The following is a 249,579-nucleotide window of genomic DNA, read 5'->3' as shown; positions in this document are numbered from 1 at the left end:
CATCTGGGATGACAATATCTCATCTCATTTCAGGAAACCTCCTCCCAGTACCTCACAGAGACACGCAGGCTGCAACCTTCCCACACCACATCCACACACGGACCTTAGGTCTTTTCCAAGGTCAAGTGCCACATGTGCTGTAATATTTGCGTCATTCTTAGCCATTTAAATGTGTACAATGGTGCTATCAGTTTTTAGTAAATGCCTGTCTTTTTTAAATGTGTGGCTAACACAGTTTTTGAGTATGGTACCCTGACTCCCTTTTCCCATGAGCCCTGTGGTTGGTGTGAAGAATGGTCACTTTCAAGAATATGTCAGGGCAGGGCTTCCTAGGTGGCGCAGTGGTTAAGAATCTGCCTGCCAGTGCAGGAGACACAGGTTCGATCCCTGCTCCAGGAAGGTCCCACATGCCAAGGAGCAACTAAAGCCCATGCGCCACAACTATTGAGCCCATGTGCTGCAACTACTGAAGCCCACGCACCTAGAGCCCATGCTCCACAACCAGAGAAGCCATGGCAATGAGGAGCCTCCGCACCACAACAAAGAGTAGCCCCCACTCACCGCAACTAAAGAAAGCCCGCGTACAGTAGAAGAGACCCAACACAGCCAATATAATTAATTAATTAATTAATTAATTAATTAATTTTAAAAAATATGTCCGGCCAGAACTGGCTGCGTTTACCCCGCAGGAAGAGATTGTTAAATATCTGCTACCTTGTCAGTGATGAATGGCATAGTGTCTGGGTCTGGGTGGGAGGACGAGCTAGACAGTCCAATTGCGAGAAGCATTTTGTTCTTCCGGGGAGCCAGCCGGGTCCCGGGCCCACGGAGCACCCAGCAGCCAGGATGTGGTGGGAATGACAAATGAGCAGCCCCACTGCCCGCAGGAGATGGGGATTCCGCACAGCACCGCCGGGACCCCAAAGCCAGAGGGGGAACCGGGCATGCCGTGTGCAGGAGCCGCTGTGGCGAGTGACATCTGCTGCCCAGGAAGATGCAGCCAGGTCGTCACCTGGGGAGTGGTCAGTGATATGAATGAAGCTGAAACTGCATGTGACCTCTGACCCTACTGGAAGGACATGCATGTGTCCAAGGAGACCCAGCCAAGAGCTTTCACAGCTGCATGGTTCAAGGGTGGTGAATAGCCAGAAGCAGCCTGTGTGTCCATCCATGGGACGAGGGACAAACAGGTAAAGGAAGGAGGGGTCGTGTGTGATTCCCACGTATCAGGGAAGGTGGGGTACGGGGTCGGGGGAGAACAGTAGCCAGGGAGAGGGATGCAGGAAGGTGATTTCAATGAGACCCAAGCATTTTCACCTCCCACTGCCTGGGGAGCAGGAGCCTGGAGCAGAGGGAAGGGTGACTGGGGGGATCTTCCCTCATCTGTGTGATATCTTTCACGCTGTTACCTCTGTGCCCCCAGCATGTGAGGACCAGGGGTGCTGGCTTGATGGAAGAGCAGAGGCCTCTCCACACAGGCAGTGTGAGCCCCCTTCCAGGGTGGATTTTGAGGAAGACTCCTCCAAAGAAGACATACAAATGGCCAACAAGTGCATGAAAAGATGCTTAACATCACTGATCAGTAGGGAAATGTAAACCAAAACCACAATGAACTACCACTTCACACCTATTACAATGATAGTATTTTTTTAAAAAAATCAGACAATAACAAGTGTCGATGAGGATGTGGAGAAACTGAAACCCTTGTGTGTTTCTCATGGGAATGTAAAATGATGCAGCCATGCGGGAAAATTCTGGCAGTTCCTCAAAAAGTTAAACATAGAATTAGCATATGATCTACCGGTTTCACTCTGAGATACATACCCAAAGACAGAGAGATTGTAAATAAGCACTGGGGCTGAATAGCAATGTTTTCAGCTGAGATAAGGCATGACTTAGGTGTAGGGTTGCCAGAGTTAGCAAATAAAAATACAGTTAAATTTGAATCTCAGATAAACAACAACAACAACAATGTTTAGTATAAGTATAGCCCATGCAATATTTGGGACATTCTTACACTAATAAATTTTGTTTCTTAGGTGAGATTCATGTTTGACAGGGTGTCTAATGCTCTATGTGACATTTCTAACTGGGTGGGGACAGAGAGATAACCTTCATTATCATCTTTACAATAATCTCAGAAAAGAAGAGAATGATTCCTCCAAAAGTTAAACAGAGTTTGCATATGACCTAGCAATTCCACCCCTAGGTATAGACCTGAAGACTTGAAAACAGGTGTTCAAACAAATTGGACACATATGTCACAGCGGCACTCTTCACAGTAGCCAAAAGGTGGAAATGACCTAAATGCCCATCAATAGATGAATGGATAAACAAAATGGGGTCCATCCATACAATGGAATATTATTCAACCATAAAAAGGAATGAAGCACTGACATGGCTACCATAAGATGAACCTTGAAACCATTATCCATTATGCTCTGACCCAAAAGACCACATAGCATATGATTCAGTTTATATGAAATGTGCAAAACAGGCAAATCCACAGAGACAGACAGCAGATTGGTGGTTGCCAGGAACAGATTGAGGCAGATGAAGAGTGGAGAGTGACTCCTAATGGGTATGAGGTTTCTTTATGGGGTGATGAAAATATTCTGGAACTAGATAGAGGTGCTAGTCGGCTGTGAACAAAGATTAATGGTAAAGGGATATTTTGGGGGTGATGGAAATATTTGCTAAAACTTGATTGTCATGATGTTGTAAAAGCTGTAAATTTATGAAGAATCATTGATTTGTATGCTGAAAATAAGTAAATTTGATGGTACGTCAATGATATCTCAATAAAACTACGATGGCATACGGAAATATATACAAATATACTTGTTTGCATCTATATTTCTGAACAAGCAAACAATGTGTTTGCGGATGCCCACACCAGCAGGTCTTTGCTTCCTTTTGCTCCCTCCCTCTCTGGCTCTGTATTTCCAGCTCCGAACAGCTCAATTCCACTTTATAGTTGAATTAATAAAGATCAGTGATGAGAAGGTGAATTTCACACACTTCACTTGGAGGTGCCCAGCCCAGGGCTCAGCAGAGGTCAAGGAAATTGCTAAGGACATGATCTCTGCCATGCAGATTCCCCAAAGCCAGCTGCATATGATGCTGCATCTGTGCCTGGTGTGTCCCAGCATCTTTTGCATCACGAAAATGTCCAAGCAATTTCACAGCAGTGTAAAGGGCAGATGCACGTGGGCAGAGGGCTTTCCAGTTGTTATTTGTAGTTCCAGTCCACAGCAGAGTGAATGTTGTTTGCAGGTGCAACAACCATTTCTGGGGTCTGTATTAGTGTCCTGCAGCTGCTGTAACATAGGACCACAGACTGGGTGACTTAAAACAACAATGTATTCCCTCATGGTTTTTTTTCTTTTATTGGCTGTGTTGGGTCTTCATTGCTGCGCACGGGCTTTCTCTAGTTGCTGAGAGCAGGGGCTACCCTTCGTTGTGGTGCGTGGGCTTCTCATTGCAGTGGCCTCTCTTGTTGAAGAGCATGGGCTCTAGGCGCGTGGACTTCAGTAGTTGCGGCAAGTGGGCTCAATAGTTGTGGCTCACAAACTCTAGAGCGCAGGCTCAATAGTTGTGGCGCACGGGCTTAGTTGCTCCGCGGCATGTGGTATCTTCCTGGAGCAGGGATCGAGCCCGTGTCCCCTGTATTGGCAGGTGGATTCTTACCCACTGTGCCACCTAGGAAGTCCCTTCCCTCATGGTTTTGGGAGCCTGAAACCCAAAATCAAGGTGTGGGAAGGATTGGTTCCTTCTGAAGACTGTGAGGGAGATTCTATTCCACGCCTCTCTCCCAGCTTTTAGGGGCCTCCCACATTCTTTGGCATATCCTGGCTAATTGATACATTGCTTCAATTGTTACTGACTAGGGTCCTTGGATTCTTTAATCAATAGAAACTGATGAAAGGCCAGATGAGAAATTCAGGCAAAGCTGCAGAGGGAGTGAGAACAAGAAACAGGTGCCTTTGCTCACTCCCTGAGCTGGGAGTCAAGCTGCTTCCTTAAATGGGGTGAGGGTGGGGGAGGATCAGTGGGTTGGACAGGAGGCGTAGCTTAGGTGGTCTGCCCAACCCCTTGGTGGTACTGTGTGCAGGGAGGGTGGGCAGTACCCTGCTTTTGCTCCTGGCATCTTAAAAGTGGCAGTTGGTTTGTGGCCTTTTTGTATCTTATTGTTCATAATTGCCTCTACTGAGCATGCATGCAGTTATTTTTACTTCCTTATAGTTTCTTGGTATTCTTTTGCTCGAGGAGACCTTTGTCCAGGCTCAAGCACCCCAGCCAAGGGTCCCCGGTCCCAGTTCATCTCACAATCTCTGCCTCCACCATCACATGGCTTTCTCTGTGTGTGTGTGTGTGTGTGTGTGTGTGTGTGTGTGTGTGTATGTGTGTCCAAATTCCCTCTTCTTATAATAACACCAGTCTTATTGGATGGAGGGCCCACCCTAACCCAATATGACCTCATCTTAATAAGTAATTACATTTGCGAAGACCCAAACCCATTTGGACTTATGATACAAATAGCATCATATTCTGAGATTCTGGGTGGACATGAATTTTAGGGGAATCGTATTCATCCTAGCACAGGGACCTTTCAGCAAATCATCTTAAATGATTTCTTAGGTTTTTCCCAGGAAGGGAGTAATAGCTATATAAATTGAAGTCTGTGTATAAGTCCAATTCGTCACTTCCTTGGCCTAAGTTAGGTTTGTCCCGCTGTGTCATTCGGATAGCCTCAGAGTACAGACCACGGCAAGTGAAGGGCCGGGTGCGGGTGGGAGCTTGGAGCCAGGCCTAGGGGTCCCAACCCAGCTCCACATGTGGAGCAGCGCCGAGCAAGCTGAACTCTGTTTTCCTTGTCCATCACACGGGGATAGTCATAACCCCACCCTCCTACATGCTGCTCGGACTAAACAAGGCGATGGGTGCGTGCAGAGAGTTCGACTCTGGGCCTGGCCCAGGAGTGGCACCCAGGAAACCAGAACCGGTTCTGGGCTCCTTTTCCATGCACCCACTTCCTGGGTCTCCTTCCAAAACCCGAAATCTGGAGAATGTGGGCCTCTCGTGCTGGCAGTAGCATCTCATCCTGGGCACCCACGACTGATGGCTAATACTGTAGGTTAGTCATGAGCTGCAACCCAAGAGGGGCACCAGGATTCAATGAGGATTCCTGCAGAGAAGGGGGTCCCACTGAATCTTGTGGCCAGAGAAGGCCACCCCCCTTCCCATCTCGGTTCCCTGAGTCACCCTGTGCTCCCCTGGAAGGTTCTAGAGTCCATCAGAACTGGGGGTGGATTTTGCCTGCTCTGTGTATGCCCGTTGCACCCTGGCAAGCGTATTTAGGACCATTTTTCTGTCCTCTCATGCCTGTTTCCAAAGGTCCCAAGGTCCTTACCTTATCGCAATATGTATCTTAAGCATTTTAACCCCCTTGACCCTAAGTTCCCCCATTTCACACAAAAGCAGCCTGGGGTTCAGTGAGGGGAAGCATGGAGGAGCAAGATGGCAAAAGCAGAACAGGACAGAGGTGGGCCTTGCATTAACAAGGATGTGATGAAGCCTCCACCTCCAGGACCAAGGCCAAGACCAAGGTCAGCTCCAGCCTCCCTCTCACATACCAGGCCTCGTCCCACTTCCGGGCCTTTGCCCAGGCTCTGTCTGCTGCCTAACGGGCCCTTCCCCCAGCTTTACTCCAGGGTTTCTCTGCCCTGGCACTGCTGACATTTGGGGCCAGATCATTCTCTGCCATCGAGGGTTGTCTGTGCTTTGTGAGATGCTGAGTAGACCCAGGAGATGCCAGTAAAACCACCCCTAGTTGAGAACCACTAGTTTAGAGGATCCCAAACTTTTCATTTTGCAAACCAAATCCTTAGTTTTTGCCCACAATGCCCACCCCCTAAGAAAGCCATGTTTGAGTTCTTTCAAGTAATGATTCATAGCCTATTTTCATCAGCTGTCAGCCACCAGGAGAGTCAACAGGATAGACTATCAACTAATAAACTGAGACAAGAGAAGTGCACTTTGTCAACCTCCATGGAGGTAGCTGGTTCAGGCAGGATCATAATAGACACTAAGGCTGATGACAGGAGGGGTGGAAGGAACAAATGATTGGTGTAGACTCAAAGTGACAAAAGGAAAAACAGAGCCTCGTGGTGGAGACTCTTGTTGTCAAGGTGTGAAATTAGGGGGCACAAGACCACCCTCCTTGTGGCACCAGCTGCAAGTTTAGGAGTCCTAAGACCACCCTCAGGTTCAATAATTTTCTAGAAGGATTCACAGAACTCACCGAAAGTTGTTATACTCATGGTTACATTTTATGACAATGAAAGGATATAGATTAAAAACTGCCAAGAAGGAGTCTAGGAGAAATCCAGGCATGAGTTTCCAGAAGTGCCACCACCCCCATCCTCCCACTCCACCCGCATCCAGTGCAGTCAGGAAAGAGTTATTTTCCTGGCGATGATGTGTGACAACACACATGGTGTACTGCCAACCAGGGATGCTCCTCCAAGACTCAGTGTCCAGAGTTTTTATTGCGGGCTCCAAGGTCAACTGCCCATGTGGCTGACCTTTAGTCTCAAGATCATCAGGAGGTCAAGGCGAGACCACGTGTCCTGAGGCCCTCTTTATAAATTAGACTGTTCGGTGTGGGCCAAGCTTCCAGGTAAACAAAAACACTCTTCTCAGGCAGAACATCCCAGAGGTTAAAGGGCATCTCCAAAGAGCCAATGGGAAAGGCCAGATTCTCTGTGAATTAAGTTCAGTTCTTTACTACACACAAGATAACACCCAGTGAAGGGACCAGAGGGCAAGGGGGGTCTCTTGATGTGGTGTCCTGAGAAGAGTACATCATTGATTCTGTGGTTCTGCCAAGAATGGAGGACCAGACCCTGGATATAAGGATATACTGATAGCTCCAGAATGAGGGTCATCTACAGAATGAAAAGTCTGTATTCTTTTTTCCCAACAGCTTTATTGAGATATAATTCACACACCATACAATTTGACCATTTAAAGTGTCCAAATCAGTGGTATTTTTAGTATATACACATGTATGTGCAACTATCATCACAGTCAATTACAGAACATTTTTGATTGGTTCAACACTGTAAATCAACTATACCTCAATTAAAAAATATAATTTAAAAAATTATTGTAAAAAAATGATTGGCATAACACTGTAAACCAACTGTACTTCAGTTAAAATAAAAAGGTGGGAGACTTCCCTGCTGGTCCAGTGGTTAAGAATTCGCCTTCCAATGTAAGGGACGTGGGTTCAGTCTTGGTCGGGGAACTAAGACCCCACATGCTACAGGGCAACTAAGCCTGCGTGCTTTAGAGCCCATGCACCACAACTAGAGAGCCCACATGCTGCAACTACTGAGCCTGTGCACTCTAGAGCCTGTGCACAACTAGAAAGAAACCCATTCACTGAAACAAAGAGCCCATGCACTGCAACAAAAGATCTTGTGTGCCACAATGAAGATCCCTCCTACCATAACTAAGACCCAACACAGATAAATAAATAAATAAATAAATAAATAAATATTCTTTAAAGAAGTTTTATTTTATTTTTTATTTATTTATTTTTGGCTGTGTTGGGTCTTTGTTGCTGCTCGTGGGCTTTCTCTAGTTGCGGTGAGCAGGGGCTACTCTTCTTTGCAGTGCACGGGCTTCTCATTGTGGTGGCTTCTCTTGTTGAGGAGCACAGGCTCTAGGCATGTGGGCTTGTGGTTGCAGCACGTGGGCTCAGTAGTTGTGGCTTGTGGGCTTAGTTGCTCTGTGGCATGTGGGATCTTCCCCAACCAGGGCTCAAACCTGTGTCCCCTGCATTGGCAGGTGGATTATTAACCACCGCACCACAAGGGAAGTCCAATATTTTTTTTTAAAAAGTACCGTAGAACATTTTCATCACTTCAAAAAGAAACTTCATACTCTTTAGCTATCATACCAGCCCTCCATCCTCCCCCAGCCCTAAGTAACCACTCATCTGTCTTCTGTCTCTGTTAAATCTCTGTTCTTTTTAAAAAATATTTATTTACTTATTTGTTTGCTCCAAGTCTTAGTTGCAGCTTGCTGGCTCATTAGTTGCAGCATGTGGTCTCCTTAGTTGTGGCATTGAACTCTTAATTGTGTCACACATGTGGGATCTAGTTCTCTGACCAGGGATCAAACCCAGGCCCCCCTGTATCGGAGTGCTGAGTCTTATCCACTGCGCCACGAGGGAAGTCCCTAAATCTCTGTTCTTTAAAACCATCAGGGCCCGTGAGGGCCAGGGAAAGATTGAGATATGTTCTAGACTAAAGGGGCAGTTGGAGTCCAAATGGAGTTTGGAGACTGCCTGGTTGTGCCACCCTAGTGGTGATGTTGGATTCATGCAGTGGTAAGGGGGATTTGTAGGAGAGTGTACTTGTTTGGGGGATAGTGTCAGGGTGATGGGGCAGCACATCTGCCCATTGCTCTGGGATGATTCAGAAAAATAAATACCACTGTGATGAGTGGAGATGTAGAGAACAAGGGGCAGGGGGCAAACATGAGAAAATTCCACCTTCGGGGAATTCAAGTGAAAGGGGGTTCTTTGGAAGGTTCTTGCCATTTTTCTGTAAGTCTGAAATTATTTCAAAAGAATCTATGAAAATGATTTAAATTTTTATTTAATTATTTTAAGTTATTGAAATTTTAAAAAATCATTTAAATTTTTACTTTCCTTTAATTATTAAAAAGTATTTTAAAAAATTTTAATAACATATTTATCAAATAATATTACTTTTCCTCTCATTTTTCACATATATTTGCAATCATTGCAATGTAGTCACTACTGTATTGCATTTCTTGTTATTTTTTTAATTAAATTTTTTTTGAGCAGCTTTAGGTTTATAGAAAAGTAGACTGGAAAGTACAGAGTTCCCCTGGCAACAGTTCCCTCTATATTAACATTTTGCACTGGGGTGGTACATTTGTTACAATCAATGAATGAATGTTGATACATTAAACAATTAAGACCACAGTTTACATTAGGGTGTTGTACATTCTATGGGTTTTAACAAATGCACGATGTCATATCCACAATTATATCATTGTACAGAATAGCACATTCTTTAAAAATTGTTTAAAAAAGAGAAAGAGAAGAAGAAGGAGGAGGAGGAAAGAAGAAGAGAAAGAAGAGGAAGAAGAAGAAGAAGGAGAAGGAGAAGGAGAAGAAGAAAGAAGACAACAACAGAGGATGAGGAGGAGGGGGAGGGGAGAAGAAGAGCAGGAGGAAGAAGAAGAGGAAGAGGAGCAGAAAGAAGAGGAGGAGGAGGAAGAGGAGGAAAAGGAAGAAGAAAAAGAAGAAAAGGAAGAAAGTCAAAGTCACTCTCCTGGTCTTTCACTCACTCACCTTTGCTAGAACCACCATGTCCTGCCCAACATCCAAATTCAGGTCAACAACAACAGATGGGGGAGAGAGGTGGTCAGACCTGGTCACGCTGCCCACTAGTCGTGTTACATTCCAGAATCCAGCCTGAGCCAGGAGCCCCTGCCTCACCCCCATCCTAAGCCAACAGTCCCCAGAGATCCCTCAGCCCCAGGACCCCATTGGCAGATTTATTGTCCATCTATTTTACTTTAGGTAGGACACTAAAAGCACAAGCAACAAAGGGAAAATAGATTAACTGGACTCTATTGAAATTTAAAATGTTTGTGCTTCAGAAGACTATCAAGAAAGTGAAAAGACAATGACAAAATGGGACAAAATATTTGCAGACCATATAGCTGACAAGGGATTAATAACCAGAATATATAAAGAACTCATAACTCGACAACAAAAACAAAAAAGGACAAACAACCTAATTTAAAAATGGGTAAAGGACTTGAATAGACATTTCACCAACGATGGTATACAAATGGCCAATAAACACGAGTGGTTGCTCAAAATCCGTAGTCATCGGGGAAATGAAAACCAGAACCTCAATGAGATACCACCTCCCAGCCATCAGGGTGGCTACTATCAAAACAACAGAAACTAACAAGTGCCAACGAGGATGTGGGAAAATTAGAACCCTCGAGCACTGCTGATGTGAATTTAAAATCATGTGGTAACTGTGAAAAGCAGTCTGGCAATTCCTCAATAAGATAAATATGGAATTAGCACATGATCCAGCAATTCTACTCGTAGGTATAGACCTGAGAGATTTGAGAACAGGGACTCAAACAGATACTTGTACACGCACATCCACAGCAGCACTAGTCACACTTGCCAAACGGTGGAAATGGCCCAAATGTCCATCAATGGATGAAAGGATAAACAAAATGTGGTCCATTCATACAAGAGAATATTACTCAGCCATAAAAAGGAATGAAGCGCTGACACATGCTACTACATGGATGAACTCTAAAAACATCATGCTGAGAGAAAGAAGCCAGACACAAAGGGACAGATAGTGTATGATTCCATTTATGTGAACTATCCAGACACATCTACAGAGACAGAAAGCAGATTAGTGGTGGGGGTGGAGGAGGGGCTGCTGGAGGGGACAGGGAGTGACTGTTCATGGGGATGGGGTCACTTTTGGGGGGTGATGGAAGTGTTCTAAAATGGACTGTGGTGATGGTTGCCCAATTCTGGGGCTATACTAAAAACCATTAAATTGGACCCTTTAAAATAAGTGAATTGTATGGGATGTGAATTATATCTCCCTAAAGCTGTTGTTCAAGAAAAAGAAGCCCCGGGCTTCCCTGATGGTGCAGTGGTTAAGAATCTGCCTGCCGGGGAATGAATTGGGAGATTGGGATGCCAAACTGTACACTCTAAATATATGCAGTGTATTGTATGTTAACTGTAACTCAATAAAACTTCTTAAAAAAAAAAAAAGAATCTGCCTGCCAATGCAGGGGACATAGTTCGATTCCTGGTCCAGGAAGATCCCACAGGCCACGGAGCAACTAAGCCCATGTGCCACAACTACTGAGCCCACACACCGCAGCTCCTGACACCCGAGAGCTTAGAGCCTGTGCTCGGCAACAAGAGAAGCCACTGCAATGAGAAATCCACACACTGCAACACTCGCCACAACTAGAGAAAGCCCGCACAAAGCAACGAAGACCCAATGCAGCCAAAAATAAAATAAATTAATTAATAAAATAAATCTTTTTAAAAAATGGACTTTAAAAAAAAGAAAAGAAAAAAGAAAGCTCCAAGCATGGCTCTTCAGCGGGAGCACGGCTGGCAGGCAGGGTCTGGCACTACTGGCCACACCCGGGGCCCTACGTGCCTCTGGGGCAGCGACCTGAAGCCTGAGAGGGAGCTGGTGAATTTGCTTTGGAAATTTGGATCTGAAAGTCCATCCTGGCTTCGGGTCCCTGTGCTGGGAACAGCTTCCCCGCCTCGGGCCTCCACCCCCACCCCTGGGATGCTGAGGTTTTTCTCCGTGGTGCTGCTCCAGAAGTGACAGGCTCTGCTTGGCTAAGTGGGGAAATACTCTGAGATTTCAGCATCATGTGAACCTGGACAGGCCACAGGGGCTGGTGCTGGTCTGTGCAGAGCAGGAGAGCTGGCTCTGGGTGAGCACGGCCCCACAGACACAAGGGACCACTCGGAAGTGGAAACCCCAGGGCAGGAGCTGGGATTTCCTCTCTAGCTGTGGTCATGCGTGCGGCAGGGGGTGTGAGACCTCCACTCACAGAGCCTGGTCACCTCTTCCCACCCACACTGCGGGGCACCCTGGGGTGGGGGTGGGGGGGCAGGCAGGCGCACCTTGACCTTCGCAATAGGGACAGATGGGGGGAGAGGTCATATTGGAAATTTGACTGCTGGCTGCTTTCAGCATTCAAGGGAAGTAACTGCTGATGGGTACAGGGTTTCTTTGGGGGGTGAAAAAATGTTCTAGAACTAGCCAGAGGGGAGAGTTGTACAACATCTTGAATATACTAAACGCCACTGAATAGTTCCCTTTAAAATAGTTACTTTTATGGTATGTGAATCTCACCTCCATGAAAAGAGAAGAAAAGTAAAGGAAAAAAATGCATCTTGCTGCTGAGAAACCCAGGGTGGCCAGGACCTGATAAAAGACATGTTAACATACTGAAATATAGGGAAGTCATTCTGGCTTATACATGAGTGAACTTGAATTTTTTGCTAATTACAATAGCCTGTTTGTGGCCTATCATACACCCATTGTACATCTGCTTTAATTTTTTAAGGAAAGGGGACATTGATTAGAAGTAAAGAATGTCCATGTTAAAAATAAAGATTAAATGCCCCTCTTCCTGGGATGCCAGTGCTCCTTTGATGATAAGACTCCCTTTCCACGTGCAAGGCCATGCTGACCCGCTGTGTACATGATGGGCTATTCTTTTTATTGAACTGCTGAAGAAATGTAACCCTGACTGGTTTAGTGTTCTTTGTTTTGACAAGATAGAAAACCCTGCTTCTCTAGAGTAGCTTCCCAGAGCAATCTGGGAAGATGGTTTCCAGGCTAGTCTTTAGTTTGGTTCAAATAAAACTCTTTTCTGTTCTTACCATAGATTATTTATTGATTATTTTTGTTAAGAGATCCCTGCCCAGGGCCAGGGGAGCCAGTGAATTTTGGAGCCAGACATGTTCAAATTCTGACTCTTGCATTTACCAGCTGTGTGACCTGTGAGAGGTCAAGCCTTCTAATCGCCTCGGCTGTCAAGGCAAGATCACAACACTTCCTTGCAGACCAATTTGGGGGTTAAAACTCAATTTGGAGATTCAACTCACTAGGACAGTGCCTGGCATATACAAAGCACTTGATAGAAAGGATTCATGCAATAGAACACTATCTATGCAGCAATGAAAACGAAAGAAATAGTGACACATGCAACAATATGGACAGATCTCAAACTAATGATGCTAATTGAAAGAAGACAAAGAGTACTTGCTGTACAGTTCCACTTATAGAAAATTCTAGAAAATGCAGACTAATCTAGAGTGACTCAAAGTGGCTGCTTGAGAAAGAGGGGGAGGGCCCAGCAGGAGGGATTAGGAAGTGTCCTGTCTTGTGTGTGTGTGTGTGTGTGTGTGTGTGTGTGTTTTGGCTACATTGGGTCTTTCTTGTTGTGCGCAGGCTTTCTCTAGTTGTGGCAAGCAGGGGCTACTCTCCATTGCGATGCATGGGCTTCTCATTGCAGTGGCTTCTCTTGTTGCAGAGCACAGGCTCTAGGCACAGGCTTCAGGAGCTGCAGCGCACAAGCTCAGTAGTTGTGGCTCATGGGCTTAGCTGCTCTGCAGCAAGTGGGATCTTCCCAGACCAGGGATCCAACCCGTGTCCCCTGCATTGGCAGGTGGATTCTTAACCACTGTGCCACCAGGGAAGTCCTGTCTTGTTATTGTGATGTAACAAGAAATCTATATCTGGTCTTCATCCCCAGCTCCTGGCACAAACTCCTAAAACCCCTGCCATTTCCTAAGTGATAAGAGTAACAGGAGCATCTTTTGTTAAAATATTTGGTTTTGGTCCCCAATTTCTGAAATAGGAGTGTCTTTTGTTGTTCGTAACAAGACGCTTTCAACCACACCTGAGTTGCTGCTACTGAGGTGACGTCCGGAAAGCACCTAAGGATGAGGACTAGTTGTCAGGGGAACTAACCGTGTGATTAGAGGGTCAGACCTTTCAGGTCTACACCCCTGACCTCCGGGGAGAGCAGAGGGGCTGGAGGTTGATACTGAATCACTACTAACCTATGTTGTGAAACCTCCACAGGAACCCAGAAGGGTGGGGTTCAGAGAGCTTCGGGGCTGGTGAACACATGGAGGTGCTAGAAGGTGACGTGTCCAGAGAGGGCATGGAAGCTCTGCACCTCTTCCCACGTACCTTGCTTGTCCTGTGCAGCTGCTCCATCTGGCTGTTTCTGAGTCGCATCCTTTATTAAAGAAAACAGTAATCCTAAGGAAAGGGCTTTCCCGAGTTCTGTGAGCCATGCTAGCAAATTATTGAAGCCAATGATACATGGAATAATTATCAATGGAATATTTCCTGCCATATCAGACGAAGGATGTCCCTGTCATCAACGATTACAGCCCTCCACCATAAGCTGGTGAGCTCCGAGGAAACTCAGGGCTGCAAAGAATCCCTGCCATCTAGCAGCCATCAGACTGCAGCCACTCCCTGCGGTGAGCCCTGAGGAAATTCAGGATATGAAAATACAGGATACAGTCCCCAGATAGCTGAGGTGCATATCAAAGGAATGATTTCAGTGAGCCCAGACTCTTGCACCTTCCCATACAGGGAAAAGCGCTAAATTCCTTACCTTGAGACACCTGGTTTTCTTTAACAGTAATCTTTTGATGTTCCCCATTACTTGCTCTTTGTTGCAAAGTTCCTACATATCCTGGCTCCTCCCCTCACCTCCTCGGAGCAGTTTCTCAGAGTTATCTGAAACGCTGTCTCCCGGGCTGCAGTCCTCATTTTGCCCCAAATAACACTTAACTTGCAACTCTCACGTTGTGCGTTTTTTTAAGTCAACACCAAGGAGCGGATCTTGGCAACCCACGATGTATAGCTGGTCTTTCAGAAATCCTGGAGGCCCAGCCTTGCAACTGGAATTGGAAATGGGGGCAGTCTTTTTTTTTTTCATCGCAAGCTTGCCAGCATTCTTTTTTTTTTTAATCTTTGTTGGAGTATAATTGCTTTACAGTATTGTGTTATGTTAGTTTCTGCTTACAACAAAGTGAATCAGCTATATGTATACATATATCCCCATATCTCCTCCCTCTTGAGCCTCCCTCCCAACCTCCCTATCCCACCCCTCTAGGTCTTCACAAAGCATCAAGCTGATCTCCCTGTAGTGTGTATATGTCGATGCTACACTCTCACAATGTCCCAGCTTCCCCTCCCCACAGTGTCCTCAAGTCCGTTGTCTAGACCTGCATCTCTATTCCTGCCCTGCCACTAGGTTCATCAGTACCATTTGTCTAGATGCCATATATATGCGCTAGCGTGTGGTATTTGTTTTTCTCTTTCTGATTTACTTCACTCTGTATGACAGACTCTAGGTCCATCAATCTCACTACAAATATCTCAGTTTCATTCGTTTTTATGGCTGAGTAATATTCCATTGTATATATGTGCCACATCTTCCTTATCCATTCATCCTGTGGGACTGAGCACTCCACCTGTGGGGTTTGTGCTAACTCCGGGGAGTTAAGTGTTGAATCACATTGAGAACAGTCTGGTGGTTGCTGAGGCAGAGGGGGTTGGGAGAAGGGTGGAGTGGGAGGTTGGGGTTAGCAGATGGAAGCTTTTATATATAGGATGGATAAACAACAAGGTCCTACTGTAGAGCACAGGGAACCGTATTCAATATCCTATGATAAACCATAATGGAAAAGAATATTTTTAAAATGTATATTTATGTATAACTGAATCACTTAGCTATACAGTAGGAATTAACTCAACATTGTAAATCAACTATACTTCAATAAAAAATAATAAAATAAAAAATAAACACGCAGCTTACTTCCTTAAAAAATAATAATCGTAAGAAAAAGAGTTGCTTGAGGGGCTTCCTAGGTGGCGCAGTGGTTGAGAATCTGCCTGCCAATGCAGAGATCACGGGTTCGATCCCAGCTCCAGGAAGATCCCACATGCCGCGGAGCAACTAAGCCCGTGTGCCAAAAGGAAAAAAAAAAAAAAATTGCTTGATGTGGAAAACCCACATTTGGTATCAGAAGTGCTGTGAGCAGAGGACAGCAAACAGGAGTTTTCTCTTAGGTCCTGAGGGACTTTTGGGGGATGACCGCTGTCTCCACTCTCTCGATTGTGATGATGGTTTCACGGGCAGGTAGATGTGTCAAAACATAGCTAGCTGACGCCTTTACATACGTGCATTTTATTGTATGTCAGCTATACCTCCATCAATCTGTTTATAAGAAACACACTTTTTGACATTTAGAATGCACCTAATTTTATTTGTTGCTGTTTCACTTTTTGTTTGGGTTTTTTTTAAATTTTTTAATTTTTTATTCAATTTTTTTGAAATTTTCTTTTTAAAAAATATTTATTTATTTATTTATTTATTTATTATTTTTATATTTGTGTTCAGTCTTCTTTGCCCTAGTTGTGGGGCTACTCTTCATTGCAGTGTGTGGGCTTCTCATTGTAGTGGCTTCTCTTGTTTCTGAGCGCGGGCCCTAGAGCGTGTGGGCTTCAGTAATTGCGGCATGCGGGCTTCAGTAGTTGTGGTTTGGGGGCTCTAGGGCACAGGCTTAGTAGTTGTGGTGCACGGACTTAGTTGTTCCAAGGCATGTGGGATCTTCCTGGACCAGGGATTGAACCCATGTCCCCTGCATTGGCAGGCAGATTCTTAACTGCTGCACCACCAGGGAAGTCCCTATACAATTTTTAAAGGTTATACTTCGTTCACAGTTATTACAAAATGTTGGCTATACCCCTTTACATTTTTACTAAATGGAGGACTTCCCTGGCAGTCCAGTGGTTAAGACCCTGCGCTTCCACTGCAGGGAGCACGGGTTCAGTCCCTGGACGGGGAACTAAGATCCTACACGCTGCACGGCGCAGCCAAAAAATAAATTAAAATTTTAAAAATAAACATAAAAAATAAAAAATGGAGAGGCAGGAGAATGGGATGCAGGGCCAGATTTTCCAAGGAGGGGGAGGAACCTGAGAACTTTGCCAAGTGGGACAAATGGGCCTGAAGCAAACTCTTGGACCCTGCCCTGTCTGGGTTTGGGAGAGGCCAGCGGTCCCCAGATGCTCCTCTGAACACAGCGGTGCCACGCACCACCCTGTCAACAGGAAGGAGCTCCTGGCTGCTCTGAGTGGCGTGGGGACATGAGGAGGGTCGAGTCCGGCTGCCGTGGACCATCTTGGGGTGGGGGACCCAGAGACCAAGACAGCCTCCTCTCCTGGCCCCACAGTTCTCATCCTGTCTCCCCGGGGCAGTGACGCACAGGCAGTCCCTGGGCCAGCCGCGTCTAGCCCGTCAGTTCTCAGGTCAGCTCTGGGGCCTGGGGCAGCGTCAGGGTGGCCTTGAGGGCCAGCAGGTGCCTCACCTGCCCTTGTGAGCACATGCACCAGCCTCACCACTCCAAGCTTGACAGTAGAGACCCCATGGATGTCCCTAGAATCACTTCCCTGAAACCCCAGTGTCCTGAGTTTTCACCTTCAGGGCAAAAGACACAGCCTCTGTGATCATCAGACCCCAGACCACTGGTCAGCTTGTCTCCCTTGGGGCCCCCACACAGCGACACTGTGGCTGGGACAGGACCCAGGCATCTCCTGCTGGGCACCCTTGTTGGGGGCAGGGGGCGCCACTCAGCGATGCACCCTCTGCACCCCTGCGGCTCCTTCCCAGCTTTCCCGTCCTGTCTGGGGGTTCATCACTGTGAAGCCTCTCCTGGGGGGCGTCCTCAGCTGGGTGACTGTGCCTCCAAATAAGTCCTCGTAACATGTGCTGTCTGCACCTGCCCACCTGACCTGGGGCTGTCTACACCTGTCCGCCTCATCTGGGGAGACCTCTCCCCACCCACCTCACCTGAGGGCTGTCTACACCCGTCTACCTCACCCAGGATCGTGCATCTTTGGGAAGAATGCCATTCAGGGGCATTGCATCTGTCCTGGGAGGAGTCAAGAGGGCCAGCTGCAGCCCTTCTTACCAGCCCCAGAGCCCTCGGCATGGCTCAGCATCAGACACCTCCAGGCACCAGTGTCTGGGGGCTTTGACACTTTTGTCTTCCCCTGGGCTTCGACCTGGCCCGACCATTCATGCTTGGAGGCTCCCGAGAGGTGAGAGAGCAGGAACCTGCCTCAGATGGCACCCCAGCTCTGAAATTTGATGGAGGAGAAAACTGAGGGCCAGACACTTCAGCCCCACATGGGCATCCTGGCTGGTTCTGCCTTCTGGGCAAACAGGCTGGAAATAAAAGTGCCACAGTGAACGCCCCGGCTCCTCTAGTCAGGCTGTTTTTGTCCCAGGGAAGATGCCAGCTTAGTGCCAGGAATGTTCTGGACACGCCCTGGGCCAGGAGGGAACTAAAGAGTCACCAGGCCACCAGCGGCTCCAAGCACCCTCTGCTCCGTGGGTGGACTCACCTGGCTCTGCAGGAGACTGGGTGTGTAGGGGGCGGAGCCTGAGATGGCCAGCGAGCCGACGGCACTTCTGACCCAGTTGCAGAGGGCAGGGACGCGGCCCCCCAGATGAGGTGGGCAGGTGTAGACAGCCCCCAGGTGAGGGGACTGCTTCTTCTCCTTCTTCCCTTCTCTCATCCAGCACTATGGACCCCACCCTCCAGGCCAGGGAACCAGGTGCACTTATGGACCAGGCTGGCCCAGCTCTCAGCGACTCACAATATTTAGGAAGATTAGTTCTAACAGGTGAGTTTCAGAACCTCTGACAGCAGGGCTCACATCCCAGGGCAACAGTGGGGACTGAAACCCGGAATATAAAGCCACCCTCAAACCCGGGGCATAGTCCATGGTCCGTAGAGGACAGCTCTTCCCACAGTGCATGTGGTAACCTCCCAGGTGTGACACAGGGGCCAGGCAGCCAGGGAGCAGGACAGGCCAGCTCCCAGGGGGCGCTGCTCTGCGGGAGGAGACAGTTCACCCTTCATGCAAACTTTTGCAGGCTTCCTAGCCTTCTTGACTCCCCAAGCCCATGGCCCCCCCCCACCCTGGGCATTTGGCCCTGCGAGTCAGAAGGGCCCATGCCCGTCTCCCATAGCCCATCCCTTCTCACCTGCCACATCTCCAATGCGTTTCAGCCCTGGGGACAGGCCTCCCCCCTCTGCTACCTCTATATCGAGATATAATTCACTTCCTAGAAAGTTCACCCAACTGGATAGCTACATGTAAAAGAATAAAGTTAGAACATTATCTAACACCACACACAAAAATAAACTCAAAATGGACTAAAGACCTAAATGTAAGAAGGGATACTATAAAATTCCTCGAGGAAAACATAGGCAGAACACTCTTTGACATAAATCGCAGTAAATATCTTTTTGGATCTGTCTCCTAGAGTAATGGAAATAAAAACAAAAATAAACAAACGGGACCTAATTAAACTTAAAAACTTTTGAACAGCAAAGGAAACCATAAAGGAGACACACACACACACACACAAAGACAAAAAGGCAACCTGCAGAATGGGAAAAAAATATTTGCAAATGACATGACTGACAAGGAATTAATCTCCAAAACATACAAACAGCTCATACAGTTCAATATCTAAAAAACAAACAACCCAGTCAAAACAATGGGCAGAAGATCTAAATAGACATTTCTATTAACACATGAAAAGATGTGCTAATTATTAGAGAAATGCAAATCAAAACTACAATGAGGTATCACCTCATACCGATCAGAATGGCCATCATCAAAAAGCCTACAAATAATAAATGCTGGAGAGGGTGTGGAGAAAAAGGAACCCTCCTGTACTGCTGGCGGGGATGTAAACTGGTCCAGTCACTATGGAGAGCAATATGGAAGTTCCTTAAAAAACTAAACATAGAACTACCATATGATCCTGCAATCCCACGCCTGAGCATATATCCAGAGAGAACCATAATTCGAAAAGATACACGCACCCCAATGTTCATGGCAGCACTATTCACAACAGCCAAGGCACAGAAGCCACCTAAATGTCTATCAACAGATGAATGGATAAAGAAGATGTGGTATATATACGCAATGGAATAGTATTCAGCCATGAGAAAGAATGAAATAATGCCATTTGCAGCAACATTGATGGACCTAGAGATTACCATACTAAGTGAAGTAAGCCAGACAGAGAAAGACAAATATCATATGATATCGCTTACATGTGGAATCTTAAAAAAAAAAAAAAAAAAAAAAAACAGATATAAATGAACTTATACACAAAAGAGAAACAGATGCACAGACATAGACAACAAACTCATGGTTACCAAAGTGAGAAATGGGGGAAGGGATAAATTAGGAGGTTGGGATTAACACACTACTATATATAAAATAACCAACAAGGACCTACTGGATATATAGCACAGGGAACTACACTCAATATTTTGTAATAACCTGTAAGGAAAAAGAATCTGAAAAAAAAGAAAAAAAATAGATATATATGTATGTGTAACTGAATCACTTTGCTGTACACCTGAAACTAACACAACCTTGTAAATCAACTAACCTGTATGGAAATAATTACATTAAAAAAAGCAAGTTCACCCATTTAAAATATACCACTCAATACTTTTTAGTATTTTTACAAAGTTGTGCAACCATCACCATAATTTGCTTCTAGGACATCCCCATCACCTCAAAAAGAGACCCCATCCCCATCCGCAGTCACTCCCTAATCTCCCTGCAGCCCTTGGCAACCACTCATCTGCTTTCTGTCTCTATAGATTTGCCTGTTCTAAAGATTTCACATAAATGGAATCATACAATGTGTGGGCTCTGAGGCCTGGCTTCTCTCACTCGGCATGATGTTTTCAAAGTTCATTCCTGAGGCACCCTTCACAGCTTATCAACATTGGCGCAGAAAACCAACCCTGGTTCTGCTGAGGACTGGAAAGGGCCCCGCAAAGTCCCTGATGTGAAAAGGACCAACAACAATTATGGCATCAATGATAATAATAATAATAATAATAATAATAATAATAATAACGGTTGGCTTTTATGATTATGGTTCATCATATAGCACGTACTGGGTAGGAATCGTGTCATTTTTCTTTTTTCTTTTTTCTCATAACCACCTAGAGCAAGGACGACTCTTATCCCCAGTCCTCAGATGAGGAGGTTGCATCTGGGAATCATGGGCTGCCTGGTGACAGAACCAGGATCTCACCACCCTCCTCCCTCCCTCGCCCACACACCCCAAGCCACGAGCTTCCCTCCTGCACCCTGCTCTGCACACTCAGCCTGGAAGGCTGTTCCCAGCAGCGCTGGCGTGGCCGGTTCCTTCCTGGAGGGGTGGAAGCTTGCAGCCCCCCCCGCACCTTCAAGGGTTCCCCGGGATGGCAGCCTGGGCACCAGGCAAAGAAACAAACAAACAAAACAAGGAGCTGTTTTTCAGTCGGTTGTACTAATGCATGAGCATCTTTTTCTTTTTTTTTCTTTTTCTTTTTTTTGGCTGCATTTGATCTTCATTGCTGTATGCAGCCTTTCTCTAGCTGTGATAAGTGGGGGCTACTCTTCGTTGTGGTGTGTGGGCTTCTCAGTGCGGTGGCTTCTCTTGCTACGGAGCATGGGCTCTAGGCTCGCAGGCTTCAGTAGTTGTGGCGCGCGGGCTTAGTTGCTCCGCAGCATGGGGGATCTTCCCAGACCAGGGATCGACCAGTGTCCCCTAAATTTGCAGGTGGATTCTTAACCACTGTACCACCAGGGAAGTCCCCAGGAGCATCTTAAAACAGTTTTTAGAATCCTCTACTGGTATTAGTGCAAGGACTAAACTCTGCATTTCATATTGTAGTTTAAGTCATCTGCTGATCGTTTTACTATACCAGAATAGTATTATAACTGCATTCCCAACTTAAATCTACACTACTTCCATTAAGATACAAATCTCTAAGAGAAAATCTCTTATTTACCATTAATCCACAAATGATCTGTTGTATAATATTGAGATTAATTTGTTGTTAAGGAAATTTTATCAGTAAAAAAGTAAGTGCTTTTAGAATTGGAGGAAAAACAGCTTGACTCCTGTAAGTGAGTTGAAATATGTCACCCAGTAAAAAATTATATCCTAGTCCTAATTCTTGCTCTGGAACTTGTGAATGTGATCTTATTTGGAAATAGGGTCTTTGGTCTCCAGGGCTCACATCTCACCTCGATGCCTCACTATCAAAGGAGACACGGGGAGATGGGAGATGCAAAGACATCGCACGCGGCAGGGTTTAAAAAGGGTTCCAGGAAAGAGATCACGAAGATCGGGTTGTGCCCCAAATCACTCTTCCCCTGTGTGACTTGCCTCTGGTGATTGGATCATAGACGGTTAGAAAGGATAGCACATAAAAGTTTGTCTATTCGAGGGTCATCATGTAATTTCAAACTCATTTTGCACAAAATATCTTCAGAACTTTTCGAGACATGTCTTATTCTGCTTCATAATTGCAGAATAATTGCAAATTGCTTTGGCTCAGCCATTGCCCGGGCTCCCCTTGCAACTCCGCAGACCTGCCCCCCTCTCTGTTCGTCCCTGACGCCAGATCTGTGGACGTTGATCCCAACGGCCTCGTGTTCCCGGGCCTCTCAAGGCAGCTCTGGGAGGCTGATGCAGACGCCGCCGCCGTGTGACTGCACAAATCGCTGGCCCGCAGCCAGGTCAGCTCTGGACCCGGAGGCCAGAAGCTTCTAGCTCTCCGGGGGCAAGTGTGGTGCCGACAGGAAAATATTTGTTTGGTTTGTAAGTTGAGCTGGCCCACGGTGGAAGTGATGGAAGGGATAATAAAGATGGAAACCTGTGTGGTCATGGTGTGGTCAAGGCTCTGAACTTGGCTTTGATGGGCAGTGCCACGGGCGTGGCCCTAGGGGGCTCTGCAGAGAGTTGACGGACGTGACCCTCGACCCTTTCGCTTTCTGAAATCATCAGACATCTGCTGAGTGAGCTGTTTGGGAACTGGTCCCAGGCAGAGGTCGTGGAGGGAGCAGAGTGTGGAGTGGGGGTGGTGGGTGGGGGGCAGATAATCTCCAGGGCCCTTTTCATCAGGAACACACAAGTCATTTTTAATCAATCAAAAAGAGGAAAAGAGACCAAATGCAATTAATGAAGGCTCGAGTACCACACTGTGATGCAATTTCCAGAAGTCGGACGGGCAACATTGTGAAACCTTGGAGACAGTTTAAACGTCCATTCGGAGGGAGAATGCCTAAGTAAATAAAGTTACCTTCCCATGAAGAGCATTCAGGGAGCTGATGAAAAGAGCAAAGGAGAGATACGTATGCTGACGTGGAAATATACATGACATATTGGTCGATGAAAGAACAACCTGCAAAACAGTCTATGTTTCCTACAGCTGCTGTAACAAATTACCACCAGCCTGGTGGCTTACAACAACATACACTTATTCTCTTACAGCTCTGCAGGCCAGCAGTCTGAAACCAGTGTTACCAGGCTAAGTCAAGGTGTCGGCAGGGCTGGTTCCTTCTAGAGGCTCAAGGGGAGAATCTCTTCTCTTAATTTTTATTTACTTATTTATTTAGCTGCACCAGGTCTTAGTTGCAGCATGTGGAATCTTTTTTTTTTCTTAGTTGCGGCAGGTAGGGTCTTTCGTTGCGGCATGTGGGGTCTAGCTCCCTGACCAGGGATGGAACCCAGGCCACCTGCTATGGGAGCCCGGACTATTAGCCACTGGACCACCAGGGAAGTCCCTTAAGGGGAGAATCTTTGCCCTTGACTTTGCGGGCACCTGAGGCTGCCTGAGCTCCTCGTCGAGTGACCCCTTCCTGGATGGCTTCCACCTCTTGCTTCTGATACCCCATCTCCTATTTCTGTGTGAGACTGCCCTCTGCTTCCCTCTCATCAGGACACTTGCTTGTGATTACATTTAGGACACGCCTGCAGATCCAGAATAATCTTGTCATCACCTCGAGATCTTTACATAATGACATCTGTAAAGTCCCTTTCGTCATAAATATGATATTTACAGGTTCTGAGGATTAGGACACAAATACCTTTGGGAGGAGGAGGACATTATTCAGCCTACCACATTCATCCTGGGGGGTGGCTGAAATTGTGCCTGGTTCTGCGGATGTATCACAATTTATTATGTGTCATAACATAATGTATCAGTCAGGGACCAAGGCAGGAAACAGAAGCCACTTGAAGTCTTTTAACAGAAATCGGTTTGATATAAGAAATTCACAATGACTTGACCCTCCCATTTGAGAATGAAAGCAGCCGTGGACAATATGCAAATGAATGGGCATGGTCATGTGCCAATAAAACTTTATTTATAAAAACAGGCTGCCGGCTGCATTTGGCCTGGGGGCTGTAGTTTGCCATCTCTGGGTGATACCACACAAACAATGCAAACGGCAGAGTACTCCCCTGCTCCAAACCCCCTGAAGTCTCCCACTCTGGCCAGAGCACTCTCACCCCAGGGCCTTTGCACTGGCTGTTCTCTCTACTTGAACATACTTCACCTGGATACTCTCATGGCAAAACTCCCCACCACCTCCTCAGTAAGACATACAATTGCTGACCTGACATCTCTATCTCCTCACCTTCCTAGCCTTCTCAGTTTTTTTTCCTTTTTCATAATATAGTCAGTCCTCTGTCTAAGGATGTAGAACTAACCAATACAGAGATCTTGATGTACTACAACATTTTACACTAGAGACTTGAGCATCTGCAGAGTTTGGTATCCACAGGGGTGATCCTGGAACCAGTCCCCTGTGGATACTGAGGGATGACTGTACAGGAATACCTCATCTTTTAAAGAAAATTATTTATTTTGGTTGCATGGGGGTCTTAGTTGTGGCACGTGGGATCTTCATTGGGGCGTGCAGGATCTTTAGTGGCAGCATGTGGACTTCTTAGTTGCAGCAGGCAAACTCTTAGTTGTGGCAGGCGTGCAGGATCTAGGTCCTCGACCAGGGATCGAACCTGGGCCCCCTGCACTGGGAGCGCTGAGTCTTACCCACTGGACCATCAGAGAAGTCATGGAGTACCTCATTTTATTGTGCTTTGAAGATACCTCGTTTTTCACAAATCAAAAGTCTGTGGCAACTGCACATAAAGTCTATCAGCACCATTTTTCTAACAGCATTTGCTCACTTCGTGTCTCTGTGTCACATGTTGGTATTTCTCGAAATATTTCAGACTTTTCCATCATTATTATATTTGTTATGAGGGTCTGTGATCAATGATCTTTGATTTTACTACTGTGACTCACTGAAGACTCAGATGATGGTGAGCATTTTTTAGCAGTAAAGTATTTTTAAATTAAGATATGTACATTGTTTTGGGACTTCCCTGGTGGCGCAGTGGTTAAAAATCCACCTGCCAATGCAGGGAACACAGGTTTGAGCCCTGCTCCGGGAAGATCCCACATGCCGTGGAGCAACGAAGCCCGTGTGCCACATCTACTGAAGCCAGCGTGCACCTAGAGCCCATGCTCTGAAACAAGAGAAGCCACTGCACTGAGAAGCCTACCCACTGCAATGACGAGTAGCCCCCGCTCACCACAACTAGAGAAAGCCCGCACGCAGCAAGGAAGACCCAATGCAGCCAAAAGAAAAAAAAAAGATTAAAAAAAGATATGTACATTGCTTTTTAGGCATCATACTATCGCACTCTTAATAGACCACGGTACAGTGTAAACATAATTTTATATGCACTGGGAAACCAAAAAATTTGTGTGACTTACTTTATTATGATATTTACTTTATTGCAGTGGTCTGGAACCAAACCCACAATATCTCCAAGGTATGCCTGTACTTCCTCCCTTCTGATAGACTGTATAACTTATTTATTGTGTTTTTCATGTCTTGGCTATCTGCTCTCACTGGAGGATAAACCCCACCAGAGCAGGGATCTTTGGATCAACTTTCTACACATGGATACCTTTTGGTTGATGAGTGACAGTTCTGTGTGTGTGTGTGTGTGTGTATGCGTGAGTGTGTCTAAAGATACACACACACATCAGGAAAGAGCCACACCAAACCGCTGAAGAGAAACTAGGGAGACTCTCTTTTTATCTCACATACTTTTTGCAACAAGCATATTTTCTGTTTTAATACAAACGAAAAGGCAGGAATGTTTCCCAAAGGCATAAAATTTTTTACAAGAGCCTGGAACCAACAGAAAAGTATAAAGGGAAAACATTTAATTTGGGCGTACCTTTTAGTAAGGAAAAAAACAGGATTCCTGAGTGAAAATGGACAAAGTAGCCAGGGTCTCTTTGTAATCTGTTTTTGGTGTTAGAGTTCACGTGGTGATGAAGCCGTGGGTTAAAACACCCTAATGAAACAAATGGGAAGATCTCAGGCTGGGAAGTAGGAGGAAAGGGCATTTCTGGAGCCCATCCCTTTGTCTGGGGCAGGCCCTGGGCTGGAGGGGTGCCATCCGGAGTCAGGGTTGCACCCCAGATGGGAGGGGTCTGCACAGGGAGACTTGAAAGTTCAGCTACTTCAGGTGCACTTGGCTTTTACCTGCCGGATGAGTGTTCTGGGGCTGCCGTAGCAAAGTACCTCAAACTGCGTGGCATTAAACAACAGGAAAGACTTCCCTGGTGGATCAGTGGTTGAAGAGCCTCCTGCCAATGCAGGGGAAACGGGTTCAATCCCTGATCCAGGAAGATCCCACATGCTGTGGAGCACCTAAGCCCATGGGCCACAATTACTGAGCCTGCGCTCTAGAGCCCATGAGCCACAACTACTGAGGCCTTGTGCCACAACTACTGACCCCATGTGCTACAACTACTGAAGCCCGTGAGCCTAGAGCCCATGCTCTGCAACAAAAGAGCCCACTGCAATGAGAAGACTATGCACCGCAACGAAGAGCAAGCCCCCGCTTGCCACAACTAGAAAAAGCCCACGTGCAGCCAAAAGAAAAAAGAAAAAACAAACAAACAGGAATTTCCTCTCTTATAGTTCTGGAGGCCTGAAGTCTGAAATCAGGGTGTTGGCAGGGCCATGCTCCCTCTGAAGGCCCTAGGGAAGGATCCTTCCTTACTTCTCCCAGCTTCTGGGAGCTCCAGGTATCCTCAGCTTATGGCCGCATGGCTCCAAACTCTGCCTCCAGTCTTCACGTGGCTCCCTCTTTCCATATCTTCACGCTGTCTTCCCTCTATGCTTGTCTCTGTGTCCAAATTTCCCGTTCTTATAAGGCCACCAGTCATATTAGATGAGGGCCCACCCTAACGACCTCATCTTCACCTGCTTAAATCTACAAAGACCCTCTTTCCAAATAAGGCCACATTGTGAAGCACTGGGAGCTGGGATTCCAACACGCCTTTTTTCAGGAGGCACAATTCAACCTGTAACGGAGGCCATGTCCTCCTCACAGGGCACCAGGAGATGATGTGTGTCTGTCTATGTGCCAAGCCTGCACGTGGACTCTCATCCTGCAGCCGAGGATGCTGGGGAAGTGCTCACCTCCTTCTCCACCTCCCAGTAGCTTACAGCCAGGTGAGCTAACCCGCTGGAGTCAGGAGACAGAACAGGCCTCCCCTGTGAGTGAACTGTGACCTGGAGTAGCATGCCCCTCACACACTTATTGGAAGGGCACCCATGATGGCTATAGTGCAATTACCGGAGGGAGAAAAACAGCATTGTCGAAGAGTCTTATTTTGCTAAAATGTTAAAAGTGAGAGGAGAGAATTCCCTGGCAGTCCAGTGGTTAGGGCTCGGTGGTTTCACTGCAGTGGCTCAGGTTCAATCACTCATCCGGGAACTAAGATCCCACAAGCTGTGCACCATGGCCAAAAAAAAAAAAAAAAAAAAATAGCGAGAGGAAAATGAATCCCTCACGGTATGAACCAGAACTTTCTGAACCAGAACTTTCTGAACCAGAACTTTCTGAACCAGAACTTTCTGACTCAGCACAGGGGGGAAGGAAAGAGAAGCACAAAGGAAGAGGAAGGATGAACGCCAGCCTGGGTCCCCTGTGGTGGGGATTAGCTGGACACTGGGATCCGGTTAGTACAAGCTGAATCCCACCTGGGTCCGCAGCGAGAGCGTCCTGGCCTGAGCTCTGCATCCACAGTGGCGGTGCTCACAGTTCCAGAAAATGCTCCTAATTGCTCGGGGTCGGCGGTTCACTGAGCTAATCCTCAGGACATCAGAGGTCTCTGCGATCGCAGAGACAGGCTTCCGGAACTCCCTGGAACCCAATCAGTTCCAATTAGCCAAAAAGGCAGGAATGTGGGCTGTGGATGGAGCCGGGGTGAACGGGCCTCTCGGCAGGAGGGGAAGTCTGGTCCATGGTCTGCCTTGTGGAAACAGACGTGGGTACCAGCCGCATCCAGAGAAGGGAGGGAAGGAACCCGGGTCTCGTGGTCAGTGGGGTCTCCCTGTTTGGTGGGGCTACCAGGTCATGGGATCAAGAGACACCACCCTTTATAGTTAATTTGATCATTTAAAAGCAGCGTCTCAGTAAGCTAGACAGAGAAGGACAAATATTGTATGATTCCACCTATACGAGGTCCCTGAAGAGGCAAATCCTTAGAGATGGAAAGTAGAATCGCGATTACCAGGGCCTGGGGGCTTGAGGAGGGGGCAGGGGGAAAAGGGGGTGGGGGCAGAGGGTAAGGGGAAATCAGTGGTAATGAGTAGAGAGTTTATGTCAGGGCTGATGAGAAATTTTTGGTATAGACAGTGGTGATGGCTACACAACATGGTGAATGGATTTAATGCCCCCTAATGGTGCACTTACAATTGGCAAAAATGGTGTTATGCAATGTGTAGAGTCTGTCACACTGCATTCATTCAAGGCAAAGAAAATAAAAAACAAACCAGGTGCTTGTACATAGAAGCCGGCTTCCTCGGAAGTGGCCGTCACTGTCCCTGTTGGCAGGGGATGGATGTGCGGCCCTGGGAGATGGCCCTCCATCCCATGGTCACCTGGTGCACCACGGGGCGGGATTCAAGCACAGCCTCATGGTCCCTCACCCCCACCCGTGTTCGTTGTCATTCCTCAGGGTCTAGTGGAGTCTGAGATTCACCTGCGTAAACCCATCCCAGTTCCTGGCTGTGGCAGGTCCTTGGAAAGGAGTGTCTGAACCTGAGTTATGGCAGGTGAGGTGGTCCAGATCCAGATCATTCTTCCTTCTTCTGATAACAGCCCACCCAGCTCTCACGGGTCACGTCAGGTATTCTCACGTGTCGGGGTTGATTCCTCCCCACCTCTCCTGGTTCACTCCAGCGCCCACACGTGGCAGCCACAGCTCCAGCCTTGAATCAAGGCAGCCTAGGGAGGAGTTTGAAAGCTGCTTCTTGTCCAAACTCACCAAACAATCTTAGGCCAGAGGATCCACCCCCCGCATCTGTGCAGTGAGGGGTCATCCAGGAGACAGAAGTGGTCCCTGGTACCAAAGCCGAGGCACCCTCTTTTTCCCACGGAAGCCCCTTCATGTATCTGATTGGACCCTGTATTAGTTTCCCAGGGCTACTTCAACAAACAGCTACAGACACAGTGGCTTCAAACAACAGAAATTCATTCTCGTGCAGTTCTGGAGGCCACAAATCTGAAGTCAAGGTGTCAGCAATTTATGGTTACCAAAGAGGAAGGTGGGTGGGGAGGGATAAATTAATTAGGAGTTTGGGACTAGAAGATACAAACTACTATAAATAAAATAGGTAAACAACAAGGTCCTATTGTATAGCATAGGGAACTATATTACAAGATATATTCAACATCTTGTAATAGCCTATAAAGGAAAAGAATACAAAAAAGAGTGTATATATATTCTTTATATATATGTATGACTGAATCAATTTCATGTACACCAGAAACTAACACAACATTGTAAATTAAGTATAAAAAAATTGTAATTTAAAGAAAGAAAAAGGACAAAAAAGAGGTGTCAGCAGGGCCTTGCACTGTCCTAAGTCTACAGGGGAGGAGTCTTCTTGCTTCTTCCAGCTTCTGGGAGCTCCCAGCACTCCTTGGCTTGCGGCCGCATCACTCCAATCTCCGTCTGCCCACGACCTTCTTTTTTCTCTGTCTGAAATCTCCCTCTGCCTTTCTCTCTTTTTTTAAAAATAAATTTTTATTTATTTATTTATTTATTGTCTGCATTGGATCTTCATTGCTGCACATGGATTTTCTCTAGTTGCAGTGAGCAGAGGGCTACTCTTCATTGTGGTGCGTGGGATCCTCACTGTGGTGGCTTCTCTTGTTGTGGAGCATGGGCTCTACGTGTGTGAGCTTCAGTAGTTGCAGCACACAGGCTCAATAGTTGTGGCACATGGGCTTAGTTGCTCCATGGGATGTGGGATCTTCCCGGACCAGGGATCAAACCCGTGTCCCCTGCATCGGCAGGCAGATTCTTATCCACTGAGCCACCTAGGAAGTCCCTGCCTTTCTCTTATAAGGACACTTGTCATAGGATTTAGGGCCAGATAAATCAGGATGACCTCATCTGAAGATCCTTCATTTAATTACATCTGCAAAGACCCTTTTCTAAGTAAATGCATAGTCACAGGTTCTGAGGGTCAGGATGCAGATGTAACTTTTGGGGGGGCCAACATTGTCCCTACAATGGCCCCCAAGCACATTCTCCGTGAACCCTGGGTATCTGCCTGAGCCTCACCAGATCTTTGAGCAAATTTCATTCTTTTTATCTCCCTTCCAGGCAGACCTCCAAACAGACCCAACCTTCTCATAGGGATGCAGAATTCTCTTTGAAGACCAACAACCCTACCTTGGAAACCTCCACCAATGGACTTCCCTGGCAGTCCAGTGGTTAGGACTCCACGATTCCACTGCAGGGGGCACTGGTTCCATTCCTGGCCGGGGAACTAAGATCCAGCTTGATGCCCAGTGCAGCAACCCCCCACCCCCCAAAAAAAACCCACAAAAATAAAATGAAATAAAATTAAAATTAAAAATAAAAACCCTCCGCTACAGTTCAGCACCACTCAAATGCTCCACGTGACGCAGTCTGACAGGCTACACAAGGCCAGGCGATCATCCAGGGTGTGAAGCTGCGAGGTTCCAGCAGAGGGTTGGGGCTCACACCCCACCCCAACGATACCAGTGCAGCACCAAAACGTGAAACAAAGCCTAAAGAGTGATGACATTCAAGGACACTTGACACAAAAAGATGCCCAAGTTATTGCAGGTGGCAGGTTACCAGTGTACATTTCCACATTCTTTTTGTCTGAATTTCAAATGGAATTTTATGCCCCAGAATGTGAGTTACGCTTCTCTCTCACAGGTGACAATTCTGGATGATTTGCGACTCTCCTCTTGATGATCTCAAGTTTCTACAATGAACCTGTCAAAGGAAGTCCGCTAAGGTATAAGAAATACTGAAACACGAATACCACCTGTGAGCATCAAGGCTTTATTTTTTGAAAGTGTGAAGAGACATGAACAGTTTCATCTGAATTGATGTGTGATGGCCGCGGCAGGACGGAACTGGCCAGAGGGGCTGAAAACGTGGATGCTGGCAAATCGGGGACTTGCTGCCCCCTAGAGTCCATCGGGAGAACCTCAGCACCAGGGCACGAAGAGGCAAAATGGAAGGGCATTGCAGTCAGGCGGAAACGCTGTGTAAGACCGCTCTGTACAGTGCTCTGATTCCTGCAAGCTCCCCTTCCTCATCTCCTTCTTGAAGACCTGGCCTGGCAGTGGCCCCTCAGGGGTGCTTTGCTCCCCTCCCCGCGCCAGCCAGAGGCAGGGGCGCTGTCCACTTTGGGCTCCCAGTTTACTTCTCAACTGACCTGAGTGCCATCCCCTCGACAGAATTGCCACCAAGCTAGGGATGTTGCAGAAAGCAGATGTTCCAGCTCACCTCCCAGTGAGGTGCCTGGTCTAGAGTGGGCACCTCAAAGATGATTTGAGGCACAAGCGACCTCAGGACTGCATCTCTGTGACCACTTCCTTCTGGTCTCATCTCCTGTCTACTTCAGTCCATTCTGTGCGGACTAGAAGTTCCAACATATGGTCCAGCAGTTCCATTTCTGGGTATTTATCCAAAGGAAACAAAATTACTAACTCGAAAAGATACCTACACCCCCAGGTTCACTACAGCATTATTTACAATAGCCAAGACAGAAGCCACCTAAGCGCCCATGGATAAAGAAAATGTGAGAGATGTATATATGTAATGGAATATTATTCAGTCATAAAAAAAAAGAAATCTTGCCATTTGTGACAATATGGGTGGACCTTAAGTATGCTAAATGAAATAAGACAGAGAAAGACAGGTACCGTATGATCTCACTAGAGGTGGAATCTTTTAAAAAATGGACAAAGGATCTGAATAGATATTTGCTATGGACTGAATACTTGTGTCCTCCCTAAATTCATAGTCTGAAATTTAAATTCCCAATGTGATGGTTGGTATTAGGAGGTTGGAACTTTGGGAAGTGATCAGGTCATGAGGGTGGAGTCCCCATGAATGAGATTGGTGCCCTCCCTCATAAGAAAAGACACCAGAGAAGAAATGATCTCTTTCTTTTCTGCCATGTGTGGATACAGTTAGAAGATGGCCATTTGTGAATCAGAAAGAGGGCCTTCACCAAGAGCCCAACCATGATCTCAGACTCCCTCAGCCTCCAAAACTCTGAGAAATAAGTTTGTTGTTTAAGCCGCTCAGTTTATGGTAAATTTCTTATAGCAGCACAAACTAAGACAACATTTCTTCAAAGAAGATATACAAATGGTCAATATGCACTTGAAAAGATGGTCAACATCACCACTCATTAAGGAAATACAGATCAAACCCACAATGAGATACCACCTGGAATGCACTAGAATGGTTACAATCAAATGTCAGACATTTGATGAGGCAGAGCTAAAAATTGGAAATCTCTTAATTGCTGGTGGAAATGCAAATTGTGCACCCACTTTGGAAAACAGTTTGGTAGTTCCTGAAAAAGTTCACCATAGAGTTACGACAAGACCTAGCAATTCCACTCCTAAGTATATATACCCACATGAAATGGAAACATGTGTCCACACAAAATTAATTCTTGAATAGTCACTGCAACTTCATTGTAATAGCCAAAAAGTAGAAATAACCCAAATATGAATTAATAGACAAATGGATAAACAAAAGGTGGTAAAGCCATACAATGGGATATTATACAGCTATTAAAAAGGAATGAAGTTCTGATTCACACGACAATGTGGATGAACCTCAAAAAACATAAGTGAAAGAAGCCAGATACAAAAGATCACATAGTGTATGTGTCCATTCATATGAAATGTCCACAACAGGCAAATCCACACCTACAGAAGGCAGTGTATTGCTTGCCTAGGCCTGGGGTTTGGGCAGGGGGTGAGGCAATGGGGCTGAATGCTAGAGGATGGTGATTCTTTTTTTTTAAATTTATTTACTTATTTTTTAATTTATTTTATTTATTTATTGGCTGCGTTGGGTCTTTGTTGCTCCACACAGCCTTTCTCTAGTTGTGGCAAGCAAGAGCTACTCTTCATTGTGATGTGTGGGGTTTCCATTGCGGTGGCTTCTCTTGCTGTGGAGCACGTGTTCTAGGTGAGCGGGCTTCAGTATTTGCAGAGCATGGGCTCAGTAGTTGTGGCTCAGGGGCTCTAGAGTGCAGGCTCAGTAGTTGTGGTGCACAGGCTTAGCTGCTCCACAGCATGTGGGATCTTCCCCGACCAGGGATTGAACCCATGTCTCCTGCATTGACAGGTGGATTCTTAACCATTGCACCAGCAGGTAAGTCCAAGTATGGTAATTCTTTTTGAGGTGATGAAAACTTTAAAATTGTTTTTGGTGATGGTTGCACAAGTCTGTGGATATACTAAAAATCCTTTAATTATACACTTTAAATGGGTGAATTATGTAGTGTGTGGATTATATCTCAATAAATATGTAAGAAAAAAAAACCTGGTAGGTAAAGGTCAAAAAGTAATAATAGACCTACTATTATGTTCTCACCTGCAAGTTCGAGAGTTGCTGCTCCCTGATTGTAACTTCCTTTTTGAAAGTAACCATAAATTTGCATGTGGCAATTGTTGTCTTGTTTTTTTGTCAGTTCTACCACCTGTGTATGGAGCCTGCATGATATTTTTTAGTTTTGAAAAACCCAAGTGTCTCCCAGATAAGGCCTAGCTCCACTCTCTTCCAGCTGCCCATGTTGATATTGAGAATTCAGACACGATGGCTTTCTGTTTCTTCTTTCTCTGCAAGTTTGAAAGTCTTTCCTTTAATCCCTGGTGTTCTGAAACACATGCTGACTTGTTCAGTGTGAGGGCAGCTTCTAACATGGCCTTTGGGAGGTGATTAGGTCATGAGGGTGGAGCCCTCATGAATGGTATTAGTGCCCTCAGGAAAGAGACCCCAGAAAACTCCCTTGCCCCTTGCTCCATGTGAGGACACAGCAAGAAGACGCTGTCTATAAGCCAGGAGGCAGCCCTCACCAGACACTGCATCTGCTGGTGCCTTGAGCTTGGATTTCCAGAACTGCAAGAAATCTAGTTTCTCTTGTTTATAAGTTGCCCAGTCTACGGTATTCAGTTATAGCAGCCCACATGGACTAAGATAACCTGTTTTCAATTCTTTGGGGTATATAACTAGGAAGGGAACTGCAGTGGTATTTAATGGCAGAAGGAGGGGATGAAACAGCTCTGATTTTCAGGTAATGATGAACATGGTGGCAAATTTTGTTTCAGGTATATGAAGTGAAAAATCCCTCTCCCCTTATTGGAAGAAGAAGGAGCTGGCAAAGAGTTTTGGTGTGACGGCAGATTTGGGGGGTGTTAGGGGTGAGGGAGGGTGTGGGGAAGTGTGGGGAGGTTATAACTCCCCCACAGAGATGGTCACTTCCTTCCCTCTGTGCCCCCAGAGAAGAGCTGTGTCACCATGGTGGCACTGCTTTTTTGCCTTATTTCTTTGTTCTGTGGTTGTTTCCCCACCAGTGCTCTGACAGCAGGATTTTCAGAGAGGTTTTGAGCACTGCTTGGGTTGTGTCTTCTTACCTTCACCTGCTATGATAGCCTCCCCTGACCCCTCCTTCTAGAAGCGGTCACCAAATTGATATGAAACCACAGTTTTTCTGATTGTGGACCTGAGATATGTTCATTACAAAAAATGGAAAATGAAGATCAGGAGGGTGGAAGCTCAGTCATGATCTGTCACTTGGACCATCACTGTTGGCATATTTGGTGTTCAATTCTAGTCAGTGTGCTAAGTCTATGAGAAGTCTGGGAAGGTCCCTCCCCAGTGCAGCACTTTTTCTGGTTTGTTTGTTTTGAAATTTTATTTTGTTATTTATTTACTTATTTTTGGCTGTGTTGGGTCTTCATGGCTGTGCACAGGCTTTTTCTAGTTGTGGCGAGAGAGTGCTACTCTTCGTTGCAGTGCATGGGCTTCTCATTGTGGTGGTTTCTCTTGCTGCACAGCATGGGCTCTACGCATGTGGGCTTCAGTAGTTGTGACTCATGGGCTCAGTAGTTGTGGTGCACTGGCTTCGTTGCTCCGCGGCATGTAGGATCTTCCAGGACCAGGGATGGAACCCATGTCCCCTGCATTGGCATGCAGATTCTTAACCACTGCGCCACCAGGGAAGTTCCCCCAGCGCACTTTGTCCAACTCCTCATGTGCCTGCCTCTCCAGCAACAGCGGGCAGCTCTCTTTCTGCATAAGAGGAATTCACTAAAAGCAAAACTACTTCTTGGCCCACAAAACTTCATTCAAAATGGTGACAACTTTGAGTCCCACAGGAAAAAAACTATGTTCTTTTACGACTTAGGTTTCCTAATTATTTACTGTTTAGGTTGGGGTCAGCAAACTTTTACTAGGCCAGATGGAAAGATTTTAGGCTTTGCAGGCCAGATGGCCTCTGTCACAAAGACTCAACTCTGCCGTTACAGAGGGAAAGCGGCCACAGACCATATGGACAGAAATGGGTGTGGCTGTGTTTCAATAAAACTTTATGTGCAAAAAAAAAACCCCACAAAAAAACTTTATGTGCAGGCACGGGAGGAGGTTCAGATTTGGCTTGAGGTCTGTAGTTTGCCAACCTGGTTTAGAGTTTTGCCAGAATCTGTGCTGAATCTCAGCCCAGTCATGGTGGAGAAGCAGTCACACACAGCTGCCTTCTAGTCTTTTCTTCTGCGATGAGTGAATGAGGTCAACAAAAGAAGCTGAGAAAGACTGTGTGGCCGATGGGGTGAGCGTGCGGGTGGACACACGGAACGGGCCTGCCCCATCATAGGGGTTCCCACACAGAGCAGTTCCAACACTTGGGGCCCCTGCACGATGTCCAGGCACATTTTTGGTTGGGGGAATGCTACTGGCATCTGGTGCGTGAAGGTCAAGGATGCTGCTCAAAAATCCCTCAATGTGCAGGATGGCCTCCACCGCCCAGCGTGATCTGGCTCCAAACATCAACAGTGCTGAGGTTGAGACACCGTAACGTAAACACAAGCATGACAATTTAGAAAGCCTGTTTGCTTGAGCTCCACTGTATGAATTTCTTGTGGAAATGTGATCCGTTCAGATGAGAAAATATTTGCCGAACATGTTAAAGGAACGCAAAAATGCAAGAAGAATCACAAGCAAGCATCCCACCGACCTCAGGGTCCCCAGTGCCCCCACCCTGGACGCCGCTTCTCTCAACACATTCTTGTTTATCTTTCCAGGTTTTAAGAAATTTTAATGCAAATCGGTCCACACCTGACACATGATTTTGACCTGTTTTCATTTTAAAGATCACGGCAATCTCTCCACGTGATTTATGATCACAATGAATAGTCGTTCCTTAAATACTTGAAAGTTTAGTTCCTAACATGACAGAGTGTATTTTACATACCATCTGTGCATTCTGCAGTCCTCTGAGCCCTTGCTTAATTGAAGCATGTGGTACACCAGTGCCCATTTTAGATGGTGGGTGGCATAATTTCACAATTGTTAATACAGGCCAAAAGATGAAGGGAACTACAGGGAAGATGAATAGTCTAAAAGCTGCTGGAGAAGGAAGGAAAAAGAGCAGAGGGGGAAAAAACCATATGGCAGAATATCAGACACTTACATCCTGGATACAGGGCAACAGGAGGGTTTGGCCTAAGTGCTAGAAGTTTGGACTATCATCAGTGGAGATGGGGAAGGCTGCAGGAGGACTGTGTGAGTGCATGTATGTGCTTACCATTGTAAAGTGTAGCATTTAGTGGTGTATTTTCTCCTGGGGCTGTCATAACAAATTAACACAAACGAGGAGGCGTAAAACGATGGAAATTTATTCTCACCATTCTGGAAGTCTGAAAACTAAAACCAAGGTGTGGGCAGAGTTGATTTCTTCGGAGGCTTGGAGGGAGAATCTTTCCCAGGCCTCTCTCCTAGCTTCTGGTAGCTGCTGGAAATCCTTGGCCTCCCTTGGCTTGCAGCTACATCCCTCCAGCATCTGCCTCTGTCACCGCATGGCCTTCTTTTCGCTGTGTCTTGTGTCTGTTTTCCCTGATCTTTTCTTATAAGGTCACCTGTGATGGGATTTAGGGCCCACTGCCAATCCAAGATCATCTCACCTTGAGATCCTTGTGTTAGTTATATCTGCAAAGATCCTTATTCCAAACTAGATCACATTCTGAGGTTCCAGATGGATGTTATCTTCTGGGGACCATAATTTGACCCACAAGTGGTTTTTAATACATTCACAGAGTTGTGCAACCAATACCTCTATCTAGTTCCAGAATATTTCATCACCCCACAGGAAATCCCATACCACTTAGCAGTCACTCCCCTTCCTCTCTCGCTGCCAGCCTCTGGCAACCACTAATCTGCTTTCTATCTCTATGGATTTACTTATTCTGGACAGTTCATGTAAGTGAAATCAGAGAATACATGGACTTTTATGTCTGGCTTCTTTCACTCAGCATAATGTTTTCCAGGTCCATCCAAGTTGTAGCCTGTATCAGAGTTTCTCTCCTTTTTACGACTGTGTAATATTCCACTGTCTGGATGCACCACATTCTGTTTACCCATTTGCCCATGGATGGACATTTGGGTTGTTTACACCTTTTGGCAATGGTGAATAGTGCTGCTATAAGCATTGATACTCAAGTATCTGAGTCCGTGTTCAATTTTGAGGGGTCCATACCTAGGAGTGGAATGGCTGAGTCACACGGTAATTCTATGTTTAACTTTTTGAGGACTCGTCACACACTTTTCCACAGAGGCAGGATCGTTGCCTGTGCTTCTGATACCTATTGCAAGTTGGAGGGGTCCCCAAACCGTCTCAGGTTCAGTAATTCACTAGGATTCACAGAACTCACTGGAAGCTGTTATACTCACGGTTACAGCTTATTACAGTGAGAAGATACAGTTCAAACCAACCCAAGAAAGAGATGCACAGGGCAGGATCCAGGCGGGGTCCAAACATGGGGCCTCACCCCGGAGACTGGCAGATGGAAATCCCACCTGCCAGCCACACTCTGTGACAACACACACCAATGTTGTTAACTAGGGAATCTCACCCAAGCCTCAGTGCCCAGAGTTTTTGTTGGGGTGTGGTCACATACAACTGAATGGCTGACTTCAGAGGCAGTACTCAAGCCCCTTGGCCCAAAAGCCCTCATGCACACAGACACCCCTGGGGGCAGAACATGCCAGGGGCCTAGAGGTCACCTCCTAAGAGCTGAGAGCAAAGGCCCAGTGTCTCTTAGGCAAGGTTAGTTCTTCACCATGTCCATGTATGGAAGAGCTTCTTCTACTATGGTGTTCTCTCTTGTCTTCCTGGAGTGTGAATAATGACTCAGCCCCCATTGTTTACATTTTTTTATTGTGGTAAGAAACCCATAAAATTTACCACAGTAACCATTTCTAAGTGTACAGTTCACTGGTGGGAAGTATACTCACATGGGTGTGCAACCATCACACCATCTATCCCCAGGCTTTTCACCTTGCAAAACTGAGACTCTCTCCCCATTAAACACTAACTCAGAAACTACCATACACCTGAGATCAGAGAATGTGGGATTCGCTAGAACGGTCCTGGCTCATGGAAACAGGTGGGTTGGGAAGAGAAAGGAGGAAAGTGTGGATTCGTGGGTGAACAACAGCTTAGCTGCCATCAGTTAAAGATAAAATTTACCAATGAAATGTAGAGCTAGATCCAACTCCACTGGTGCTTAGGGAAATGCAAACCAACAAGAAAAAAGGTGAAGTCTAATCTCTGGCTATTGTTATGAGTAATGGCTGGAATGATTCAAGTAAAGAGAACGTTGGGTCACGCCTTCATGCCAGAGCAAGGTCAGATTCCTGTAGATCTGAGCTCTGGCCACCAGCCTCAGAGCTACCCACAGAGGGAAAAGTTATGCAGGGACAACGGAGTACCTCTTAGGCCTCTGGTCACCAGGAAGGAAATACACATGACATGGGGGCAGGGGAACCAAGAAACAGATAGTGTGGTGGGGTATAGTGTCAAAAAGTCGCTTGTAGATGGGAACTGGTATATGTCAATGGAGGCATGCCCCACGGGTACCAGGAAGACTGCCAGGGCCCACGTGGTGTGGACAGGAGCCAAGCGCAGGCTGGACTCATCCTCTGTGCCACAGACCCGAGTGGAGTGTAGACTGCAGCTACGGCAGAACCTTGTAGGTGTCCCCCTAGGATGGCCACTGGGACTTTGCACTGGGTGGGGAATTTCCATGTGAGGGCCAACTCTGAACTTGCTGTCGGTGATTAAACAGAACTGCCCTGTGACTGAAGGACAGGAAATCATCTTGAAAGTGAAATAGAGTTGACCCTTGAACTACACAGGGTTAGGGGCTATGCAGTCTTCACAGAACCTCTAGTCGGCCCTCCACATCCACAGTTACGAATCATGGATTCAACCAAGCGCAGATTGTGTCGTGCTACAGTGTATTTACTATTGAAAAAGTATAAGTGGACCCGCGGTTCAAACCCACGTTGTTCAAAGGTCAGCTGGACTCATGTCTCAGAGGTCTCATGGCTCAGGACCAGCTGTTTGGAGTAAGCTGGGAAAACACGTACCTTCTACTGGGCCCTTATAGAGAAACCAAGGCTCAGTTGCAAAACAGTTTTATTTGTTAAAGTACCAAACAAAAATAACTATACGGCTAGGCTAAGTAGATAAAGTGCTCAAGTTTCCAGAACACCACATGTGGGTCACTGCAGGTCACCCCCCATCCTCACCGAACAAGGTGGACAGGACGTGCTTTCTTCCCCACGGTGTGCAGGAAGGTCCCCGCCTGGGCTGGGGACATGGTCTGTGTGTGGATTCACGGCTCGTCGTGGTGCAAGGGGAGCAGGCTTCTGAGCTCTCCCTGAGTTTCCCCACCCGTGGCCTCTTCGGGATTGAAATACCACCGGCTGGGGGCCTCGGGGCCCTGGGCCTTTTCCCAGGCCTCCTGGTTTAACAAGGCTGCCTCTTTACTCGCCTCGGCGGAGAGTTCCAGAACCTGGGCGAAGCTCCTGTGGAAATGAGAGGGTGGTGAAATCTCTTCACCCTTTGTGCCCGAGCACCTTCGGCTGCCACGCTGGGGAGGCAGCTTCAGGGCGACCTTCCTTGGGCTTGTGGGGAAGTGGCGTTGAGTAAGCTTTGTCTGAACAGAACTCACACAGGGAAGCCCGGAGAGAACAGGACCGGGCAGGTGTGAAAGAAAAGAGTCGTTTACTCAACAAATATGCAGGGGGCATCAATGCTTTTCCCGGAACCATCCTAAGAGCGGGAGGCAGAGCCTTGATCAGGGAACCTTCCCGGCAATCACACAACCTAAATGGCGGTGGGGAAATCAGCACAAAACGAGCTGTCTCCCCATTCACACCTGTGACCCTGGCCATCTAGAACCCTTTGGTGTGTCTCATTTCGTCCCAGGCACACAGGAATGAAGGAAATGCTGTAGCAGGTGGTACTTATCGCGAGTACCTTTCACACCTTTCAGGCACCTTGGGAAGTCCATTTGGCACTGTAAAGGGGAAGAAGACTAGATTCTTTTTTGGAAGAGGTGGAGGACAGTCCCATGGTTAGAAATGTCTTGGAGGAGAGAGAGAAGGAGGCTGGGTGGCTTTGAGGGGCTGGCCATGGGCTGCATGGACCTGGGCACTGGTTACACAAGGGTGCCCAGTCATGAAAGCCATCAAGCTGTACCACTATGACCTGTGGCTTTTCTATATGTATTTATACATCAATAAGAAGTTCCTGGGAATTCCCTGGTGGTCCAGTGGTTAGGACTCGGCACTTTCACTGCTGTGGCCAAGGTTCAATCCCTGGTCAGAGAACTAAGATCCCACAAGCTGCTTGGTGTGGCCAAAAAAAAAAAGTTTCAAAATCTCCCAAAGCCCCTACCCTGAAAAATATTTAAAAACCCATCCAGGGACTTCCCTAGTGGCACAGTGATTAAGAATGAGTTTGAGCCCCGGTCCAGGAAGATCCCAAATGTCACGGAGTAACTAAGCCTGTGCGCCACAACTACTGAGCCCACCCTCCTCAACTACTGAAGTCTGCGTGCCTAGAGCCTGTGCTCTACAACAAGAGAAGCCACCACACTGAGAAGCCTGTGCACTGCAACAAAGAGCAGTCCCTGCTCACCACAACTAGAGAAAGCCTGTGCGCAGCAACGAAGACCCAACACAGCCAAAAAATAAATAAATAAACCAATCTAAGAGCTCCTGATCTGCTGTGTTACCCAGAGGAAGTGATCGCCCTTTTCTATTCTGGCAGCTCGGGAACGCACATAGAAGTTTTGGCTGGGCTGAAGACATCCTGCCCGTTCCTCTCTTGCTGCCTTGCTGGACCCTTGTACCCTCGACCCTTACAAATGTCAGAGCTGCCCACCCTCCGGAGCACAGCACACCCTCCACAGGGCAGCCGCCAACAGCTCATCTCTACCCGACGGGGAGCTGGGGGGAGGGGCACTGTCTTTTTCTTAAAATATTTTCTGCTATACCTTCGGAGCTCCAGATCCTTCTTCTGGATCACTTCCTTGAGTTCCCTTAGCAGATCCAATGCCTTCGAGTTTTCTTCTGAGCTGCTGATGCCAAGTTCTCCCAGCAGATGGCAGGTGGTCGTCAATTCCTGCTGCAACGCGTCTGGAGGGGAAAACGGGTCATCAGTCATGGTTTCAAGGTACCCCAGGCACAAGCTGGGCGGCCGACTGCATTTTTCTCCCTTTGCTGGGATGCTCTCGTGTTATGCTGGAATCGTGACGAGCTTGAAGGCAGCAAGGGTCATGAAAGAAGATATTCATGCACGGGTACCACCTCTGTGCCCCTCTGCCTCAGATCACGGGGCTCTGAGATGGTGGGTCAGGTGTGTCTGCTGTCCAGGCAGTCATTAGAACACACCTGGAACGGCACGCCGATGTCCTCAATAGAAACAAATCCAAAAGACATAGAAGATCTGGGCCAGGAGTAAATTCAGATCAACCGTGGTTCCCAGCACTTCTGCTCCCCCCCTCCCCCTCCCCCACCCGGCCAAGTAGACAGCCACCTGCATCAGCGCTGGGCGCCACCTGCTCTAACAAAACCAGCATCTCTCCGAGTCTGGCACATGTCACATCTGTACACGTCACAGCTGTACATTATAACACTGGGGGAACCTCATAAGGGTTCTTACAAACACACATGAGGGACTGAACTGTGTCCTCCCAGAAAAGACACGTTCAGGTCCTAATCTCAGATACCTGTGAACGTGATCTAACTGGAAATGAGAGGTTTTTGTGGATGTAACTGAGTTAGAACGAGGTCATCAGGGAGGGGCCTAATCCAATCACTGGGGTCCTTCTAAGAAGAGGGACATTTAGACACTGAGGCGCTCAGAAACAAGGCCATGTGAAGACAGAGGCAGCAACGCAACATTGTAAATCAACTATACCGCAACAAAAAAACAAAACTAAACTAAACTAAAATAAAGCTTAGGGACTTCCCTGGTGGTCCGGTGCTTAAGAGTCCACCTTCCAATGCAGGGGACGTGGGTTCGATCCCTGGTCGGGGAACTGGGATCCCACGTGCCGCGGGCCAACTAAGCTTGTGCACCGTAACTACTGAGCACGTGAGCCACGACTAGAGAGGGGAGCCTGTGCGCTGCAACAAAGATCCCGCGTGCAGCAACTAAGACCCGACGCAGCCAAAAATAAGTAAATAAAATACATACATACATACTTAAATACATGAATAAGTAAATAAATATTAAAAAAAAAAGGAATGTCTATATGCATATAGCTGAGTCACTACACCGTACAGCAGACACTACCACAACATTTTATTGATAAATCAACTACACTTCAGAGAGAGAAAGGGAGGGAAGAAGGAAGGACCAAACTCCAGGGCAGCTGAAAACTTGCTTGGGGAAGATACTTGTTCTAAAGAGAATTTCAGGATCGAGGATGGTACTCTTCACACTTGCCGCCTTCTTCAAGTGAAGTATGAGGTGGGCACGCTATACAGGAAAGGGACCCTCTCAGCTCTGCTTAGAAGGCAGGACAGGGTGGGGGTTGGTGGCTGTTGTTCCCCAGCCGCCAAAGCACCTCTGCAGGGCTGCCTAAGGCCGAGAGACTGTGGGCTCCCCAGGATGCCTTTCAGCCACGGGACTTCACTGCGGGGGGTCCTACAGACCTGGGTTCAAATCCCAACACAGTCCTGACTCAGGGTACGATCCTGGACAAACCGCAGCCTTGCCGGGCCCCCGCGTTCTCTGGCATTTGACAGGGGACGTGCCATCTACCTGAGAGGAGGTCTGTGACGTGACAAGAAGGGATAAGGTGCCCAGGACACAGGAGACGCCAACATGCTCCGGGCAGTTCACCCCGCCCCTTGCCTGGCAGTCACCCGGTTTCCTACCCAAGAAGTGCTGTCCGTCTCCATCCAGGTGCACCGATCTCACAGGCAGTTCGTGCCTCGTGGTGTCCAGGGCCGTCGCGAACGTCTTGTATTGTTCCTTAAAGCGGCCGGCCAAGGCCTCGCAGGGGCTCAACATCTCGATCTACAGGTAGGAGGGGAAAGGGCCTGTGAGACGAGGCCCTGCCCTCACCTCCCCGGAAGATTACCCCATGGCACGTGTGCGGTTAAGACGCAGCACTGTCCTGCCAGGTCTCCTAGGGAAGCAACCAAGGGTGCCGCGGGCTCTCCCCTCACTCCCAGCTGGCCGGTAGCAAGGTGGCCTGGGCCTCCTCACCAGGAACACGTGTCGGCCTTCCAGCACGTTCCAGGGCCTGGCCCTCGACTGGGATCACAGTGGACCCCGGAAGGCGGGGCCCTCCTGCTTCAGAGCACTGAGCTGACGTGCCTGTCCTCCACCGAGGCCATGCCCGGCAAACCCCTTTTCCCTTTTACATGCTGTCTGGGGGTTGTAAGGCTTCATTTGTTTGTCTTTTCCGTCTACTGTGAGTTCCACAAGGACAGGGACCCCATTCTCAGCTCAGGGCCGGGCCGCCGGGCACTCACGTGCACCTGCTGGGTGGTACAGGCTGCATTTGTGTTCTCGCAAATTCCTCTGTTGACATCCCAACCTCCAGCAATCAGAATGTGACCTGATTTGGAGGCTTTACAGAGGTAGTCATTTAAGGTGGGGTCATTAAGCTGGGCCCTGATCCGTATGACTGGTGTCCTCACAAAAGGGGAAAATGTGGAAAGAGACACACACGGGGAGACGGCCAGGTGACGGGACACAGGGAGAAGATGGCTGTCAACAAGGCAAGGAGAGAGGCTGGGACAGGCCCTCGGAAGGAACCAACCATGCCAACACCTGGATCTCAGACTCCCAGCCTTCGGAACTGAGAGAGAATAAAAGTTACTTGTTTAAGCCGCCGCCCAGCCTATGGTCCTTTGTCACGGCGGTCCCAGGACACACACACGCTAGATGAGGAGCCCCATTCCCTGAGCGACCCTTTCTAGGTTCCCAGGGTTCACTGTGACCTTCCCTGGTGTGGACACTCCTGTCCCAGCGCCGATCACTCAGCAAGCACCAAGCTCGAGTCTCCCACCAGCACCCTGGCCCACCTGGGCTGGCCAGGGGTGCGTCTCTGTGTCACTGGGCACACGTCTTAGCCGCCAGCAGAACACACGCCTGTGTGTGTTGAAGGGACAGGGCCCTCTTGCTGGTTGGTTCTGACCTTACAGCCTTGTCCTCCGATACACTCACATAGCAACGCCCAATGGCATCAAAAGCCGGGCAGAGTTAGAGTCAGGCAAGAGGCGACGCCCACAATAAAGGCTCCCTCCGCCCCCACCCCCATGGGACAATGCTGCCGGGACACGTGGCTCGGAGGCCATGGTCACCTCTGACCTGTGCATCCAAGACATCCGCCAGCTCCCGCTTCCTCTGACAGAGGAGAACTTTGCGCTTCAGCTCGTGGGCATCTTTCTGGAGCTTCTCCTTCTCTTTGCACATTGTTAATAAATTCTTTTCTGCCTTTTCTTCGAAAGCGGCGAGACCGTTCTCCAGCTGCAAAATGTAAAACAAAAGCTCAGGCCAGAGGCGACGTCACCTGCGAGGCTGTCAGCGGCTGCCCTTCCAGCCACGACACGCATGCAGGAGGCTCCGTCCTCACCTTCACGGTCAGCAGAGTCAGGAGTAGTGTTTGGGATTCCATCATTTCCATCGCTTCGGAGAGATCCTTCACGAGAAGAAAAAGATACTCCTGGTTCCCCATGAACGGGTGTAAATCCAGTTCTCTCCGCCGGGAAGGGGCAGAACCCTAATCTTATATGTACTTTCTTCAAACCAGTAACCCCATGATTCTTGACTGTGTATCAACACGTTTCTCTTTTCTCATTTAGTCTTTTGGGCCCTCTGTGAAAAGCAGGGCGGTTTGGTCCCTTCCTGTAAGCTGGGCAGTCAAGCACGAGTCGGAGGGCACCCACCGACGTGCTGCCTTGACAGAACCAGGACTTGGGGTTCCCACCTCGGGGAGACTATAGCCCGGCTGCCCTCCCTGCCGTAAACAGGGCCTGGCCTAGCACCTTCCCTAGCGTGGTCCTGCCAAACAAGGCCCCGATCTCAATTTTCATGTGATCCTGCATTTGATTCCCCTCCTGTACATGGGGAAACGGAAACTCTGCGAATCCTCTAAGGACGCGTGAGGTTTTTGTCCTAAAAGGCACGGCTGGCTTATTTACTCTTGGAGCCCCAGGGCTTCAAGGGGCACGTGGCCCAGGACAGATTTAGCCAATCTGCTATTCCCTCTCCTTTCAGACACTTACTGGGCTCTTTTTCCTCGAGGCAGAAAATGACGACGACTCCGCTTTCTTAGACATCGTTTTTTCTAACTGCGGAGTCTTTCGGATGACACTTTTGTCTACGATCAAGAAAAGTGTTTTGTCCATAATTTGAAAAGATACATGCACCCCAGTGTTCACTGACAGCGCTATTTACAACAGCCAAGATGTGGAAGCAACCAAAATGTCCATCGACAGATGAATGGGTAAAGAAGATGTGGTACATAAATACAATGGAATATTACTCAGCCATAAAAAAGAATAAAATTATGCCATTTGCAGCAACATGGATGGAGCTAGAGATTCTCAGTCTAAATGAAGTAAGCCAGACAAAGACAAACATCATAAGATATTGCTCACATGTGGAATCTTAAAAAAAAAAAAAGATATAAATGAATTTCTACACAAAATACAAATAGACTAACACACAGAAAACAAACTTATGGTTCCCAAAGGGGAAAGGGGTTGGGAGGGACCAATTAGGAGGTTGGGATTAACATATACATACTACTATATATAAAATAGATAACCAACAAGGAGCTACTCCATAGCCCAGGGAACTATAGTCAATATTTTGTAATAACCTATAAGGGAAAAGAATCTGAAAAAGAATAGATATATGTATGTATAATCGAATCACTTTGCTGTACACCTAAAACTAACACAACATTGTAAATCAACTATGCTTCAATTAAGAAAAAGAAGAAAAAAAGTTGTTCTTAAGATGAGGAGAGCATCTGTTGGGAGCCCTCAGAGATGCACTGCAATCCCCAGCCGGGGAAAAGACAGGTACAGCCAATGACTCACCATTGATGGTCGAGAGATCCAAGTCAGGTGGGGCGGTGCTGTGCCCTTCCAGCAAGGTGGACTGCAGGTCGCCTTTGCCAATTCCACTGCTGTCTGTGGACCCAAGGAGAATCCCCAGAAGTCAGCACAGTCAGCAAGATGCTCTACACCTAAGCCTGGGAGCAGGTAAGTTTTCTGTACGATACCACCTGCTTCCAAAAACTCAGCTTCTTGCCAGAGAGCAGTGCAGAAGGCTTAAAAACCTTTGGAAATTCCCACCCATCAACTTGAATAAATTTTAAAGTAGAACTAGAAAAGAGAGGCAGTCTTTGTAACTGAAAGATACAAATAAGCCTTTCTGTTTAGTGTAATTACAAGATGCTGTGTACAAATGGATTTATATACAAAACAGAAATAGACCCACAGACATAGAAAATAAATGTATGGTTACCAAAGGGGAAAGGGGGGGAGGGATAAATTAGGAGTTTGTGATTAATATATACACACTACTGGGCTTCCTAGGTGGCGCAGTGGTTAAGAATCCGCCTGCCAATGCAGGGGACACGGGTTCGATCCCTGCTCCAGGAAGATCCCACATGCTGTGGAGCAACTAAGCACGTGTGCCACAACTATTGAGCCTGTGCTTTGGAGCCCGTGAGCCACAACTATTGAGCCCATGTGCTGCAACTACTGAAGCCCATGTGCCTAGAGCCTGTGCTCTGCAACAAGAGAAACCACGGCAATGAGAAGCCCGCGCACCACAACAAAGAGTAGCCCCCACTCATCACAACTAAAAGAAAGCCCGCGCACAGCAAAAAAGACCCAACACAGCCAAAAAAAAAAAAAAAAAAAAAAAATATATATATATATACACACACACTACTATATATAAAATAGATAAACAACAAGGACCTACTGTAGAGCACAGGGAACTATTCTCGATATTTTATAATAACCTATAAGGCAAAGAATCTGAAAAAGAATATATAAATATAAAATTGAATCACTATGCTGTATATCTGAAACTAACAACATTGTAAATCAACTATACTTCAATTAAGACACAAAAATAAAAAAATAAATGATGCTGCATTCCAGGTATGAGTCTGATAACATGTGATATACTTGTTCTGCCCTCTGCTCTTTCTTCCCTCTTTCTCCTGCAGCTTCTGGACTGTTCATCCTCCCTGGGATTCCCCTTCATCTTTTAGCGTCTATTTAGAAATGTGAAATGATGCCTATCTATACCGTCTAAAATGGCATTTCGCGTACTGCATGCTTCAATTAAACAAGGATCCGAGAAGGCTGCAGAAAGAGCAAATGGTATATAAAACACACTGCTGTGTTAGCAAGTAAACAGAAAACTATTTAATGAACAACTCTGCAGTTCAGGAAATGAATATGTGGAAATGAAAAGAGTGAAGTCACAATAAGTATAGGTTATGGATCACTAATTATTAGAGAAATGCAAACCCAAACAACAATGAGGTATCACCTCACACCGGTTAGAATGGGCATCATCAGAAAATCGACAAACAGTAAATGCTGGAGAGGGTGTGGAGAAAAAGGAACGCTCTTGCATTGCTGGTGGGAATATAAATTGATACAGCCACTATGGAAAACAGTATGGAGGTTCCTCAAAACTAAAAACAGAACTACCACATGACCCAGCAATCCCACTACTGGGCATATACCCAGAGAATACCATCATTCAAAAAGACACATGCACTCCAATGTTCATTGCAGCACTATTTCAATAGCCAGGACACAGAAGCAACCTAAATGTCCATCAACAGACGAAGGGATAAAGAAGATGTGGTACATACATGCAATGGAATATTAGTCAGCTGAAAGAAGCAAAGAAACTGGGACATTTTTAGAGACATGGATGGACCTAGAGACTGTCATACAGAGTGAAGTGAGTCAGAAAGAGAAAAACAAATATTGTATATTAACACATATATGTGGACTATAGAAAAATGGTACAAACCAACTGGTTTGCAAGGCAGAAATAGAGACACAGATGTAGAGAACAAATATATGGACACCAAGTGGGGAAAGCGGGGAGGGTTGCAGGGGGAACGAATTGGGAGACTGGGATACAAAATTGTACACTCTAAATACATGCAGTTTATTGTAAAAAATAAAAAAATAAAAAGTTAAAAAAAAGTATAGGTTATGGTACCACTTGTTTTAGAATTCTTTAAAAATTCTACATAGATAAATAAAAATCTATCAAGAGTGGTTGCCTCCTAGGTGAGGAATGGGAAGTAGAGGTGGGAGATGATGACTTGTTATTGTGTTTCCACTGGTTTGAATGTTTTGTCATCTGCATGGATAGCATTTCCATTAAGAAAAGTAATTTCCTAGGGACTTCCCTGGTGGCACAGTGGTTAAGAATGCACCTGCCAATGCAGGGTACATGGGTTCAAGCCTTGGTTCAGGAAGATCCTATACGCCACGGAACAACTAAGCCTGTGAGCCACAACTACTGAGGCCATATGCTGCAACTACTAAAGCCCGAGGGCCTAGAGCCCATGCTCGGCAACAAGAGAAGTCACCGCAATGAGAAGCCCACACACTGCAACAAAGAGTACCCCCGCTCGCCACAACTAGAGAAAGCCCATGCGCAGCAACGAAGACCCAATGCAGCCAAAAAATAAATAAATAAATAAAATAAAAATAAATTAAAGAAAAGTAATTTCCTATCAAGCCATACCATGGAACTCAAACAAGCAGTCCCTCTAAATTATCATGGCTATGTTTAAATTATGGTTTCTCAGCCTTGGTACTACTGAAATTGAGGGTAAGATCATTCTTTTGTTGCGGGGCTGCACCCCTGGCCTCCACCCACCAGCATCCCATACCTCCCCCATCAACAGCCCCCAGCTGAGAACCCTGATCCTTCAATGTGGCAGGCCCAGTTTTTGACCCCTCTGGCCATGCCGGCTTTCCCAGCTTCACACATGGCTCTCAACTGAACTGCAACGGAAAAGACTAGAAGGCTGGCTCCAGCTCCACGTGCCTGCTTCTCAACTGTGCCTGGGTCAAGACAGCACGATTTCTGACAAACATCTAAGCCAGGATCAGCGAGCTATGGCCTGCAGGCCAAATTCAGCCCATTTTCTGTGTTTGTAAATAAAGTTTCACTGGGACATAACCACACCCATTTGTGTACATATGGTCTGTGGCTGCTTTCACACTGCAAAAGGCAGAGTTAAGTTTTTGTGACAGAAACCACCTGGCCTGCAAAGCCTAAAATATTTACCACTGACTCAGAAAAAGTTTTGCTAACCCTTGATCTGAACAATAAAGCAGGAAATCTAAGTTGTAAAAGAACATACTTAGTTTTCTACTATGGGACTCAAAGTTGTCACCATTTTGAATGAGGGTTTGCAGGCCGAGAAACAGTTTTGCCTTTTGTGACTTGCTTTTATGCAAAAGAAGAGCTCCCCGCTACTGCTGGTAAAGCAGGCACAAGAGAAGATGGATGAAGTGCTATCTGGGGAGGAGCCTGCTGAGACATCTAGAATGAGCACACTGACTAGGACTAAACAGCAAATACACCAACAGGGATGATCTGAGTGGTAGACCATAAGTGAGTTTCTGCACTTCTGGGCTATATTCTCCAATTTTTGTAAATAACAAACACATGCCCTGTCTACAATCAGAAAAACTGAAAGGTTTTCATATCCCTTTGGTGAAAGAGTCTAAAAGAAGGGGTTTGGGGAGATCATTATGAGGAAGATCCAACCCAAGGTAGTGAGAGGCAGGAAGATGAGGTGTCACACCCTCTCTGAAAGTCCTGCTCTCAGAGCTCTGGTGGGGAAACAGTCACGGGATCAAGGAATTGGTGCCCCAAGGGAGCACCGTGATGGCAATGTGGCTCTTCTCTGGGGTCACATAGGAAGGAAGTGACCCCCCCATTCCCCTGCCATCCCCCTTCAACTCCTCACCTGCCCCAAATCTGTCTTTAAGCTGAAACTCTCTGCCTAGCTCCTTTTCCTCATGCTTCCCAGAAAGGAAAGGGAGTTTTAAACTTGCATCCTTAAAAACAAAATTCACCACCATGCTCATCACTTCCTGAGCCTCAGTGCTACTTCTCACCCTCCTTCCATCTTTACACACCTTTGCTCTTCTGGAGTGGGTTGGGTTTTCTTCCACCTTCAGGCATCTTCCCACTGGCCTTTAATGCATCTGCTGCAGGAGTCTGTTAGGGGAATACATGACATTCAGGGGACAAGACACTTTCCTTCCACAAGAAGGGGCCCCTCTGCAATTTGCAAGGTCTGCATCTGGTCTTACTCTGAGGCAAGGGATAGATTCAAGGAGTTCTGACATTTAATTGCGTACATACAGGATGAACTAATTTTGTCAAAAAGGACACCCTCCCATGCATAGAACATAGGAAACTACCAACATGTTTGCTGGTGATGATTGCTGACACGGCAGCTTACAGATGACTGATTTTCTGTATAATTTTCAGTAGTGGCCAGTTTAGGAAAGAGAACATATTACTTCGGTAGTCAGAAAAAACAAAGCTTTTGTATAGGTATTAATCTTCAAATTTTATTTTTAAAAAAGCAAGCAATGCATGGAGCTAGCAAGCTGTTACAATATAAAAGCAAAAGGAGGGAATTCTCTGGTGGTCCAGTAGTTAGGACTCAGCACTTTAACTGCCAAGGCCCAGGTTCAATTCCCTGGTCACGGAACTAAGATCCCACCACAAGCCATGTGATGTGGCCAAAAAAAAAAAAAAAAAAAAGGCAACAAGAGAGCCTTATAAAGAGTGAGAATATTTTGATGTACAGATGCCACTCCTATTCAACCTCCCACTGGAGGTCCTGCAATAAAAGGCAAACAGATTACAAACAAAGAAATAAAATTTTCTTCTTGCAGACACGACTCTTCACATAGAAAATCCCAAGACATACTAAAAAACACTACTAAAACTAACAAGTTTAGCAAGGTTGCAGGATACAAGGTCAATATGAAAAGATATTTCTATCAATGAACAACTTTGGAGATTCAAATTAAAAGACAGTACCATGGGACTTCCCTGGTGGTCCAGTGGGTAAGACTCTGTGCTCCCAATGCAAGGGGCCCAGGTTTGATCCCTGGTCGGGGAACTAGATCCCACATGCATGCCTCAACTAAGAGTTTGCATGCTGCAACTAAGAAGTCCACATGCTACAACTAAAGATCCCACATGCCACATGAAGATCCCATGTGCCAAAACTAAGACCTGGCACAGCCTAAATAAATAAATAAATATTAAAAAAAAAAAAAAAAAGACAGTACCATGTAAAAGTTCTCAGCAAAGAAAAACATTTTGTAACTGTGTGATGATGGATGTTAACTAGATTTATTGTGGTAACCATTTTGCAATATATGCAAAGATCAAATCGTGTTGTACATCTAAAACTAATATAATGTTACATGCCAAATATTTCTACATAAATAAATAAAGTTTCTTCATGAAAGAAAGAAAAAAGGACAAGACAGTATATTAGCACAAAAAATACCAAATACTTAGGTATAAACCTAACCAGACATGGGGAAGGTCTGTATGCTGCAAATTACAAAACACTGATGAAAGAAATCTAAGATCAAATAAAGGTAGAGGTATACAATGTTCATGGATTGAAAGACTTGGGTGTTTTCAGGATGTTATTCTCCCTAAACTGATGCACAGATTCAATACACTTAAAATTCCAGAAGTTTTGGATAGGAAATGGCAAGCTAAGTCTAAAATTCATATGGAAAGGCAAAGGAACTTCAAGAGTCAGTTTTGGAAAAGAACTGAGTGGGAAAATTCACACTACCTAATTTCAAGCCTTACTATAACATAAAGCCACAGTAATCTGGGCTGTGTGGAAGTGGACTAAAGATAGATATATAGAACAGCATAAAAGAATAGAGTCCAAAAATGATGCATACATATACAGTCAACTGCTTTGCAACAGAGGTGATAAGACAATATAACAGAGAAAGGAAAGTCATTTCATCAAATGGTGCTAGAACAAGAGGACATCCATACACTTAAAAATGAACTTTAATTCCATCATCACACCAGATACAAAAATTAATTCAAAATGGACCACAGACCTAAACTCATATAGAAGAGAACACGAGAGAAAATCTTTACGGTCTTGAGGGGGGGTAAAGATTTCTTAGGTAAGACATCAAAAGCCCATTTCATAAAAGTAGAAATCGATAAATTGGACCTCATCAAAATCGAGAGCTCGGGGATATGTGTATAAAAACAGTTGACTGAACTTGGTGTACCCCCCAAAAAATAATAAATAAATAAATAAAATTAAAAAAAAAAAAAACCATAAAAAAAAAACGAGAGCGTCTGCTCCTCACCAGACACTTAAAGAGAATGGAAAGCCAAGCCATACACTGGGAGAAAATATTTGCATATCACCAGAAAGCATTGGTATCTAGGATACAGAAAGAGCTCTCAAACGTCAATGATGAGAGAACAAACAACCCCACTTTTTTTTTAATGGGCAAAAGATTTGAAAGGACACAACACCAAAGATACAGGACTGGCGAATAAGCACATGAAAAGATGCTCAATATCATCAGTTGTTATAGAAATGCAATTTAAAACCACAATGAGATACCACTCCACACCCACTAGAATGGTTTCAGTCCTTACTGACTCTCCTCTGTGGCCCATGGGAATGTAAAAAGCTGCAGCCACTTTGGATAACAGCTGGGCAGTTACTTATGAAGTCAAACGTACATTTACCCTACAGTTCTCCTCCTGGGAGAAATGAAAACACATCCACACAGAATCCTGCACAGGAATGTTTAAGGTGGCTCTATTCATAACTGCCAAAAACAGGAAACAAACCAAATGTCCTTCTGGTTTGGAAAAGCTGCACCCACTATGGTCCATCTGTACGGTGGAATATTCTTCAGCCATCAAAAGGAACCAGCACTAACTCTTAAAGGCAACAACAGGGAGTGACCGTTATATGAAAGCAACCACACTACAAGAGGCTGCATCCTGGCTGGCACCTTTTCAATGACCTACTGGAAAGGCTACAGGGACAGAAAACAGATCACGGTTGCCTGGGGTGGGGAGGGGTGGGTTCCATCAGAGCACAAGGGGACATGGTGGGGACGGGTGACTGGATACATTTGTGAAAACTCAGAGAACTGTACGCTGAAGAGTGACACTTCCTCTATGTAAATTATACCTTAAGTTAAAAGATGGGGAAAAAAAAGAAAACGGGACTTCCCTGGTGGCACAGTGGTTAAGAATCTGCCTGCCAACGCAAGGGACACAGGTTTGATCCCTGGTCCAAGGAGATCCCACATGCCGCGGAGCAACTAAGCCCGAGAGCCACAACTACTGAGCCTGCACGCCGCAAGTACTGAAGCCCGTGTGCCCTAGAGCCCATGTGCCACAACTACTGAGCCCACGTGTTACAGCTACGGAAGCCCGTGCACTCTAGGGCCCATGCTCCCACAACAAGAGAAGCCAATGCAATAAGAAGCCAGCACACCGCAATGAAGGAGTGGCCCTCTGCTTGCCGGAACTAGAGAAAGACTGTGCGCAGCAACGAAAACCAGACGCAGCCGAGAAAACCCCCAAAAAGCCAAAAAAAAAAAAAAAAAAACCCAGAAAAACTATAGCATGCAGACACATGGGGGTGCTGTAACTAAGTTTGCCAGGCAACGTTAAAATTATGACGTGTGGACTATTCTCCTCTGTTGAAAATCATTTCAAAACTGTAAACCACCAACTCTGGGTGAGGACGTATCAATGTAGTTTCATCGACTGTAAATAGGCCTCACTCTGGTGCAGGATGTTGACAACAAGGAGGCTATGCAGGTGAGGGGGTGGGGGGGAGTGTATGGGAAACCTCTGTACTTTCCACTCAATTTTACTTTGAACCTAAAACTGCTCTAAAAAAATTAAGTCCATAAACAAACAAAAAAAATCACTCCAAGAAGTATATCAGTTTGCGCAAAAGTATCCTTTTCCTTCAAGTTGGATCTTAAGTCACGTTATTAAGAACCTGTCAGTCACCCTACCAGAGTAAAAGAAAGGCAGCAGAAATTAATATTTAACGAAACTTTATCATAAACAAAGATTTGGAAAATGGAATACCACACACCACACTGTCGGTACGTACACAGTGAAACAGAATATGTAATTGGGTAATCTAACGATCGTTTCCATTAAACATCACACAAAGCACATTCTCAAGTTGTTAAGTGTTTCATGCTGTCACGGTCAATGGTTTCATCATTACCATGGTGTGGCTAGAAGGTAGTTCACTGCACTCTTCCTGTAACACTGGGTGATGCAGGTACGTGTTTTTCCCCATAGTCTTTCTCTCAAACCCTACAGGTATTTTTTACAAAACAGCCAAGGGCCAGGAACTGTGTGCCAGGCATTAGACAGAAGTGCTTCAGGACAGAATCCCGAAAGGAATTACCGGATGGAGAGACATGAATAATTTTATGAATCACCAGAGAGCACGGCTTTGCAAAAGAAGGGGATTCTCAAAGTGATCAGAGACCCCTGACACAGATCCCTGCCTCGGCACGAAGGGCGTGAGAGCCCCAAAGGCAGCTGGACCAAGTCCCCAGAATGCTTCCTTCAGGACCAGGCTCTGCCTGGCGGATGTGACTTCTCTTAGAATTCCGAGTACGTCAGAACTCTGTTCAGAACTGTTTCAAACGTACCTTTTTGGCGGTTTTCTTTTCATACTGCAAGTACCGGGACTCGACCACTCTTCCACCTGTGGGGGACACACTGTTGACTTATAATAAAACTACGACATGGAGCGAGGACCCACCATGCGCCCAGGACGCCCACCCCTCATCCTGAGAGCTGGGCTCCATCAGCCCTCCCTGCTCAGCCTCGAGCACGTATGGGACACGTGCTATACACAAGAAGATATATGGTATGTGGAATATAGAAAAATGGTACAAATCAACCGGTATGCAAGGCAGAAATAGAGACACAGATGCAGAGAACAAACTTATGGACACCAAGTGGGGAAAGTGGGAGGGAATGAACTGGGAGATTGGGATTGCCATAGATACATTACTAATAAGAAAAAAAATGTTAAATTGTACACTTTAAATACATGCAGTTTATTGGATGTCAATTGTATCTCAATAAAAATTCTTAAAGGAAAAAAAAAAGAACACATATGGAACACCTACTGTAGGCAAGTGCCTGGGCTAGAGGCAGAGCCACAGAGACCCACAGGAGCTGTGGTCCAGGAAGATCAGGAATATGTGCCAGAGGTCAACGCAGGAAGCGGGCTCAGGGGCAGGGCAGGGAAAGGAAGAAAGATCTTCCAAAGCTGGCCACCTGCTTGCCTACTCCTCCCTCCCCAACTGACTCACTGTGGTTGGGACCCCAACTGCCCTTCTCCCACCCAAGCCTGTCTGTCACCCACTCATGGCACTGCCTTTCATATCCCCACCCCCTCGCCTAGCTCAGGACCACTCCCCTGAGATACACTCGGCACCGACGCCCTCCTTGACAGATCCCTTGGTGACAGCCCTGCCCCTTCCACCCTGAGCCTGGGGCACTGAAGGCGGATGGAGGAAACCATGGGTCCCCCCAACCTCCAGGGGCTCTCGCTGAAGCCCCAGTGATCACCCACAGTCCTCTGTTCTGATCCTCCAGCCCCTGTTCCGGACCCTCCCTCCCACCTCCTGTGCCAGGCCACCCCTCTGGTCAGCTGGTGACCTGTTTCCTACTTCACTGGGAAGAGAAACGTGGCCCCAGGAGATGCTCCCACCTGGCCATCAAGCTGCCTCCCAACCTCAGGGCCATATCCTGGGCCCCCCCCACCACGTGGAGCGACCTCTGTGCTTTGGGGTAAAGCAAACTCCCCACTCTGGGTGCTGGGGCCCAGCCCTCACCCCATTAGGAAGCTGCCCTTGCAACCCCTCTCCCCGCCCCACCCTGTACCACCCAACTTTCTCTCTCCAATGATCACACTAGTCACCCTCCCTCCCCCTACTTCTCTGCTCCCCTATACCATGCCGGTTCCTCATCCTCTGCTCTCTCCTTCCCTTAAATCCCCCCCGCTCCCCAGCCTGGCTCTCGCAGTCACCACTGCACCAAAGAAACTGCGTTCAGCCAGACCACCGAGATCTCCCTGATCCAAAGCCTGCCAGCCCGTTCTCAGTCCTCATTCCGAGGCAGCAGGAGAGCTGGGACCACACCTGCTCGCACCCTCCACCTTGAAACACTGTGTCCTCTAGGCTGGCAGCTGCAACAGGCTGCCTTGTGGGTCCAACAGCCAGTGAAGGCTGAGTGCCTCCAGGTACCTGGTAGGTCCCGCGTCACCTGTTCCCCCAGCCAGCGGACGCACACGGCCCCTGCCACCTGCCTTCCCGACGCTGCTCAGCTCAGCCCCTCCCTTGGACCAGAAGCTACTCCCACCCTGCTGTTTTATCCCACACACCCTGGCTTTACACCTTCATGGGATGCCCTGCCCGTGTCCAGGGTGGCCAGCCCCCGTGAAGGTGGGGATTCTTGTGTTTGGCTCGCTGCTGCTTTCCACCGCCCCACAGGGAGTAGGTGCTCAGTGATGGGTCAAATGGATGATTCTGCACTTTTCCCCGGTGCCCTTTTTAGCAGGGAAAGTGACGTGACCAGCGTCACCCGGCCGGACAGTTCAACTGACCGAGACTGGGATTTCAACGGTGTCATCTTTGTGCCCGGATTGGCATCTTTCTTTGGATAGGGGTTACAGCCGCACACTTGAGTGGAGAAGAGGTAAACCATGGTTTACAGGGTGCCTGGAGCTGGACGTGGAGCTGGTGGTGGCCCCGGCGTGCCCCAGGCAGGGAAGAGCCGTGCCTGCAGGGCGAGTGGGCTCAGACAGTCAGGCAGGAGGCCACCTAAGGGTCGAGGCCAGGACCAGGCGGGGTCCGGCGAAAGAATCAAGACACACCCGGGGTCTGCTACAGTAACGGACTGGGGTGAAGGACACCCGCAGTTCCAAGTGGGGGAGACCATCCTGCATTGGGTCTCTCTAATACCATTGGCCAAAGGTTCTACTTATCTAGGAAGGAGGCTTTGGGTTCCCTGTACAGTTTAAAAGCGCTTGCAAGTTTCCAGAAAACTAGGATGCACATTTGTTTTCAACAGTGGTGGATTTTCCACAGAAGCAATGTTACAATGAAGGATATATCTGTGCCCGAGAACTAGACCCCGTGGAAATAAAACAGATGTTAGAGACCAGATCATCCAGCGATGCTGGAACTTATAAACCCCCAGTCATTTGGAACTAGAATTCTGCTCCAAAGTTCTCTGAGACTCACACTGGTGCATAGCAGGAAAAAAGTACTTTATCGTCACAGAGGTTTGAGCTCCAACGTGGGAGATCCTTGGGTCTAGTGCCCAAACTGGGCACTGCCAGGAGTCAAGGGGGGCCGTTGCCAGTGACCTCAGACCCACAGGTGGACATGAGATGTGTGGGCACCCCCAACGGACTGACATGCTTACTGAGAAGAAACAGACTCTGATGTTTCACAACGAATTCAGCTCACGCTCTCCTCACTCACACTTCCAAGTGATGCGTCCTGGGCACAATCCGTGACCCCCACGGCCGGAAGAACCCACTGCCCTAGGTGACCCCCACCAGGTTCTGCCGCACCCGTGGCTGCAGGGCTGGGAGACCAGATTTGGGGCCCCCAAAGCTGTGACTAGAAGGAAGTAAAGCCCAAGCGCCCCTGCCCTGGCCTGGTTTTTTCTTCCCCAAAAGCACATAGTGCGGAAAAAAAAAAAATCAGTTTTTATTTCAGTGGGTACCATTTCAAAAGGTAGATTCCAATTTTACTTACCTTGTATTCTTCTTCCCCTAGTCCTAGCACCACTAGTAGTACTGGCACCCCCTGCAGAAGGCTTCCTAAGAAGGAGAAAAAGGGATCTTGTTAATGCAGTTGGATAAAAAGCTCAGGGAAGCCAGCCAGGAGCCCAGGCTTCCTCGGGACAGCCCAGTCCCAGCACCCACCCAACCCGCCCACCTCTGCGAGGCAGGGCCACCTCCATGGGAAGAGGGCCACGGAGCCCCAGCCCCATCACCTGGGGACAACACCAGAGTGAGAGGAGCGAGCATTCCTGCCGAGCCTCAGAGCCCTCAACTTCATTAATTCACCGGGCATTCGTGTGCCAACTGCATACCATTGAGGGTACAAGGTGAACAGGAGACAAAGCTCCTTCCTGGAGAAGGATGACCAGCATTTTCCTATCAGGAAAGTGTGAAGAGGTAGCACCCCAGGAAAAAGGGTGGGGGTTAGGGGGTGAGTGACAAAGTACTCTTTGCTCAGGTACATGAGGAAGGGCATTCCCAGACAGGGATCACCAGGGCCAAGGGCAGAGCGGCAGAGAAGAATGATGCAGAAATCGGAACCGATCAGCCCTACGGCTTAGCTGGAGAAGACTGAATTTGAGGAGGGGGTGAGGGATGATACAAACCTTCAGTCCCTAACAGCCCGGCAGACAGGAGACACTTGATAAATATTTGTCAGACAAATAACCCAGGGATGCTTCCTTGGGGGCAATTTTGACTCCTAAAAGACACCTGGCAATGGGCTAAGACACCTGTGACTGTCACAACAGAGTGGGCTGCTGTCGGCACAGCAGGTACAGACCAGGGATGCGGCTCAACCTCCTACACTGCACAGCACGGCCCCCATCACAGACAAGATCCTGCTCTAGATGTCAACACTGTCAAGGCTGGGGGACCCCTGGCGTGGTGAGTGAGTGACTGGCGCACACGATGGAGTCTGCTGCAAAGCTCCTGTCCAGAAGTAATGAACCCCGAATATTAGGCTGAATATGCAGCCCCAAAAAGGAATGAAGTACTGATACATGCTGGAAACGGATGCATCTCGAAAATGTTCACCTGAGTCAAACAAGCCAGGCACTTAAGGCCACGTGGTATATGATTCCACTGATATGAAATGCCCAGAACGGGCAAATCCATACAGACAGAAAACAGACTGGTTGTTACCAGGAGCAGACTGGGGAGGATGAAGGATGGGCGGTGACTGCACATGGATACAGGGTTTCCTTCTCAGCTGATGAAAATGTTCTAGCACGAGATAGAGGGAGTGATGGTACAACGTTGCGAATGTCTTAATGCCATCGAATTGCTTGCTTGACAATGGTCAATCTGATGTTCTGTGCCTTTGCCCCGATTTAAAAATAGAATGCAGCCTGACATGATAGAGGAGAGGGTTCCATGAGGTAGGAATCGCTGACTAATCGGCTGGCGGGTGTGGGAGAGTTGGGGATGCCTCCCAGGTGTCCAGTCTGGGTGAGCGGGATGCCAGGCAGATGTCTGAATGCGGTAAATCCTGCTGATGTCACAAGACGGGCTCCACTGATGACAGCAGTGGTGGTCCCCTTGCTCAGCTCACTGCAGCCACCTTCTGTGTAGCGGGCTCTGGTGTCTCTAAGGTGACACCCAGGCTGAGCTGCAGGGCAGCTCCATGCCACAGTGGGGAGAGGCAACTTAACAAATTCTGGCTGGGGACTTCCCTGGTGGTGCAGTGGGTAAGAATCCGCCTGCCAATGCAGGGGACATGGGTTCGATTCTCTGGCCTGAGAAGATCCCACACGCCTCAGAGCAACTAAGCCCGTGTGCCACAACTACACTCTAGAGCCTGCACTCTAGAGCCTGTGAGCTGCAATGACCGAGGCCAGCACGCCTAGAGCCCGTGCTCCACAAGAGAAGCCACCGCAATGAGAGGCCCGCACACCACAGCAGAGAGTAGCCTCTGCTCACAACTAGACAGAGCCCGTGCGCAGCAGCAAAGACCCAATGCAGCCAAAATAAAAAACAAAAATAAAAGTAAAAATAAACAAGTGATTTTTAAAAAAATGCTGGCTGGGTGCCAGCTGCTCTGCTCCTTCATGGGCTCCTCCCAACCCTACAAATACCTAACTGTTGGCCTACCTTATCTTTGTTTTTCAGACAAGGACCCAAGGCGTACACAGGTCAGCCCTGGGGAGTCTCAGAGCTGGAAAGGGACAGAGCAAGGATTTCCTTCTGGGGTGTGAGCGAGGGCTCTTGAGTCAGACCCAATGGACTCAGGGCAAACCTGCAGGGATGGTGGGGAGGGGGTGTCACTACACCTATGCCAGCCTCAAGCACTTCCCTTGAACTTTGGAGAGGCGAATGTCAATCTCACCGTTTAGACAAGGGGCTGTGGAGTAAACACAAGTGATTTCAGATGGCTCGCTAAATTTTAATTCGCACAGGTGTTGCCGAGAAAAACCTAGCCCCTGTTCACCGATGCCTAACAGAAATACGGAGACAGAGCTTTGGAGGAGTAGAAAGGAAGAGCTTTATTGCTTTGCCAGGCAAAGGGGGAACACAGGGGCTAGCGCCTCAAGAACTGTGCCCCCCTCTCTGGGGACTAGGGAGAGGTCTTATAGTTGGGGCGCGTGGTCAGGGGTGGGCGATAAGGATCAAGACAACCACAGTCCTTCATTCTTCTGATGGGTTGGTGGTGAGCTAAGTAGCAGTCAGCATCATCAACCTTCCTGTTCACCTAGTGTGGGATCTACATGCTTGTGGGCAGCGTACCATCCGTAATCATTAACTTCTCCCACCTGGAGGGCGTTTCTGCTTCTGCAAAATAGCTCAGAGATTGTTGTTTATATTGTTGCTGGGGAAACAGGACCTGCCCCAAGGCTGCTCTTGAGGGTTTCTCCCAGGTCTCATGCAACATCTCCCTTCGTTAATTACCAACTGCTTGAATCTGCCCACTGGAACTCAGGGAAGGTCACGGAGGCTGAATCAAGGCTGTTTTCCTACAATCGAAGAAATAGGGGATACAGAAAGGCTTTGTGCCTAGAAGCCCCACAGGGCCCTGCTCAGTACCACAGGCACAATAAACATCCGCGGAATGAACAAAGCCCAGAAATCACGCCTGGCACCAGGTAAGTGTTCAACGCCTGTCTCCCTCGTTCTTGCTCTGTAAGCCTGGGCAAATGACCTTCCCTTCCTAAGTCTCCATCTCATTTGTAAACAGGGAGCATAGAAAAAAGCGGGTGAGAGAATCAAAGCAGATACGTCGGTGGTCCACCTGTTATCCGCTACAAAACGATAATTATAATTGCGACGGATCACACTTAGGCACCAGACACTATTCTAACCGCTTTTAAGCCTCACACTAGGCCTACAAAACTGAGCGGCAGGGCTTTCCTGGTGGCGCAGTGGTTAAGAATCCACCTGCCAATGCAAAAGACACGGGTTTGAGCCCTGGTCCTGGAAGATCCCACATGCCACGGGGCAACTAAGCTCCTGCGCCACAAGTCCTGAGCCTGTGCTCTAGAGCCCGCAAGCTGCAACTATTGAGCCCTCGAGCCACAACTACTGAAGCCCGAGCGTCTAGAGCCCATGCTCCGCAACAAGAAAAGCCAGTGCAATGAGGAGCCCCCGCACCACAACAAAGAGTAGCCCCTGCTCGCTGCAACTAGAGGAAGCCCATGTGCAGCAAGAAAGACCCAACACAGCCAATAAATAAATTTATAAAAAAAAACAAAACTGAGCGGCGGCCTCATCAGCCCGGTTTTGCGACGGAGGAAAGTGAGACACAGAGAGGTTAAACCACTCGCCAGGAGATCGCCCGGAATGGAAACAGCTGACCAGGGCCTCGAACTCTCCCTCTGTTTCTGCGCCCACGCTCGCGAGCATGCGCAAGGCCGCATCCCACCTCCCAGAACCTGCGCATCCTCAGTGGTTCTTGGAGGAGTCAGATCCGGACTCACCCCGAGAACCTCCCCCTCTCCCCAACTCTGCTGCCCCTCTGTCCCCGACGCTCGACCATGGCCCTCCAGCTGGCACCCATAAATCCAGGCCCGCGGCGCAACTCACCCAGCGCCACGCCCCGAGGTATCCGCCATTTTCCCGCCTTGAACTCAAAGGCCGGCTCTTCAAGTCAAAACCCCCGCCCCCGCCTCGACCAGGCCATGTTACGGCGCAGCAAGAGGGGTGGCCGCGGGCCATATAGCGCGTGCCTGTGGGCGGAGCGGGCGCCTCCTGCGCGCGTGTCTCTCCGTCCTCCCCTCACACTTGGTTTCGCCCCCTAGCGGCAGGGGGTGGGGGCCGGGGCCGGGTCGGAAGCGAGAGGCGGAGCTTCGTCATGCTCCGCCCCTCTGGCGCGCTGGCGTCACGCCCCCGGGTCCGCCCCTCTGGAACCCGGAAGCGGGAGCGCGCGGGGGAGAGGCGGGCGCGGTGGGGCGGAGCGCCTGAAGAGCAGCGGGCTGGCGGCCGGGCGGGGACCTGGCCCGGGACCGGCGGCGCGCGGCGGCCGAGGCCCAGGTGAGTGCCGGGCGGCCGCGGGTTGAGTGTTCGATCTCGAAACTCGCATCGGCGGGCTGCCTTGTACAGGGACGGGGCTAAGGGTTAGTTGAGGGGGGAGGGGGCGCGAAAGCAGGGGTCGAGGGGGCGGGAACGAGCTTGGGGGGGGGGGGTCTTGGAGAGTTTGCAGGAGAAGCAGTGGGAACGGGACGATGAAGGAGAAAGTTGATGTGCTGGGCCTGGTGAGGGAGTTTTGGGCGGGTGTAGAGGCAGATCTTGTGGCTTTGAGCAGCTTCTCCGAAGAGGACGTGGCTTAAGTGGTAGTTGGGGGGTCGCAGGAAACGGGGCTGGGAGGGGGAGAAGCAAGGAGGCGGGGTTGAGAGGCCCAGGCTGGGGGTTGAGAGGAGCAAGGCCGGTGGGGGAACAGCCGGGGTGCGATTGGGGGGAAGGGGTGCAGGAGGGCTCGGGGCTTCTGCCTGTGGGTGAAGAGGTAGAGGAATGGTGCCTGAGGGAGGGCAGCGCCTGGGAGTCAGTGGGTGCTCTATAAATGTGAGGGGCCCTGAACCCACGGGTGCGGTGGCCAGCCGAATTGCTAAGAGGAGAAATGGGGGAGGGGAGGGGAGGCAGGAAAGGGGTAGAAGCCATGGCACGAACTGAGGTCTGGTCCAGGGAGAGCCTGGGGAGGAGGGGAGGAAAGAAAAGGACTAGAGTGGCTCCGTTCAGACGGTGGGGTGCAGCCCATGGAGATTTCAGGGCCCGTCTTCCCCTCTTGATTCGCCTTATTCCTGACTTCACCCCCAACTGCTAGGTGACCCAGGCTAGTCTCAGCGCCTTCTGGGTGGTATTCAGGACTTGAAAACCCAACGCTCTCCTCCTAAGACTCGACTGGCTGGAGCCTGGGGGTTCTAGGGAGCAAGGAAGGAGCTCTTGGCCCCCTCCCCACCCCCCATGGGGCCGGAACTGGGTTTCAGAGGGGCGGGGGTGGGTGTGCACACACCCGCATGTGCTAGGCTGTCACCACCTCCTCCGAGTTGCATCCTTGGACTTAAATGGGTAAAACGACACACAGGAAATCTGTCCCCGGGCGGCTGTGAGCTCAGCCCGGGAGAGGCATGGTAGCCGCAGGCAGGCGCCCTGCAGGCCAGGGGTCTTTAAGGGAAAGCTTCTCCCTCACCTCTTTGTCTGAGGTGGGAGCTGGTGGGAACATTGTGCCTTCCAGTTGGAGGGTACCAGCTCCTACCTTCCTGAGGTATGTTCTGGTCTTGGAGTCTGTAAACTCTTAAGGCATCCAGGAGCCGTGGGAGGTGACATGGGAGATGCACGTTGTCTGATGGCCCTGGCTCTGGCGAGGGCCTTGCTCGAAACAGTTTTGATCAGCATTAATTTCTCTTCTTTCCTGACCCTGGGGATCCTTGTCTGGGACCTGCTCGAAGGGCCAGGGAACCTGGGTTTAGAGCTCATTCAGGACGTGAGTCTGGATAGCTTGAATGTAACGAGGGCCACAGAAAGATAACAACCCCGTTCACTTGCAGAATGTCCTGGCCCTTATGGAACCTTCTATAAGTGAGACTCGCAGCCTCGTTCGCCCCAGAACACATGATTAGAGCCTACGGTCATGCCTTATGCAGATTCAGAGTATGGGCTTTCCCTGGCCGGGACACTCCCCCCACCCCCTCTCCCTCCATGCACTGGACCAGAATCTTCTGGTTCCACAGCCCTGCTGCACCAGGAGTGTGGCCAGGCAGGCTCTCATGGAGGGTCCTATGTTGGGGGTCCTAATATTAGTCCATCAAGTTCTTTGTCTGTTTCTTCACCTGCCAAATGAATAGATTGGCCCAATCAGTGTTCCACAACTTTGAAACCCAACCTTGGCATCTCCAGCACACAGCCCACTCTAGTTTTATGCAGCCCCCCACAGGTGAATCCCCACCGCAGTGATCCCGCTTTTGTTGGGCTTTCCATCCTACAGTTTATATCTGAAAATGATTGTCTTACTGCTGCCTTATCTTGCACGTAGAAAATTGCGATGCTAAACGTGCTTCTGCACGTCATACCTGTTCCCAGGGCTTCAGCTGCATCCTTCTGGCTGGAAATCCCTGGGTGAGACCATCCCTCAGGTCCAGGCCTATGACTCGATGAAGCAGGTGGGGACTTGGGAATCTCCCCTTTCTATTTCGCTGTAGGATCCATCTTCTGTCCCCAGCAGGGGCTTGTTAACTTGCCACTTCCCTTTCCTTGTCTCCCAGAGGTTGTGTGTCTTGGGTGGGCCCAGAGTTCAGTGAAGCAAGGGCTGATCATGCCAGGTGCTGTGGGCTGGATGCCAGCAACAGAGATGAGCTCTTGTGCCCTGGGAGAGGGCATTGTAGTGGGCCACTCTCCCCAACAGGAATAATGGAGTTCAGAGCAGTTGGTCAGTGCAACCACAGAGCTGACACAAGAAGTAGTGGGTACAGAATTAGGAGTGACCAGTGCAAGCTTCAGGGCATAGGGGATTCCAGCCGGTTTCCTCGGAAGAGGTGGCTGGCCCCAAGCCAAGGATACAGAGGTGTTAAACGAAATAGGGAAGAGGGAACCACATAAGCACATCCCTGTGCAGCTCTTTATCGAGCATCTTCTTGATAGATGCTTCTATACCCAAATCTTTTTATTCTCCCCATCAGCAGCAAGGGGATTGTGGTTCCTGTTTTCTCAGTATAGAAACTGAGGCTCAGGCAGGTGACGACTTCAGAGGTGGCTCCCTGTGCTTTCTAGAAACATGAAGGATCATCATAACCTCAATTTGGTGAAGACCAAATTGCTAGAGCAGTTTCTCGGCTGCAGCACCATGGACATCTGGGGCCGGGTCCTTCTTTGCTGTGGGGGCCGCCTCGTGCATTATAGGATGTTGAGCTGCATCTCTGGCCTTCACACACAAGATGCCAGTAATATACATCCCCCCCCCCCCAAGTTGTGACCACCAACAGTGTCTCCAGACATGGCTGTGTGTCCCCTGGGGGACAGAAACACTGCTCCGTCGTAAAATCTGGTTCCTGTCCGAGGCCAACCATTGCCTCAGTGGGTCTTTGGTGTTTGTTGGGCTCCCAGCAAATTGCTGCCAAGGACAGGCGTGGGGTAAGGAGGCCAGCAACTGAATTCTGCCGTCCGCTCGGTTCCTAATCTAGAGTCCTGATAAAAAGGAGACGCCCCTGGGAATGGACTGAGGGGGAGTTAGGGAACGTGCCCCAAGAATGTTCAGCAGAGGAGGAAGAGGAGGTGAGCTGGGGCCCGTCATCACTCGCTGACACAGCAGATGGCATTGTCTTTCTCTTCTTCGTCTTCCCACTGACCTGGATTTCTGCAGGAACCGTCCTCGTCTCGGAACAAAGGGTTGCGTTTCTTCCGAGATTAGAGGTATTAGATACTGGTCTCAAAGAGCTACTTTGCAGGTGGCCCCAGATCACTGTGGCTCTCGAAGCTGCGTTATCTTCTCCCGTTTGCCCTCTTGGCTCCAGAGGCCAGTCCGTCCTCCTCTGCTTGTTCCCCCGACCATGGCATTGCTGCTTTAACACCAGGGGAGGAAATGGCACTTTCTGGGGCCGTCCGACCCCTTCTGGATGCTGCCCTCCCCCCCCCAGTCCCCATCCACCGGTCCTTTGTGCACCCAGCGTCCCCAACAAACTGTGCCAGGCAGCCCCTGCTCGGCCTCCCCGCTGAGCAAGACAGGCCCTTCTCTCTGCCTCGTCCCGGAGACGGAGGGACAGAACAAAGGGCTCTGTCTGAGCGCCGCCGGGCCCCCGACGAGCCAGCGCGCTGCTGGCCGAGGTGCAGAGCCCATCACTTCACCTCTTTGCTGTTTTTTTCATCTTGGCCTGGAAAGGGCCTTGGGGATTAGGCACGTCTCAAAAACTCAGCCGATGAATTTGGGTTCTACTCATTTCCTCGCTGAGACTCTGAGCCCGAGCCCCGGTGATGAATGAAGTAGTGATTCAAGGGTTCGGCCTGTGGCTTAGTCGGAGCAATGAATAAGCTGTCCTGGTCTGACTCATTCGTTGACATCCCAGCTCTGCCCTGTTTCTTAGGGCTGTGTGTGTGAGAGGGAAGCCAGTTCCAAGCATTTGATGACTGTCACTACTGGGCGGGCGAGGTGCCTGGGGCCGCTGTAGCAAAGTACCACAGGCTGGGTGGCTTAAGCTACTGAAATGTATTGTCTCGTGGATCTGGGGACCAGACGTCCAAATCAGGATGTGGGAGGGGTTGATTCCTTCCAAGGGCCATGAGGGAAGGATGCATTCAGGCCTTCCTCCTCGGCTTGCTCACGGCTGTCTTCTCCCTGAGTCTTCACCTCGTCTTCCTTCTGTGGGAGTCCGTGTCCAGTTGTCCCCTCGGATCAGGGTCCACCCTAATGACCTCATTTTAACTGAATCACCTCTTTAAAGGCCCCGTCTCCAAATACAGTCACATTCTGAGGTCCTGGGAAGTAGGACTTCAACATAATGAATTGTGGCAGGCACAGAGGAGCACGGTTCAGGCTGTAATGCTGGATCAAGACAGATTTCATTTCTATTTAGTAAGGGAAATTTTTTTTTTAATATTTACTTTTTTTTTTGCACTGGGTCTTAGTTGCGGCAGGTGGGCTCCTTAGTTGAGGCTCCCAGGCTCCTTAGTTGCGGCACGTGGCCTTCTTTAGTTGCAGCAGTCGGGCTCCTTCGTTGTGGCTCGAGGGCTCCTTAGTTGTGGCATGCGTGTGGGATCTAGTTCCCTGACCAGGAAACGAACCCCAGTCCCCTGCATTGGGAGCGCAGAGTCTTAAACACTGCACCACCAGGGAAGTCCCAGTAAGGGAATTTTGGATAGATAATCGTACTGATAGAGAATAAGTTCGTTTCGTTTTGTCTCATTCATTTAAATAAACATTTTAGGAGAGTTGGGCAGATTGGCCACGTCAAGTTTGGAAGTGCCCTCTTAGGGAATTTTCCAGATCTTGCACACGTCCTTATACTTGGGGTGACTATAGAGAGACAGGAACACGACCTGGGGGAGAGCAGACCTCGTGGGACTTGACAAGGGGTGTATTTAGAGCCAGGCCTGGGAGACAGTGTGTGCCCGCCCAGGGGCCGGCCGAGGCTTATAATTGGGGCATACAGGGGTCCCTGTCCTCGGTATTGCCAGTGTCGGGAGGGGAATCCCAAAACAACTCCATCCATGAAACAAAGTAACTTCAGGACCGGTCACTGCCACAGGTGAGAAGACCAAAGAAGTTTCTGGAAGATCTGAAAGTCATTCCGCATAGAGTGTTAACAAGGCAGGTGCAGATTTGGCTCTCAGGGATGCTGAGGGAGCGGGAATAGCCCTCGTCTCTGTGCCCAGAGCACAGATGTCCGGCCAGCAGTCGTGTCCACGGAGGTCAGATTGCCAGCCAGGTGAGGGCCGTGACGTGCCCGGCGCCAGGTGAGCTTGGAACGGGAGCCTGGGCCCGGCCTGAGCTGGCCGATGGAGGAAGAGGAAGGCCCACAAGCCCTGCCACCGCCGCTTGCCTCCGAGGCCGCCGCCGCCGCCGCTGCTGCTGCTTCCTCACAAACGAAATCAAAACAGTGTCGGCACCAGGGCCACCCGGGGCTCTGCCGGGATCTTCCCGCTCATCTCTCAGAGCCTCTGCATCCCGTCTTAGGGTGCACGGAACCTGGGGAGCCAAGGGGAGGCTTTGAGATTTTGCTTCTCAGATCCCGGGGACGCATCCAGGGCTTTCATTTCCTGGCAAACGTGCCAGAACCCAAGGCCACTGCATGGGGAGATTGCCAGAGTCCCTGGCTGTCACGTGGAGATGCTGTTTATCAGAACACGTGACACAGAGAAAGTGTCAGAGCGTAGCCTGCCCCACAGACCCTCAGGGAGCTGGTCCCTTTTCTGCTGGTGGTCCCCAGGGAGTCTGCCCCCTGGTTTCACAGGGAGAAGAGAGGATGAAGGGGGGGAAACTAAGGAACAGGACGTTTGGAGTAGAGAAAGTGACCCAAACGGGGGCAGATGGCCCTAGGCCCCAGCAGCTGGGGCCATCACCCAAAAGGCTGGCTCCTTCTCTTGCTCCCTTCTTCTAAATACTGTGTAGTAAGGTGAACACGGGCTTGGAATCATGCTCACATCTTGTGTACCTGTGAGGCCCTGGGGAGACCTAAAGTGTGCAGACGTTGTTTTTCTTACTGATTTAGAACATGTTCTCCGCCTCGGCATTGGTGACTTCTGGGGCCGGATCCTGCGCTGCGGTGCGGGTACCGTCCTGCGCATTGTAGGGTTTGAGCAGCATCCCTGGCCCTCACCCACCAGATGCCAGTCGCACCCACCCCACAAGTTATCACAGCGAAAAATGTCTCCAGGCCTTGCCAGGTGTCCCCTGGGAGAAGGGTCACACCCAGCCCCCCGTGACCAGACTGGCACAGCAGCCCCTAGAGCCCTCGCCGGGGATCTGAACTGCCTTTAAAAGCCGAGTGGGGTCCCCTTGTTCTCCGGAGGCTGCTCGCGCTGGTCTCAGGCAGGGCTTTCGTGTGTTGTCACCAAGACTCCACCGCTGTTAGGTTCTCAAGGTGACGTTCCACCTGGGCGTGATGACAGGTGGACTGTGTGATTGGAGAGGGGCCCCCAAAGGATTCTCCTCTGCCTGCCCAGACCCGCTTCCCAGGTGCCCCTCTGAGTCTTTACGAGCCTACTGGAGCCCAGCCCCTGACAGGGCCTAGCGGGTCTGCCTTCCCTTTGTCACCAGAACCCACCTGTGTCCCGCAGGCCTGACCCAAGCCAGCATCCATCCCCCTGACCGACACCTGCAGGGGCCGCCAAATAGCCCCTACCCTGGTCTGCCTGCCACACTGGACGTGGCTGGTCCCTTCCCGATGTCCTCCCGGTCTCCACTCAGCCAGGGCTCCCGATCAGACTTGCATGACAATCCAGCCTGCTTCCCACATCTGACCTTCCCGACCTCGGCCCCTCCCCCTCCCGGCCACACTGGTCCCCTTGTTCTGAGGCCAGCCCCGGCTGCCCCTGCCCAGGGCGCGCTCACCGCCCTCGCCTGGGCCGCCGTCACCAAGCTCTGCCCGTCCTTCCCCTCCCGCTATGCAGGCCTGGGCAACTCTCTCCTCTCAGTACTTCCCTGCCTCCCGCTTAATCCAAAATGACCACCATGCTCTCGTCCGTTTCTGTCCCCATGACGGCACTGCTGACGTCCGGGGCCAGACCATCCTCTGCCGTGGGGGCCGGCCTGCGCATTGTAGGGTGTAGAGCAACAACCCACCAGATGCCAGCAGTACCTCCCCTCTCCCGAGTGGTGGCAGCCAAAAATGTCTCCAGCCATTGCCAAGTGTCCCGTGGGGTGGGACAGAATTCCATGCCCGCACCCCCCTGCACCCCCCATGGAAAGCTGCTGCTCAGACACGCTGCATTTTTCCTTTCCAAAGCACTATTGCTTTTGGAAATGCCTCTTCTCTGGTGGGTTGATTTGTCAAGTTCCCTAAAGGCCAGACACCGCCACATTCACACTCTCTGTTTTGCCGGCTGCCAGCCTGGCCTGGCCCGGGGCGGGGGGGGGGGGGGGGGGGGGGCAGTGGAGAAACATTGGTTGACTGGACAGACTTTGAAAGAAGACAGCCCTGTTGGGGACGTAGCCGCAGACCCTGGGGAGGAGGATCAGCCTTGGGGCAGATGAATGGACTGGGCTGCCCCAGCACTTGCCTGGAGGAAGAGCTTTCTCCAGGACTCAGACCGGTTGGGCCAGACTAGAAGGCCTAGGGGGAGCACATTAGGGAAGAAAGGGACAGTCATGAGAGGGTGTTTGGGATGGGCGTCTCCAGGGATATGTAAGTAAGGCAGAAGAGAGGTGATGGCCCTTCCTGACCATGGCCTCAATCGGAGCATCCAGTATCTTACGCACCAGACACCTGGATTTGTGTCCAAGGGCAGCCGTAAATCGGTACCACAAACGGAGTGGCTTAAACAACAGAAATTGATTCCCTCGCAGTTCTGGAGGCCTAAGTCCAAAACCAAGGCATCAGCAGGGCCGTGACTCTCTCCACAGTTTCCCGGGGGGACCTTTCCTTGCCCCTTCCAGCTTCTGGGGGCTCTAGACATTCCGTGGCCTGTGGCCACATCCCCCCACCAACCTAAACCCTAAGCTCTCCTCCAGCTCTGAGCTGCCAAGACTGAGAACCATACTTCTTTTGTAGCTGTTCCTCAGCATGTCCATCTTTCCCATAACTTCACGTGATCGTTTCCTAAAAAAAAAAATCCCAACAGGCTCAAGGAAACATGCGTGGAAAAGTGGAAACGCGCTGACTCCTAAATGGCGTTTCCTAACTGATTCTGCTGTAACGCCGGCCTTCTCCTTTTAGCTTGAGGATGATTTCATCCGATAAACATGTGGCTTCAAATTATGGCCTTATATAAACGAAGCAGCTATGCTACACTTTCTGGAGGCCCCCATCCTCCTTAGTTTCCAGTCAATTCCGAATCGTTCACCAAGCTGATCGGCAGAACCCGGCTTTTTTGTGCACGAGGCCTGGGCCGGGCCCTGAGAGCGGCTCATTCACGTTCGTCCACTCACCCCGAGGGCCAGAGTTTTGGTTGCCTCCCCTCTTCCCCGCACCTCCTTTCTCTGAGAGCATGAGTGAAAGGCCCTGAACTGAGGCTCACGTCCCCTCTAAGCGCTGAGAGCACAGCAGTATGGTGTTTGCAAAAGCCCTCTTAATTTTTCACCGTTCAGCTTTTTCAGTAGGAATTCTTTTTTGTCTGTTTATATTTGTTTGTTTGTGTGGGGCTGCGTCGGGTCTTAGTTGCGGCACGTAGGCCCTTTGTTGCAGCGCACGGGCTTCTCTCTAGTTGTGGCGCGTGGGCTCAGGAGTTGCGGCATGTGGGCTTAGTTGCCCCGCAGCATGTGGGATCTTAGTTCACCGACGAAGGATCAAACCTTCGTCCCCTGCATTGGAAGACGGATTCTTAACCACTGGACCAGCAGGGAAGGCCCACGATGGGAATTGTTTACCTTGCGCACAGAAGATCGGCCGTTAGTAACATTAAGTAGATTCACAATAATGTACAACCACCACTTCTATCTAGTTCCAGGATGTTTCCATCACCCCAAAAGGAAACCCAGTCCCCATGAGCAGTCACTGTCACTCCCCCCCCCCCCACTCCCCAGCCCCTGGCAACCACTACTCTGCCTTCTGTCTCCGTGCAGTCGCCTGTTCTGGACATTTCATATCAATGGGGTCATAATTTGTGTCTGGCTTCTTTCATTTGGAATGACGTTTTGGAGGTTCATCCATGTTGTAGCATCTGTTGGGGCTTCATTCCTTTTTATGGCTGAGTAATATTCCTCAGGATAGATGGACCACATTTTGTTTATCCACTTAACTTTTTTTTTTTTTTTTTTTAATTTGGCTGCACCAGGTCTTAGTTGCAACAGACAGGATCTTAGTTGCTGCGTGCAGGATCTTCTTTGCAGCATATGGGATCTTTAATTGCAGCACGTTGTGACATGCGTGTGGGATCTAGTTCCCTGACCAGGGATCAAACCCAGACCTCCTGCATTGGGAGCGCAGAGTCTTAATCATTGGGCCACCAGGGGAAGTCCCACATCCACTCATCCTTTGATGGGCATTTCACTTCCACCTTTTTTGGCTCTCTCATCCAGGAATTTTATAGTCTGCCAGTCTGATTTCCATTTAGTGATGAGGGCATCATTCTCCGACGAGTTCCAGGTGGACGGATCATATCAGTTTAGGGACGGGTTTTGCTTCCTGTTCACATTGCGTGTGCTTCTGTGAGCATTAGTCAGAAAGCAGAACAGGCATTTTAACTTCAGGGCATTTGGAGAGGCGGTTTGGCTCAAAGACGGACACACAGGTTTTCAGAACCTGCCGCCCCCAACAGACGGCTACAGCATGCAATTGCCACTTGGCCGAGCCGCCCCCCCTGACGACCCAGGGCCCCCAGTTCCTCAGCCCCAGACCTGCTTCCTTTCATCCCAGACACAATCTGGGGATTCTTGGGGTTCAGGTTTCACATCCACTTGTGGCTAGGACCTTAAGCCACAGCGTGACTGGCTTTTCAGGTCTCAAGCTCTGTTAAGACTCTGTGAGGAAGGCATGCTTAGAAGCCAGAGAGAACAGCTGAGCTCCTCCAAGAGAGATGTCACTGTTTAAGGACATCCCCTGAAGCTGTGGTAATCACAGCTTGGCACCACATAGACATCAGCAGCGCAGAGGCAGACCTGCATGTGTCACATAACGTATGATCTTTAACAAAGGAGCCTCCCCAATCTGGGGAGAGACAGATTCTTTGAGAAAAAACATTAACACAGGCGTTTCAACTCTTTGGAGACCATCTGGATTCTCCTTTCACCTCCCACACTGTACTGGGTTGACTCGTGTCCCCCCAGATGCATTCCACCCAGAACCTCAGAATGTGACCTTGATTAGAAATAAGGTCTGTCTCTGCAGATGTAATTAAAGATCTTAAGGTGGCGTCATCCTGAATCCAATAACTGGGGTCTTTTTTTTCAAATTTATTTAATTTTGGCTGTGTTGGGTCTTCGTTGCTGTGCGTGGGCTTTCTCTAGTTGCGGTGAGCAGGGGCTAGTCTTCATTTTGGTGCACAGGCTTCTCATTGCGGTGGCTTCTCTTGTTGCGGCGTACGGGCTCTAGGTAGGTGCACGGGCTTCAGTAAATGTAGCACGCTGGCTCAGTAGTTGTGGCGTATGGGCTTAGTTGCTCCTCGGCATGTAGGATCTTCTCAGACCAGGGCTCCAACCCATGTCCCCTGCATTGGCAGGTAGATACTTTTTTTTTTTAATTAATTAATTTATGTATTTATTTCATTGTCTGTGCTGAGTCTTTTTTGCTGTGCGCGGGCTTTCAGTTGCTGTGATTGGGGGCACCTCGTTGCTGTGGCTTCTCTTGTTGCGGAGCACGGGCTCTAGGCGCGTGGGCTTCAGTAGTTGTAGCACATGGGCTCAATAGTTGTGGCTCACAGGCTCTAAAGCGCAGGCTCAATAGTTGTGGCACACAGGCTTAGTTGCTCCGCAGCATGTGGGATCTTCCTGGAGCAGGGATCGAACCCATGTCTCCTGCATTGGCAGGCGGATTCTTAACTACTGCGCCACCTAGGAAGCCCTGGCAGGTAGATTCTTAACCTCTGCGCCACCAGGGAAGCCCCAGTAACTGGGGTCTTTGTAAGAAGAGGGAAGGACTTCCCTGCTGGTCCAATGGCTAAAACTCTGCGCTCCCAATGCAGGGGGCACAGGTTCTATCCCTGCTCAGGGAACTAGATCCCACATGCCGCAACTAAGAGTTCTCACACTGCAACTAAAAGATCCCACGTGCCGCAACAAAGATCCCGCATATGGCAACAAAGATCCCACATGCTGCAACTAAGACCTGGTGCAGCCAAATAAATATTTAAAAAAAAGAAGAAGAAGAGGGAGGACACAGAGAGAGACAGAGAAAGCCTCCATGTGGTGTTGGGGAAGGAAATTGGAATGATATGCTTACAAGCCAAGGAGTGGTGAGGACCACTGGAAGCCAAGGGACACACGGGCTGGTTTCTCCCTCAGAGCCTCCAGAAGGAGCCAGCCCTGCCCAGAGTTTGATTTTGGACTCATCCAGAAATGCAAGGCAGTACATTTCTCTTGTTTTAAGCCACCCGGTTTATACTGCTTTGTTACAGCAACCCTAGGAAACTCTCACAGCCTCCAGTATAATTTCCAGATGGATAAATACTGAAATATAAAGAGTAGGTCCAGGGGAGGACTACAGAGTGAAGGGAGGGAGAGGAATACAGAGTGTGGTTCCACGTTCATCAGATCCAGGAGAGGAATGCACAGCAGATGTCATGAAAGAAGTGACCCACAGACCTGTCTGCCTGGAAAATGTGGTGTTTGTGTCCAAAAAACACCATATGCAAAAGTCAGTCCGTGTGAATTAGGTTCATCAAACTTCTCAAAGAGTTCATTTCCTTCCTATACCAAGAGCTCCTCCAAAACAATGAGCTAGGTAGGCATGGTGTAATGGGGGAAAAAAAAAAGGGCAACCACATGAATAACTTCCAGAAAGAAAAAATCGTTACTGAATACACTGAATTCTCAAAAACCCCAGCCCGACAGTCAGAGGATTATAAATGACAGAAGGCTCTTTTGTGCCCACTGATGGCCACGGGGTGAGAGAAATATTAATCCTCGGTGCCAGCGAGGATGCCTTTGAGGCAGCACTTCCCAGGCTGCTCCGGGCAGACCTCTTACTTGGGTGGGCCTCTCCAGAAGTCACTTGAGCAGAATGGGTCAGGGCCCTTCACAGTGAGGATGTAGAGGGGATCAGGTCAGCACAGTGTTTAGGTTAAAATGGTGCCACCTGTAGAATGAGGAGGCTCTGGGTCTGAGGGTACATTGCACTGGGAGCAGAGCCGCCTGGGATCTGTCAGAGGGGTCTGAGAGGTATCCCAACCTGAGGATGAGGACAGGGGACATGGATAGCACCAGAAGGAGGCAGCAGGGTGGGCTGGCCCCCATCAGAGATGCTGGGGAGGGAAGGGTGCCAGCCTGTGGTGATGGCCTGATCAGTGTCTTGTGGGGATACAGCCTGGGCCGGAGGAACCAGACCTCCCGCTGTGGGCTGAGGGCTTTGGGCAGCTTCTCTGTGACTGGAGGGGCCCTGCAAGGTCTGGCCTGCAAGCCTGGGGCTGGTTGGGTGGGGAGCACCCGGAGTGTGTCTAAGAACTGCTTCCTGCAGTAGCCAGTCTCCCAAAGGGGGCCGTGCTATAATGGGCCCTGATGGCCAGGGGCTGAGGGCTGGCCAGAGAGGGTCCCCGAGGGGCTTTTTGCTGGGACACCTGCACCTAGACCGACGCTTGCAGGTGCTCCCCTGCAGTGACCTGCAGGATGGAGGCAGGGGTCCCTCAGGGGCCTTCCTGACCTCCTGGTGAGAAGAGAAGGCGGTTCTGGGGACAGCGGACAGGATGTGGTCAGTGGGAGGAGCAGGGAACAAACACCCTGGGTGTTTGGGGCTGGAGGTGGGGTGGGTGTCCCTGAGCACAGGCTTAGCCCCTGAGGAGCGTGCAACAGAGTGGATGGGCTCCAGGGGCAGGTCCAGGTGACATCGGGTCCCCCGGGCTGCAGAGCAAGTGATGGGAGCAGGAAAAGGGGTGATGGGCAGGAGCTTGGTGGCATCTTTGGGGAGGGGAGCAGTGGTTTCTACTGTGTGGGGGGATGGCGGACCCAGGGGCAGGTGGGAGCAGGAAGGGCTGGCTCCAGGCTGCATGGAAGTGAGGAGGGAACTCAACCCCGGGCTAGAGAAAGATTTACTAGTGTCTCTGGTTTTCAGGCGCCAGAGCAATTTCAGTGGAAGGGTCCTTCCCCTGGGAAGAGGGGAAAGGGAGACTCTCTGAGAGGAGAGTGCAGGCTCTTTGGGAAACAGGGCCTGGTGAGGCTAGCTGGGCACGGGCAGGTGCCGGGTGGAGTTTCCCAGGATACAGATGTGGTGGGCCTGGGTGGGCTGCGATGGCTGGAGGGGCAGCTGCTGCAGGGTGGGTCAGGTGGGCCCTGCAGGGACTCCTGGGAGGGCCCCAAGCTGGCGTTCGCTCTGCCCTACCCCTTCTCATTGGCCGGCCCCTTCCCCGCAGCTCCAGCGGTCAGCAGGCGCCTTGAGCAAGTCTTATCTATTAATACTTCCTCCTGGCCTGGGGGTGGGGTGTGCATTGGCTGGCCCTGTGACTGCCCCCACAGCCCCCCCCAGTCTCTGAGCATGGGGTCTCCTGCTCCTCCCACCAAGGTGCCCAGAGCTGTAAAAGTGGGCTCCGAGGGTACCTCATGATCAGCCAGCCCTGGAGGATGTGGGGCAGCACAGAACGCAATGGGCCACACAGCCCCTCACCCTGTCCAAGTGTCAGCCAGACCCCTTGTCAGGGCAGGTGACAGAGGCCCCCGGAGCAAGATCACATGGTTGGGCCCTGATGGCTTTCTTGCTCAGCTCAGCTCCATGTCTGTTGGGAGGAGAAGGCAGGGGCATGCACCTGACCTTTCTGCCACCTGCATCCCGGCAACTTGGATGTGAGACCATCCAAAGCCGCTGGTCCTTGAGCAGGATCGCGCCCCCGCAAGTTGTGGTACACGTCAGCTGTGTCTCCACAGAGGGACAGGCTCTGCCTGAATCTCTGGGTCTGCGCATGTGCATGTATGCACACACACATGTGTGGGTGTGTCCAAGTGAAACTCTGTTCGTGCACGTGTCCATGGTTTTTGTTTGTTTTTTAATCTATATTTGGCTGCGTTGGGTCTTCATCACTGTGCACGGGCTCTCTCTGGTTGTGGTGAGCGGGGCCTACTCTTCGTTGCGGTGTGCGGGCTTCTCAGTGCAGTGGCTTCTCTTGTTGCGGAGCACGGGCTCTAGGCACACGGGCTTCAGTAGTTGCAGTGCGTGGACTCAGTAGTTGTGGTGCACGGGCTTAGTTGCACCATCGCACATGGGATCTTCCTGGCCCAGGGCTCGAACCCATGTCCCCTGCATTGGCAGGCGGATTCTTAACCACTGCACCACCAGGGAAGTCCACATGTCCATGTTTGTGTGCGTGCACGTGTGAGCGTGGTTGTATAAGAGTGTGTATTCAATCACGTGTGTCCATGTCTGCATATGTGTGCTCAACATTCGTACGTGTTGTATGTTCTCGAGCACAAGTGCATTCGTGTGGCCATGATTAAGGTGCAGATCTACAATTTGGGCTTGCGCCTCTGTCAGCTGGCTTGGAAGCACATGAACTCCCCACCTTCCACAGCCTTGTGGGGCTGCCCAGGAACGTCCTGCAATTAGGTCTCCTAGTTTCCGGGGGACGGCCAGGCGGGCGGCACCACCTGGCACCTCAGACAAGCTCATAGGTTCCCAACCATTTCCTTGCAGTGGCGTCGGAGGAACTTGGTGACCGGGCTCAAGGATTGGGCATTTTGAAAAGAAAGCAAGAAGTTTTAAAAGTTGCAGTCCTGGGGAATTAGGTCCTTTCGTAATCCACATACTTTGTTTTAAATGGCTTTATTGGGTGTGATCAATACACTATAAATAGCACTTATTTGAAGTGTGTTACTGCATGAGTTGTGACACACGCAGGCATCCGGGAGCCCACAACCATGATAAAGATAGTGAGTGAGCACATCCATCGCCAAGAAGTCTCCCCGGCTTCTTTGTCCTCCCGCCCTGTCCCCCTCCCCGAAGCAGCCAGTCATCAGCTTTCTGTCTCTAATTAGTTTGCTTTTTTTTTTTTTTTTTTTTAGAAATTTACGTGCAGTTGACCCTTGAACAATGCAGGGGTTAAGGACACCAACCCTCATATATACAGGCAGTCAAAAACCCATGGATAGGGGCTTCCCTGGTGGTCCAGCAGTTAAGGCTCTATGCTTCCAGTGCAGGGGGCCCAGGTTCAATTCCTGGTCAGAGAACTAAATCTCACATCCCGCAACTAAGAGCCCGCATGCAGCAATTGAAAAGAAAAAAAAGAAAAGATCCTGCGTGCCACAACTGAGACTCGTCACAGCCAGATAAATAGATTTTTTTTTTAAAAAATCCGTGTATAACTTTACAGTTGGCTCTCCATATCTGTGGCTCTCCATCCTGGTGTTCAGCCAACCACAGATCGTGTACTAAAGTACACATTTAGTGAAAAAAATCTGCATATAAGTGGACCCACGGAGTTCAAACCCATGTTGTTCAAGGGTCAGGTGTATGTGGAATCATATAATATGTACTCCTTTGAAATTTTTATTGAGGTGAAATTTGTATAACATTAAATTAACCATTTAAAGTGAACGGTTCAGTGGTATTTAGTTGTACAACCAGCACTTCTGTCCAGCTGCAGAACTTTGCCATCACCCCAAAAGGAAACCCTGTGCCCATCAGCACTCTCCCCATTTCCCCACCTCTTCACTCCCCAGCCCCTGGCAACCACTAGTCTACTTTCTGTTTCTGTGGATTTGCCTGTTCTGGACATTTCATATAAATGGATTCATACAACATGTGGCCTTTGGTGTCTGGCTTCTTTCATTCAGTATAGTGTTTTCAGGGTTTGTCCACATGGTAGTGTGAATCAGTAACATTCCATTGTGTGGTTGGACCCTGTTCTGTTCATCTATTCATCAGCTGATGGAAATTTGGGTTGTTTCCACCTTTTGGCAATTGTGAACAGGGTCGCCATGCACGTGTGTGTACAAGTATCTGTTTGAATCCCTGTCTTTAAGTCTTGGGGTCCATACCTAGGAGCGGAATTGCTGGGTCCGTATGTATTCTTTTTCATCTTCCGTCTTTCACTCGGCACACAGATTCTGAGATTGTTCCATGTCGTTCCATGCTGTTGTGAGGTTCAGAGTTTGGTCCCTTCTCATAGCTGAGTCCCGTTCCATCGTGTGGCTGGTTTATTTGTCCTTTCACTGGTTTGTATACATTCAGGTTGTTTCTAGTCTGGGGCTTTTGGAAACAACACCACTAAGAACATTCGTGTACAATCTCTGTATGAACATCTGCTGCTTTTCTCTTGAGTAACTCCTAGGAGTGGAATGACTCGTAGGAGTGGGTCACATGCTAGGCATATAATTAACTTTTTTTTTTTGACATACAATAAACTGCATATATTTAAAGTATACAATTTGACTTTTTTTTTCTTATTAGTGATGTATATATGGCAATCCCAATCTCTCAATTCATCCCCCGCCCCCTGCTTTCCCCACTTGGTATCCATATGTTGCTAGGCATATAAATAACTTTTAAAGAAACTGCCAAGTGTTTCCAGAGTAGTTGAGCCCCATCGTTTCATAGAGGTTTTCTGCAGGATACTGTGGCTGTTTGAATAAAGACACTTAGCAATGTGCACGTCCATTTATCTGCTAGTTCATGTAGAATGAACTGATCCCAAAGAAATACTCAGAGTTGGACACGGAAATGTGTGTCCAAGAACTCAGAAGTCATGTTTCAAAGCCTATGTCATGACACGGAGAAATGTTCATTTGCACCAACATACCACATTAAGAACAACTCAGGTTTTATTAAAACATATAATATCTATTAAGCTGGAAGGAAATATACCAAAGTTACTTACTAATTTGGGGGAAAGTTTAGAAAACTAAATATTCTTGTCTCCCCCAACCTTCCTACCTGTTGCCACTACCTACCTACCGATTTGTAGTGGCTTCATGATGTCTAGTTTTGTTCGGCTTCATCCATCCCCCGCCCTTCTAACTCTGCTGTAGGACTCAGTTTCCCAGAACCCAGATCATCTCAGCCTCTGAGTCATGCTTCTGTCTAGGACAGAGGTCTGCATACTGTTTCTATAAAGGACTGGAAAATAAGTATGTTCAGTTATGCTGATATAACAGAGGCAGCTGTGGACAATATGTTCATGAATGGGCGGTGCTTCGTTCCAATAAAACTTTTTTTTTTTTTTACAAAAACAGGCGATGGGCCTACCACACTCTCCTCCCTCCTTTTGTCTTCCTGTTGTACGAACTCCTCTTCATCCTTCAGAGCCCCTCTTAGATATTACCACTCCCCTAAAGCCTTCTCTGGCTCTCAAAGACAGTAGTTTCTCACGCTCATGGTTGATATTCTCTCACATTTGTTTGCATATCAGCTTCTCCTGCTGGGCTTTGAGCCAAGGTCTGGTTCAGCTTTGTATCTTCAGCCACGCTTGGGTGGCACACAGTGAGCCCCACCATGTGACCCACAATGCATTTCTGCCTCTTGCTCCAAGACATAAAATAAGCCATTGCCCACATTGGCTGCCTTTTCTCTCTTTCCCAAAATGTCTTCAGGAGCAAATGCTTTTTGTCCAGGGAACCTTGTTAAGTTGTCATGTCTCCCCAGTTACCTCTGGCTGGGATGGCTGCTCGGTCTTTCCTTGTTGCCCATGACCTTCACAGTCTTGGGAAGGCCTGGCTGGGCGTCCTGCAGGATGCCCCCGATCTGGGTCTGATGTTCCTGTCATGATTGAAATGGGGTTGTATGTTCTAGAAGCAAAAGCACTCTGAGCAGTTCTCTCTAGTGAGTTTTGGGGGCCCTCCCTGATTTCATCCTCCTCGGTGGGGTTTCATGGTTCCTGACTTTCAGGGCAGGTTCAGTCTTGCTCCTCCCAGCCTTCCTCTCGTTGCCTCTCTTGTGTTTTGGGAACATAACCAAGGCCCATGGGGCTGAGTCTTTGCTTGGGGATCTTCCAGGGGAGGTTTTGTTGGAGAGCAGAGGACAGGAAGGGCTGAGCTGAGATATGGTTGTGGCTATTGGACTTGAGGGTTGAGAGGCTGGTGGGGCGGGACGGGGCCTGGGATGGAGCAGACTCCAGGGGAAGGGCTTGATCTTGGGGGGAGGAGCCTGGTGATGTTGCTCTCCAAGAGGCACAAACCTTAAGTCAGGGTCACATTTAAGGGCAGACGAGCCTCTTTGGCCCTTCTGGCTTTTCAGGAGAGCCCATGGATTCAGGCCGTGGGTCTGAGGCTGTCTGTCCAGAAGTGGATGTCGGGATGCCTCCTCACCCCCACCCTCCACCCCTCTGATCGTGCCACCCCCTCCCTTCCAGCTCCAGGACGCGCGCCCCGAGCCCGGGAGGCATGCTGAGGCCAGGCTGCCGGCAGGATGAGTGTGAAAGAGGCGGGCAGCTCCTGCCACCGGGGGCAGGTGGCCTACCACCTGCACATCTACCCGCAGCTGGCCACCAGCGAGAGTCAGGCCCCGTGCCAGGCCTCGTGCCGCGTGACAGCCACCAAGGACAGCACCACGTCCGACGTCATCCAGGACGCCATCGCCAGCCTGCAGCTGGATGGCAGCAAGCGCTACGTGCTGGTGGAGGTCAAGGAGACGGGCGGGGAGGAGTGGGTGCTGGACGCCAACGACTCGCCCGTGCACCGCGTACTGCTGTGGCCGCGGCGGGCGCAGGACGAGCACCCCCAGGAAGATGGCTACTACTTCCTGCTGCAGGAGCGCAATGCGGATGGGACCATCAAGTACGTGCACATGCAGCTTGTGTCCCAGGCCACGGCCACCCGGCGCCTGGTGGAGCGTGGCCTCCTGCCCCGGCCGCAGGCGGACTTTGATGACTTGTGCAACCTCCCTGAGCTGACCGAGGAGAACCTCCTGAAGAACCTCAAGCACCGCTTCCTGCAGCAGAAGATCTACACGTACGCCGGGAGCATCCTCGTGGCCGTCAACCCCTTCAAGTTCCTCCCCATCTACAACCCCAAGTACGTGAAGATGTACGAGAACCAGCAGCTGGGCAAGCTGGAGCCACACGTGTTCGCGCTGGCCGACGTCGCCTACTACGCCATGCTCCGGAAGCACGTCAACCAGTGCATCGTCATCTCCGGCGAGAGTGGCTCCGGCAAGACGCAGAGCACTAACTTCCTGATCCACTGCCTCACCGCCCTGAGCCAGAAGGGCTACGCCAGCGGCGTGGAGAGGACCATCCTCGGCGCTGGCCCCGTGCTGGAGGTGAGTGGGGGGGGGGGGGAGGGGCCAGTCAGCGGGAGATGCCTTAATATGTGGCTTTGGTTATCGTTCAGATAACCAGGGAGGCGACCGCCATGGAGAAGACAGTTATACTCACAGTTCCCTAGCAACAAGAGGCGCCGCGTGCCTTGCAGGGCCACACAGGGAGGCACCAGGGCCCATCAGGAGGCAGCAGGAGCCAGGGGAGGGTGTAGGCAGGAGTCTCTGTCCTGATTTTCACGGGAAGGGTCTGTTGAGGCAGGGCAAGCAGGCTTAGGATTTGCTAGTTGGAATGATTTCAGAGTTTGGGGGCATAAGAGCTGCCGTGGTTGTCTGGTAGTTGGCCCCGGGGTGTTCAGGGCAGGGGGAGACTGGCCCTGAGTGTGGAATGTGATAACGGCAGGGGGCAGGCATAGGCCCTGAAATGGTTGGTTTGTATTTGGAAGGCGTGCTTACAGGAAAGTCCTTTGCTCTCTCGAGGACTCGACCAGCCCTGGCAGGGCAGTCCCTCCAGGGTCAGCCAGGCCCCAGGTGTCAAAGCATCAGAATATAGAAAATAACATGGCCCAATCAATGCCTTGATATGCTCTTAATGTCCTCTTGATGTCTGGGGGGGCAGCAGTGTGCACTTTGGGTTCCAGAAAGAAAAGGATGGCGTGTCCAAACTGAAGAGTTCATGGTGAGGTGTTTCTGGCGGGGGTGGGGCCTTGGGGTAGAAGGAAGCCAGCAAGGTGAGTGCAGGACTAAGGACTGGGGACAGGCTAGAGGAGGGGGCCGCCTGGTAGCACCGAAGAGTCGGCAGGGGAAGAAACACGCCAGCCTCTTGTGACCTGTCCAGTGTCCCCGTCGTCCAGACCCCACAGGAGTCATGGATGTGTCGTTGTGGGTGAGCCTTCTGGACACGGGGGCAGTGGAAGTGATCGCAGTGGCCCTCGCTCTCAGGGTCTTAGGACAAGATGCATCCACATCTCAGAACATAGCTTAACGGTCTTCACCTGGCCAGGGCCGGGGCGGCGTGTGGGTCCAGGATTTGTGCGCCTCTGGGTTTGGGGTCTAAGGCTCTGCTTGCTTTCTCTCTATTTTTGATAAGTTTTTACAGTGATTAAATAATTTCAAGTACATAACTTAATCTTTTTTAAAGTTTATTTATTTTTATTTATTGGCTGCATTGGGTCTTTGTTGCTGCGCGTGGGCTTTCTGTAGTTGGCGGGGAGCGGGGGCTCCTCTTCATTGTGGTGTGTCGGCTTCTCATTGCGGTGGCTTCTCTTACTGCGCAGCACGGGCTCTAGGCACGCGGGCTTCAATAGTTGTGGCACGTGGGCTCAGTAGCTGTGGCTCACGGGCTCTAGAGTGCAGGCTCCGTATTTGTGGCGCACGGATTTAGTTGCTCTGCGGCATGTGGAGTCTTCCCGGACCAGGGCTTGAACCCGTGTGCCCTGCATTGGCAGGCGGATTCTTAACCACTGTGCTACCAGGGAAGCCCCAAGTATATAACTTAATCTTAAATAGTTAAATTTTATTAACTATAGCAACATAAATCATTCTACTTCTTCCAGCATTTTGGGGTTTCTAGAAATGCTGAACAGATAGTCCAGAGTGTTCCCCTATTCCCCCACCCCCCCTGCACTTCCCCCGTCATTAACATGTATTTGTCAACAACTGGTGAGCCAAGGTGACACATTATTATCAACTAAAGTCCCCATTAGGAGTCACTCAGCGTTGCATATGCTACGGGTTTGGACAGATGCACAATGTCACGTGTCCACCACGAGTATCATACAGAATAGTTCCACTGCGCTAAAAATCTCCTGTGCTCTGCCTGTTCATCCCCCTCCCTCCCTCCAGCTCCTGGAAACCTCTGATGCTTTTACTGTCTCCATAATTTTGCCTTTTCCAGGGTGCCGGGTGGCTGGAATCATACCGTCTGTCGTCTTCTCAGACTGGCTCCTTTCGCTTAGTAGTAAATACTGGTACTAAGGTTCCTCTGCATCTTTTCTCGGCTGGAGACCTCATAGCTTCATGTTGCTGAGTGACACCCCCCTGGATGTGCCGCAGTCTGTCCATCCGCAGGACCCCAGACCCTCTGTCTGAGGAGTAGGGTCCGGGGGGGTGGGTTCAGGGGCCCCACCCGCCCTGGAACGTTGACCTCTGGCTTCTTACCGAAAGGCACTGAAATCCCATCCAGTCTGTGCCTGCTGAATACGCGTTAGTTCCTCTTCCTCTCTGACAGTCCCTGAGATCATCAGCAAGAAATTAGCGGGGGCTGTACAGCCTGGCCCCATGCCAGCACGCGTGGCCTGTTTCTGTCTTCTCCTATACACGTAATGTAAAGATTCATTGTCATTTTTGGTGCCAGCGTTTTAAAAACTACTGAGCGGTCCAGCCGCAGGACGGACGCTTTTCTCCTCAGTGCTGTGTGCCCCACGTGCTCCCTCCTCTAGTCGTCCGTTCATCCTGCAGATATTCCATGTGCAGGCACCGTTCTCGGCACTGGGCTGCGCAGTGGCCAAAATCGACACAGAGGCCTGCCCTCGGGGAGCTGCCGCCCGGTGACGAAGAGGCAGGCAGTCAGGGAAACAGTGGGCCTCGCACGTAAACCAAACTCCGACAAGAACAGTGGGCGGGCTTGAGGAAGAAGGGGTGAGGGAACAGGAGGCGAGAAGGTGGCGCTGGGCCGGGCCTGGAAGGGGATGGGGTGAGCGATGCGGCGTCTGGGAGGAGCACACGGCCAGTGCAAAGACCGGGAGGCTGGACTGTGCCTGGCCGCCCGGGAAGGGGCCAGAGCGGGGTGAGCAGGGGGCAGAGCAGGAGGCGGTGGGGACAGGGAGGTGGCAGGCAGATCGTTCAGGGCCTTTCGGGCCACGGGGGGGCCCTGTGTGATATGGGAGCTACAGAGGGTGTCCCGGGTTCAATCTGGCTCCACCCCAGCTCTGGACCTCAGTTGCCGTGACGCCACTTATGGTCCCACTGTCCTCCCAGCAATGGCCAGGGCCCACAACAGGTGCCCTAGGATGGGATAAAACGGTGCAGGCACTCAGTGACTTTAGAAACTGGGGACAGGAGGGACTTCCCTGGCAGTCCAGTGGTTAAGAATCCACCTTCCAATGCAGGGAACGGAGGTTCAATCCCTGATGGTGGAACTAAGATCCCACATGCTGTGGGGTAACTAAGCCCAAGCGCTGCAACTACTGAGCTTGCACACCACAGCTAGAGAGCCCATGTGCTGCAACTACTGAGCCCATGCTCTACAACTAGAAAGAATCCCACGTGCTGCAAAGAAGAGCCTGCGTACCACGAGATACCCCGCGTGCCGCAGCAAAGACCCAATGCAGCCAAATAAGCAAATAAAATTTAAAAAAGAAAAAAAGAAACTGGGGACAGGAACAAGAGGACGGACCCAACATTTAGCAGGTGGGGCATTTTGCCAAGTAGGCCATTCGCCTCTCCCAGAACCAGGCAGGCGGGTGGATGTGCTAAGGTTTGATGAGAATGCTGCACCCCAAGATTTCAGTGCCACACAGCAAGGAGGCAGGATTGGCCTCATGGCGCAACTTCCTTTTCTAGCTGAGGACCATCCAGGTCACCAGGATGAGGTTCCTGGAGCTGCTGTGACCAAGTACCCCAGACTGGGTGGCGGCAAAGAGAGGAATTACTCTTTCTCACAGTTCTGGAGGCCTGAAGAGTAGGTGTTGACAGGGTCACGCTCCCTCCGAAGGCTCTAGGGGCAGATGCTTTCTTGCCTCTTCCAGCTTCTGGGGGCTCCACGCAGGCGCTCCTTGGCTCATGTTGCTCCAGTCCCAGCCTCAGTCATCACATCGCCTTCTCTTCCTACAAAGAGGTGGGTTTAGAGCCCACCCCCCATCCAGGGTGACCTCGTCCTAACTCATGACGTCAGCAGAGACCCATTTCCATATAAGGCCACGTTCACGGCTTCTGGCGTCAGGACAATACAGACAAGGCTTTTTGGAGGGGGCGCACGTCAGCCCACGGCAGCCCCCCGCCGAGTGACAGCTGGCCGTGTCTGGTGCCTTCTTCCCCCAGGGCCACCACTGGTGATCCCAGGGGCCCATCCGTCCTCCTGCTGGCCTCCACGCTCCTCCCCTGCAGTTGCCCCAAAGGATTCTGGCATGTTCTTCAAGGGCCATTAGTCACCTCCATGGCGGGTGCCCACCCCGTGAGTCAGATGCCTCTGACCTCGCCTGGCTGCCTCCCTCGCACCTCGGCGGTGTGCGCCGGCAAGGCTGCGTTTCCCCAGGGGTTAGGAGCTGCTGGAGGGCGGCGCCCATTCCAGCTTCCAAAACAGGCTTGAGCCGAATCCAAATCACGGCTGTAAATGTGCTTCCTGAGGCCACCGTTTGGAAAGGGAGAAGGTTGTTTTAGTTTTGAGCCTGGTTTTGCAGCCAAAGCACCACTGACCTCTGGGGCTGGGTCATTCTCTGGCCTGGGGGGCATCCTGTGCACTGCGGGGCGTTGAGCCATCCCCCTGGCCTCCACCCACCTGATGCCAATAGCAGCCCCTCCCCCCCAGGAGCGACAAGTAAAAAATGTCCCCAGACATCACCATGTGTCCCCTGGGAGCAGAATCTCCCCTGCGTGAGAATAGCTGCCTTAGTCACAGCTTGCGATCCCACGAGACCCAGTCACCATTTCTTTCCAGTGTTGATGGTTTAGAAATGGTCCATAAGTACGTCCCAACCATTCTGAGCTAACTTGAGAATTACTTTCTAATAACAGGAATAATTAGCTGCTGTGCCTTCGGGGCCACTGCATGTCAGGCTCCAGGTGCCAGAGTTTTCATCCACCCTTCTCTCTGTGGACTCACAACAGCTCTGCTTATTTTAAAGAAGAGAAAACAGAGCCCCAGAGAGGTGTGCTAATGTGCAAATGTCCCGGGGTTGCCGTCGCAGAGCACTATACACGGGAGGGGGTGGAGGTGGGGGACTTAACACAACGGGAATTTATTTTCTCACAGATCTGGGAGCCAGAAGTCTGAGATCAAGGTGTGGGCAGGGTTGACTCCTGGAGGCTCCAAAGGAGAATCCATCTCATGTCTCTCTCTTGGTTTCTGGTGGCTGCCAGCGTTCCATGGCTTGTGGCCGCGTCACTCCAGGCTCTGCCTCTGTCTCCATGTGGCCTTCTCCCCATCTGTCTCTGTATCTTGAATCTCCTTTCTCTCATAAGGACACCGTCATTGGATGGATGGATGGATGGATGGATGGATTGATTGAATTTATTTTTTAAGTTTTTGGCTGCATTGGGTCTTCTTTGCTGTGTGCGGGCTTTCTCTAGTTGTAGAGAGCAGTGGCTACTCTTTGTTGTGGTGCACGGGCTTCTTATTGCGGTGGCTTCTCTTGTTGTGGAGCATGGGCTGTAGGTGCCCGGCCTTCAGTAGTTGTGCCACACAGGCTCAGTAGTTGTGGCTCGCGGGCTCTAGAACTCAGGTTCAGTAGTTGTGGCGCACGGGCTTAGTTGTTCCATGGCTATGTGGAATCTTCCCGGATCAGGGATTGAACCCCTGTCCCCTGCATTGGCAGGCAGGTTCTTAACCACTTCGCCACCAGGGAAGTCCCCCGTCATTGGATTTAGGACCTACCATAAATGCAAGATGGTCTCACCTCAAGATCGTTACCTTAATTCCATCAGCAAAGACCCTATTTCCAAAAAGCGGTCCCATTCATAGGTTCCAGGGATCAGGACTTGAACATATCTTTTTGAGGGACACAGGTCAACCCAGTACAGTCTGGGTACCCCAGGCCACGCTGCAGGCAGCCACAGCCAGACCACCGTTAGAACTCAGGTCTGAGCTTAAGTTCACGGTAGCCCTCTGCGACTTCGTGAAAGATTTCCTCTCTCAGCTCGGCTGGGGCCGCAGAAAGCCGATCGGGACTTTTTCTCAGCTCCCCGAAAGGAGAAGTTGAGTTGTTTTGAGGTTTGGGTGTCGCCGGGCGCCCCCCCGGGTGCGGGTTGCAAACTTGCTGTGCAATTCTGACCAGAAAACAGGAAGGGGGCACTGTGGAAAGCCGGTTCCAATCAGCTGATCTGCCCGCCCGCTGCAGTTAACTGTTACAGTCACCGTTTCACACGATGTCGCTTGGCTGCCCTGCAGTCGGCCCCCTGAACGGCTCCCAGAAACACGACATCTGTGCAGGACCGTCGTCTTAGCTCAGAAACACTGAAGGTGCAGAAGACAGGCTCACCAGGGGAGTGCAGTCTGGGGTCCATTACCCACGCCGGGCACCCCATGTCACCACGGTGATGCAGCCGCCCCAGCGTCGGCCACCAGGCTGGCCGCAAAGCCTACCCAGGACGTGCCCCTGTGCCTCGGCATCAGAGCTGAGGGTGGGGGTAGGAGGTGGTTAGGCCGGGGTTCTCTTTGTCCTTCCTGAACTGTAACACACGCCACTGACATTCACCAATGCGCATGGCATTTTAATTTCGAAAGCAGAAATGAAATGAGGATCCTTGCTGGCTGGGCCCTTTTCCCAAGCGCCCAGAGGCCGGGGTTTGGGGGCCTCCGTGTAGCCACCGTGGCCTGGCCCATGCAGAGGGAGGAGGCTGGGAGACCGTGGCCAGGAGGCTGGGAGACCGAGACCCACAGGAGGCCGGTGACCAGGACAGCGGGGCCTGGGACCGAGGGGGTCCTAGGGCTCTCTGCTGTCCCTGACCCACCTCTCGGGGCCCCAGACAAGCCTGTCCTGGGACTGGGATCTGTGCCAACCTCAGTCCTGAGCACTAGCCCCTGCTTCAGGCTCCACAGACCCAGTCTCACGTGACCCCAGACTCCCCCAGTCTCCCTCCACCCATCAGGCCACTGGTCTGTTCCCGGTGCCGTCTGGCAGCACCTGCCAGCCTACCTGGGCAGGTCACCCTGAAGCAACATGCCGTCCTTCACCATGACCTTTACCAGGATGCGCCAGTCTCTGCCCATCGTCGGGGACACACGGGCAAAGCCACTCAACTGGAGTGGCACAAGCTTCCAGAACCAGAGGTGTGCTTCTGCAGTTAGGTTTTCCATTTAAGAGCTTTGTTGAGATGTGATTTACTCATTTCGAGTGAACAATTCAGTATTTTTTAACAGATTGACAATGTTGTGCAACCTTCCCCTCTGTCTACTACTAGAACATTTGCATCACCCCCAGAAGGAAACCCCATCAGCGGTCACTCCCCGTGTCCCCTCCTCCAGCCCCTGACAACCACCGATCTGCTTTCTGCCTCCGTGGGTTTGCCTGTGTGGACATTTCACGGGATCATACGAGATGTGGCCTTTTGTGTCTGGCTCCTTGCACTCGGCTTGGTTTTTTCCAGGTTCATATACACTGTATGTGTCAATGCTCCATCCCCTCTTCTGGCTGAGTAATAGTCCACTGTATGGATAAGGCCACATTTTGTTTTTCTTTCACCAGTTTTCTCAGGATTTCAATCCTTTGTATGGCTGACTCTGCAGCTGAGTTTTCTCCTCAGCCCTGACCCCCTCCCTGCCCCAACCAGGCCAGCGTCCCCCCATCAGTGTCCCCCCTCCATCAATCATGGGAGAGTGGAGGGTGCAGGGCAGACATGGAGGTGACCCCACCAGAGACTCTTGGGGTTGACTGAGCTGATTTAGGGAGGAGAGGGGAGCCCTGGCCAGCAGCCTGCTCCAGATGTGTGGGCCTCCCAGGCATCCCAAGGGCTGGGCCAGGGCGGGCAGACATACCTAGGTCCGTCCATCTGTGTCCCCCATCTGCATGGGCCTGCCACCCCTGCTAGGAGGCTGGTGGCCAGAAGGTGGCTGGTGTTTGAGAGCAATGGGAAGTGAACGCGTGGGGCAGGCCACCCGAAGCCTCAAAAAGCAGCCGGGCTCCTCGAGCCGAGATATCAGATCAGAGCAGACAATCTAAGCTGGGGAGCAGGGGGCACGGGGCGCAGCAGGGTGGTCAGAGATGGCTGCCGGGAACTGCTCCCCGGACACCGGGGAGGCCTGCGGTCCGGGGTGCTCCATCCAAGGGATGTGCTGGCAGCACAGAGACCCCCTTGACCCCAGTGCTTGTCGGGCCTTAGAGGTTGTCCAGTCACGCAGGGGCAGGCGGCAAGCTGGGACACCTGCTGGCCTTGCTTGTTAGCTAAGGGAGGAGGTGCGTTTGCCAGGAGGAGCGAATGCTGAGAAAGGGGCGTGTGGCCGTGGACAGGCCTCTGGGGACCGTTTTCGGGGCGTGGGCCACAGCAGGGATCTGGGACAGAAGGAGGGACGTTCCTGGTGTCGGCCCACCCCCTCCCCCGACCCACAGAGGGGACCAGGGCATTCACAGCAAGAGGGTGTATCTGGACTGGGAGCCTTTATCGGGTGCTTGTCCGTCTGTCTGCAGGGTCCTAGGGCCCCAGAGGCCCGGATTGTGCCTGCTTTACGTGAACGCGAAGGCGTTTGGGGTGTTTCTCTGGTCTGGGTGCCAGCAGGCAGCTGGGTGGGGAGGCAGCGGGATCAGGCTCCGGAGAGCCTGGCAGCAGCCTGGAGCGCTCCGGGGAGACTGGTGCCAGCCGGACGTCCCCCGACCCCCAGCCAGTGGTCAAGGCTCAGCTGGCCCTGGATTGTCCTCGAGGCTGGGTGGCTGGAGGGTCAGCAGTGTAAACATCAAGGTCAACAGTCTACACAGGGGAAGGAGGGGAGGGAGAGCCAGGCCAGGGCGGGCCCCCAGGAGAATGGGTGTTATAGGGAGACAGGCAAGGATGGAGGAGAGGATGCCGGGGGGCCTGGAGTCTGAGCTGCCGAGAGCCTGTGAGGGTCGCCCCACCAGGGCAGCTGTAGCAAGCGAGGAGTAGAACTTCTGGCTGCTTCTCTCCCCCGCGTGGCTTCCCCAGGATGTTTGGGGAAGTCATTGGGGGGCCCTGGGTTGGCAGAGCAGCCCAAGGGAGGCCAGGAGCTGAGGCCGGAACCCAGGGTAGGAGGGGACCAGTCCCACAGAGGATGAGAGGGTGAATGAGGCCTCGCAGACGGAGACTCATAGGGACCAAGGCTGTGCTTCACGCCGCTGACAACTGGGGCCCGATCCTTCTCTGGGGGTGGGGACCGTCCTGTTCCCTGTGGGGTGTAGAGCAGCATCCCTGCCCTCCACCCACCAGATGCCAGTAGCGCCCCCCCCAACTACAATCAAAAATGTCTCCAGACATCACCAAGTGTCCCCTAAGGGGCAGAATCATCCCCGTTGAGAAGTTTTAGGACAACTGCAGACAAAGAGTGATTTCAGCGTGACAGATGTCCTGTGCCCAAATAGGTTCAGATTTCGGGGGGTAACATCGTGCTGTTATGGTTACACGTCAACCCAGCTGTATTCAGCTCTTTCTCATCAGCTCAACGAGGGGTGGCTGGCGGGTGGGGACACAGTTTGTGGCTGGCGAACTGCTTCGTTCCCGGGAACGGGTGGCCAGTGCTTTTTCCTGCCCTGCGGCCAGCCACAGCCAGGAGAGCGACCACTGCCCACCCACCACCAGAAACCTCACGCCTTCCTCACCACCAACAAAGCACGTTCGGATGCAGGGGTCGGGTTTTCCATCCAGGTTTGGTCTTCCGAGAGCACTTGGGGCGACGTCTTCAAATCTTATTTGAAAAGTTGCTGGTCAGTGCAAAAAAAAAAAAAAAAAAAATGCAGTCACCCATATGGTGACCCCCCCGAGCTGAGAAGTCACATGCCCCCTGCGTGTTTTCTTGCAGGCAAACGTCGTGAAAGAGCTTTAGTGGATTTTTGGTGCAGTTTGTGCAGGTTTCTGTGCACTGGAATTTTGCCACCCTCCACCCCTGTCCTCCTGCGGGGTGACTTTCTGAACCTTACGCCAGGTGCTGACTGTGGTTCAACTCTTCTTTAAGTATCTCCCCCAACAGGAAGCAAACCAGGGCCACGGTGGTGGTTTTCACTACCGGGGAGCACACGTGGTTATCCGCTCCACTTTGGCAAAATTGTGACGTTTTCTTAGAGCTTTTGGTTGCACCTTGGTGCTTTGCTTTGCTTTTTTCGTATAATGGTTCTTTTTTTTTTTTAGTATCTTTTTCTTTGCTTGAAGTATAATTTCTTTTTGTGTGTACCAGGGATTGGCAGACTACAGCCCACAGGTTAAATCTGCTTGTTTCTACACATAAAGTTTTATTGGCACACAGCCACACCTGCTCATTGCATGTCATCTGTGGCAGCTCTCAAGGTAGAGTGGGGCAGTTATGATAGAGACATCGTATGGCCCCCAGAGCCAAAAATACTGAACACTTGGCCTTTTACAGGAAAGGTTTGCTGACCCCTTGTACTTTGTGCACATAGAACATTCTAGAACATTCCAGTTACTTCCTCTGTGCACACTTCTGTCTTCTCCACTCTCCCTTCCCAAACATGGGGAAAACAGGGTCCCACTCTGGGTCCAGATGACTGCTATCATGGACTCAAATCTCTCTGGGTTAGTGCCGTGTATATATATGTATATATATATATTTATATATATATTTATATATTCAGAAACATGCATCTACCCACAGGAGAGTCTTAAAGCAGTCGGGGGTGGAGGGGTGGGGGTGGGGAGGGGGGGGCGGTCAGAAAGAACTTGGATGTAGACGTCCCAGAAGTTCATCTCCTAAGTTCACCTTTCAGTCTCGTTCTCCTGCTCATGTGCTGTGTGTTCCACAAGGCAGCTGGGAGGGCGGTGGGAGCTGCGTGGGGCGATCTTGCATTTCTCGGAGGGTTTCCAGCTGCACCCTGGGCCCTGAGGCTCCCTGCATCCTGCCTGCAGGGCAGCATGGTCTGCCAGGGCACAGCAGGGCAAGCACACGGAGCAAGACCCCAGTGCCTCCTGGGCCCACTGTCCCCTCCCCTGCCCGAACCCCTGGACCCTCTACGAGCTGCCAGGAGAGGCAGCATGAACTCACTGGGGCTGATGGGGCCAGGCCAGGGGTGCACACTTAGGGCCACAGCACCCCTGGAGGAAGCTAGCGTCTGGAGTGCCGGATGTGTGCCCGGGAGGATGCACCAGAGCCCATAGCAGAGGCGTAATTCAGCCAGAGAGATGAGCTTAAGGACGAGCTTCTTGTAGCTCGGGGTTGGGGTGGCTGTATTCCCAGCCCTGGTGCTTTGTACATATTAGCAGGCATGGATGTCCCCAGCTCACCACAAGGATGTCACAAGATGCGGAAAATGCTGGGAACCGCTGCAAGGAGCCACCTGGATAGGAAGGAGGGAATGGAGGCAGAGTGATAGCCCGGAAACTGCCCAGCTGAGAAGTAGGGCCACATCAGAGCAGGAAGGGGGGACAGAAGGATGAGGGGTTGTCTTTGGGGGTGTGGAGAGGATCAGGGTGCCCAAGAGCTGTGAGTGGCTAGGCCCTTGATCAAGCGGCCTTTTGAAGCATTAGGGAGGGGACAGCCACCTGGAAGCTGTGGCGCACTGACACTGTCTGCCCCTCCCGTGCCCTGCAGACCTGTGAGACTGCCTTTCTGGCCTGCTGCCTAAAAGTGCAGAGCCCTGACGCATTGCGGTAACCTAAGGCTATTTTAGACCAAAGTGGAAGTTATATTTTTGGGAACATTGCGTCTAAGAGAAGAGTGAAATTATGGGTGTATTTTAAGCACCCAGAAAGGTCTCTTTGGAATTTGCAAAAAGAGTTGATTAAAAGGTAAAGCATAGCTCCGGGCCTGGGACACCCCAGCCACAGCCACCACCCTTTCCGAATGTTCTGGGCACTTTGCTGTACCAGGGCTGAGTGGGGGCCGGGGGGTGTCCGTCCGTCCGTCATCTATCAGCTACATCTGCCTCTGTCTTTGGGGCGGGGATGCAGCAGGCATCGTGTGACCACAGGGCCTGGCAGCCGATTTGTTTCCTAGCAATTATCCAGGGTGGGGCAACTTCAAGGCCCTGTCCCCAGCATCACTGGGGAATTTCCCTCTGGAAGTTTCCTTTTGTCATTCACCTGCTGCTAGCCACAGCCAGCTCCTGAGACCAGGCCCGGCAAAACCTCAGTTACCTGAGGCCCATGGAAGTCATCTGTCTTTTGGAAAGGCCAAGGGGTCAAACTCAAGGCTCTCAGTCAACCGCCCAGCCACTGACCAGCCCTGTGACCCCAGCTCATGGTTGTTGACCGGCTCCTTCCAGGTGGAGGGGGAAATGGCCACTCCCTGGCAGTGGTCAGGCGCCTGGACGCAAAGCCTTCCATGGTGTGAGCTGTCAGGAAATCCTAGATGGTATCCTCACCCCTTTAAGGGAGAATAAGTCAGAGCAAACTATGACCATTTACACAGTTCCTCTTCGCCCTTCCTGATGGTCTAGGGATCTCCAGGGCAGCCAATTTTTTTTAATTTAGTTTTTTTAATTGAAATATAGTTGATTTACAATGTTGTGCCAACCTCTGCTGTACAGCAGAGTGATTCAGTTATTCACATATAGGCATTCTCTCTCTTTTTTTTTTTTAGCTCTTTATTGGAGTATAATTGCTTTACACTCTTGTGCCAGTTTTTGAGGTACACCAAAGTGAATCAGCTGTATTTATGCACATATCCCCATATCCCTTCCCTCCCGCGACTCCCTCCCACCCTCCCTGTCCTGGCCCTCTAAGGCATCACCCATCATCTAGTTGATCTCCCTTTTTATACAGCAACTTCCCACTGGCTATCTATTTTACAGTTGGTAGTGTATGTATGTCTATGCTACTCTTTCACTTCGTCCCAGCTTCCCCTTTGCCCCCCACCCCCTCAACCGCGGGTCCTCCAGTCCATTCTCTGCATCTGCGTCCTTGTTCTTGCCCTGTCCCTGGGTTCATCAGTACCATTTTTTTTTTAGATTCTGTATATATGAGTTAGCATGCAGTATTTGTTTTTCTCTTCCTGGCTTACTTCACTCTGTATGACAGACTCTAGGTCTATCCACCTCATTACATATAGCTCCATTTCATTCCTTTTTATGGCTGAGTAATAGTCCATTGTATATATGTGCCACATCTTCTTTATTCATTCATCTGTTGATGGGCATTTAGGTTGTTTTCACGTTTTGGCTTTTGTAAACAGTGCTGTTATGAAGATAGGGGTGTATGTGTCCTTTTGAATTATGGTTTTGTCCAGGTATATGCAGGGCAGCCAATTTTTTAACTGAGCCAAGGCTCGGTTCTTAGGCCAGGGGTGATTCTGCCACCAAGGGACATTTGTCAGTGTCTGGGGATGTTTTTCGGTTGGCCAGGGATGCTGCTCAACATCCCATGGTGCACAGAACAGCCCCTCTACGAAGAATGGTACGTCCCCAAATGCCAGTAGCGCTGAGGCCGAGAAACCTGCTCTAGTTTAGGGGCCTTTAGGATGTGTGGTTGAAAATCAGACCTGGGCCTCTGGACAAAGTCTGCAGGGAGCCGTGTGGATCCAGGAGCCACCACCTGGACAGAGCTGCTTGTTGGAGGTGTGAATGTTGATGAGATTGTGGGGAGGGGAGAGAGAGATGACAGGGACGTGCAGCCCCAGAGGGAACTTCTCCAGTTCTGCCAAAGTGCCTGAACCAGTTCTTTCCCCTCAGCGTGTGACTGCGCCCCTCGCCTGGGAATTTACCACCTCCAGGTCCTCTGGGCTAAGAGCCACCTCTACCAGGAAGCCCAACTCAGCTGTGCATGTGCTGTGTGACCTACAGCAAGTCGATCTCTCTGCTCTGCCTGCTGATCTCTCCTGCCCCAGGGCCTTTGCACATGCTGCACCCTCCTGTGCCATCATCTAAGGCCACCCCGAGGCCTTCTGGGAGAGGCAGAGGAGAGCTCCAGAACATCACGGGACCAGCAGAGTCCTAGCACAGAGCCAGGAAAGTGTGTCTCCCTGCCCCATACCCTGAGGCTCTGAGGGGCCCTTTGGTGTTCAGGGCCCATTTTTTTCCTGCAGGAACTGGTCTAGCTTAGCAGCCCCAGATTTCAGCTATGGTGGAGTGGGGAGTGAGTGAGCACTGGCATGAGGTCCCGGCAGGGCTGAGGTTGGGGGGACACCTCATAGGGGTGCATCCCTCCTGTGCATGGCCAGTCTTCTGCGCCCATCCCAGAGCTGCCCCATAAAGATGGGAGTCTCTGGGGAGGGGCTCCCACAGGAGGATCGCATCCACCTGAAAAAGAGGTGACTGGAAGGACTTTACCCCTGAGCACTGGGGACATTGAAGGGCCTTTGGATCCAGTGATCCTCCTGGACTCGGGTCAGCTGTGCCTTCCCTAGACCCAAGGAAGATGAGGGACCCCCCAAGGCAGGCCTGGCCGTTGCTCCTACTGCCCCTTTTCAAAGCAGAGTGGATACAGTGGAGATTTTGCAGCCGTAAAGAGGAGTGAAGCACTGACACGTGCTACAGTGTGGATGAACCTCGAAGACGTTATGCCGGGTGAAAAAAGCCAGACTCAAAAGCCCACAACTTTATGATCCCATTTATTTTATTATTTTTTTAAATAAATTTATTTATTTATATTTAGTTTTGGCTGCAGTGGGTCCTCATGGTTGCACACAGGCTTTCTCTAGTTGTGGAGAACAGGGGCTACTCTTCTTGTGGTGCACAGCCTTCTCATTGTGGTGGCTTCTCTTGTTGCAGAACATGGGCTCCAGGCGCACGGGCTTCAGTAGTTGTGGCACATGGGCTCAGTAGTTGCGGTGCACGGGCTTAGTTGCTCTGTGGCATGTGGGATCTTCCCGGCCCAGGGATCGAACCCAAGTCCTCTGCATTGGCAGGCGGATTCTTAACCACTGCACCACCTGGGAAGTCCTGTGATCCCATTTATGATGTGTAGGGAACAGGCAAATCCAAGGAGATAGAAAGCAGATTAGGGGTTGCTGGGGGCTGGAGGATGGGAAGTGACTGCTCATGGGCACAGCTCTCCTTTTGGGGTGTTGGGAATGTTCTGGAACTCAATAGAGGTGACAGTTGCACAACATAACAAACATGCTTCATGTCACTGAATTGTACATTAAAATGGTGAATTTTATGTTATATGAATTTTAGCACAGTTAAAACAGAAATGCAGAGTGGGCTGTACACATCTGGAACTCTTCCCATCAGGTCCCACCGCATCCACCTCTCAGATTCCTTCCCATCTACCTTGCAATCAGCAGACAGGAGCCCAGCCGTCCTAGAGCCGGTGTTATCGGCTCCGGCTTCTGGGGTGGCCCAGGAGCACCTGCGCTCCACCTCCCGGGGCCCCACCCCAGCCCCTGACCCAGCAGTGGGATGCGGGACTGGCTTGAAGTCAGACCTGGGCCCCATCCCTAAGGAACAGGCCCCTTAGGTGGAATTTCTCAAGCGAGTGTGGGAAGTGCTTCCAGAATGTTTCATCCAACCACTTGTCTTGAACATCACCATTTCCACTCGTGAATGTTCGAAGTGGAACATTCATCATGCTCATCAGCGAAACCCTCCCCCAAGGTCGAGTGACAGTAAAATTGGCCAGAGCGGATTTGCAGTGGCTGCTTCCGCGGAGTGTATCCTAGACCAAACAGTTTAAGCTTAAGCCCTGACGTAGCATTTACACCACGGATCTGCAAGCTGTTTCTGTGAAGGGCCACATGAATTAGCATTTCCGGATTTTAGGGCCATGCAGTCTCTGTCACAGCTACTTAGCTCACTCTGCATGGGGTCATTTGCCAGTAAAAGTTTATTTACAAAAACAGGTAGTGAGGCTTTCCACGTGGCACAGTGGTTAAGAATCCACCTGCCAGTGAAGGAGACATGGGTTCGATCCCTGGTCCAGGAAGATCCCACATGCCTCAGAGCAGCTAAGCCTGTGCGCCACAACTACTGAAGCCCACGAGCCTAGAGGCCATGCTCCACAGCAAGAGAAGCTGCTGCAACAAGAAGCCCGCGCGCAACAACGAAGACCCAAGGCAGCAAATAAATAATAAATAAATAAATTTTAAAAAACAAACAAAAAAACAGGCAGTGGGAGAGAAGCATCAAAGATGCCGGGATTGGGGACTTTCCTGATGGTCCAATGGTTAAGAATCCGTCCCCGACCAGGGAACGAGGGGACCCTGGTCCGGGAACTAAGATCCCACATGCTGCGAGGCAATTAAGCCTGCACGTGCTGCAACTACTGAGCCCATATGCTCTAGAGCCTGCACAACACAAGTAGAGAGAAGCCCGCATGCCACAACGAAGATCCCACGTGCCGCAGTTAAGACCCGACACAGCCAAATAAATAAATAAATAAATATATTCTTTTAAATGCACAAAGAGCTTCTTTAGCCTTTAGAAAAAAAAAATACTCAGATTGAAGGACATTCTACAGTATACTCAACCTATCCTCCTTAAAACTGTCAAGATTTCAAAAACGAGTTTGAGAAACTTGGCGTGGAGACGTCAAGGAGATGTGAGGACTGAGTGTAACAGGGAACCTGAGACAGAAGAGGGACATTGGGGGAAAATGAGGACATCTGAATGAAATGCAAACTTAGTTAAATAATACCATATATCAGTCAGTATTGGCTCATTCACTCGTTTGTTGTGACAAATGTGCCACCATGATATTAACAGTAGGGGAAACTGAGTGTGGGGTACTTGGGAAGTCTCTGTAATATTGTTAGAACTTTCCTATAAATCTAAAACTATGCTAAAATTAAAAGGTTGTTGAAGGAAAAAGAAGGTATCAAGCCAGATTTGGCCTGTGGGGCATAGTCTATTGCCCCACCCTGACACACACACACACACACACACACACACACACACACACACTTAGACAAAAATCCCACCACATCCATGAGATGTGCAAAACAAATCTCAGGTAAGGTCCTGGCAAACTGAACTTTGACCCCACGCACATCCGCCCTCTCCCACTTCTCCATTTCGGTTGGCTGAGCCATCACCAGTGGTCTTTGGTGCTTTCCTCTCTTGCCTGCATGCTTGCTGTCACCATATCCTGTTGTCTCTTCCTCTGAAATGTTTCCCAGCACTGCCTGGGCGCCTGCTGGTGGCCCCACTGGTGTGTGCAAGTGACAGTGTCCAGCAGCCGGGGTGGTGTCCAGGGTACTGGCTTCCCTGCAGGGCCCGTGTCAAGACAAAGCACAGCTCCTTGTCAGGACGGAGGCCAAACTGGTGAACTCGGTTTCCCAGATGTTCCCTTGCTTCTCAGGGCTGTGAGGATTCAAAGCTGGGAGTTGACTCTGGACAAGGATGTTTCTTTCTGCTCCTGGTCCTGCATCATCACAGGGGCCTGGTTTTTCCCCCCTGCCCCCTCCACTTTACTGTGTCTGGCTGAACAAGGCTACCGAGTGGCAGACAAAATGAGAATTGGACCCATCTGGGGTTGGGGTGCACACGGGGAGTGGCTGATCTCTGTGAAACACTGGACTGTGAAAGTTTCCCATCTCTTGGGGCTAAGCGTTAGGAAAGCAATCTGATTAAACTAAGTATACCGAGCACAAAGCTCTTTGCTCTGTCCCACTGTTGACTATCAAGACCCCTACTCCAGATGTTCGTGTAAGTAGACATCCTCTTGCTTTATTTCTCCCTAGAGATACTTCATTCTCTTAATCAACCCTAGAGCAGTAGTTCTCACCCTTCCGGGAATCAAAATACCATCAGGCTCTGATTTAAGAATTTGACTCCTTAGCCTTTCCAGAAATTCTGCAGGTCTGGGATGGGGCCCAGGTCTTGTCTTGTATCTTTAACAAGTCCCCACAGCTCATGCTTGGATTCTCAACCTTTTCTCTCTCTCACCATAACCTACCAGAGCAGCAAGGTAGTGGTGACTCATGGTGGGGAGAGGGGAGGGGAGGAGGGCGGGGCGGGGGAATCTTGACAATTCTGCCTCTCCTTCCCCGCTGTTACAAGCAGGGGAGCCCCAGGATGACAGGTTTGCTCACCCCACATATGGAGGGTGGGCCCAAGGGGAGCCTGGGGCTCCAAGGGGCATCCCCCTCTCCAAGGGTTTGGAGAGAGACTATAGTACCTGTAGGGAGGGTGGAGGGATGCTCTGGAGACCACAGACTCTCCCTCCAGCCCACCACTGGGAGCTCACCTTTTCTCACATGTGCCAATGCTTAGTGTTGTTGCATGGAAAGTATCAGAAGTCCTTGCTGTTCTCATCATCAGCACCATGCAGTTTGGGATTTGTGTAGGGAAACAAACATCATCCTAAAATGAAACCTTCCACTAAATGAAGGTTCCTAAAATGAGCTGCCCACTTACAGAACAAGCCCTCCACTCACACTCCCCGCTTAGCTCAGCTTAAGTATGGCTCCTTCCAGGCTGCCAGGCCTGGTGCGTCCTCTTTCCCAGATGCATCCCACTACACAAATGCAAAACAAATCAGTTGCAAAGTGAGGTTGAAAAATCTTGCAAAGGGTGCACAATTTCAGGAAGTCATCAAAAGTGACCTGGAGAATTGCTCTGACCTCTAGTTACTCAGCCACACCCCCAAACAGCAGATGGGGAAGAGAGCTAGTGATGGAAGCCTGAACTTCAGGAGGGAATGAGTCTGTCTTGCTGCTAAACTTAAATAGGTGCATTCTGCCTAAAGGGAGAGAATTTTCAACTTGGCTCACAAAGTAGAATTCAACTACATGCTTTATGAACAAGACACACCTAAACCAAAGTCGTTCAGGAAGCTGAAAATAAAGGGACAGGCACAGATGTAGCAGGCAGATAGAAATAGGAGAGAGCACAACTGCAATTCTGACGTGTAAAACGTTAGAGCTCAGGCCTCTGAGCATTGCATGATGAAGAGATTCATCATGATGCCAAAATCCTCAATTTACTCTCAAGGTATAATAGTTGTCAACATCTATGCATCACACAACACAGCAGCTGCTTTTATAAAGCAGAAATTATAAAAGATACTGGGAGAAATAGGTACAAACACAAAACATAAGGATCTTTGAGTGGACAGCAAATAAGCAGGGATGTAGGATGCCCAAACCGCACATTTAGGCAGATCTTGTGGCCATATTGCAAATCCTTCACTCCAGTAATAAATGTTAAATATTCATGGAATGTTCACAAAACTCATCCCTATATCAGGTCACGGAGAAAGCATTTAGAACTTCCAAAATGGGAAATATTATAGTCAGTGCTCTTAACAATGCTGTAAAACTAGAAATTAATTTTTTTAAAAGCCCTTCCACATGGAATTTTTTTTTTTAAAGAAAAGTGGCCTTCTGTTAACTCTTAGATGAAGAGTGATCTGTAAACCAAAATTATGGATTTTCTGAAAATCAGTGACCAAAACTGTATATTATCAGAATCCACAGGATGTATTTAAAGCAGTAATGAGAGGACAATTTATAGCCGTAAACACTTTATATCCATAAATGTGAACAAATGAAAGTAAGTGAATTAATTTCCCAACTCAAAAACCTGAGAAAGAGAACCAGGTAAACCCCAAAGAGAATGATTTGGGTATCGAATGGATAAGATGAGCCCTCAGAGATCTTGATGAATTCCTCAAATATTTTTGATACAGTAAGAACCAAGCAAGACCTTCCCCCATCAAAGCTTAATTTGTTCTTTTTTCTTTCTGTGATCTACACAAGGTTTCATTTATAACCTAAACCAAAATTCAGTGAAGTATGAGATACAATAACTTGTTTCATATTTGATTTCTTTTTTTCTTTTTTATCTAAGATTTTATCACCCCACCTCCCCACCACCTGCTCTCCAGCACAGTTTACCATGAATCTTTAGCCCCTGGTAGGAATCTGTCCATTTCAAAGGTCCTTGTCCTGGCTCCAGGAGTCCTTGCTGTGTTTTCAGTGTTTCTTTCCACCTCTGTGGCTGGCAGTCAGTGCCTTTGCCGATAAGAATGACACAGCCTGTTACAAACTGGGTGCACAGAGAAGGGGTGAGTGTCACGTCCTGTAGACACTTGGCTCTTTCTACACGCGTGCCATCTGTCTGTCTGTCCATCCGGCAGCTGGCTGGAGAGAGACTGCCGGGTATCCCAAAACCCATAGCTGAGTATCCCAAAACCCGTAGGCAACAGGAAGAGAACAGAACCCGGGCTAAAGCTGGGTGTCAGCTGGCCCCTGGAAAGCCTCCACTTCCTCATCTGTGCGTCGGGGAGCCATGAGATTGGGGGTGATTCCTCTACTTCCTGCCCCGCACCCACAAGCCTAGTAAGCCTGCAGGTGTCATCCACGTGGGCTGGCGGGGGGTCAGGGGTCCCATCTTCTGCCCCACAGCCACCGCCTCTCAGCACCGTCATTGCATTGCCACCCCCTTTCTATTAGCGTCCTTTTTTTTCTCTCGGCTGCATTGCACAGCATGTGGGATCTTCGTTCCCCAACCAGGGATCGAACTTGCGCCCCCAGCAGTTGGAAGCGCAGAGTCTTAACCACTGGACCTCCAGGGAAGTCCCCCATTGTCATCCTTGTCCTCCTCCTCCCTGGATCCATCTCCTTCTGCCCGTTCCCTGCACAGCAGCTCCGTGGAAGTCACATCAGCCATGCTTTTCCCTTCCCCACCTCCCAACCCTGTCCGCTGCCAAGGAGCAGGCTTTTTTGTCTCTCCATGCAGCCCCTCTGGCCTTGTGATTCTGCTGGCCCATTCTGCCTTCCATGCTTCTTGGTCCTGCTTCTCTCTGTCCCTGTTATGCTTTGGGGGGAGACCAGTCAGCCCAGGGGACACTCACACCCTGTCGTGTTCACCTTGCATGTCTGTGTTGAGTCTTCTCCCAGCCCCAGCACTGCCTTGGCCCCCTTTGGGAGAAGGGAGCGTTTAATCAAGAACCCCTAGAACAGTGGCTGGCACACCTTTCCCATAAAGGGCCTGAGGATAAGTATTTTCAGCTCTGCCAGACCAGTCTCCTCCAGCACGACCCAAGCCTGCCGTAGTCCAAAAGCAGACACAGACCATCCGTAAACAGACATGGCTGTGTGCCAACAGAACTTCATTCATGGTCGCTGGAAGCTGAATCTCATCTTCCTTTCATGTGTCGTGACATATTCTTTTGAATTTTTTTTTCAAGCATTTAAAAATGTGACAACCATTCTTAGCTCGCAGACGACACAAAAACAGGTGGCCGGCTGTAATTTACTGACCCCCGGGAGTGGTCAGTGTCTAAGGCTGCCTCCACCCCGATCCCGGGCATCACGTAGGTGTCCCCACCCTGGTCACTTCCATTCATGTACAGGTCGTCTGTGGCTACTTCACACTTCAACAGCAGCGTCAAGTCATTGCAACGGAGCCCAAAATATCTATTAGCCGGCCTTTCACGGAACAAGTCGGCCCACCCCTGGTTCACACAGATGGTCTCGTTTCATCCTCAGACAACCTGAGAGGGCAGGGGTTTACCCCTTCATTTTACAGGAGAGGAACTTGAAACTCGAGAGCAGTGAACGAATCTGTCCCCCTTGGCATAGCCCCCCTGCCCAGACCACGGGGACCCACTGGAATCCCCTGCCCATGACAGAGCTGTGCTCCCAGGCTTCTCACCAGAAATAGCCCTCCACCCCGCACACCCCGCAGGGGTTATTTTCCCCGGCATTTCCACACAGGAAAGCCCCAGCCTGACTGGAGGCCCCCGGGGCTGTTTGCTCAGCAGACACAGCAGAGCAGATCTCCTGGGCGCCTTAGTCCATGGGCCATGGGACGCCTCCCAGGTCTCCTGCAAGTCCGACAGTTGCCTGTGTCCCCAGGTGGGCACAACCTGGGCACGGGCTGAGCGCCGTTTCACCTAGAAAGGTACGCCTGGAACTTGGAGAGCACTTGGGGAAATAAAATAACTCACGTTCCAGCGGTTGGGGCTGCTGTGCCAGGGCTGGTTCCCAGTCACTCTGGGGTGTTGCTTTCTGCACCCCCACCCACGGCTGGAAGAAGAGGAATCCTGCAGGCCGGCAAGCGGGAGACAGTGTCTCTTTCAGCCCCATTTTTAGGCTCCACAGTGGCTTAATATTTGCTAGTGTTCTCTTACCGTTCGCAGCCTCTCCTGGCAATGCAGGTCACTCCGCTGTCTTGGTATCTGACCTTGACCGGACATGAGATTCAGATGTCCTGTATGGCGTGGCTCGTGGTCCCCGGGTGGGGAACAGAGACTCTGCCCAGACGTGGCATCGCAGGGAGTGGGGCAATGTCAAGGTCATGAGAGATGGCGGGCAGCCTCCAGGGTGTCTGGAGATGGTGACATCTGAGCCACGGCCAAGGTGGACGTGCAGGACGTCCCTGTCGTAGCCCAGCCAGGGAGGGGGCTTTCTGAGGCTAGAACAGTGCCGGACACACGGCAACCGACCAGTACATTGTTGTCAAGTCAATGAATGAAACTGCATGTATGAAAGCACCGCACACTTGGGAAGGGAGGTCCTTGTGGCTAGATCAGGAAAACAGGCCAGCCCCACAACCAAGATGAAACCACTAAAACAACCGAGGACGGTCGCAGGTGTGTCTGAGGGCAAAGGAGTTATCCCAGTTCAGGCCACCTCTGCCTGGCTGGAAGGTCCATCACCCTGCATGGTGAGGCTGGGGGACTTCTCTCCAGGGGAACCCCCACTCTGGGCTCACCTGTCAACACAAGAGATAGCCAGCGTGCGTGCCTTGGTGAGCTCATTCCATGGGACTTTTCGGTTTTGAAACCTAAAAGCAAAACACTGTTTGCCTAATGCAGTCTGTCTCAAGGCTTGTCTGGTTTTCACATGGGATGCACAAGAGGCCAGGTTTAAACTCAGGGCTTAGGAATCCACCTGCCGGGCTGCCCGGCCCTGGGTGAGCTGCCTCTGGCCAGGGCAGTCAGACGCCCCGAAAAGTCTCAGGCCTGATCACCTGGCTCCCAGTGCTGAGAACCAGTCTGGACCAGGGACTGAGGGGCTACGTGCAGGGTGTAGGCTGGCAGTAGGGGCGCTGGGTTCCAACCCAGGGCCATGTCAACCACCTGCTCTCAGGCTTCGGGGAGGTCAGCTGACCTCTCTGCCCCTGTTTCCTGATCGGAAATCAGGAAGACAGGTCTGTCCCTTAGAAGAATTTGAGCAAAACAAAGAGTCACAAGCCCGCAGCACTCCTGGCGTGGGCCTGGCACGTGCCACAGGTCATTCTTTGATGTTATATCGCTGTTCTTCCTACAATGTTTATTTTGCATTCCAACAGAGAGAAGAGCCATCCTGTTTAGAAAGAAAATGCACCCCCTAGAAATTTCTGGCTACATAGGCTGCTCAACCCTGGATGTCTTTTTTTTTTTTTGGCTGCATTTGATCTTAGTTGTGGCACACAGAATCTTTCGCTGTGGTGTGGGCTCTTCGATTCCTTGAAGTGCACGGGCTTCCCTCTAGTTGAGGCATTCGGGCTTCCCTCTAGTTGTGGCATGTGGGCTCCAGAGCGCATGAGCTCTGTAGTTGCGGCTCACGGGCTCTCTAGTTGTGGTGCACAGGCTTAGTTGCCCCGTGGCATGTGGGATCTTAGTTCCCCGACCAGGAATCAAACCAGCATCCCCTGCATTGCAAGATGGATTCTTAACCACTGGACCACTAGGGAAGTCCCTGGACATCTTTGATTTTAAAAACCTTTTTCAGTCTCCCCAAAGAAGAACCTCAAAGACAAAGGCAGTTAGAAGACAGCCAGACATCCCCTGGCTCTTGGCATCCTTGGCAAGGTGGGGGGCCGCCTGGAGGGGCACACGACCAGAGGAAGTGGGGGTACTGCTTCTTCGTTCATTTCACCTAGAAACCGTGACTGGGGCTGGGGTTCAATTAATGGGCCGTCTCTTTGTGGTTTTTTCCTTTTGATAGGTAAACCTTTAGCGTGGCTCTATCTTTTCTGTCAAGTGTACAGCTTATATTAGAAACATGTCTTTTACATTATAAAAGGGAGAAAAAAGCATTTCTGAGAAAGCAGAGGCCTTTCCCAAGTAGCGTTTGACCAGCACCATAGATCGTCTGGCGTGATGGGAAGACAGCATGAGCGTGTGGCCACCCCTGCCCCAGTGCCAGATCACATCACATCACCGCTGGCACCTGGGTCCCGCTTCCTTCCTCCCATCCATCCCCATCCCCACATGATCCACCGGGCACACCAGCCACCCTTGTGCTTAGAGGCCGTGCACACCCCCAGCCAACTCCGGGAACAGCTACACAATAGCTCCCCTGGCTTCGGGTGCCAGGACAGCATTTCCTCCTCCTCCGACGTATAATAGCACCAACCGGATATTTTTAGATCAGCTTTGAAAAGTCGCAGTGTGTTGAGACCGCATACCAGACACATGAGGTCACTAGGCCCTGCGCTGGTAATCGCAGAACCAGAGAGCTGGTGGGCCCTCACGCCCCAAAGACATTCCCTCTTATCCCCAGGATGCCAGGCCTGGTTGTTTCCTTAGAAATCGCCACAGAGACTTGTCCCACGTTCAAGAAGGGACCGCTAGGGCTCTTCCGGATGCAGATGTGCATTTCTAGGGTGTCTCTGCGGCAGGCGCCAAGCCCAGGCACTGCGGGGACTCAGGACTTGCCCCTGGGGGGAGCCCACTCGGGGTCGGACACCCCTTCACCCCTTCGCCATCTGTTCGTAGTTAGGACAGGCCGGACTTTGCATGCTCGCTCGTGGGAGTTCATCTGATCACAAAGCAGGCCTGTCCTCAGGTCAGACACCACCCCGCAGGGTCTGTAAGGAAAAGAGGAGACAGATCTGCTGTCTGCTTTTCCCAGACCCGTGGCTCGAGAACCCATGGGCTTTACCCTGAAGGCTGAACTTAAAGGAAACAGGAGATTAAACCTGGAAAGACAGGTTTTTTCTCCAGGGGGCCCTCATGATGGGAGGGAGCCCCAGACAACTCGGCCCTGCCGACCCCTCTTACCTCCATCTGGATATAACAGTGCTTCTCAACCCGGGCAGTTGAGCTCTGTTTCTGGGGATGTTTTGGGTTGTCCCAGATGCTACTGGCATCTGGCAGGTGGAGACCCTCCGGTGCACAGAACAACGGCCCCACCCCCAGAGAATGATCCCACCCCAAGTGTCAGCAGTGCCGAGGCCGGGAACCCTGCGCTGGGTTCCGTAGACACTCGGGAGAGCAGGGCAGACTGAGGCCCGGCCCCCAGCAGCCGGCCTGTAGCTCAGTCACACACATCAGGACCCTGGGTGGGGGCGCAGGGGTGGCTCTGTGGTGACTGTCTGACTCCAGAAAGCACCTCCTCAGGCTGGTTTCTGCCTCCACAAGGCCAGGTGGAGACCCCTCCCGTGCAAAGGGCCCCCCCTCCCCACCCTGAAGGTACCCCCTTGGCGGTCAGGGCCAGGTTGCCTCTCCGACGCCTCCTCCTCCTCTGTCACTCCCCTGCTCGGCAACTTGGCGGTTGGTTCAGGTTTTACAGCGAGGCCCGTTTCTGGGGTCTGGAGCTCAGGGGGCAGCAGGGCAGGAAGTCACTCCTCCTGTGACCCGATCAGCCAGGAGCGTGACCGGCGCATGGGCCCAAGCGGGGCGCTGCCCCTGATCGCATGCTCTGCTGAATGGAACCATTTTCCAAGGAGGTATCCCAGGCCTTCCGGCAGATGCTTTTTTATAGGTGCCTTCAGGCAGTCACACCAGAAACTCTGATCAGTGATAGGCATGCGTCCATCCCCCCTGCAGAACGAGGGCTTCAGGGAAATCCTGGCTGCTCTCAGTGTCTCCCTGTTCCTGACTCCCCCCCCCCCCCCGCCCCGACAGCCTGGCCACCTCTCTGCACCCTGCCCTTGTCCCCCGCCCCACCGGGCCCACAGACACACACACACACACACATCCCACAGCAGACCTTGGCCGTGGCCTTCCTACCTCCTCCCAGCTGCGGCCTGCCTCCCTCCAACCCACCCCCCGCCCCGCTCAGCCTCCTCAAACACAAGCAACGTGAGCCTGACACCTTTTTCCGCTGCTGCCAAGCTTCCCTTTCCAAGTGTGAATTCAGGGTGTCACTCCCCTCCCCATGCCATCTCTGCCTCTTCCCTCCTCTGCCCGACCTCACCACCCCCACTTCTACCGGCCTCTCACCCCTCCAAACAGGAAACCCCAGTCCTTAGATACCTTTCCTGCCCCGAGTCCCCCCAAGGCTCCTCCTCACCCTCCCCCTGTCTGTGGAAAGGAGGTACCCCAGGAACCTGGGCGGGGGACAGAGGGTGTTCTCTGTCGTAATCTGGGTGGTGGTCACATGGGAGACCCCATGGGGACGTCACCAAGCCACAGGCTCTGAGCACTGTGCAGACTTGACATATTGGGAACGAAGCCCTGATTCATACCACGACATGGGTGAACCCCGAAAACATGAGTTGAGAACAGCCAGATACAAAAGGCCACCACTTATGTGAAATGTCCAGAACAGGCAAATCCACAGAGACAGAAAGCACATGCGTGGTTAGCAGGGACCGGGGCCGGGGGGGGGGGGGGGGGGAGGTGCGGGTAGTGACTGCTCATGGGGACGGGTCTCCTTTTGGGGTGATGGAAATGTTCTGGAACTAGGTAGAGGTGATGGTTGCACAACACTGCGAATGTACTAAATGCCACTGAAGTGTTCACTTCTAAAAACTTAGTTTTACGGTATGCCAGTTTTACCCCAATTTAAAAAAAAAAAAATTGCTGTGGACCAGCTTGTCCTCCCGTGGAATTGCCTGACCCCTCCAGGATGGGACCTGTCCCCGCGTCTGCTCACTCCCACTCCAGGTGTCCAGCCTGGAGCCCGTATCAGCTCAGGGCCCAGCAGACTCCTTCGGGAAAGTAAATATTCTGGATAGTAAATATTTTCGGCTTTGCAGGCCAGACGGCTTCTGTCACAGCTACCCCGCCTTCACGGCGCAGGAACAGTTGTGGACAGTTGGTAAATGAGCGGGCCTGGCCGGGTGCCCACGCACTTCATTTGTGGACGCTGAAACGTGAATAGGATTTTTACATGGCAGGAAATATTACTCTTCTTGGGTTTTTTGTTTTTTTTTTTTTTTTAAGAAAACATTTACAAATGTAAAAACCGCTCTTGGCTCACAGGCAATACGAAAACATGCAATGGACTGGATTTGGCCCACAGGCCGGAGTTTGCTACATGAACCATCATTACTGAAAAAGAATTGCGGCGATTGGCATTTCTAATGTCCAGGACTTAAAACTTGAGCCCTTCCCACACCCCAAACACAGATAAAGAGTAAGCCCGTGGGATGCACCAGGGATACCTACCTTTCTGTTTTCCAGGTGTCATCTGGAATCTCTGAGTGGCTTCCAGGGAGCCAGGGTCCACGACATCCCGAGGGAACCCCCAAGCTCCAGGCTAAAGCCTGTAGAAGTTTCATTCTCACAACCTGAAAATCTGCTTTTGTTTTTCCTCCCAGGCTTTCGGGAATGCCAAAACCGCCCACAACAACAATTCCAGCCGATTTGGGAAATTCATCCAGGTCAACTACCTGGAGAGCGGCATCGTCAGAGGGTGAGTCTGCAGCCACCCACCCTGCGCACTCCACCCTCCGTCTGGGGTCCTGGGCTTCCCTGCGACGGGGAGCCAGGACCGAGCCAGCAGGGGGCTGGGTGCTAAAATCAAGGCCTCGGAGGCATCCGTGAGTCATACAGGGAAGCCTGTGTGATTCGCAGTCATTGATGTGAAAATCTGGGTGGCGGGTTGAGGTGGGAAGTGGGGGTGGGGGAGGGGTGGCACCTTGGTAACCGACCCTATCTTCCCCAGGGCATCCCGGTGGGCCCAGGCACCCACGGAGTAGGTACTGTGAGTTAGAGGTCCTAGCATGATGGAGTTTGCCAAGGATAGGCAGGGGTACACCAAGCTATTTCCTGGTCTTCATGTTTCTAATTCAGTGGGTCTAGGATGCCACAGGGAGAACTGATGTGGACTCTGGCATTTGCCAAATATGCCCCTTTAGCTAGAAGAAGACATGATGCTGGGTGACAAAGTGAGGCAGTTGTCCAGGGAAGTAGTGAGAGGAGGTGAGTGGGTGGGTGGATGGATGGATGGATAGATTCATGGATGGATAGATTCATGGATGGGTGGATGGATGGGTAGATCAGTGGATGGGTGGGTGGATTCATGGGTGGATGGACTCCTTGGTGGATGGGTAGATTCATGAGAGGATGGTGGGTAAATTGATGGATTTGGATGGATAGATGGATGAGTAGGTGGGTGAGTTCATAGGTGGTAACTGGATCGTGGAGTTGACTGCCTGGTGGAAGTTAAAACAGATCTATGTTTTGTGCCACAAATGTGAGTTCCTTAGGTGGGGGCACAGTTACCTCAACTAAATGTGTAATGTTGAAATTGTGTTCAAAAAAAACAAAAAAAAGGAAGAAAGAAAGAAATTGTGTTCATTTGCACTCTCTATAGCAGTTATGCTAATGAAAATACCTGGCAGCTTTATGCAGTGAGTTAATGTTACAGGGAATTATCTGTTTTGTCCTAATGTCATTTCAGAAATTAATACTATAGGTTTTTTTTTTTTCTTTAGAAAAATTATATTCTGGGTCATTTCAAGCAGTTAAAAAAATGTAATTGTGATTTAATACTGCATAGTGTTTTGGATATTTATCTAACATGCAAAGGTCTTATGAGCCAGTCAAACTATTTCACAGTGGGGGGAAGAAGGCATTTCGCCACAGTCCACTGCCTGGTGACTTGAGGAACGAACCCTCCCCGTCCACATTCTGGTGTGAGGGTCTGCGGTGGCGGTGGGATTTGCAAAGGCTCCAGGTGATGCTTTAAGCAGCAGGTTTAGAAGCCTTAAACATTAGACATGGGGAGACCTGAGCAACAGACCCCTGGAGATCGCGAGAAGGCACCAGGTCAGGAAGGGAGAGGTCCTTTAGGACTTCAAAGTATCCGGATTCTTCTGTCCATCTAAATCTGACTGATGATCATTTCAATTGATGAAGCCTGTTCAAGACGAGGACAGAAATGTTTTTCCAAATCCTTCCGCCTCTGGCTTCTTTTCGTTTTCCCACTGCCCAGGCTCTGATGGGCCATGATGTCGGGGAGAGACCTTCGATAAATGCAGCATCTGCTCTGGCCACTTAGCCCTCAGGGACACTTGGAAGTGGGTGGTTCTACCCATGGCCTCAGCTCCCCATGGGCCGTCCAGTGGTCCCTTCCTGACTACTGCTGGGCCCAGCTTGGCATCTGCATGGGCGGAGCCACCCACCTGTGCCCCCCACCCCACAAGTCTCAGCCCTTCCTCCACAAAGACCCTCATTTGTTTTGTTTTGGTCTGTTCTGTTCTGTTCTACTGTACTCTGCGCTACTCTATTCTGTTTCCCCTGCTCAGCTTTCAGGATCTTAGTTCCCCGTCCAGGGATTGAACCCAGGACCAGTCAGTGAAAGTGCTGAGTCCTAACCACTGGACTGCCAGGGAACTCCCCCTCACTCCTTATTTTAAATCTGTTTTTCTCCCATGGGTCTATATTTTGCACAGTTATATCTGCCTCATTACACCCCTCACTCCTTATTTTAAATCTGTTTTTCTCCCATGGGTCTATATTTTGCACAGTTGTATCTGCCTCATTACAGAGCCTCTGACCAACAGGAGATGCCCAGAGTATCTTACTGGGCAGACAACATAGAAACAAACTGTTTCTTTAGTTCCAGGGCTTCCTGGGGAGCAGAGACACTGAGAGGCTGCCGCATGTTTTCCTGGGTCCCAGGCTGGCTCTGCAGGCCTCAGGCCAGAAGCCAAAGTTCCTGCTGCCAGCCGGCACCACTCCTCTACCCAGCTCACTCCTTCCTGTGTTCTCTGTTTCATGTCCTATGGCTACTGAAACAAAGTACCACAAACCAGGTGGCTCAGAACAATAGGAGCTTATTCTCTCTCCCTTCTGGAGGCCAAAAGTCCAAGATCAAGGTGTGGGCAGGGCCACGCTCCCTCCAGAGGCTCTAGGGGAGGATCCCTCCTGGCCTCTTTCAGCTTCTGGAGGCCCCAGGCATCCTTGGCTTGTGGCCACATCACTCCAGTTTCTGCCTCTGTCTTCATGTGGTCTTCTCCCCTGAGTCTCTCTGTGATCTCCTCTTCTGTCTTTTGGGACACTTGTCCTTGGATTTAGGGCCCATCCGGACCATGGAGAAGGATCTCATCTCCAGGTCCTTCACTTAATTACATCTGCAAAGACACGGTCACAGTAACACGTTCCAGGTAGACATGTCTTCTGGGGGCCACCACTCGACCCAGCACACCAGCTAAGTGGCCAGCCTGCCCTGCCCCCCAGCTCGGCTCCTGTCAGGCTCAGGGCCACTGTGGCCCTGGGTGGCTGGATCTCATAGATCCAGCCTCTGAGATCTCTCAGCTTCTAAGAGTCCTATCTGTGGCCTCGGATTCAGGAAAGGAAGCCCTGCCTCTGCCCTTGACCATGGCCTGCCCACGCTCCGAGGAGGGAGGTGCACTTCCTGTCCAGGGAGCAGCTGCCTTCAGCTCACAGGGAGCAGGCCCAGACCTGGTTCTGCTTTTGGGCAGGTGACACATCTCGATGCCTTTTCCCGCCGAGGCCAAGGGTCAGGGGCGGTCCAGGCCTCTCCCCATTTCCTCAATTTGCAAGGCCTCATCTTCCTGTGGGCTCAAGGGCTCAGTGCTGGGGGATCCCTGGCTCTGTACAAGCACCCCGTAGGGGCCTAGGCTTCCAGGATAATCAGCAAAGGGGAGGGGCTGTGTCTGCTCAAATGATAGCTCGGTGCCCCTGAGGGGTCGCCGTCCTCCCCCCCGTATGCTGACACAGCACAGGGAATCAGCTTCAGATCGAGATGGAAACATGAGTCTAGGACCAGACGCAGCCTCCTTCCCCAGGAAAACAAACTGCTGACAACTGCAAGTTACTGCCCATTGGAAGGAATGGAGGAAAATATGGGTTTGAAAGAAGAGAGGACACAGGCTGAGCCCTTGGAAACCCACCCGTGCAGCTTGTTCACACATGTGTGTGTCTGCCAGGCTGCAGACAGAAGACTGCCGTCCTGGAGAGAGAGGCTGGCAGCATGCAGCAGGTCCTGGACCAGGGGCCCGACCCTGCCACCCCTCGGGCACCAGCTACCTCTTCTGTATAACAGGATAGGTTCAGGTGAGGGGGACCTGCAGAACCACACAGCTCACACCCTTGGTGGTAGTGGATCTCATGAGAGGCAGGGCCCCTGCCAGGCCCAGGTCCCCGCCCCCACCCCCCAACCAGGCCGCCTCCCTCCTGTGGGCTCCAAGGCAGCGTGTGGCCTCTCCCAATTTTTAGCACCTCATCCATCAGTGGGAGGCACGGTGCCCATTCCAGGGGGCATTTAAATCTAGAGCATTGAATCCGGGCAAAACAGTACCTAGAATCCTGTAGTAAATCTCCAAGGAATGTTTGAGGTCTCTGTTATCATTGAGGGCATGGCCACGGGCGAGCCTTCTTCCTGCCTCAGCACCCATACAGCCTCAGGGACCCGGGTCCATTAAATGTCCATCCGCTGATAAACAGATAAGCAAAATATGGTGTGTCTCTATGTAGAGACTGTTATTCAGCCATAAAAGAGGATGAAGTTCTGATACACGCTACAGCGTGGCTGAATCTCAGGATCGTTGGGCTGAGTGAAAGAAGGCAAATACAATATCCCGCTGACCCTTGAACAATACGAGGGTTAGCCTAAAACCCACGGATAACTTAGAGTTGGCCCTCCGTTTCCGTAGCCCCTCCAAATCCACCGTTCCTACGTATCTGTGGTTCCACATCCGTGGATTCAACCAACCGCAGATCGTGTAGGACTATAGTGTTCTCTACTGAAAAAAAAAATCCAGGTATAGGCAGACCCATGGTTCAAACCTGTGTTATTCAGGGGTCAACTGTGCTGTACGTAGTAAATGAGTTTTTTTCCTTTAATTATAGAAAATCCAAACTAATCTTTTGTGGGGTTGGTCAGTGGCTGCTTGGGGCTGGGTGGCAGGGAGAAATGACGGACAGCCCAAGGATGTTCTTCATGGTGATGGGTGGGTTCGCTATCTTGGTCGTGGTGGTGGACTCACAGGGATTTGCATGTCTCACAGCTCATCCAGTCACACACTGTAAGTCTATTGTGTATCAATTATACCTCATAAAGCTGTTTTGGAAAACAGCTTAGAAAGGACCCAGTCAGAACTCATCCCGGCACACACTTTCGAGCATTTACAGTTTATCATGTATGAGTCATCAATAAAGGGGCTACCCTGGTGGCACAGTGGTTAAGAATCCGCCTGTCAATGCAGGGGTCACGGGTTCGAGCCCTAGTCTGGGAAGATCCCACATGTCACGGAGCAGCTAAGCCTGTGCTCCACAACTACTGAAGCCTGCATGCCTAGAGCCCATGCTCTGCAACAAGAGAAGCCACCACACTGAGAAGCCCACGCACCGCAATGAAGAGTGGCCCCCGCTCGCCGCAGCTAGAGAAAGCCCGCACGCAGCAGCGAAGACCCAATGCAGCCAATAAATATAAATAAATAAATAAATTTTAAAAATCATCAATAAAGCTGTTTTAAAAAAAAAAAAATGAATCCATTATCTTGTATTTAGATTTTCAGTTGGAGAAACACTTCATGGCTGGGGAGGTGGTGGGCACACGGTGTTACTTATTCATGAGCACATGGGTACAGTCAGTTCAATTCCTGTCACCTGGGGGACGTCCTGCATGATACCAGGTTGGGCTTCTGTACAGATGTACAAATTTGGAAGCCCAGATCTGGTCTGGAGGGCAGAAGTGTCCAGTCTGGGTTTCTTATTTTCATGGATGGTAGTCGTAGGGCGAGGCACATTTACAGTATTTAGCTTTAGAGTGAGACTGTATTTGCTTGTGTATGACACTCAAGGTGATTACCTTTAGGACCCTGTGTTTACCTTGGGTCCAAGGATGTTCATCTGCAGCTGGCTTTACCATGGTAACAGATCACTCTCATTTTTCAAGGAGACAGTATTAAAGTGTAACACTTTGTTCTTATTCCTCTTGATGACAGAGCTGTTGTCGAAAAGTACCTGCTTGAAAAGTCTCGCCTGGTCTCTCAGGAGAAGGATGAGAGGTAGGGGGATATTTCCTCAGTGATCCATCACATCTGTCTTCTTCCCTGCAAAGGAGGGAAGCAGATGTCCTGAGAGGGGGGAAATCTACAGGAGGCCATGGCGGATCTCCTGGGGAGCGTGAGCTTTGCCACCTTCTCGTGCCTCCCCCGGGCTTGTGCCAGGAGTAGGTGCTCAGGCATCTGCCAAAATGTGGTTGGATTAGAAGCATCTCTGATCCACCAGCGAGCAAGACATTTGCCCACCCCCCGAGGAATCTACTCACTGGAGAAGCTCGTGGTTTGATTTGTGGGTTTGTTTTTTGTTTTTTTTTTAAGACATTATAAGAATCAACTTATTGTGTCAAATTTGTACACAGTCGAGGTGCTTTTTCCTCCCTGGCCCGGTCTCCAAAGCAATTATTAGTAGTGGTTTGAAGAGTAGCTGTCACTTGGCCTCCAAAAACAACTTTTTTCTCCTAATTTTGACCCACAGGAACTACCACGTGTTTTATTATTTGTTACTTGGCGTCAGTGAGGAAGAGCGTGAGGAATTTCAGCTCAAGCAGCCTGAAGATTATTTCTACCTCAACCAGGTAAACAGCCCCGGGCCCCAACCACAAACGCGGCCTCTGTTCCCCACGGGCTGTTTACGCGCTGCTGGGAGGTCAGAGGCTGTCCGCCTTGGCCCTCTCCAGCCCCCAAACCGGCTCCGAGGAGGCCCAGAATGGGGGGGGGAGGGGGCGGCATAAAGGAGCCCATTCATTCCCCGCGTCCTGGTCCCTGCCCCATCAGTTGCAGCCAAAATCATCCTCGCATGCCACCCTCACCAGCCCCAAAGTACCCAGAGCACCGCTGACTTTGTTTTCCAGCATAACTTGAAGATCGAAGATGGGGAGGACCTCAAGCACGACTTTGAAAGACTCAAGCAGGCCATGGAGATGGTGGGCTTCCTCCCTGCCACGAAGAAGCAGTAAGTGGGCGGGTCCAGCCGCTCCGCTGGCTCCCGCGCGGGCAGCCTCGGGACTTACCAGTCACTCTGAGATGTGACCCACCCCCTCGTAAGAGCCTCACTAAGGAGAGTAGCCCAGTGACAGGGAACACTCGTCATTAGCCATTGGGAGATGCCAATTAAAACCACAGGGTTTTTCATCATTTTAAAACCTTTTTTTCTTTTTTTTTTTCACCCCGGCTGCATCACGCAGCTTGAGGGATCTTCGTTCCCCAACCAGGGATCGAACCTGGGCCCTTGGCAGTGAAACTCCGTGAAAGCACAGAGTCCTAACCACTGGACCAGCGGGGAATTCCTCCATCATTTAAACATCTTAATCCCCTCATTAACAGACTAATTAACAGATTCTGTTAATTAGCAGAAAAGCTACACTGTCTCAGTAGACGCAGAAAAAAATCTAATAAAATAAAATTTACTCAGGTATATTTACCCAAAAAACAAAAACCACAGGGCTGTTGTCCAGCAATGTGGGTATACTTCATACTGCAGAGCCGTACACTTAAAAAGGGTCAAGAAGGCAAATTTTTATATGATGCTTCTTTGACCACAATTAAAAATTGTTTTACTTCTTCAAAACCACATGGGTATTCTCCACACCTGCCCATGCCCAGGCGACCAGGGTACCCAGCATGCTCCTGGGAAGGCACAAATGGGGCCAGGTGCTGTGGACGACCATTTGGTGGTGGTTTCTACGACAGGTGCGCGTATACAACCAAACGCATATATTTGCTCACCCGGAGACATGCACACGAATGCACACAGCAGCCTCGTTTATAATAGCGCCCAAACCTGGAAACCCTCCCAAACGCCTACCGACCAGAGATTAACTAAACACGTTGTGATATATCCATGCAGGGGTCAGCAAACTTTCTGGAGAGGGACAGACAGTAAATATTCTCAGCTTCACGGGCCACGCAGCCTCTGTGGCATGTTTTTCTTTGCATTCTGTTTTCTTCCTTAACGACCCTTTAAAAACTTAAGAACCGTTCTTTTTTTTTTTTATTTATTTTTGGCTGCGTTGGGTCTTAGTTGCAGCACATGGGATCTTGCACTGTGGCACTCGGACTCTTCATTGTGGCATGCAGGCTCTCTAGTTGTGCACGGGCTCAGTAGTTGCCCCGAGGCATGTGGGATCCTAGTTCCCCGGCCAGGGATCGAGCCTGCATCCCCTGCATTTGGAAAGCAGATTCTTAACCACTGGACCACCAGGAAAGTCCCTCTTTTTTTCTCTTGGGGGCAGATCTTTAGTTTCTGGACCAGGGATTGAACCCACACCCTCGGCAGTGGAAGCATGGAGTCCTAACCACTGGACTACCAGAGAATGCCCTTAAGAACCGTTCTTAGCTCAGGGGCTGTACAAAAATGGGCCCCAGTTTGCCAGCTACCTGGACTACCCCCCATGTAGCAGTGGTTCTCACTGGGGGCCTGATTCCACTCCCAGTGGGAGTGGAGACACTTGGCCTTTCTGGAGACACTTTTTGAGTGTCGCACTGCAGGTGTTGGAGGGGGGCGCGGGGGGGCGGAGGGGGATGGGTGGAAGCCAGGTGCCAGCAGTGCTGAGGCTGAGAATTGGCAGCATTAAGAATGAACAATGGGGCTTCCTAGGTGGCGCAGTGGTTAAGAATCCGCCTGCCAATGCAGGGGACACAGGTTCGATCCCTGCGCCAGGAAGATCCCACGTGCCGCGGAGCAACTAAGTCTGTGCGCCACAACTATTGAGCCTGTGCTCTAGAGCCCGTGAGCCACAACTATTGAGCCCATGTGCTGCAAATAGTGAAGCCCACGCGGCTAGAGCCTGTGCTCCACAAGAGAAGCCACGGCAATGAGGAGCCTGCGCACCACAACAAAGAGTAGCCCCCACTCACCACAACTAAAAGAAAGCCCACGCACAGCAAAGAAGACCCAACACAGCCAGTAAAATAAATAAAATAAATAAATAAATAAAAATAAATTTATAAAAAAAAAAAAGAATGAACAATTCAGGGACTTCCCTGGCACTCCAGTGATTAGGACTCCAAGCTTCCACTGCAGGGGGTGTGGGTTCGATCCGTAAAGATCCCACATGCCTTGTGGCAGGGTCAAAACGTAAATAAATAAGTAAACACAGGGTCAAAACGTAAATAAATAAATACGGGCCAAAACATCAATCAACCAATCAATCTTTTTAAAAAAAAAAGGAAAAAGAATGAACAATGCTACACTCAGTCACACGCGTGGCTCTCCCACCTCACACATTTTCCTCCACCTCAGCAGGCAAGATACAAGTACCCATGATTTCACTGAAGTCAGGTTCACAGATGGGGGGCTTCCCTCGTGGTGCAGTGGTTAAGAATCCACCTGCCAATGCAGGGGACACGGATTCGATCCCTGGGCGGGGAAGATCCCACATGCGGTGCAGCAACTAAGCACGTGCACCCCAACTACTAAGCCTGTGCTCTAGAGCCCACGTGCCACAACTACTGAAACCCGTACGCCTAGAGCCCGTGCTCCACAGCAAGAGAAGCCACTGCAACGAGAAGCCCGTGCACCATAACGAAGAGTAGCCCCCGCTCGCCGCAACTAGAGAAAGCCCAAGCACAGCAACAAAGACCCAATGTAGCCAATAAATAAATAAATTTATTAAAAAAAAAAAGAATTTCACAGACAGTGTTAGATTTCAGGACAGCGGTTCCTCTGTGGGGGCTGGGGGTGGTTCCAGGACCTGAAATGTTCTATTCCTTGGTCTGAGTGCCAATTACAGGTATCTGTACATTTTGTGACACTTCATCAAACTCTACACTTGGGGAATTGTGTGCTTTTGTTGTTGTTGTGTGCGTGTTATGCCTCCGTGAAAAGAATTTTTAGGCTCCTGGCAACATCACCACCACCAAAAAAAAAGAATAGAGATCTGTGCCTCCGAAGTCCTGTTCCACAGCGGAGGGTTGAACGTCTTTCAGGTTTCGTGTTCCTGACTGAAATTGCTGGCTTTACGAATTCAGCCCCAGTTCACTGGAAGCTTCTGCTATCTCCCAACTGGGGAAAGCGCCCCACCCTCGGCTCTTTTTCTCCCCCAGGATTTTTTCCATCCTCTCGGCCATCCTGTACCTGGGCAACGTCACTTACAAGAAGAGAGCCACGGGCCGAGACGAAGGCCTGGAGGTTGGGCCCCCCGAGGCGCTGGACACACTGTCACAGCTCCTGAAGGTACTGCCCCCTGTCCTCAGCCACAGTGGCCACCGAGGCCCAGAACTTCCTGCACTGGCTGCGCTTCTGTAAACTGGGGCCTGTCTGCCTGCTTCCTCCCCCGCCATCTCCGCGATGTCCCTTCCTCATTTCTTTTTTTTTTTTTTAATTGAAGTATAATTGACATATGACATTATTTTAGTTTCAGGTGTATAACATAACGATTTGGTATTTGTATAGGTTGCAAAATGATCACCACAGTAAGTCTGGTTGACATTGGTCACCCTATGTGGCTGCAGGATGTTTTTTTCCTCTTGTGATGAGGACTTCTAAGATCTGCTCCCTTAGCAACTTTCAGTTATGCAGTACAGTAATATTAGCCACAGACGCCATGCTGTACACTACATCCCCATGACTTATTTTATAACTAGAAGTTTGAGCCTTTTTTTTTTTTTTTTATTTTTTATTTTTGGGGGTACACCAGGTTCAATCAACTGTTTTTATACACATATCCCCATATTCCCTCCCTTCCTTGACGCCCCCCCCCAGAGTCCCCCCCACCCTCCCTGCCCCAGTCCTCTAAGGCATCTTCCATCCTTGAGTTGGGCTCCCTTTGTTATACAACAACTTCCCACTGACTATTTTACAGTTGGTAGTATATATATGTCTGTGCTACTCTCTCGCTTCTTCTCAGTTTCCCCTTCACCCCCCGCCCCCTCCCATACCTCGAGTTCTCCAGTCCATTCTCTGTATCTGCTTCCTTGTTCTTGTCACTGAGTTCATCAGTACCATTTTTAGATTCCGTATATGTGAGTTAGCATACAATATTTGTCCTTCTCTTTCTGACTTACTTCACTATGTATGACAGATTGTAGTTCTATCCACCTCATTACATATAGCTCCATCTCATCCCTTTTTATAGCTGAGTAATATTCCATCGTATATATATGCCACATCTTCTGTATCCATTCATTTGTTGATGGGCATTTAGGTTGCTTCCATGTCCTGGCTATTGTAAAGAGTGCTGCAATAAACATTATGGTACAAGTTTCTTTTGGGATTATGGTTTTCTTTGGGTATATGCCCAGGAGTGGGATTACTGGATCATATGGTAGTTCTATTTGTAGTTTTTGAAGGAACCTCCAAATTGTTTTCCATAGTGGCTGTACCAACTTACAGTCCCACCAACAGTGCAGGAGAGTTCCCTTTTCTCCACACCCTCTCCAACATTTGTTGTTTCCAGACTTTGTGATGATGGCCATTCTGATTGGTGTGAGGTGATACCTCATTGTGGCTTTGACTTGCATTTCTCTGATGATGAGTGATGTTGAGCATCTTTTCATGTGTTTGTTGGCCATCTGTATGTCTTCTTTGGAGAAATGTCTATTTAGGTCTTCTGCCCATTTGTGGATTGGGTTATTTGCTTTTTTGGTATGAAGCTGCATGAGCTGCTTGTATATTTTGGAGGTTAATCCTTTGTCCGTTGTTTCATAGGCAATTATTTTTTCCCGAAGTTTGAGCCTTTTGACCACCTTCACACATTTTGTCCATCCTCCATCTCTGACAGCAACCAATCTGTTCTCTGTATCTATGAGCTTGGGGGGGTTGGGGGTTGCTTTTTGTTTTTGAAAATTCCACATATAAGTGAGATCAAGCGCTATTTGTCTTTCTCTGTCTGATGTATTTCACTCAGCATAAGACCCTCAACATGCATCCCTTCCTCATTTCCTTTTTTTTTTTAATTGAAATATAGTTGATGTACAATGTTGTGTTACTTTCAGGTGTACAACGAAGTGATTCCTACATATACATGTATATATTCTTTTTTTAGATTCTTTTTCCATTATAGGTTATTACAAAATATTGAGTATAGTTCCCTATGCTATACGCTATACAGTTGGTTGTCTATTTTATGTATAGTAGTGTGTATACTTTAATTTCAAGCACCTAATTTATCCCTCCCTCAACCCTTTCCCCTTGGTAACCATAAGTTTGTTTTCCATGTCTGTGATTCTGTTTTATAAAGAAGTTCATTTGTATCATTTTTTTAGCCTCCATGTGTTTGTATTTTTTACAGTTTTTTTCCTGTAATTGATATCTAGTCTCATGGCATTGTGGTCAGAGAAGATGCTGGATACGATTTCAATTTTCTTGAATTTACTGAGGCTTGATTTATACCCCAAGATGTGATCTATCCTGGAGAATGCTCCATGTGCACTTTGAGAAGAAAGTGTCTGCTGTAGTTTTTGGATGGAATGTCCTATAAATATCCATTAAGTCAAGATGGTGTAATGTCTCATTTAGAGCTTGTGTTTCTTTATTTTCTGTTTGGATGATCTGTCCATTGGTGAAAGTGGAGTGTTAAAAGTCTTTTTTTTTTTAGATTCTGCAGGTGAGCAGTATCATGATATTTCCTTTTCTCTGACTTACTTCACTTAGTATGATAATCTCTAGGTCCATCCATGGTATTGCAAATGGCATTATTTTATTCTTTTTTATGGCTGAATATTCCATTGTGTATATATACCACTTCCTCTTTATCCATTCATTTGTCGACGGACACTTGGGTTGCTTCCATGTCTTGGCTATTGTAAATAGTGCTGCTATGAACATTGGGGTACAGGTATCTTTTCAACCCTTCCTCATTTCAGAAAGACTCCCTTCTGGGAAGGGCCATCTCCCACCTCAGCCCCTCACTTGAAAGGCTCTTCAAAATGATGATTTATATATGTATAATTGAATCAGTTTTCTGCACACCTGAAAGTAACATAATATTGTAAATCAACTATACTTCAATTTAAAAAAAAAAAATCATTTGATCAGCAAAGTCATTTTGTAATTAGACTATCTCCTTGTCCGCCTGTCCTCAGCCCAGGGAGCGCTGGGCAGTGTCTGGAGTCGTCTAGGGGGGTACTTCTGTCATCTGGTGGGTCGAGGCCAGGGATGCTGTTTGACATAATCGAATGCACAGGACAGTCCCCCACAGCAGAGAATGACCCAGCCCCAAATGCCTGTGGTGCCCAGGCTGTGTCCTAAACGCGCATGCATCTGTGGCTCTTCAAGTGCACCTGCATGCAGGAGCCCCAACTCGTGTTGCGCTCATGAGGCGCAGTGAGCCCATCTGCTGGGAGATGGATGGGGCTTGGCAGTCAGAGAGGGCCAGGTGCCTCGCTCAGCCCTTGCACCCAGGCCAGCAACTCACTCCAACAATGACAGCTATAAACACAGGTCACCAGGCAACACCTGGGCCCGAGGCCCGCAGTGATGCCCTGGCTTATGTGACCACACTCTCAGGGCCGTCAAGCAAGCCCGTGGGTGTGATAATTCTGAGACACACCGGGCGTAGCACACGCTGTGGGTTGGCAGCCCTGCGGGTGGGCTCTGGGCCCAGCTGCTGGGGGTCTTCCCATTCCCCCTCACACCTTGTCTAAGTGACACAAGGATCCAGTCTACAAGCTCTCCAGCTTTCCTCCCCTTCTCTCTTTTTTAAAATTTTTAAATTTATTTTTATTTTTTTTAATTGAAATATAGTTGGTGTACAATGTTGTGCTAGGTTCTGGTGTACAGCAAAGTGATTCGTGTGTGTGTATGAATATGTGTATTACTTTTTAGATTCTTTTCCACTATACGTTATTACAAGATATGGAGTATCGTTCCCTGTGCTATACAGTAGGACCTTGTGTTTATCTATTTTATATATAGTAGTGTGTATCAGTTAATCCCAAACTCCTAATTTATCCCTCCGCCTCGCCCCCCTTCTTCCTTGACCTTGAAACAGGTGAAACGAGAAATCTTAGTGGAAGTTCTGACCAAAAGAAAAACGGTGACCTCCAACGACAAACTCATCCTTCCCTATAGTCTCAGCGAGGTGAGCACTGCCCTGGCCCGAAAATAACAGTGAGTGCTCAGGGTGGGTGGAGGAAGGGGGCTTCTTCGGGAAGCGCTGGCATGGGTGGTCTTTTTCCTGCCCCGAAAGTGACAGAGGAGAACCCTGGCGGCGACTCTGGTTTTCATGTGAGCTCACGTGTGGCACAGACTGGCCAGTACAGCTCAGGGGCCAGAGCCGGGGCCACGTGTGTTGGTCTCTGTGTCCAGCTGCTCAGGGGGCAGGCTGGTTCTCACCAGCACAGGAGAGCCACCTGCAGCCTGCAGGCCACCCTCGGCCCACCGCCTGCTTCTGTCAATAAAGCTTTATTTTCACACGGCCACGCCCACTCACGCACACGCCGCTCTCCTGCCGCAGCGGCAGAGCTGGCCTGCGAAGCTAATCATATCGACTCACCCACCCTTGCCCGAAAAAGCTTGCCTACCCCAGGGCTTGCGCGTGAACTTTACAACCGTTGTGTGGGTCCCTGCATCCTGATAAGGCGCCTCTCTCTGGCCTCTGCCCCAGCCTCGATGTTTCCTCTGTGGCGAGTGTTTTCTTGCATTTTTACACCTCTAAACTTGAAGCTGGGGGCGCAGCAGGAAAGTACCTAGCCCGGGGGTGGGGGGGATTTTTAGCTGGTGGTAGGAACTGCTCAGGCATCTGAAATGGGTGCTGCACACAGTCGGAGCCTCCGTGGGCAAAGGCACCCAGCTGTGGTGCGTGAAGGGCGCCGCAGGCCACCTGAGCCCGTAGCACAGCTGCTCCCCGGAGGGGCCGAGCCGAGCAGGAAAAGGCCAGGTACAGGGCTGGATCCCTGTACATGACTCCATTTCCACAAAACCAGAGGGACTCGTTCTAGATCTTGATAGCAGGCCACGTCAGTCTTCTCACAACTTAGATCTGAGAACATACAAAGAAGGAATTTCTCGTATGTAAATCAGACCCCAACAAGCCATTTTAAGAAATTGCTTTGGGGCCCCCAGTGATGGGGCCCATGGTGCTCCCAGAACCACAGGGGGCCCGGCTTTGAACCCAGCCCGGCCTCCCGGTTCGTTCTTCCACGGTGCCCTCCCTGAGCCTGTGTTCCCACCCTGGCAGTCCCCAGAGTGCTCTGAGAAGCAAGTTGGTGAAACCGCAGGCTGCCAGGTCAGGGCTTCACACTTCATGCTCGGGTGTCCAGGGGCATCCAGGCTGACAGGACGGCGTACAGAGTGAGAAAGGGGTGTGTCAGAGGAGTCGGGCATTTCAAGTCACTACCTCGATCTCCCCATGCACACAGACCTCAGGGGCCCACCTTGCCGAGGCATGACATCCGCTCTGTGCCCACAGGCCATCACCGCCCGCGACTCCATGGCCAAGTCTCTGTACAGCGCCCTGTTCGATTGGATCGTGTTGCGAATCAACCACGCCCTCCTCAACAAGAAGGACATGGAAGAGTCCGTCTCGGTGAGGGCCACGCCTCCTCGGCAGGCAACCCTTGACATTGGCCGCAGTCGGCGGGGCGCAAGGCCGGCTCCTCCCAGAGCGGGCCCAGGGAACCAGCAGGAGGCAGTCCTCAGGGCCCAGCGCAGAATGAAAACACAGGGCTCCGGGACATCCCTGGTGGTCCGGTGGTTAAGATTCCAGGTTTCCACTGCGGGGGGCATGGGTTCAATCCCACGTCGAGGCACTGAGATCCCGCATGCCGTGCAGCGTGGCCCAAAACAAAAGCCAAAAATTTAAAAAAGAAACACAGGGCTCCTTGTTTAGTATTCCAGGTTCTAAGGCCCTAACCACCAGACTAGTTGCTCCCGAGGGAGGAGCCACCAGTAATAACCATTCTCTCCGTCTCATCTCCCGCAGTGCTTGTCCATCGGGGTCCTTGACATCTTCGGGTTTGAAGACTTTGAGAGGAACAGTTTTGAACAGTTCTGCATCAACTATGCCAACGAGCAGCTCCAGTATTACTTCAACCAACACATTTTCAAACTGGAGCAGGTAATGAAATACCATCTTTTTTTTTTTTAATTTATTTATTTGGTTGCACTGGGTCTTCGTTGCGGCTCCCTGGCTCCTTGGTTGTGGCATGCGAACTCTTAGTTGTGGCATGCATGTGGGATCTAGTTCTCTGACCAGGGATCAAACCCAGGCCCCCTGCGTTGGGAGCACGGAGTCTTACCCACTGCACCACCAGGGAAGTCCCAGGAGATACCATCTTATTCAACCGACCAACCCAAGGAGGAACAGAATGAGCCAGAACCGGGATCTCCCTTGGGACCTGGTTTGTCATCAAACCCGCCTCAGAATTTTTCTCTGCACAAAAGGAAGAGCCCAGGAACATTCCTACCCAGCCCAGGATGAGGCAAACAGCAGTGATATTTGGGGCCACAGGTCAATTTTGTACTATCTCTCTGCTCAGATGTGAAAGTCCTTTCAGTGGGAGAGAAACTGAGTTGCCCTGTAAGGATTTGCTTCGGTCAACAGTAAAGATACCCCGTGTTACGTGTCTTTTCACTGCGAAATAGCCTGCCGTCTTTACCCAAGTATCGTCCTTCCCATGATTGATTCTGATGAGGAAAGAAAACTGTTGGGTTTATATAGTTGTTTAGCTAATTTTACTCTTACACCTTTTGGCTGAAACTCACATTTCTCACTTGAAACTTGGCTGGTCCGAATTGAGTTGTGCAGAAAATGCAAAATACACAGCGGATTGCAAAGGCATAGCTCAGAGGGAAAAGGGGAATGTAAGATGCCTTGTTAGTAATTTTTTGTGTCAATTACATATCAACATACATCATACACCTTGGGTATATTGGGTTAAATTAAGTGTATGGTTAAAGTTAATCTCACCTGTTTCTTTTCACATTTTAAAACGTGGCTGTTGAAAAATTCGAAGTGACACGGGTCTGTCACGTTATATGACCATCAGACATTGCAGTTCCAGAGCAGGGGCCGCCCAAAGTTATGCACTTGGCCACACCCACTTGTTGACATAGCACCTGTGGCTGTTTTCATGCTACAGCAGCAAAGCTGAGCCATTGTGCAGACACCGTCTGACTCGTAAAGCCTAACAGGTTTACCATCTGGCCCTTTACAAAGAAAGTTTGCTGACCCCTGGGTGGTTTTAAGTGTGATTTTAAGCACTTTGCTGTGATACGGTAAGTCCCCTACGTTACAAACGAGTTCTGTCCTGAGAGCGCGTTCATTAGTCCAGTTTGTTCGTAAGTCCAACAAAGTTAGCCTAGGTACCCAACTAACACCATCAGCTATGTTGTACTGAACTGCAATAAATTTATAATACTCGTCACACAAAGAATACAGAAAAAACAAACACAGAGAAATAAAACATTTTTAATCTTACCGTACAGTAGCTTGAAAAGTACAGTAAACAGTACCACAGCTGGTATCCAGGGGCTGGCATTGAGTGAACAGGCGAGAAGCGTTACTGACTGGAGGAGAGAGAGGCGGGGGAGATGGTAGAGCCAAAGGATAGTCAGCCATAGGAGACAGAGGGCAAGCTGCACAACCACTCGTAGAGGATGCACGCACGTGACAATGTACGCCAGACACGGGAACTAACACATGTGACTGGACATGCGAACGCACGTTCGCGTTTACGAGATTTCGCTGCTTGAAGGTTTGTATGTAGGGGACTTACTGTAGACGATTGAGAATGTGCATTCCTGTTTCCTGTTGCTCATCGTTCATTTATTGAATAATTTTATATATTTATTGATGTATTCCTATTGCTATATTAATATGCATTCTATGTTATTTGCACATTTATATATAAATATGTACGGGCATTTATGCATATATGTACACGTATGTGTGTGTATACGGCATGTGCTATGTAAATGTTAACATGTCCATGAAATGATGTGCTTATTGGATACCCTTCAAACCCTGCAGGAGGAGTACCAGAGTGAAGGGATCTCGTGGCACAACATTGACTACACAGACAACGTTGGCTGCATCCATCTGATCAGCAAGAAGCCCACCGGCCTCTTCTATCTGCTGGACGAAGAGAGCAAGTGAGTGTCCGCAGCCCAGTGCGTCCGTAGACGCAGGCGCTCAGTCCGGTTCTGCAGCCCCAGAGCCTTACCCCGAATCCATACCGTCCCAAGAACTTCTGAGTTGCTCAGACTCATGCGGCCACAAATCCCAACCTCGCATTTGCAAAAGACGGTACCATCCACCGCAGAAATATTAACACTCGCGATAGCTGTGAACTCAGAAACACACCCTTCCGGGAGTCGTAGGAAAAGGCACGGGCTTGGTGCATCCTTATTGCAAAGGGCAGGGCGTGGAATCAAGGGCCCAGATGCTAGGCTCTCCACCGAGCCTGCCGCCTCTCATCTGCAGGACACGATGAAGGCCGGAGAGGGTGTTTTTAAGGTGCTTGATGCTTGGTCACCCAGCCAGAGTTCCTGAAGTCGCAGACAGCCTAAAACAATAGAAATGTATTCTCTCACAGTTTTGGAGACTAGAAGTCCAAAATCAGTATTGATGGGCTGAAATTAAGGTGTGGGAAGGGCCACCCTCCCTCCAAAGGCTCAAGGGGAGGGTGCTTCTTTGCATCTTCCAGCTTTTGGGGGTCCAGGTGTTCTTGGCTTGTGGCCGCATCACTACAGTCTTTGCCTATATAGACACATCACCTTCTCTCTTTCTGTCTCATCTCCTCCTCTTATAAAGACTCCAGTCGTATTAGATTAGTGCCAACCCTAATGACCTCACCCATCACTTTTATTTTTTTTTTTTGGGGCCGTGCCATGCGGCTTGAGAGATCTTAGTTCCCTGACCAGAGCTTGAACCCCAGGCCCTCAATAGTGAAAGCACTGAGTCCTAACCACTGGACCACCAGGGAATTCCCCCTAATGACCTCATCTTAACTTGATTACATCTAAGGTCACATTCACACCTTTATCAGGCCCCTTGTTTGCTGCTGAAGTCCCCTCAGGGCCAGGGTGAAGCAGGCTCACCTCCTGTCTCAGACCAGGTCCCATCCAGGACAAGACAGACACAGGCATTCTAGGCTGGGATCTGGGGGAGAGAACGTTCAGATAAGGGAAGGGGCAGGGCGCTGGGAAAGGCTAAATCGTCACTCCCAGGAAGCTCCCAGAGCCGAATCTGGGGAAGGTGTGCAAGGCGGGGCCAGGCTGAGCAGGGTCAGGTTTGTCTTTGTTTAAAATCTTGCTATTTTAGTTCCTCGTGGATGTGGGGGCAGGGGGCAGGGGCGGGGAGGGCACTGAATTGAATTTTTTAAAATAGTGGGTTTAAATGTTACTCGTTTCCACAACTGAGCGAATGGACCTGTCGCTCTCCACGCGCTGGCCCTGGCAGTGACGTGCCCCATAGCTACAGAACCTTCCCCTCTGCCCCCTGTTAAGCCATGGAGCCGGGCATCGGGGATTGGGAGCCACATCTTGCTGCCCTTGTTTACGGTGGCGCTGGGCAAAGGCTGGGCGTGCCAAAGCTGGCTGCGGCATATCCTTCCTGGGAGGCCGAAATAGCCAGGTACAACGGCTCCCTTATTCTGCCCCCATCGCCCCCCCTCCCTGCTTCATCCCGGTCTCCCAGCCCCTCCCTCTCACAGGGCAGCAAGGGCAAGACCCGCTCCAAGACACAGCACCCGAGTGCAGATGGACCTGAGACCAGACATTACCCCGTCCTGGGGTTATTGCAGGAGCTGCCTGTGGTGGGCCCAGGTCCCAGTCTTGCCTGGACCGAACGTCCATGTGGGCACTGGGCTGCTCTGACTGTTCCACGTTCACTCCGCAGCCCCAAATGCATCCTTTTGCCCTCGGCCTCTTCAAGCCGGGCAGCAGGTTCCCGGCCCTGGCCTGGTTCTTAGCCCACCACAGCCCGAGCAGCCGCCTGCTACATCCACAGAGGGCCCTAGACCTGCCTCACAGAGCGGGTGACCGGCCGCAGTTCCTGCAGTTAAAGGTCTCACATCCTCTTCCCAGCTTTCCCCACGCCACGAGCCAGACCCTGCTGGCCAAGTTCAAACAGCAGCACGAGGACAACAGGTATTTCCTCGGCACCCCAGTCATGGAGCCGGCGTTCATCATTCAGCACTTCGCAGGGAAAGTGAAATATCAGATCAAGGTACGCAGCCGTCCGCTGCATCATCAGCAGGAAGGGGACCGCATGGGTACCCTGGGGGCCCCTACCCTCTGGTGCTTGCTCCGTCCCTCCTCTTGAGTGCTTCTGCTGGGCAAGGTTCCAGGGCGCCCAGACCCAGTGTCAAACCCCTGGCTGTACTGTCAAGGGCCCCACGGGCAGGATCCACCTCTCTGTTGTTGAGATGGGCGCCCCGCCCCCACCGCCGCCAGCCCTTCCCATGCTGGCCCCCAGCGCCTCGGCCAGCACTGGCAAAGGACCACCCGCCTCCATCATCCCACCTCCCTCCCCATTCCCTCGTCAGGACTTCCGGGAGAAGAACATGGACTACATGCGGCCGGATATCGTGGCCCTCCTGCGGGGCAGCGACAGCTCCTACGTGCGGGAGCTCATCGGCATGGACCCCGTGGCCGTGTTCCGCTGGGCGGTGCTCCGGGCAGCCATCCAGGCCATGGCCGTCCTCCGGGAGGCCGGGCGCCTGAGGGCCGAGAGGGCTGAAAAGGCTGCAGGTAGGAGGGTCCCCGTGTCACTGGGGACCATTCATAGTCCATTGTAAAGTGTACAATGTCACTGCATTTAGCACATTCCCCAGGTTGTGCAAGCAGCACTCTACCTGGCTCCCCAAACTCTTTTTTTTTTTCTTTCCGTTATAGTTTATTACAAGATATTGAATATCGTTTCCAGTCCTATACTGTAGGACTTTGTTAGTTTATACATAATAGTTTGTATCTGCTAATTCCAAGCTCCTAATTTATCCTTCCCCCCACCGTTTCCCCTTGGTAACTGTAGGTTTGTTTTCTCTGTCTGTGAGTCTATCTAGTAAATAAGTTCATTTGTACTATTTTTCAGATGCCGCATATAAGTGATAGCGTATAAAATTTGTCTTTCTCTTTCTGACTCACTTCACTTAATATGATAATCTCTAGGTCCATCCACATTGCTGCAAATGGCATTATTTCATTCTTTTTTGTGGCTGAGTAATATTCCATTTGGGTGTGTGCGTGTGTATGTGCCGCATCTTTTTTTTTTAAGATTTATTTTATTATTTATTTTATTTTTGGCTGCATTGGGTCTTCGTTGCTGCAGATGATCTTTCTCTAGTTGTGGCACGTGGGGGCTACTCTTCGTTCCTGTGTGTGGGCTTCTCATTGCAGTGGCTTCTCTTGTTGCGGAGCACGGGCTCTAGGCGCACGGACTTCAGTAGTTGCGGTGCGTGGGCTCAGTAGTTGTGGCTCCCGGGCTCTAGAGTGCAGGCTCAGTAGCTGTGGCTCACGGGCTTAGTTGCTCCATGGCATGTGGGATCTTTCCAGACCAGGGATCAAACCCATGTCCCCTGCATTGGCAGACAGATTCTTAACCACTGAGCCGCCAGGGAAGCCCCTATACCACATCTTCTTTATCCATTCATCTGTTGATGGACATTTAAGTTGCTTTCATGTCTTGGCTGTTGTAAATTAGCTCCCAAGCTCTTTGATCATCCCAAAGAGAAAGTCTGTAGCAGGGTGTATAGTGTATAATTTAACCTCCTTATCCTCACAAGGCAGGAAGGAGTGTCACCGTTTTTCTGTGAGGATAGCCTGAGGCCCAGAGGAGCTGAGTGGCTCTCCCAGGGTCACTGGGCTCCAGATACCAGCCACAGGGTTCCATTTTAGGAAGGGTGTCAATGAAAGCAAGACCGAAAGGTTAAAGCCTTTATGGGAAGTAGGAATTAGATGGTGCTTTGGGAGGAATGGAACATTTCACAGTTCCCCGCTCTGCCCAGATTTGAATGTCAGGCCCTGTTTTGTTTCATGTTTTTTGTTTTCTGTTTTTTGTGGGGTGTTTTTGGCTGCATTGGGTCTTCGTTGCTGCACATGGGCTTTCTCTAGTTGTGGGGAGCGGGGGCTACTCTCAGTTGCAGGCTTCTCATTGCGGTGGCTTCTCTTGTTGCAGAGCGTGGGTTTCAGTAGTTGCAGCATGTGGGCTAAGTAGTTGTGGCTCTCAGGTTCTAGAGCCCAGGCTCAGTAGTTGTGGTGCACGGGCTTAGTTGCTCCACAGCGTGTGAGATCTTCCCAGCCCAGGGATCAAACCCGTGTCCCCTGCATTGGCAGGTGGATTCTTAACCACTGCACCACCAGGGACGTGCCCCCTCTTCTTTTTTTTTTTTTAAACGGGTTCAAGTCAGGATCACAGCCTCCGTGGAAAAGTTACAAAGCCCTTCAGCTCCAGGCGACCCCCCCCCCCCCAAATTTCATCCACTCTGTGTCCCCTAGCAGGTCTGGGCAGCTCTGGTGCCCGAGGTCAGCTGGGAGAGCTGCAGAGAGGAGCCAGCACCCCATCGGAAAAACTATACCGGTGAGCGAGACCTTGATTTGTCCCAACTGAAGCCAGTAGGCAGCGGCATTGTTTAAAACGGCGCCAGAAACCCGACACTCTGAACCCAGGTCGGGGTTGACCTGAATAAGGAACCCAGCAGCCGCTTGAACCAGAAAGACCCAGAAGTAACGGCATCTGGTGGCCGCATTTCTGCGCACAGAGAGGCAGGCCTCGTGCATCATCTGCTTTAGGGGGATGTGGGCGGCTCAGTTTACAAAGGATCCTTTTCATGGCCGGTCGTGACCGTTGGCGGGTGGGGCCAAAGGGCTGCTGGTTTCGCAGAGCAACAAGCTTGATTTAAGAGTACTTCCTCCCTTAGCCTGACCGGGGTATCCTGAAAGCCGATCTGCTAAGTTACTTCAGTCTCAGTCAGAAACACAGATGCACCGTGGCCTATAAGATGACATGGGGTGTTTTGTGGCCACCTAGCGATGGCCAGGGGTCCCCCACGTACTCCAGTTGGTACTGAGTGTAAGTGAGCAGGCTTGTACTTCCAAAAGGCAGGGTGAAGAAGGCCACTCTGGACAGACATCTGAGGCCATCACAAAGCCAGGGGAGGGACCTTTCTGGCAGCCTGAGAGAGGGCTGGTTGGGCCAGACAAGGCACACAAGATATGCTAGCCATGGGGGCAGAATGTGCAAAGGCCCTGGGGCAGCCGAGTCCCCAGCCTCTTTCTCAAGACTCAACAAATTCCCAAGGAGCGAGTCACTAAATTTCGAAACACGAAAAAGTCATTTTATTTTGGAGCACTTTGTAATAAAAAGGCCCTCAAGAGATTCATAAACGCCCATGTGTGGAGGTAGAGCTCGCACCTAGGTAAGTGACCCTATGTCGTTTGTCTGAAAGCAGCGTGTCATTCTCCTGCTTTTAAAAAGGTGCGTTTTTAAATCAGCTCTTTCACCCAAAAGGAGGCAAGAGGACAAAAAAAGAAAACACTTCCCCGTATTTGAAAGTGACCCCTGACCTACTCGGTCCCCCCAGGGCCTGGCCCCTGGGCTGCGAGTCCCACCCCAAGAGCGCATTTAGTTTATACAGATTCTCCCTTTCAGCTGCTCAATGCTAGATTTCTCATTTGACGGCTCTGAGGAGTTCGATATTAACGCTTTTGAGGACATCATTGCTTTCTATGAAAGCAAGAAGTAAGTAGAAGCAAGGGCCTTCGAACCCGAGACCAGGGAGGCACACCCAGAGGAGCCGTCACCCGGGGTGCTCGGCGCAGCGTCCAGGGCCGGAAGGGAGGGGATCAGCGAGCCGGGGGCACTCTCGCCAGATGTGCGCGGGCCAGGGGGGCACGGGCTGAAGCCAAGGGCCTCATCGCCATCAGGAGCTCTGGCCGCTGCACTGACCGCTCAGGGTGTGGAGGTGAAACGTGACCCCTCTGTTGTCTTTGCTCTGTGCCTCCCTGGAGGGTGAGGGAGCGGAGGTAAGTGCGGCCGTTCCGGCTCTGGGCATGGTGCATGGATCACAGACTGGGGGCTGCCGATCGGGGTCTTCCCAGGCCAACTGCTCAGAGCTTAAACATGTATTTAAAATAGCTGGAATGAGGAATTTTGTTAAAAAGAGAGACCCTCCCAGCTCATCCTGCAGCCATCACTACCGCATTTCTAGAAGTTCTATCCAAAACATTTGTCATCTAGATATTTTTTGCAAACGTCCATTCTCATTCTCACACCTAAAACGTACACTCAGCCCTGAACCCATGGCGACTAAACAAAACAAAGCTAATAAGCTTGAATTCCAGGGGGGGGTTAAAGATCTTCAACTAGGGTTTCTCACCCTCGGCACTCTGCCAGGTCACCATGTGGTGGGGGCACCGTCCTGTGCGCTGCCGGGAATCGGGTAGCATCCCTGGCCTCTACCCTCCAGAGGCCAGTAGCGCCTCCTCCCACAGTTGGGACAGCCAGGCATCCCCAGGGTGGGCGGGGGCAAGGGTAACATCACCCCTGGTGGATAACGGCTGTGTGAGTTCCAATTCATTCCTCCCGAGGCATTTCTTGAAGCCGACAAGGAGGCAGACATGTGGCCGCAAAACCATCAAGAGAAACTAATCTGCTGCTTCCCACAGAGACCTCCCCCGGTCTGCTGTTTTCAGTAGCCCCTTGATGCTTTTTACAGACTCCGAAAGGCTCTTACACGTGAGGCCTTTTCCAGCTATCCGAGATGCCATACTGGAAACTCTGTTCAGCCCCAAGTGGCCCCAGCCCTGCCTCCCCGAGGAGGGAGGAGCCTCCTTTGGGGTGGGCAGCCATCCCTGGCTGAACCCCTCTTCTTGGTGCAGGAGGGAGAGGCAGCAGGGTTCAGGCTTCCCCCGCGCTGCATGTTTTGGCTCCAGTGGCCTGGGGACGGTCCCGACCGACCGTGCCAGGGACCCCGAGGTGGTGGGCCCGCTGCTCTAACTCGGTCTTCTCTCTGTCACTGCACCCCCTCCCTCCCCCCCAGCGATTTGCATGACCAAATCATCAAGACCATCAAAGGACTGCCCTGGCAGGGGGACGACCCCCGTAGGCTTCTCCAGTCCCTCAGTCGGCTCCAGAAACCCCGCACCTTCATCCTGTGAGTCCCCCTGAGGCTGTGGGCACCCCCCTCCCACAAGTGCAACGACCGCCTCCCCGCTCCGGACCCCTGGCCCGGCCCGCGTGGGCTTCCTGTAACACTGAATTAGCCGCTCTAAACACTGCGCTGTCTTGTGGTTCTGTTCTCACACCAGCCGTCGCGAAGTGGTCCTCGTAATACTCCCACCCCAGTGTCTGCGCTGTGACCCAAATCCTTGCGCGCTCCCCAGTGCCCAGCACAGCTTCATAGGAACGCTCCTCCTACGAAGCATCTGATTTTCTGCCCCCAAACGTGCAGAGCGAGGCTTGCTTCTCCCCCCCCACCCCACTTTCGCTACTGTGAGCTTATAAAGAAGCCATCAGAAGCAGGGTATGCGATTTTGCGGACCTCCACGCATCCTGTGACCCTGCTCTGTGGGTGTGATGTGCTAGAAAGGGCCAGAAGCCGTGCAGACTAGGTCTGGACCTCCTGCTAACTCACTGCGTGACCTGAGTGCTCTGAGTGGCCTCTGTCTGCAAAGCAGGGGTGATGATTTTCATACCCGCATACCAGGCAGGCAGCAGCCTCAACCGATAGGCACCGGCGGCCGCTTGGGGCTCAGGCCAGCCAAGAGCATAGCTTGTGCCTGCGGTAGAGCCTGTCTGCAAAGTCATTTTCATTATGCCTCATTCCACCCCACGGGGATTAACGTGAAACCTGACACACAAAGAACCTCACGGGCGAGCATCTTGCAGATCTGTGGGGAACCATTTCTGCGGCAGGTCTTAAAAACAGGCCAAGCTGCAATTTTTTAAAAAAATCTTTCTCTTGTCCGCACGATTCTATAAAGTATCTGAGAATGTGGAGGTCGTCCCCCCTCCCTTGACCAAAAGATCAGCTTCCATTTTTAACCTTCTGCCAGTGTGAGTCCAAAAGGCACCCCTGCCCAGGCCACGTCTCAGTTCTTTGTGAGACATACCCTTGCCCTGCAGTCGGGGTCCAGAAGGGTCTCTGTGGACCTGCTTGATGTTTGCCAAAGTGCAGCAAATAGAGCTGGGACACCTGGCAGGCGTCAGAGCCTCGCAGGATCCCTGGAAGCCTCATTTGGGGCCTCTCACCGTCATCTTTGGAGATCCGTCAGCTCCCCTGTAGCCAGCCCTGTGCTCTGCCCTGTAAATGACCAGCCACCCCTTCTGCTCCCGGACATCCAAGTGGCCCCCAGACTAGGTGCTCCTGCCACCGCAGGGGCAGCCACTGGCCCAGCGAGGCAGGTGTGCCCAGTCACAGGAGCCCCCCCACCCGCCCCGCCAGCGTGTGCAGGGGAGCCCGCCAGGTCCCTGGTGGGGCGGCGGCCTCGTTGCACTTGTACCTCTGGAGTCTCGCTCTCTCTGTTCTTGCTCCATCTAACCCGCAAGGCGTGGCTTGCTGAACTAACCCAGATCCAGACACCGTGTTCCTTCTGTTCACAAAACATTTTTAATATTTTGACAGGAAAAGTAAAGGTATCAAACAAAAGCAGACCATTCCAAAGGTAAACACGCGCGACACCGTCTGACACCGCCTTGCGAGCGCCTGGCTCAAGTCATTTTTCTGGAAAACAGGGTGGGGGTGGGGGGGGGCTTGTAACTTCTTGAGCTTCTTTGATTCCTTCCCTTTTCTACCAACTCCCCCTTCTCCTGTAAAAAAAAAAACACAGTATCTCCTGTTGAAATGATGCAGAGGTGTCTTTGGGTTTCCTAGAAGCGAGGCCTGTATGGGGGATCTTTGCACAAGTGGTGTATAGCGGGGAGCTCCCAGGAGAAACCTGAGGTGGGGATGGCGGGAAGCCAGCTGGACAGGGGCAGGACTGAGCCAGGAGGTGGGCTCAGCCTGGTCCCCCGGGGAGCCCAGGAGTCTTAACTGTACCACAGAGCTTATCTCACCAAGAGGCGAGGGGCCCCTAGTGTCATATCCCCATAACGGGGGTCTTTAGCTACGAGCCACCTCTGGAGGGTGGGATGGGCTGCAGCACCTCGTGGGCGTCCAGGGAGAGGAGGCCCTTCAGCCAGGGTGGTCCCATCGAAAAGGGGGCAGCTGTGCATCGCTGGTAGCCTAAGACCCCAGCAGCCGGACTTGGGTCAAGTGCACCCAGATGCTCTGTCTGGTCTCCACATACAGCGTGCAGATGGATTATGAAGTTAGCAAAAGAGTAAACACAACCCCTCCGTCTGTCCAAAAGGTGGGATAGCGCTAGTCCCCCTCATCAGTGACAGTAAGGGTTGGCCCACACGGGAGGGCCGTCCAGATGAGCACGTGCAGAAACGCGGGGTGCTTGGCACTCCTTGAGCTGCGCGGAGGGAAGCCAGCCCTCCGTAGCTCTTGGCTTCTGGGCGCCTGGCCACAAGAGGCTGTAATCAGCCCTCCCGGAGGGGGCAGCATCCACAGGACACGGCCCGCCGCCCGCCAGGCCCACCTGCCCCACCCTGTCTCTGACAACACAGCCCCAAGACTGAGCCTAAGAGCTGCCACCCCGAGGGGTGTTGTCCTGGCTCTGGGGACATCCGAGATGCCTCCCGGTGCCCGCTGGGGCTTTGGGAGGGCAGGCCAGACCCTATGTTTCTGTCCTAGAACCTGCTGGACTCCAAGTCCCTGAAACTTATCATCAGTATGACCCTGCACGACCGCACCACCAAGTCCCTGCTGCATCTCCACAAGAAGAAGAAGCCACCCAGCATCAGCGCCCAGTTCCAGGTGGGTGGCCCAAGGGGTCAGGAGGCAGCACTGAACGTAGCCTGACACGCGCGTGGCTTGGCCAAAACAAACCCGACACGGGCAGCTGGCGGTTATCCCTGGGGCTCCTGACCTCGGCTCTGCTGGACATTTGGGGTTGGGTCGTTCTCCGTGGTGGGGGCCATCCTGTGTGTTGGGGGGTGTTGAGCAGCTTCGCTGGCCTCCACCCACCAGATGCCGGTACCGCTGTCCAGTTGTAACAACCAAAACATCTCCAGATATTGCCAAAGCCCCCTGGGGAAACAGAATCACCCTTGGTTGAGAACCACCAAGTTAAAACAGTCACAAATCAGCATGTGAGTTAATGTGACCACTGAACTGTGTCCTTAGGTTATGTTTTCCTTTTTTCCCTGGTTGCCAGGAAGCTCAGGGATGCTTTTTTCTTTTTCTTTGTTTTTTTAGCGGGGTCCAGTGGCCACTGGCTGTCACCATTAGCTTTTTCTGTTCCTTCCCATTTTCCTTAATCTCAGTCTTCTGTTTCCACTTCAGCTTTTTTTTTTTTTTTTTTTTTTTTTTTTTGTAATTATCTCATGTAAGAACTCCTATAAATCCCTTTTTGGAAATAGCAGGCCAGAGACCAAAATCACTGCATCCAGGGACTTCCCTGGTGGTCCAGTGGTTAAGACTCCACACTTCCACTGCAGGGGGCACAGGTTCAATCCCTGGTCAGGGAACTAAGATCCCACATGCTGCAGGGCACAGCCAAAAAAAACACTGCATCCATGGTCCTTTCTGAGGCTAACGTGTTTTAAATCCCTAGAAAGAGTTATCTGGTTCCACCACCTTCCCCCCATCTTGCAGCTGAGACAGAAACAGGAGCTGGATGGCCCTGGGAAGTTGGTGGCTTTCAGCCGCAGGGACCCCACAGCTCCCTTGGGGGCTTCCCGGGGTAACACAGCCTCTGGTCAAAATGTCCCACTGCAACCTCCCATGTCCCACATCAGCACAGATGGCCCCCGCCGATGCAGGCAGGTGACCTGGGTCCCCTCCCACCGAGGGGCGTGCCCCTGGGGGGTCCCAGCTCAGCACCTTCCCTCTCTCTCCCCAGACGTCCCTTAACAAGCTCCTGGAGGCGCTGGGGAAAGCGGAGCCCTTCTTCATCCGCTGCATCCGCTCCAACGCAGAGAAGGTGAGGGGCTGCCACATCTCGAGGGAGGTGAAAGCCAAGCTGAGGTCTGGCAGCTCGGCAGGGGATGTTCCTGGGCAGGGTGCTAGGAGGGAGGAGGGTTGGTCAGGAGAATCCTGAAGGAAGCAAGTCTCCACACAGGTTTCAGGAACTGTCAATGTGTGATGTAGCTGGCTGGGGGTGGAGGAGGGTCAGCAGGAGGTGACAAGGGCAGCCTGGTGACCAGTCCTCAGGAATGCGGAGGGGCCCCAGAGAAGGTCTGCTCAAAGTGGGACAGGTTGGGATGCTCTTTAGATACATCCCAAAGGCAGTCAGTGCAGAGAATGTGCCAGATGGGAGAGGCTGAAGTCAGGCAACAGGAGCACAGAGCCTGCTTCTCATCCTGAACTTTCTGGAAAGACAGAGCACCAGTGGGGGACCCCAGTGGTAGGCTCAGTCCTTGCTGCCAGGTCTCCTTCCCGCCAGGGGTCCACTGGCCACTCCATCCCCTCAGGGACTTTGCTGGAGGCCATTCAGAACCTGGGCTCACTCCCGGTCACAAGGGGATCTCTGGGCAACCATCTCCTGGCAACTCTGTTCACCCACGTTCTCTGTCTCCACTCTTCCTGTTTCCCTGCCTCTCCCCTGCTCCTGGGATGCTCTGCTAACATCCAGAGCCCAGCTTGGCCCTGCCAGGTGCCACAGTTCCCATCCCCAGGCAAGGACGTGGACTCTGTCTCCTCTGCCTTCCTGTTCCTGATCCCCTAGCAGCATCTCAGAGGTTTCTGGCCCCCTCCCCTACCTTCTACCAGCAGCAGAATCAGGCCCATCTTCTCCACCCATTCAGATTTTGCCTCGGCTTTGGGCAACTCGGGAAATATTCCATCAACACCTGCTCTGGGCAGGGGCCATACCTGCAGATCATTCTTTGCTGTTGGGGGGGGGAGGGGCTACCCTATGCTTTTTAATATATTGAGTAGCATCCCTAGTCTCCAAGAGCCCACCAGATACCAGAGGCACCCCCCCACCCATTCATGACATCCCTCCCCTCTTGAGTTCTGGGCTCTCTCATTCAGCCTCTCCTCCCCCTCGCCCCCACCCCTCCAGCCGCAAGCATCTCCCTGCATCCTTGTTCACCCTGCATCCCTGTTCACCCCTCGGCTTCCCCTTCTTCCTCCAGGCCTTCACTCAGCTGCTCCCTGCCCTCTTCTCGGCCCTTAGGACTCAGCCCAAGGTACCCTCTCCTATGACACCTCCCACAGGGGGCCCAGCAGTGTGTTTTCTCTGCTGAATCCCCAGTACTCATCCTGATACCGACACAGGGTATGAGTTTAACACAGGTTTGGAAAGAGGCCTTTAGGAAATAACTCTTTGCAGCAAATTATCTGAGGTTAGGCAGTAAGCAGTGGCATCTGTCTCCTGGACAACAGAGAACAGAGCAGATCAGACGGCCGAGTTTTCTAGAAGAAACGAATGCCTTAGGCATCACTGCTGAGCAGCCACATCTCTTTATTCCAAAAAGAATGTCTGGAATGAGAAAAAGAAAAACAGATCCTCCAGGTGCCCACTGCTGCCAGGCTGGGGACATTTCCAGGCCCACGGGTGTGCCCTGACTGCATCCACATCTGGAGTCCCAAGGGATGACAGTCATGTGGGAATCGGCACCTCCTCCCAGGGCTCCCGTCCCCAGCCACCTGCAGGCATTTACCCTGATTGCTCGATTCCATTTCAGAAAGAGCTGTGTTTCGATGATGAGCTGGTGCTGCAACAGTTGCGCTACACAGGCATGCTGGAGACCGTGCGGATCCGGAGATCAGGCTACAGTGCCAAGTATACATTCCAGGTAGGATGCACTCGTGCACAGGCGTGGCTGCCTGGGACACGAGCCACCTCCAGAAAGAGCACTTCTCTGGAGCACGAGCCTGGCAGGTTACTTTGCGTTAGGGTTTCTCCACCCTGGAACGTTGGCATTTGTACCAGATCATTCTTTCCCTTGGTGAGGGACACAGCTCCTCACAAGAGGTGTGTTAAACCAAGCGGGGAAGAGGGAACTGCACAAGCAGATCTCTGTGCAGCTAGGCCCTTTATGGAGCATCTTCTATAATATACACTTTTATACCCAGCTGTTTTATTCTGCCAACCAGCAGCAAGGGGGCCCTGTTTCCTATTTTCCCAATATGGGAACTTAGGCCCAGGGAGGTGATGACTTCAGAGGGCTTTGTAGAAGCACAGAGGATCACTAGTAACCTCAAACTGGTGAAGACCAAATTACAGCAGTTTCTCAACCACGTCACCGTTGACACCTGGGGCTGGGTCATTCTCTGTGGCGAGGGCCGCCCTGTGCACCATTGGGTGTTGAGCACCTGGCCTCCATCCACAATATGCCAAGAACACTATCCCCCCAAGTTAGGACAACCCAAGACGTCTCCATGTATCACCGAACGTCCCTAGGCGTCAACATGGCCCAGGTTGAGAACCCCTGGCTCTTGCCAGGAGCTGGCAGCAGCTATGTGGTGCTCTGGTGAGCCCTGGGCCTGAACCCAGAGGTAGCAGCACCTGGTCCCTGTTCAGGCTTTACCTGTGTGGCCTCAGGGACATGGATTCATTGTGGCGTGCCTCCCTTTTCTCATCCACAGAATGGGAATATTGTCTTTCTGATCTTGCGTAAATAGGAAAGGCAGGTTATCCAAAAGGAAGAAAATGCTGGTGTGTTTCACCAATGCATGGCTCTTTAAAATCTGGCATAATTATTTACTTAAAAAGGGCATGCCTTGGGAATTCCCTGGCGGTCCAGTGGTTAGGATACTGCACTTCCAATGCAGGGGGCGCAGGCTCGATCCCTGGTTGGGGAACTAAGATCCCACACACCGCACCGTGTGGCCAAAATAAAAAAGGGGTCGGGGAGGGGCATACTTCCAGCTACAGTTCAGCCCTCTAATGAACAATAGACTATGAGCCCCCCAAGAGCAGCTCCATCACCTGGCTGCCCCGCAATGACACCAGCACCCAGCAGGCCCTCGATGGTCACTCGCCAAGTGACTGAAAGACCCGATGCTCTGTGTCTGCGACAGTCTTTCTTCAGCTTTAGACTGTTTCAGAAAGGCCAAGATTTTAGCTTTGTCAACACCATTCACGTCAAACCAAGTCGTGGCTTCAGAAACTTGGCTTGACCAGGGGATTGCTGGGCGCCGTCTTCTGGTCAGGTGCCAGAAATACTCACACACGTCCTCCTTTCTCGACCAAAATCACCCAGGATTTCACGGAGCAGTTCCAGGTGCTGCTGCCCAAGAACGCCCAGCCCTGCAGGGAGGTCATCTCTGCCCTGCTGGAGAAGATGGACATAGACAAGAGAAGCTACCAGATCGGCAAGACCAAGGTCAGCGTTCGCACCCCTCAGGGTGGCTGCAGACTGTACCCCACCTTCCACTGCACGCAGAGTCCTCCCACAGCCCGAGCCACTCCCTGGAAAATAAGGGGCTCTGGGATTTCCCTGGTGGTCCAGTGGTTAAGACTCTGCGCTCCCAGTGCGGGGGGGCACCAGTTCAATCCCTGGTCGGGAAACTAAGATCCCACATGCCGCGTGGTGTGGCTGGGAAAAAAAAAGAAGAAAAGAAGGGGCCCTGCTGAGGAAGTGCGTTTCTTGGGGCCCAGCATGTTTTTTCTTCCTGGGAGGCAGAGGGGCACACCTAAGGTGGCAGGCTTGGGCATCAGACCATTACCCCATAGCGCAGGGTGTTCAGGAACCAGTCAGTAATCTTTGTAACGTCTGGCAGCTCCCCAGCAGGGCTCCACCAGGCATGAAAAGTCCCCTCACAGCTCCGCAACAAGTTAATCATACACAGTTACCACATGACCCAGCAATTTCGCTCCTAGGTATCAACGCAAAAGAACGGAAAACAGGGGTGCAGACAAATCCTTGTACACATACGTTGACAGCAGCGCTAGTCACAGTTGCCAAAAGGCAGAAATAACCCATGTATCCATCAGCAGGTGTTGGATAGACAAAACGTGGGCCCTTCACGTAGTGGAATATTATTCAGCCCTGATACAGGCTTATGCGGATGAACCTTGAAAACGCTGTGCTGAGTGAAGGAAGTCAGGCACGAAAGGCCATATAGTGTGTGATGTCATGAACATGAAATGTCCAGAACATGTAAATCCGTAGAGACAGAAAGCAGATGATTAGTGGCTGCCAGGAGCAGGGGGAGGGGGATTAGAAAATGACTGTAGATGGGCACGGGGTTTCCCTTTGGGGTGATTTCAGAGCTGGATAGAGGTGATGGCTACACAATATTGTGAATGGACTAAATGCCACTGAACAGTTCTCACCTTAAGCGGTTAATTTTATGTTATGGGAATTCCACCTCAATATATTTTTTAAAAAAACACTGCCCGTGTTCAGGTCAGTCAGCACACCAGCTTGGTCTCACTCATTCCCAGAGTGGGCTGAGCACAGGGCTTCTGGGGGCCACGTTGACCCCTCCTCTGCCCGCTCTCCACCCCGCCCCTCCCCAGGTTTTCCTGAAGGAGACGGAGCGGCAGGCCCTACAGGAGACGCTGCACCGGGAGGTGGTGCGGAAGATCCTGCTTCTGCAGAGCTGGTTCCGGATGGTGCTGGAGCGCAGGCACTTCCTGCAGATGAGGCGGGCGGCCGTCACCATCCAGGTCCCGAGGGGGCCCCTGGGGCGGGGGGCGGAGGTGGCAGGGGTCGTGCACGCCCAGCCCCTGAACGCTCCCTCCACTCCCAGGCCTGCTGGCGGTCCTACCGCGTCCGCCGGGCCCTGGAGAGGACACAGGCGGCCGTGTACCTGCAGGCCACGTGGAGGGGCTACCGGCAGCGGGCAGCCTACCGGCGCCAGAGATACAGCATCATCCGCCTGCAGAGCCTCTGCCGGGGACACCTGCAGCGGAAGAGGTGAGCAGCGTAGGACCATGCCCTCCCGTCCCCCGAGAACGTTCCCCTCACCCAAGAGCGGCCTGAGACACCATCTGGCCAGTGGAGGCTGGGGAGGGGCTGGCAGACATCTAGCCGTCTGGGCACACAGGGCCCTAAAGAGACACTCCAGGGCTGGTAGGTGGCACCTACTGGCCAAACCCCAGGTCACCATTGGCGGCACTCAGTCTCTGCCAGCCCGCTACCCCCACACTGTACCTGCCCACCCCAGGCAGGTAGGCAGAGCACCTGGATTCAGAGCGGGAGGGTTCAGGCCACCGGGACCAGCCTTCAGGGGGCTCCCCTCACCTCCACTCATACACAAAGCCCAGAATCCACCAGGCTGGGGACCCCAAAGGAATTCAGGGGATTCTGAACAGATCCTTGCCACAGCAGCCCTAATAAAGGTCCTCCCCGAACCAGCCAGGCAGAGGTGGGCGTGACAACAAGAGGTCACTCCCTGTCTCCCCCTTTCCTGGCTGAGGAGGTTCTGCCTTTCCAGAAGCATCTCTGAGGGCCAGGGTCTCGCCACTTGGCAGAGGTGGAACCTGGCCCCCCAACCCTGCACCTGCAGGTAGAACAGGGGTCCCCGACACCCTGGATGGATTTGTTCCTGAAACCACGCCTTTTACTTTCCCCACACCAGCTTCAGCCGGATGGTGGCAGAGAAGCAGAAGGCTGCAGAGAAGGAGAGGGAAGCCCAGCGAGCCGCAAAGGAGGAAACTGCAGAGGCCAGGCCAGGGCAGGCAGCTGGGCCAGAACCCACGCAGGGCCCAGAACCATCCAAGGATGGCGAGCATTTGGAGCTGGAGCCCGAGGTGTGGCCCAGTGACGGGCCCCTGGTGGAGAGCTCCCAGCCGGAGAAGGAGGCCCCGAGCCCAGAGAAGGCGCCCCCACCCCTGAAAAACACAGCTGAAAGTCACGAGAAAGTGCCCAGCAGCCGGGAGAAGCGCGAGTCACGGCGGCAGAGGGGACTGGAGCACGTGAAGCTCCAGAACAAGCACATCCAGTCCTTTAAGGAAGAGCACACGCTCAGAGAACCTTCCGGAAGGGCTATCCCAGAGACAGAGGAGATCCTCCCTGAAGAGAGAAAGGAGGGCAGAGAAGATGAAACCCCACTGGACACAAGGACAGACACGGGGATCCCTCCTCCTGCAAAGCAGCCCGAGGCGCCCCCGCAGGTCGTGCCGGGCAGCCCGGTCTCGGGAGAAGCCCAGGGCGGGAGCCCCAGGCCCGGCCACGTGGATCGACCCACCAGCCTGGCCCTAGACATCAGGGTCAGCGCACCAGCCCCCGGTGCCACCCCGGAGACCCCCAAGGACAAGGGCAAGCCGGCAGTCGGCCTGAAGGCCCAGGAGAAGCCCGAGAGCCCAGGAGGCTCCACCCAGATTCAGCGGTACAGGGACCCGGACGCCGAGCGGCTGGCCAGCGCCGTGGAGCAATGGCGGGGCAAGAAGCTGATGGCCACCGGCTCCAGCACCATGCTAAGCCAGTCCCTGGACCTCAGCGAGCGGCACCGGGCCGTGGGGGCTGCCCTCACGCCCACAGAGTAAGCCCTTGTACCCTCCTTAGTCTGAGGGCTGCGGTGGGTGGGTGGGCAGGGTCGGGGGGATGCACAGCCGAAGCCTGGAGCAGGTCCAGGGCAGCACCATGTGTTCCAGAAACACGTGAGGCTCTGTGCCCGAGAGCCAACACCGGGGGGGTGGGAGCCCCCAGGAAGAAGGGCACAGGGTGGGGGAAGGTCAGGGAAGACCAGGTCCCTGCCCGGGACCCTGAAGCCCCTGCCCAGATGAGCCCTGTTCACACAGAAAGGCTCCAGCCTTGTGGGAGGTTGACCCCTCAGGTTGAGGTCCCCACCCCCCAGCCTGCCTGGACCACAGTTTCCTCATCAACGGGTAGGGGCGACTGCACGTACCCAGAGGCTGAAGGAGCAGCTCTCAACACCCTTGGACCCCAGTTAGCTAAATATCGGTGACTCCGAATCGCCAGCCCCTCGTCCCAGAGCCCTGCTCGTCCAAAGGGAAGAAGAGATGGAAGAAGATGCAGGCCTTTTGCTAGGACAGGCTTTCTCCGCCGCAGCACGGTGGACCCCTGGGGCCAGCTCCATCTCTGTGGGGGGGGGGGGGGGGGGGGCGTCCTGGGCACTGTGGGGAACAGAGCAGCATTGCTGGTTTCTGCCCACCGGATGCCAGTAGCGCTCCCCTCTCCCTCTCCGTCGTGATAACCCCAAATGTCTCCAACTCACCCTAGCCAGTAAAAGCCACATTTCTGTGATCTTGCAGGGAGAGGCGCATTTCCTTATCCACGAGCGACGTCTCCAAGCTCCTCTCGTCCCCGTCCCAGACCAAGATTCAGGTAAAGCTTCAGGCAGCAGCCCTCACCCCCGAGGGTCCAAGTGCCACCACAAGGGAACAGTGGCTAGAATGCATGGCGGCACCGGGACCGCCACCCTCCCTTCGGCGAGGCCGCCTGCCTTTGCTCACCCAGCCCCGCTCCCTTACAGCCTTCTGCCGAAATGGACGGGGAGCCCAGTACGAAGAAGCTGGCCATCCAGAAGAAGAAGTCAGGCGACGCATCCTCGGTGACAGATGCTGGGCTGTCCCCAGGCTCCGCCGATTCTAAGTAGGTGTGGGGTTTGGGGATGGGCTCGGGCCACCAGAGGACACCCTAGGGTGTCCAGGTCCTCCAGTCCGGGAGTGGTCTGATCTGCTAAGCTGATCGCACTTTTTCTACTTTTTTTTTTTTTTTTTTTTTTTGGCCGCACAGCTTGCAGGATCTTAGTTCCCTGACCAGGGATTGAACCTGGCCCCTCGGCAGTGAAAGCACAGAGTCCTAACCACCGGACCACCAGGGAATTCCCATAAGTCGATCACACTTATGAAGCTCAGTGGGGTGGGGGGTGGGCCATTTGCTTAGCAGTTCCGTGAGGAGAAACCCATGCAGAGCTCGGGCTGTGGCCGCATCCGGGTGAAATGATTCCTGCTGAAGCCTAGAGCCAGTGTGGGTCACCGCCTCTGAGGCCACAGAGTGTCCATTTGGCTGTTTACGGAATCAAAACCAGCTCCCGGCTCCTCCATCCCCATATCCGAGAACCCCTCCTGGGTCCTTAGATAGCAAAAACTGGGCCAAGGCTCTGTCCCCAGAAGGCCCCTGCCAAAGGACTCTAGGTGGTTCACAGAGCAGAGGGGTTGGGCCGTGGGACAGAGGAGTTTTTTTTTTTTTAATAGAAATATGTAAATTTTATTTTTATTTTTCAATTGAAGTATAGTTGATTTACAGTATTTCAGGTGTACAGCAAAGTGATTCAGTTACGTATGTATGGGTATATATATATTTTTTCAGATTCTTTTCCATTATAGGTTATTACAAGATAGTGAATATGGTTCTCTGAGCTATGCAGTAGGTCCTTGTTGTTTATCTATTTCATATACAGTAGTGTGCATCTGTTAATCCCAAACTCGACAGAGGAGCTCTGACCTGAACTCGGGATGGGAGTCTGAGGACAGTGAGGAGCGGGCTGCAGTGGGAGGAGGGAGCGCCCTGCTTCCGGGAGACCCCATCACCAAAACAAAATAGCACAAACAGCGTGGCTTCAAACAGTAGGAATTTACTCTCTCATGGTTTTGGAGGCCAGAAATGTGAAATCATGGTGTGGGCAGGGCCGTGTCTGCCTCCAAAGGATCTCGGGGAGGATCCTTCTTTGCCTCTTCCAGCTTCTGGGAGCTCCAAGCATTCCTTGGCTTGTGGCTGCACCACCCCCACCCCCAATCTCAGCCTTTCTTCACTTGACATTCGTCTCTCCCCTGCATCTTCTCTTTCTCTGCTTCTTATAAAGACACTTGTCATTGGCTTTAGAGCCCGTCTGGGTAATCCAGGGTGACTCAGAATCTTCAGATCCTTCAATCAGTGTCTGAGTCCATGCGGGCTGCTGTAACAAAACACCACAGACTGAGCTGGAGGCTGGAAGTCCAAGATCAAGGTGCCAGCAGATTTGGTACCTGCCTCACAGATGCCTTCTTCTTGCTGTATCCTCACGTGGTGGAAGTGGTGAGGGACCTCTCTGGGGTCCCTTGTAGGAGGACTAATTCCATTCATGAGGGCTCCACCCTCGTGACCTAATCACCTCCCAAAGGCCCCAGTGCCTAACACCATCACACTGGGAGGTGGGCTTCAGCATACAAGTCTGTGGGGACACAGACATTCAGTCCATAGCATGTAGTCACATCAGCAAAGAGCCCTTTCCCAGATGAGATCATGCTCGTCGGCTCTGAGGGTCAGCACATGGACCTGTCTTTTGGGGGGAGCCATCATTCACCCCATCACATGCCCAGTATCCATGGTACATGATTTGGTGTTTATTCTTTGAGGCTTTTTTGCCCCTAACCTTGTGCCTATAAAAACATGTCAGGGGACAGGACGGGGGCAGTTTTTTTTTCATGTGAAAATGGAGTCGCGCTGTGACACCTGGCCAACATCTTGCTCTTTCACCTGACTTCCCTGTCACTTCACACAGATCGACCTTTTTCCTGCGCGTGCAGGCTTTCTCTAGTTGTGACGAGCAGGGGCTACTCTTCATTGCGGTGCGCAGGCGTCTCATTGCGGTGGCTTCTCTTGTTGTGAAGCACGGGCTCTAGGCGCGCGGGCTTTACTGGTTGCAGCATGTGGGCTCCGTAGCTGTGGCGCACGGGCTTCGTTGCTCTGCGGCGTGTGGGATCTTCCTGGGCCAGGGATTGAACCCGTGTCCCCTGCATTGGCAGGGGATGCTCAGCCACTGCGCCACCAGGGAAGTCCTCGACCTTATTTTTAGTGGCTTCCCCTTCCAACAGTAACCAAGAAAAGAGCTATTTCTCATTATAGTAAGTTGACCCTTTGGCCTCACATCTGCCTTCATTCCCTGCGGCTTAAGCGGAATCCTTTACTTTCTCCTACAGATCCACGTTTAAGAGACTTTTCCTGCATAAGAACAAGGATAAGAAATACACCCTGGAGGGCGTGGAGGAGACAGAGAACACAGTACCCGGGCAAGTCGTGCTGGAAGCCGCCACCATGAAGAAGAATCTGGAAGGTTGGTCGCCTGCAGCCTCAGGGATGGACAGCAGAGCCACTGGGGCCCCTGGGGACCATCCCCAGATGGGGCCTTGAGTCAGCTGTGGGCCGAGCCCTGGTCACAGGGCTTTGGGACTGGTCCCCATCCCCGGAGGCACTCTCTGGCCGGGGACCTCGGTGTGCAGCGGTGCGGGGCCCTGGTTCTCTGTACTCATGACCACGCCCCACAGGCTGACCCGCATCCCCCCCATCGCCCTTATCAGCCTCTCCTGCCCACCCCCCCACAGCCCCCTCCAGCCACCAGCACCGCCACGCCCCCGGCGAGAAGCACGCCAAGGAGCCGGGAGGCAAAGGGAAGAAGAACCGAAACCTCAAGATCGGCAAAATCACAGTGTCGGAGAAGTGGCGAGAGTCGGTGTTCCGCAAGATCACCAATGCCAACGAGCTCAAGTACCTGGATGAGTTCCTGCTCAACAAGGTGGGCCAGCCGGGGCCCCGGGCCGGGGTGCTGGGGACAGGGGTCTCACACACACAGTGGCCCCAGGCCTCCCCGGAGGGCTCTCACCACCCAGCAGTTTTCTGAAGTGTAACACCAAAGCCCTCATCAGGCGGCAATAGAAAGTCCAGGTTCACGGTTCCAACACACAAGAAGTTCTGGAAACCACACACTTGTTCCTAAGTTTGGCATGAGCTGGTAGCCCGCATTCATCCTGCTCGGTGCGGATACTTACATTTTGCTGCAAAATGTGTGTCTTATTGTGGGAGCTGCACAGGACGGCTGTGGGACCGAGTCACACCTGAATCATCTCATTCTGGGATGCCCCCCCCCCCCCGCCCCCGCCGGAATCATCTAGAGCACGCGTCACATGCACACATGGGTTGGGCGCCCAGCAAAGGCATTTTATCCTGCGGTTCCTGTCCAGGAAGTTTGAGATCTGCAGTTGGAAGACACTTGGTTTGCTGCCTCACAGCGCCCCTTGGGGGCGGTGGCCCACTTTCTCACACACATGAGACAAGGAAAACACCGGCATCCAGAATAATCTTCCAGGCAGGGCCCCCGACACACCCGAGTCCCGCCAGGCTGCTCCTGGGTCTTGCAACCTTTCCCTGTCCTGCCGCTCAGCTCCAGCTGACTGTGAACAAATTATTTTATTTAGAACACACTTTCACAAAATGCATTCGGTTCCAGGCAATGATTGAGCACTTACTGTGTGCGACAGAAGTGAAGAAATCACGGCCCACAATCGGGATAGTCACAGCCTCGGCTGCCGGCACAACCACAGCAAACAGTGGTGTTTGAGAGCTTCAGAGGGAGACAGCTGGCTGACAGGGACAGTTAAGGGCTAGGACACCCTTGAAAGGGGTGGAGCAGTCATGAAACGACCAGGCCTCTTGAGGCAGCCCCATTGCTGGAGCACGGCCGGGCATTGAGTGCCCGGTGTGGGTGGAAGGAAGGGCCCCAGTTAAACCAGTGTTTCTCAACCAGGGGAAAGTCTGGCCCCTCCCCCCACAACCAGGGACACGTGCAGATGCTCTTGGTCCTCACAAGCTACCAGCATCGGGTTGGGGAGGCCGGGGTGCTGCTACACACCCACAGCGAGTGATCCCAGAGACGTCAGGGTTGGCGAGACGGCCCGGAGGTTTCCCTGCAAGCCCAGGGGGCCCAGGGAAGGACTTGGGACAGGGCAGCGCCACGGACGCCCAGATGCCCGGCCCAAGGTCACGTGGGGTTGGCATGGGTCTCCCTCCCTCTCCAGATAAACGACCTGCGTTCCCAGAAGACCCCCATCGAGAGCTTATTCATTGAAGCCACCGAGAAGTTCCGAAGCAACCTCAAGACCATGTACTCCGTCCCCGTACGTGGAGCCCCCAGCCCCAGGGAGGGCCCCCGCGGCGACCCCCGTGCCCTCCCCCCCCCCGCCCCCCCGTCCGCCTGTCCCACGGCGGGGGTCACACCCTGCATTCCCACAGAACGGGAAGATCCACGTCGGCTACAAGGACCTGATGGAGAACTACCAGATCGTCGTGAGCAACCTGGCCGCCGAGCGCGGCGAGGAGAAGGACACCAACCTGGTCCTCAACCTCTTCCAGTCACTGCTGGACGAGTTCACCCGCGGCCACACCAAGAACGACTTCGAGCCTCCCAAGGTGGGTGCCACCGCTGCGGGCGAGGGCGGGTCCTGGCGCCAGGACGCTGCTGGGGTGGGGGTGTCCCCGGGGCACCCCACCCTGACCTGGCCTTTGTGTTCCTTCACGGCAGAGCAAAGCTCAGAAGAAGAAGCGGAAGCAGGATGGCGCGGTGAGTGTGCGTGTCCTTAAGCCCACGTGCGCGCGGGCGAGCCTGTGTTTTCCTGCCCAGCCCTGGTGGATCCCGGGCCTGAGATGCCACAGGCGGCGTCCCCGCTGAGCGGCCCCGCGGTGCCGCCGTAGGGGGTCCCCCTTCCCACTGGGTCCCCCTCCCCCTCCTCCAGGTCCAGCAGCACAACGGGCACGTGTTCGCCAGCTACCAAGTGAGCATCCCCCAGTCCTGCGAGCAGTGCCTCTCCTACATCTGGCTCATGGACAAGGCCCTGCTCTGCAGCGGTGAGGGCCCCTCCCCCAACCCGACCACCCACCGTGCCCCCTGATCCCCCGCCACTGTACTCCCTGACCCACCCCCGGCCCCCCGATTCCCACCCCACACCCCCGACTCCCCACCACATCCCCAGCCCTTCACTGTGCACCCGGGCCTCTATCCCAGCTACAGGGCAGATGTTTCCAGAACACTGGCCCTCACCACAGGGGCAGTGAGGCCACACCTCACCCGCGCAAACCCCCCACTGTCACGCTGGGGCAGAGGCCGGTCCTCAGCGGACCCCAGGGCCCCCACCCCACTCTGCAGCCTCCCCTCTGCACGCCCCCCTGGGCACGTCAGCCTGGGCTCTACTTCCAGGTCTTTGTTCTCACTGCTCCCACTGCCTGAACTGCCGGCCCCTCCCCCGCCTGCCCAGCGAGGCCAGTCAGTCCCTACGGGGACCCTGAGAGACAGGCGCAGCTCAGGCTGACCCGGCTGGCCCACAGTCAGGCAGCCAGGAGGTGGCCAAGCCCGGGTGGGAACCCCGTCAGCCCCCAGAGGCCCAGGCTGGGTCCGGCAGGCCTCCAGCACTTCCGTTTGCCTGCCAGGACCGGTCGGGGCTGGCTTTCTTTTCAGGCCAGGGTAACCTCCTCTCCCCTTGGCCCCTGTGTGAGGAGCAGCCCGCCACCTCATGTCCATTATAAACACCCAGGTGGTTGCCACTGTCCTGAGTCATGGGGACAGGCGGCCATGGGACCCTGGGGCCCCCGATGCGCTGTCCGTGACCACCCTCTCCCCCTGCCCCACCGTGTCCTCCTAGTGTGCAAGATGACCTGTCACAAGAAGTGTGTGCACAAGATTCAGACCTACTGCTCCTACACAAGCGGGAAAAAGGTGAGCCTGCCAGGGCCAGCGCTTCCCGGAACCCCTGGGGGAGGCCGTCCTGAGAGATGTGGAGGAGAGGGTGTGCTGGGTGCGAGGCAGGAGGAGGGAGCTGGCGAGAGGGGCGGGTCCCGCAGCAGAACGCACCCCAGCCCTGTCAGCCCCCAGGGACCCCCCCAGAGCCGGGGCTGGCCTTGTGTGTGCATCTCAGGCCCGAGCCCCGCTCCTCCCCGCTCCAGGTGGAAGGAAACCCCCCACCCTGCACGTGAGGGAGGCAGGGGCCTGCGGCACAAGTCAGGATCGGCTGGTCTGGGGGGGGGGCTGGGGCACTTCACATAGGGACCCCTGCCAGCGGCCATCGAGTGTCAGCCCGGCGCCCCTGGCAGCTGTGCAAGGGGGGGACGAGGGGCCGGGAGGGACAGCGGCCACAGAGGAGGCCCGGTGGGGGGGGGGTGACAGAGGGTCAGCCAGCCCAGGCCTGACCCCCCACCGCACTCCCCATGTCGCAGATCGAGCCAGGCACTGAGCCGGGCCACTTTGGCGTGTGCGTGGACAGCCTGACCAGCGACAAGGTCTCAGTGCCCATCGTGCTGGAGAAGCTTCTGGAACACGTGGAGATGCACGGCTTGTACACCGAGGGCCTCTACCGCAAGTCGGGTGCTGCCAACCGCACGAGGGAGCTCCGGCAGGCGCTGCAGACAGGTGGGCGCTGTGGGGGGTGGGGGCTGCGGACAGGTGGGCGCCGTGGGGGGTGGGCGCTGCGGACAGGTGGGCGCCGTGGGGGTAGGCGCTGCGGACAGGTGGGCGCCGTGGGGGTAGGGGCTGCGGACAGGTGGGCACTGTGGGGGTAGGCGCTGCGGACAGGTGGGCGCCGTGGGGGTGGGCGCTGCGGACAGGTGGGCGCTGTGGGGGTAGGCGCTGCGGACAGGTGGGCGCCGTGGGGGGGGGGCTGCGGACAGGAGGGCACCGTGGGGGGTGGGCGCTGCGGACAGGAGGGCGCCGTGGGGGGTGGGCGCTGCGGACAGGTGGGCGCCGTGGGGGGTGGGCGCTGCGGACAGGTGGGCGCCGTGGGGGGTGGGCGCTGCGGACAGGTGGGCGCTGTGGGGGGTGAGGGCTGCGGACAGGTGGGTGTCAAGGGCGGGAGGGGCGCCCCGTGGGTCTCCAGGCTCAGCCCTCCTGCCGTGCCCGCACCCACCGGCCCCCGCGCCCTCCCCGGCAGACCCCACAGCCGTCAAACTGGAGAACTTCCCCATCCACGCCATCACCGGGGTGCTCAAGCAGTGGCTGCGGGAGCTGCCCGAGCCTCTCATGACCTTCGCCCAGTATGGCGACTTCCTCCGTGCCGTCGGTGAGTCCAGCCGTGGCAAGGGCCGGCAGGTGCTCCAGGTCGGGGATCAAAGCCTCAAGCGTTTGCTGTGGCCAGTCAGGGAGGAGGGACCCCCCATACCACCCGCTGAGAAACCAGGCCCCTCACGGTGGGAGGCTCCCTGGCACCCTGGGGCTTGTCCGGGTGGGGGCTGCGGGGAGCTGACACCCAGGACCCTCCTAGAGCTGCCAGAGAAGCAGGAGCAGCTGGCCGCCATCTACGCCGTCTTGGAGCACCTGCCCGAAGCCAACCACAACTCGCTGGAGCGGCTCATCTTCCACCTGGTCAAGCAAGTGCCTGCCCTCCTACTGCCCGCTCTCTGTGGGGTGGGGTCCCAGCAGGAGCCCCGCCACAGCCTTCCCCGGGCTGGCGTCCCCTGGTGGCTCCACGCCAGGATGTGAGCCCATACTGGGGGGTCCAGCAGGGGGCCCCTCCGGCTTCTTTGCGGCGCCTCTCCACCCTGCAGAAGTGAGCGTTTCTCATCTCCCGGCTGCGGCAGCCCTTCTCCCACAGCCACCCCCCGGGCTCTGGACTCTGTGGCCACCCCCTAACCGCCCCTTGCTCTACAGGGTGGCCCTGCTTGAGGACGTGAACCGAATGTCACCCAGCGCACTGGCCATCATCTTCGCACCCTGCCTCCTGCGCTGCCCCGACACCTCGGACCCACTGACCAGCATGAAGGATGTCCTCAAAATCACCACGTGAGTACCAGGACCACCCACAGCACACGCTCGGGGCAGCCCTGCCAGGGATCCCGCAGATAAACAGGAGAAGCCACTGGAGAATCCTAGGACGGCCTAGCCTCAGTAGTGTGTAAATGTGCCCACAGAGGAAAGTCTGGAAGAACACAGCCCGATCACAACGGCCCTGGGAGGTGCCCTGAGCACCAGGGTCCTGAGTGAACTTCATTTGGTCTCTCTACCCTTCTTTCTTTTCTAATGAACACAAGTGACTTTTGTACTAAAACTGAACTAACAAAGTCGAGAAATCCCTTGGCCCCGGTCCAGGGTGAGGGGCAGACAGTGAAGCCTCCCATTCCCAGCCTCTAGGAGCAGTGAGAGCCTGCAACAAACATAAGCAGTTGTCTCAAGGTTGCTCCTTCCCCCCAAACAATCTTCAAAAGTTCTCAGAAAGTGCTTCCAAAAAAAAGTTCTCAGAAAGTGCCTCAAGGGACTTCCCTGGTGGTCCAGCGGTTAGGACTCCATGCTCCCAATACAGGGGGCCCAGGTTCGATCCCTGGTCAGGTAACTAAGATCCCGCATGCTGCAACTAAAGATCCCACGTGCTGCAACTAAGCCCCGATGCAGCCAAATAAATATTTTTGAAAAAATGAAAGTGCCTCAAAAGAACTCAGAAGGAGGGACCTCCCTTGTGGCACAATGGTTAAGAATCTGCCTGCCCATGAAGGGGACACAGGTTCAATACCTGGGCCGGGAAGATCCCACATGCTGTGGAGCAGCTAAGCCCATGCGCCACAACTACTGAGCTGGCTGGTGTGCTGCAGCTACGGAAGCCTGCGCACCTGGAGCCTGCGCTCCACAACCAGGGAAGCCTGCACACCGCAACGAAGAGTAGCCCCCACTCTCCGCAGCTAGAGGAAGGCTGTGCACAGCAACAAAGACCCAAGGCAGCTAAAAAAAAACAAAAAAAACAGAAGGGGACTTCCCTGGCAGTCGAATGGTTAAGACTCCAGTGCATCCACTGCAGTGGGCACAGCTTCAATCCCTGGTCAGGAAATTAAAATACAAAAATAAATGAATTAAAAAAAAAAAAAACTCAAGGAGGTCAGCAGACATCCATCCCTAAGAGGACATTGTTTAGGTTTTGAGTTGTGAAAACAAGAACCTGTCACCCAAGGCGGTCCGGCCACACTCAAGAGATCAGTGAACAGCAGCTGGTAGGCAGAGAGGAAGAGGGCCCCGTGTGGCCCTGATAACTACCTGGGCAGCGGTATGGTGTTGACAGATTTGCTTCCAGGTTCTTTTTTTCTTACGTGGTCATGACAGTGGGAAACCTGAGTCGTGACTGCCTCTCCATCCAGGCTGAATCCGTCCGGTCCCCCTGCACCCTCCCCGCCTCAGTACTGACCAATGAGGCTGGCCCTGACCACTGAGCAGATGTGCCTTGGGTCACAGCGCATTTCTAGAGCCCTTGGGGCTAGCTGCCTGCGGCCCCTGGACATATCACCCAGCCTCCATGGTACTGTTCCTCCTCCTTCAAAGGAGGAGGCTTCTTAAGACAGGGATTGGGGCTCAGAGAGGTGGGGTGAGCTGCATGAGGTCACACAGTGGAGTGAACTGGGGCCACGATGGGAGCCATAGCCTTGTCGATGGCCCTGCCTGCCTCTGGGTGTCTATCTCAGCCACCATGCCCCAGTCTCAGGCCAGCACCTCCCTAGATGCTGGGCCCCCACTTTGGCCATCCCCCGGGGGCGGTAGCTGAGTTCGCCTTCTCCACAGGTGCGTGGAGATGCTGATCAAAGAACAGATGAGGAAGTACAAAGTGAAGATGGAGGAGATCAACCAGCTGGAGGCTGCAGAGAGCATTGCCTTCAGAAGGCTCTCTCTCCTGCGACAAAACGCTGTGAGCAACGCTGGGCGGGGCTTTCGGCGGGGGCGGAGCCGTGGGAGGGGTGGTGGGCGGGGTTTGGATATTGGGCGGGGCCTCGCGTCTCCGCCTAGCGCACACTCCCAGCACAGCCTTGGCCACGGGCAGTCTGACCTGGCGTCTCATGGCATCATGGTTAGGGGTTGATTCCTCACCTCGGCCAAAAGACCACCGGCCCAGCTCAGCCTTGAGGCCAGCTGCCCCTCTCAGCAGTGGCGGACCTGTCTCCTACTTGGTGCTGGTCCTGGTCATCCTCCAGCCACGTCCCTGGCTGATCTGGGCCCTGCCCACAGGGAAACGTTCTCACAGCAGAAGTGGCCTCAGTGCAGGGTAGAGGGATAAGGGGCCGGTCCCGGACTCCTGTGGGAGGATCCTGTCCTTGTCCCCGCAGTCAGACGTGGCTGTGTGCCCATGACTAGCTCCTCTGTCCTAGTCATGGCCCTGTGTGGTCACTCTTTCTTCGTCTCTCCCCCAGCCTTGGCCTCTCAAACTGGGGTTTTCATCTCCCTATGAGGGGGTCCTGGTATGTACACGTACGGTGGGTCCTCTTCACATGTCTCCCAGTGCGGTGCATGCTGGGGTTCCTCTCAGCCCCTGGGGTCCTCGTAGGATAGGCCGAGCGTGTCCTAACCTTCCGGGAGTGCATGCCGAGGGAAGCCCGTTGCCCGCTGACCACCTGTGCTGAAGATGACTAATCAGCCAAGTGCCGGCCACGCGGTCCCTGCATGATCCCCGAGAAGCCTCGCTAAACATAGCCTTCCGTGTCAGAACTAACCTCCCCCGGAGCTGCCCGCACGGCTCTCTCTCCTTCGGCGAGCACTGACATCCCTCCCGCCCGGAGGGGCTGGCCAAACCTGTCGCTTTTCTTTGCAGATCAAGAACCCCAAGACCCGGGTGGCCAGCAGCGGTGGCCTGGAGGAGCTGGGGGTGCTGCCGGAGGAGGAAGCGGCCGGTGGGGACGAGGATCGCGAGAAGGAGATTCTCATCGAACGGATCCAGTCCATCAAGGAGGAGAAGCAAGTGTCTCTCTGATCCCTTGCCACCCTCGGCCGCCCTGTCTGGCCCCCAGCCACTGGCCCCCCCACTACAGGCGATCTGGTTGTTAGGAAGCTGAGGGGCTAGGCTCTGTCCCGTGCCCACCTCATGGGGCGCCGCAGTCCTAAGACACAGCCTAGGGTTCTGTTTAACCCCCCTGCTTGACCCCAGGGAATCACGGTGGCCCACAGGGGGAGAAGAGGCAACAGACGGGTGGTGCCTGAGCTTTATCTTAAAATTGGCCTTTGCTGGTGTGATCTACCAATTTGTTGTCAAGATGGAAGTATGAATGGAGGGGCTGTTTCAAAATTATGCCAGGAGAACAGATGTAATCTGGGCCACCTGGGCATCCTAATCGTAGGAATAGGGTAGGGCACTCCAGGCAGAGGGAACAACACGTGCAAAGGTCCTGAGGCAGGAGCTCCTTGCTAGCTGAGTACTAGGCCAGATGCCTGGCTTCCCTCAGCAGCCTCACACCTTCCTCACATGAGCGTCACTGGGCCAGGGGCATTTTGGACCAGGTGTGCTTTGGGGGTTGCGTTTGGGTTGCTGGGGTCAGAGAGTCTCCTCCAGGACCAGGATGACCTACTCTGTCCCCTCCTGGCCTGGCCCTTTTCCATGGGGTGGTCTTCCATCATGGAACAGCCTTGGACACTGTGACCCCCTCATCCCCAGGGAGGACATCACGTACCGGCTGCCAGAGCTGGATCCTCGGGGCTCTGACGAGGAGAACCTGGACTCGGAGACATCAGCCAGCACCGAGAGCCTGTTGGAAGAGCGGGCTGGGCGGGGGGCCTCGGAAGGTCAGTATTAAGGTAGAGTCTGCTTTTTTCCTTCCCGTGTCCACACCCAGCACAGGCCCCAGGGAGAGGGTCCGTCTGCCGGCCCTGAAGCTGCAGTAACCCTGCCATCTGTCTCTCAAAAGGGCCCCTCGCGCCTGCTCTCCCCTGCCCCGGCGCGCCCACCCCGAGCCCCCTCCCCGAGGCGGCCGCCCCTCCTCGACGAAGGCCGTCCTCCTTCATGACGGTCAGAGTGAAGACCCCCCGGCGGACCCCCATCATGCCCACGGCCAACATCAAGCTCCCGCCCGGCCTGCCCTCCTATCTCCCTGGCCGGGCGCTGGGTGCCCAGGAAGCTGCCAACTCAGTGAGGCGCCGAGAGCCGCCTGCCCGCCGCCCGGACCAGGTACACTCTGTGTATATCACACCCGGCGCTCACCTGCCCACTCAGGGCCCTCAGGAGCCCCTGGACAAGGAGGACCGGCTGCCCGGGACTAAGCGGAGATACTCGGACCCCCCAACCTACTGCCTGCCACCCCCCTCGGGCCAGGCCAATGGCTGAGGGCCTACTGTTGCCAGAGTCCGCACGTCCGAGGACAGCCCCGTGCCCGAGCTGGGCACTGGAGCTCCAGAGCCAGCCTTCAGCGGTCTGAGAAGGATCCGGAATGCGATGTGAGGTGGACACCAGCTCCAAGTGAGTCCCGGCAGGGAGAGGCTGGCTGAGGCCCGGCCACCCTTGCTGAGCCCCCACATCGCACAGAGGTGCCCGCCCCGAGCACCGAATCATGGCAGGAAGCCTGGCATCTCCCAACTCCCCTTTTGTACGTTTTTACAGTCACTGTTTCTTTGTACGTGGTTTACATAACTTTAAACTGTAACAGCCTTAACAGAAGACCAAATTGTTTTTTTATGTGTGTATGTACAAACTTTTATATTAACGCCCTGCATCTCCCTTATAACCTGGACATGAGTCTTCAGAGCAAAGCCCACACAGCCGCCAAGCTTCAGAGGCTCAGACCCACATGGAAGGATGGCTAAGGGGCTTGTCTGAGGGCTAGGACCCTGCACGAGGGGTTTGGACTTGTAGGCACTGGCTGCCCCAAGTCTGTCTTGGACTTGTACTCTGGCCTGGCCAGTGGCCACCTAGCCAACGTGCATTCAAGGGAACAGTGGAGCCTTCCGTGATGATCAAGACTGTTGGCTGGAGCCAGGACACGACGTGGTAGGTGGCCTCTGCTCCAGGCACCACAGACCTCATGTCCCAGGGAGACTCGAATGTGGCCATCACCCCTCTGTCCACTGTGCCCTGGACACAGGAGGCTGGAGGCCATCCTTGGCACTGCCCGCCCAATGTGGCAGAGCAGGAGCCCGCAACTCAGGACCACTCACAGGTGGGGAGGGCAAGGCCTGGGGTTGTACGTCCTTATAAATCTACAGTGACAGCCTGGGCATCTGGCATCTCCAGAGCGGGGCTCCCCTCTTATGCTCAGCCTACTCTCCAGACACCTGGACACATGGCCCCAGGTCTGGGACAAGAGACATCCACGGGCCATGTGAAATAAAGAAAAAGTGCCTGAGAAGTGTCTGCGTGCAATTCCTACTCAGATCAGCTCCGGGTTGGAAGAGCAGGGGTTGGCGGTGGGGTTCAGCCCTGTAGCCTCAGCCAAGAGGGGTGCAGGGCAGGGATTGGGCCCCTTGCCTGGGAGGACCTGCCTCATTCCTCCAGCCAACTTTGCTGTTGGAATTTCACACATACTCTTCATATAGGGAGGTGGGCGTTGCTGGAAGTGCTTTTTGTTTTTTGTTGTTTATACAAACAAACAAAAAGCTGTGCTGCGTGGCATGTGGGATCTTAGTTCTCCAACCAGGAAACAAACCCACACCCCCTGCAATGGAAGCACAGAGTCTTAACCACTGGACCACCAGGCAGGTCCCTGGAAGTGCTTTTTATTGATCCAGAAAGCTGGGGAGGCAGGCATGGCAGAGTCGCACTCAGTGAGGAGAGCCTGCTGTCCTGGGAGCTGCCTCCTGTCATAGGTAACCTCTCCCCAGCTGGGGTTTAAATGTCAGCTGATGGGGCCATCCCGCCCTGGTGGCGGGTGGAGTCAGTCCTGGTGGACCCACTAGAACCAGAAACAACACCCCCCACCCGCACCCCCGCAGAGGAGTTCCCAGGTTGCAACCAGAAGGGCAGTTGTGGGAACCCGCTGGCAGGTTGGGCCTGTGGGGGCTGGGGAGTTGGAGATCACGACAAACTTGAGTTTGGCTGGCACATGCCGAAGAGTTGTCAGGCTAGTCCGAGGCCACACAGCTGGGATGGGGCAGGGCTGGGATTCAGACCCTGCCCTGTCTGCCTCTAGAGCCCCACCCCCACCCCCCCACCCCCGGTTATCCATACCCTGAGTTTGGTCTCATCCACAGTACTTTACAGGGCACCAGGCCCATCGGTGTGACCTGAACACTGGTGACCTGAAGGATATGGTTAAGGGCTGCATGCCCGGCTTCGGTCCCTGTGAAGCCCCCATCCTCACCCTGTCCACTCCAGGACGGGGACTAGAGCAAGAGGACTTGGCTTCGTGGCGACGCAGGCGGGGTTCCGTCCATGGGGGACTGGGCGTTGGGGGTGACCCTGCCCCACCTCTCGTCCCCAGGTTTACGTCACTGCCACACTGCCAGTTTCCCAAGGGAGGAAACAGGTCCAGAAAAACTTAAGAAACACAACGCCACAGTGGGAGGTGGAGGCAGAGTCAAGGCTGGGACCGGAAATCATAGCCTCTAAGTCGGATTCCGAAGTCCCAGGTCAGGATCTCTCCCCCAGGAGATTCCAGGGAAGGCTGCCTGGATGCTCAGTTGCGGGAAGAACCCAGGAAGGAGTGGGGAGCTGGGGAGGAATTTTGAGCAGGGCGGAGGTAATGAGCACGTCACGCGTTGCACGTGGGCCTGACACCGAAGGACGCGATCCTTTCAACCCTTCCGGAAGGGTCATGATGCTCGCAAGGATAAGCAAGTGATTCAGCTCTGAGTAAACACGGCCGGGAAGACGCCTCTAGTTGAAACAAGACATGACTTCCGCCGCCCCAAACAAAAATGGGACAGCAAACCAACAGGGCACTTCCGCCCGGAAGGAGACCAACGGAAGGCACTTCCGCCATCTCTTAAGATGGCGCCGGCGGAAGGGGCGGGGCACCGCTGGGTGGTGATGGCAGCGTCGAGGCTGGAGTTGAACCTGGTGCGGCTGCTGTGCCGCTGCGAGGCGATGGCAGGGGAGAAGCGGGACCCGGACGAGTGGCGTCTAGAAAAGGTGAGGGAAGCCCGTGCTTCTACGTAGGGCCTGAATCCTGAAGGGTGCTCCCAGTAGCTGGAGGCCACCAGGCCCGACTCCCCCGCCCCGCCATCCGTCTGGCCACGCCCCTTCCTGTTGGTCCGCCACGTCCGGCTGCTGCTCCCCCGCCTCCTCCCCAGGGCTCAGCTGGCCCCGCCTCCTTGATATTTGGCTCCTCCCATTCAGCCCCGCCCCTTGTTGGCTCTGATCCCTTTGAGTGCGAAGGGGGCGGGGATGGTGCCACTGGGCTGATACCCCACTTTTCGTCTCCAGTACGTGGGAGCCCTCGAGGACATGCTGCAGGCCCTGAAGGCACAGGCAAGGTGAGTGGTGGTGGCCACAAGCGGTTCAAATCCGGGACAGGGACTAGAGTCCAGGATCCCTGGTCTCCAGTCCCTCCCTGCTAAGACCCTTCCCTGAGCTGGGGACAGTGGGCAGGTTTGCTTTTTCTTCTTCTCCCCTTTCAGCAAACCTGCCTCCGAGGTGATCAATGAATATTCTCGCAAGGTAGATTTTCTGAAGGGGATGCTGCAGGCAGAGAAGCTGGTGAGCAAGGGGCAGGCACCTCTGTCTCCTCAGCCTTCATCACGCTCCTCTGGGACCTGCCCCTCTGGTGACCCCTCTTCCCTCTTCTGCAGACCTCCTCCTCAGAGAAGGCACTAGCCAACCAATTCCTGGCCCCTGGCCGAGTACCAACTACAGCCAGGGAACGGGTACCTGCCACGAAGACAGTACACCTGCAGTCACGGGCACGGTACACCAGTGAGATGCGGAGTGAGCTGCTAGGCACGGTAGGGCTCCCTCCCTGGTCCCTGGGAAGCTTCAGTTGGGGACAGGAGTTCAGTGCCTGGGAGTGGCCAGGACAACAAATACTGTCAAGTACAGGGATCCTAGGGGGCCCAACAGACTCTGCCCTGGACCATCAGACAAGGCTTCCCAACAGAGAGGCATTGCAGCCAGGGCTTTGCTAGATGAATAAGAGTTTTGGTCCAAGGCAAAAACGGCACATCTCTGCTTAAGGCCCAAAGTTAGCCCAGAGCGAGGTGTAGCCCCTGCCTCACCACATGTGGAGGAGTTTTTTTTATGTGTAAAATAGAATGACACATGCCTCTATGAGTACCTTACGTGGATCAGCTAAACCCTTCAAAATATGAACTGTTGTTTTCAGTTTAAAGATGAAGAAACTGAGGCTCAGTGGTCACAGGACTTGTCCAGGGCCCTGACTGCGGGTGGGGAGTTTCTGAGGTCTAGGGTCACGGCAAGGTGGGTGACTTCATGCCTCTCCTTTTTTCCCACAGGACTCTAGTGGAGGTGAGTCAGCCTAAGCAGAACAGGACTCAAGGCCTGGATCAGACATGTGTGCTTGCTGCCCCGCATCCCTCACGCCTAACCTGGCTCCCACAGGGTCTTCCACAGCCCAGGGAGAGCGTGCCCAGGGGCATTACCAAGTTATGCCTGGAGGGGGGTGCCAGGACAGAGGAGGGGCCCCCAGAGGAAACAAAGTTGGGCACTCCCAGCCCAAGGGGCCAAGGCTGGCTAGAGGGAAGGACCTGGGGCCTGGGGGAGCCCAAATGAGGAAAGCTTCCTAGAAGGGAGTACTTTAAAGCCTGACCAGGAGCCCACCTGCTGGGGAGCAGACAGAATGGGAAACAGCCTTATGAGTAGCAGACACATCTCAGGCAATGGGCAGGAAGCTGGAAAACAGCAAACCAATTCTCTCCTTCTTCCTGCTTGACCTGTTTTGCTTTCAGAGCCTGAACTGGATGTGAGGAAGAGAACGTGAGTATCTTCAGCCCTTGGGCAGCATTGGGGGCCAGGGGGTTGGACAGACCTTGGGCCACTAAAGCATCACCACCAGCATCTAAACCACCCATCAAAAACCACTTATGTGGGTGCTCTTCCCAGAAGCCAAAACAAAAAAGGGGAAACAGCCCCAAGCAGGGCAGTGGCTGGAATCATAACCTCTTGGTTCCTTGAGAACATGTTGGTCTCTTCCCTCCTCCCCCCACCCCCATGATCTCATACCCACCTGTCTACCCGTCTGTGGGGTCAGTGGGGTGGCAGGACCTAGGCCAGGGGATGAGAAGCAGTCAGCGGCCGAGTTAGACCTCGTCCTGCAGCGGCATCAGAACCTCCAGGAGAAGCTGGCAGAGGAGATGCTAGGCCTGGCCCGGAGCCTCAAGACCAACACACTGGCTGCCCAGAGTGTCATCAAGAAGGATAACCAGGTATGAGGACTCTGAGAACTCTAAAGCCTGTGCCCTGGGGCATCCAAGAAGGCTTCCCAGCAGAAGCCTCCCTATGGCTGGGGCTTGGCCGGATGAATAGGAGTTTGGCAGAAGGCAAACAGGGCATTCGCAGCAGAGGAAAGAAACAGCACTGGTGAGGGTCGAGAGGTGTATATTTGCCCCAGTGCGGTAGGAAGAGGCCACACTTGGACCCAGTCCTGTTGATACTCTCCCCACCTCACCCGCAGACCCTGTCACACTCACTCAAGATGGCCGACCAGAACCTGGAGAAGCTGAAGACAGAATCTGAGCGGCTGGAGCAGCACACACAGAAGTCAGTCAACTGGCTGCTCTGGGCCATGCTGATCATCGTCTGCTTCATCTTCATCAGCATGATCCTCTTCATCCGTATCATGCCCAAACTCAAATAAAGACCCGCCTGGCCCGCCTCACCTGTCTTCTCTCTGCTCTCTGCCCTCCACCCCTGTCCAGGGGTACCTTTGGGATGGGCAACATGATACGAAGGCCCTTGGAGACCCTTGAGAGCTACAGAGAGTACATGAGCAGGGGAGGAAGGAGGTCAGGCTGGGGGTGGGGGGATGGGGATGGTGACTCAGCAAGCCCGCCTCCCATTCTCCACGGGTACCTACCTCACACTGGACAAGACAGGGCCCCTAGAGGCCCCAGGAGCTTCCAGACTAATAGAGTCAGAGCCAAACACATTCCTGTGGGGGCAGGATAAGTTCTGGAGGTTGGGGGAGGAGTGGGGCCATGCGTGGAGGTCAGCCTGGAGGAGGGGTGTCAGTGCTGGGCCTTCTTTGGGATTGAAGGTGATAATTCAGAGACAAGGCTTAGCCCACCCACTGCCACAGCCTGAGATCTCAGGACACTGGGGATGCTTCATACAGTCGTTCAGCAAACACATGAGAATCAGTGGAGACCCTACCCTGCCCAAGTCATAGTCTGATCATTTCAGACAAGAACTGGGTGGGCATTGGAGTGGGGACCCTTGAAGGGATTACTGAGCATGAGTCCAGGGGAACTGTGGGTTCTGGGCGCTGCTTACCCCTACTCCAGGTGTCAGGGGCAGTCTATAAGGGGGGTGACTGAAGGAACTTAAAAGGAAGAGTGGACAGGAGGTGTCTGTCCCAAACCATGGGAGCATGAACGCTGTGGGACATGCATGGAGTCGCCCATGTGGACCCCCACCCCCACCCCATCAGCACGAGTGTAAAGCCACCGGGAAGGGCTTTTTAAAACTCTAGTGGCAACTTAAAAAAAGTAGATCATAAGAAGGAAGCTCATGCTTGTGACTCAGGGATGGTTCAAGATTAGGAAGCATGTTAGTAGCCATATTAATGCACCAGGGAACAAAATCATGGGGTGAAATGGTACTTTGTACTGTTTACAGCATCCATTACCCGAAGTCTCTTAATTAAAAATAAGGAATAGAGGGATATTTTCCTCATTGAACTGAAAAACCTCAAGCCAAAAGCAGTGTTGAGTTTAATGGGCAAATACTAGAAGTTTTACCACCAAAGTGAAGAAAGTGAGGTGGGGATGGGGGGATGCTCACAGTCCACCCACCTTCTCGAATGATTTAATACTGTCTAGAGGTGCTAGTCAATGCAACTAGACAAGAAAAAGAAATGAAGTTGAAAAATGAGAAAAGAGGTGAAATTATTTGTACATGATACAACTGTCTATATAAAAGAGCTAAGCAAACTAACAAGAAGCTATTTCAATAAGAGAACTTAGTAAACAAGCAAGGGACTTAATGAGTAAATTAGTTTACTATATGCAAAAAAAATAGCTGCAAAATATATTGGAAGGTCCCATTTATAATAGTAAATGGAAAGATACACTCTCTGGTTAAATTAACATCCTTGATATACACAAAACTAAAAATCAACAAGGAAAAAAAAAAGATTTGCAGGAAATAAACAGGAAAAGACATACAGATGGTCCCTGAATTTTTTCACTCACCAGATTAGATTAGGCAAGATTTAAAACTTTGAAAGTACACTTACAGGAAGCTGTGAGGTTGCAAAGGCTGTGGGAAAAACAGCTGATTAGAGCATAAATGGCACAACCTCACTGAAGAATAACTTGACAGTATTTTTCCAAGTTAAAATACACAGGTCCCTGGGACTTTCCAGGTGGCGCAGTGGTGAAGAATCTGCCCACCAATGCAGGGGACAGGATTTGATCCCTGGGCCAGGAAGATCCCACATGTGACAAAGCAACTAAGCCTGTGCGCCACAACTACTGAGCCTGCCCTCTAGAGCCCTTGAGCCACAACTACTGAGCCCATGTGCCACACTTACTGAAGCCTGTGTGCCTAGAGCCCGTGCTCTGCAACAAGAGAAGCCACTGCACTGAGAAACCCAGGCACCACAACAAAGAGTAGCCACCAATCGCCACAACTAGAGATAGCCCATGCTCATCAAGGAAGACCCAATGTAGCCAAAAATTAATTTTAAAATAATAAAATAAAATAAAATACACAGGTCCCTTTGCCTGGGGAATTCCACTTCTAGGAATTCTACATAAACCTCCACCATTGGACAAAGAAATGTGCACTTGAATCTTTTTCCTACAGTATTGTCTGCAGTGAGGAAAATTTGTCATTGAATTAGAATCTCTCCAGGAGACATAACTGCTGCATCTGGGGACAAGTGTGAGTGAGATATTTACTTTGTCCTACGCCTCTTTTCTATTTGAATTTTCTAAACATGCCTCCAATGATTATTTAAATATTTTAAAAATATAACTGCTAGAAAATTATATATGTATAACCACTGAGTAAATAGCTAAGTACCAGTTCTCTAAAACCACCAGTTTTTCAGACAAATAAACTGAGGGTCAGAAAAGTGAGTCACGGGCGGCAAACACACAGCAGGTAGCGGTCTTTGTTGGACTCGCTGCAAGGGTGTCGGCCCACTTCCCGGTTCGCCAAACCCCGCCCCCTCACCGTCAGCCCCACCCTAAACCACCAGGCCCAACCCGGACCTGCGAAGCGACCCAGCAGTCGAGTCCAGCCTGTAGTTAATGCACTACACGGACTCAAGCGTCTCTCTCCCGGAGCGGCCCAGACTCGGAGCCCCAGACGCTGGGACAGGTGACCCCGGGCGGGAATGGTTCGTGCGGCCCGCTGCCGGGCCACAGCTCCTGTGGGTCTTCTCGGGGGCGGTGTCCGTGGGCTTCACATACCCCTGCGGGAGAGATTGCGGCCGCGCGGGGGTTAAGGCGAGCCAATCCTGGGCTGCGCGGTGACGTAATGGATTATTTGCATAGCGCGCTTTCGGGTTACGCACGCGGCGGCCGGGGGAGGGGTCTGGGGATATCTGAGGGCCAATGGCGTGCGTCTATGCAAATGAGGGCGGCGCTGGAGAACGCGCCGCGGGTGGAGAGTTGGCCGCTGCGGGAGCCGCCTCCCGGTGAATCCTCCGTTCCGGCCTCCAATCGCGACCTCCTCCTGTGTCCGCAGTCCAGCCGCCGACCACCCCCGCCACGCGCGGGCCACGACTCTCCCCGCAGGACCCGCCCACCGGCGCGGGCACGCCCGAGCGGCGCCGCCCCGAAGCCGATGCGCCCCCAGCCCCGCGGCTCCCGGGGGAACCTGCAGACCCTCCCGCCTGGCCCTGGTCCCCCGGTGAGTCTGAACGGGGGGAGGGTCCCCGGCTGAGCCTAGGCAAAGGATTCACTTACCCCTTTTTAAGGGATCCCGGCTAACCCTCGTTAACTCCAAACCATGATTCCTGCGGCATCTGCAGCGACTGGTGCCTGGAGGCCTCAAACCCAGCGCGCCCCGCCCTCTGTGCCAGCCCCAGCCCGGAGCCCACAGGACAAGGCACAAGAAGATCGTATTTGAGGATGAACTGCCCTCCGGGGCCCTCCTGGGCGCCAAGAAATCTGTTAGAGCCGTCCCCGAGAGACATGTGCCTAGGCCCCACCCCGTGCCTGACTATGAGCTGTGAGTGTCCCCACTGTGGTCCCTGATTTCTGGGAACCTGGAAGGAGCACTGAGGCTGGGGCTTTGACAAATGAATAAGAGTTTACCAAATAGTAAAAAGAGAAAAAAGGCATTTTGGGCAGGGAGCCCAACATGGACAAAGAAAAACAAATTCCACTGATGGGGGAAAAGTGAGGAATTCTTTACACTCATACTCTGACCTCCTTTCAACCTGGCAGTAAGTACCCACCAGTGAGCAGTAAGAAGCATCGGAGCTGCTATGCTGCGGTATTCCAGGACCAGTACCCAGAGTTCTTGGAGCTCCAGCAGGAGGTGGGCTCTACACAGGCGAAGCTCCAGCAGCTGGAGGCCCTGCTCAACTCACTGCCCCCACCCCGAAGCCAGGTCAGCACCCAGGTGGAAACCCCCAGCCTACAACCCTTCCAGGCGGCCCAAGCCTGGCCTCCAGAAACCCAGTGGGTTAAGATGTCTGGGCCTCTTCCTCCTTCAGACTGGGCAGGCACCACAGCACATGGGCCAAGATCAGCCCTCGACAAGGTCCACTTTGTCTGAGCCTCAGTTTCCCCATCCCTCCTTGGGTCCTGTGCTCCCTGAGCACCCCCTTCCTTCTCCCTTGGCAGAAGGAGGCCCATGTTGCCGCCCGTGTCTGGAGGGAATTTGAGAAGAAGCAGATGGTAAGTCATGCCTCCTGAGTCCTAACCCCCTCCACACACACACACTTACTCCCGTGAGGCTGGGACACTTGTGCCCAGTTTCAAGGAAAGAAAACTGAGGCTCAGAGAGGAAAAGGCAAAAGGGTCAAGAAGCTTGAGAGCCATAGGCCAGACTGCCACAGGGACTTCCCTGGATCTCACCCTGCTCAGGACCCCAGCTTCCTTGACAAGCAGGCTCGCTGCCACTACCTGAAGGGCAAACTGAGGCACCTGAAGACGCAGATTCAGAAATTCGATGACCAAGGAGACAGCGAGGGCTCTGTGTACTTCTGAGTGGCAAACAGGCAGAGGGAAACATTGGAGTGGCGGTTCCACCCTGCCCTGCTTCTCTTCCTACCTCCTGGCATTAGCTCTTGGTAAGGGATGGTGCCTAGGGTAGCCATCCCTGATTTCAAATGCCTTCGCCTTTGAGGCTGAGATCTGACAGCCGCTCCTCCAGGACCCCCATGGAGATCCCAGATCTCAGCCCGTCCCCTGGAAGCAGGTCTGCTCACCATCCCAGTGGAATAAACACTTATTGAATACAGACTGTACAGCTGCTGGAAACTCCTGATTCCACTCATTGTCACCAGAAAATTCTTTCCTTTTCCAGAGGAAAAATATTAAGGTTCTGAGAAAGGGATTTGTCCAGGGTCTCTGGGTGGGCTGTGAACCCTAGTCTGTCCAGGGGGTTTCCTCTCCTCCAAGAGCCTCAGGTGGCCTTCAAGTGGGAAGCAGAGGGGCCAACATCTAGCATCACCTCCTCGGCCAGGAAGGTCCCCTGATGTCCACCCCATGCCAGGCGCTGGGTGGGAAGGGTGGGGCACAGGTAGGACCAGGCTCCGTGTGGGGCCCTGTGTTGGTGGCCCAGCAGCTACTTTGAGTCTTGGCCTCCCAGGGGAGCCACAAGGAACAGGAATAGTCAGGCAGACTGTGGGCAGGAATGGCAGTGCCAGCCACTGGGTCACAAAGAGGCCTCAGTCCCAGGATTGGTCCTCAAGGAGCCCGTGTCCTTGGGGAAGAGCGCCCAATGTGATAGAACAATGACAGAGGGCTGGACCCGGACAGCAGAGTCCTAACAACCAGGGAGGCTCAAGATGTCTTCCTGCAGAAGAGGCCATATGGGTAGGGTTTTTTAGGAGAAGTAGGAGTTTAGCAGTCAGGCCTGGACAGGCATCCAGCTGGATGCAGGACAGACACCGTGGTCTTGGTCAGTGCACAGGTGTCCTGTGAATCTGAGAAATGGGGCATTGCTGTCCAGCCCCATTGGAATGGACAGACATTCACTTATACACAGGACACCTCAGAAAACACCTACCCAGGGCAGAAACCAACCAAGCCACCAATGGGAGAGCCCAGTAGCCTCTCCGTCCCATTCTCATCTCAGTCCCCTTCTGGGGACAGGGCATACCCAAGAGACTGTCATTCATTCCTCCCCATCTTCCCAGACCGCCTCCAAGACAGACATGGGGGAGACTGCAGTCCCAATGGGGAGCATTTTGGAGGACTGGGACTGCCTTAGGGCTGAGCACTGGCGCAGCCTGCAGGGTGAGACCTGAGTTTTTCCCTCACTGTTCTCAAAGCTGCATCTTTGATAAAGGACTTGTCTTTGCCCGAAAAGACCTCAGTCAGGGCCAAGAGGTGCTACCTACCACCACCATCTGGGCCCTTTCTACCCATCCTGTAGAGCCACTGTCTTGGCAATACATTCCATAGGTGCCTTTCCCACCACAGAGCTGGGCCACAAACTTCCGAGGCCAGGGTGCCAAGCTCCCTGGTGCTGCATCACCCCACATCAAATCAAGTCCACATTTCAAAGTCTGTCCTTAGAGGTCCCCACCTTCCAAATGCCAATTTCCAAAACAGGAGGTTTTTTAGTTACATGTGAGAAGAAACCAAACTGAAACTGGCTCAGGCACAAAAGGGGAAGTCTGGGCTCATGGAACTTAAACACACAAGGGTTTCAGGTATGGCTTGATCCAGGGGCTCCAAAGGCATCCTGGGAAAGTAGTCTCTTTTGGCTCTGTTTTGCTTTAATGATATCTTAATTCCCAATCCTACTATTTAATCTCATTGGCCAGCTCTAGGCTATGTGCCCTCCCTAAACCAATTGCTGTGGCCAGGGAAATGGAGAGCTGTGTCTGGACTGAGATCATGTGACAGAACTAGCCCCAAATGTTTCTCCCGAGGACACTGGGACCCAGACACCATGATTAAGGGCGGACCAAAGAAAACAATAAAGGGAATTCCCTGGCGGTCCAGTAGTTAGGACTTTGTGCTTTCACTGCCATGGGCCCCAGTTCAGGGCCCTGGTCAGGGAGCTAAGATCCCACAAGCTGTGTGGTGCGGCCAAAAAAAAGATAAGGAAACAATAAAGTGTTTGGTCCAGGGCTTATGTGAATCCGTGAGGCTCACCCTTTAGGCCAGAATCTGAATTCAAACCTGAGCCATCTGCTAAGCCCAACTCCTATGGACTCACTGGCTGACCTCGGGCCCCCAATCCTGCCCGCAGCCGCGGCTTCCCCACAAAGCTGTCCAACAAAAACAGCAAGTAGGGCTGTTGTTAGGTTGTGGGTTTTCCAGATGGCTGGGAGTGGGTATCCTTGGTAGGGTGTCTTCTGTGCCACCCTCCCCTCACAAAGATGACAGAGGCTGTGCAGGTAGGAAACTTCTTTATTATTGGCCTTGATTCATCCATCATGTAGTGTCCAACGTGGATTACGTGTCCAGAGGATCTGCCTGGTACACGCTACCCCTGCCTGGCTGCAGCTGTCCCTCCAGTCCAGATGCCAGGACTCTGTCCATCACACCAGAGAAGCCACACCACCATGAGTTCATGCTTGGGGCACCAAGGGACAAGGCTGTCCTGGGATTGGACCCTCAGTCTTGCCCCTCATCTTGGTCAGGGCTTCTGGGGAAGACTTGGCTGGAGCCTAGACAATCAGTCTCTTTTTGGTTTCATGATCATTTAGAAAACAGAAAAGACAAACATTTCACAGTCTTGAAAAAATAGGAGTCTGAGGAGGGAAGCTGTGGTCCTCCGCCTGGGGGCCCCCACTGGAGGCCTGAGCGTCTCTGTCCATTGAGGTCGGCCGACCCAGCCCTGTCCAGTCACTGGCCTGAGCCGTAGGGCCAGTTGAAGGTACTTCCCGACAGCAGCATGTCTCGGATCAGCGTCTCGATGGGTGTCTTGCCCACCAGGCGCATAAAGAACAGCTGGGAGATGAGGGAGGCGGGGACGGCGCGCAGGGCGGGGAGCCGCAGCAGCAGGCGCCCGAAGCGCTGGGGCTGCGATGGATACTGGGCCCGCACGTACTCGGTGAGGGCCACCTGCGCCTTCTCCTGCAGGCTCTCCACATGCGCCGGATCTGAGAGGCCACAGGCATCTGGGGGACAAGGGAAAGGTCAGAAAAGGATGTGGCAGGAGGACCCAGGATCCCACCGCCGACGGAGGAGGGGGGTACCACTCAGGGCTGTTGGTACGGGAGTGCACTCAGGAGGTGGGAGATGGAGGCCCAGGGCACGAGTGGGGGTATATAAGGCAGTTTTGTTCCTCAGGCGATATCAAGGTGGCCTCATTGAAGGACAATGACACAGGGGTGTAGGCAGTGATGTCTCAAGGATGGAGGGACACTGACTAAGGCATTTAGCAGGGAGGCACGTTCTAATCAAGCTCAGGGGGAAGAGGGGTGGGGAGGGGACTTGGGGAAGAAAGTAAAGCCTAGAGGGGGGTATTCAGACACCCCAGAGGGACCTGCAGTATGAGTGAACATGCCAGCCCATGAATGTGGCGTGGCAGAGAAAGTCTCCTGGGGGAAATGAGGGGCAAAGCCTTATTTATTGGATGAAAGCCACCTCCCAGAGTACGCTGCGTCTGGTTCCCGCATCCCTGACCTCCAGGAGACACCTAGCGGGGCCCTCCTTCCAGAGTGCAGAGCCAGCTGCGCCACTACTCCCTGGAATAAAGTAGGGCTTTGGCTGCAGGTCGGTTGCTAAAGACACGGAAGGAATTCGGACAGCTCCGCCCCGGGTCCCGCCCCTCGGTGGGAGGAGCTACAAGCCACACACCCCCACCCTATCCCGCTCAGCTGGGGGTGGCCCCTGGAGGCTGTCCAGGCGGCAAGTTGGGAGCCCTGGGTCACAGGTCTAGGGGCCCAGGAATCAGGGAGTGGAGAGCCCAGGGGAGCCCAGAACCAGGTGTCAGGGCACCCCTAGCCGGCAGCCCTCCATAAGTGCTCAGTGACAAGAAGAGCACTCTGATTTGGCGGATGAGGGCCACAGGGTTTGGGAGAGAGATCAGGGAGTGAAGGCCAGAACCAGATGGGGGGACCTCTCCTTCCACGTTCCCCCACCTGACATTCTGCTGTCAGTGCCCACTGAAAACGATGAGTACCTTGACGAGGGGGTGCGGGTGGGGGTCTCAGGGAGCCTGGGACTCAGGGGGAGAGGCTGTGGGGCCGTGAGTCACGGTCCGGACAGAGATCAAAGTTCTTAGGGAGACCCGAGATCAGGGGGTGGGGCCATCAGGGTGCCACACCACCGGCCCCCATCAGGGCTCAGGGAGCGTGCAGGGATGCAAGTCTGGCTAGCTGTGAGTCAGGGAGTGGAGCGCTAAGGGGGCGAGGGTCAGGATCTAGGTCGCCCCCCTCCCCCCACCCCTCCCACGGCCTCAGAGCAGCGCCCCCCTCCCCCGCCCCCATTCCTGCGCATCTCACCAGGCGTGAAGAGCGCGATGGCCTTGAGGCATCCGTACTCCGCCGAGTCGACCTGCAGGCGGCCCAGCTTGTCCACCTGCTCCTGGAAGGCGCGCACCTGGTCCATGAAGGCCACGGCGCGCTCGGCGGCCATGGGGGCGGCGTGCAGGCCGGCGGCGGCCAGCAGCGGCGCCGTGTGAAGGGGCAGCGCCGCCTGCGCCGCGTTCAGCACGAAGAGCTCGCTCCAGCTGAGGCGCAGCAGCGCCACCTGGTCGGCCACCGGCAACTCGGGGAAGAAGGGCGCGTGGCGCGCCCACTCCACGGTGCTGAAGAGCAGCCGCGCCGCCAGCTCGCACACGTTGTCGATGCCCAGCACCGCCCCGGCCGCGCCGCCCCCGGCGCCGAACGCACCCGCAGCGCCCGCGCCGAAGCGCCCGGCCGCCGCGGGGTAGGGCTCGGCGCGCAGCAGCTGCGCGATCAGCTCCGACACCGGCTGCCCCGGGAAGAGGTCTCCGCCCGCCGCCGCCGCCGCCAGCGCAGAGCCCGGGGGGCTGCCCGAGGAGGCTGCCACGGCGCCGGGCAGCGAGTGCGGAATGCGGCCGCGCTGCACCGCTGTGAGCGGGCGATGCAGACGGCGGGGGCGAGGGGGGTGGGGAGAAGGGGAGACAGCCAGCCCCGCAGGAAATGGGGGAGGGACAGGAGAGGAGAGGAAGGAGCAGAGAGGGGGGTGGGGGGTGGCGGTGGAAAAGGAGACAGGCGAGGAGCCAGTGAGGAAGATGGGACAGGAGGGGGATTGAGGAAGACAGGGAAACCAGAGAGGGGAGAGTGGGGTGTGAGGAAAAGGGAAGGGGGAGGGAAGGAAGTCATGAGGGGGCGGGGGGGAGGCAAGTAGGGAGAAATAAAGGGAGGAGATAAAGTTATCAGATGCTCTCAGCCCCCTCCCCTCTAAGCCCCCCCAGCTCAGTCTCTCCCTTGACCCCCCAATCCCCACCTCATGGGCACAAAGCTCGTTGGGAGGACAGAGGCCAAGGTCCTGCAGGACCCACCCTGCTCTGCCCTGTGCCCTTAGCCTGAGTCCATGTCCAGCCACCATCCAATTCCTACTTCCTTCAGAGAAGGACCCTGACCCTGGGGGGTGGGGAGGGGGGACCCTTCCCAGGTGGGAATGGGATCACTGGGTGAGGGCTAATGTAATTCACACCTAGCCCCCACCTACTGGACTGTGTGAGCTTCCCCTCTGTAGCCAGGCAAACTAGCCTTGTCAATCATGTCCTCATCTGTCAGTCACAGGGGTCCAAGAGCTGAGAATGGGTCCAAGGAGCCAGCACCTACCTAGGACTTGGGGCACGTGGCCGGCCTACTCTTAAAACAAGTGATCAGTATGGGCCGCGCACTGATGTCTCCTATGGAGCTGGGGTAGTTCTCTTCCTCCCAGCCCCACCCTCCAGGTCATGGCCCCCTAGAGCAGGTCTCATCTCTCTAGGTCTCTACAGTGACCTCAGTGCTAAGAGCGGAGTCCTGGCCAGTAGCAGGTGCTCAGTAAACATTAGATTCCATCACTAGCCTTGCCTATGAGGGGGGAGGACGAATTGCTGGCCTTGGCCAGTGCCCCCAGTGATCAGGTAGGTGAGAAGAAGGGAGCTAAGGCGCAAAGAGGAGGAGGGGTGGCTGCATGCCAGCCTGGCCTGTGCCACAGTGGGCGGGGTGGAGGGGCCGACTGGGCTGGGTGCCAGGCAGAGACTAATTAATGAGCTTTAATGAGGTGGCATGCCCTGTCTCATCACCTCCATGAACTTCTGGTCAACCCACCACGGAGCAGATGGGGAGGGGGACGCAAGTGGGAGCCAGGGGCTAGCAGAGGAGATCAGGGAAGCAGGGGCTTGGATTCAAGCCTTGCTCCATGTGACTGCGAAGTCTCAGGATCACCTGTCAAATGGGTATAGCCGCATGAAGCCCAAGAATGAATCCCAGTCAATCCCTGGTCCACTTGGTTCTAAACCCCACCCCATCATTCCTCCATCACTCAGCCAGATTTCTACCTCAAGGCCTTTGCACTTGCTTTCCCCCCACTTCCTGAGAACCCCCTTCCCCAGCTCTTCCTCCTCATTCAGCCCAGACTGTGTGGGTTCAAATCCCAACTACGAGTCTATTGCTCTCTGTACTGTCTCCCCATCTATAAAAAATGTAGTTGATAATGATGAGAACGACACCAATCACTGAATTAAAGGAGAATGGATGTAACTCGCTTAGAACAGCATCTGGCACATAGTAAGAGCTAAATGGATAGTAACTCGAGCCAAGAAACATTTATTAAGCACCCTCTGTGTTTCAGAACCTGGTCTAGGCACTAGAGATATGTCAGAACAAGACAGACAAACGTCTCTGACCTTGAGGAACAGACATTCTGATGGAGGAGCAAGTACATTAGAGAGCAAGATAGATGGCCCGAAATAAAGAGGCGGTGGTGAGAAGGGTAATCAGGAGGGCTTCTCTGAGGAGGTGTCCTTTGAGTGACTCTTAAAGGAGGTGAGGAAGGAAGCCATGCTGGTATCTGGGGGAAGTCTTCCAGGCAGAGAGAACAGCCTGTACAAAGACCCTGAGGTAGGGCTGTGCTTGGGGCATGAGCTGAGATTATTATTTCCACCCCAAGACTTTGGAGATCTGAAGCCTTGTTTGATGTATATCAGGATTTTAGGTCAAATCAACAAGTGGAGGCAAAATCCAGGGTGCGAGGGGGTGAAGGGAGAAGAGTCACCCCCAAACTTAAAATGACCAAAGGGAGTGGTCAGACAGTCTTAAGAGAAAGACTCTGAGCAGCTGTTTCCAGCTTCTTCCACACAGGCCCAGCAGAGAAGAAATCATCTTTAAAGCAGGAGAGACTCGGGTTAGATGCCGGGAAGAACTGCCGGCCACTGAAATGGGCCAGATTCAGTTCCCAAGCCCAGAGCTCCATGTGGAATTCCACTTGAATTCTAAGAGTGCTTGGTGAAGTTCTAGACCCAGCTGCCCCACATGTATTCACCCAAGTCCCCAGGGCAAGGACAAGAGGCTGGGCCTCCCTTCTGGCTCCCAGTGCCCCGGGTCAGGCGGAAGGGTAAGCTGCCCTTTGCCTTAGTCGGATAAGTTCCTGCCTTGGGCAAACACAAGGCAGGGGGGTGGAGGGAAAGCAAATCAAATAAAAAAAAATTACATCCTTGTTCAGAAAGCGGTGGCCAGGCTAGAGGGCAGGGGGGTCACCAGGGTGTCGGGACCAGGGAACCTGCCTCTGAGGCCAAGGGGGCCTGGGGAGGAACTGGGGAGGGTTGGGGGGAGGACAGGTCTGACACCGGCTGGAGCTGGGGAGTCCCTTGTATCCCAGCTCTGCCGCAGCCACCAGGCGGCCATGGATAATTGGATTCCTCCAGCCCAGGGCCAGACCCAGGCCCACGGGATCTCGGGATCGGTGGTAACGAGGTTAGCAGGCGCCAGACCCCGCCCTCCACAGCTCCCAGACCCCAAGAGAGGGAGCAAAGGGCAGGCCGCTTGTTCACCCCCTGCCCGCCCCACCCCGGGGGGTACTCACCTTCCTTCCTCATGCCCACCCGGAAGCACTTCTTGAGGCGGCAGTATTGGCACTGGTTCCGGTGGTGCTGGTCTATCTGGCAGTCACGGTTGGACCTGTGGGCAAGTGGAGGTCACCATGGGGGTTACCATGACACCCACATCCTGTCCCCAGAGCCACCTTGTGAGATGCCTCTGTAGGCTGCACCTGAGAAGCACCAGCCTGGGCCAGGCTAGTGGCCCCAAAGTGGCACAGAGGCTAAGCCTGCAGGGCTGCAAGGAGGAAAGGACAATTTGGATGAGTGCCACAGATGAAGAGCAGTCTGTGGCAAAACAGATTAGCACACCAGGGTGGGTATGTTGGGACTGGGTTTTGAAGGATGAACAGAAGTTCCCCAGGTGAACAGAAGCAGTTCCAGGCCGAGCGGGCAATGAGAGCAAAAGGCGGGAAATGCCAAAATATGAAGGCCTCAACAGTTTCATTTTACTAGGTCACTGTCAGGCCAAGGGGCAGGGTCTTTGTCCCAAGGGCAATGTGAAAGCAGAGAAGGAACATGGTCAGGGAGCAAGGCTCTGTGAGTTGACTAAGAGACCAGGGGCCAAGCCAGGCCAGCCCTCTACGGGGTCTCAGCACTGTGGGGGCCCCAGCATCACTGTCCTACACAATGCCACCACCAATGAACAAACAAACAAACGAATGAATCAACAAATGAACTCCTGTACTCCTTTAAGATCCCAAACCCCTCCTCTGGAAAGAACGTCCACCTCCTAATTGAGCCCAAGCAGCTTCCCCTGGGTGGCCCCCGGGGACTACTGTTGCCACTTCCAGGGATGGGACAGGCAATGAGTTCCCATCCAAGGTCAGTCCCAAGCAGGAAGGTTCAGGCTTTTGTTCTTCAAATGTCCCCAGCACCTTTTCCCCTTGGCCCCTGCCCCTGTGCTCCCTCTGTATCTCTCTCCACCCTGGGCTCAGGGCCTTTTGAGGCCCAGGCCTGGGGCAGACACCCTGGACTCCCAGCTGGGCACAAAGAGGATACCCAGAGACAGTCACAAAGTAAAACGAACACTTAATGAAGTTAAAAATCAAACACATCTCAGCTGCAGACACCCAGCCCTGACCCTTGGGCCATGACTTCTCCACTAAGTCTTGGTTTGCTCACCTGGAAGTGGGAGGCCAGAGGCCAATTCTATATGGGATGCACTCATTCTGGAGAAACTGGGGGCGTGGGGGGAAGTCATCAAGACCCAGGCCCCAGCTGGGAGTCCCAATGGCAGATTTAGGAGAGCTGAGGCTCTGGAGGGCCTCTGTGTCCGGCAGCGCCAGCCTCTGAGCCCAGGCCTCTGCGTCCCACCAGCCTGAGCCCCCAGGAAGAGGCCCTACTAGGGCAAAGGGAGCTCAGGCAGAACCAGAACAAAGCCCAGCAGGCAGGCGGTGGGAGGGTCCTGGGCAGCCGGGTGGAAACAGCCAGGCCTGGGCCAGGCAGGCAGGCAGGGGCCTGGCTCAGGGGAGGCCCTGAATCTTCTGCCTCAACTTCCCCAGCTATAGAGTCAGGGCAGATCTTCTGTCCCTCCTGAGGAAATGGTAAGTTCTACCTGTTATCCCATCTAAAGAGCACATGCTTTGCCCAACCCCAAAGTCCAATTCAGCCTCTTCCCTGGTTCTTCTGGCTTGCACTCCTATTTGATCATAGCCCTCTCTCGCTCACACACCCTCCGTGGCTCCCCATTGCCCTCCGTCCAGCATTTCAGACCCACTCAGCTCTAACTTCTCCCATGCCTGGGTGGTCTCATCTCACATCACTGCTCTCCAAACCTGCCACTGAGCATTTGCTGGAGCCACACTCTCTGCAGGAGTGCCCTTTGCTTCTACCTGCTAAACCCCTCATGTTTCAAGGCCCACCCCTGTGGCCTTCCTCTCTGACCCTTAGGCAGAGCTCCTTGTTCACTCCTGGGATCCCAGACCAGCCCTCCCTCTGGCCCAACCCAGACCCCACAGGCTGGGGACACTCGCGTCTCCCTGTGTCTCCCCCAAACTGGGAGAAGGCGGGGCTTGGAGCCGGGGGCTCTTTTAGAGGGCCGGTATCAAAATACCCAGGCCAGGCCCTGAGGGGACTTTGCTGAATCAATTTGAGGCTCAGAGAGAAGCAGTGACTTCACCAGGTCACACAGCACAGACCTTCTGAAGAACCTGCCAGCCCCAAACCATGCCCCCTCTCCCCCACCTTGGTGCTCCCTACTCCCACTCTCAGGGAGCCTCTGGGACCCCAAAACCACCTGAGCCCCTCCCCTGCCCTCCCTAAAGACCCGGCCAGAGAGCAGGCAGTTATTCCAGCAGCAAGAATGAGGCCAAAGTCTGGTGGCCCAGTTAGCACTGGAGGAGGGAGTAAGCCAGCTTCCACACACACACAGCCACCCCAGACAGACTGGACCTGGGGCCAAATTCCTGCTTCAGGTGCCCAGGGCCCCGCCCAGTGGCCTTGCCAACAAGCCCTCCATCAGCAGCTCTCCCTGGGGACACCCCAACCCAAACTCGGCTGCCCCCCTCTTCCCAAACCCACAGTTCCCCTTGCTAAGCCCCAACTGGGACAGGGTCTCTCCCTGGGTGACCCAGGACAGGCACCAAGAGCTTTCTGGGCCTCGGTTTTCCCCATCTGGAAAATGGGACTCTCCAAACTGGCTCTGCAGAGCCTAAGCATGTTTCTGGAGGATGCCGAGTAGGGGCTTGTCAACAGAGCAAAAGGAGGCTCACCAAAGAGTGGTGGGAAAGGGGGCCCTGGCCTGGACACTCAACGACAGCGGCTTCACCCCCAGAACTAATGCCCCAGAACAAATCAGAGAAGCTAGCAAGGCCACGCCCTGTCAGTGGGGACTCCAACCTAGGACAGCCCAGGGCTTCTTCTTGGAAACATTTCACCCCCATCCTGCCTCATAGCCGACCAAAGTTTCAGGGATTTTCCGGGAGCCCAGGTCTGCACCCACTCCTGGCTGAGGGGTGGGGGGAGCAGCCAAGATGCAGTCAAATCCAGCCACCCACCCGGATCTCGAGCAGCAGTTTCCGGTGACCCAAGGCCCATGGTCAGCCCCGGGGGGAGGGGGGGTCCCCCCTGATGGGCAGGCCCAACCCCCACAGCGGGGGGCCCCCAGGCGAAGAAGGCTGCCCTATGCCACCCCAGTTTCGCTCCCGCCACCGCCTCAGTGGTCAGGGCGACTTTGGAAATGATATTTGACCCCAAGGGCGCGCCGTATCGATCCGCGCGGCCGCAGACAATGGCCCCTGGACGCTGTGAGCTCCACAGTCCCAAGTTTCACGTTCGATTCCCGCGGGGTCCCCTGCGCGCCGAGATTCCCAAGAGAAGGGATGCCCTGGGGTTAGAGACCCACCCCTGACAGCACCCCAACCCCTCCCGGCGCGGAGCTGACCCCTCTCCTGAGAAAAGGGAGGGGTGGAGGAGGAGCAAGTAAATAGGGCGGAAGCCGCAAAGGACCACCTGATGGGGGGACCTGCATCGATACAACGCCGACTGTATACACAATCCCAGGAATGTAATGGAGAGGGGGAAAGGGATCTGTGCCCCCATCTCAGACGGGGAGTGGAGACCCAGGGAAGGTCAGCACCAGGCCCAAGGTGACCGAGCAGGTCAGAGGCCCGGCCCGAAACGGGGCCGGGTGCCCGGCGGCAGTGCGCTGATAGGGGGCTCACCGGCAGGTGTAGCTGAGGTTGCGGCGGATGCTCCGCTTGAAGAAGCTCTTGCAGCCCTCGCAGGTGAAGACGCCGTAGTGCTTGCCACTCGACTTGTCCCCGCACACCACGCAGTCCACCTGCAGCCCCGGCCGCTCCTCGTCGCCTGGCTCAGCGTCGCTGGCAGCGCCGGGGGGTGAGGCCGAGTCTTCCTCCGCCGCGCGCGGGTAGCCGCCAGCCTTATCCACGCCGTTCGTGTCGCCGCCGCCGCCGGGGCCGCCCCAGCCGCCGGTCACCATGGCCATAGCCCCAGGGCAGCGGGGCCGGGGCGCCCCCTCCGCGCTCCTCCCTCGGGGCACCCCTCTCGGCCCGGGGCACCCTACCCGGCGCGCATCCGGCCCCGGCGCGCGGGGGGCACCCGGCTGCACCCCCCAGAAAAGTTTTGCAGCAACTTCCTGCGGCCGGTCCGCGCGCCCGGGAGGAACTGGTCGGGCCGGTTCCAGGCCAACTTTCCCACGCGTGCGCGGGGCCGGGCCCCGGGACGGGGGGGGGGCGCGCTAGAGGTGCTGGCCGGGGGCCCCGGGGACTCGCGCCCCGCCGCCCTGGGGCCCCGGCGGGGGAGCTCGGGCCATGGCCCGGCCCAGGCTGCGCAGGGGGCGCCCTCTGGCCTGGCCGCCGCTCGGCCGAGGGCTACGGCCAACTTAGCGGGCTGCCATCCGAGCGCGGGAGGCCGGGGGGAAAGTTTGGCCGCAAGTTGCGCGGCCGCCCGCGGCGGGGGGGAGGGGCGGCGGGCGTGCGCCGGGGCCGGTCACCGCGCCCCCTGAGTCCCCCCGGGCCCCCCGGCGGCCGCTCGGGGCCTGCAGGGCCGCGGGCCGGCGCTTGCCGAGCTGCCGCCCCCGCTGCGGCCGCGCCCGCGCCCGCCCGGCCTGGGCCTGCGCCTGGGCCCGAGCCTCGCTCTTGCCGCCGCCGCCGCCGACCCCGCGCGCCGGCCTCGCGCTGCGGCCGGTTTGACACACAACGTTCCATTCGCGGGGCGGGCGGGGGGCGGGGGCGGGGGCAGGGGCGCGCGCCGCGGGCTGGGGGCGGGCGCTCGTTGCCCCGGCGACGGCCGCCCTTATAAGGACATGGGTGGCCGTGCGCGGCGCCCGGCGCTCGGGCCGGCGGGAGGGGCGAGGGAGGAGCGCGGGGGCCGCTCGGCCTGACCCTCCTCCCTCCCCCTCCCTCTCCCACCCCACTCCCACCCCCGTCCTCGGCCTGCTCCAGCCTTAACCCCTGCGGAGCCGCGGCGGGAGCCTGGGCCACTGCCGCCCTCTGCCCTTCCGCAGCCTCGCCAAGATGTCTCTCGAAGGCCCTCCCCTCCACCTCCGGCCTTGGACGTTGTGTAGCTCAACCGCCCTCGAGGCGCCCCTCGGCACCCCCCCCCCCGCATTCCCGGCAGAAGCAATAACGGGGGGCCGGTTGCACCCGGGGGGCACGCCCCTGCGCAGTACACACACACACACACACACACACACACACACGCACACGCACACCCTGGGGCATTTCTTTGCACAGTTGCATGATGGATTGTGTTTGCTTCCTCTTCCAGAAAGTCGCCGCGTCCGACCCCCACCCCACCCTTTCTCTGCTTGGGCTAACACCTGGTGCTCGGAATCTCCGGGGGGAAGGGATGTTGTGGTGTGCGGCCGGCGGGGGCGCGAGGTCAGGGGGCCCCTCGCCAGAATTTCAGGCCTCTGGGGGCAGGGCGCCCACCCGTCCAGTCAGGCTGGAGGCGACAGGAATGCCCACCACCCCTGCCGGGGCCTGCCCCCTTTCCCCTTTAATTTCCTTTTCTTTCTGTGCTTCACAGAAAGGGCTCGGCCAGGGGGCCGGCTGGACTACAGATGTCTCTTGCAGGCTCCCCGGAGTCTCCCAGCTGCCTTCTGCCTCCACATCACCCTCCCCAAAACCCCGGGCTGGGGCAGCCAGCATACATTAAGCACCCTTTCTATGCTCCCTCCTCCTCCCCCGCAGCTGCCCTGGGCAAAGAAGTCTGAGCCTCTGTTTCTGGGCCTGTTAACGTTTAAACAGCTGGAAAAGCCCTTACTGCAGTGACCTTTCACCTTGGAGTCCTGCAGGTCCAGGCACCCAACCTTATCTCCGGCCCTGCCCTGGGCTGAGCTGGACACCAGGACACGTGGCTGGGCCTCTGAGGGCTGCGGGCAGGAGAGCAGTGCCCTCTGCCCCCATCGGCTCCTACACCCTCGTCTCTCAGGAAGAGTCCTTGGGAAAAGCCATTCCCCTCTCCAAATGACATCTCAGGGGGCACCCTCCATGTAGAGATGCTTGGAAATCATGCAGCGCTTAGGAGGATACCAAGGTCCTGGAGAAGCCAGGCAATGGACACCCAGCCCTGGGCCTCTGGGCCTCCTGGGGAGGGTCTGGCTGGGTGTGAGGTGGGGGAGGTTTTTAGCAAGTACAGAAAGCAAGAAGGACTAGGGTTAGACACGAGCAAGGACTTTCCATGGGTCTGACTAGAGTGGAGTTCTCTGCCCTTTAAGCTGCTCCGGGGGAGGAGGGGCCTGGATGATTAGAGAGGACTCTTTGGTTCTGGGGATGCTGGGGAATGTGAGGGCGCTGGCAGGGTATTTGGGGTGAGGACAGGAGTCCTAGGTCCCTCGTCTGGACTTTCCAGGATCCTTGGTCAGGGGGGAAACATGGAGGTGGGTGTCTCGGAGAAGAGATGAGAGAGGGAGACTTATAAGGGAGAAAAGGCTCAAGGAAAGGAGTGAGGGGGCTGCTGGAGAAAGGAGGCAAGGAACTGGGGTTTGAGGGACACAAGTCTGGGGAGGGGGGCTCCTGAGTGGCGGTCTGGGGCGGGTTGGAGACTGGGAGAAGGTCTGCCGCTGATCCCAGAACCTTGGGTTGGTCCAAGCCTTCGGCGGCCGCCCCGCCCCCTCCCAGTAGCTCCGCTGCCCCCACACCCCCTGGGGCCCTCGGAGGGGGTAGAGTCGAGGTCCGGCCCCGCCCCCCTGACCCCTGCCCGCGGCCCCGCGGTGACTTTTGACCTTGCAGCGGCCGCGGACCGGGGACAAAGAGGCCTGGGCCCATCTGCCGCCGGGGCACCCGTGGGAACCGCAAGACCCGGCTCTCGGCGGCCTGGGAACCTGCCCCCGTCCCCCAGTGACGACCTCAGCTCCTGCCCCACCTCCAGCGCGAACTCCTTCCCCACCCTCCAACAGGTGACCTTGTCCCCTCTCGGGCCCCCCGCCTCCATGGGCAACCTGGTGGTACCCGGGGCTAAGGTCACTCCTAGACTCTTAGGCAAGGAGAAGAACCAGAGGGGGGTAAAGTCGGCTCCTCTGTCGAGCCACTGGCGACCTTGCCCGCCTGAGTTTTCCTGCATTCTGCAAAGCCCGCCTCGGTCCAGAGAGAGTGTGCGGGGTTCGAAGGTCACCAGCCCCAGCGCTTGCCCGAGGCGTCTGTGGATCTGGTGGACCAGGTTGAGTCCCGGGGGCTGACTAACGCCGACCTCAGGCCACCCTTGCCCTCCCCAGGAAGAGGCGGCAGCGCTGCGCACACACCTGCACAGGTGCTGCCTGGAACCCCCCCCCCCCCCCCCCCCGCACCCCGCCACCACCAGGCTGGGAATGAAGATCTTTCTAATCCCCCTCTTAGGTTTCAGCTACCGCCCCGGAGGGGACAGCTGGCCACTAATCCGGGGCAGCTAGGTCGAGCCCAGCTCCCCTTTCCCAACCCTGCCAGACCCTGGTGGAAGGGCGAGGGGTGTGGCCTATGCAAATAACATGCTAATCAGTTGCCTGCCATTAATCTGACAGTAACACCTCCCACAGTTCCCATCTCGGGCAGGTGAAAGTCACAACTTCTCAGCCTGGCCAGGGCCATCCAGGCTCTCCAGGGCAGTGGGCTTCTTTGCCCACCATTAACACCTTTCTGAGTTCCTCATCAACTGCTGTACGACCCTCCCTCCCCTCCCCCCACCCCCAGTGCCTGCAGGCTTTCTTCCCTTCGCTTTGCCCTTTACCTTAGCTCCACATTCTTTGAATGCAAATTCCAAAGCCACCTCTGATTCCTCCTCCCCCCAATTCCACTCAGGAACCAATGCTCTTCCAGCTAACATTCCACATCCCGAACTGTTCAGGCCTCAGTCTTCCTTCTGGGTTATGGGTATCTTCCTCTCGGGAACATCTGCCAGGCCAAAGCCAGCATTTCCCTGGGAAGCGGGTGGGCAGGGGAAGGTGTGCCCTGCCCAAGTGGACTCCTCCCTGGGCTTCTGGAGACAGATAAGGGTTAGAATTTCAGCTCTGGCTATATAACCTCACTGAACCCTGAATCCCCCCCAGGCAGTCCTGGGGATCCTGCCCCTATAGCCCAAGCTGCTTCCGGCATAACCCTGCTGACATGTCTCTTCACATGCCACACGGTGTCAGGCCAAAGATACCAAGCCTTTCTCAAATGCCCAGCCACTATCAAGCCCGAGACACCCAGGTATATCAGTCCCCATCACACCAAACACACCTCAATGTGCAAAGTCATGCCACGTGACATAACATCACTCCGGAACAGTTTATAATGTGACCTGCCACAACTATCTGGCACGTCCAGACATGACCAGAGCAGGGCCTACAGAAAGGTCTCCCCTGGCCGGGGAGGCGGGCAGGGTGGTCTGGGCCTCCCCAGAGCCCTTGCGGTGGCTTCCAGCACTGCCAGCTCCTCTGCCTGTCGGGCCTCCATTAGTGCCACCTGCTGCTCCAGCTTCCGCCGTTGCTCTTCCTGCTTCCGGTGGGCACCACGGAAGGCCATGACCAGAGCACTGGAGGGAGTAGGAAGCTGAGCCAGGAAACAGCCCCCCATTCTACCCAAGACAGTGGCTACGGACTCCCAGCCCCAGACCGGAGCTCTTTGAGATTGGGTCTTCCTGAAGTCCCAGCAACACTCAGCTGGGGTTGACACTCATGGGGCACCAGAGGAGGTGTGGAATGGATTGAGCCTGCCACCCACCTTACAGGGGGGAAGCTGAGGCCCAGGGAGAGCCAGGGATGCTTCTGAGGTCACACAGGGGAACCCACCTGTGAGCTTTGCATAAATCACTATTCAGCTCAGTACTCTGAGCACGTCTGGCTCGCCCCTTCTGAGCCATCTCTTCCAGCTCTTCCCGCAAAGACTGCAGCTGCTCCTGCAGGCCCAGAGCCCTGGTACAGGGGTGGAGAGAGAGAGGCTCATGGCCATAGCCAATCCTGTCTTCCTTCCCTCCTCCCACTCACCCGCCCAAGATGTTTCCATGTGAACACAACTGTACACAGGTGTATACCCAGGCCTCCACTGTATGCAACACCCCCGTGGGCTCTCACATATTTCCACTACCCAGGCCACATATCCCCCAGCACAAGACCCAGGCACATACCGGGTGAGTGATGCGGACAGTTCCTGGGCTATCTCTTCTGGGTCCTGCACTTTGCTCACCTGGCCTCCATCAATACCCCTGCTGCTACCAGGGACAGTAGGAGGGCCCTGTGGAAGGCAGAAGAGGGGGTAGTGACATTGGCCTAGGTTGAGTGTGTGCTCAGCCCAAGCTGGACACTGAAGTTGCCCAGACTGTGATGGCTACAGCCCCTGCTCTCACAGAGCCCCCAGTCTGGAGAGATACCCCAGTAAGGGTACAGTTACTTCCTAACAAGGGAAATAACAGGAGATCTCATTTTCAGGCAGTCCGCGGGGACTTCCTGGAGAAGGTGATGTCTGAGCTCAGACCTGTAGGAGGTTGAGGACTTGATTAGAAAAAGAGGTAACTGACTCGTGTGCCTGGCAGGGGCACAGCACTTACAAAAGCTTGGAGGTAGGAGAGATGATTCAAAGGAAGGTTCCAGAAGCTGCTAAGGCTTTAAGCAGAGGACAGGCATGATTAGACAATAAGGAGCAAAAAGGAAAGCCTTGGGGAGGAAGCTGGAGTCAAAAATGAGGAAAAGATGAAGCATGGACTGGGGCCGTTGAGTGGGGAAGGGGGAGCACAGGTATGAATCAGCTTGGGGGTGGGAAGGAGGAGGCACAGATGTGAGTGGAAGACACTAAATCCCTTGGGGCTTATTGGGCTAAATATCCTCAAAGAAAGAAAGCTGCAGCTGAGCTATTCCATTACTTTTTTTGTGCAGAAATGGAAACTGAGGCTGAAAGGAGGGCTACGATTAACCAGGACCACATAGCCAGTAGTATACTGCTATCCCTACCAGGTTCAGGCAGGACCACTCACCTGGGACCACTCCTCTTCATTGCCGCTGCTCCCGCCTCCACTGCTGTCTCCACCACTGCTGTTGGCCCCACCAGTCTGGAGCTGTGCCCGCTCCCAGCGCAGCTGCTCCAGCAGGAGCACGTGGGCTGGGCCCTGGGCTCGGAGGGCAGCCTCCCGCAGCTCCAGAGCCCGCTTCTCCCGCCGCACCAGCTGTAGCCGAAGCATCAGGTCTGCCAGGATCTCCTGAGAGACCAAGGAGAGGGTAGGTAATTTGCACCTCTAGGGTCAATTGTTGGGAAAACTGAGGCTCTAGGAGGCACCCACTGAGAGCTGGTCAGGCAAGAACCCCAACCCTCACCATGATCTTGCATGATAGGAAATATCATCCTCCCATAAAAACTACAGCTGTAGAAATAGCAGTTCAGAGACAGTAAGTATCTTAGACAAGGTCAAGTAGCAGCTCAGTGAAAGCGTCTGAGTTTCTCCAAATTCAGAAGTTCAGCTTTCATGCCAGATTACAAATCCCAGATTATGTCCCCTGCTCTTATCTCTTTTCCATAGGAGGGGCATTTTGGAAAGCCAGATTTGGAGTCTTCTGAGAAACCGAATTTGGGAGGACAAACTCCTAGTCATCCCTCAAAACCCCAGCTCCAATTCTCCTCCCTCCAGGAAGCTTGTCCCCAGCCCAACAAAACTCTCCCTTGCTACTTGGTCCCCAAATCACATCTCTCTCAGACTCAGCAAAGGGTTTGGTCCCACTGGGAAAGACTGACACAGTGGCCACAGCCCATGTGTACCCGCGTGGCCACCAGGTCCTGTTGGATCTGCATCTTCTCCAGCTGGGGCAGGGCTGGGCCAGGCTGGGTCCCCAGAATGGCCTGCACAATGGCTTCTGCACGGGGCACAGTGGACATGGGTGCCAAGAGGGGGCCAGGCTCTGGGGGAATCTTCACCAGAGCATGGCATTCCCGGAGACGCTGGACATAGCCCTGGAGCTGGACAGCCACCTCCTGCGGTGTGGGCCTATCCACACTGCTGCCCTCGGGGCTAGAGGAAACAGAAGAGGGGCCTATGTCAACACTGCTGGGCGTGGTTGTGCTAACTTCATGCCAACCCTGGTGGGCTTCATCAGCTTCCATTGCACTGACCATGATGGGTCCTTCCTATGCCATATGTGATGGGCATGGTCAAACCAACATGGTGGGTACCGTAATGTAAACCCCAATGGACAACATCAGCCATCAATGATGAATGATGGATGAACACTATCATGTGAATAGGCACATTTCCTCATGTTATCACAGTGGATGCCATCACACCAACCCAATGGGCACCATCACTCAACTTGCCAACCCTGTCAGGCAGCATCATGCCAACTCCAGTGGGTACCAACATCAAGCCAACCCCATTAAGCACCATCATGCCATTTCTAATCAGTGGCACCATCATCCATCTTCATGCCAACCTGGTGGGTCCTATACCAACCCCAATGGCTGTCACCACCGTGCCAACTTTGTTGAGTAGCAACCAGCCAACTCCAGCAGGCCTCATGCCAACCACAGGAGCCATGCCAACTCCCCCCCAACATGTGGCCAGTTCTGGGAGCCCCATTCTCTAATCAGAGCCCCACGCATTGGCCCACCCAGTCTCCAGGGGTACCTTGGATGCGGATCCTGCAGTATCCCTCCATCCATGGCAGCCTTCTCCTGAACCAGGAGCCTCTGAGCTGCTTTCTCAGCTGCCTCCAAGTCATCTATGAAGGCTTCTTCTCCCGCTCCTGAGTCTGCCTTCCGGAGAGTGAGCAAGGCTCCGTATGCCTCCTCACAGTGTTCACTGTGGGACACCAGCTCTGAGCGCTCCTGGACACCCATCTTGCTGTGTAGGTGACATCCTCACTTGCTCCTGGACCCTTCACTACACCTCCCACCCCCACCCCTGGGAGTTTGTAAATGCCTTCAGCGTTCTTGGGCTAAATTTGTCTTAAGTTAATTTCTGTGCTGAGGGAAAGTACTTTCCTGCCAGGGCTCTATCTCTCTCTCTGGGGAATTGGGACTATCCTCTGAGGACGCCCATTTCCTTCCCAGTCAGTGATATCATGGGCGGGGTGCACTGACCTATACTGCAAGGCTAGACGCAGTGCAGTGGCCTCAGCCTCCCGCTGGCCCAGCTGCATGCTGAGGCCCTCACACCGGCCCTTGTACTCCTGAAGCACAGCCGACAGCAGACGGTTGAAGCATTTGAGCTTCTCAATGTTCCTGCCTCCAGATATGGGGAAGAGAGAAAGTGAGAGGCCTTGAAGGGCAGTTAGGACCCAACTGATTTCCACCTTTCCCTACCCCACCCCAACTCCAGCTCCAGATTCCTGGCTTTACATCCCAGCTGGGAGGCGCCAGTGCCCTTACGAGCTCAGCATTTGTGACTCTTACCCCTGGAGCTGCTCCATCTGGGCTTCCATGATATGCATCTCAGGGGCAAGGGGCTGGGTGGGGCGAGGCCCAAGCACCTGGGTGCTGGAATCACTCTGGAGGCGCCGGAGCAGGGGGTGAGCCAGGGAGAAGGGGTCCTGCCAGAAAGAGGTGACTTGATTCACCCAGATTGTCATTAAGAGCCCAGCATCATGGGTTCAGGCCTTTTCCAACCCCAGAAGTTATTGAATCACATGACCAGGATTTGAGTCTCATTGCCCTGAATCCTAAGGATCTTAAGACCGTGCATGGTTTTCAGCTTCCCACACTCACCTGAGTGCCCCAGGTCTCCCCGTCAGCCCCAGAGCTGCTGGAACCACTGCCTGAGCCACCTGCTTGGTCACAGGAGGGAGATGGGAAGGGCTTTAGTCTCAGCAGGGAATCCTGCAGCTCCTGGACCTGTGGGGGAATGGGGAATGTCAGGCCTGAGGGTTCCAACCACCTGCCATCCTTCTCCAAGACCTGATCCTGGAGCAGTGGCAAGAGCCCTAGCTGAAAGGTAGGACTGCCAGATACTCATCCTGCCAAATCCCTCCCTGTACAACCTTGGGCAAGTCACTCAGCCGCTCAAGACTACTCTTTCCTTAGACATGCAGATGGCCGACAGGTACATGAAAAGATGCTCAACATCACTAATCCTTAGGGAAATGCAAATCAAAACCACAATGAGGTACCACCTTACATCAGTTAGCATGGCAAGCATCAAAAAGACAAGAGATAACAAGTGTTGGTGAGGATGTGGAGAAAAGGGAATCCTCGTGCACTGTTGATGAGAAAATAAGTGGGTGCAGCCACTATGGAAAAAAAAGCATAGTAGTTCCTCAAAAGAGTAAAAATAAAACGACCATATAATCCAGCAATTCCATTTCTGGGTATTTATCCAAAGGAAACCAGAACACTAACTCAAAAAGATATGTTGACTTCCTAGGTGGCGCAGTGGTTAAGAATCCACCTGCCAATGCAGGGGACATGGTTTCGATCCCTGCTCCAGGAAGATCCCACAGGCTGCGGAGCGACTAAGCCCATGCGCCACGACTACTGAGCCTGCACTCTAGAGCCCATGAGCCACATCTGTTGAGCCTGTGTGCCACAACTACTGAAGCCCGTGCACCTAGAGCCTGTGCTCTGTGACAAGAGAAGCCACCGAGAAGCCACCACAATGAGAAGCCTGTGTGCCACAATGAAGAGTAGCCCCCGCTCGCTGCACCTAGAGAAAACCTATGTGCAGCAACGAAGACCCAACACAGCCAATAAATAAATTAATTAATTAATTAAAAGAAAAGACATGTTCATTGGAGCATTATTTACAAGAGTCAAGACATGGAAGCAACCTAAGTGTCCACTGATGGATGAAAGGATAAGAAGATGTGGTATATATATTTATACAATGACATATTTTTCATCCGTAAAAAAGAAACCTTGACATTTGTGACGCTATGGAAGAAACTTGAAGGCACTATGCTAAGTGAAATAAGTCAGCCAGATAAAGATAAATACTGCATGATCTCACTTATATGGGGAGTCTAAAATAAAGCAAGGGAAGTCCCTGGCTGTCCAGTGGTTAGGACTCAGTGCTTTCACTGCGATCGCCCGGGGTTCAACCCCTGATTGGGGAACTAAGATCCCGCAAGCTGTGTGGCATAATCAATCAGTCAATCAATCAAAATTTTAAAAAATATTGAACTCAAATATACAGAGAACAGGTTGGTGGTTGCCAGAGGCGGGGAGTAAGGGGTGAGTAAAAAAATTTTTTTAAAGACTTCTCTTTCCCATCTGGGAAATGGGCTCCATTCTGCAGGGAAATGAGCCCCACTCCTTGGGCTAGGTTCCCTCAGCCCCAAGTCTCACCACCTGTGTCCCTCCTACGTCCCCTGGGCTCCGGACTCGGACATAGAACTGTCCCTTTAATGGCTCCATGTGGGTGGCTCATGGCATCTTGAGCTGGTCAAGGCCCAAACAGCTCTGATCTTCCTCCCACCGAAACTGCCCCTTCCGCAGGCTCTCTCTGTCTCACTTCCAGTCTCCTAGGTTCCCAGTCCCGGACTCGTCCTCAGCCTCTCTCCAGTTTTCACACCCCATATGCCAGCTCCACCCTTAGCATCACCCAGAATCTGCCCACTTTTCACACCTCCACAACTTCCACCCTTACATGTCTGGACCAGTGCCTCCTCCAGGATCCCCAAGTTTCCACTCCCTCCTTCCAGTAGCTATTCCTCCTACAGCAGCCAGAGGGCGCCTGTGAATGCCTGCATCAGGTCTCCAAACTTGTTTTGCTCAGAATCCTATGTGACTCCCAACTCACTCAAAGCAAAATTTCAAATCCTCCCCACGTCCCACAAGGCCCTGCAGGATCTGCCCCCATCACCTCCGTACCCCTCTCCTCCCACTCAGCCCCACAGTGGCCTCCTCACTGTTCCTTGAACACACCAATCACACTCCAACCTCAGGGCCTTTTCATATGCTGTTCACTTTGCCTTGAATGCTCTTCCGCAGCTCCTTGCATGGTTCCTCCCTTGCCTCCTTGTGGTCTTTATTCAAATGTCACCTCCTCGTTGGGCCTCTCTGATCACCTTAACTAAGGTTGCAAGGGACCTTTGTCTCTTTGGGGTTCAAGCAGCCAAGCCTCCATAAAAGCGTCACAAATGAACAAATGATTGAATGTGTCCTGTGTCAGACCTGCCACCTCCCTCCAACCAGGGAGCCCCGGGAGGCAGCCCTGCCCCTCTCACCTCTCTCTGCAGCATCTCCTTCTCAGCCTGGAAGGCCTTCAGGGAGTTCTCTGTGCGAATCAGCTCATCCTCGCGGCTGCCCAGGGCCAATCGCAGCCAGGCATTCCTTTCAGCCAGTCGGGCTGCCTCCCGCTGGCAGCTCCCAGCCCCATCCTGCTCCAAGCAGGGTGTTGGTCCCCCCTCACTTCTGTCCTTTGCCTCCATCGGCCCAGGACAGCTTGGGGGCCGGCAGCGCCAGGCAGCAGCAGCCGCTTCCAGAGAGCTCAGAGCTTGCTGGAGGGTCTGAAACACGTCAGAGGCTCCAGGTCCAGAGGGGACATTCTCCCCATCCCGTGGGGCTGCCTCTGGGGCCTGGTGGGCTTCCTGGGCAGGCTCATGGGAACCCTCAGGGGCTGGGGCAGTTCCCCTGCTAGAGTCCCCATCAACTTCTCTGTCAGTCCTGTGAAGAGGTGAGACATGGAAAGTTCTGGAAATGGGGTCATCTGGGGTAGCTAACACACAGAGGCTTTGTAACAAGGCTGGGGCTGCATCACGCGGGGCCTTGAAAGACAGGCTGAGGGACTTCCCTGGTAGCGCAGTCGTTAGGAATCCGTCTGCAAATGCAGGGGACACGGGTTCGATCCCTGGGCCGGGAAGATCCCACACGCCGTGAAGCAACTGAGCCCATGCACCACAAAAAGAGAAGCCCACCGCAATGAGAAGCCCATGCATCGCAGCAAAGAGTAGTCCCCGCTCGCCGCAACTAGAGAAAACCCACGTGCAGCAACAAAAACCCAATGCAGCCAATAAATAAATAAATTTATTTTAAAAAAAGAAAGTCAGTTTGAGGGCAATGGGAGCCATAGCATGGGACATAAACAGATCTATGGGTGGGAAAGATGTGCCAGGCTTGTAGTGGGGGACACAGACCAAGTGCCTTACCTGCTCTCCAGACCCTGCCCTTTGGCCTCCGCCTCAGGTCCCAGCAGCTCCGGCCTGCAGCTACCCTGAGATGGCACGGGGCCCGGCTCAGAGCTCCCGCTGGCTGCCTCAGCCTCCTCTGAACTCTCTGCCACAGGGTCCAGCTCACCCTGCAAATGATCCCCAGGGCAGAACAATGATCCAGGCAGGTCTGGGTCCTGGGGTCTCGCAAAGCTGGGTGTGGCAGGAACGGGGGACACTTACGGGCAGAGCGTGCCTCCCTCGCCGGCTTCGGGGTCTTGTGGCCCTGGCACTCATTGTTATCCAGAAATTGGTATCCTCTGAATCCTCCTCCTTCCTCACCCCCTAAAACCACAACATGATCTCAGCTTGAAGCAAATGACAGCTTCAATTTCCTCTTCTGTGATATGGGCATTGATTTCACTCCTCCGAAAGGATCTTGAGTTATCAATGTTGATTTGGCACATTTGAATGCTTCCTTCGATGATCAGCTCACTACCTCTCAAGGTTGCGTTATCTCTTCCTTCTTTTCTGCTTCTTTTATTTTTCACTAGCTCTTTGCTCTCCTCCCTCCCTTATCTGGGCTTGGGACAAGGACTTCAACAGTCCCCTCTCCTCCCCAGGGCTCTCCTGAACCAGAGGTTCCAATCCTGGGGTTTGGTCCCCTCAGCCCGCTCTACTTTCCTGTTCTTCTGGGGGCAACTTAGTCAGAAAACCACGTCTCTGGACACTCGGGGTCACACTGGCCACTGCCTGCTCAAGCTTGGGCTGGCCAAGGCCAGCCTGGGAGGGGCCAGGAAACAGGAAGCCCCCTCCCCGGCCATGTGACTTGTTATTGTGCAGTTTCCTCCTCAAGGACAGCAGCTTCCTCCAGCCCCAGCAGGAGGACACATGTCCAGCTCCCGAGATGTCAGTCCCTCCTCGCCTCTGCTTCCAAGCCCACGGCTCCTCCATCTCTGGCCCTTGGATTTTATTTCTTGGAAGCTAGAATGCTCCCTTGGCCTGATGCTCTTTATCTGACTCCCCTCAGAACTTCTTTTCTCTGCCTGTCCCTTCAGTGTCAGGGTCAGAGTTTCTCATTCCACTTCAAGTCACAGACAGTCCTGGGATTGGTACCCCTGGGCAAGCGATGGTCGCCTCTGAGTCTCAATTATTTTATCTTCCTACAGTGTCATGGGAGGTTTTTTTTTTTTTTCAAAACAAACAACCTTTTCACTGAAGTATAGTTGATTTACAATGTTGTATTAGTGTACAGCAAAGTGATTTTATTCTTTTCTATTCTTTTTCAGGTTTTTTCCATTATAGATTATTACAGGATATTGAATATAGTTCCCTGTGCCATACGTGGTCCTTGTTTTTTTTTAATCTATTTTACATACAGTAGTGTGTACCTATTAATCCCAAACTCCTAATTTATCCTTCCCTCCCTCCCCCCTTCAGTAACCATAAGTTTGTTTTCTTTTCTTTTTGCCTCCCCTCCCCCCCCCCTTTTTTTGGCCATGCTCTGCAGCTTGTGGGATCTCAGTTCCGCCACCAGGGATTCAACCTAGACCCTCACTTGGGCCCTCAGCAGTGAGAGTCTAGAATCTTAACTGACAAGGCATTCCCAGTAACCATAAGTTTGCTTTCTATGTTCATGACTCTATTTCTGTTTTGTGAATAAGTTCATTTGTATTACTTTTTTAGGTTCTCTATATAGGTGATATATGATATTTGTCTTTGACTCACTTCACTTAGCATGATAATCTCTAGGTCCATCTATGTTGCTGCAAATGGCATTATTTCATTCTTTTTTATGGCTGAGTAATATCCCATTATATATACACACACACACACACATACATATACATATACACACTCACACACCAGTGTCATGGAAATTTTAACAAGTAATTTGCATATGGCGGGCACCATAGGGAACTGAATCATAAGGCACCCTCCTTGTTCCCTACCAGCTCTCTGACTGTCCCATCTCTGCTTCCTCTGCCAGCTACTGTTTCTCCTCCATAAATGCTGGATTCCTCAGAGCCCAGATGGTCCCTACGTCCTGCTCGTTATTCCTGCCTCCACCTCTAAAAGGCCTCCTCCTCATCTCCATCCACAGTTACAGCCCAAGCTTCTCCTCCCCAACCTGGATACCAGTCCAGCTCCCTCCCTGGGCTACCCAGCCATTCCTCCACTCCTTTCCTCACCCAGGCCCCAGAGACAGAGATCTCACTTCACCTACCTGCCTCATACACCCTCCATGGCTCCCCATTGCCCTTGGGAAACATTTCAAGCTCTTCAGCCTGACATTCAAGGTCTTTAAAAAAACTATGCCTGCAGCTGGCACCAATGTGTATTACATACACTAGCCACGATAACCTCCTCCCTGAACAGCTGAAGTTTCTCAATTTTCTCACACCCTGGTGCCTTTGGCCGTGCCTTAACCTCTGCCTGAAACACCTCTTCCTTCCTTCTGCACTTGGCATAAACTGTGCAAGCCTGGGATAGCCTGAATCTTCCTGGTCCCACTGACAGACCCTATGAGGCTGAATCTTCCTGCTTCTGCGTCCCCAAAGGTAGCAGCAAGAAAAGTTGCAATTCTCTGACTTGAGGGTACCCAGAGCATTGAAATTCTCACTCTTAGCTTCTGCTCTGGCCACATTAACCCGTGAGAGGCTCCACTGCTCTTCAAAGCCTCCAGACCTCTGCGCAGGCGGTTCCTTCTACGTGGAATGACCTTCCTCCTCTTGTTTTTCCAACAAATTCTCCATCCTTCAAGGCTCATTTTACACAGCCCCTGCGGGCTGTCCTTGAACCAGAGCCTGACTGATGTGGGCAGGCTTAACAGATTTTAACAAATAAAGAAACTGAGGCTCAGTTTTTAAATGGTTATTTGAAGGGAGAAGTGTGCATGAGGAAGGGTGGTTTCAAATAATTCTGGCTTAGTATTTTTTTATTTTTTGCAAATATTTGTAAAATAAGGAGCAGAATTAAATAATTGGGAGGGGCCTTGGGCTCTGGACCACGCCACCTCCGCCGCAAAAGCCCCTCTCGGAGGTTCGGTCAACTCTGTTAATCACCAATCAGCCCCGCCTCTTCTAAATCCCACCCAACTCAGTCCCACTACTTTTAATCACACTGAAAACTAGGACTTCTCCATCTGAGCCTATCCCATTTAAAGCCCAGCTCCACCCTGCCTTCTTCCAACCTATTACTGTGGAAGCGCTGACCAGCGCAGTCTGAATCTGCCAGAAACATAAAAGCTCCTCCTTATTTCACTTTAGCCAATCACGTTTCAGATCCCACCCCCCTCAGCTCCACGCCGGTCTATCACAATCCAAACCCCACCTCCTAGCGCAGTATCAGCCTATCAGCTTCCAAGGCTCTCCAGCTTCTTCCCATTCATGTCTCCGCTCGGCTTGCGGCCTGCTGAACTACATTTCCCAGGAGGCGTGGCGGCCGCACCACACCACTTCCTGCTGCTAAAGATGGCTGCTTCCTAGCGAGTCGGCCGCTGAGTTGGAGGGAGGTTCGGGCTACGGTGAGCAGGAGTTGGGTGGTGAAAGCGTGCGGGATCTGTCCCTAGAGGCCCAACTTCCCTAGCCCCAGAAATTCGGCCCCTCGCTTGCCCTGAGGCTTCCGCCTTCAGCTCTGGTTTCTCCTGCAGTCTAGTCTCCATCCCTCTTGCTACAGCTAAGCTTTGTTTTCCTTAGAGGTTGTGGGGGTTGCAAGGCTCAGAGGCCATCCTCGGCAGCCCGCACCCATTGCCCAGATAGGCAAACTGTTCCACTGGCGTCCTGTGTTTCCTCAGAGGAATTGTAACACCCAGATCTGCTCCCCTTCCGTCTGCAGACGCCCACTAGGCAGCCAGCACCCATTGCGGAGGAGAGAAACTTAGAAGTTATTCCTTTATTCACCAAGACGTTTTCAGTTTCAGGTAACGGAAAATGCAACTCAGTCTGGCTTAAGTAAGAAAAGGAATTCAGGCATAGCTGGATTCAGGTGCTCAGAAGTCTTATCTGTCGTTTTCTGGGTGAGCATTACTTCAGGCAAGCTCTCTTTCCCCTCTTGAAGGCGAAAGAGGCTTCCAGAAGCTCTCGACTTGTAACTTCCCAGCTCTGCAATTCTAACGAGTTCCTCTTCTCTAAAAGAGAAGTCTCAAAGCTGCTCCTCACTGGCATGTATTGGGTCATGTCCCCATCTCTGGGCCATTCACAGTGGCCAGATGTGCTCACTAGCCAAAAGGGGGAGGGGTGGGGTTAGACCTACAGAAGAAAAAAAAAAAAGAAAGGGAGACTGTTACCTTGAGTCAGAGTGGATGCTGGGCTGGTAAGTGTAAAAGGTACCCATCCTACAGATGAGGAAACTGAGGCCCAGAGAGGAGTGACTCTTATTGTCAGTAATCGACTCATGCGCTGTTCTCCTGCCCAGTAACCAAATGCTTTTAAAACCCCTAAGGGAAGGATCCTGGCTTCCCCCATCCCTGCTCCATCCAGCCACTCAGGAGCCATGGAAGTGGCAGAGCCCAGCAGTCCCACTGAAGAGGAGGAGGAGGAGGAGGAGGAAGAGGAACAGTCAGCGGAGCCCAGGCCCCGCACTCGCTCCAACCCTGAGGGGGCCGAGGACCGGGCGCTGGGGGCCCAGGCCAGTGTGGGCAGCCGCATTGAGGGCGAGGGCGAGGCGGCCAGTGCTGATAATGGGACCCCCAACCCTCCAGGAGCCGGTCCCAAGCCATGGCAGGTGCCTCCACCAGCCCCAGAGGTCCAGGTGCGGACGCCAAGGGTCAACTGTCCAGAGAAAGTGGTAAGTGAGGGGCTTGACCTGTGGCTTTGAGGTGTTAGGGAACCTTGGGTTACACATTGTCTTTTAGGGTTCACTCTGGAAAACGGTCCCTTTGTATTAGTCTCCTAGGGCTGCCACAACAAGTTATTGCAAACTGAGTGGCTTAAAACAACAGAAATTTATTTTCTCACAGTTCTGGATGCCAGAAGTCTGAAATGAAGGTGTCACGTTCCCTCTGGAGGCTCTCGGGGAGGAGCCTTCCTTGCCTCTTCCAGCTTCTGGTGGCTTCTTAGCTTGTGGCTGCATCACTGCAATCTCTGTCTCTGTCTTCACATAGCCTTCCCCTATATGTCTCCCAGTCTTCTCTTTTGTTTTTTTTCTTTTTCTTTTTTTTGGCCGCATGACATGTGGGATCTTGATTCCTTGACCGGGGATCGAACCCGCGCCCCTTGCAGTGGAAGCCTGGAGTCTTAACCACTGGACTGCCAGGGAAGTCCCCAGTCTTCTCTTTCTGGCTGCTGTTGGGTCTTTGTTGCTGTGAGCGGGCTTTCTCTGGTTGTGGCGAGTGGGAGGTACTGTTCATTACAGTGCGTGAGCTTCTCAGTGCAGTGGCTTCTCCTGTTGCAGAGCACAGGCTCTAGGCGTGCGAGGGCTTCAGTAGTTGTGGCACATGGGCTCAGTAGTTGTGGCGTACCGGCTCTAGGGCGCCAGCTCAGTAGTTGTGGCCCATGGGCTTACTTGCTCTGTGGCATGTGGGATCTTCCCCAACCAGGGATCGAACCTGTGTCCCCTGTGTTGGCAGGCAGATTCTTAACCACTGCACCACCAGGGAGGTTCCCTTCCTTTTCTAAGGACACTTGTCATTAGATCAGAATGATCTTATCTCAAGATCTTTAGCTTCATTGCATCAGCAAAGACCCTAATTCTAAATAAATTCACATTCTGAGGTTCCAGGTGGATATATCTTTTAGAGGGCCGCCATTCATCCCACTGTTCCCTTGTTTTCTTGTTTCTGTGTTAAACATTCTCTGGTTCATTTATTCAGTCATCAACCTGGACTCCTAGTCCGCTGCTCTTTTCCCTCGCTGCCTCCTTCTAAAGTGGATGGCTTGGCTAGGAACTGGGGGTCATCATATGGCCTCTTCCAATGGGGCTGCTTGGAGAGGGCCAGCAGAGTGGCCTGGGTGCCTGCATTGTTCAGTTGCCAGGTGCTGCCGGTCACAGCCCTCACCACCCTCCAACTTCATTGCAGATCATCTGCCTGGACCTGTCGGAGGAAATGTCGCTGCCAAAGCTGGAGTCATTCAATGGGTGAGAGGGATATTTGGGGGCTTGAGTTTATAGCCATGGCTGGAAGGGGCCCAGCCCCAAAAACGCAGGGCTGTCTCTCTCACATTCACCCCCCCGGGCCTGGTCTGGGGCCTGGCGGTATTGGAGAGTAGCAGTGATAACTGGTTATGAAACAGCTGCGGTCCACTAGGGCTCTGTTTTAAGCCATGACTCAGAAACTCCGAGAAGCAAAGGGACTCGCCCAAGGCCTCCCAGCAGATGGCAGAGCCAGATTCAGACCAAGGCCTGGCTGACTCCAAAGCCCTTATCCCTGAGCAGCCGAGTCTCACTGGGGTCAGGTAGCAGGGCCTGGACGGGGCCTGAAGGTGAGCCCGCCTTCCCCTCCCTGCCTGAGGGTGGCCCGTGGCTGAGCAAAGATGGGATGCCTCCCATGGATCAGAGGTGAGACCCAGGCTGGCCAGAGAGAACCATTGGAGAGGGCAAGAGCTGGAGCGGGTCAGCTAGGCTGGGTTTGCAGCTGGGCTCTGCCACCCCCCGCCGCTGTATGACCTTGGCCTTAACCACCCCGTCACTCTCTGGCCCTCCCCAGCTCCAAAACCAATGCCCTCAACGTCTCCCAGAAAATGATCGAGATGTTCGTGCGGACAAAACACAAGATTGACAAGAGCCACGAATTCGCGCTGGTTGTGGTGAACGATGACACTGCCTGGGTGAGGCTGGGGCGGGGCTGGGTGCCCTGGGGTCCCCTGGGGGTGAGGGAGTACCTTGCTGAGTCCCATGCTTCCCTGCAGCTGTCTGGCCTGACCTCTGACCCCCGAGAACTCTGCAGCTGCCTGTACGACCTGGAGACCGCCTCCTGCTCCACCTTCAGTATCCTTTCCACGCAGAGAGCCCAGGGAACAGCCTGGCTCAGACCGGCTCGGGTCTATATCCGAGCTCTGCCACATCAGGCTTGGGCCAGCCACCCTTCTGAGCCTCAGTTTCTTCATTTGTAAAATGAGAGCCACAAAACCTACCTCCCAGGGTTGCTGTGAAGATGAAGGCAGACTGTAGAAGCAAAAACAGCTGATTTGGACTCTGGATGTCAAAAATGCATCCACTTGGGGAACACTTAATGAAGGGCTAAGTACACAGTCGGTGCTCAATAAATGGCCATATGTGACGGAAAAGGCACAATCACTGCTACAGCCCCTTTAACCTGGGCATAGCACATTTTATATTAATTTGAACATTAAAGGCTCGCTGCAGCCCAGAACTTAAATGTAATATGATCCCTGTGAGTTACAAAGAAAACAGTGATGAGGGGAGGGGGACAGGTAAACCCATGGCTTTCTTTTTGAGGAGAATGGCCCCAGCCCTGAGGGGAAGGAGACTTTGAATCCACTAAGGGCCTTCAGGGCATCTGATGCCAGCCCCCTGGTTCATGATCTATGCTGAGGGAAAACAAGCTCAGAGAGGGCAAGCGACTGGGACTGGGTCACACAGCGTGTCTCCTGGCAACAGGCTCAGAGGCACCTGCACTCTCCTGGCATCAGGAGGAGGGAAGCCACCCACCCATGCCCACCCATGTGCTGCTCTGCTCTCCTTAGCATTCCCACCAGATCTGGAAGGTCTCTTCAGCCTCATGTAAGTCCCCTGTGGGGAAATTATTGTTCACCTTTAAAGGACCAGGAAGTAAATATTTTTGACTTTGTGGGCCCCACAGGCCCTGTCTTGGCAACTAGGCTCTGCCTGTTGTAATTGAAAAGCAGCCACAGACATAGGTGGGCAGGTGGGTGTGGCTGTGTGCCAATAAAACTTTATTTGCAGACACAAATTTGAATTTCACATTTCTACATGTCGCAAAATATCCTCCTTTTGATTTTCTTCCTTCCAAACTATTTAAAAATGAAAAAGATACTTGTGGGCCCAAGTATTCTAAGCCCTGTTTTGTTTCATTTTGTTTTGGTTTGGTTTTTTTTTTTTGGCTGTGTTGGATCTTGGTTGGGATGGGCTTCTCAGTGTGATGACTTCTTTTGTGAAGCACATGCTCTAGGCACACGGGCTTTAGTAGTTGTGGCTCACGGGCTCTAGAGCACAGGCTCAGTAGTTGTGGCGCTTGGGCTTAGTTGCTCCGTGGCATGTGGGATCTTCCCGGACCAGGGTTCGAACCTGTGTCCCCTGCATTGGCAGGTGGATTCTTAACCACTGCACCACCAGGGAAGTCCCTAAGCCCTGTTTTTGCTAGCCCCTTGATGGTGGCCATGGAGCTTGTTTTGCCTTTTGCACCGTGATTAACCTGGTACAAGTATCTTAGCAAATTTTGCAAGTGAATCTATGGGGTAAATTCCTAATGAAAGGCTGGAACAAGGTGGTGTGTGTTTTTAATTTTGCTAGACTTTGCCAACACACTTTCCCAGGAAAGTAACCTGGGAACTAATATTAACAGGTAAATTAATTTACCTATTTACCTCCCCCAGCACCAGGGTTGAAAGTTCTCCCCGTTTGATAGGTGGGAAGAGGCCACATCTTATTTTGCTGTGCTTTTCATTCATTTTTAAGCTATTCAGTATTCTTTCAGTAATTTGTCTATTTGTCCCCTTTACGTATTTTTCAAGGGGGATGTTGGCTTTTTTCTTATTAGTGATCAGATTTGCTTTTTACATATTAAGGACATTAGCTGTCTGTCTGCCTAGTGCCCTGTAGTCAGTGTGAGAACCAGCTGTGGCTGAGTGGGAAACAGGGCACTGACTTTGCATATAAGTTCTGGTCCCTGCCTCAGAGTCTTCTGGCCTGGTAGGGCAGATCCAGCTCAATGCAGTGACAGGGGATGCTCAGGATGCTGAGGGTGACCTGAGCAGGCTCCAGCTTTGAGGTCAGCAAAACCTCTGATGGAGTAGGAGAGGTCAGGCAGAAAGGCGAAGCTGGTGAGGTGCTGGCGCAGAGGGAACACCATGTGAGCGGGCTCAGAGGCAACAGTGAACTTGGGAGGGGTCAGGTGGGGCCTCACATACCCGGTGAGGAGCTGGTCTCTCCGAGGGTGACGAGAGGGGTGGGTTACCAGGGTGTGCTCTGACCTGTCCTCCATCCCTGCTGAACAGCCAGCAGAAGACAGAGCTGCCAGTCACAGAGAACGTGCAGACGATTCCACCACCGTATGTGGTCCGAACCATCCTGGTGTATAGCCGTCCACCCTGCCAGCCCCAGTTCTCCCTGACAGAGCCCATGAAGGTGAGGGAGGCCTGGGAGAGGGAGGGATACCTACAGCCAGCAGGATGGTGGTTTGATACTAGGAGGGACTTCCTGACCACAGGAGCTGGGGTGCCTCGAATCAGGTTCCCAGAGTCTGGGGCAGTAGTTGGGGAATTGGGGGCATGGGGGCACAGGGTGACCTGAGTCCCGAAGGCTGGCTTTCTTCCCCTGCAGAAAATGTTCCAGTGCCCATATTTCTTCTTTGATGTTGTTTACATCCACAACGGCGCTGACGAGAAGGAAGAGGAGATGAGCTGGAAGGTGAGAGGCCTCTGTGGGCGCAGGCAGCAGGTGGATGTAGATGTAGATGGAATATCTCCGCACCCACCTGCCCTGGCCCTGAGGGAAAGGGGGGCTTTGAATCACTAAGGGCCTTCAGGGTATCTGATGCCAGCCCCCTAGTTCATGATCTGTGCTGAGGGAAAACAAGCTCAGAGAGGGCAAGCGACTGGGACAGGGTCACACAGCATGTCTCTGGCACAGGGATACCTGGCAGTAGGCTCAGAGGCACCTGTGCTCACCTGGCATCAGGAGGAGGGAAGCCACCCGTCCCTGTGCACCATGCGCTGCTCTGCCGTTAGTCTTCTCAGCGTTCCTGGCCCCGCTGGATCGTGGTCATTAAACAGCCATTTCCCACATGTCTGCAGTGAGCTAGTGGGGCTGTTGGGACAGTGGCCCAGGAGCATGTAGGGTCCTGTCCACATCATCCCCAGCATCCCCTGCTTCTCTCTTCCTGCCTTCGCTTTCTCTATGCCCTCTGCCTGGAGCACGCTTGCCTCTCTGCCTTGCCAGGCTCTGCTGGTCCTTTAGATCCCAGCCCGGAACTAGTTGTGCCATCTCGAGTCGACCACTTCTCTCTCTGAGCCTCACTTTACCCACTGTGAGCACAGTGGGTTGAGCCCAGCTCCTACTTATACTTCAGTACCCCAACCAGAAGTCCCTACTCTGAGAAACCTTCCCTGCTCCTCAAGATAGGTCAGCGTGGGGTCCCTAGCACTGGGTGGGTGGCAGGAAATGTTTGCTGAATGTGGGAATGTTTTCTGCCAGGCAGACTCCTCTTTACCCTTCAGAACCTATCCCTGAATCCTTTCCTGGGAGGCCCTCCAGGACAAGGAGGGCCTGTCAGGGGAACCTCTGCCTGAACAGCCCTTCCTTGGCCCCACAGGACATGTTTGCCTTCATGGGAAGCCTGGATACCAAGGGTACCAGCTATAAGTACGAGGTGGCGCTGGCTGGGCCGGCGCTTGAGCTGCACAACTGTATGGCCAAGCTGCTGGCTCATCCACTGCAGCGGCCCTGCCAAAGCCACGCCTCCTACAGCCTGCTGGAGGAGGAGGATGAAGCCGCCGAGGTTGAGGCCACTGTCTGAACCATCCCTGTACATCCGACTTTCTTGTACAATAACACCCTTGGCCTAGAATGCTGGTTCTCAAACTGCGCTCCGTGGGACCCCCAGAAGGGGATCTAGGAGGTATCCAAGACACCTGGGGAGCCCTGAAGGAAACCCAGGATTCCAGGAAGCATCCCAGGGACTCTGGGCACCCATTCCCCATGTTTCCCAGCCCATATCCCACTCCCCGTTTTTCTGTTGTGATTTTTGTTGTGCCCTGTGTGATTTTTTTCATCAAAATAAAATTCTGAGCATCCCTAACCCAGGTCCACAGCAGTCAACTTGTGTTCATTTTTGGTTGCAAGTGACAGAAAACCCACCCACTGAGCAGAAAGGAGAATGGCTTGGTTCTTGTGGATAAGAAGCCAAGGTGCAGCTTCAGGCTTGGCTGTATCCAAGTGCTCTGACATTGCCTTTGGGGAGGGCTGAAATTCCCTGCGTGGTTGGTATTCAGTGTGCCCTGCTTTCCTCCCAACCCATGGAAAGCGGTGAGACGGCTGTGACCACTCCCCAAATCCCAACCCAGGTGAAGTGAGCACTCTCCCAGCACCCCTTATGACTGGCCTTGCCTAGGTCATGTAGCCCTGCATGGGGCCAGTCATGGGCCAGAGCTGTGGCATGCTCTGATTGGCCAGGCCTAGATCAAGCCTCTCTGGGAAGGGAAGTTTATGGTCCCATCAGGAAATCGTGTGGGTACTCCCCAGAGGGAGGGAGACAGATATCATAACAGGTGCATCACCCAGCTATCATACTGGATAGTGAGAAATTGTGGGGAAAAAAAAATCTTACCAGCTAGATTTTCTCAGTCCCTCATAGAACGAAAATAGCTTTATCTAGAAACAGATAAAGCTTTTCCTTCCATGAGCATTTATCAGGCACCTGTGTGTCAGGCCCCTCTTTCACCCTCTTTCAATTTCACACCAGCCTGGAAGGGATTATTCTCCCCTTTTGCATGTGGGGAGACTCAAGCCCTAAGAGGACCAGCGCTCCAAAGTAACGGACTCCGGACTCCGCGGGACTGAAAATGGGCCATACAGAGCTACTGCCCGGGGGCAGCTATTAATTGAAGCCTTACATACTATCGGGGCTGCGTGCGCTAATGGAGGCCACCACAGCAGAGGGTTCCAGAAGACTTCATGCTCTGTGGGCACCATCGGGTCCCAGGATCGTAGCTCCACCCCCTCCAGCAGGGTGTGTTCGTGTTTACACCGTTTTGAGTGATAACGGCACACACGGCGGCCTCCACCCTCTCGGGCCCTTATCGGTGGCCCCAAGCCCTGCCTGGGCACTATTTGGTGTCGCGGGCTCGGGCCAGCACTAAAGCTCCCGAACCTCGATGTGGACGACAGTGCGGCGCGGGTCAGCCTGGCTGGGGACACTGCACTGCGCGGAGGTGCGGAGACGCAAGCCGAGAGGCGGTGCGGCGCGTGCGCACAAGGGCGCCGCGGGAAGTTGGAAATACTCAGGCCGGGCAGCTGGTCCCGCGGACCGCGGGCGCATGGGATCCGCGACAGTCCTGGCGCGGCGGCTGCGGGCGGCGCTGCGGGAGGAGGAGTTGCGGTGAGGGCAGGGCCCGGGGTGGGCGGGCCAGGGGTGGGGGCGAGTGTCGCGGTCCACTCTGACCCTCTGTCCATAGGGCCGTGGAGGAGCTGCTGCGCCGTGGTGCTGACCCTAACTTGGTGCTCGAGGATGGTGCGGCGGCCATCCACCTAGCGGCCAGAGCCCAGCACCCGCGGAGTCTGAGTTGCCTCGAGGCCCTGCTGCGCCGAGGCGGGGACCCCAACGCTCGGTGAGGTCGGGTCTGGGCTCGGGGCAGGTCTTCCGCGAAGGAGAGGGGTCTCCCGAGTCCGAGGGAAAGACCTGGGAGTCCTGGAGCGGGCATCCCACAGTTCAAGGATGCGGACTCGACCGGGGGCGGAGCTTAGGGAATCCGAGGAGGGATCTTGAGATTCCAAGGGCAGAGGCAGGGTACCAGACCCAGGGTGGGTATGAGATTGCGCTGGGGCCAAAATGGGGATCAGAGTTTCGGATCTGGCGGTAGAAGCTCTACAGTCAGAGAGCAGAGGTTTGGGTCTTGGCCAGAGGGCGCAGGATCTAGGTTCCACGTATGGTATCTCAGGCTGGAGGGCGGAGACGGGGGCTGAGAGCCAAGCCTCGGGGACCCGGGGGGCCGGGGGGGAAGCAGAGATCGTGTTCACTCCTCCACTGACCCCTCCTCTTCTCCTGCCCCAGATCGGCGGAGGAGCTGACGCCGCTGCACGTGGCCGCTGCCTGGGGCTGTCGCCGCGGCCTGGAGCTGCTGCTGAGCCAGGGAGCGGACCCCGCGCTGCGCGACCAGGTAGGGGCCCCAGCGCTGTGTGAAGCGGGGCGTACCCGGAAGGAGGGAAAGAGAAAGGAAGGGAGGAAGAGAGAGAGCGGGAAGAGGGCGCCCCCTGCTGACCGCGCCCTTGCAGGACGGACTCCGGCCTCTGGACCTGGCTGAGCTGCAGGGGCACCAGAATTGTGCGCGTGTCCTGCGGGAGCTGGAGACTCGGACCAGGACCCCTACTCCGACCCGGGCAGACCCCCAGGAGCCAGAACCTGGCTGTGAGTGGTGCCTGGGCGGCTGGGGGTGCTTAGCCTCTGATCTAGCTTAGCGGGTCTCTGTGTCTGATGTCCACTCTCTCCCACTGTTGCTGTTTCACTACCAGAGTCTGGTCAGTCTCTCTGCCTCCCACTCGCTCCTTCCCCTTTGCGACTGCAGCCGCCTCTTTCTGTCTGATCTGACTTCCGTCATTGGCCCTCACTTCCTCCTCCCCTCCTCTCTGACTTCCACTCTTATCACCTGCTCCAGGCTCAGGCTCCTGGGGAAAGGGGCTGGATACCAGCCCCTCTGGAACTCCCAATGTGACGCTGGACTCCACAACACCTGACAGAGGAGATGGCAAGGACATGAGCCTGAAGGCTGGCCTTGGACCCCCCAGCCTCCTCGGTCACCCTGCGACTGCTGGCACACATGACAGCTTGGAGTCCCCCCGAGGGCACTGGGACTGCAGCTCAGTGGCCTCCTTTGTCACCGCGGTTGAGGCCTCTGGAGCTGAGGACCCAACCGGCCACACTTCCTCCTGCGCTGATGTCCAACCCTCCCAGGGGGTGCCAAGATCTTCAGGTGCCCCACCGCAGGAACATCGAGCCCTCGTGGAAGGCAGGGAGGCAGAACTAAGTGCCCGTATGCAGGCCCTGACTCTGACCTTGCCAGATGACTCCCACTCCCCCAAGTTCTTCCCAGACAGGAGCCCAACCCATAATCCCCCTTTGGAACCACTGCCTGAACCCTCTGACTTCCACATCTCCAAAGACGACCAGTTGTCCCTCGACGGTGACGTGGCCGCCCTCTGGCTGACAGAGGATGAGGCGAGCCCCACAGGTGGCAGGGACTCCGTCTCCTCTTGCCAGTGCCCTCCAGACTCCACCATGTCTGACCGGGAGCTGCTGCAAGAGCTCCTGGCACTTGGCAAGAGCCCTGGCCCCGTCACGTCCCTCACCCGACCATACTACCTCCGACGGCTGAAAGAAGCCCAGGCTGCCCCTGGTTAGTATGCAGAGTCCAAGGAGCATCCGGGAGTCCTCGGAGACCCCTGGCTCTCAGTGCAACCTACTTCTCCCTTCGTCTCTGGGAACCACCCTTTCCTTTGTCTCTCTTGACCCAGTTTCCCCTCCCAGGCCCAGAATTTTCAGGGCACAGCCCAGAGCTGGCCGAAGCCCTGCGGACGGGCCATATCCCAGACGCCCAGGCTGATGAGGATGCACTTGCCAAGCAGTTTGAGCGGCCAGATCCCACCAGACGGTGGCGGGAGGGGGTCATGAAGTCCAGCTTCACGTATCTCCTGCTGGACCCCAGGTACTTGGGGCAGGAATGACCCAGAAGTGGGAGCTGGAAAATTCTGAGATTGGTTCTTACCTGCTGTGTGTCCTTAGGAAGGGAACTGGCCCTCTCTGGTCATCAGCTTTTTTATCTGTAAAAGGCAGTTGGATCCAATTCAAGCTGCTGAGTGTCCTTGGGGAATAGCTATCCACCCTGCCTTTTATAAAGCAGGGGTCACTGGACATGGGTTCAGTTTGCTCTGTGTCTTTAAAGACTGTCTCTGGGGCGACTCTCGTCACTTTTGCCTCTCTGAGCCACCTACTTCATCTAGGAAGACTCAGGACCTGCCAGCCCAAGCCTTCTCACTGACCCTCGCTGAATGCCTTCGGATTTTTGTGAATGCCATCTTCTACGTGGGCAAGGGAACACGGGCCCGACCAGATGTCCACCTCTGGGAGGCCCTTAGCCACCGAAGGCGACCAGGAAAACAGGTGTGAGGATAAGAACCAGGTTCATGGCAGGGGCAGCCCAGCTGTGGGCAGGTAGAGGAAGGAGGGAATTGGAGGGCACACCTCTCACCCTGCCCTGGCTTCCCCCAGGCCTGCCCCAAGGTGCGCCGGATCTTAGACATTTGGGCCAGTGGTCGCGGTGTTGTCTCCCTGCATTGCTTCCAGCATGTGGTCCCTGTGGAGGCTTATACACGAGAAGCATGTCTTGTAGATGCTCTAGGTAGGTAGGCTTGTGGGGTAGGGGTGGGGGGGGGGTCACATGGAAGGCACTTGATCTACTGATTCCCTCACCCTTTCCCCCTCAGGGCTGTTCATTCATTCAGTGAGCAGTTATTGAGCACCAACTATGTACCTGCATGTGCACATATTTTGCTTCATTGGTTTATCCCTGCTTGAGGGCAATACTCAGTGGGTTCACTGGCACATACTTCTGCTAGGGGTTCCCGGAGGCTGCATTCATGACCTTACCCCTAATCTCCCCAGGGATCCAGACGCTAACCAACCAGAAGCAAGGACACTGCTATGGAGTGGTGGCTAGCTGGCCACCGACACGGCGCCGCCGCTTGGGGGTGCATCTGCTGCACCGCGCCCTCCTTGTCTTCCTGGCTGAGGGTAAACGAGAGCTACGGCCCGAGGACATCCAGGCCCGTGGCCGAGCACTGGGGAATTGGCCATCCAGCCTAGGTAGAGATCAAGGTGTTTGAATGTCCCAGCTGCCCCACGCTGAAAGCAGCCCCCATTGCCAGCTCCAGAAGGCTGGTGGGGATGCAGCAGGGTAGATCTTCCCCTCGGGCTGAAGGAGGACTTTATTACAGATGGAACTGCTGGAGACGTAGTGAGCTCCCTGTCATGGGAGGAGAATAGGGGATGTGGGAAGAGAACAAGTAGACTAGAAGGCTCTTTGGAACATGCTGGTGCTTTGAAACATACCAATGCTTTGGCACTTTGGTCCTGTCTGGGCAAACAGAGTCCATTTTTATCTTCCTGACACAGGGGACCCATACTGTGGGCTGGGCTGGGGGCTTCCTCAGCCTCACAAAAGTCATCTGCCCAGCTCAAGAGTCAGATTTTGCTGCTTCCCAGCTGTGGGACCTTGGACCAGTAATTTCTCTGTCTGAGCCTCAGTTTCCTCAGTTGTACACAATAGGGAAAGTGTAAGATTCTACCTCAGGGGGTCATTGAGGGAAACAGATTAAACCGTCATGGGGTGAAGCGTTGGGCTCAGAGCCCTACTGAACCAGAGGCGGCCCTGCAGCCCAGGTGGAAAGTCTCCGGGGGAAGGAGGGGGTGTTGGAATGTCCTCTAGGGTCCGACTTGTGTGTTGAGGGGTGGGCAGAGCTTGGGAGGTCATCATGGTGTGGGTGTGAGACTCCAGCCCTCCCTGGGATCGCTGCGTGACTGGAGCTTCCTGGCGTTGCTTCTCTGAATCTGTTTCTTCCTCTATAAAAAGAGATCATTAACCCCAACTTTATGCAGAGAGCTTCCGTAAATGCCAAGCCACTATCCTGGTGAGGTGTTGGCAGGATCATTTACATTTTCCAGAAGTTGCTTCTGCAAAGCAGTCCAGTGGGTTTGGGGACTTGGTGAGATCCGCTGCCTCATTGGTCTCATCACCTGCCTGTCATCTCGGCTCAGTGAACCAGGTCCTGCAAGGGGCGGGCTAAGGATCCACCCGCCTCCTTGCCTCCTCTGCGGAGCCCCTGGCTACTCTGGCTGTTAATAGTAACTAGGGTCCCTGCCTCTGGAGTGGGCCTCGGCTCTACCATTTAAACTGAGCTGAAGAAACCTCTCTTCGAGCTTCCCTTTCCTCACCTGTAAGAAAGGAATTCTCCCAGAAACCAAGTAGGTGCTTGAGAAAGCGATAGCAATTAAAACAGCATGCCATCTACCAACGATACACAAACAGAAAGAATCCAGAAGCATCTTTCCCTCCCTCCCCTGCCAAAAAAAGCCCAGAAGAGGTGGCATTTGTCTAACACAGGGTATCCCAACCTCAGCCCTACTTTTTTTTTTTTTTTTTTTTTTTGGCTGTGTTGAGTGTTCGTTGCTGCGTGCAGGCTTTCTCTAGTCGGGGGCTACTCTTCATTGGGGTGCGTAGGCTTCTCATTGCAGTGGCTTCTCTTGTTGCGGAGCACGGGCTCTAGGTGCACGGGCTTCAGTAGTTGTGGTGCGTGGGCTTAGCAGTTGTGCTCAAGGGCTTAGTTGCTTCACGGCATAGGGGAATCTTCCCGGACCAGGAATCAAACCCACATCCCCTGCATTGGCAGGTGGATTCTTAACCACTGCACCACCAGGGAAGTCTTCTGCCCTACTGACTTTTGAAGCTAAGTTGCTCCTTGCAGTAGGGTCTGTCCCGCGCTCCGTAGAGTGTCAGGCAGCATTCCTGGGCTCCACCCACAAGATGCCAGGAGCACCTCCCCCACCCAGTTGACGTAATCAAACACGTCTCCAGAATTTACCGACCCACAACAGTACCCCTGTAAGAACCCCTGGTGGGCTCACAGACTAGTGGGGAAAGGACCAAAGGTGCAGCAACTGAGGGGACAAATGTCTCCTCCCACTGTCCACACAAACCACAGGTAAACCTAGATATACATACATTAGAATAAAGCAAAGGACCAAGAGCACAGCCAAGGAGCAGGGAAATCCAGAGAAATCTCAAAAAAAAGACAGACCCAGGATTTCCCTGGTGGCACAGTGGTTGAGAACCTGCCTGCCAATGCAGGGGACACGGGTTCGATCCCTGGCCCAGGAAGATCCCACATGCTTCAGAGCAACTAAGCCCGCGTGCCACAACTACTGAGCCTGTGCTCTAGGGCCGACAAGCCACAACTACTGAAGCCTGCATGCTGCAGCTTCTGAAGCCCAAGCACCTGGAGCCCATGCTCCACAACAAGAGAAGCCTCCACACTGAGAAGCCCGGGCACCACAACAAAGAGTAGCCCCCACTCACCACAACTAGAGAAAGCCCTCGAGCAGTGACAAAGACCCAACGCAGCCAAAAAAACTAATACCAGATTCAAAATAAAAATCATCTTTGTGACAAAAGCAACTCAAAAACCAAGTTATAAGATAAAATGGGACAGTAAGAGGTACTGACTTGCTGTGTGGTGTGAGGGGAGGGGGATTCAATGGACCAATGGGTGTCAGGCCCTCAACACAGGGCTTAGCATACAGCTGACACTCAATTATGGCTACTGTAATTAGATGCAACTGTTCACTGATCCTCCCCTCAACTTCAGCATGGAACTCAGTTGGTCCTCCTCCTCCCCTCCAGGGACGGGGAGCTCACCCCCTATCTGCCTTCTGCTCCAGGAATACTGCCCAAATAGCGCCTGTGTTTTGAGGAGGGAGGGAAACTCGGGAAGCAAGCCTGGATGGCCGGCAGCCTCAAGTCTCTGTGGGCCAGCCCTGAGGCGCAGGCACCGGACAAGGTTCTGTCTGCACTTGGGGAAACTGAGGCGCAGGGCGCCCCCCCCCCCCCCCCCCCCCCGTGCTGCGGTCACCCAGCACAGGCCCGGAGGCTCAGATTGTCACTTCTTTTTATTGAATTACAAGTTGAGGCGCAGGTTCCGTGGCGCCAGTCCCCTCCCAAACCCTCCCCCCTTGGGTAACAATAGCTCCCAGCGCCGAGGAATGGGGGTAAGGGGTCTCGGGCATTGGGGTGGGGTCCCGAAGGTCCCAGGATCAAGCACGGCGGACACGGAAGACAGAGAGCGGCGTGGCGGCCTGCCTCGGCCCTGGCGTTGTGGGGGAAGGGGCTTCTGTACAAGGTCATCCTCCGCAGGGATCCCGGCTATGGGCCCGAAACACCGATGGGTCCCGCAGGACTAGCAGAGAGCGGCGTGTCCCGCTGGCTCCCACGAATGCCATGCGCTGCCCAGCGGGCCTGGGGGCGTCTCCCTGACCTGACCCCGCCCACTGGAGCAAACGGCCCCGCCCAGGTGGTCTGCGCTGCCCACCAGACGCTGGCTCCTGGCTCCTCCTCCGGCTCCTCAGCTCACTAAGCCATACCCGGCCAGCTCAGCGGCTACTTCTTTTCCTCTGGGGGCGCGGGCAGGGGCTCGGGCAGAGCTTTGGGCAGGGCCTTGGGCAAGGGCTCGGGCTCCCAGAGCAGGAATTCGTGGAGCAGCGTGTTGACCGTCTCCGGACACTCCAGCATCACCATGTGGCTGCCTTCATCGATGAGCTTCAGGAAGGCCAGGAGCAGGATCTGCGGAGGACGCGGGCTCAGGGAGGGCAGCGACTGAACGGTGGAGCTCAGGGGCAAGGCTGCTCTGGGACTTGGACACCCCCCATCTATGCATGGCCTGCAGCATCAGGAAGTCCCTCTTGCAATCTACCTTATATTCCTCCACTTCCACCCAAGGGGGAGCTGGAGGATGGCCTATCACCTTGCTGGAGCCATACTCGATGTTCATTCATTCCACGTTTATTAAGTGCCTACAGTATGTCCAGAGCAGGATTTATCCACTTGGGCACCAATGACCTTTGGGGGGTGGGATCATTCTCTGGGACAGGGATTGTTCCATGCTCTGTAGGATGTTGGCCATGAGCATCCCTGGCTTCGATCCACTAAATGCCAGTAGTAGCATCTCCCCCATCACAGTGTGACAATTTGAAATCTCTCCAGACATGGCCAAATGTCTCTAGGGGGCAAAGTCACCTGGTGAGAAATCACTGAGAGACAGATGGACAGAGTCTCTCGAGCTAAGGTCGGGTTTCTCAACCTCCACACGACAGACACTTGGCGCTGGGTCATTTTCTGCGGTGGGGCCGTCCTGCTCATTGTAGGCTGTCAGGCAGCATCCCGGGCCTCCACCCATTCGATGCCAGTAGCACCTCCCTCCCCCACAGTCATCACAACCAAAAAAGTCTGCAGACATTTCCAAGTGTCCCCTGTGGGGCAGAATCATCCCTGGTTAAGAACCGTTGGCCTAGAGCTATTCTAAGTGCTGAGGATCCCAAGACCCTTCCTGGGGAATCTGATCTAAAGATCCCCATCTTGTCCTGTCACAGAATTACGTAGCCCCTCACAGATCCCAGCTGTGAAGAGTGCCCTTTGTTTTCAAACCCGTAGGCCCTGCAGTGGAAGCATGGAGTCTTAACCACTGCACCACCAGGGAAGTCTCGTGAAGAGTTCCTTTTACTTTTTTTTTTTTTTTTTTGCCGCACCCCTTGGGATGCAGGACCTTAATTCCCTGACTAGGGATCGAACCCCCACTCCCTGCACTGGAAGGCAAAGCAGAGTCTTAACCATGGGACTGCCATGGAAGTCCCAAGAGTGCCTTTTAATGTGCAATGGGAACAGCACATAATCCTACTACCTATCCCAGGCAGCCCCACTTTCTGGATCCCCCCTTTGACTCTCAATCTAAGCTCTGACGTCCCTGGGGCTGGAGCACAAGGCAGAGTCCCCCTGGGCTGCGTGAAGGGGACTTGAGGGGTGTGGTGGCTGGGGTACCATACCTCGGCCATGCGCTGGTCTTCCTCCACCGGCACAAACTTGTCGTGCATGCCATGGACAAGCAGGACGGGCACGGTGAGCTCGGCGTGGTAGACCTCGTCGCCCTCAGGCCAGTACTGGCCACTCATCATGGCCCGAAGCACGAAGGAAGACACGTTGAACGCGTTGCCCTCCTTCAGCAGCTGCTTCTCTTTGGCCCCTTGGCGGGCAAAGCCGGCCCTGGGGGTGGGGAGGCACTGTTGGAGCCCTTATACCAGCTCGGCCACCAGGGGTGCCCCCCATGCCAGTCCCAGCCACAGAGCCTCCCCTCCCATCCAACTCAGGGACATGCCAGGGCAGGGCCAGGTCACTCACTTGAGGAAGCTCCAAGCCAGACAGGGTGACAGGCAGTGCAGGATGCACGTGGGCATGTTGAAGATGGAGCAGAAGCTGGGCTCCAGGGCTGTGGGGCCCCCGCCGTTAATCATGATCACCTTGTGCACCAGGTCTGGGTACTCATGCGCCAGGAACGTGCAGAACGAGACACTGCCCCGTGGGTGGGTGGTGGGGAGGGTTGAAGGGCAGTGGTCAGCAGGATACAAGCAGTGAGGGGGTTAATGTCCTCCCCTCACCCAGAGGCAGGTCCTTAAAGGCCAAGTTTCTTCCCCTGGGGTCCATGGGCGCCAGATGGGGGTAAGGGATGGGTGGGGCATCTCGAAAACCCTGAAATTATAGGATAGTGTGTGTGTGTGTGTGTGTGTGTGTGTGTGTGTGTGTGTGTGTGTGTGTTGAGGGTGGGCTTTTTTTCTTTTGGAGAAAGGATCCAAATATGGAACTTTTATCAGATCCTCAAAGTCATCACAACCCCCAAAGGGGTAAGAATTACTTATTGCCAAGTGTTAGGAAAGCTGTTTGATTAAACAAACCGTTTGGCTTCTCAGAGAAGGTCCCTGTTTCCAGCGTTTCCCTTTCCTTTAAAGATCTTCTTTTATTGGCCCCTGGGTGTGGCACATCTGCCTGCTTTATGCAAGGTGGAAGGGTACGGGCACATCTCATTTCCCCTAGAGCAGGGTTTGTTTGGCAAACTATGGCCTGTGGGCTAGCTGCTTGTTTTTGCAAACTTAAGTTTACAATTTTGTAAATGTGTAAAATATTTTATAAATAAAGATTTATTAGAACAAAACCATACCCATTTGTTTACATCTGTTTTCTTTCTACAACAGTAGACATGAAGTTTCAACAGAGACCAACCATTATGGCCTGCAAACCTAAAATATTTACCATTTGACTCTTTAAGAAAAAGTCTGCCAACACTTGCTGAAAAGAGGGACAGTATACAAGCAGGTGTCAGGTGGACTTGACTGTGCCAGTGACTCACTGTGTGCCCTTGGGCAAATTGCTTAACCTCTCTGAGCTACCATCTCCACATTTGTGACATAGTAACTGTTCTGACCTCATAGCATTGTTATGAGGTCACAGGAATTTCCACAGATGGGTGCTTATTGAATTGCAAGAATCGTTTAGCATAAGCATACACTTTGAGATATGTTTTCATATAAACAAATAGGGCTATGCTACTTCCCAGTCTGGCTTTCTTTCTTTTGCAAACTTATGTAACATTTCTTTTTCTTGTCTAATTGCATGGGCTACAACTGCTAAAACAGTGGTTTTCAACCTGGTTGACTGATCAGATCCTGCCTTTCCTCCTAGATAAGAGACAGAATGGCCCCACTTGGCATTGATCAGGCACCCAGGCCCAGAGCCTTCCATGGTGTGGGCTCTCATCTAAATGCTAGGTGGTATTATCTGTCACCCCTTTAAGGAAGAGTGAATTATAGCAACTGTGCCCTTGTAGACAAAAATTATGGGATTCCAATCAGTCCTTCCTTGGAGCCCCTGGGGTCTCCAAAGCAACCAATTTTTGAACTTAGTCGAAGACAATGGTTCTCAAGCAGGGGTGATTCTGCCCACCAGAGGACCTTTGGCACTATCTGAAGGCATTTTTGATCGTCATGATGATTGCTAGATGATTGTGCTTGTGACCTCTAATCGGTAGAGGTCAGGGATGCTGCTAAACATCCTTCAGTGCACAAGAAAGCCCCTCACAGAAAAGAATTACCCCAAATGTCAACAGTTCAGGGACTGAGATACTGCTTTAAAACAATATGAAACAATAATGGCAGGAATCCCTGCTTTGTTGTAGATGTTAGTGGGATGTTTCAAGAAGGGAAATCAGTATTCTGTGAGTGGGTATTCAGTTCCTGCCAGTCCCCACCGCTCACCCTTATCCCCACCCTGCCTTAGCTCACCCATAGGAATGCCCAATGAGCACGTTTCGCTTCTTGGCATAGCGCTTGAAGATGGCACGCATGTCCTCTGCCAGGGCATAGAAGGTGTAGGCGGCGGCCACCTGGGGGGCTGAGCTGGCCCCGTGGCCGGCCAGGTCGGGTGCCACCACCTCGTAGCCCAGGCGCACAAAGAAGTCCAGCTGTTCCTTCCAGATGGCCAGGGAACCGCCGACACCGTGGATGAAAAAGAGCACCACATCGGCCTGGGTGCCCTTGCAGCTGGTGATGCGCTTCTCACAGTCAATGTGGATGGTCCGCTTGGGACGTCGGGCTCGCCGCCTTCGTCCACCACTGCCACTCCCAGCACTGCCTGGGCCTGCGCGGCCATCGCTGCCCGCTGGGTCCGCCAGCTCTACCTCGAGGGCGGCTGGTGGGTCCCCAGAGCCGTTCTGCCCGTGCAGGAGGTCAGCTCGTGGTGCACGGCCCAGGTTCTCCACCAGTAACCGCCCATTGCGGTACACTGTGATTTTGCGCTGGCAGCGGACCAAGCCGGATTGGTCCCCCTGGGCGCCGTCTGACAGTGATGGAGGTGGTGTGGGGGCCGGAGTGGGTCCAGCATGCTTCACCCGTAGCACGCGGCCAGGCTTGACCTCCACAAAGGTGTAGCCATCGCTGGACTCCACACTCTCCAGTGGCCCCACAGCATTGGGTGGCGCGCCCAGAAGGCAGCAAAAGATCCCATCGGTCACCCCAGTCAGCATGGTGTGTCCTGTGAGTGGGGGTGACAGCCAAGTCAGAAGCTGTCTAAACAGGGAGCCCTCTACTCCCACAGCACCCACTACCCACACCTGGGTCAAGTGAGTTGCACTGGGAGGCCCCATCTAGGCTCCAGTTTGGGGGTGGCCAGAACCAGCCATGCACTGAGATGTTTTGTCTGATCAGTGCCTGTGTGGTGGTTGGTCACCTTCCTGGACCAGCCTATCTATCCTTGAGAGAAGGCCATGGCTATGGCTGACATGAAGAGCCATCCATAGGGAAGGTGGTGTAGTCTGGGGGTGGGGAGGGGCTTCGCGGAGGAGGGGACATTGTGGCAAACATGGCCTATCCTTGAGGACCCTCTAGCTCAGGTTTATAGCAGTTATGCCTTCCTAAATCCATTCATTCATTCAGGCACTCTTTCATTAACTCACTTTCACTAAACCAGCATTTCCTAAGGGCTCCAATGGCATCTAAAAAGATGTAGATCCCAATGAGTCCCCATCCCAGGCCTCTAAACCTGGCGTTTGAAAGGTGAGGTCCTGGGAGAGGGGGTTCAGGACTGAGCTCCAGAAAGCGTTGCGCAACTCCCCACGTGCAAATGGGTCTGTTTCACCGACCAACAAGCTGAGGCCCAGACACTCTGGGAAGAAGCTGCTCTGTTCCAACTGGTCAGTACCTTCGGTTCTGGAGAATCTGACACACAGCCCCCACTGGTGAAGATGAGGATGAAGAAGGTAAAACTCTTGCTGGCGGCCTCCAGGCCTCCATCCCGCTCCTTGGGCCACCGCCGCCCTCCTCCCCCACCCCCCCGCCCCCGCCCCGGCCCGTGTCCATGGCAACTGCAGGCAGTTACATAACTCGAGGGGGATACCCGTGCAGCGCACCCCCATTGTTTAGGCCCTGGTGATGGGACCAACCCCTCCCGGTCCCCATCCTGAGCTCCGCGGGGATCATGAATGCCGAACACCTGGCCTGCGGTGGCCCGTACTTGCTGATGGAGGGGGAGAAGGCCGCGCCCCCCACCGCCGGCGGGGTTCCAACCCGGGATTGCGGAGGGGGGCGCAGATGCGCCACGCCAGCCCCCCTCGACAGAGCCAGGCCCCCGCCTCCTGGGTGCCCGTCAGCCCTGCAGCGGGTTCGAGGCCACTGGGGCTCCGCGGCTTCCTAGGAGCCCGAGGGCGGGCTTCGTGGACGACCCCCTCCAAAGTGAAAGACCCAGGGGCCTCAATGTCCCCTTCCCACGGCCCGCTCCTTGCTCACCTCATCGAGGGCCCCGGGACCCGGGGCAGGGCAGAGGGGTCCCGGGCGAAGAAGCCAGCGTCCGCCTTCGGGCGCCGTTTACATGGTGGCGCGGGGTCGGGCCGGGCGCGTCTACGCGGGCGGGCACAGGCCCGGGGCGGTCAGCTCGGGGACATCCCGCTACCGCCTTGCGAGCCGGCCCTTTAAGTGTCTCCCTGTGGGGGGGCGGGACCGCTCGCCAACTGACTGGCGCCTCGGCCAATCGCAGCGGCGTAGTGACCTGGCCTAGTTAGACTGCCAATCAAAGGCAGCAACTCTTGGATTAGGGCGGGCTCTTGGGGCAACGGCCCCGCCTCCCTCAGGGGTTTACGGAGGTGGAGGGAGGAATTGGGCCTGGTGCAGGGCCGAGAAGGGGTAGCAAGCTGAGGTCTTCTGGGCCCCTGAGAGGTGGCAGCAGGAACCCTCCTCGCTGCAAAGAGGCTCTCCTCAGCTAGCCTCTGCCTCCGAACTGCCCTGTCCCCTCCAAACGGAGCCCCCATGCCCCTCTCCTGACCTTTCCGCTCTACAATCTCCCAGATCTTTGCAATTTCAGGCGGGGAAACTGAGGTTCATAAAGGGCACAAGGTCTCACGGCAAGCTGGAGGGCAGAGATGGGACTTGGAACCACGGCTGTGTGATTCCAAGCCCTGCAAATTGTTATTCCTTAAACCATTAAACAGATACCTTGGAGCTATGGATAATTAGGGACTTGGAGTTTCACAGATAGGCCGGATTAGACGCTGGCCAATTTAACTGGTGACTCTGGTCCCAGCTGGAGCCAGAGAGCCCATTGTTCAAATCCAGCCTCTGCCCTTTGCTGATATGTGACCTTGGGCAAGTCCCTTCCCTGAGACCCCATTTGTTTCCCTATAAAATTAATTCCCTCATGAATTTGCTATGCAAGTAAAACACAGCAGAGAAAGTGCTGCATGCATTCTTGGCATTATTATTATACTGCTGTAGTATTGTAGTGGTTTGCTAAATGGTGCAGGTTGGATGGGCTTCAGAGGACAAGGGGTTAACCATCCCTTGCCCACTCCTATCCCCTGGAATTTGCTGCCTGAGCTGGATTAGGTCCAGCCACCCACTCTTGCCCACTCAGGGTGCTCCTGGGAGACTACAGTTTATTCATGTAGAAAAACACCCCTCCCCCTCTCCAAGCTGGGAGATGCTGGGGTGCCTGCTGGGACTCAACTGCAAGCCTGGCCCTTGGGGGCCCTCTGGGCTTCCCGGAGAGTCTGGGGAGAGCTGTGTGGGGGCAGTGTTGGGCCAGAGGGAGGGACAGAGGGACAGGACTGGGAGAAAGGAGAGTATCTGAGGAGGATTTTAAAAAGTTGAATAGGGGAGTACCAGGCAGAGGAGGGTGTAGCTGAAATTTAGGGTTTGTGTGCATGTCGAGAGCAGGCTTCAAATGCATGCCACATATTTTCCCTGGGGCAATAGGGAGCCATAGAGGGTGTGTAAGAAGGGAACGGGCTCAGATATGAGTATTAGAAAAATAGGACCTGAACGGGGGCACCGCCAAGGGCAAGCCTGAAACCCTTGAGTTCTGCAGATTGAGAAACTGAATGACCACTCCAAGGACATCCAGCCAACTCCAACTCAAACCTCCTGGGCTCCCCGCCAAGGGGCGGAGACTTGGCTTGGGGCTTAAAGGAAAGCTGCCAGCCAGCTGTGTGCCATCTGCCTGGCTTCCGCTGGGGGTGGGAGATTTAGCCAGCCGTTTCCTGAGGCTGCCACCAGCTGCGCCACCATCACCCCAGGGCACCCTCTGTAGTCTACAGGAGAAGGAACTTCAACTCCCAGCAGACCCAGGGACATAATATCTTGTAAGCACGCGCATGCGGAGGAAGCGCCATTCTCCTGCCACCTGCTGGTCTACAGGAAGAACTACACTCTCCTGTTGGGCACTGAAGCTCACGCCTAAGGTGCGGTGCGCCTACGCAGAACTACAGTTCCTGCGGCAATGAAGGCTCCGCTGTAGAATAAACTACATTTCCCAGAAGTCTTCGTTCCTCAGCTGCGGAACCTATGGGCTTGGGAATAGCAGCACCGGACCGCGTGCGGGCGGCTGGACATGGCTTTCTCGATCAGATCGGTGGGTCGCCTGTTGAGCCCCGTCAGTAGGTCAGCGGCGCTACTGCGTGGCAGGTGAGTCTTCAGGGGAACCCCTTCCTAAATCTGGGAGTAAGGGCGGCGTCGGGGGCTGGCCTCAGCTGTTTACCAACCACACGACCTTCCAATGCCTTGCGAACTCCTCGAGCGCCTTTTGCTGCCAGGCTCCCTCCCGGCATGGATCAGGAAGCCGAAGCTCGGGAAGCCGAAGCTCGGAGAGGTTGGGCGCCGCGCAGAAGTCTCACAGCGCCCCCTCTGACCTTCCCCCGCAGGTGGCTCCAGCCCCGGGCCTGGCTGGGGCTCCCCGACGCCTGGGGACTCCCCGGCGTGCAGCAGACCCGGGGCAAGGCGCGCGGGAACGAGTATCAGCCGAGCAACACCAAGCGCAGGAACAAGCATGGTTGGATCCGGCGCTTGAGCACGCCAGGCGGCGTCCAGGTCATTCTTCGCCGCATGCACAAGGGTCGAAAATCGTTGAGCCATTGAGCGCGACGCTGCAGGCTGGACCCCCCCCCCCCCCCATTTTAAAGCATTTCCCTTGCTTAGCCTGCGGCTGTTTTTGTGCAGAGCTGGGGAGCAGGGACGACTGAGACTCGGACGGATGTGAATCCTCAAATTTCGGTGTTGGCCCAAGGGAAGAAGTCTGGGATTGGACTGAAAGAGGGAGTGGAAGTCAGACTTTGCCAAGTACCTTTTTACGCTTTTGAATTAGGAAGAATTTTGAACATATGCAACAGTCCACAGAATCGTACAGTGAACGCCCTTGTAACCCAGTACATAGCTCTACCCACAACCCATCCTACCCTCTCCTGAGGTGCATTAGGCATCAGGTTATTTCTTCTGTAAATATTTCAGAACTCCCCTCTCTAAGATAAGGGCTCTTTAATACATATTAACAAAACTTTTCACAGATTAAAAAAAAAAGCCAATAGTTCCTTCATGTTGTTAAAAGTCTAATAAATGTTCAAATTTTCACTTGTCTTATAAAATGTCAATTCTCACAGTTCTAGGAAGGCTTGTGGAGAGGTGGGAGGGGTTTGAATCCTCCACCTGTTTCTTGGGGATGGCCTCTGTGACCTTGAGCAAGACCTTAGCCCTCTGAGGTTCTGTTTTGATCCTATAAAATGAGACTTCCCTGGGGGTCCAGTGGTTAAAACTCCGCGCTTCCACTGCAGGGGGCGGGGGTTTCATCCCTGGTTGAGGAACTAGGATCCTGCATACTGCAAGGCCAAAAAATAAATAAATAAAAAATAAAGTGGATCCATCCTTAAAATGAGATGCTCATTTCTCCTTTGCTGTGTTGTTGTTGGAGTAATAATACTTAGTAGATTCCACTTAGTACTTATTGAGTACTTCCTCAATAAGTTCTTGTTCTCGCCAGGCTGTCAGGCTGGTGGGGGGGGGGGGGGGCCTAGGGGCTTGATTCATGCCCAGGCAGTGTGGACACAGTGGAGTCAGGGCTGGGAGGATGATTGTGAGGACTGTGAGAGCCTGGAGGAGGCACTAGACTTTGCCTTGGGAAGAACGCAGCCGGGGAAGGCTTCTTAGAGAAGGTGGCAGGGTCTGGGAGGGCCCAAAGGGAGGAGAGATTGGACGGGTCAGGATAAAAGGTGGACGAAGGAGGCCAGAGGGGCCAAGAATTTGGGACCGAGGAGGCTGGACTGAATCCTTGGGGTACTGGGGAGCCATGGGAAGTGTTTCAAAGATACTCTGTCAGGTCAAAGATATCAAGCGGCTGTGTGGGAGCAGTTTAGTTATGCTGAAACCTAAGGTTGGTACCCCGGGGAGGAGGCTGGGAGCGTAACGGTGGGGCCTCATCCTTCCGGGGCTGCTGTGAGCCATCATATGCAAAAGCATAGCAAATGCCAGAGATGCGCGGGATCTCCCAGTGTTGCGGACTACAAATCCCAAGGGGCTTTGGGGGCGCGGCCACTACCCACTTCCGGATTTCGCTGCTCTTCGCTTGCAAGGCTCGGGCGGGGTTTTGCTCTAGCAACCGAACTTGACCACGAAGGGGGGAGGCGTGACCACAAATGGGCGTGTGAGTTAGCCGGCCCTGGCCAATGGGAGTGCGCAAAGACGGCATAACTTGGAGGCGTGGCCAGGGCGCGGACCAATGACGGAAGGGCGGCCGCACCATCAGTGTGGGCTGTGCCGTGGCTGGAAGTTACTGTGCGGCGGCGGCTAAGAAGGCGGCTGTGGTGGCGGTGGCGGCGGCTGAGGCGGTGGCTGAGGCGGCGACGGAGAAAACGGAAGATGGTGAGGGTGGCCGCCGGGGCCGTACTCCCCCTGCGCTCAACAAAATGGCGCCGCGGGCCCACCCACCTCCAATAATCCCCGAGGCCCCTCATCTCCCTGCCCGGCCCCCTCGGGCCCGGCCCCGCCCCTCCCTCTGACCTGTGACCTTCGACCCCTTGGACCCTGCTGTGAGCTTCTTGCTGACCCCGCCCTGGCTCCATCTCCAAACCCCTGACCCTATCTAGGTTTCCAGGCCCTGACAACTCATTCATTTCCGGGTCGCGGCTCCCCCGGAAATCGCCTGGGGGGTGGGGATGGGGTCCCCCGAGACCCCCAACTCAGGCCTTGTTCTCCGCGCGCCAGGCCTGGGCCTTTGCTGTTCGGGAGGGTTCGGGAGGCCGGCGTGAGCGTCGGGGCGGGGAGGGGGCTTGACATCGTGACATGCGGGGCTTTGTCGCCAGAGGAAGTGCGACATCGCGAACTGCCCTGGTCCCCCAGAGCCCTGACCCCACCTCTGACATTCCGGCCCCGACCAGCTCTGAGAGGGAGCAACTTCATATCTCCGATCACCAGGCCCTGTCTGCGTTAAATGGGGGTAGCAATAGTCCGGACTTAATAGGATTGTGATAATTTAGAGAACTGACGTCTTAAAGGGCTTGGAACAGTGAACAGTCAACAGATGAGCTGGGTGACTCGGGGATGGTGACATCCCCTCCAAGCTGTCTTCTTATCATGAAGTGCGGATCATGCCAACTTTTTGGGAGGTTAAAATCCCCGTTGGGCCACTCACTCATCCTGGGATTTGGGTCTGGTGGCCCTTTGGGGTTCGGGCTCTCCGCCTGTGAAGTGGGACACAGCCTCAGAGTTGGGCTGCAGCCCCGTCCACTCCCCCCCACTATTTGGCATCCCCCAGAGCTGACAGAGGTGATGGAAGCTTTTGTGAGGGCAGGTCAAACCTCATTGTCTCTGGACTCAGGGACCCAGCCCACAAGCCATGGTCCTTGGGATGTGGTGGGGAATGGGCGAAGGAAGACTTCTTGTCAGAAAGAATATGGGAAAGTGGTAAGTGGGTTCCTAGCTCCAGGGTCCCCAAGCCTGGGTGTTGTCGTTGATTCCTCGCTGCAACCTCATTGCCCAAGCCCAGTCCCTCAGAGGGTTCTGTTGGCTCTGCCTCCAGAACAAGTTCTGAATCTGTCCACAGCTCCCCACCCTGGTCCAGTCACTGCCATCTCCCGCCTGAACACCTGTTCCAGCCTCCTCCCTGGTCTCCTTGCCCCCATCCTGCCCCTCCATCCTTGCCTCTGCACCCCATGGGCAGTCTGTAATTCACCCAGAACCAAAGGGAGCTTTTAAAGGTGTCAGTCAGATAATACCATTACCTAGCTTATAAAACAGTCAGGGGGTTTCCTGTTGTAACCCCAGTGAAACCCACCTTCCCCCTCAGCCTCCAAGGTCCCTGCCCACCTCTGTGACCTCATCTCCGTGCTCTTCACCCCTCCCCCCTGTGAGCTCAAGCCACAGTGGCCTTATTTTCACATCTTCACACTCCAAGTCCCTGCCACCCCAGGGTCTTTGCACCTCTTACTCCTTCTGCCCGATTGCCCTTCCTCTTGTGACCATATCATGTGCTCGGAGGGCCCCTTCCTGACTGCAGGAGGCTCCCATGTCTCCTCTCTCTGCACACCATTTCTTTTCCTCATCTTGCATTGGTTGGGTCGCTGGCAGGCTGCCCGCACAGGGACTGGCACACAGATATTCAGTGAGTGTTTGCTGAGGCAGTGGACAGCTTCTGGGCCTGTAGCTAGGATTCGTCTGGCTGAGGTGAGGATTTCTCCCTGTGTCTGAGGCCTTGTTTTCCTGCTCAGCTGACAGGAAGTACTGGCTGTACCCTGTCTGCATTCATTTATTCAGCACACACACATTGATGCTAACAGCTGCCCTCAAGGGTGCTCTGGGCAAAGCTCTTTCCCTGTGTTGTCTTACTGAAACTCAGAACAACCCTGGGAGGGGTCCCTGTTGTAACCCCCCGTTCACAAGGAGGGCAACCAGGCCGGGAGGTCACCCACCGCAGGTCACACAGCCAGGGAGGGGCCCATCCAGGATTCAGTGCAGGCCTGGGGCTCCTGAACCTCTCACCACTCTGCCGCCCAGCCCCATGTGAGCCCTGTCGGGGCCCCAGGGTTGAGCCAGCCCTGCCCTGCTCTCTGCCTCAGGGAGGCTGGCAGTCCAGCCAGGGAGCTGGATGTGTAAACAGATGACCTCGCTGGGGTGTGAGCACAGCTCTGGCAGAGGCTCCTGAGGTGTGGGGAGAGGGAAGGGGAAAGGAGTGTTTTGAGCTGGCTGCAGAGGTTGGCGGGTGTGTCCCACATGGAGAACGGAGGGGCATTCCTGCAGGGTGGCACGGGCTGAGGAGGTGTGTGGCGGAAGGCTGGCGTGGGCCAAGCCGAGCCAGGGCTGTGGAGGGTTTGAGTTGGGGCAGGGACCCCTCCTCTCCTTTAGGTCTCAGGCCGGCATCACTGGATCTGGACAGCCCTCCCCATCCTCCAGATCAGCCGGCCTGCCCCATTCCCTCCCACCCTGTCATGGGCCTCACGTGGCACCTCGTGGCGCCCTGTCCTCATGGCCACTCTGCATTCACCGCACAGCTCTTTGGTCCACACCCGTGTCCCCGCACACTGGCTGCCCCCTGGGACTCTCCGCAGGGCCCCGGTGCCTGGCGTGGGGCCCGCCACATGATCGGGTCCAGAGAAAGCCTTGCCAGGGGGCTGAAGCTGGCCCCGTCGTCTGGGGCTGAGCTGAGGCAGGGGTCCTGGGATAGGGGAGGCAGGTTTGAGGGGCTCAGCTGGCTCGGGGCAGCAGGTCACCCAGACGGGAGGGCCACCTCCTGGGTGGCAGCAAGAGGCCCATCTGCATTCCAGCTGCCCTGGCTGGCCCATCCTGCCAGGGCCTTGCATGGGCCCAGCAGAGGAGGCTTTCGGCACCACGGAGGTGAGGACCCCTGTTCCTGCCTTCCCCAGAGGGTGGCGGAGGACCCCCTGAACAGCGGCTTCCCCGAGGGCGCAGCACCTGGGTCAGGCGTGGCGAGGGAGCGCCCCGGGGAGGGGTCACGAGGCCCGCAGGCTCTGAGCCCCCGGTTTTCAGGCAGGAAGCGGAGGCACTAGCATCAGAACCAGAGCTTGGCCTCTGAGGCTGGGCAGACCTGGGTGAAATCAGCCTGCTTGTTTTCTCGTTGGGCCTGGGGGACCTCAGATGAGTGTTGTATGACCTTCTTGCCTCAGTTTCCTCGTCTGTATGATGGCGTGACTCCACTCCAAGACGCTGGTCCTCCCCAGCTGTCCCCCTCCAGGCCTGACCACAAGCATTGCCCTCCTGCTCTGCTGGGAAGTCACCCCCTGCCCCAAGCTCTCAGCCTTCATCCTTCCCTGAGGCTCTTGTGCCTCAGTTTCCTGAGGCAGACACAGCTCCCACTGGCCTTTATTCCCCCATCTGTGGCAGCCACCTGCCCTCCACCCAGAGTCAGGGTCTTCCCCTTCCAGAGCTCTCACCCTTTGCCAGCTGGTGCCAGAGTGTCAAAGAAAAACGACTTTCCAAGGGTCAGAGCCATGAGTGAATTCTTTCGCTGGCTCCCTGGCACCTTGCGGGCCTGCAACCTCTGGTGCCCAAGCCCCTGCCCCAGGCAGCAGGGGGGCAGGGAGGAGCCAGCCTGCTCCCTTTAGGCTTCTGGCCCTCACCCCACTGGGAGGCATTCTCCCCTCGCAGGGCAGCCTTTGAATGTGGGGACCCCAGGAGCAGCCCTCGAGCTGACCCTGGTCCACACAGTGTTTGCTGAAAAGCTCAGCCAGTTTGAAAAAGCTGGCACTGGAACCTCCCTGGCGGTCCAGTGGTTAAGACGTGACGCTTCCACTGCAGGGGACATGGGTTCGATCCCTGGTCAGGGAACTAGGATCCTACATGCCACGTGGCGCAGCCAAAACAAAAAAGAAGGAAAAGCTGGCACTGACACACTGAAACTTGGGTTTCTGAGCTTTCTCGGGATTCAGAAGCTCAGTTGACCCTGGGTCCTGGGTCCTGGCAGCCCCTGGGTCCCGGCCTCCTGCTCCCCCACTCCCATGTATTGTCATGTGGCCCTAGGGGTTTCTCCGGGTGGGCGAGTCTCCATCCCAGGCTCTACGAAAGGTGCATAGATAGAGGTGAGACCAGGAGTTTAACATTCAGCCAGCACAGAGGGCAGGTCTGCCGTCGGATGGGCCCGGGTCCGGCTCCCCACCTCGCTGCTTGCTCCTGACTTGATGCAAGTGTCCTGTCCTTTTTGAGCCTCAGTTTCCCTGCTCCTCGCCTGGTGTCGGGGCTATTGTGAGGACCCTGTGGGAGACTGTGCCCTTACCCCAGGGTTGGTTACTTTGTTCTGGTCATAAGAGGGGACACATCAGGTGGTCAGCTCAAGGGTGAGTTCTAGGAAACCTGAATGACAGAACAGAAAGAAGGAAACCGGAAGTCACCTGGTAGCCCGTCCGACCACAGGTGCTCAAGGGGTGGCCCCGCCTGCTGCCTGGTGTCTCACTTACCATCTTCCCTGTCTTCTAGGCAGATTTTTTGAAAGGACTGCCTGTCTACAACAAAAGCAATTTTAGTCGATTTCATGCTGACTCTGTGTGCAAAGCCTCGGTGAGTACACGGGCTGTGAGCTGCCCTGGGGGAAAGGGCCAGGGGTGGTGTGCAGCCCCCGCGTCAGTGTCTCGCCGGGAACAGAGGCTGAGCTTTGCGCCCAGCCCCACTCGAAATCCTCGCACATCTTTTGATCTGCATTGGAGGGTGGGTGCCGAGTCGAGGAGTGAGGGGACCCCAGACCCGTCCGCTCTCCTAACCCACGCCTTCTGAACCCTCCCGCAGAACCGACGTCCCTCAGTCTACCTGCCCACTCGGGAGTACCCGTCCGAACAGAGTAAGTGGCCTCTGTCGTTCTGTCCCATCGCGGCTGCCAAGGGGAAGGGCCAGAGGGTGGTGTAGGAGGTGACCTGTGGGCAACTGGGCAGCTCCCAGCCCTTGGGAGCAGCAGGAAGCCTGGCTTTCCCTGGGACCCTCCTGATCTCCATGCTGGCGTCCACATGCAGCCCTGCAGGGTCCTGAGCTGGCCCTCGTCTGCCGCTCGCTGGCTCTCTCCCCCGACCCCTCATCGAGTCAGGCATCCTCCACGTCACAGGTCTCGAGAGTTGTACTGTGGGGTGGGCAGCTTGGGGAGGGGGCGTCTAGGCAGAGGGACCTTCAGGGAAAGGCCGGGAGCCCACAGAGCAGGGGGATCTCAAGATTATTTATTGTGGTCATGGTGTTTTCTTTTAACCGTGAAAAAGAATCCCAGACCCTGCTGGGCGCTTTCTGCGGTCACCGGGGCTCGGCCTGTGGTTCTGTGCTCCTGATCTGTCTGGGAAAACACCCACGTGAGCTGGCGTGCTGGGGCTCGCTCCCCCGCCCGAGGGTGGAATCCGAGCTCGGCTTAGGACTCGGCCTCTCCCTGGGAAGCAGGGAGCCCATTGGGGCAGCTGGCTTGGGCCCCTGGTAGTGGCATGTGCTCAGGAGGGAGAATGCTTGGCCTCCTGAAATGTCCTCCAGGGTTGGGGGTGGTGACTTGAGTCCTAGAAAGGCCCCCCAGGGCAGGGATGGCCCAGAGGCCAGGAAGGGGTGAGCTCATCCTGGGAGGGCAGTGCAGGCCGGCATGGGCGCTGGGCCTCCTGCAGCCGGCTTCTTCCTGCAACGTTGTCTGTCTTTCCTCCTCAGTTATTGTGACAGAAAAAACAAACATTCTTTTGCGCTACCTACATCAGCAATGGGACAAAAAGGTAAGACGCGTGGGGTTCAAGTGCTGGGACTCAGGGAAGGAACACGGTACCCAGCAGGGGGCTCTGAGTAGGGGAAAGACACCGATGGCTGGGAGATGGGGTGTTCAAATGGGGCTTTGAGGGCTGAATAGGAGTTTGCCAGGTGATCCAGGGGAGGGAAGAATATTCTAGAGGAAGGAATGGCTGTGCAGAGGCCATAGGACTCTGGTGCTCAGGGATAGGCAGGGGCTTGGTAAGCTGTACTCAAAGAAGCCTGTGGGGAGCACAGCCCTGGTGGCAGATAGACTTCAGTGTTACTTGGAATCTTTGTTCAGTGATGAAAGGTACACACAATTAAACATCCAGACCCTACTGGCATGTGTTGCTGCAGTGACAAGTCATTGCCTCTGTCCCCCCGACAAGAGGCCACCTTTCTGACAGGATATTTTTTCTTTTTCTTTCTTGAAAATCTGCACGTGTAGTTTTGACATGTGGTCAAGTTGTTTTTTTCCCTTAATGGTGAACATTAGATAGTGACCTGCTCTGGGCCAGGTTGGAGGGGGACCCCATGATGAAGTGCCCACTCAGAAAACCCCAGCTCGGACTTCCTAGGTGGCACAGTGGTTATGAATCTGCCTGCCAATGCAGGGGACACGGGTTCGAGCCCTGCTCTGGGAAGATTCCACATGCCACGGAGCAACTAAGCCCGTGCGCCACAACTATTGAGCCTGTGCTCTAGAGCCCGTGAGCCACAACTATTGAGCCCATGTGCCGCAACTATTGAAGCCCATGCACCTAGGGCCCGTGCTCTGCAACAGGAGAAGCCACTACAATGAAGAGCCTGCGCACCACAATGAAGAGTAGCCCCCGCTCACAGCAACTAGAGAAAGCCCGTGTGCAGCAAGGAAGACCCAATGCAGCCAATAAATTACATAAATAAGTAAATTTAAAAAAAAAAAAAAAAAAGAAAACCGCAGCTCCTGGCCACCCCACCCTCGCCCCCAAGCCTTAATTCCCACCAGTGAGGAAAAGGAGGTTTTCCCAAATGAGCACGCTTTCCTCTTCTGTGGCAATTCAGGGGCTTCCGCAGGCGGCTCATGAGTGCCCTTTGCCCTCCAGCAGGTGGATGGCTTCTCTGAGTGTCTGAGAAATGGGCTGTGTGTGGCTCACTGGGAGTCGTGGTGACTCCTTGAAGTGCCTGTCACAGCTGGTGTCCCCAGGGGACCGTGGCTTGGTGGGGCAGGTCAGGGGGCAGAAGGGGCTGCCCAGCCACGGGCCCTGGGTTGACCGCCCGGCTCCAGGCCCGGCTCTGTGGCGCACTGGAGCCGCGGAGCCCCAGGGCCAGCCTCAGATTTCAGGAGCTCCCCCACGTGAAGACTCACAGCCCCTCTGCTTCCCATGCCTCCCCAGAATGCCGCCAAGAAGAGAGACCAGGAGCAAGTGGACCTAGAGGGTGAGAGCTCGGCGCCCCCCCGCAAGGTCGCACGGACCGACAGCCCGGACATGCACGAGGACACTTAAGACTCACGCTTCCCCACAGGCGCCTCCTGTCTTGTCTGCTCCTCGCCCGCCCGCCTTGTGTAAGCGTCCCCCCCAGCCCTCCGCCGGCCCGCCCATGCCCCACCGTCCACACCACTTCCAACCTCATAGGAGCCGATGTATTTATTTTCCTTGAGTTTTTATTTATGCTGTAAAATGTACCAAGCGATGGTTAAAGGGGACGTCAGACCCAGTAGTGTGATGTTGGTAGATGCTTTTTAAAAAAAAAAAAAAAACATTGTTACTCAGCTCCCCTCCTCCAGATCCCCCTCCTCTTGCCCCGCAGTTCTCCTCTGGAAAACTGGAGCGTGTCTGCGAGGGTCTAGAGCCGGGCCCCTGCTGCGGCTGGCCGGCAGGGGTGGGGGCCCTTCTCCCGGCTCCCACCAGCCGGTCCGGGCCTTAAAGACTTTGCCTTGTCTCGAGTTCCACCGGGACCTATTCTGTGCCCAGACCTTGCTCTGAGCATGAGTAAGGGGGAGAAGTCAGCCCTTCCGGATCTTTCTCTTAAGTCATTTTATCATGGACTAGTGCGTGCTCCGTGTCCACCCCAATAAAAGGATCTTTCCTACCCGACCTCGCGTCTTTGCTCGGCGTGCCTCAGCGCCAGAGGACGGAGCCGCTGAGAGTCGTCCCGGCATCAGCAAGAGGAGCCGAGAGGGGCCCCCAGACGCTGGGGCCCCAGGACCAGCTGGATTCTCTCGTGGGCCTGCCGCGGCCATCTCTCTCAGAGCCAAGACCTGCCTGGAGCCGCCCCTCCGCCTCAGCCGGCAAGGTGTCCTCGAGGACCAGGACCCCCTGGAGAGACGGTCCGTGCTGCCAAGGATGGAGCTGTGGTGGGCCCCACGCCCAGGACACGGACGAGCAGGGCGGCGTTCCCACCAGCCACCGTGGAGACAGCCCAGGTGGCCTGGCTTCACGCCCTGGCTCCGAGAGGAGGCACCCACAGCGCCGCGGGACGCGCAGCTCCAGGGCTCTGGGTCGGCAGCTTCCACGGGCACTCCCGGCAGGCAGCTGCGCTGGGTTTGGGGCCGAGCCCGGAGATGCAGCAGGCGTTCAGGCTCCAGGCAGAAGGTGTGAGGCCCTGACCGCTGGGCACAGGGCCGGGGGGAGTGCCGCTGCTTCCCCCACCAGCCCCGAGTGGGAACCAGCGTGTTGGAGCTGATGGCTGGGGTCCTAGGGGTGGTGAGGGGTTGGGCTGTGGCACAAGGGAGACGGCTGGCTGCAGGGGGTCACCTGCCCCAGATTATCACTGTGGAGGGCCCAGCCTGAGTCACTGCTCGGGCCTGAGCAGCCCGGTGTCTGCTGGGTGGAAGGTTCCAGGATTAGCTGCCCAGCTGTGGGGCCCAGCTCTGGGCACATCTGCAGCGGCGTTCAGTTCTTGGGGTCGGCAAGGCAGGTGCTTAGGAAATGTAGGCTTGACCGTGGTCGTGCCTGGGGGCGGCGGGGCTACGTCCCTGGAGATTCTCGGACTGGCTTGGGATCCCCGGTCCCAGGGGTTGGCCTGACCCTAGGCAGGCACATGGTGTTGTCATTTGTCAGTGGCCAAGTAGATGGTAGGGCTTAAGTTTCAAAGGCCATGGGGCAGGGCGAGCTCAGGCTTCAGCCTGTCCTTTGCTGAGGCTTGCCCGCACCTCCCTGGCCCCGGGTCCCCCTTTGAGGGGCTAGATTCTGTCTCCTGCCAATGCTGTCCACGGTGTGGGTGGGGGTCCCATGGCCTCCTTATGGTCTCCCCGGCACAGGCCCCTCAGCTGGCCTCATCCACCCCTCCTGCCTTCGGGACCCTCCTTATTCACTCTGTTCCTACAAACACCAAACTCTGCCTTCCCACACCTCTGTGCCTTTGCACAGGCTGCTCTCCTGCCTCCAATGAACCTTGACTTCTCTTTTGTGGCCCCACAAAGTGCCCCTTCCTCACACAGGCTCCCCCAGCCCTGGGGCAGGGCTGGTCAGGCTCAGAGCCTTTGTATGTGGACACACCTGAGGGGGGAGAGGCCATGTCCATCCCTGATCACACTGAAGAGTCCCAGTGACTCGGGATGACAGCCGTCCCACAGCGGGACATCCTGGCCCTTCCCCGATGCCACCCCCAAACATGCCATCCCTCAACGTCGAGACTCAGGCACCAGGTGCCTTCTGACTTCCACACCCCAAGTTCTCCCTGCAGCCCTTGACTCCTCGGATGGCAGCCTGGGAGCGGGTGTACCAGAAAGGGTGGCCCCGCACGACTGAGGCTGACTCAGGACCCAGGCCCAGGGCCCAAACTGCTGAGTCCTGTCAGACTTCTTCCTTTGTCTAGGAGGCTGAAGACGGGGCCTGAGGCTCTGCAGCTCCTCCCAGGGGCCCCTGAGCCTGGATTTCTGGAGTTTTCCATCCATGGCCTGGAGACCCAGTTCTTAGGAGTTCCCCAAGGGTCACAGGACAGGAGGGGAACCCACCCTAGGCCTGCAGGTCCCCAGAGAGCTGGCCCCTTAAGTCCCCTTTCCACAGCTCTGCCCTTGGGCACTGTTGAAATATACTTTTTATTGCATTTCTGCCGTTTTACAAAAATATGACAAAATAAATTAAAAACGAATAAATAATCGCCTATTCTGTGTGTGTTTTTTCTGTTGTTTTTTGGGGGTTTCCTTTCCTTGCCCCCCATCCTGGTCAAAAGGAAAACGGCAGATAGAGGGGCCCCAGGCCCCCGACCCTTCGCCAGGAGGGGGCTGCCAACACTGGGGTACATCGGGCCCGGCCGAAGCGTTTTCTGGGTGGCGGCTGCCGCCCCGTCCACGACTGATATTGCATATGGAAACAGGAAGGCAGGGCGGGCGGAGCTAATGCCAGCCGCTGGGCCAGCACACGGCCTGGGGGCTGGGGCTGGGCGAGGGCGCGGGGGGCTCCGGGGGCTCGGAGGTGGGCGGCGGCGGCGGCAGCGGGAGGCTGTAGAAGCTGGCGTCCCCCGGCAGGGGCTGGGGGGCGGGTGGGGGCCCGGCGAGGGCGCAGGGCGGGCACTCGGCGGCGGCAGGGGCCTGGCGGGGGGCGGCGCCCTCGCCCCCGCAGCCCCACGGCCCGTCCCACTGCCAGCAGCCGGCGGGCGGCGTCGGGGGCCGGGGCAGCGGTGCTGGCGGCGGCGGCGGCGGCGGCGGCGGCGCAGGGCTCCGGCTGCGGCGGGTGCGGAGGGCCGGGGCGCCCGCGGGGGCCAGCGCTGTCCCTGCGGAGGCGAGAGGGCCCGTTCCGGGGAGATGCCGGCCCCGCCGCTGGACCCCGCTGGGGACCCTGCCCGCGTTCCCTCCGGGCTTTCAGGCACATGGAGGGCCTTATTGCTTCTGATCCGTGACAAGGGGTGGGCTTCTTTGGGTGCATCCCCCGCCTCTGGGCACTGGGCCCCTCCCCCTCACGGAGAGAGGACAGTCTGAGGAAGTCCCTCTGACTTCCAACCTATGTCCCTGGTGCCACAGCTGCCACCTCTTGGGCTCCCTGGGATGGGCTGCTGGACTCCGGGCTGGGATGAGGTGGGAGGGGCGGCGGTGAGGCCTGTGGCTGTGCTTAGCACACAGGTGGCTGCAGCCCTGAACTCCCTGGGTAGACAGCCCCAGCCCCACCTCCAAGGAAGGCCTCCTCAAACAGCTGGGCTGCAGGGTGGGGACTTGCATAGAGGCCTGGGGGGTACATTTCCCCCCCAGCATGAGCTGGGTGTAGGGTCTCATGGGGGCAGGAGAGGGTGGGCCAGGTGGTGAAGGGGCCTCCCTCATCTCTCCTGGCACCAGAGCATGGCAGGCGGGCACCATGGAAGGGGCACTGGGACAAGGGGCTTTGGCATCCCTCCCCAGGGGTGAGGAGGGTCAGGCACAGGGTTCCAGGCTCTCAGGGGTCCCGGAAAGACTGGGTAGGCTTTGACCAATTGGCTCCATGTACCACATATCCAGGTCCCCAACCGGTACCGGGACACTGGGCCGCCTCTGTCCCCTTCAGCCCCTCTCCCAGGCCTGGACACCCCACCCCTACCCCCAAAGCCCAGCCCGGAGTCCCCACCCCCGAGTTAAAGCTTGTGACCTGAGCCTTCCTCTTCGGGCCGGGGTGTGTCCGGCTCCTCAGCTGCGGCCTCGTCTGCCAGCCCACTCCGCTGGGCTCGGCCACCACCACCGCCACCGCCACCGCCGGGGGTCCCGTCCTGCCGGGCTTGCCCGCCCGCCCCGTTGGACCCGGCCTCAGCCCGGGCCCCGCCGAAGGGGAAGAGCTTGCCGGCGTGGAAGGCCTTGGGTGGCGAGTGACTACGCTCCGGGTCCCGCCGGGTCTCAGGCGACTTGAGGAACTTGAAGCTGAGGAAGGCCGGCAGGCGGGTGTCACTGCCTGTGGGTGACTGGGCAGGGGGCGGCCGGGCGGTGAGGTTGGCCCCCGCGCCGGCCAGCGAGGACACGGCCCCGGACGACAGGAACTTGCCCTGCAGTGGGATGATCTGTTTCAGCTTCATGACGTTGTTAGGGGCCAGCAGGGACCCCGGGCGCTTGGGCCGCTCCGGCCCGTGGCCACCTGCCCCACCGCCCTTGGCCTTGGCCGAGGCCTTCTCCGGGGCAGCAGGGTCCAACCCGGAGCCCTCAGCCCGAGCTTCCTCCCGGCCACAGGTGTCGCGCTCCCTCCGGGCGTGATGCTCCGCGTGGCGCTGGCGCTCCTCCTCCTCCCGTCTCCGCCGCTGCTGCTGCTGGTAGCGGTGCTGAGCCTGGCGCTCGTGTCTCTGCGGGCGGAATGGAGCCGTTATGGGGACTGGGAAGAGCGGGCGTCTTAGCAGGCGCCAAGCCAGACCCGGGCCGTGCTGGTGCGCTCCTGCGGAGGTGGGGAGAGATCCAAACACTCCTTGAGTACCAGCCGCATCCCTGGACCCACCCTGGGGCTCTCTGAGAACGGAGACGAGAACGAACGTTTACTGGCCGCCAGCTCTGTCCCCGGTCACATGTGCCAGACACTGTCTTAGAAATTGGGAGAGAGTAAACACATGGTGGGCCTCAGCGGTTCCCTGCTTTCTGGGGAACTGGTGAGAGACAGAGCTGTGACTGGCGTATCCAGTGGCCAGTAGCCACACATGGCTCTGTCGATTTAAATATGTGAAATAAAATAAAAAGTCTTTTTCTCGGTGGCACCAGCCCCGTTTCAAGTGCTCGTTGGTCATGGGTCGTGACCGGCCACATGGGCAGAGCAGATACAGAACATTTCCATCATCATGGAGAGCTCCACCGGTTGGCGCCAGTGAGCTCCCTGGCTTGCTCTGCAGCTTTCTGAGGAATGCGGCAGAGACTGGGCTTCTAGGAAGCATCAGCGGTGTCCCTGGTCCACAAAGGGCAATGCAGGGCAAGCTGGCAGATGACAGTTCATGAGTGCCAGCCTGGTGCTGGGTGCTACCAGGATCCCAGAGGGAACACCAGGCTCTGCACATCTACCCTCCTGCTGAGGACTGGCCTGCCAGCCAAGCTAGATGGAGAAGCCCCGCGGAGCAGAGATGGAAAGCGCGCTGCCCCCCCACCCCCACACCCCCATCCACGTACCTTGAAGGCTTCCCGGCGCTGGTACTCCAGCTTGGCCATCTCCTCGGCCACCCAGCCCGGGATGTCGGGGATGGCCACGTGGATGAGGTACTTGAGGAGCAGAGCGAAGTGCTGAGGCGACAGAGGAGGAGGCTGCAGGCGCGGGGACACCCACCCACCGCCTGGCTCCCCCACCCGGCCGCCAGCCCCACCTCGAGCACCACCACGGACACGATGGCCGCCTCGGGGCTGAGCCAGGGGAAGAGGCGCTGCAGCTGTCCGCACTGGCCAATGAGATAGCAGTTGACCACGATGGCCAGGACACCCATGACCTCCATCACCTTCTGCGGGGGGACAGGGGGGCTCAGGTGGGGTCTGGCCACCCTCCCCGGCGCCCGCTCCTCCTTGGTGCACCCTGGCTCGGAGTGCCCCCAGCCCTCCGCCCACCTGCCACTGGCCAATGCTCTCCACCCGCTGCCCAAAGGGCCGCTGCAGCCCCGTGCACAGCTTGAGGGCATCACTGCGGATCTCGATGAGGTTGTTGATGAGGGCGCAGAGGGCAGCCAGGGGGAAGGCGGAGGAGAAGAGCACGACGTAGCCAAACTGCACGAACATCTCCTGGTAGTCCTGGAAGGTGTCCTGTGGGCGGGCACCTGGGTGGGGCCTAGGGCTCTCCCGCGGCCCAGGACACCTCCTCCCTCAGACCACCTTCCTCCCATCAAGCCCACCTCCCTCAGATTATCCCGCCTGGACCCAGGGCTCCCCCTCAGGCAAGTTCCCGATCACATAAAGGGTCCTGTTATTCCTTCCCATCACCCCCACCCCACCTCCACCCTCAGACTGCATGCCCCGCCCCTCTGTGGGCCCTGCCTCCACCCTCAGGTGTCCCCCTCACCTCATATTTCTTCATACAGCTCTCAAGCTCGGCCTGGGTGAGCTGGGGTGAGTGTTCCTCTTCGGGTGGGTCGATCCAAGATGACCGGTTCTGCCGCCGCTGCTTCCGGGCCGAGTCACCCGAGCACGGTTCTGGGTCCGGGCCGCCATCGGGCCCCTGGTCACGGCCCTCACCTCCAGCCCGGCGGAGCAGGACAGCCGGGGGCTCCCGCTCGGGGCTGCTGGGAGCCCCCTCGGCCTCGTCGTCCTCCTCGGCCAGTGTGAACACGCCAGGTTCCAGCCCCTTCTCCACCATGGTGGGGCTCCCCTCCTCCAGGAGGGCCTCTTGGCTTGGGCCTGGCCGCTGCCGCCCAGCCCCCCGCTCAGCAAAGCTGACCTTCTTCAGCCGGAGCCCGCAGTCCATGAGGCTGCCCTCCTCACCTTCCTCCTCCTCGTCCTCCTCCTCCTCCTCGTCCTCCTCCTCCTCCTCGTCATCTTCCTCCTCCCTGCCCCCCCGAGGCCCATCCCCCACCTCCCCACCCTCCCCTGCTGGGCGCTGCTCCACTGTGGCCTCCTCCTCCTCCTCGGGTGCCCCACAGCCTCCACTGAGGCACCTGCGGCTCGCCCCACCGCTGCTGCCACCGACACCCTCTTCAGCCTTGGGTTCAAGGGGTCGGCGTGCAGGGCGCCAGAGGCTCAGTAGGCCAAGCAGGGCACGGGCCAGCTCCCAGGCAGCCCGCAGGCCAAGCTCGCCACGGCCCAGCCGCCGGTACAGGTGCGGCTGCAGGACCTCTCGAACGTTCTGGAGGAACTGGCGGGTGATCAGCAGAGTGGCCAGCATCTGGGGGCAGGAAGGGGGCGGAGAGAGGCCACGTGGGGGGCAGGCGGGGCCCTGGGCACAGGGACAGGCTGTGGGAGTGGGCATCCACTCTCCCGAAGCACGCTTCCAGGCACACCCTGAAGTCAATTTGAACGTCTCTGGACACAGAGGCATTCCCAAACCGCAGCCAGGCAGGCCACAGCACGCCTCGATAATCTCCTGGGCAGGCAATGGCCTCCCTGACTGCAGCATTGCCTTCCCAGGCAGCTGGTGCCCAGGGCCTCCAGGGGCTCCTGCCACCTGCACCCCATCAGCGGAGCCCCATCCCCTGAGAGCATGCACCCTCGGCTTGGCGTGAGGCCCCCAGCACAGCCACACTGCCCACCCTGGCAAGGCCCCGAGGGCTCGCCACCTGCCCATACTTTGGCCTGGGCCACGAGCAGGAGGCCCCGGAGGGAGAGGAGGAGCAGGCGGAACCGCAGGGCCGCGAGCGGGACCAGCACCGCCCAAAGCTGCCGCTCGAGGCTCTGGGACAGGGACAGGACGATCAGGAGCTGTGGAGGGACCGACGGACAGGTGGACGGACAGATGGGGGGGGCGACAGGCAGAGAGAGGACACACAGACGGACAGAGAGGAGAGAAGGATGGAGGGGGGGGAGGGGCTGGAGAGCCCATGGACCCCTTGGGGCACGTCTGGCCCCCCTGCTGGCTGCCATGGGAGGCACTGCCTCAGGCTGGGGTCTCACCTCTTTCAGGCGCTCCATGTCCTTGAGGTAGAAGCCAATGTAGAAGAGGCTCAGGTATGAGTTGACGAATTGGAACTGTGGGAAGCAGGCAGGTGGGTGGTCACCCTGCCACCTCTGTCCCCAGGAGCCCCCATGTGTCCTCTGCAGAACCCCTGCCTGCCTGCTGGCTGCCACTCACCAGGACCACCTTGATGATGAGATGCTTCTCGTAGGCGCTCTCCAGCCGGTAGTTCTCTGGGGGCCGGGGAGGCGAGTGAGGGGGTGGCCCAGACCGCTATGGGCAGCAGGGACCCCTCAGGGCAGTGGGGCCCTTCCTCCTGGGGGGTGGGCAGTGGGACCTCCCCTCACAGGGCGTACCCATGTCGTTGAGCCAGATGGCCAGCTTCTTGTAGCCCTCGGCACTCGCACTGACCAGCACAGCCAGCATGACTTTGGGCAGGAAGCGGGCGAGACGGGGCAGCCCCTTCACACTCAGCACCAGCTCCTGCAGGGGGCAGGGGGTTCACAGGTCGCCCCGGCAGTTGGGCCCCGCTCGGGGCACAGCTGGGCAGGTGGTCGCCAGGTTGGGGCCAAGGCCAGGGCTAGGGGCTGGAGGTCACCTGCAGCTGGAAGCAGCCGAGCATAAGCAGGAACACGCAGGCCAGGCAGGTGAGGCACAAGGGAAGGCTCACAAGCAGCTGGAAGAGCAGCCGCTTCCAGGGCGGGTAGTAGAACTCCTCGGCCCGAGTCACGGGGCTGATGCGCCGCACGCCCTGCAGAGGGTGGTGGCCCGGCCTGATGTGAGATCAGAGGAGCTGCCTCTGTTCCGCACCCTTCCCAACCCTTCAAACTCAACGTGTCTTTGTCACGCTTTGCTATCACGATGCCCCCACCTAATGCACCCTTCCCAGTCCCTCAGATCCAATTCCCCACCCCTCTCTGTCTGGGCATGCAGAATCCTCCACTTGACATACGCTCTCGGGTGCACAGCCCTACTTCACCCCTCCCTTTGTTCTTGCAATGGCCTTCACCCAGTGTGCTTTCTCTTTTTTGTACCCCATTCTCGAGGTCCCCCCTCCACGGCTGACCCTGAACTGGGGTCGCGGCTCCTCCACGGCTTCCCCGGGTGAATCCAGCGTCCCCCACTTGTAGGCCAGCTCTGCCCCCCTCCGTTTCCACTCCTCCAAGAACAGCGTTGACCAGACTACGTTGAAGAGGGCAAAGACCACGCAGGATACATCCCGGCTTGTCTGGGGATGGCAGAGGAGGGCTGAAATGTTGGCTGGCCCAGACCAAGGAGGAAGGGGTCTTGGGTGTCCCAGCCCCTGTTTAGTCCACACCCAGCACCTGATCAGCCTCTGTGAATGTGTACAGGACAGAGCCAAAGACTGCCGGGTACACCATTGCCGATGTGTAGAAACCCAGCCAGGCAAAGTACATGGCAATCTTCACGCCAAAGTAGTCGCAGATCTCATCTGCCAGAGACAGTGGGGGTCCAAGTCAGCCCTGCCTGCCTCCTGGGACCCCCACCCACCCCCCAGCCGGGACCACACCTAGAGGCTGGTTTTCACACACAGCCTGCACCCATGACTTCATGAGCCGGTTCAGGATGCGCTGCTCGTGGACTGGGAACACCTGCTGGATGATCCCGCGGGCCGCCAGTTCAGGGACTGTTGGGGGACAAGAATGGGTGACCCTACCCTTCTGCCTGTGCTGGGCCTGGCCAGCCCCGCTCGGCTGAAACCCAAGTCATAGCTTTTTGCCTGCTCTTAAACTCGCAGAGGCTCTTTCCAGGGGAGGAGTTCTGGGTAGAAGGAATATCTGGTTCTTCCTCAAAATTTGGGAGGTGCAGGGGCAGGTGGGGAAGGGTGCAGGAAACCTGGGAGGGTGGGATGCCAGTGGAGAACCACTTTTTTTTTTTTTTTTTTTTGGCCGCACTGCGCTGCTTGCGGGATCTTAATTCCCCAACCAGGGATCGAACCCAGGCCCCCTGCAGTGGAAGTGCGGAATTCTAATCAATGGACTACCAGGGAATTCCAGGAACCACATTTTTACATAGAGCTATTTGGTCTCGGCTCATTGCTCCAAACGTCTGAGGAATGGTGCAAAGGAGGCATTAGAAGGTGAACTTGCAGCGGCTGGTTTCCTGGAGGGGAAACTGAGGCCCAGGGCTGCACCACACAGTACGTGGAGTGCTGTCCATGGTCCTGCCCTTACCTTATCCCAGAGCCAGAAAAGGGTTTCTCCTGGACCTGCCTCCGAGGCGACAAGCCCCACCCCTTTGTTGAGGCCACACCCCTTCAGTTCGCTGATACCCAGGCCCCGCCCAACTCCTCAAGAGCCCCTGATTGGTTGCATCTAGGCCCCGCCTTCCTAACCCTCCTACTTTAATATCTGTAACTCTAAGAGCCCCAGCCAACTCCCCAAATATGATTGGAAGGTTGGGACCGCCTCACTCACTGATTGGCTGGTCCTCCAGAAAGCGCACATTGTGCAGTGCCTCGCCCTGCTTGGCACGAAGGTTCTGCAGCCAGAAGCGGATGATGCTCTGGCGCTCCTGCAGGGGACAGGGCGTGAGCACAGGGAGCAGCCGCCCACGGGCTAGGAATGTGCGCTGGGGGCCAGAGCCGGCCGCACCTGGGAGGTGAAGAAGCGCAGCTCACTTTCCACATTCTCGTAGATGAAGTCCTCCTCGCAGGAGAAGCCGCGGGTGCCCCCGCCAAACTCGGCCTTCACTGCTTTTCGCAGACCCAGCTCGTCGGCCCCTCTGAGTAGGCTGCGGGAAGGGCAGGGGAGGTGGGATCACGGGGAGACCCTGGCTCACCATCCTGGAACTAGGGATGGTGTACCTGGTGGCCGTCTGGGACAAATGCAGGGTGGCTGGACCTCGCAGTTGGCGCTTGGGAGGGCGGGGAGCTGTGTAGCAGGGTCAGCGAGAGGCCAGGGACAGGGACTCGCCTCTCATACGTGGCGGTGACGAAGAAGGCGTAGGCACGCGTGTGGCGGTGGTGGCGAACTTGCACGATGAGCTCAGGGATGCCCACGCGGATGTGGTTCAGCAGCCATAGCAGCGTGTGGTCATCGGTCGTGTCTGCCAAGGGGCACAGGGACCGATGGCTCTTGCCACGAGTGGTCCAAGACCTCCTACAGACTCCTATTCAGGGAAGCCCAGCTCAGGAGAGAGCACTCTGGGCCCTGAGAGGATGGGCACAGGTACCTGGGAAGGTCATCAACACGTCGCAGTTCTCCGTGGGCACCGTCTTCATCCATGCCTTGTGGGACACCAGGTACCGACCCACCTGCAGGAGCCTCTTCCCAAAAAGCTTATCTGGGGAGCAGGCAGGGCAGGCTGGGGTCAGGCCATTCCCGAATCAGAACCCTGGCCTCCAGTCTTGGTTCCTCCAGCCTTTGCCCCTGATCACCCACTCGCCAGGGCTCCTCGGCACTCATCTTGGTATTCAAGGCCCTACGAGCTCTGGCCTTGGCTTGTTTCCTTCCCTCCACGTCCTTGCACCAGCCAGGCCCTTCTCCAGGAATGCCCTTCCCCCAGGTCCTCCCTTACAAATCTTACTCATTCTTGAGGCCCAGCTCCGCCTCCTAAACCACAATCGATGGGGCGCTCACTAGCAGATCTGAGCGCCTCAGCACATTATGTCAGCGCGTCCTCAAAGCTGGGTGCGGTTCTTAGCCCCATTTCACAGGTGAGGAAACTGAGGCCCAGAGCATTTAAGTCACGCGCCCAAGGTCACACAGTCGAGCAGGGTTTCGAACCCAGGACTGTTTGATTCTGTATCCTCTGTGGAGAGGCTCTCTCAAGCGCATCACTGCTCCGCAGCGATCCGGTAGCCCAAGGGGTGACTGGGCTCAGCCCCGGGCTGGGGGTCTAGGAGGGGCGTGTCCGTGTCTCTGCGCTGGGACCCCCACCCGCTGCACCGTCCCAGCCGCGCCCGCCCGGCCGCAGCCGCAGTGTTGGAGAAGCGGGCCCCTAGACTGGACTCCAGGCCGGGACCGCTGACTCCAATCCCCCTCCCCGTACAGCCGCCGCGATCACCCCAAGCACCAGCAACCCTGTCAGATCCAGGCGCTGCACACATACCCAGAACTCCGGACGCCGGGGCTGCAGGCTCGCCCTCCGGCGGGGGCCTCTTGCCGCGCTCACCCTCCAGGGATGGGCCCCCGGCGCCGGAGGCGACTTCGGCCATTGCGAGGGCAGGGCAGGTCAGGGGCTGCAGGCGGCCCAGGCGCCGGGGGGCCACGGGCTCATGGGGCCGGTGCAGCCATGGAGCGCGCCGGAGGAGGAGACAAAGGCCGCGCCCGCCCGCGCCGGCCACCGTCCCCGCGTGCCCGACCGCTGCTTCTCGTCCCCGCCCGCGCCGAACCTCGATTCTCCTTCTCGGCCCCCCGCGCGTCGTTCCGCTGTTCTCGACTCCGCCCGTGTTGTTTTCTGGGTTTCGTTGTCGCCCGCCCACCTCGCTTTCTGGTGCTCGTCCCCGCCCGCACCAAACGTGCGTTCCCTTCCTGGACCTCGCCCGCGCCGTTTTCTGGGTCTCGTCCCCGCCCGCCCCGGTCCTGGATTCTCCGTCGTAGAGCCTCAGTTTCCCCATCGGCTTGGAATCTCAGATGGGCGTGGAAGGGGGCGGGCCTGGACGCGGGAGATTCCTGGTAGCAATAACTTCAACCACCACAGGAAGGATGAGAATAAATATATCAGGTCCTACCTTATGGCCTTAGCACATGCTGTTCAGCTACCTAGGTCACTCTTCACGCCCTCTTTGTCCAGTTAATCCCTGCACCCTTCAGGATGTAACGTCCTCAGAGAGGACCCGATAGACCTATCAAGTTTAGCAAATAAAATTACAGTCCTCCTAGTTAAATGTGAATTTCAGATAAAAGAATAACTTTTTGGTATATCCCAAATACTGCATGGGACATAGTTATGCTAAAAAGTTACTCCTTGTTTATCTGAAATCCACATTTAATTGGGTACCCTGTATTTTGTCTGTCACCCGGACCCCCTGACCATCCTGGGTAGCCTCCTCCTTCAGACTGAGGGGCCCCCGAGGGCAGGGGCCCAGACAGATTCTTATTGGTCACAGGGTAGGCGTTTGATGTATACTTTTGACAAATGGAACAACTCGGAGACGGCGAAAATCACCATTCGCCCGCTTATACAAATGAAAAAATTGAGCTGGGCGAGCCGTGGAGTCATTGGAACTGTATCCTGTTCCAGTTTTCCCAGGTACAGGCGGGCCGCCCGCCCGCTCCGTCCAAGAACCAGAGAATTAGCCGCGCGAAAGCGCCCCCAGGAGAGCCCGCCCATCCAGTGCCTGGAATTCCAGCATCAGCGCTTTATTCCGCGAGCCGGAGCTGTCCTAGGTTAACCTGAAAGTAATCTCTGAGACTCCCCTTTCTGGCTTTCCGGGAGCCAGAGTCAGATCGGACACTCAACTCTGCAGGAGCAGACCTGGGCCAGAGTAGCCACGAAGGGAGAGAAGACTGTGATGGGAGTCCTTGGCAGGCTTCCTGGCGGAGGGCATCTTGGAGTTAGGCACTGAGGTTGAGTTTATCAAATGAAGAAGGGTATCTGAGGCCGAGGGGACGGCGGGGAGAGGCGAGAAACTGTAGAGTTCCGGAGAAAACAAGTGGAACTCTTCCCAGAAATTTGGACAAGATTTTCCCAGGGTCGATGCGTAGGTTCCCCGGAACTCATCCCTCCCGGCCATTGAGATGCTCTTGCTTCGACTCAAACCCTCGCCTCTCTATTATTCCCACCGCCCTGTGCCAAGCCCTGTCCTTTTTTCCACCCCTCATTTCCGGTGCCTAGGATCCCTGCCGCTCTAGGATCCTAAAAATTCTGTCTAATGTTGCCGGAGGAACACAATTTCGCTGCACCCTTAAGCGTGCTATCCCCCTGCCTCTTTCCTTAGCATCAGCCAGTAGAAACGAAGATCTTCAGTGGGTGGGCGGTACGTCTTCTAAGGGACCCAATGGTAACTGAGAATCGTTGAGCACTTTACCAGTCTTGCCGCAGAGTGGGTGGGGCCTCCTGCCCCGACTTGCAGACTCCCCAGGACCCGCAGGCGGGTCGTTGGTTGTGAATCCATGTGGCGGGGGCTGTGGACCCTGGTAGCCCGGGCGGCACGTGGGCCTCGCAGGTGGGGTGACCTGGGGAAGGGGTGTGACAGCGTGGGGCGCTGTTTGGGCCCCAAACCCTCTCCCTGGGATCTTGGAGCCCAGTTCCCTGCGGCAGACCCACCTTTAGCCTTTTTTTTTTTTTTTTTTTTTCCTCCAAGCCCCAATCTGTCCATCCCCCTGCCGCAGAGCCACATCTGGGTCAACTTTTGCTCTCAGAGACCTCAATCCAGTCATCTTCCGGCCTCAGACCCTCCAATCTGTCCATCACCCAACCGCAGAACTCCCACTTGGGGGATCTCCTGACCATCGAGCCCTCGATCCACCTGCCACTCTGGTAGCAGAGCTTCTCAGATACACTGACTCTCATCCTCTCCAGTCCCAGACCGTGCACGCGCCAGGGCAGTGGTGCCCCGGCCCCCGGTTCCGGAGCTACTATCTTCGCGCTGAGCTCCGGCCATGGCCGCTGCGGTATCGCTGTGATCCGAACCAGCGGCCCCGCCAGCGGCTACGCCCTCCGGAGCCTCACGGGGCCCCGGGACTTACCGCCGGCCCGCAAAGCCTGCCTGCGTCTGCTCAGCGACCCCAGCTCTGGGGAGCCTTTGGACCGTGCGCTGGTGCTTTGGTTCCCAGGTGAGGGGCTCCAGGTCCAGAACCTCCTGCAGCTCCTGTGACCCAGCTTCCTCCTTCCAGGCGTTTACCCAGGCTGTATCCTCCTGACACCTATCTCCTCAACACACTAGGTCCCCAAAGTTTCACGGGGGAAGATTGCGCTGAGTTCCACGTGCATGGAGGCCCGGCCGTGGTGAGTGGTGTCCTGCAGGCCCTGGGTGAGTCTGCAGCCTTGGGTTTGAGGTGTGACTCTGCCATTGGGTCTCCGTGGGGGCCGGGGGGGGGGTGCGGCTCAGGACCCTGGACCTTCCCGCAGGCAGTGTGCCAGGGCTGCGGCCGGCGGAGGCAGGCGAGTTCACCAGGAGGGCGTTCGCCCACGGGAAGCTGAGCCTGACCGAGGTGGAGGGGCTGGCAGATCTGATCCATGCGGAAACCGAGGCGCAGCGGCGACAGGCCCTGAGGCAGCTAGATGGAGAGCTGGGCCACCTCTGCCGCGGCTGGGCCGAGACCCTCACTAAGGCAAGTACACCATTCGCTCATCCATTGCCTCAGAGATCCTACCTAACCGTCTCCTGTATTAATGCTTCCTGTCTGTGAGCCTCCAATCTGGCCCCTTAGGTCGGCTGGACCTTGGCACATTGAGGGGTGGGTTTCTGTGTGATCACACTACCCACCCCTTCCTCCCTCAGGCTCTGGCCCACGTGGAGGCCTATATCGATTTTGGTGAGGACGACAACCTAGAGGAGGGGGTCCTGGATCAAGGTGGGTCTGCCTGGGGGGTGGGAGGTGGGGACATCTGGCATCTCAGCCTCCAGAGGCCCCCTTACTCCCTCTCCTTTCCTCCATCCACAGCTGACAGTGAAGTGCGGGAGCTGGAGGTGGCACTGGGCGCACATCTCCGAGATGCCAGGCGCGGGCAGAGGCTCCGCTCAGGGGCGCACGTAGTGGTTGCAGGACCTCCCAACGCCGGGAAGAGCAGCCTGGTGAACCTGCTCAGTGCGTGGGCAGGGGGCGGGGCCCAGGGCAGGGGGCGGGGCTAGGAGCGGGGGTGGGGGATACCTAGCTTTGGGGGTGGGGAAGGGGCCAGGGAGGTCGGGGGGAAAAAATGGTCCAGACCCCCGGAGTGGAGCCTGGGGGAGGGGCTCCTTCATCTCCACCCCGCCCCCTTCCTCTGACCCCACCCCCAGGCCGGAAGCCTGTGTCCATCGTGTCCCCAGAGCCGGGGACCACCCGAGATGTGCTGGAGACCCCCGTGGACCTGGCCGGGTTCCCGGCGCTGCTGAGCGACACGGCGGGTTTGAGGGAGGGCGTGGGGCCTGTGGAGCAGGAGGGCGTGCGGCGCGCCCAAAAAAGGTGGGCAGGGCGGCGCGAGGGGGAAACGGGCCCTTCCTCTGCTCTTGTAACGGGGTTGCATTTATTTTTCATTCTTCCTGAATGAGGAAAGCCTACTAAGCCCCAGGAAGCGGGGACCCAGCTATTTGGGGGAGGGCAGCTTTTTAAATTCGGCCTCTGCCCTCGCTCCCGCCCAGCGGGCCGGAGCCTGAAGGAGGAAGGGGTGGGTAGTGTGATCACACAGAAACCCACCCCTCAATGCGCCAAGGTCCAGCCGACCTAAGGGGCCAGATCGGAGGCTCACAGACAGGCTCCTAATTGCTCAGCTCTGAGGTCCACGCTCTGTTTTCCCGCTTCCCCAGGCTGGAGCAGGCTGACCTCATTCTGGCCGTGCTGGATGCTTCTGACCTGGCCTCTCTGTCCAGCTGCAACTTCCTGGACACCGTCGTCATCCCCGCGGGAGCCGGAGGCCCCAAGGACAGCTGCCAGCGCCTTCTGCTGGTGCTGAATAAGTCGGACCTGCTGCCCGCTGGGGGCCCAGACCCCAATCCTGACCTGCCCCCCCACCTGTTACTGTCCTGCCTGACTGGTGAGGGGCTGGACGGCCTCCTGGAAGCGCTGAGGAAGGAGCTGGCTGCACTGTGAGCCCCCCTTGCCCGCTGGGCAGCCTCCCTCTGGGCAGCCTCCCTCTGTCCACGTTCAGGGGCTGAGCCACTGCCTTTGGGCACGAACCTGCTCAGCTTCTATATCTAAAAAATGGGTGTGATCATCACCCCACCTTTGAATGTTGAGATCCCATCCTTTGTCCTTTCCAGGTGTGGGGACCCATCCACGGGCCCACCGCTTCTGACACGGGCGAGGCACCAGCATCACCTCCAGGGCTGCCTGGATGCCCTTGGCCACTACAAGCAAGCCAAAGACTTAGCCCTGGCGGCAGAGGCACTTCGGGTCGCCCGAGGGCACCTGACCCGCCTCACCGGGGGAGGGGGCACCGAGGAGATCTTGGATATCATCTTCCGAGACTTCTGCGTGGGCAAGTAAGGGGGGCAGCCGAAGTGCAGACCCAGGCTGGTTGGATGCCCAGAAGCCTTGAGGCGTCTGGGAACAGCTTAGGGCATGTGGGAGTCTCATCCCCTCCAGGAAGAACTTGACCCCAAACGATGAAGCCTCTGTTGCTGGTAGTGACCAAGCTGCAGCTGGCCAGATGGCCTAGCAGGGACTTGCTGGGGGTTTGGGCCGTGGAGCGGGGCTGAACGGAGGTCCCTTTGGGTACCTGATGCTGGGGGACGAGGAGTGGAGGATTGGGATGGAGGTTGGAGTGTCTCAGGGGTCTTTGTTTCATACTTTTTAATTTATTTTGCAAATACCAAAGGAATGTAAAAAGCTCAGGCGATCCAGTAACGTCTAAACACCCCCTCCCAGGGGCCACGGCTTAACTTATATCCTTCCAGAACTTTCTCTGCATATTTGCATACTTGTGAATGCACCTATAAAGTATATTTTGTCTTGTATTTTGTACACAAATTGGCGTTTATTGCTCTGCAAGCTGTCATTCCTTTTTGCAATATTAATCTTGAAATTTTGCTTTTTTTTTAAAAATCTTTTTTACTTACTTACTTACTTTTTGGCCGTGCTGAGCGGCATGTGGGATCTTTAGTTCCCCAACCAGGGACTGAACCCACGCCACCTGCATTGGAAACACGGAGTCTTTTTTTCTTTTTCTTTTTAACTTACTTATTTTTATTGGCTGCGTTGGGTCGTCGTTGCTGTGCGCAGGCTTTCTCTAGTTGTGCCAAGAGGGCTTCTCATTGCAGTGGCTTCTCTTATTGCAAAGCACGGGCCCTAGGTGCACGGGCTTCAGTAGTTGTGGCACACAGGCTCTAGAGCACAGACTCAGTAGTTGTGGTGCACAGATTTAGTTGCTCCGCGGCATGTAGGATCTTCCCAGACCACGGGTCGAACCTGTGTCCCCTGCATTGGCAGGCAGATTCTTAACCACTGGAGCTCCAGGGAAGTTCTGAAACTTTGCTTCTTTTATCTTCTGAGTTGCAAAATCCCTACTTCCTCTCCAAGCTTAGTCATTCTTTCAGTGATTCGTTCACTCAGTGAATATTATCAAGCACCTACTGTGTGTTAGAATTATATACATCATTTGATTGGATCTTCATAACAGCAATGCAGTGGGTATTTTGTTCAGTTTTACAGATGAGGAAGCTGAGGTTCAGAGAAGTAGTTGCTGGAGGTCCCCAGCTTTGGGATTTGCACATAGGTCTGTTCGACTTCAGTTTGAGTTCATTGCAGGCCTTCTGGGTGACAGGCCGAGTGCAGGGGGCTGGGAACACAAAGTGGAACAAGCAGGCATCCCTCCTGCCCTTGTTAAAGAAGAGACACAGGGCTTCCTAGGTGGCGCAGTGGTTTAGAATCCGCCTGCCAATGCAGGGGACACAGGTTCGATCCCTGCTCCAGGAAGATCCTACATGCTGCGGAGCAACAGCCCGTGAGCCACAACTATTGAGCCCATAATGCTGCAACTACTGAAGCCAACACACCTAGAGCCCGTGCTCTGCAACCAGAGAAGCCACAGCAATGAGGAGCCCACACACCACAATGAAGAGCAGCCCCTACTCACCATACTAAAGAAAGTCTGCGCACAGCAAAAAAGAGCCGACAGAGCCAATAAGATGAAAGAAAGAAAGAAAGAAAGAGAGAGAGAGAGAGAGAAAGAAAGAAAGAAAGAACGAACGAAAGAGAGACACAACTCCTTTTGGTGAGGTCTGATGGCTGCTGTCCAAACTTACGAGATCTGACCTGGTCAGGGGCAGATGTGAGGGCAGGCTGCCCTGCAGAGGTGGCATTTGCACTGACATCTGAAAGGTTAGAAGAAGGAAACCAGATGGGAGAGGCTAGTGGGAGCATCCCAGGCAGTGGGCGCAGTATGTGCAAAGGCCCTGAGGTGGGAGCATCACGTGTTTGAGGGACAGCAAGGTGGCTAGTGTGGCTGGAAGTAGAGTGAGTGAGGGCTAAAGAGGAGGGAGAAGAGGTCCAGGAGGAGAGGAAAAGCCTGATAGTGAGGCGTTTGATTCTGAGACTCACAGGGGACCTGACGTGTCACAAACCAGCAGAGGGCGCTTTGTTCTAACAAAGGAGGTACCTTGCAGTCCTCCAGTGAAGCTCCGGCCCCGCGGGTCCCAGGGATCTAGGTTTGGGACCTGGTGGCATATGAATGGTTAACTCCCCTTTTGCCAGAGGTGGAAATGGAGTCTCAAATAGGCTCTGGATCTTTTCCAGAATCACAACAAAATCTCCATCTCCGGTAGTTGAAGATACAAACTCTGGTTTCAGGGGACACATGAGCAGAGGCTGGGAGGTGTCCAGGGCCCACCACCCAACTAAAGGGACTCTCTGGCCCCATTTCTTCATGACTTCATTGCAATATGTCACCATCTGTTGATTTGTTTCCTTGTTTGACAGCTGTCCCCTCCACGCCCCCCTACCTCCAATGAAAGACCTCTGGAGGGAAAGAGTCACTCCATGAGTTTAGTCCATGGATATTACTATTAAGTCCATTTTGCAGAAAGACAAGAAAAAACAACAATGTGGGTCTAGAGGGGGTGGGTGCCCAGATGTTCTCCGTGTGGCAAGGGTCTGGAGGGCTCCCAGGAGGGGTGAGTGGGTCTGGGTGGGGAGGGAGATGCTCTTGGGGACGGATGCTTGGGCTCCACCCACCTACTCTGGGCCCTGGCACACAGCTGGACTGAGGTCCTTGGCTATGGTCCCTTTTTTCCAAGAAGGGAGAGGTGGTTTGTGGGAAGCAGCCTTGGGGGTTATTTATAGAGGTCACAGGAAATCCCCAAAGAGTCAGAACCTCACCCAGCAGCTGGACCACAGGGTCAGGGCGGGGGTCTGCCTATTACTCCCTGACTGGTACTCAACCCCCACCTGGCTCTCGGGGTGGGGGTGGGGTGGGGGTGGGGAGGACACCAGCCTGGAGGAGCCAGAGGGAGGACTGAGCTGGGGCCAGGTGTGGGGTCTGTTTGGAAGGATGATGTTCCTGAAATGCTCTGAATGGGAGAGACCAAACAAAAATCAGAGACCTGCGGCCATGGGTCCGGAGAGTTTAGAATGACTTTATTACTCTCATTTCTAGGTGAGTAAATGGAGGTTGAAATTGACTGAGCCAAGATTCCAACACAGAAATGTCAGGGTCTGGAACCCAAACTCAAGCGTCCCGTAGTTGGTAGGACTGGCTGCTGTCAGCGTCCTCCCCAGGACTCCAGGCTGCTCAGGCAGTAGGCTCAGGGTCAGGGACGTCCCTGCTTCCTTGGGGCCTCCAGACTGGCCTGTCTGGGCTGCCAGGCCTGGCTGACCCTCCTGCCCTGGCTTGGCGGGGCCCCAGCCGAGTGTTTCCTGCAGCAGCCTGTCTCTCGCCCGGGTTTCCGTATCCAGGAAATATCTCTCCTTTGTCCCTTCTGACTAGCCTGCCCTAAGCGTGGCGTTGCCAGCCCCGGCTCCTCCTGATTCATCCCCTCCCCGTCCAAGGTCCCAGGGGATGGGCTGCGAGGGAATCAAGGTGGAGAGACAGACAAGCTGAGATTCTAGACCACAATTTTTAGGCCCTTTACTACCGATGGCCGTTTGCTTTGTTTCCTGGAGTTTTCACTTCTCAGGGACGAAGTCCCAGGAATAGGGTTGCTTAGTCAAAGCATTTATAAATCTTCACTTTTTTCTTTTTTCGGCCACGCCACGCAGCTTGAGGGATTTTAGTTTCCCGACCAGAGACTGAACCTGGGCCCTAGTCAGTGAAAGCGTGGAGTCCTAACCACTGGACTGCCAGGGGATTCCCTGTCTTTACTTTTATTAAATATCATCAAACTAATTTCCAGAAGGGCAAGGATGAGATGTGCATTTCTACCAGTCCTGTAGGAAAATGCCCTGTTCTCTGCATCTTCACCAGCAGTGGGTATTATGGCTTTTTAACTCTTCCCCCCCCCCACCCCGAGTCTGTTAGGTACAATGCGATTTCCCTGTGTTCCTCTAATGTGCAAAATTTCTCCAGCTTCCTGCTGATTTAGTGATGGCTTAGTTGAAGTGCTCCCAAACTGAACACTGGTGCCCTTTCTAACACCCCATCTTCCCACCAAAAAACCTCAAACGAAACAAATGCCTGAGACTTTTGTGAAGTTGTTCTGGAATCCTTTTCGCGAGGAAGAGTTCCTGCAAAACAGGCTGTGGTACTTCAGTAATTGTTTTCTGTACCTGGGGCAATCTTTGCAAACCTACCAAAAACAAAATCTACAAATAGATAATCTGCTATTTCAGGAACTGCTTTTTATTTGTATTT

At 53.8% G+C, this 249,579-nt stretch overlaps 13 protein-coding genes across 30 annotated transcripts; 8 read left to right on the top strand and 5 right to left on the bottom strand.

The window, feature by feature from the left end:
* Window positions 1–39,627: 39,627 nt before the first annotated feature.
* HAUS8 (HAUS augmin like complex subunit 8) lies at window positions 39,628–62,555 on the bottom strand. Of its 4 annotated transcripts, XM_057709215.1 has the most exons (12): window positions 62,446–62,480; window positions 61,179–61,379; window positions 58,400–58,464; window positions 55,271–55,326; window positions 50,687–50,768; window positions 46,580–46,672; window positions 45,758–45,852; window positions 45,106–45,171; window positions 44,841–44,999; window positions 43,397–43,538; window positions 41,506–41,647; window positions 39,628–40,030 (listed from the first exon to the last, which is right to left on the bottom strand). In XM_057709215.1, exons 2-12 carry the CDS (start codon window positions 61,295–61,297, stop codon window positions 39,838–39,840), a joined length of 1,212 nt encoding a protein of 403 aa, XP_057565198.1. In that variant the 5' UTR covers window positions 61,298–61,379; window positions 62,446–62,480; the 3' UTR covers window positions 39,628–39,837. The 4 variants fall into 4 exon arrangements, with proteins under 4 accessions (XP_057565198.1, XP_057565199.1, XP_057565201.1 ...); XM_057709216.1 differs by lacking the exon at window positions 61,179–61,379 and having other exon boundaries at window positions 62,446–62,555; XM_057709218.1 differs by lacking the exons at window positions 61,179–61,379; window positions 62,446–62,480 and adding an exon at window positions 59,034–59,159.
* A 205-nt stretch (window positions 62,556–62,760) lies between these two features.
* Window positions 62,761–158,847, top strand: MYO9B (myosin IXB). Of its 9 annotated transcripts, none has more exons than XM_057708729.1 (42): window positions 62,761–62,892; window positions 81,424–82,331; window positions 109,520–109,614; window positions 115,118–115,180; window positions 115,653–115,752; window positions 116,029–116,129; window positions 119,222–119,351; window positions 123,109–123,198; window positions 124,528–124,644; window positions 125,041–125,175; window positions 127,090–127,211; window positions 129,147–129,288; window positions 129,608–129,812; window positions 131,559–131,637; window positions 132,709–132,798; window positions 134,099–134,212; window positions 135,683–135,722; window positions 136,799–136,921; window positions 138,009–138,089; window positions 139,798–139,908; window positions 141,319–141,441; window positions 142,581–142,730; window positions 142,814–142,980; window positions 143,645–144,547; window positions 145,281–145,353; window positions 145,502–145,620; window positions 147,930–148,063; window positions 148,332–148,522; window positions 149,802–149,900; window positions 150,016–150,192; window positions 150,305–150,343; window positions 150,516–150,627; window positions 151,419–151,492; window positions 151,990–152,182; window positions 152,700–152,828; window positions 153,030–153,135; window positions 153,416–153,547; window positions 155,306–155,429; window positions 155,929–155,976; window positions 156,327–156,469; window positions 157,164–157,291; window positions 157,414–158,847. In XM_057708729.1, exons 2-42 carry the CDS (start codon window positions 81,480–81,482, stop codon window positions 157,827–157,829), a joined length of 6,570 nt encoding a protein of 2,189 aa, XP_057564712.1. In that variant the 5' UTR covers window positions 62,761–62,892; window positions 81,424–81,479; the 3' UTR covers window positions 157,830–158,847. The 9 variants fall into 9 exon arrangements, with proteins under 9 accessions (XP_057564712.1, XP_057564719.1, XP_057564711.1 ...); XM_057708736.1 differs by having other exon boundaries at window positions 131,556–131,637; window positions 157,719–158,847; XM_057708728.1 differs by having other exon boundaries at window positions 131,556–131,637.
* Window positions 158,848–160,413: 1,566 nt separating this feature from the next.
* Window positions 160,414–163,269, top strand: USE1 (unconventional SNARE in the ER 1). The gene is made up of 8 exons (XM_057709219.1): window positions 160,414–160,568; window positions 160,863–160,912; window positions 161,057–161,135; window positions 161,228–161,380; window positions 161,888–161,900; window positions 162,341–162,368; window positions 162,643–162,817; window positions 163,066–163,269. Exons 1-8 carry the CDS (start codon window positions 160,428–160,430, stop codon window positions 163,246–163,248), a joined length of 822 nt encoding a protein of 273 aa, XP_057565202.1. The 5' UTR covers window positions 160,414–160,427; the 3' UTR covers window positions 163,249–163,269.
* Window positions 163,270–165,868: 2,599 nt separating this feature from the next.
* OCEL1 (occludin/ELL domain containing 1) lies at window positions 165,869–168,031 on the top strand. The gene is given in 7 exon segments (XM_057709516.1): window positions 165,869–165,898; window positions 165,900–165,938; window positions 166,308–166,472; window positions 166,594–166,793; window positions 167,012–167,177; window positions 167,414–167,467; window positions 167,657–168,031. Coding segments are annotated over 7 exon segments (777 nt in total). The 3' UTR covers window positions 167,780–168,031.
* A 2,109-nt stretch (window positions 168,032–170,140) lies between these two features.
* Window positions 170,141–180,313, bottom strand: NR2F6 (nuclear receptor subfamily 2 group F member 6). The gene is made up of 4 exons (XM_057710081.1): window positions 179,420–180,313; window positions 175,742–175,836; window positions 172,201–172,791; window positions 170,141–170,871 (listed from the first exon to the last, which is right to left on the bottom strand). The coding sequence occupies exons 1-4, from the start codon at window positions 179,701–179,703 to the stop codon at window positions 170,597–170,599; spliced, it is 1,245 nt and encodes a 414-aa protein (XP_057566064.1). The 5' UTR covers window positions 179,704–180,313; the 3' UTR covers window positions 170,141–170,596.
* A 3,632-nt stretch (window positions 180,314–183,945) lies between these two features.
* On the bottom strand, window positions 183,946–192,496 carry USHBP1 (USH1 protein network component harmonin binding protein 1). The gene is made up of 12 exons (XM_057709334.1): window positions 191,983–192,496; window positions 191,740–191,888; window positions 190,819–191,257; window positions 188,363–188,488; window positions 188,051–188,187; window positions 187,739–187,879; window positions 187,284–187,457; window positions 186,422–186,671; window positions 185,646–185,867; window positions 184,803–184,909; window positions 184,468–184,590; window positions 183,946–184,211 (listed from the first exon to the last, which is right to left on the bottom strand). Exons 1-12 carry the CDS (start codon window positions 192,034–192,036, stop codon window positions 184,022–184,024), a joined length of 2,112 nt encoding a protein of 703 aa, XP_057565317.1. The 5' UTR covers window positions 192,037–192,496; the 3' UTR covers window positions 183,946–184,021.
* A 2,670-nt stretch (window positions 192,497–195,166) lies between these two features.
* On the top strand, window positions 195,167–202,693 carry BABAM1 (BRISC and BRCA1 A complex member 1). 4 transcript variants are annotated; one of them, XM_057710306.1, is made up of 10 exons: window positions 195,184–195,265; window positions 195,577–195,661; window positions 196,183–196,527; window positions 197,759–197,817; window positions 198,386–198,506; window positions 198,588–198,666; window positions 199,398–199,422; window positions 200,877–201,006; window positions 201,202–201,288; window positions 202,193–202,693. In XM_057710306.1, exons 3-10 carry the CDS (start codon window positions 196,234–196,236, stop codon window positions 202,394–202,396), a joined length of 999 nt encoding a protein of 332 aa, XP_057566289.1. In that variant the 5' UTR covers window positions 195,184–195,265; window positions 195,577–195,661; window positions 196,183–196,233; the 3' UTR covers window positions 202,397–202,693. The 4 variants fall into 4 exon arrangements, with proteins under 4 accessions (XP_057566292.1, XP_057566289.1, XP_057566290.1 ...); XM_057710307.1 differs by having other exon boundaries at window positions 195,236–195,265; window positions 195,656–195,757; XM_057710309.1 differs by lacking the exon at window positions 195,577–195,661 and having other exon boundaries at window positions 195,167–195,265.
* Window positions 202,694–203,753: 1,060 nt separating this feature from the next.
* ANKLE1 (ankyrin repeat and LEM domain containing 1) lies at window positions 203,754–209,551 on the top strand. Its single transcript, XM_057710462.1, has 10 exons — window positions 203,754–203,977; window positions 204,054–204,206; window positions 204,650–204,755; window positions 204,871–204,998; window positions 205,237–205,988; window positions 206,120–206,297; window positions 206,593–206,752; window positions 206,861–206,990; window positions 207,254–207,382; window positions 209,496–209,551. Exons 1-10 carry the CDS (start codon window positions 203,754–203,756, stop codon window positions 209,549–209,551), a joined length of 2,016 nt encoding a protein of 671 aa, XP_057566445.1.
* A 744-nt stretch (window positions 209,552–210,295) lies between these two features.
* On the bottom strand, window positions 210,296–216,691 carry ABHD8 (abhydrolase domain containing 8). Of its 2 annotated transcripts, XM_057710464.1 has the most exons (6): window positions 216,524–216,691; window positions 215,940–215,973; window positions 214,526–215,273; window positions 212,592–212,762; window positions 212,240–212,456; window positions 210,296–210,983 (listed from the first exon to the last, which is right to left on the bottom strand). In XM_057710464.1, exons 3-6 carry the CDS (start codon window positions 215,263–215,265, stop codon window positions 210,801–210,803), a joined length of 1,311 nt encoding a protein of 436 aa, XP_057566447.1. In that variant the 5' UTR covers window positions 215,266–215,273; window positions 215,940–215,973; window positions 216,524–216,691; the 3' UTR covers window positions 210,296–210,800. The 2 variants fall into 2 exon arrangements, with proteins under 2 accessions (XP_057566447.1, XP_057566446.1); XM_057710463.1 differs by lacking the exon at window positions 215,940–215,973.
* A 1,847-nt stretch (window positions 216,692–218,538) lies between these two features.
* MRPL34 (mitochondrial ribosomal protein L34) lies at window positions 218,539–219,869 on the top strand. Its single transcript, XM_057709309.1, has 2 exons — window positions 218,539–218,692; window positions 218,929–219,869. Exons 1-2 carry the CDS (start codon window positions 218,619–218,621, stop codon window positions 219,140–219,142), a joined length of 288 nt encoding a protein of 95 aa, XP_057565292.1. The 5' UTR covers window positions 218,539–218,618; the 3' UTR covers window positions 219,143–219,869.
* Window positions 219,870–220,719: 850 nt separating this feature from the next.
* On the top strand, window positions 220,720–228,819 carry DDA1 (DET1 and DDB1 associated 1). The gene is given in 5 exon segments (XM_057708602.1): window positions 220,720–220,915; window positions 225,483–225,559; window positions 225,785–225,836; window positions 226,667–226,728; window positions 228,118–228,819. Coding segments are annotated over 5 exon segments (498 nt in total). The 3' UTR covers window positions 228,229–228,819.
* Window positions 228,820–229,621: 802 nt separating this feature from the next.
* ANO8 (anoctamin 8) lies at window positions 229,622–240,657 on the bottom strand. Of its 2 annotated transcripts, none has more exons than XM_057708599.1 (18): window positions 240,259–240,657; window positions 239,380–239,490; window positions 239,121–239,253; window positions 238,800–238,938; window positions 238,623–238,719; window positions 237,716–237,832; window positions 237,510–237,637; window positions 237,251–237,412; window positions 236,783–236,935; window positions 236,541–236,667; window positions 236,362–236,417; window positions 236,184–236,258; window positions 234,640–235,458; window positions 234,192–234,383; window positions 233,957–234,088; window positions 233,766–233,876; window positions 232,282–232,960; window positions 229,622–231,439 (listed from the first exon to the last, which is right to left on the bottom strand). In XM_057708599.1, exons 1-18 carry the CDS (start codon window positions 240,362–240,364, stop codon window positions 231,063–231,065), a joined length of 3,714 nt encoding a protein of 1,237 aa, XP_057564582.1. In that variant the 5' UTR covers window positions 240,365–240,657; the 3' UTR covers window positions 229,622–231,062. The 2 variants fall into 2 exon arrangements, 1 of the variants encoding a protein (XP_057564582.1); XR_009049158.1 differs by having other exon boundaries at window positions 231,338–231,439; window positions 231,667–232,960; window positions 240,259–240,652.
* Window positions 240,658–241,858: 1,201 nt separating this feature from the next.
* GTPBP3 (GTP binding protein 3, mitochondrial) lies at window positions 241,859–245,749 on the top strand. Of its 2 annotated transcripts, XM_057708601.1 has the most exons (9): window positions 241,859–242,317; window positions 242,674–242,927; window positions 243,038–243,124; window positions 243,223–243,425; window positions 243,596–243,668; window positions 243,759–243,902; window positions 244,094–244,259; window positions 244,601–244,879; window positions 245,054–245,749. In XM_057708601.1, exons 1-9 carry the CDS (start codon window positions 242,265–242,267, stop codon window positions 245,277–245,279), a joined length of 1,485 nt encoding a protein of 494 aa, XP_057564584.1. In that variant the 5' UTR covers window positions 241,859–242,264; the 3' UTR covers window positions 245,280–245,749. The 2 variants fall into 2 exon arrangements, with proteins under 2 accessions (XP_057564584.1, XP_057564583.1); XM_057708600.1 differs by having other exon boundaries at window positions 243,596–243,902.
* Window positions 245,750–249,579: the final 3,830 nt, after the last annotated feature.

This window comes from Hippopotamus amphibius, chromosome 15 (assembly GCF_030028045.1).
Source record: "Hippopotamus amphibius kiboko isolate mHipAmp2 chromosome 15, mHipAmp2.hap2, whole genome shotgun sequence".
Classification (NCBI taxonomy): domain Eukaryota; kingdom Metazoa; phylum Chordata; class Mammalia; order Artiodactyla; family Hippopotamidae; genus Hippopotamus; species Hippopotamus amphibius.
This window is presented reverse-complemented; position numbering and strand designations above follow the sequence as displayed.

Bases quoted from the DNA above. Each gene is read 5' to 3' on its own strand.
- HAUS8 (XM_057709215.1), bottom strand. From the start codon at position 61,297: ATGTTGCATGAGACCTGGGAGAAACCCTCAAGAGCAGCCTTGGGGCAG. The intron at 45,853-46,579 runs GTGAGTCATTGG...TCTTGATCGTAG, and splicing joins GGATCTCTCGACCATCAATG to ACAAAAGTGTCATCCGAAAG. The intron at 40,031-41,505 runs GTATAGCAGAAA...TCATTTCCACAG, and splicing joins AAGGATCTGGAGCTCCGAAG to GAGCTTCGCCCAGGTTCTGG.
- MYO9B (XM_057708728.1), top strand. From the start codon at position 81,480: ATGAGTGTGAAAGAGGCGGGCAGCTCCTGCCACCGGGGGCAGGTGGCC. The intron at 116,130-119,221 runs GTAAGTGGGCGG...TTTCTCCCCCAG, and splicing joins CTCCCTGCCACGAAGAAGCA to GATTTTTTCCATCCTCTCGG. The intron at 153,548-155,305 runs GTGAGTACCAGG...CCTTCTCCACAG, and splicing joins GATGTCCTCAAAATCACCAC to GTGCGTGGAGATGCTGATCA.
- USE1 (XM_057709219.1), top strand. From the start codon at position 160,428: ATGGCGCCGGCGGAAGGGGCGGGGCACCGCTGGGTGGTGATGGCAGCG. The intron at 160,569-160,862 runs GTGAGGGAAGCC...TTTCGTCTCCAG, and splicing joins ACGAGTGGCGTCTAGAAAAG to TACGTGGGAGCCCTCGAGGA. The intron at 162,369-162,642 runs GTGAGTATCTTC...CTGTGGGGTCAG, and splicing joins CTGGATGTGAGGAAGAGAAC to TGGGGTGGCAGGACCTAGGC.
- NR2F6 (XM_057710081.1), bottom strand. From the start codon at position 179,703: ATGGCCATGGTGACCGGCGGCTGGGGCGGCCCCGGCGGCGGCGGCGAC. The intron at 175,837-179,419 runs GTGAGCCCCCTA...ACTTGCCCACAG, and splicing joins AACCTCAGCTACACCTGCCG to GTCCAACCGTGACTGCCAGA. The intron at 172,792-175,741 runs GTGAGTACCCCC...GCCCGCTCACAG, and splicing joins GGTGGGCATGAGGAAGGAAG to CGGTGCAGCGCGGCCGCATT.
- USHBP1 (XM_057709334.1), bottom strand. From the start codon at position 192,036: ATGAGTGCCAGGGCCACAAGACCCCGAAGCCGGCGAGGGAGGCACGCT. The intron at 191,258-191,739 runs GTAAGGCACTTG...ACCTCTTCACAG, and splicing joins GGGCAGGGTCTGGAGAGCAG to GACTGACAGAGAAGTTGATG. The intron at 184,212-184,467 runs GTGGGTTCCCCT...TACTCCCTCCAG, and splicing joins GATTTATGCAAAGCTCACAG to TGCTCTGGTCATGGCCTTCC.
- BABAM1 (XM_057710309.1), top strand. From the start codon at position 196,234: ATGGAAGTGGCAGAGCCCAGCAGTCCCACTGAAGAGGAGGAGGAGGAG. The intron at 198,667-199,397 runs GTATCCTTTCCA...CATTCCCACCAG, and splicing joins CGCCTCCTGCTCCACCTTCA to ATCTGGAAGGTCTCTTCAGC. The intron at 201,007-201,201 runs GTGAGGGAGGCC...CTTCCCCTGCAG, and splicing joins CCCTGACAGAGCCCATGAAG to AAAATGTTCCAGTGCCCATA.
- ANKLE1 (XM_057710462.1), top strand. From the start codon at position 203,754: ATGTGGACGACAGTGCGGCGCGGGTCAGCCTGGCTGGGGACACTGCAC. The intron at 206,298-206,592 runs GTACTTGGGGCA...TACTTCATCTAG, and splicing joins TATCTCCTGCTGGACCCCAG to GAAGACTCAGGACCTGCCAG. The intron at 206,753-206,860 runs GTGTGAGGATAA...GGCTTCCCCCAG, and splicing joins GAAGGCGACCAGGAAAACAG to GCCTGCCCCAAGGTGCGCCG.
- ABHD8 (XM_057710464.1), bottom strand. From the start codon at position 215,265: ATGCTGACTGGGGTGACCGATGGGATCTTTTGCTGCCTTCTGGGCGCG. The intron at 212,763-214,525 runs GTGAGCTAAGGC...CCCACGGGGCAG, and splicing joins CTCATTGGGCATTCCTATGG to TGTCTCGTTCTGCACGTTCC. The intron at 210,984-212,239 runs GTATGGTACCCC...CGTCCTCCGCAG, and splicing joins AAGACCAGCGCATGGCCGAG to ATCCTGCTCCTGGCCTTCCT.
- MRPL34 (XM_057709309.1), top strand. From the start codon at position 218,619: ATGGCTTTCTCGATCAGATCGGTGGGTCGCCTGTTGAGCCCCGTCAGT. The intron at 218,693-218,928 runs GTGAGTCTTCAG...CTTCCCCCGCAG, and splicing joins GCGGCGCTACTGCGTGGCAG to GTGGCTCCAGCCCCGGGCCT.
- ANO8 (XM_057708599.1), bottom strand. From the start codon at position 240,364: ATGGCCGAAGTCGCCTCCGGCGCCGGGGGCCCATCCCTGGAGGGTGAG. The intron at 237,638-237,715 runs GTGTGGTCCCGG...TGTCTCTGGCAG, and splicing joins GTGTGAAAACCAGCCTCTAG to ATGAGATCTGCGACTACTTT. The intron at 235,459-236,183 runs GTGAGACCCCAG...TCCTGCCCCCAG, and splicing joins ACATGGAGCGCCTGAAAGAG to ATGCTGGCCACTCTGCTGAT.
- GTPBP3 (XM_057708600.1), top strand. From the start codon at position 242,265: ATGTGGCGGGGGCTGTGGACCCTGGTAGCCCGGGCGGCACGTGGGCCT. The intron at 243,903-244,093 runs GTGCGTGGGCAG...CCCCACCCCCAG, and splicing joins CAGCCTGGTGAACCTGCTCA to GCCGGAAGCCTGTGTCCATC. The intron at 244,880-245,053 runs GTGAGCCCCCCT...TGTCCTTTCCAG, and splicing joins AGGAAGGAGCTGGCTGCACT to GTGTGGGGACCCATCCACGG.